The sequence below is a fragment of the Bufo bufo genome, chromosome 10 (assembly GCF_905171765.1).
Source record: "Bufo bufo chromosome 10, aBufBuf1.1, whole genome shotgun sequence".
Classification (NCBI taxonomy): Eukaryota; Metazoa; Chordata; class Amphibia; order Anura; family Bufonidae; genus Bufo; species Bufo bufo.
The window spans coordinates 60,574,154-60,862,511 of NC_053398.1; the positions used below are offsets into that span (position 1 = coordinate 60,574,154).

Consider the following 288,358-nt stretch of genomic DNA (forward strand, 5'->3'; position numbering starts at 1 on the left):
CTACGGGAGAATTTATTAGGGCTAGACGCAATTGTTCTAATGACAGTCTTTTTTCAAAAGAAGTTGCTGTTACAAATAGACAGTCTTCCCGCTGGTATCCTACTTGGACTTTGAATCGTGCAAAATCAATTGCGCAATTCAAGTCCAGATCTGATCTTATATTTTCACAAAACAAAAAAAATATACTGATAAATATACCCCAGTGTTTGTGACCAGGTTCAGTCTGAAGTATTCACAACTATGTAAAATTATCAAAAAGCATCTTGCTCTATTAGAACTAGATGAATGCTGGTCACAAACTATTGAGGGAGGCATTAGATATGTGGCACGCCGTGCCCCTAATTTGACATAGGACACTTATAGCCCCAGTTTATTCTCAGAAAGAAAGAAAAACTCAACCAATTTCGCTACAACATAAAGGGTGTTTTAAATGTGGACACCGCATTTGTATATGTTGCCAATATAAGCAAGCTGACCGGGTGATACGATGGACAGCAAATGGACGTATTTTCCAGATTAAACAATACATCAATTGTAATATTAACTATATAGTCTATTGTATCACCTGCTCAGCCTGTAATCTACAATATATTGGATGTACTACTAATAAATAAAAAATTAGGATTAGAAAACACTTATCAGACATAGCGCTTTATAAAGTGAGAAATGTGTCTGCAGCAAGTCTACACTTTGCGATTGTCCACCAGGGTAATACTACAGGTTTCCAGGTGCAAGACATTGAACAAAGGTACCTCACCCATTCGAGGGGGTGATCATAAACGCAAGCTTCTCAACAGAGAACCATTTTGGATTTTTCAGTTAGGGACACGTGTACCAGCAGGATTGAACCGGAGACATGATTTAATCTTACACTATTAATGTTTTTAGGATTCTTGTTTTCTTTCTTGCTTTGTGCATATTTCTGTTGTCTTTTTAATCTTTTTAATGACCATGTCATGATTAAGGGTCATTATTGTTGGACCTGAAACGCGTAGACATTGTGTTCACACTGGATTTTATTTTCATCAAGTAATAAAGGCTGTTGCAATATTTTTGGAAGCTGGACCTGTTTTTCCCCTTTCTGTTCATTAATCAATATTTCTAATAGAAGTAGCAGAGCAGCGACAAATCCGGGTTCCAGATGCAACAGCTCCCAGAGTGCCTTCAATAGCAATCATGCCCCCTACAGTACCCCAATAACAAGAATGCTCCCCAAGAATACCCCCATTAGTAGTAGTGCCCTCCATATTGTGTCCAAGAATAATAATGCCCCCACAGTACCCACAGTATTAATAATGCCCCCATAGGACCCCTAGTAGAAGTAACCCCCCATAGTGCCCCCAACAGTGACAAGGCCTCATCCCCTGTAGTGCCTGAAGGGTGAAATCACCTATTATAAAATGCCCTTCTTTAAAAATACTGATAGTAGGTACGCACATGGGGTAGTGTGGGACCATGGTATGATTTGGCAGAGAAGAGGATTCACGGTAGCAGATGGTAAGCGCATCTCACACTCACAGTTGGTCACAGATCTATTTGAAGCCATCAGACTACCCTCACAATTAGCAATTGTCCACTGCAAGGCACACACCAATGGCAAGGATCATGTCTCACACGGCAATGCGCTGGCAGATAAGGTGGCGAAACGAGTGGCCAAATGCAACCCCACAGGTCCGTGTAACCATTGGGAGATGCCATGTCTGGCACCTCCAACCCCTGAGATGTCGCAAATGCTTACTGATCTTCAAAGGTATGCCACTGAACAGGAACAGCAAGACTGGTGTTATCCAGTATTGCAAAAAAATCCTAAGACAGGATTAGTCTGCAAAGAGGGGAAGCCATGCGTTCCCCAACACAGTGCTTCCATCTTTCTAGCACATTTCCACAGAGTAGGACATAACAGCATTCACCTCTAAACTCAACAAGGAATTTGTTAAATTACTACAGATATAATGGAAATTTCACATTCTATATCACCCACAGAGCTCAGGAATTGTGGAACGCATGAACAGGACAATCAAAGATAAATTGAGGAAGGCCACCGCAGGTACCTTTGAAAAATGGAAAGAGACCCTACCCATAATACTACCTACCATTTGAGATACTCATGGGAAGACCTTTCCCCACCCCCTGGGCCAGGCGCCCAATGATAGTACAGGAAGGGGACCTTGATTTAATAAGAGAGGAATATGTCACCAAATTGATACAGGTACTTAATAAAACTGAGGAAAAAGTTGCTTGTAAGTCTCACTCTCATCCACACGAACCCACCCACCCATACAGGGTGGGGGATGATGTGGTGGTCGAAACACTGAAGAAAGGAAGACCCCAAGGTGATTTCGTATATGGCCCACCTACTACCGTGGTCGCAGTAACCAGAACAGCCGTGCTGACTGAACAATCTCCAACGTGGATCCACGCCATCCGAGTGAAGCTTGTGAGAGCAAGAGAGGAGGCTGAAACGGGGGCAGATAGCCCTGACCTCCAACATGAAGATCCTCTCCCCCTGTTTTTGATTAAGATTGCAATGGCCTCGATGACTTTATTGAGTTTACTAACCAATAGTAATAGGTGTAGTAGCATTATGTGTTATTCCTTGTGTGAGACGAATGCTTGAAAAGGGGATCTCTAATATGTCATTATATCAAACTCTCTTATCCCAGGAGGATCGAAGCCCAGAAGGGTATAAAAATTATCTAACATCATATAGAGAGAAAAGGGACAAGAAAGGAAAGAACCATGTAGTGTGATACACTAAAGTTTCTAAGAGGGGATTTGAAGGTAATCCATGTTATACAACATGTAGAAGCTTCTTTGTGTATCAGTTTCTGTTCTCTGTAAAATGAATCTTATCTCTTTGGCACTACGCCCAGATGTTTCCCCCAAATATGGAAGTTCCGCTCTTTGCTCTATTTGCCTGTAAAATAGAACATGTTGCTACTAGAGAGGGGTCATTGATCCAGGGAGATATTCTGATTGCTCTGAACCCGGACAACCACTTTAAGTGGGGAAAATTTGCTTCTACCTCAGAGTTTTTTCCCGCCTTCCTCTGGATCAACTTGCAGGATAACAGGCCGAACTGGATGGACAAATGTCTTTTTTGGCCTTATATACTATGTTACTATGTATGTTAGAGGGGCTGAAGGGAGGGGAGGGGTATCAGTTACATAGGACTGTATGTTATAGAAGACTATAAGATTATTTATGATAGGTTGAATAAATAACTTACGTTGATACGCTAATATGGGGGCGTAAACCCCTCTATATAATCTGTGTGTACTAATAATAAACTTTAGAGGGTTCATTCAGTATATCATTGTTGTGTCTGTTATTCCCTACTGAGTGAAGCGCTCTCCTGACGTCAGAACAAGACTCAAACCAAGCCGATACTAGAAGTTCGGTACCAGGGGTACCAAGTGAGACGTTGAGATGCGCTTACCATCTGCTGCCGTGAATCCTCTTCTCTGCCAAATCATACCATGGTCTCACACTACCCCATGTGCATACCTACTATCAGTATAGATGGTGACAGGTCTGTCAGCATGTAGAATACATGCTCTAGTGAGTGCAATGAGCTCAGCTGCCTGTGCAGACTGGAATTTTATGGGTTTCGCCTCTAGGACGACATGTGGGAGCATAAGAATGGTGTAGCCTGTACAGTATTTGGTGTCATTTGGTCTGGTGCATGACCCGTCCACAAAACTTCTGGAGCTCCTTCAATGGGTGTGGATGACAAATCATGTCTTGGAGAAGTTTCATGTTCTAGGACCTGTAAACAGTCATGTGTGTCTGCGAGGCAATCTTCTTTTCCTTTAAGGCCTAAGAGAGCATTTAGTATTGGTGCTGGACCTGAGGTGTGGGAAGCATATTTGATTTTGAGTGAGGGATCACTGAGTAGTATTAACTCATATCCTGAAAGCCTCTGTGCAGACATGTGTTGAGTGTGGATGCCCTTGAGTATGCCTACAACATCATGAGTGGTGTGCAAAATGGTGTAATGTCCCAATGTGAAAGGAGTTGCCAACTCTACCATCATAGCAGAGGCTGCAAGAGAACGCAGACATGCCGGCATCCCTTGGACAGAGGTGGGCATTACCTTCGAGAAAAATGCACATGGGCGCAACTTGCCTCCATGTTATTGTGTCAGTACGCCCGCCATGGTTTTACAATTTTGTCATGCAAACATGTGGAAGGGCAGTTTGTAGTCAGGGAGGCCCAATCCTGGACTTGACATTAATGAACATTTCAAATAATCAAATGCATTGTACATTTCTGAAGACCATCTTAATAAATCTGGTTTGTCCTCCAATGTTGCCTGCCTCAAGACATTGTCATAGTAGGAACAGTCTGTGATCCATTGTCTGCAGTAGTTTATCATTCCAAGGAAGGACAGCATTTCCTTCTTGGAGTGCGGGGTGACCAGGCCCGCCACAGACTGGACTCTCTCTGGACTGATCCTCCTTTCTCCCTTTGCAAGGACAAATCCCAAGTATTCAACTTGCTTTTTACACCATTACATTTTCCCTAATGACACTTTGTGTCCACATTCAAACAACCATTGTTCTCAATGTTGGCCTCCACTGACATACTGCATAATAGTAAATAGTACACATATTGCAACAACACGGAACCTTGGGGGGGTGCCATGGTTTTAAAGTCATTTGGAGGACGATGCTGAACACTACAGGTGAATCAGCATATCCTTGGGGCATCCTGCCCCAGTTCAATTGTCGCCCTTCGAGGAAAAAAGCAAAAAGTAGTCTGGTCCGCTTGATAACTGGGATAGAAAAGAATGCATTTTTCAGATCTATCACACTGAAACAAACAGCGTCTGCTGGGATGGCAGATAGTAGTTGAGTGATGTCAGGTACAACAGGGGCTATAGGCACAATGATGTTGTTGATAGCCCTTAAATCCGGTACAAAGCGAACTGAACCATCTGCTTTTGCCACAAGATTTATGCTGTACCAAGTGGGACGTTGAGATTTCCTAACAGTTTGGGGGATCATGTCCGGGATCGAGAAGGTCATCCTCGAGTCCGGTAAGAAAGACATCTATTATTGTCCTCTGGCCGATCCAAGGACCACGTCTCGATCTAGTAAGTAGAACCCAGAACTTCTAGTATAACTACTGTATCAGGGATACAGGGAACAGACTCCAGAAGTCTGGGGAGAAGTGACCCGGGGACTCCGGGAGTCCGCCGTGAGGATCACTCAGAGAAAATATAGTACGCACTAGAAAATATTGTCTCAGGGAGACAAGGACAGAGCTTGGTTTGACTCTTTTTAAAAATTGTTTAGAGTATAAGAATATTAGAGTTGATATAAGGATACTGATGTCCAGGTGGTAAGTGTACGGACTGAAGTTGACTATTTGCATATAGATATAAGAACATTGTATTGTTGTTTCACTGTGTTGCGGAGGTCTGCAAGACGCGTAACCCCCCCCCGGCTAGGAGCAATCCGTTGACCCGGGAAAAGGTGAACGCAAGTGGCGGACCAAAACAACAAATTACACTCACCTAAAGAATTATTAGGAACACCATACTAATACGGTGTTGGACCCCCTTTTGCCTTCAGAACTGCCTTAATTCTATGTGGCATTGATTCAACAAGGTGCTGATAGCATTCTTTAGAAATGTTGGCCCATATTAATAGGATAGCATCTTGCAGTTGATGGAGATTTGAGGGATGCACATCCAGGGCACGAAGCTCCCGTTCCACCACATCCCAAAGATGCTCTATTGGGTTGAGATCTGGTGACTGTGGGGGCCATTTTAGTACAGTGAACTCATTGTCATGTTCAAGAAACCAATTTGAAATGATTCGAGCTTTGTGACATGGTGCATTATCCTGCTGGAAGTAGCCATCAGAGGATGGATACATGTTCTCATTCTGTTTACGCCAAATTCAGACTCTACCATTTGAATGTCTCAACAGAAATCGAGACTCATCAGACCAGGCAACATTTTTCCAGTCTTCAACAGTCCAATTTTGGTGAGCTCGTGCAAATTGTAGCCTCTTTTTCCTATTTGTAGTCGAGATGAGTGGTACCCAGTGGGGTCTTCTGCTGTTGTAGCCCATCCGCCTCAAGGTTGTGCGTGTTGTGGCTTCACAAATGCTTTGCTGCATACCTCGGTTGTAACGAGTGGTTATTTCAGTCAATGTTGCTCTTCTATCAGCTTGAATCAGTCGGCCCATTCTACTCTGACCTCTAGCATCCACAAGGCATTTTTGCCCACAGGACTGCCGCATACTGGATCTTTTTCCTTTTTCACATCATTCTTTGTAAACCCTAGAAATGGTTGTGCGCGAAAATCCCAGTAACTGAGCAGATTGTGAAATACTCAGACCGGCCCGTCTGGCACCAACAACCATGCCACGCTCAAAATTGCTTAAATCACCTTTCTTTCCCATTCTGACATTCAGTTTGGAGTTCAGGAGATTGTCTTGACCAGGATCACACCCCTAAATGCATTGAAGCAACTGCCATGTGATTGGTTGACTAGATAATTGCATTAATGAGAAATAGAAGAGGTGTTCCTAATAATTCTTTAGGTGAGTGTATATGTTTGATGAAACTCTCTGGTATTTTGTGATCAGACCTGAGTCCTTCGTCTAAGTTGACAGGATTTGTCGGAGCCTTCACGGTTCAGTACAGCCAGTCCTAGAGAAGTGGCATCATTAAAATATCAGACGGAATGGGGGCAGCAGGGTCAAAAACAGATTACTCCAAACCTGAGACGGGAGAAACATGTAAAGTTTATGTTGCCCGGTGTAGTCCCACAAATTACTTCCTAGTTAACCCATGGGAAGACAATTTGGCAGGATGTGATATTAATGGAGAATTGCAAGTTAAAATGTGAAAAAGAATGTTACAGAGAAAGTGTGGCCCCAGACAGCAGGTCACCTGGCTGGCAACAGGGATGAAAATCTGTAAGAATCTGTGAAGTTAGAGCTTATAGACTGTGGACATCAGAATTCCTGTGATGGTGAAGGGGGGGGGGGTTCTAATGAGTGAGAAAACAGAGCAGTGTCAGGATGTTAATTGATGGCACTAACAAGAAAGAAAGTGCCCCAGTGTCTGCAATCAGACAGGCGCTTGTGTTAAATGTTCAGAAATGAACTGGTTAAGTTTTGTTACCCTAATGATATGTGTGTGTTTAAATAGGGAAGATCCATAGCCCTAACATTACAGATTAGAGCAGTAAAAGATGGTCAGTTAATGGATAAGTATTGTACCTAGTATGAGCCACAGAACACGAAAATGTTACAAAGATATCTCTGTTGAAGTAGTTCTACTTTCCAGAGTGTGAGAAGACACAGTATTGTCTCGTGCAGTATCTGTAAAAGTTTGAGGAATATTTAAGACGGTTGAACGTCCTGTGGTGGGCTGATTCACTTCCCCTGCCTTAACAGAGAAACATTCCTAAGATAAGAGAAGCAGGCAAAGAAAAAAGGGGGGAGGGAATCATGCAGAGTAAGTGATGTTATATGTGTAATAACATTATAGAAGACAAAGAATAGTTTAATCATTTTCTTTCTTCTTTCCCAAGTAGTGTAATGTGGGAATCCAGCTTTTAACAAAAATTATTATATATGTGCAACACTAACTAAGACCACATGGCATATAAAATGATTTGGGTTTAACAAAATTACCGTATGATTATAACATGTATATTGTCTTCTTATAAGAGTTGAGAGTGAAGACCAGAAGACATTGGAAAACACAGCACAACAGCAATATAGACCATCAGCAATTCTGGGTGTGGTGTGGCTATTGGTTTCCAGGAAAGCTGTGTTTGTCTGTGCTGCAAGTTTTGGGATGAAACAAAGAAAACTATGTGGCTGTGTTGGAAGACATAAATGATTCAATGGAATGTGAATGGGTGTGGCTTTGAGTTGTAGTTGAGTCGAAAATGTGTGAAGACTGATGGATGTTTTTAGCAGAGCTGTTTATGCAATTCATATTTTATGTATAAGGGCGTGGTTATGGGCTGTTTGTGAAAAGGAGTACATGAAAATGTGAATGTGTATGGAGTACGATATTTGTTTTCATATAATATGCGCATTGAGAATTTTATTTTATTTTTCTTGGAAGATTTTTGGTTTTTATTGGTGCCAACAGTGTTGATTGAGCTGTACATTTTTTTTTTTTTATTGAAGTCAGTCAAAAGTTTCTTATGGGCCCTTTGTGTGTTTATGTCTGTATTGTCAGATCTCTTGTTTCAATGTTTGAAGTTACGTGTTACATGTTAAGTGTTGTGCTTAACATCAGAGCTCTGTTCTCATGGACAGCTGGGACACTACTGACGGACAGAAGGAGGACCACAGCGTCCGACTAAAAGTGGTGGACTTAGATGACTGAGAGTGGGAGGAAGGAGAGTAGGATTCATGGTAGATAGCAGTGCAACCTCAAGAGTGTTAAGTAAGGATTTGTACAAAGGACCATTGGGAAAATCTGAGCCCTCTATGGGAATTTATGGAGTATTGACAAAAACTTACAAAACTGACTCACTACCACTCGAGACCACGGACAGGGAATACATCACAAATCATACATTATACCAGATTGCCCAGTAAGCCTGTTAGGGAGAGATTTGTTCATTAAGCTTGACTTACAAGTGACAGCCAAAAATCAGGGCATAAGAGTACACCCAGATCTCATTCCAATCGAGAGATAAGAAGGAGCGCCGGGTCTCTCACAGCAGTCAAGGGAATCTCTGCATTACTGACCAGCAAATACCATCTCCGGCACCTCCGGTAAAAGCTGCCCAATGGTCTTAAGTGTGCTGACCAGAAGAGACCGGTCACTGGACCCCGGTTCTGGACAGGAGCGGAACCTCCAGCATAGTGCCGCTGTCCCCAGGAATATAACAGAGCCGCCTGCAGCAGAAGAAAACTGCCAGAGCTTCACTATACCCCCGCAGACCCCCGTCTGACCAGAGACAGTAAAGTGAGTACAAAACTGTTGCACTGTGTTTGACTCCCAGCGCCCCCAACATCGCAGCTGACAGGCAGGCAGAGGTGTCCTAGCGCTCACATTGCTGACACAGGAGAACCTGCAGCTGCGCTGGACAAGAGCTGTAAAAGCCTCTGAGCCTCAGTGACACTGAATCAGAACGGCACCAGCACTGTACAGTAGGGCTCACATCATAGCTTCCAATGAAAAATTAATAGCAAAAGATACAATCACCAGGTTCTAAATTCAACACAGAACGGCGAAAGAAGATCCGGCCGTGTAAACAAAAAATTCAGGCTGCTACCTGCAATTAAGAGGGATCCCTAACCCTGCTGTGGATACATTAGCTGAATTCCTACTATACCTACAGCTCAGTGCACCCAGCTTTTTGTATGCAGCTAATAATACCTTGCCCTCTATATACAACCTATTATACTTAGCTCAACTCATTATACTTAATTGTACAAAACATCTCAGCAACGTCCCCAAACACTTAAAGGACAACGCAGCAAAATGATGTAACTCAGTAAATGAGCATGATATAACTGCTCCTCAGTATTTAATCCACTAGTTTTTCCAATCCAAAGTGTGTACAGCAAACTAACGGTCAAAACCCTTCAGCGTCTGTGAGACAATCAACCAACAAAATGAATAAAGGCAATCAATCAGAGAAAGGTGCGAAAGCTCAAAAGACGCCAAAGAAACTCTCAAAATTACAAAAAAATGATACAGAAAAAATCTCTAAACATAAAGACAGCTCCCAAGCTAATGAGTGGTGAGAGTGATGAAGAGGAAGACCAAGCCTCAGAATCAGAAAACCTGCAGACACTTATCAATTCATTACCCACAGTATCCTGTATAAAAAATATGATTAGAGAGTTTTCAGAATCTATCAAAGAAGATTTAACGGAAATAAAAGCAGACATCAAACAAATTTCTTCAAGAGTGTCTCAAGTTGAAGATGCCACCCAATCACTTTCTGCTCATGCTACCCACCTATCAAAAAAATTAAAAGAACAAAAGAAAGAGTCATACGCTCTTAAACTGCACCTAGATGATCTTGAAAATAGATCACAGCGAAACAATCTGAGAATTAAAGGCCTCTCTGAAACGGTCACAGATGAAGAAATAACACCAGTCCTTACCAAAATTTTCTGTGAGCTCCTGGGAAAAGAAGAAACATATGACCTAGGATTCCAAAGAGTGCACAGGGTCTATAGACCGAAAAATGTTAAAATGGATTCGCCCAGAGACATATTGTGTTGCCTTCTGGACTTCAGCATTAAAGAAGAAATCTTTAAAAAAGCGAGGTTTGCAAAAAAAATAGAATATGAGGAAAAAGAGGTGTTAATTTTTCAGGACATTTCAAGGTATACCCTTGAACTAAGACGCAATCTCCAACCTCTTACTACCGCCTTAAGAAACAAAGGCTTGAAATACAGATGGCTATTCCCATTTGGACTTTTCATCAACTGCGCAGGGAAGCCAATAATTGTTAGGGAACCTGCAGATGTTGACAAGGCCATCCAAAAGCTGGAACTGAACAACATCGTGATCAATGACTGGATTGACGGAGAGGAAGAAGATGAAGAACCACAACTTCCCCAACTCCAACCATGGGAGACAGCGACTACACCAAAATCCAAAAGATCCAAGACTGTAGACACAGAAGCCATCCACAGAGCCCCGCAGAAGTCTCAACGTACGCCAGCGGGAGAATGAAGATCCTCTCTCCTGAAACTCTCATACATATCTGTGAAGATCCTTCATACAGGGAAGATGGTAATTAACTTTACTAAAACTTTCCTAGTAGAGACTTTTATGATGTAGTCTTAGCCACACGCTTTTTGTTGAAGGCTACACCATAGACAACTTTATTTCAGATTTTTGCCTTTTTGTTGACATTTCTTATTGTTGATTCACATACACTGTATTAAGTATGCACTGAATGCGGGAGAGGGGCTCTGATGTATATGTCCACGTGCCTTCTGGTCTCCCGCGAACACGCAGGGCCTGTGGACACAGGGCCTGCAGAAGAGACCCTTGCCCACACCCAGATGTATATAGACCTCTAAGGTCTAGGCAGGTCCATACGGTTTAGTATACACATGTTTTCTTTTTTACACAGTATTTAACTTTTATAGAAACGCCACAGTGGAGACTTTTATGATGTAACCTAAGGTATATGGTTCATCAACGGTTTTGCCACAGAGAAATCTCACTGTAACTGTCACACTGTTGCTGCACTTAATTTTTTGTGATTCACTTATATTGTGGTATATGTACACTACATGCAGGAGAGGGTTTTGATGTACATGTTCACCTGCCTAATGGTCTCCCGCGAACACGCAGGACCTGAGGGTCTAGGGCTTGCAGAAAAACCTATACTTGTATTTAGGTATATATGAACCCTTGACGTTCAAATAGATTTGCATTGTTTAGTATGTACACGTTTCTGTACACACACACATGTTAGGACTGAGGAGCAGTCCTTAATGTTCACACCCTTCAAACTTAATTGTACCCCCCTCCCCACCATCACTCACAACTATCTGAAACTTTTTCAAATTTAACTGGAGAAATAGATTTTCTCCAAATCTTCCACCCTGTTTGACATCTAGAGTGGAAGCACATACTGTTCCATCCCTAGGTGCTCAAAATTTGGGCACCACAACAGGCAGTATTACTTACATACTTTTAGTACCGATATTCAATTTGAATATGTACTACCCAATTGTTACTAATTTTCCTCTCCTTACAACTACACCCCCCTCCCCAAGCCAATTTTCAGGGAATCAGACTTACACCAGGTCAGGACATATCCTAAAATACATCACAATTATGGCTGATTTTATCTGCGCCTCATATAATGTTAACGGTCTCAATAATCCTAAGAAAAAGGTCCAAGATCTTAACATATATGAGGAAAGAAAAGGTGGACGTGATCTTCTTCCAAGAAACTCACTTTAAAAAAACATTGACCCCATTCTCCAAAACATTTCAGTACTGCCATTGGTATAACTCAACCACGCCTCTATCTAAAAGAAAAGGAGTCTCTATCGTGTTTCACAGAAAAATGGGTTTCCAACACATGGACACATTGAGTGATAGTGAAGGCAGATATATATTCGTCAAAGGCCAATTATATGGAAAGATATACACATTTGCCAACTTCTATTCACCTAACACGCTACAACATCGTTTTCTCGAACATGTCCTGAACAAGTTAGATTCATTTGTTGAGGGTGTTTTGGTCCTGGGAGGTGACTTAAATACCCCTCTCGAACCAACCATAGACACATCTGTAGGTAAAGCTAGAATAGCGTATCGTGACCTTAAAGCCTTGAAGAAAAAACTCCATAACTATGGTTTAGTTGATGTCTGGAGAATATTGAACCCAAGCTGCAAAGATTTCTCGTTCTACTCTCCTACTTACAATCTTTACTCAAGAGATTACTTCTTTATGCATAATAGAGATTTCCAAATCCTGAAAAAAGCTGAATACAAATCTTTCCACTTATCAGACCACGCCCCATTATTAGTGCAGCTCTCTCCTGGAGATACTAAGAATAGCTCATTTAATTGGTCGCTCAATGAGAGCTTACTGACAGATCCCAAAGATTCAGCAGCAATCATGTCAGACATACAATAGTTTTTTACTGATAATCTACAGGGGAGAACCTGCACTTTTCTTGAATGGGAAACACACAAGGCAGTGATCAGGGGTAGGTTGATTAGACTAGGCTCATGCAAAAAAAAACTTAGAGAGAGAAAGAAATTAATGACATCCTTTCACAAATAAAACGACTGGAAACAGTCCACAAACTATCACTGGAGAAAAAGGTAATAAAAGATCTCACAATTTTGCGATCCAAACTCCTGGAGTTAATGGACCAGAAGAATCAAAAATATTTATATATTATTAGATATAAAAAATATTTAGAGGACAATGGTTGCAACACAAGATTAGCTAGAATCCTACAGAAACAAAGGAATAGGTCATATATAACTAAAATCAGAGACCAGACCAACTCTCTATGTAACACCTCAACGAGTATCACGAATGCGTTCAGATCCTTTTACGAAAAACTGTACAATATAAACAAATACACCCCTGACCAAGTAGAAATGAAAACCAAAATTAGAGAGTTTTTAAACTCAATAGAAATACCTAAACTGACCACAGACCAGCAATCAAAACTATTAACCCCCTTCTCACAAACCGAGATAGAGTCGGTTCTAAAATCTCTTCCCAACGGTAAAAGCCCTGGCACAGACGGTCTGACCGCAAGTTATTATAAAAAATTCCAATCGTCCTTAATTCCCCACATGTGCACCTATTTTAATAATATAGCAATAAATGACTCATTCCGTCCAGAATCCCTCAACGCCCATATTACATTAATACCCAAAGAAGACAAGCACACAACATTATGTTCAAACTACAGACCAATTTCCCTTTTAAATGTGGATATTAAAATTTATGCTAAAACCCTAGCGAATAGACTAAAGAATATGATCCCAAATATCATCCATAACGATCAAGTCGGTTTTACAGAAGGTAGGGAATCTAAAGATAATATATACAGAATACTCCATGCTATACAATTAGCTCAGACAAAGAACATACCCCTCACGCTTGTAGCAACAGACGCAGAGAAAGCGTTTGATAGGCTTAACTGGTCTTATTTAGAAGAGGTCCTAAGCGCTTTTGAATTTCCCCAAACATTTATATCCAAAATTTTAGCCATGTATACCTTTCCATCAGCTGCTGTTAGGGTAAATGACTCATTGTCAACCGCCTACCAAATCTCAAATGGCACAAGACAGGGGTGCCCTCTGTCACCCATTCTGTTTATCCTATCTTTGGAACCATTACTAATCAAGATAAGATCCAACCCTCATATCCAAGGCATCACTACATCTAGGGAACAACACAAGGTAGCAGCATATGCCGATGACACCTTATTCATGATAACTAACCCCCTACAAGGGATTCCCACTCTTCTGAAAGAATTGGAAGATTTTAGCTCTATTTCTTATTTCAAGATTAATTTTCATAAATCTGAAGTATATAATGTCACCACTCCCCAATTAGTATGGCAAGAGATCCTTTCTACTACCCCCTTAAAACCATCTAACACTTCCTTTAAATATTTAGGCATCAACATTAGCAGGAACTTCCGGGAATTATATACATTGAACTTCCTTCCTCTTCTAACTAAGGTAGAATCAACCTTCAAAGATTGGGAGACACTGTACATATCCTGGTTTGGGCACATAAATGCCATTAAAATGATGATACTTCCCAAAGTTTTATATATTTTACAGGCTTTGCCTATTGACATCCCTAAATATTTCTATAACACTCTTAGGAAGACGATTTTGAAATTTATTTGGAGATCAAACAGCAATAGGATACAATATAGTACCGTTTCTATGCCTAAGGCGAGCGGTGGTCTGGGAGTACCTGACTTCCTAAAATATCATCAGTCTATACACATAGCTAAATTAATGGAGTGGTTTATTAAGCCTTCCAGAAAGAGATGGACGGATATAGAAGGGGAGTCGCTTCTCCCTGAGCACCACTTGCTATTGTGGAAAACAGTAGAAAACCTTTATCCTCATAAAACCAAAAAAACAGGAGACCCTCTGACTAGTTTTTCCTTAAAAATCTGGCATAGAACTAATAAAAAAATGCAATTTCTGACATCTAATATGGCTGTGACCCGGGTGGGAACATTGATCCCTCCACACCTCAAAGATCTAAAAAATAAGATAATGAAGGTGGAAGAATTATTTCTTGCACCAATAAGGAATTTAATACATGATAATGTCTTCATCTCATATATAGATCTTAATAGATACTTTTCAGAATTAGATCTTTCCTTCCGGGAATATTCACTGCTTAAAGACCACATAATGAAATCAGAAATTTATAACTCTTCTGCCAGCCCCTTAACGCCTATACAAAAATGCATCAAAACAAATACCCCGGTTAAAAAAGCTATCTCCTCTATCTACAACATTATCAACAATCCCACCTCCCCCACCCCCACCCTCATACCTTGAAAAATGGACAGCAGAACTAGGTAGGGAGTTCAATAGCTCAGAGATAAAAGACATTATTGCAAATACGAGATCTAAATCAATCAGCCCCAAAATACAGGAAACCCATTTCAAAATATTCTCACGATGGTACAGAACCCCTATTATACTTAATCGTATGCTCCCAGACGTATCCCCATTGTGCTGGAGATTTGAGGCCGGAAAAGGGTACCATATCCCATATCTGGGTTCACTGCAAAAAACTGGAAGCCTTTTGGAAATCCATTGCAATGATAGTCAACAAAACTTTTAACTCGACAGCTAAAATTCCCCCAAACCTGATTTTATTTAGTATATTCGATATACAAACCTCCACTATCAGGCACCCTTTAACACTACATATGTTAAACGTAGCCAAGCTACTTATCCCTAAACTATGGAGGGAAAAAGAACCCCCATCCATTTCAGAGTGGCTGAAGGAGATGCATACCCTACATAATTACGAGAAACTAAGATTAATTAGAGATGATAATAAACCAAAATACCATCAAACTTGGGACCCTTGGACCAAACTTTTAGAAAAAGATGCCATAACTGAACATCTTTAATTTCTCAGCTTCATCATATCCTGACCCTGTACTCATAAGGTTAGATTAAACCTGACTCCCTCCCCTCCCATGTGTTTCCCCTGTTAAATTGTTTCCCCCCCCCCAAAGTTACTGTTCTCTTTGAGATATAGCTGGGATGACTCGACTAGGTCTGCCACAATCAGTAATTCAGAAGTTGGTTAAACTCCAAGGTATTAAGAATACTGTAGTGGTATAGGCACATAACAAATGGCAATCACAATTCATGTTGTTAATAAAGACTTCGGTCCTAACTTGATATTTGATTGCCTATCACCCCAGCGTCTATGGTTATAGGTTCAATAACTTTTGAGAACTGAAAATTTTCTTTCCTACATTAGCACTTGATTGTTGTACAATCCCATTGTAATACATGTCATGATATTTAATGCCATGTAGACCAATCTTATTTATGTTTTTGATATGGATATGCATTATCATTTTACTGTAAAGCAGAATTTACTTTTTTTTTGAACATTAAAAATTTGAATAAAAAAAGAATTTAAACAGATCTCATTCCAATCTCTACACCCGTGCCACTGATTCTTGCAAACATACAGGACCACCCAGAAATTAACAACATTAACCTTGCATTATGGTCCTCAAATGAATATGACACGGGGTTAATAGATTGCACACCTTACAAAGCTACTGTAAAACCAGGTGTCATCTAAGTGTTCCAGAAACAATACCCGTTTTCCACAGAGAAAATTGAGGGCTTAAGGCCAATGATCGAGAAATTTTTAAAGAAGGGCATTTTAGAAGAGGTGATTTCACCCTTCAGCACTCCCATAAATCCTGTGGCAAAAGCAGATGGTTCAGTTCGCTTTGTACAGGATTTAAGATCAACAACATCATTGTGCCTATAGCCCCTGTTGTACCTGACATCACTCAACTACTATCTGCCATCCCAGGAGATGCTGTTTGTTTCAGTGTGATAGATCTGAAAAATGCATTCTTTTCTATCCCAGTTGAGAAGCGGACCAAACTACTTTTTGCTTTTTCCTTCAAAGGGCGACAATTGACCTGGAGCAGGATGCCCCAAGGATATGCTGATTCACCTGTAGTGTTCAGCATCGTCCTCCAAATGACTTGGCATCGCCTGTAGAATAGAACATGTGGATAACACCAGTCTTGCTGTTCCTGTTCAGTGGCATACCTTTAAAGATCAGTAAGCATTTGCGACATCTCAGGGGTTGGAGGTGCCAGACATGGCATCTCCCAATGGTTACACGGACCTGTGGGGTTGCATTTGGCCACTCGTTTCGCCACCTTATCTGCCAGCGCATTGCCCTGTGAGACATGATCCTTGCCATTGGTGTGTGCCTTGCAGTGGACAATTGCTAATTGTGAGGGTAGTCTGATGTCTTCAAGTAGATCTGTGACCAACTGTGAGTGTGAGATGCGCTTACCATCTGCTGCCGTGAATCCTCTTCTCTGCCAAATCATACCATGGTCCCACACTACCCCATGTGCGTACCTACTATCAGTATAGATGGTGACAGGTCTGTCAGCATTTAGAATACATGCTCTAGTGAGTGCAATGAGCTCAGCTGCCTGTGCAGACTGGAATTTTATGGGTTTCTAGGACGACATCTGGGAGCATAACAATGGTGTAGTCTGTACAGTATTTGGTGTCATTTGGTCTGGTGCATGACCCGTCCACAAGAACTTCTGGAGCTCCTTCAATGGGTGTGGATGACAAATCATGTCTTGGAGAAGTTTCATGTTCTAGGACCTGTAAACAGTCATGTGTGTCTGCGAGGCAATCTTCTTGTCCTTTAAGGCCTAAGAGAGCATTTAGTATTGGTGCTGGACCTAAGGTGTGGGAAGCATAATTGATTTTGAGTGAGGGATCACTGAGTAGTATTACCTCATATCCTGAAAGCCTGTGTGCAGACATGTGTTGAGTGTGGATGCCCTTGAGTAGGCCTACAACATCATGAGTGGTGTGCAAAATGGTGTAATGTCCCATTGTGAAAGGAGTTGCCAACTCTACCATCATAGCACAGGCTGCAAGAGAACGCAGACATGCTGGCATCCCTTGGACAGAGGTGGGCATTACCTTCGAGAAAAATGCACATGGGCGCAACTTGCCTCCATGTTCTTGTAGTGCCCCACTAGGTAAATGTGGGCACTACACAAGGGTCAATATGGTCATTGTATTTTATATGATGTTTTATGTGATTTTCTTGTGTATTTCCTGTGTCAGGCCTGTTAGGGTGTAGTTCCACCTCCTAGACAGTAGAGGGAGCTAGGGAACCCCTAATATATATAGTTAGGCCCAGACAGGAAGGAGGCAGGGCAGTGTAGTCCAGGAGGCTAGTGAGTGCAGTCTAGCCTGCCTGAGGTTCCTGAGTAAAGCAAGCTCAGAAGTTGCCCCACCAGGAGAAGGGTTTGCCTCCTGAGAAACAAGTTCTCACAACAGAGCAGAGCTAGTATTCCAGCCAGACAAGAAAGCTGAAGGGCAGAAGGATTAATTGAAAGCAAGGATATATACCTGAGGAAGATTCCCTAACCAAGGATAAAGCCAACAATAGAGCATACGGGCCTTGGGATAAAGACAGACAGGATTTCTGAGGACTAGTGCACAGGATTTCTGAGGAAAAGTGCAGCCTGATCTGTAAGTGTGTTAACCCTCTGAGTATCTTGCAAGAACATTGTTGCCTGCCAATTTATTAGCCTGCTTGTGACTGCTGCTGACATGTGGAGCTGAACAAAAGACTGTAAATAGTTAATTGTTTCCAGTAAAAGGAAGTTCTGGTTCACCACAACATCGTGTTCCTCAATTATTCCTATTATAAATCGGTGCGCCACCGTTACCGGCACTGGCGTCACAAACTTAAAGGGACCTTGCCACCGGCACATTAAACCTGCAACACCCAGGGCACCTCACCTACCACCAGCCTGGTCCCTATACATTGAGAGTGCCCCAGAGGACTTCTGTGCCAGCCTCTCCATCACTGCTGTACGCCTGCCCAGGGTCTTCCTATAAACTGTGAGTAACCAAGAGCAACCCTTGATTGCCTATTAACCGTGAACTCATCATCGCAATACCCTGCAGGGCTGCGTACTGCATTCTTGTGTCAGTACGCCCGCCATGGTTTTACAATTTTGTCGTGCAAACATGTGGAAGGGCAGTTTGTAGTCAGGGAGGCCCAATCCTGGACTTGACATTAACCACCTCAGCCCCCCTAGCTTAAACACCCTTAATGACCAGGCCACTTTTTACACTTCTGACCTACACTACTTTAACCGTTTATTGCTCGGTCATGCAACTTACCACCCAAATGAATTTTACCTCCTTTTCTTCTCACTAATAGAGCTTTCATTTGGTGGTATTTCATTGCTGCTGACATTTTTACTTTTTTTGTTATTAATCGAAATTTAACGATTTTTTTGCAAAAAAATGACATTTTTCACTTTCAGTTGTAAAATTTTCAAAAAAAACGACATCCATATATAAATTTTTCTCTAAATTTATTGTTCTACATGTCTTTGATAAAAAAAAATGTTTGGGTAAAAAAAAAAAAATGGTTTGGGTAAAAGTTATAGCGTTTACAAACTATGGTACAAAAATGTGAATTTCCGCTTTTTGAAGCAGCTCTGACTTTCTGAGCACCTGTCATGTTTCCTGAGGTTCTACAATGGCCAGACAGTACAAACACCCCACAAATGACCCCATTTCGGAAAGTAGACACCCTAAGGTATTCGCTGATGGGCATAGTGAGTTCATAGAACTTTTTATTTTTTGTCACAAGTTAGCGGAAAATGATGATTTTTTAAAAAATTTTTTATTTTTCTTACAAAGTCTCATATTCCATTAACTTGTGACAAAAAATAAAAACTTCTATGAACTCACTATGCCCATCAGCGAATACCTTGGGGTGTCTTCTTTCCAAACTGGGGTCACTTGTGGGGTAGTTATACTGCCCTGACATTCTAGGGGCCCTAATGTGTGGTAAGTAGTTTGAAATCAAAATCTGTAAAAAATGGCCGGTGAAATCCGAATGTGGGCCCCTTTGCCCACCTAGGCTGCAAAAAAGTGTCACACATGTGGTATCTCCGTACTCAGAAGAAGTGGGGCAATATGTTTTGGGGTGTCATTTTACATATACCCATGCTGGGTGAGATAAATATCTTGGTCAAATGCCAACTTTGTATAAAAAAAATGGGAAAAGTTGTCTTTTGCCAAGATATTTCTCTCACCCAGCATGGGTATATGTAAAATGACACCCCAAAACACATTGCCCAACTTCTCCTGAGTACGGAGATACCACATGTGTGACACTTTTTTGCAGCCTAGGTGGGCAAAGGGGCTCACATTCCAAAGAGCACCTTTCGGATTTCACCGGCCATTTTTTATACATTTTGATTTCAAACTACTTACCACACATTTGGGCCCCTAGAATGCCAGGGCAGTATAACTACCCCACAAGTGACCCCATTTTGGAAAGAAGACACCCCAAGTTATTCGCTGATGGGCATAGTGAGTTCATGGAAGTTTTTATTTTTTGTCACAAGTTAGTGGAATATGAGACTTTGTAAGAAAAAATAAATAAAAAAATCATCATTTTCCACTAACTTGTGACAAAAAATAAAAAATTTGAGGAACTCACCATGCCCATCAGAGAATACCTTGGGGTGTCTTCTTTCCAAAATGGGGTCACTTGTGGGGTAGTTATACTGCCCTGGCATTCTAGGGGCCCAAATGTGTGGTAAGTAGTTTGAAATCAAAATGTGTAATAAATGGCCGGTGAAATCCGAAAGGTGCTCTTTGGAATGTGGGCCCCTTTGCCCACCTAGGCTGCAAAAAAGTGTCACACATGTGGTATCTCCGTACTCAGGGGAAGTTGGGCAATGTGTTTTGGGGTGTCATTTTACATATACCCATGCTGGGTGAGAGAAATATCTTGGCAAAAGACAACTTTTCCCATTTTTTTTAAACAAAGTTGGCATTTGACCAAGATATTTCTCTCACCCAGCATGGGTATATGTAAAATGACACCCCAAAACACATTGCCCAACTTCTCCTGAGTACGGAGATACCACATGTGTGACACTTTTTTGCAGCCTAGGTGGGCAAAGGGGCCCACATTCCAAAGAGCACCTTTCGGATTTCACCGGCCATTTTTTACAGATTTTGATTTCAAACTACTTACCACACATTTGGGCCCCTAGAATGCCAGGGCAGTATAACTACCCCACAAGTGACCCCATTTTGGAAAGAAGACACCCCAAGGTATTCGCTGATGGGCATAGTGAGTTCATAGAAGTTTTTATTTTTTGTCACAAGTTAGTGGAATATGAGACTTTGTAAGAAAAATAAAAATTTAAAAAAAATCATCATTTTCCACTAACTTGTGACAAAAAATGAAAAGTTCTATGAACTCACTATGCCCATCAGCGAATACCTTAGGGTGTCTACTTTCCGAAATGGGGTCATTTGTGGGGTGTTTGTACTGTCTGGGCATTGTAGAACCTCAGGAAACATGACAGGTGCTCAGAAAGTCAGAGCTGCTTCAAAAAGCGGAAATTCACATTTTTGTACCATAGTTTGTAAACGCTATAACTTTTACCCAAACTATTTTTTTTTTACCCAAACATTTTTTTTTATCAAAAACATGTAGAACAATAAATTTAGAGAAAAATTTATATATGGATGTCGTTTTTTTTTGCAAAATTTTACACCTGAAAGTGAAAAATGTCATTTTTTTGCAAAAAATCGTTAAATTTCGATTAATAACAAAAAAAGTAAAAATGTCAGCAGCAATGAAATACCACCAAATGAAAGCTCTATTAGTGAGAAGAAAAGGCGGTAAAATTCATTTGGGTGGTAAGTTGCATGACAGAGCAATAAACGGTGAAAGTACTGTAGGTCAGAAGTGTAAAAAGTGGCCTGGTCATTAAGGGTGTTTAAGCTATAGGGGCTGAGGTGGTTAAATATTTGAAAAGAAGCTGTGTGTGGACACCATGGGGCTCATTTATTTAGACTGGTGTTTTAGAGGCCGGTCCTAATAAGCCCTATACCTGGCGGTCGATCCGCTGGACTTATGAAGAGGCGCAGGCTTCCTAGCTGTCCCCTTTCCATCCATGCCATGCCCACTTTTTTAGACCTGGCGTGAGCGGAGAAAAGTCGCAGATTGCAGCGCAAATAACTTTTGAGCCACAATCTGCACCAGAAATGCTGCTAATATAGAGACAAGGGTTACAAAAAGGGTGCAAATGTTCTGGTAAAGCAATAATCATTACATTTATATACCATGCAAAAAAATTATACACACCAGGGGGAACTTAAAGTGTAACTTGTTTCAGGTACGTTTTCAGACTCCGCTGCCTTGTGTGTACAGGAAGGATGACACTATTTCTGGTCTTTATACAGTATGACTTGTATGTATTGTATTATCTATGACTAATATAAGCCATCATAATTGTGAATTTTGTGTCATTTTGACATTAATCATCTGTGCTGTTTACGCTACCCAATCGTTAGTCATTAGTAGCCATCTTAGGTATCAGATCCGCTCTCATGGTATTGCAGTGCTTGTGTACAAGTAGACCTTATTTTGCTTATTTTGCTTATTTATGATGTAAGTGCAATGATGGCAAATCAGATTTGCCAAAAAGAAGTATCATAGATGTATACATGTGTAGTATACAGTGTTTGCTGCGATCCATGGTTTTATGCATCTACTCGGGAGCTTGGAACCTATCCCCAGTGGGTACAGGGGTCCTATGTAAAATTAAAGGCGTTCTCTAATTTGATATTGATGGCCTAGCCTCAGGATAGTTTATCAATATCACAATGCTGGGGGTCCAACTCCCGACACCCCTGACAATCAGCTATATCAGGGATGCTCAACCTGCAGCCCTCCAGCTGTTGTAAAACTACAACCTGCTGTAGGCTGTCTGGGCCTGTTGGGGGTTGTAGTTTTCCAACATCTGGAGGGCCACAGGTTGGGCATGCCTGAGCTATATAAAAAAGCTGTGGTGCTCCATGAGCGCCTATGCCTCTTCCTAGATCAGTGATGCATTTATTGGTCACGTGGCATAACAGAAGATAATTCCCATTCAAGTGAATGGGGCTGAGCTGTGTTAAAGATGTGTGAATTTTATTCTATATTTTGTATCTCTAGGACTGTAATGAGTTAACTTTTTCTTTTTCAAGTGCTTCCCACCCCCCTCTTTGTTTCAAGGCTGGAGAAGAGAGGGAGGGGGGGGGGGGCAAAGAGCTGTGCTGTGAGAAGTGTCTGTTTTCTCATCCTTGTACAGGTGTCCCAAGGGAGGTATATACAGTGTGGAGGAATGCATAAGCCAATCATATGGCTTGATGATATGTATATATTATTCACTGCCTATAGAGAAGCACCTCTTTGAAGTGTCACATATGACGTATACAGTATTATTGTTAGGATAAACGCCATTACAAAATGGCGACGGTAACCAGATGTTTACATTAGTTCACATTCCAAAGTAGTGCCCAGTGTGCAGATGCCAGGGTGTTATCTCCTCTCTCTTATCTCTTCTTCCTTTTGAGCCAATGGAATAATGCCTGGGCCTCAGAAAGTACTGCCCTTTTCTGAAGATACATATACCACTTACTTTCTGTAATAAATTAGAGATTGCTTTGACCAGCTTCTGTGTCAGTGTCCAGTCTCTCAACCAGGCGTGGATATTAACCCCCTGGGGTACATTGATTTGGAGCACCAGAGTGTATCTGAAATGCTCTAATTTAGGGCTACTTTATCAAATGGCACCCCAGATGGGACTCTGAGCGAAGGTAGCATCCAACAGCTGACCAGACGAGCCCTGAGCTTGACGAACGACAGAAGGGAGAGGACCGCAGCCTCAAAAGAAAGGTGAGAAAACTTTTTTTATCTCATCTGCCTTTCTGCTATTCACTTCGTCATGCTCAGATAGCTCAGTCTGCTGTGAGGTGGTACCGATGTAAGTATAGTAGTCGGCTGTAATGCTGAAAGTTTGGAGTCTATAGAACCAATAGTTTGAATTTATAGATCACTCTGGTGTGTATATGTTTTGTGTGTGTCTGTGATTTATCTGAGGAGTGAGTTGAGCACAGACGGTAAGACCACAGACAAAGGGAGGGGACAGTAACCTCCTGGTTTGGAAGGGGGCGCTGTAGCGCCGAGGTGTGAGACAAAGTAAACTCCGGCTGACCTGGCCAGGAAGACGCGTGGAGGCTCATGACCCTTAGCAGGGAAGACTGCGGAGATATTCTCCACCTGACCTGACCCCAGGAAGACGCGGCGGAGCCGCCTGAGACGTGCGGGGAGTCCCAGCTGACTAGTCAGACGTGATAGTCAGATTTTGAGCCAACCAGAGGGGAGGGTGAATCCTTTGTCTGCGGAGGAAAGGGTTAAAGGTGCTGATCACTCCTCTGTTTTGTGTGTGTGTCAGTCTGAAATACTGCGGTTGAGATGGGTCAGTCCCACTCACATGAAGAAGGAGAATATACTGCTCCTCAGCTTGTAGTGAGAGAAGAAGGAAGTCAACATGTAAAAAATTATAAGAAGTTAATGAAGATTGCAGGATGTGATATTAATGGAGAATTGAAAGTTAAAATGTGAAAAAGAATGTTAGAGAAAGTGTGGCCCCGGACAGCAGGTCGCCCGGCTGGCAACAGGGATGAAAATCTGTAAGAAACTGTGAAGTTAGAGCTTACAGACTGTGGGCATCAGAACTCCTGTGATGTTGAGGTGGGGGGTTCTAATGAGTGAGAAAACAGAGCAGTTTCAGGATGTTAATTGATGGCACTAGCAAGATAGAAAGTACCTAGTGTGAGCTACAGAGATTCACTTCCCCCTGCCTTCACACAGAAACATTCCTGAGATAAGAGAAACGGGCAAAGGAGTAGGGGGTGGGAATCAGAGTAAGTGATGTGTAATATATTATACAAGACGAAGAATTGTTCAATAATTTTCTTTCTTCTTTCCCAAACACTGTAATGTGGGAATCCAGCCTTTAACAAAATGACTGTATGATTATAACATGTATATTGTCTTCTTATAAGAGTTGATTAATCACAGAGTGAAGACCAGAAGACATTGGAAAACACAGCACAACAGCGACAGACCATCAGCAATTCTGGGTGTGGTGTGGCTATCTGTTTCCAGGAAAGCTGTGTTTGTCTGTGCTGCAAGTTTTGGGATGAAACAAAGTAAACTATGTGGCTGGGTTGGAAGACAAATGATTCAGTGGAATGTGAATGGGTGTGGCTTTGAGTTGTAGTTGAGTCGAAAATGTGTGAAGACTGATGGATGTTTTTAGCAGTGCTGTGAATTCAATTCATATTTTATGTATAAGGGCGTGGTTATGAGCTGTTTGTGAAAATGAGTACATGAAAATGTGAATGTGTATGGAGTACGATATTTGTTTTTTTAAATATTATGCGCATTGAGGATTTTATTTTATTTTATTTTCCTTGGAAGATTTTTGGTTTTTTATTGGGGCCAACAGTTTTGATTGAACTGTACTTTTTTTTTTTTTTAATTGAAGTCAATGAAAAGTTTCTTATGGGCCCTTTGTGTGTTCATGTCTGTATTGTCAGATCTGTTTGTTTCAATGTTTGAAGTTACGTGTTACATGTTAAGTGTTGTGCTTAACATCAGAGCTCTGTTCTTATGGATAGCTGGGACACTACTGACGGACAAAAGGAGGACCAAAGCGTCCGACTGAAAGGGGTGGACTTAGATGACTCAGAGCGGAGGGAGGAGGATAGGGGTGGACGTTACAGACAAGGACAGCCCTTGTGACCATCCCCTAGTTATAAGACACTCCCATGGAAGATGAGAAGTCCTGTTTTCCAGTCTATTAATTCCGTGGTAGGGAAAGTTGGATACTTCTGTAAGCCAAAATGCAGAGTAACATCAAGCAGCATTGGGTGGTTCAGTGGTGCCAACCATAGGTAGTGTTCCTTTGGCATTGCTTCAGCACTGATGTCAAACGCCTCATTGAAGTGAGGAAAAAGTAAGTCTGCCACCCTATAATGGTCTTGGGAGATGGGCCTGCAGAGTCTGTGGGACCCAGATCCCAGAAGAGAGAGTGTTGTGCTGTATGTGGTACTCCTCGTCCACACCACACGAGAGGATTGTATTCTATGTTGACCATGCCCGTATCACTGTCCGTCCCCACAGACACCCATGTTTTTTTGTCATAAGGAAAACACAAAGACAGGTGAGGGGGGGGGGTTAGATCAAGGAGTTAGATCAAGATTAGGAAACAGGAAATCCAGTATGGGCTCTACTTTTAAACATTTTTAGCAGATTTAGTCTGGCCCAATGATATCCCTCACTCTGGGTGATAAAGAAGTAGTCCCGTTTTTGATTGATACTGGAGCAGCCAAGACAGTTGTGCACAGCAAACATGGCCTCCCCTGATTTACTCTCCAAGGACACCAGTCTTTGGGTAGAAGTGTATGGGAAAGTAGTACGCTCCCTTTTCAACAGAAACCATCCATATTAGATTTGCCCCTAACCAAGATGCGCTTGCCCGTTTGCTGGTCAGTTGTAACGCCCCTTGTTGCCTCCTGGGTGCAGATTTGCTTGCAAAAGTACATGCTGGTATCTCACATCAGGAGGACGGCACTGTGAAGCTTACAGGTGCCCTCAATGACCAGGATCTTTGTTTGTTGGCCATTAGTGATAAATTTCCTTGGTCCATGTTTGTATCAGTACTCCCAGAAGCTGATAAAAGCAAAACCACTCACCATTGGATGGTACATGACCTACATGCCGTTAATGAAGCCACAGTTTCTAACACCCACATCGTGCCCAACATACACACACACACACACACCTTGTTGGCTCAGGTTCCCATTACCCCTATTCACTCCACTGTGATTGATTTGTCCTTTAGTCCCTACCGCCTCACAGATGAGGTGGTAGATGCTTTTTATGCCTAGAGCTGGCAATTTTGTGTTCCCCCACACTGGGCCTATCAGATTATTACATTTAGATTGTATTGTTATGAAGTGAATGGCCATGACTCAGCTGTCCTCACCCAACTGCATGGCCAGCAATAATGCCCCGTAGCATATTATTCAGTCAGACTTGATCCCGTGGCCAGAGGTGCCCCTTTCTGCATCAGAGCTGTAGTAGTTGTACTAGCTATGCTTGATGAAAGCTCTGAGATAGTTCTGAACCACAAAGTGATGGTGATATTACATCTATCCTCATGAACGTACAATCCAAATGATTGTTTTGTTGCCCGTTATTTGAGAATGCAGTGTTCCATTTTGTTGCCTGACAATGTTGCTCTCCAAAGGTGTAATACTTTGGACCCAGCCACCCTGTTGCCTCTGGATCAAGGGGGGAGGGAAGAGTTAGGGCATCGCACTTTAACCTTTTCTTTCATATTCAAAGGAAGAGGCTCCTGACTGTTTGCAGATGATGTCACAAGAGGTAGTGGGATTTGGTAAATCAGCCATTAGGTAATCTAGATCATGTGCTCTTTGTGGATGGATCGAGGTATGGTCAGGATTGCAGGTACTACACAGGTTGGGCAGTGGTGATTAAACGTGAACTACCACACATGTCTGCTCAAGAAGTGGAGCTAAAAGACTCTGAAGATGGCTTGCAGATATGCAGATGGGAAAACAGCCAACATTTACACTGATTGCAAGTGTGCTTTAGGGATAGCCCATGACTATGGGCCCATATGGAAAGCCAGAGACTCCTTGATCGCTTCAGGTAAACCCATCGAAAATGGGGAAGCAGTGAGGTCTCTGATGGAAGCCCTCTTGTCACTAACATGAGAGGTGATGATAGCAACAAAAGGCCACTGTAAACAGATTCAGAGAAGGCAAAGGGGAAAGCCACGGCAGATCAGGCAGCAAAAATGGCTGTCAAATTACCTAAGTAGACCCCTGTCTTAAGTGGCCACAGTTCAGGTCCCTGAAATAACTCCTCCTGTCTCCCGAAAGTTCTTAAGACCTTACAGAACCAGATGGGGAAGGATGAAAAGAACTGGTGGATGGAAAAGGGGGGACTACAAATAAGAAGGGAAACTTTGCCTTCCCAGGTCCCTCTACTCCACGATGGCACAGGCAACCCATGGAGTGATGCACCAGACAAAAACTGCTATGTGTGATTTAGTATGTAGCATATGGTACGCCCCAGGGTTCAGCACTGTAACAGTCAGACATACTCAAGGATAAATGATTTGTGCCCAGAACAACGTGGGCAAGGTGGTTAAGGTACCCAAGAAACACGTCTTGCTTTTTGTATCTATTTCAACGTTTGCAGACTACCTTCAACTACCCAAGGTGGGCATGTATGAGTATGTATTGATATGTGATGACTTGTTTTCAGGATGGCCAAAACCGTACCCAAAGAAGTAAAGAAGATTATGGCCGAAGTTGTGGGCAGGTATGGGGTACTTTAGATCATTGAAAGTGACACAGGTGTTCACTTCACAGGTGAAGTGATGCAGGAGATGATGAAGGTTTTGGGTGTAGGACAGGCCTTACATGCTTCGTACCATCCACAAAGCAGCAGTAGAGTAGGGAAAAGGAACTGAACAGGACACTAAGTTAAAGATTCAAAAGCCTTAATACAGTGCCTGCTGGTAGCCCTCTTTTAGTAAGGTATATGCCTAACCGTGAGACAGGCCTTTGTCCCTATAAGGTCCTTTTTGGGTCAGCCCCTAGGATAGGATTTTATTTCCCAGAGCAGCTCCAGATGCAACATGGTTGTCTGACAGATTATGTGATCAGTTTTGTACAAGCATTTGACTAAAGTACATTTTCGAGTTTTTGCTTCACTTCCAGGTTTTGATAAAGTACCAGGAACCCACCCACTTGTGTCTGGAGATTGGGTGGTAGTAAAAAACACGTTAGAAAAGTCCTCAAACCCTGGTTTGATGGTCCATTCCGAGTGTTGTTGACCACAAGCACAGTGAAGCTCAAAGAAAAGCATAATTGGATTGATTTCAAGGAAGTGTTGAGACTGGTTTTCCCTTGTATGACTGTTGATCATGACTCAAAGTAATATGGAAAATTGTATGAAAACTTCGGTCCAGTCAAATCAGAAGCACTGATGACCTCCAGTCTCCCCCATATAATGTCAACGCCAGTTAGGGAAAGATCATCTGACTTCCCCGTGCTAAAATCCAGTGTCACGGGAGGCTGTTCGCTAGGAATGGCTTGTCGTGGAAGCTGGTGAAGAGGATGTCGGAGCATTGGGACAGATGTTTAGGTTTAGGTCTAGGACTGTAATGAGCTAACTTTTTCTTTTTCAAGTGCTTCCCACCCCCCTTTTTGTTTCAAGGCTAGAGAAGAGAGGGGGGGGGGGGGGGGGGGGGGGAGAGCTGTGCTGTGAGAAGTGTCTGTTTTCTCATCCTTGTACCGGTGTCCCAAGGGAGGTATATAGAGTATGGAGGAATGCATAAGCCAATCATATGGCTTGATGATATGTATATATTATTCACTGCCTATAGAGAAGCACCTCTTTGAAGTGTCACATATGACGTATAAAGTATTATTGTTAGGATAAACGCCATTACAAAATGGCGACGGTAACCAGATGTTTACATTAGTTCACATTCCAAAGTAGTGCCCAGTGCGCAGATGCCAGGGTGTTATCTCCTTTCTCTTATTTCTTCTTCCTTTTGAGCCAATGGAATAATGCCTGGGCCTCAGAAAGTACTGCCCTTTTCTGAAGATACATATACCACTTACTTTCTGTAATAAATTAGAGATTGCTTTGACCAGCTTCTGTGTCAGTGTCCAGTCTCTCAACCACGCGTGGATATTAACCCCCTGGGGGTACATTGATTTGGAGCACCAGAGTGTATCTGAAATGCTCTAATTTAGGGCTACTTTATCAGCTGCAATACCAAGCACAGCCGCTAGCCAATGGATGATACTGTGCTTGGTAAGGAGGAGGCCATGGCACTTACCGGACACCCAGTGAGCGTCACGGCTTCCTCAAACAGCTTATAGGTCGGGGTGCCGAGAGCCAGATGCCCGCCAATCTGGTGACCTATCTTGTGGATAGGCAAATATGAAAATCCTGGAGAAAGGATTAAATATAAAAAGCCACTCGCCTCTTCACAGGTGTTCCAGTGACAGGGTTCCATCCCAGTCGTTTATCATCCCCTGTGGAAGTGTAAAGTTCCATCCATGGTCACAAGCACCACAGCAGCCATTTACTGGCCTAGGGGTCACATACTACCACTTAGGCCAGTGAATGGGTGGAGCAGTGCAAGTGACCACGGACGGGATGTCGCACTTCTGGGCCACAGGGGACCAGATGCAGCAAGGATGGACTCGATGCTGAAACAGAATGTCTGTGAAGAAGTGTGTGGCTTTTTTCTTTATGCTAGACACTTAACATTTTTTCAGCTGGACAATCCCTTAATTGATTAGTCCCTAAAATCCCAAATAACCAATGAATATAAATAATTGAGTTATAAAGTTAGTAACCCCTTCAGCCCCGGGCAATTTTCCATTTTTGCGTTTCTGTTTTTAATTCCCTGCATCCAGGAGCCATAATTATTTTTTTTAGCTCTATGAGGGCTGGATTTTTGTGGGACAATGTAATGGGAAATTTGAAAAAAAAAAACCAAATAGGGTGGAATTGGAAAAAAACACTATTCCGCCACAGATTTACGGGTTTTGCTTTTAAGCGTCCCTATGCGGTTCAGAACAATTACGATACCACAATGTTTTTTCTTTGCATCACCATATTGTGACTTACATAACTTTTTTATAGTTACGCCTACAGAGCTGTGTGGGGGCTCATTTTTTGGCGATCTGTACTTTTCATTGTTACTATTTTGGAGTGTTTTTGATCACCTTTTATTCATTTTTTTTAGGAGGCGAATTGTTAAAAAAAAACATGAATTGACCATCTAGATTTTTTTTGTTTTTGTTACAGCGTTCACTGTATGGGATAAATACATACAAATATTTCGGATGATCATTTTTTTTAATATGGGGTAAAGGGGGTAATTTGAATTTTTTTATTTTTTTTACATTTGTTTTTTCCCTTTTTTTTTATGTCCACCTAGGAGACATTAAAGAGGTTGTTTCACTTCAGTAAATGGCATTTATCATGTAGACAAAGTTAATACAAGGCACTTACTAATGTATTGTGATTGTCTATATTGCTTCCTCTGCTGGCTTGATTTATTTTTCAGTCACATTTTACACTGCATGTATCCCTGTAAATCCAGCAGCAGTGGTCGTACTTCCACAATATAGGAAAAATTACCGGCCTATGCGCACTCCCACGGTCCCAGCTACCAGAGTGCCTTTTCCTATAGTATGCAAGCAAAGTCATTGCTGCTGGATTGCAGGGTGGTTGTAACACCTGGATAGGAACAGTGTATAATTAGATGGAAAAATGAATCCAGCCAGCAAAGGAGGCAATATGGAGAATCACAGTACATTAGTAAGTGCCTTGTATTAACCTTGTCTAAGTGATAAATGCCATTTGCTGAAGTGAGACATGTGATCATTAGATTTTTTCTCACACAGACAGCATTTATTTAAGAATGCAGCCTATGGGAGATTTAGTATATTCCTATGAAGCACTGCCACCTGCAGGCCCCGTTAGAAATATACTGTGGGCAGCAGGCTCCAGTCCACCACAACCAATGAACGGCTTCAGCTATCTCAGGGCGGGGAAGCAGTTTGGGCCCCGGAAATGCAGCAGCTGCCATGGTCACAACTATCCCTGGCATCTGAGGGGTTAAATGTCTGCGATCGGCGTTATTGCCTGTTGCAGACATTAGACCTAGGTGTCTGCTGTTAAAAATCGCAGAAACCCAGCGGCTGTGGCATTCACTGTGCTCGCAAACGGGCGCTATCTGTAAAGATCCGACCAGCACTGTACATGTACTGCGCTAATCGTAACGGGGTTGAAAGGTTTCCTGGCATTTTCTTTGTAAGATCTGTTTACAGCAGGGATACCCAACCTGCGGCTCTCCAGCTGTTGCAAAACTACAACTCCCAGTATGCCCGGACAGCCTACAGCTATCAGCCTACAGCAGGGCATGATGAGAGGGCCGCAGGTTGAGCATGCCTGGTTTACAGCAAAGCTGTATGAAAGTTTCCACAGGGGTTTTCACGCAGCCTTCTTAAAGTTTGGCACATGAAATCCTTGGGAAATAACTTAGGCCCCTTTCACACGGGTGAGTTTTCCGTGCGGGTGCAATGCGTGAGGTGAACGCATTGCACCCGCACTGAATCCGGACCCATTCACTTCAATGGGGCTGTGCAGATGAGCGGTGATTTTCACGCATCACTTGTGTGTTGCGTGAAAATCCTCGTAGTATGTTCTATATTCTGCGTTTTTCTCGCAACGCAGGCCCCTTAGAAATGAATGTGTGGATGCAGTGCGATTTTCACACATGGTTGCTAGGAGATGATAGGGATGAGCAACCCCGGACCCCATTAAATTAAATTCACTGTTTTATTTTCCCTTATAACATGGTTATAAGGGAAAATAATAGCATTCTTAATACAGAATGCTTACTGAAATGTCAATTGAGGGGTTAAAAAACAAATTCACTTACCTCATCCACTTGTTCGTGCAGCCGACATCCTCTTCTTTCTTCTTCTTTCAGGACCTGCAAAAGTGGTGACGTAATCGCGCTCACCACGTGGTGACATCAGCGCAGGTCCTGCTGAATGAACATAGAAGGAATATACAGAAGATAACATCAAAGAGTGGTGTAGCGTATGAGATTAAAGGAGAAATAACATGTGAACACATGGGGGTAATATATTTATTAAAATGTCCCTGTGGGCTATACTATATTGGGAGGACCTTGTGCAAGCTTAAAACTAGAATCCAGGAACATATTAATAACATGAAAAAAAGGTCTATGGTTTGCGGGGATTGAAAAGGTCAAATCGAACTGGCGAGGTGGAGACCCGGTGGCGAACATTAACCCCCATCAGGTTGAGTGGATCTAGAGAATGTGTTCCCTACAACTGGATGGATTGAACATTGACTTCAAACCATGTCCGATAGAATAGCTGTAAGCAGTGTGTAGCAGTGAAAGTATCAATGAATCAAACCGGGAGGTTTCATTGGTCAACACACACCATGTGACAGCACCCCGTGTTATTTTGTAGGAACGGAGTGAGGTAGGTGAGAGTAGCTGTATGCTCAGCCCGATTGGTTGACTGATACCAGCAGAGAAATAGCGGTGTTTAGTGTTTGTAAGTTATTAAGTTACAAAGCGATGTGTCTGCTCCTCCTTATTAGAATGGTTGCCTTATTGTGAAGAAATACCTTAGGTAAAAGAACTTGATTGCAGTGATTTATTATATGTGATAGAATATGGTTATAATACAGGCGAAGTTTTATTAGTATTTATTGCAGACATTCATTATATGCGATAGAATGTTTTTAGAGTGAAAAATGTTTCTTAAACGCTTTTAAAAGGTTTATAAAGTATCATGATATGGGTGTTTTGTACTGAAGGGGGTGGGAGGAGTACGTCTTTTATCATCCCTGACCCATATAAAAAGAACGCCCAAGTGTGGGTGTAACATCCGCTCCTGATCAAGCTATCCTAGCGAAACCTGGGTCGGGCGGTTCTGTGAATACGATTTTATGTTTGCTCAAATGCCTGTTAATCTTATACTTTTGTGAGTATAATAAAACCTGTTGATATATGGAAAATTGGTGGACCTTCACTATGTGCTCCAACCTCTAACATCCACAGAAGGACTATTCTGGGGCAAGAACTATCTTCTGTTGGAACTCAGGTGTTCGGCTGCATTTAAAAGAACTGCCACATCCCTACCATCACTCAGAAGCCAGAGCCTATGTGAGGCAGCGCCACCCCTTTGTTGAAATAACAGTTTTTTTATGTGAATGGAACCCACTTCACACGGAGGTCTGCAACGCCGCTAGAAGATGTAAAACGCAGTGGTCAACTAGTATTTATATATAGTTTATTAAAAAAAAAAATCTTTAGATATATTTTATTTTTCTTGTTTGCATTTTTGTGTTTCTGCAGTGATGATGTACCCAGCTACCCCCATAACCCACACTCCAGCTATCATGGGGGGTAGTCAGTGACGTCATCGCTGCAGACTGATGTGGAGCACCAGAGTGTCACCACTGAAACGACAGAATATCAGACAGGTGAGTGAGACTTCATTTGATATTGTATGTATAGTCAGGTCCAGAAATATTGGGACATCAACACAATTCTAACATTTTTGGCTCTATACACCACCACAATGGATTTGAAATGAAACAAACTAGATGTGCTTTAACTGCAGACTGTCAGCTTTAATTTGAGGCAGGGGCGTTGCTAGGGTCTGAAGACATCCGGGGCACGAGCCCACGTGAAGCCACGCCCTATTCTATGAAGCCACGCCCTCATCGCCACGGGGGGGGGGGGGCCTTCACAGTATTTAATAACCCCTTTCAGCAGTCCCCCCTTCAGTGAATGGGGGACTGCTGAATGGGGTTAATAACTACAGTGAAGGTGAATGGACTAGCCATCTGAGCAACCCCACAGATCATCCATAACAGTGTCATCCACAGATCCCCCTCCCCATAACAGTGCCATCCACAGATCCCCCTCCCCATAACAGTGCCATCCACAGATCCCCCTCCATAACAGTGCCATCCACAGATCCCCCTCCATAACAGTGCCACCCAGAGATCCCCCTCCCCATAACAGTGCCATCCACAGATACCCTCCCTATAACAGTGCCATCCACCACAGATCCCCCTCCCCATAACAGTGCCATCCACCACAGATCCCCCTCCCCATAACAGTGCTATCCACCACAGATCCCCCTCCCCCTAACAGTGCCATCCACAGATCCCCCTCCCCGCTGCTCACAGGAGTGTACAACTGTACATTAACATTTTAAACTGTAATCCATCCGTATCCTGCAAGTGCAACTTTAACTTTATAAATCAGATTTAGCGCTCATCTCTAGTCTTACTCAGTCTCAGGCTCAGCTAGTCAGCTCCAGTAACAGACAGTGCGGGCGGTGCTCACTCACTGACGTCACGGGCCTGCGCCGCCTAGTGGGAGGGCAGGCGCCTGACGTCAGTGAGAAAGTGCCGCCCTCACTGCCTGCTGTTACCGGAGCTGCAGTAAAATCTAGTGAGAGATGAGCGGGCGGCTGCGGCTGATTTCAAGTTAAAAGTTAAGTTTGCAGGGCAGGCGCCAGGCGGATTAGGATTACAGTTTTTTAGAGTTAAAGCGGCGGGGTATCGCAGGAGAGACAGAGCGCCGGCCGGCCCTGCCAGCATAACATTCGGGGCACTGGTCAAAACATCCGGGGCTCAAGCCCCGAATGTTTTGACCTAACGACGCCCCTGATTTGAGGGTATTTACATCCAAATCAGGTGAACGGTGTAGGAATTACAACACTTTGCATATGTGCCTCCCACTTGTTAAGGGACCAAAAGTAATGGGACATAATAATAATCATAAATCAAACGCTCACTTTTTAATACTTGGTTGCAAACCCTTTGCAGTCAATTACAGCCTGAAGTCTGGAACGCATAGACATCACCAGACGCTGGGTTTCATCCCTGGTGATGCTCTGCCAGGCCTCTACTGCAACTGTCTTCAGTTCCTGCATGTTCTTGGGGCATTTTCCCTTCAGTTTTGTCTTCAGCAAGTGAAATGCATGCTCAATCGGATTCAGGTCAGGTGATTGACTTGGCCATTGCATAACATTCCACTTCTTTCCCTTAAAAAACTCTTTGGTTGCTTTTGCAGTATGCTTTGGGTCATTGTCCATCTGCACTGTGAGTTCTGAAGCATTTGGCTGAATATGAGCAGATAATATTGCCCGAAACACTTTAGAATTCATCCTGCTGCTTTTGTCAGCAGTCACATCATCAATAAATACAAGAGAACCAGTTCCATTGGCAGCCATACATGCCCACTCCATGACACTACCACCACCATGCTTCACTGCTGAGGTGGTATGCTTAGGATCATGAGCAGTTCTTTTCCTTCTCCATACTCTTCTCTTCCCATCACTCTGGTACAACTTGATCTTGGTCTCATCTGTCCGTAGGTTCTGTTGTTCCAGAACTGTGAAGGCTTTTTTAGATGTCGTTTGGCAAACTCTAATCTGGCCTTCCTGTTTTTGAGGCTCACCAATGGTTTACATCTTGTGGTGAACCCTCTGTATTCACTCTGGTGAAGTCTTCTCTTGATTGTTGACTTTGACACACATACACCTACCTCCTGGAGAGTGTTCTTGATCTGGCCAACTGTTGTGAAGGGTGTTTTCTTCACCAGGGAAAGAATTCTTCGTTTATCCAGCACAGTTGTGGTCTTCCGGGTCTTTTTGTATTGCTGAGCTCCCCGATGCGTTCCTTCTCTTTAAGAATGTTCCAAGCAGTTGTTTTGGCCACACCTAATGTTTTTGCTATCTCTCTGATGGGTTTGTTTTGTTTTTTCAGCCTAATGATGGAACGATGTCCCAATATTTATGGACCTGACTGTATTTTTGGGGTCTTGCAAAACCCTATTTAAAGTTTATTGTGATCGTTGCATGTGAGGGTCAAGGGAGTAACTAGAACTCATAGGGCCCCATAGCAAAAAAAAAATGGGGCCCCCACCACCTAATGTCACAAAATAAAAACAGCAGCATGAGTAACAATAATTAAAGATATGTAAAGTGGCACCATATAGTGCCAGATAGCAGAAAGCTATCAACTTATTATTCCCCACAAAAAGGTACAATGTTCTCGCAACTGATGGGCGTCCACTACCTCTGGGTCCCATTAAAAGTGCTATGGTCATAATTACACCCATGGTCTAATAGTTCCAAATAGACCTGGGTTGTCTTCGGCTCAACCTTTGAAGCACATTACTGTATCAGAGTCTGGACATACAGAAGGATCTGCTTGTGTTTTTGAGGTCCAGACTAACCCTGCCTGGGTGAACAAAGACAGTTCTATACAGAATAAAGATATGTAGCAGTGGTTGCAATTTCCTGATCCACAGGCACACTAGTAAAGCTAAGGCCTCCTGCACACAAACTTTTTTTTTCCCGTTTACGTTCTGTTTTTTGCGTTCCGTATACGGACCATTTACGGAACCATTAATTTCAATGGATCCGCAGAAAAAAAACAAAGGTACTCCTTATGCCTTCCGTTTCCGTATTTCTGTTCCATTCAAAGATAGAACATGTCCTATTATTGCCCGCAAATCACGTTCCGTGGCTCTATTCAAGTCAATGGTTCCACAAAAAAAACGGAATGCATATGGAATGCATCCGTATGTCTTCTGTATCCTTTCCGTTTTTGCAGAACCATCTTTTGAAAATTTTATGCCCAGACCAATTTTTTTATGTACTTACTGTTTAAACATTATTGTATGCTTCCGTTTACGTTTGTGATCCAGAAAAAACTGATCCCAAACTGAAACCAAATGGAAAAACGGAATGGCAAAACGAAACGGAAACACTACTGAAATTTTTTTTTTAAAAACAGATCTATTTAAAACGGACCGCACAACCATACGGTCGTGTGCAGGAGGCCTAAGGCCATACGGAAACAGAAGCTAATGTAAACAATAAGTAATAAAAAAAATTGGTCTGGGCATAAAATTTTCAATAGATGGTTCCGCAAAAACTGAACGGATACGGAAGACATACGTATGCATTCCGTATGCATTCCCTTTTTTTGGGGAACCATTGACTTGAATGGAGCCACGGAACGTGATTTGCGGGCAATAATAGGACATGTTCTATCTTTGAACGGAAAAATGGAAATACGGAAACGGAATGCACATTTTTTTTTGCGGACTCATTGAAATGAATGGTTCTGTATACGGAACATAAACGGAAAAAAAAGTTCGTGTGCAAGAGGCCTATTATTGCCCGCAAATCACGTTCCGTGGCTCCGTTCAAGTCAATGGGGCTGTAAAAAAAACGGAACAGATATATGAGATAGACTCATTACATGCAAAGCGAGATATTGAAGCCTTTATTTGTTATAATTTGGATGATTACGGCTTACAGCTTATGAACAGTGATGGCCAGTTCGCAGTGTTCGCCGATGAACACATGCGATCTGCCATCTTCACTCACAAGTCCGGCGATGCAGAGGTAAGTCCTTACCTGTGCCTGCGCCGCGAGCCGGTTTGAAACACATGCGGTCACAGGGAGCAGGCAGTTCTGAGAACACCCGCCGGGGGCCTTCATCAGGCTGTTCTCGGAACTGCCTGCTCCCGGTGACCGCATATGTTTCAAACCGGCTCGCAGGATAGCATACCTGCCGATATTGCCGTTTCTAAGCGGTGTCTGAATGGCCAGCAATTTCCAGCAGATATGCTTCAAGCTACTATAGTCACCATTCCAAAACCAGGTAAACCAACAGATTCCCCTGCTAATTTTCGTCCTATATCGTTACTTAATAGCGATGTCAAGTTATATGCCAAGATCATTTCTCACAGGCTCCTACAGGTTCTTCCGATGATAATTCACAGTGACCAGGTAGGATTTACGAAAGGAAGACAAGCCTCTGATGGCACTAGACGCATTTTAGGGATAATGCAGAAAGCAACGGATCTTCAAACGGCTTCTCTGCTCCTTAACCTGGACGCAGAGAAGGCGTTTGACCGAATTCATTGGGACTTTGCATTTACAGTATTAAGTAAATTTGGATTTAGAGGCCCTATCTTAAGTGCTATCCAAGCTCTATATTCCCAGCCTTCAGCCCGAGTCTTAGTGAACGGGACCCTGTCTAAGCCATTCCAAATCACCAATGGGACAAGGCAAGGATGCCCTCTCTCACCCTTCCTGTTTCTGCTAGTTATGGAACCTTTCGGAGAAATGATTAGAATGTCAGGGGGTGTTAGGGGAATCTCGACTGGTCATAGACAACATAAAATAGGTCTCTTTGCGGATGACGTGATTTTGACCCTCTCAGATCCTCTGACGTCCCTAAGAACAGCTATGAGCATTATCCGAGCGTTTGGAGAAGTCTCTTATTATAAAATAAATGAAAACAAGTCTCAGATTTTAGCCATTAAGATACCACCATCACTAAAAGAGGTGCTTAGAGAAGAATTCCCATTTCAATGGGCTGCATCCTCGGAGTTCAGTTATGTTTCCCACTTTCAAAGCTTTTGTCATGTAACTATGACATCCTGCTAAAGTCTCTCCAGTCGGAACTTGACAAATATTCAAAAATAGAGTTATCATGGCTAGGTCGTATATTGATTTATAAAATGATGGTGCTTCCGAAACTTTTATATTACTTCCGCACTTTAGCGCTTCCTATTCCATACACATTGCTACAGAAATTTAGAAGGCAAATGCTCTTATATATTTGGGGGAATAGCTGCCACAGAGTAGCTGCCTCTATTCTATACTCACATAAAGAAAATGGGGGCCTAGGAGTACCAAATCTCCAAGCATATTATGAAACGATTCTCTTTAAACAGCTTAGGCACTGGTGTAGAAGAGAACATGGCCTGGGATGGTCTGGTATAGAAAGAGACCTTAACTCGGGCAAGTCCCTTTAAGCTCTCCTCTTAATTCACGCTATTGACCCAAAACGCCCTTTACCTCTAGCCCTTCCTCTGAAAGCCTCAACCCAAACTTGGTTATCAGTACTTCAGAAAACACAGCACATAGAGACTAGAAAAGAGATTCCACTACCTCTAGAAGTATTACAATATTTTATACCAGACCTGTCTACAACAGTTTGGAAAAATAAAGGGATGAGTATCCTTGAAGACTTTTACGACGAAGGTGGGATGAGATCCTTTCCCTCCCTACAAACCATTTATGATATCCCTGGAAATAAACAATTTGATTATCTCCGTATCTCCCAGGCATTGAAAAGCTTATCTTCAAGCAAGGTTTCCATCCCTCTATCCTTATATACTTTTCTCTACCTGCCAGACGGTGATCTGAAAATACCTACTAGAAAGATATATAGAAGTATTTTGGGAGATTTATCTTTCACCAAAAAAACGCATATACTTAATTGGGAACGAGATCTCCGGCAGAATTATTCAGATTCAGAATGGCAAACAGCGATAAAACATTCTCTCAAATCTACGGCTTGCTCAAATCTTCTTGAGGGATATCATAAATTCTTGACTAGATGGTATTTTACACCGGCCAGATTAAATCTGTTTTTTTCCGAACACATCCAATAAATGTTGGAGATGTGGCAGAGTCCCGGGTAATCTACTCCATATATTCTGGAGTTGTCCTGCCCTTAACTCCTTCTGGCTAAACATAGAAGGTCTCCTCCTTTTAGTGACAACATTAAAAATCAAGTTAACACCGGAATTAACTTTACTTTCCTTAGGGATAGATAAGTTCCCACATTCTTACCGAAAGATGATATGCCATATATTATTGTCCACCAAACTCTTGCTAGCTAGAAATTGGAAATCTATCCTAATCCCATCCATAGAAAATGTCACTGATATGATTTCTACACACTGTGTTTATGAAAGGCTCATTGCTTATTGTGAAAACAATTTGTCCTCCTTCTTGAGACACTGGGAACCCTGGTTAACACTGTTTCCATTACCGCATTCTGACAAACATTGATGTATAAACTATGATTATACGTTGGTCATTAATGATCTCGAGATCTGTTACATTGTTATGTTCTTGTTACGATGTTTACATGATTAACTCTGAACTATGTATTATTGTACTATCTGTAACTACCTTGTTACTTTTCAAAATTATTACAAAATACAATAAACATCTAATGATAAAAAAAAGAACTGATCACAGTCAGATCTATAATAGTATTAGTGTCACCTTAGCTCGCCCTCCACCCAAAACGCAGTGTTTGCCCGATCAGGCCTGATCGGTCGCCCACACGTGCGTTCACCCACACCCGCCCCGCCTGCACATTCACTACACAAGCGCTGCGGCGATAAAAAAAATCAGTTTTGATATTTTTTATCAATCGCAGCGGCTTCTGGTACTTTGCTAGCCTCCCATTTGTAAGACAGGCTTGCTTTTTTTCTTGGGTAGTCTCAGGGAATACCCCCTAAATTTAGTTGACCAAATGGAAGTAAGGGGTATTCTTCTGAAGAGGCCTACAGGATTCTGACCCAGTCGGATGAGGAATGGGAACCCTCATCTGACGAATCCAGCGGGTCAGAATTTGAACCTGTAGAAAGCAGTGGCAGTCTAGCCCAAAGTTCGGACGATGAGGTTGAGGTCCCTGATACCACCAGGTGTACCCGGTCCCATGTTGCTAGACCACAGGTTTGGCAGGATCCGCTTAAGGGCAGCAGAGTGGGGCTGGCGCTGTCAGAATACGTGGTGAGGCATACACCAGCAGCGCAGCCCATCCTGCACTGCCGTAGAACATGGTGAAGTGGCGAGCACCAGAAGGGCAGTTGAAGCTGGTACGGTGGCACGTGCAGTAGTTTCCCCATCACAGCCACCGCACAGACAGGCCCGTAGAGCCCCTAGAGTCCCTGGGGTGCTGGCAATCCCTAATTGGCAGCCCCCATCTTCAGCCGCACCAGTAGTTCCCCCTTTCACCGCCCAGTCTGGAGTTCAGGTTGAAAAAGCTCAGATCGGATCGGCACTGGGGGGTTTTTGAGCTGTTCTTCACTGCGGAACTCTTGGACTTAGTCGTGGCAGTAACAAACCGGTATGCCACTCAATTTATAGCCGCCAACCCAGGAGGCTTTTATGCCCAGTCTTTCCGGTGGAAACCCGTCCAAGTTTCTGAATTTAAAACTTTTCTGGGCCTTCTCCTCAACATGGGCCTGACAAAAAAGCATGAATTGCGGTCATATTGGTCCACAAACCCAATTAATCACATGCCCATGTTCTCTGCTGCCATGTCCAGGACACGATTTGAGACCATCCTGCGTTTCCTGCACTTTAGTGACACCAGCACCTCTCGTCCGAGAGGCCACCCAGCTTTTGACCGGCTCCACAAAATTCGGCCCCTCATAGACCACCTTAACACCAAATTTGCAGATTTGTATACCCCTGAGCAAAACATCTGCGTAGACGAGTCCCTGATACATTTTACTGGGCGCCTTGGCTTCAAACAATACATCCCAAGCAAGCGCGCCCGGTATGGGGTCAAATTGTATAAGCTCTGTGAAAGGGCCACAGGCTATGCGCACAAATTTTGTGTCTATGAGGGTAAAGATCAGACCCTGGAGCCTGTCGTTTGCCCTGACTACCTGGGAAGCAGTGGGAAGACAGTCTGGGACTTGGTGTCACCCTTATTTGGCAAAGGGTACCACCGTTATGTGGACAATTTCTACACAAGTGTGCCCCTCTTCAGGCATTTGTTTCTAGAACAGATTGGCTGCTGTGGCACCGCGCGACCTAGTCGCCGGGGCTTCCCCCAACGGCTCGTTACCACCCGTCTTGCAAGGGGGGAGAGGGCTGCCTTGTGTAATGAAGAACTGCTCGCGGTGAAATGGAGAGACAAGCGTGACGTTTACATGCTCTCCTCCATTCATGCAGACACGACAATCCAAATTGAACGAGCAACTGGAGTCATTGAAAAGCCCCTCTGTGTCCACAACTATAATTTGCTCATGGGAGGGGTGGATATCAATGACCAGATGTTGGCTCCTTATTTACTCTCCCGCAGAACCAGACGCTGGTATAAGAAGGTGTCTGTATATTTAATTCAATTGGCTATGTATAATAGTTTTGTTCTCTACAGTAAGGCTGGGAGAACAGGATCCTTCCTCAAATTTCAGGAAGAGATCATTGAGAACCTCCTGTATCCAGGAGGTTCCGTGGCCCCATCCACCAGTGTAGTGAGCCGTCTACACGAGCGACATTTCCCCAATGTCGTTGCTGGTACCTCAACCCAACCGCCACCCCGAAAAAGATGTTGTGTCTGTAGCAGGAGTGGAATAAGGCGTGACACCCGCTATTTCTGTCCTGACTGCCCTGACCACGCTGCCCTATGCTCAGGGGAGTGTTTCCGGAAGTACCACACACAGGTACACTTAGTATAGGGATTGCGTGACACAGGACAGGCACACAGGGGTCTTAGGGCCCTTTCACTCACAGTTGCTGCAAACCTCTCCTTTCACCTGGGACAAAGTGCATAATGTACTTCGCCACATCTCTGGGCGATTTGCGCTTTGCACATTGTCCCATGGGGAAGGAGAGGTTTGTCCTATAAAGGTAAAAAAAAAAAAATGAAAAAATAAATCACAGGTAAGCTAAGTTAATGTTCCAAAAGTTCAAAAGTTCAAGTCCCATTTTTTTTATACAAAGTTGTCTCACCCAGCATGGGTATATGTAAAAATACACCCCAAAACACATTGCCCTACTTCTCCTGAGTACGCCGATACCACATGTGTGACACTTTTTTGCAGCCTACGTGCGCAAAGGGGCCAAAATTCCAATGAGTATCTTTCCGATTTCACAGGGCATTTTTTACGCATTTGGATTCCAAACTACTTCTCATGCTTTAGGTCCCCTAAAATGCCAGGGCAGTATAAATACCCCACAAGTGACCCCATTTTTGAAAGAAGACACCCCAAGGTATTTCGTGAGGGGCATGGCGAGTTCATGAGAAATTTAATTTTTTGTCACAAGTTAGTGGAATATAAGACTTTGTAAAAAAAAAAAAAAAAAACAATTTCCGCTAACTTGTGACAAAAAATAAAAACTTCCATGAACTCACTATGCCCATCAGCGAATACCTTAGGGTGTCTACTTTCCGAAATAGGGTCATTTGTGGGGTGTTTCTACTGTCTGGGCATTGTAGAACCTCAGGAAACATGATAATTGCTCAGAAAGTCAGAGCTGCTTCAAAATGCGGAAATTCAAATTTTTGGACCATAGTTTGTAAATGCTATAACTTTTGCGCAAACCAATAAATATACACTTATTGCATTTTTTTTTATCAAAGACATGTAGAACAATAAATTTAGAGAAAAATTTATATAGAAATGTAGTTTTATTTTTTTTAAAATTACAACAGAAAGTGAAAATTTTCATTTTTTTGCAAAAATTTCGGTCAATTTTGATTAGTATCAAAAGAAGTTAAAATGTCAGCAGCAACGAAATACCACCAAATGAAAGCTCTATTAGTGAGAAGAAAAGGAGGTAAAATTAATTTGGGTGGTAAGTTGTATGACCGAGTAATAAACCGTGAAAGTAGTGTAGTGCAGAATTGTAAAAAAGTGGTCTGGTCATTAAGGGGGTTTAAGCCATAGGGGCTGAGGTGGTTAAGTTGCATTACTGAAATAAATGGACTTTTGCACGATATTCTAGTTTTTCGAGTTTCACCTGTATATGACCACTTCCCATGTATGTGCATGGCATGAATCAGTACAACGCCCTTATTTCTGCTTTATTAATGTGTCATCATCATTTCACAATCAGTTGCTAATTAGCTATGACTCAGGGCTCCACCCTTCATTGAGCCTCCTTCCCTTTCCTCTGGTAGCTATTCTACTCAAACTACAAACTGTTTATGTAAGGTTTCAGACTGCGCAATAACTAACCAAACACATTATTTTGTTTTGAACCCCAATTTTTTCCTATCCATCTCACAGATATAATAGAAAATGCATTGTTCTTTATTAAGGCCCATGTGTCTATTCTAAACGTTGCTAGAAAACACTGTGACAATGTGACATGGGAAATAAGGTCCAGCATCCACCATTAATGTGACAAGGCTTCTCTAAGCCAAAACAGTTCATTTCAATATTACTAAATATTGAAACCATTTAATGTAGTTTTATACACGTCTTTCTGTGCCCCTCTCTCATATCCACTTGTATATTAAAATCTAGACTTTGTATGGTTTATTTTCAGTAATATTATTTCCACTTGTGTTGGTTTTCATAAAATGTCTGGTTTCTGTTTGGTTTATAAGTATAAGTGCGTAGGCTGCTCCAGAGATATACATCTGGTATGTAAAATATGCTGTGTGAGAACATCACAAAGACAACACTAGGTGGCAGCAGAACAACACATCAGAATGCAGCTCAGTGAAAAGTTTGGTTGTAAAGCCATGGGTGAGATTTATCAAAACTGGTGTAAAGTAGAACTGGTTTATTTGACCATAGCAACCAATTAGATTCCATTTTTCATTTTTCAGAGCTCCCTTGGAAAGTGCACCTTTTCCTTTGCACCAGTTTGATAAATCTCCCCCCATGTTTTTCACACGCTCAGAGCAAATCTAACATCAATTTTTCAAAGAATCCGTGAGAGTCTTGGATTTCAGCCATAGATGTGCTAGAGGATCCGCATGTGGACTAGCCATGCTATGTTATTCAAAGGGGCTATTCCATGGCTGTTCTGTGCAAAATCTGCACAAATTAAATGGGTTCTCCAGGAATTAAGAAAATGAAAATACTTAAATATTACTTTATTATAAATATATTCCCAAATACCTTTCATTAGTTATAGTGGCTCATTTTATCTAGAGAGCAATCATTAGGAGAAATAAAATGGCAGCCGTTCTATTAGTACACTCAAAACCTGTCCTAATTACACAGGAGGCCAAGTTACTTCACAACACTGAGGTAAGAGCTGCCTTATACTCCTCTCTGCTGTACTTGTCAGGGATTATGATATAGCTGATAAGATCTTTAGCTGAATCTGTAGGAATGGAGTTTATGAGGAGACATGAAGTACAGAGATGACGGACAGAACAGACTGTGATAATGTGGGGCTGTGGTAATGGAGAATGCATACAAGTGCTGCTGCTCATTATCCTCACCTCCTCTCTGTACTTCATGTCTCCTCATGACCTCCATCCCTACAAAGATTCAGCTGAAGATCCTAAAATTAAACTGTATTCAGGATCATAATCTCTGACAAGCAGAGTAGAGAGGAGGATGAGGCAGGTCTTCATCTCAGTGTCTTGAATGAACTTGTCCTGCTGTGTGATTAGGACAGGTTTTGTGTGTACTAATAGAATGGCGGCCATTCTATTTCTTCTAATAATTGCTCCCTCAGACAAAACAAGCCATTATAACTAATGTATTTGGGAAAATATTTATAATGAAGTAATATTTAAGTATTTTAATTTTCTTAATTCCCGGAGAACCCCTTTAATAAACTTGTTGATTCTAAACTCCACAGCACGTTCATTCTTCCACATGGATTTTTTCTGCTGCATGTGAATAGCCCTTTATTTACATTAGCTACAGATTATACGTGGATTCTCTCAGAATTCAGGCTTGGAATCCAGACCTTAATCCTGAATATGGTCCTATTTACATGGTAGAATTTGCCAGAAAATGTGTGTCACAATTCTGCCAACGACTATATGGAATCTGCCTTCCATTATTTTCAATGGGAGTCAGTGCTGTACTTTGCGGACTGGCAGTTTAAACCCGCAATGGAAGGGACACATCTCTTCTATTTGCGCAGTGTGCAGACACCTTCCACTTGGAACCGCGGCGGGCGTCTGCTTGTTGTATAGCTCGATTCAATGGAGCTAACCCGCAAGTGGTTCTGCAGCATCTGAAGTAAACAACAACAGTAGAAGCTGTGGCAGTTTCTGCCATGGTATATGTGTCGATTTTGTGTGTGAACAGGCCCTATGGCCTCGAAGCGCCTGACTATCATTTCCTGCTATGACATGATATTAACACGGCCTATGACACGGTCACGCAGTATTAGTTACTCACCTGAAAGAAGAATAGTGCAAAAATAAAATTCCATTCAAACCAGATTGAGTGTGTTTAAATTATGCGCACAATTGTCAAGGGATTTCTGCACCGTAATAAATATCTAAACATATACAGTGGATATAAAAAGTCTACACACCCCAGTTAAAATGTCAGGTTTCTGTGATGTAAAAAAATGAGACAAAGATAAATCATTTCAGAACTTTTCCCACCTTTAATGTGACCTATAAACTGTACAACTTAATTGAAAAACAAACTGAAATCTTTTAGGTGGAGGGAAGAAAACAAAAAAAAACTAAAATAATGTGGTTGCATAAGTGTGCACACCCTCTTATAACTGGGGATATAGCTGTGTTCAGAATTAAGCAATCACATTCAAAATCATGTTACATAGGAGTCAGCATACACCTACCATCATTTAACCACCTCCGGACCGCTGTACGCACAGACGCGTCCTGGAGGTGGTTGATTCATTCCGAGTGGACGCATATACGCGTCATCTCGCGAGACGCGAGATTTCCTGTGAACGCGCGCACACAGGCGTGCGCGCTCACAGGAACGGAAGGTAAGAGAGTTGATCTCCAGCCTGCCAGCGGCGATCGTTCGCTGGCAGGCTGGAGATGTGTTTTTTTTAACCCCTAACAGGTATATTAGACGCTGTTTTGATAACAGCGTCTAATATACCTGCTACCTGGTCCTCTGATGGTCCCCTTTGTTTGGATCGACCACCAGAGGACACAGGTAGCTCAGTAAAGTCCCACCAAGCACCACTACACTACACTACACCCCCCCCCCCCGGTCACTTATTAACCCCTTATTAGCCCCTGATCACCCCATATAGACTCCCTGATCACCCCATATAGACTCCCTGATCACCCCCCTGTCATTGATCACCCCCCTGTCATTGATTACCCCCCTGTAAAGCTCCATTCAGACGTCCGCATGATTTTTACGGATCCACTGATAGATGGATCGGATCCGCAAAACGCATCCGGACGTCTGAATGAAGCCTTACAGGGGCATGATCAATGACTGTGGTTATCACCCCATATAGACTCCCTGATCACCCCCCTGTCATTGATCACCCCCCTGTCATTGATTACCCCCCTGTAAAGCTCCATTCAGACGTCCGCATGATTTTTACGGATCCACTGATAGATGGATCGGATCCGCAAAACGCATCCGGACGTCTGAATGAAGCCTTACAGGGGCATGATCAATGACTGTGGTTATCACCCCATATAGACTCCCTGATCACCCCCCTATCATTGATTACCCCCCTGTAAAGCTCCATTCAGACGTCCGCATGATTTTTACGGATCCACTGATAGATGGATCGGATCCGCAAAACGCATCCGGACGTCTGAATGAAGCCTTACAGGGGCATGATCAATGACTGTGGTGATCACCCCATATAGACTCCCTGATCACCCCCCTGTCATTGATTACCCCCCTGTCATTGATCACCCCCCTGTAAAGCTCCATTCAGACGTCCGCATGATTTTTACGGATCCACTGATAGATGGATCGGATCCGCAAAACGCATACGGACGTCTGAATGAAGCCTTACACAGGCGTGATCAATGACTGTGGTTATCACCCCATATAGACTCCCTGATCACCCCCCTGTCATTGATCACCCCCCTGTCATTGATCACCCCCCTGTCATTGATCACCCCCCTGTCATTGATCACCACCCCTGTCATTGATCACCCCCCCTGTCATTGATCACCCCCCCTGTCATTGATCACCCCCCTGTCATTGATCACCCCCCTGTCATTGATCACCCCCCTGTCATTGATCAACCCCCTGTCATTGATCAACCCCCCTGTCATTGATCACCCCCCTGAAAGGCTCCATTCAGACATTTTTTTGGCCCAAGTTAGCGGAATTATTATTTTTTTTTCTTACAAAGTCTCATATTCCACTAACTTGTGACAAAAAATTAAATCTCACATGAACTCACCATACCCCTCACGGAATCCAAATGCGTAAAATTTTTTAGACATTTATATTCCAGACTTCTTCTCACGCTTTAGGGCCCCTAGAATGCCAGGGCAGTATAAATACCCCACATGTGACCCCATTTCGGAAAGAAGACACCCCCAGGTATTCCGTGAGGGGCATATTGAGTCCATGAAAGATTGAAATTTTTGTCCCAAGTTAGCGGAACGGGAGACTTTGTGAGAAAAAAATAAAAAATATCAATTTCCGCTAACTTGTGCCAAAAAAAAAAAAATTTCTATGAACTCGCCATGCCCCTCATTGAATACCTTGGGGTGTCTTCTTTCCAAAATGGGGTCACATGTGGGGTATTTATACTGCCCTGGCATTCTAGGGGCCCCAAAGCGTGAGAAGAAGTCTGGTATCCAAATGTCTAAAAATGCCCTCCTAAAAGGAATTTGGGCCCCTTTGCGCATCTAGGCTGCAAAAAAGTGTCACACATCTGGTATCGCCGTACTCAGGAGAAGTTGGGGAATGTGTTTTGGGGTGTCATTTTACATATACCCATGCTGGGTGAGATAAATATCTTGGTCAAATGCCAACTTTGTATAAAAAAATGGGAAAAGTTGTCTTTTGCCAAGATATTTCTCTCACCCAGCATGGGTATATGTAAAAAGACACCCCAAAACACATTCCCCAACTTCTCCTGAGTACGGAGATACCAGATGTGTGACACTTTTTTGCAGCCTAGGTGGGCAAAGGGGCCCATATTCCAAAGAGCACCTTTCGGATTTCACTGGTCATTTACCTACTTACCACACATTAGGGCCCCTGGAAAATGCCAGGGCAGTATAACTACCCCACAAGTGACCCCATTTTGGAAAGAAGACACCCCAAGGTATTCCGTGAGGGGCATGGCGAGTTCCTAGAATTTTTTATTTTTTGTCACAAGTTAGTGGAAAATGATGATTTTTTTTTTTTTTTTTTCATACAAAGTCTCATATTCCACTAACTTGTGACAAAAAATAAAAACTTCCATGAACTCACTATGCCCATCAGCGAATACCTTGGGGTCTATTCTTTCCAAAATGGGGTCACTTGTGGGGTAGGTATAATGCCCTGGTATTTTAGGGGCCCAAATGTGTGGTAAGGAGTTTGAAATCAAATTTTGTAAAAAATGACGAGTGAAATCCGAAAGGTGCTCTTTGGAATATGGGCCCCTTTGCCCACCTAGGCTGCAAAAAAGTGTCACACATCTGGTATCTCCGTACTCAGGAGAAGGTGGGGAATGTGTTTTGGGGTGTCATTTTACATATACCCATGCTGGGTGAGATAAATATCTTGGTCAAATGCCAACTTTGTATAAAAAAATGGGAAAAGTTGTCTTTTGCCAAGATATTTCTCTCACCCAGCATGGGTATATGTAAAAAGACACCCCAAAACACATTCCCCAACTTCTCCTGAGTACGGAGATACCACATGTGTGGCACTTTTTTGCAGCCTAGGTGGGCAAAGGGGCCCATATTCCAAAGAGCACCTTTTGGATTTCACTGGTCATTTACCTACTTACCACACATTAGGGCCCCTGGAAAATGCCAGGGCAGTATAACTACCCCACAAGTGACCCCATTTTGGAAAGAAGACACCCCAAGGTATTCCGTGAGGGGCATGGCGAGTTCCTAGAATTTTTTATTTTTTGTCACAAGTTAGTGGAAAATGATTTATTTATTTTTTTTTCATACAAAGTCTCATATTCCACTAACTTGTGACAAAAAATAAAAACTTCCATGAACTCACAATGCCCATCAGCGAATACCTTGGGGTCTCTTCTTTCCAAAATGGGGTCACTTGTGGGGTAGTTATACTGCCCTGGCATTCTAGGGGCCCAAATGTGTGGTAAGGAGTTTGAAATCAAATTCTGTAAAAAATGACGAGTGAAATCCGAAAGGTGCTCTTTGGAATATGGGCCCCTTTGCCCACCTAGGCTGCAAAAAAGTGTCACACATCTGGTATCTCCGTATTCAGGAGAAGTTGGGGAATGTGTTTTGGGGTGTCTTTTTACATATACCCATGCTGGGTGAGAGAAATATCTTGGCAAAAGACAACTTTTCCCATTTTTTTATACAAAGTTGGCATTTGACCAAGATATTTATCTCACCCAGCATGGGTATATGTAAAATGACACCCCAAAACACATTCCCCAACTTCTACTGAATACGGAGATACCAGATGTGTGACACTTTTTTGCAGCCTAGGTGGGCAAAGGGGCCCACATTCCAAAGAGCACCTTTCGGATTTCACTCGTCATTTTTTACAGAATTTGATTTCAAACTCCTTACCACACATTTGGGCCCCTAGAATGCCAGGGCAGTATAACTACCCCACAAGTGACCCCATTTTGGAAAGAAGAGACCCCAAGGTATTTCGTGATGGGCATAGTGAGTTCATGGAAGTTTTTATTTTTTGTCACAAGTTAGTGGAATATGAGACTTTGTAAGAAAAAAAAAAATAAATAAATCATCATTTTCCGCTAACTTGTGACAAAAAATAAAAAGTTCTATGAACTCACTATGCCCATCAGCGAATACCTTAGGGTGTGTACTTTCCGAAATGGGGTCATTTGTGGGGTGTTTGTACTGTCTGGGCATTGTAGAACCTCAGGAAACATGACAGGTGCTCAGAAAGTCAGAGCTGCTTCAAAAAGCGGAAATTCACATTTTTGTACCATAGTTTGTAAACGCTATAACTTTTACCCAAACCATTTTTTTTTTTTACCCAAACATTTTTTTTTTATCAAAGACATGTAGAACAATAAATTTAGAGCAAAATTTATATATGGATGTCGTTTTTTTTGCAAAATTTTACAACTGAAAGTGAAAAATGTCATTTTTTTGCAAAAAAATCGTTAAATTTCGATTAATAACAAAAAAAAGTAAAAATGTCAGCAGCAATGAAATACCACCAAATGAAAGCTCTATTAGTGAGAAGAAAAGGAGGTAAAATTCATTTGGGTGGTAAGTTGCATGACCGAGCAATAAATGGTGAAAGTAGTGTAGGTCAGAAGTGTAAAAAGTGGCCTGGTCTTTCAGGGTGTTTAAGCACTGGGGGCTGAGGTGGTTAAAGTGCCTCTGATTAACCCCAAATAAAGTTCAGCTGCTCTAGTTGGTCTTTCCTGAAATTTTCTTAGTCGCATCCCACAGCAAAAGCCATGGTCCACAGAGAGCTTCCAAAGCATCAGAGGGATCTCATTGTTAAAAGGTATCAGTCAGGAGAAGGGTACAAAAGAATTTCCAAGGCATTAGATATACCATGGAACACAGTGAAGACAGTCATCATCAAGTGGAGAAAATATAGCACAACAGTGATATTACCAAGAACTGGACGTCCCTCCAAAATTTATGAAAAGACGAGAAGAAAACTGGTCTGGGAGGCTACCAAGAGGCCTACAGCAACATTAAAGGAGCTGCAGGAATATCTGGCAAGTACTGGCTGTGTGGTACATGTGACAACAATCTCCCGTATTCTTCATATGTCTGGGCTATGGGGTAGAGTGGCAAGACGAAAGCCTTTTCTTATGAAGAAAAACATCCAAGCCAGGCTATATTTTGCAAAAACACATATGAAGTCTCCCAAAAGCATGTGGGAAAAGGTGTTATGGTCTGATGAAACCAAGGTTGAACATTTTGGCCATAATTCCAAAAGATATGTTTGGTGCAAAAACAACACTGCACATCCCCAAAAGAACACCATACCCACAGTGAAGCATGGTGGTGGCAGCATCATGCTTTGGGGCTGTTTTTCTTCAGCTGGAACTGGGCCCTTAGTTAAGCTAGAGGGAATTATGAACAGTTCCAAATACCAGTCAATATTGGCTCAAAACCTTCAGGCTTCTGCTAGAAAGCTGAACATGAAGAGGAACTTCATCTTTCAGCATGACAACGACCCAAAGCATACATCCAAATCAACAAAGGAATGGCTTCATCAGAAGAAGACTAAAGTTTTGGAATGGCCCAGCCAGAGCCCAGACCTGAATCCGATTGAAAATCTGTAGGGTGATCTGAAGAGGGCTGTGCACAGGAGATGCCCTCGCAATCTGATAGATTTAGAGTGTTTTTGCAAAGAAAAGTGGGCAAATCTTGCCAAGTCAAAATGTGCCATGCTGATAGACTCATACCCAAAAAGACTGAGTGCTGTAATAAAATCAAAATGTGCTTCAACAAAGTATTAGTTTAAGGGTGTGCACACTTATGCAACCATATTATTTTATTTTTATATTTTTTCTTCCCTCTACCTAAAAGATTTCAGTTTGTTTTTCAATTAAGTTGTACAGTTTATAGGTCACATTAAAGGTGGAAAAAGTTCTGAAATGATTTATCTTTGTCTCATTTTTTTACATCACAGAAACCTGACATTTTAATAGGGGTGTGTAGACTTTTTATATCCACTGTATATGAATATGAGTAACATGATCAATTAGCACGATTCTGCTTCTAAAATCTTCAGTGTAGGTTAAGCTGAAGATACATGTAAGGGCTTCTTCACATCTGCCTCTTTCAGGGCTTTAGTCACAGATTCCATCAAAAACAGCTGAGAAAAAAGTCCAGCATGCAACACTTTTTTTTTTGCTGAAAAAGTGGACTCCTGAACTCAGAGCCCATTCAGGTTCAGGGCCATTCAGGTCAGTAATGCATACCGCCCCTGTATTTTTTAATTTAAAAAACTCACCGAGCCCCGGTCCCCTGACACAGGGAGTGCATCATACTCTGCCCCGCAGCAGCCACGATGCAGTGGAGAATGAATGCACACTCTGGGAATCATTCCCTGTCCCAGAAATCAGCCCATACTCTCATCCTCCACAGCTACCTGCATCACCATTGTATTCAATTGTATCTGCGTCCTCAGGATGCAGATATAGTTGAAATCAGGACATATAGTACTGTGCAAATGTTTTAGGCAGGTGCTGCAAAGTCAGATTGCTTTCCAAAACAGAAGTGTTAATAGTTTATTTTTTATCAATTAACAAAATGCAAAGTGAATTAACAAGAGAAATCTTTTTTTTTATATATACTTTTTATTTAGAAAACCACAAAATTGTAACAATGCATAATTAAACAATGACATTGTCCATTGTCATCTCTCTTTCTTGTCCCTCCCCAACCTATCCAAATTAACCCTACCCTCCCTAGGGATGCATCTCTATAATAAGAATAGTAATAAAACTACTACTACTAATATTAATAAAAATGGACAATGGGGGAGGGGGGGGGGGAATCAAGATGAAAACTACCACTTCCAGAACCCCCATATCCTGGACCATTTATCCTCAGAATGTCTCTGGTTAAATAAGACCCTCTCCTATCTCTTAACCTTATTCACGAGGTATAGCCACTCCTTGCAGTTTGGAGTAATTTTTTTACATCCAGACTCGAGTAATGAAGACTCTAGCTAAAAACATAATTCTAATCAAAAGTATCTTTTTATACTTGTGACAGTTTACCTTGGATAAACCACCCAATATCCAGCATTCAGCCGTAAACGGAAGTGCTATCCTAAATTTTTGAGTGATGAACTTATGACTTATACCCCAATAGGTTTTCAAGTCTGGACATAACCAAAACATGTGCAACATGTCCGTCATCTGCGAATCACACTGTGGACAATTCGCAGACTCTCGTGGACCACATTTATTAAGCCATATCGGCGTGATATACACTGTCCTGTGTAAAATATTAAACTGTACTAATATATGATTCAAATTATATGATACTAGTCTTAAATCACACAGTATATTTCCCCAACCTCTACCGAAACCATTGGGCAATCTGTTCCCCAAGCCCTTTGGCCTGGAGAAACCACCTCATTAAATAGTGCCTTTACTAATAATTTATATAATTGTGAAATCCTCCAGTTAAAACCTAAATTCCTTGTCAACTCATTCAAAGGTGAGGAAGTGTCTATCTCCAATAATGGAGATTTTATTACATTAACAATTGCTGAACGTATTTGAAAATACCTAAACCAACTTTTTGCCAAAACTTATCTCCCACTAATTTATCAAAGCCCTGTCAATAAAAATTCTTCCAAAGAGAGGTGCACAAAAGGGAGCCTTTAATCCCCAACCATCTTCTAATGGTGGTCCAAGATCTAGAAAATCACTTTTCAGTCCTTCTATACTCTTGTTCAACATTAATTAATCGTCCAGATTCCAGCAAAGTAAATATATTATCATATGGAGATCGTTTCACCAGCATCTTACACAGAGCACTTTTCTTCCATTGACAGCATAACCATAGCTGTCCAGCTATAAAATAGCCCTTGAAGTAGGGGAGATTAACCCCCCCCCCACCCCCCGCTCCAACAGCTTATAGAAAAAGCTCAGCTTAAGGCCTCCTGCACACGAACGTATTTTTTTGCGGTCTGCAAAAACGGGTCCCGTTTTTCCGTGATCCGTGACCGTTTTTTCGTCCGTGGGTCTTCCTTGATTTTTGGAGGATCCATGGACATGAAAAAAAAGTCGTTTTGGTGTCCGCCTGGCCGTGCGGAGCCAAACGGATCCGTCCTGAATTACAATGCAAGTCAATGGGGACGGATCCGTTTGACGTTGACACAATATGGTGCAATTTCAAACGGATCCGTCCCCCATTGACTTTCAATGTAAAGTCAGGAGTTAATATACCATCGGATCGGAGTTTTCTCCAATCTGATGGTATATTTTAACTTGAAGCGTCCCCATCACCATGGGAACGCCTCTATGTTAGAATATACCGTCGGATTTGAGTTACATCGTGAAACTCAAATCCGACAGTATATTCTAACACAGAGGCGTTCCCATGGTGATGGGGACGCTTCAGGTTAGAATATACTAACAGAACTGTGTACATGACTGCCCCCTGCTGCCTGGAAGGTGCTGCAAAAAACTGGAAGGTGCTGCAAAAAACTGCCCTGGAAGGTGCTGTATAAAAACTAATCTACGGCCACGGATCACGGACACGGATGCCAATCTTGTGTGCATCCGTGTTCTTTCACGGACCCATTGACTTGAATGGGTCCGTGAACCGTTGGCCGTGAAAAAAATAGGACAGGTCATATTTTTTTCACGGCCAGGAAACACGGATCACGGATGCGGCTGCAAAACGGTGCATTTTCCGATTTTTCCACGGACCCATTGAAAGTCAATGGGTCCGCGAAAAAAAAACGGAAAACGGCACAACGGCCACGGGTGCACACAACGGTCGTGTGCATGAGGCCTAAAGAGGACCTTTCACTAGAAGAGAAAATCTAAACTAAGTATACAGACATGGAGAGCCTCGCCCAGGGATCTCCCTGCACTTACTGTTATACCTGGGCGCCGCTCCATTCTCCCAGTATAGCCTCCGGTATCTTCATATGTTCGGCTCCACCCAGTTGAGCCTGCCAGCGTCTCTTTCTCCCAGGATGTAGTGCTGTCCAATCACAGCGCTCAGCTCATAGCCTGAGAGTTTTTTTTTCTCTCAGGCTATGAGCTGAGCGCTGCGATTGGCCAGCACTACAGCCTGGGAGAAAGAGACGCCGGCAGGCTCCACCCAGATGAGCCGAACATATGAAGCTACCGGAGCCTATACCGGGAGAACGGAGCGGCGCCCAGGGATAATAGTAAGTGCAGGGGGATCCCTGGGCGAGGCTCTCCATGTCTGTATACTTAGTTTAGATTTTCTATTCTAGTGAAAGGTCCTCTTTAAAGGGTTTCTATCACTTCGTATCACATATTTAGCTGTCAGACATTAGCGATCCGCTAGTGTCTGCTCTAACAAACCATCCTAATATGATAGGTTTTGGGGCAGCCGTTTCGCTAAAAAAAGAACTTATATCTATATGCTAATGAGCCTCTAGGTGCTATGGGGGCGTCATTAGCACCTAGAGGCTCCGTCTACCTTCACAAACTGCCGCCGCCCAGCGCGTCCCTCCAGCCCGCCTATCTCCTGCTGAATGCGATCCTCCCCGTGCGCGTCTCTGTTCGGCGCATGCGCAGTGAATGTCTGACCGCTTCCCTGCTCAGACATCTCCACTGCGCCTGCGCCGATGACATCATAGTGCTCCGAGGAACAGGCGCAGTGGAGATGTCTGAGCAGGGAAGCGGTCAGACATTCACTGCGCATGCGCCGAACAGAGACGCGCACGGGGAGGATCACATTCAGCAGGAGATGGGCGGGCTGGAGGGACGCGCTGGGCGGCGGCAGTTTGTGAAGGTAGACGGAGCCTCTAGGTGCTAATGACGCCCCCATAGCACCTAGAGGCTCATTAGCATATAGATATAAGTTCTTTTTTTAGCGAAACGGCTGCCCCAAAACCTATTATATTAGGATGGTTCGTTAGAGCAGACACTAGCGGATCGCTAGTGTCTGACAGCTAAATATGTCAAACGAAGTGATAGAAACCCTTTAAGGCCTCATGCACAGGACCCTTTTTCGGGTCCGCATCCGATCCACAGTTTTTGCAGCTCGGGTGCTGACCCATTCACTACAATGGGGCCGCAAAAGATGCGGATAGCACTCCGTGTGCTGTCCGCATCCGTTGCTCCGTTCCGAGGCCCCGCAAAAAAAATATAGCATGTCCTATTCTTGTCCGTTTTGAATAGACCCGCGGTTTGCGGATCACAAAAAACGGCACGGTTGTGTCCATGTAGCCTTAACCTCACTTGCTTTCTTCCCTAGAGTAATTTGTTAATCATAATCTCAATGAGTTTGACAAACTTATCATTGAGAACAAAAAAGAAATCTAAATCCAATCCATATTTGATGTGACCGTCCTTTGCCTTCAAAACTGCATCAATTCTTCTAGGTACATTTGCACACAGTTTCATAAGGAAAGGTGGTTGTTCCAAACTTGCAGAACTAATCACAGATCTTCTGTGGATGTAGTCTTGCTCAGATCCACCTGTCTCTTCATGTAATCCCAGGCAGACTTGATACTAAGATCAGGGCTCTGTGGGGTCATATCATCACTTCCTGGACTCCTTGTTCTTCTTTATACTTATGATAGTTCTCAATGACATTGGCTGTATGTTTGAGGTCATTGTCCTTCTGCATAATAAATTTAAATGGTCACTAACTTTTCACACATCTTTGCATAAATCAATAGCAGAAGTGAACACAAGAAACTTTTTAATATATCTTATCAGTGAGAAATGTCTAGTTGTCAGCTGTTTACCTCTCCTCCACCTCCCCTTGTTAATTGTTTTGAATCCATCCAGGACTGAGCAGCACACTGAAGGGGCAAATGACACATGCCAATACAAGTCTGTGGAGAGGTATGGGGGAGGAGTGAGCAGGAGCTGAGTGAGACAGGACTTTGAGAGAGACACCAAGTTTATATCTCAGTCCATGTGCTTTATTCACAACCATAAAGGTCACTACTTCTGTCCTCCATAATCCCGGGACTGCTTCTGAGTGAGTAAAAGAAGGTTAGGAAGCATATTCTTCTCTATTTTTTGTGTGCAGTGGATAGTAGCTAGTCTCCACCCACCATCTCTCGGAGAACTGCAAACTAGATATTCAGCATGCACAGGGGAAAACTGCTAAAAAATATCATTTATAAGTCATATAGTGGCCAGAAATAGTGTCATTCCTCATGTGTACATACCTTATACTGTATACCAGAATACATACTGTTGATTAATGCAGTTTTTTGAAAGGTTAGGTGCGCTTTAAGTGAAAAAACTTGCCCAGTGCTGTACCTCAGCCACCCCGGGACGGTGAGACACCTGCGAAATCTGGAACTGTCCTGCTGGATTCAGGACAGTTATGAGGTATGAGTAATGTGCCAAATCCATGACTTCCCTTATTTTTGTTGTTCTGCTCCTATAACGGACCAGAGCAACAGAAATAAATAGCGAAAGTGTGAAAGAGGCCTAAGATAAATGGTGGCTAAACCAGATTTCATCTGGATTGACCAACAACCTAATGTGGGTTAGCCCAAATATTACCAAATTTGAAAGAAGGGATAAGCATGTTAGATTTCAATATGAATAAACCTTTGTTCCCCTGGAGGACAAGCGCTGCCAGAAGTGTCTGGCAGCGGTTTATCACCCTCTCCCTGTCGAAATAAACATGCATTATAGGCCATTTGAAGTTATGCATGTTTATGAGGGAGCCAGGAAAGACTGTCCAAGCAAGCATTCCCATGTGTACTGCCAGCTTTAGGCCTAACATGTGATCAATTTGTGATGCTTTCAGTGAGTATTTAACTACTTTTTGTCTTCCCAAAATGCACCTGTAAGTGCTATTGTGCCTGTGGTAACCAGTGTGTGTGCTTACAGGAAGTTCACATGCATATAAATAGCTGGCAACCATTTTGGACTGAGTAAGGGTCCTTTAATGCCCCGATACAGGGTCATAATGAGCGTTGACTGATATCCTGACTATAGGTCATCAATAGAAAACCCCTTTAAGGCCCAGGACGTCTCTGTTCTGTCTCCTTTTTTGACTCTTCAGACTCTGTGTCCCTGTAAGCTCTATAAAACTATGGGATGCCTAAGTTATTACATATGACTTCGTTTTACACTAACCAGAGACTGGACAATTCCCAGGAAGCCGACATCATAAATGCCTGACGCTAAATTTGGGGTATTTCACAGAGGTCAGCATGTTGTCTCTCACTGTATTTCATCCCTGACCATAGGGTTGAGGAGGCATCAGCTCAACCTCAGAACTTCTGCTGCACCAGCACCTTCCTTTTTCTATTAAAACAGGGAAGTATCACATAGTAGATCTCTTCTGAGCTACAACCAGCAATTCTGATTGTGAAAAGACCTTTACATGGCCGAAACCTGACTGGATCAGTGGAAAAATGAGAACATCTGTGACCAGCTGTACGGCCCTTTTCCACATCTCAGTCTTCTCCTATGTCAGGTGATTGGATCTTTTCTGCAAGCATAACATTGCTCTCTGGTCGGCAGTGCATCCCCCAGATGTGCTACTGACATAAAGTAAAGTTTGCAGGGGGTGATCATCTGTCCCCATACAGTTCCCATCAGCCCATGTAAAGGCTCCTAGTGCAGGTTGACTTACATTAATCATCTTCTACTCCAGTTTTCTGGTGATGAACACCTAGCTGGCGTAGATCTCAGTTCAGGTGCACAGATGGCCGGATACTGCGCCTAATCTATGACGAGGCATATGGGTTATTAGAAATCAGGGTCATTGTATGCTCCTCCATCATGTCGTCAAGTATTCTGTTCACATGTGCCTCAGTTGTATGTTTTTGAGAAAGCTGGGTGATGGTAGTTACCATTAGAGATGGCCTTGTGGTTTGCCCGGCGGTCATTTCGTGGTGAACTTTGCTCGTTCGCCGAACGGACGAACATATGGAGATGTCCGCCGGCGCCATACTCTTTTACATTGTGAAGAACTTTGACCCATGACACATCCATCAGGTCGTACAGGACAGCCAATTGAGACATTTTAGCACATGGACATACCCCCTACCTTATAAATAAACCTGATCTGGCCGCCATTTTACATTCAGTGTTTTGCCAGTGTAGGGAGAGGTTGCTGTGTGGAGCAGGGACAGACTGTTAGGGACACCAAACGCTAGCTAATAGGGCCACAAAAGTTCTTTTAAGGACTGGTATAGGTGTGTTATCGATAGGTGTGACTTACTGAGGGGTGTGATATACTTATAATATACTTTCTAACATAGAAAATATATTATAGTGCAACTGTATTGTGCAGGAGTTGTGTGTGCGGTTCTGATGCGATACTGCGGCTACACAGAGTGCCAAACACTATTGGAACAAATAATTTCTACTGGTGTGATATACCAGTTGCCCCCCAAAAAAAGTAATTGAAGCAGGGGTGTGATATACCAATAACATACCTTCTATATAGTGCATTTAGGTAGTGCAGCATTTGTTTGCGGTTTTGCTGGGTTACCGCAGCTACACAGAGTTACAAACGCTATTGGAACAAATCATTTCTACTGGTGTGATATACCAGTTGCCCCCCCAAAAAAATGATTGAGGCAGGGGTGTTATATACCTTCTTCCACAAATACTGCTCTTCTATAGGGATTTTTGTAACATGGTCATTTTAAAAATAACAGGCAGAGGAATAGGCAGGCCATTCCGCAGGGGTGGTAGGCAGTGGCTTAACTACCGGGGAAGCAGGGGAAGCGGCTGCTTCGGGGCCCGGGCTGACAAGGGACCCGGCGCCCGACAGCGTGTCAGTCAAGTTTAATCTTTTTTATTTATATGCAAATTACCTTCCTAACGTGCCCAAGAGGTTGTCCCTCCGGCCGTTTGTGCCCAGCCGCGCCCATTATCGCCAAGCCCACCACCGCCCCGCTGTTAATTATTCACTGCTATCCACGTCTTTTTTTCTTCCTAAGTGCGCCGTAGTCTGATGTTACTCACATCCGGGCCCATGCGGTGTCCTGGCAGCAGCCTCAAGTTGTGTAATCACGCATGCACCAGCTTTCTCCGCTTTCTGGCGCATGCGCGATTACATTACTTGAGGCTGCTGCCAGGACACCGCGCGGGCCCGCAAGTGAGTAACATCGGCGCATGCGTGAGACTACGGCACACTTAGAAAAAAAAAAAAAGACGAGGACAGCAGTGAATAATTAATAGTGGGACGGCGCTGGGCTTGGCGATAATAGACGCAGCAGGGCACATACGGCCGGAGGGACAGCCCTTTGGGCACGTTAGGAAGGTAATTTGCATATAAATAAAAAAGATTTTTATCAAAAATAAAAAGGACAGGTGGGGGTAAAAATAGTATATAAAAAATTAGGCAGGGGGCTGTGGGGCCCAGCACTTCTAGTTACGCCCCTGGTGGTAGGGGTCGGGCAGGTGCACTAGGCCGGAGCCTAAGTGGGAAGTTGCAGAAGGTGCGTGCGATAACGTCAAAGGATGCACCAGACTTGGTTGAGTGGCTCACTCAGCCTTCCCCTTCTGCACCCTCCTCATCCTCTCTATCTGCACCCTCTTCACTCTCTGCTGTGTGCATCCCCAAAGACACCACCACATCCCCTCCGCTCGAGTCAGAGGAATTATTTTGCCATCCATTCCAAGACCTTACCGATGCGCAGCCATTCTTGGCATCGGATCAGGAAGAGGAGGTATTAACGGTCACCACCCAGCGGTCTGACGACAGTACCCAGATCAGCCCAAGGAGGGTGGCCCCCGCTGTTGCTGCCTACTCCGAGATCTCTAATGTCAGTGGTCACATCTGGCGCTCCCAGGACGCCGGCACATGGCTCCGCAGTGTGGGCTTTTTTTTAACGTGTCAGCTGCTGACAATAGTGTTGCCATCTTCAGCCTGTGCTGTCAACAGATAAGTCGCGGTAAGCCCAACACTCACCTAGGGACGACCGCCTTAAGAAGGCACCTGGCCTCTCATCACCGAGCCCAGTGGGAGCAACACCGTCAGAACCCACAAAGCCACACTCCCGGCGCTCCACGTCCTGCGTCTTATCCTTCTCCTGTCACCTCTAATTTGTCGCGTTCATCTGGCACAAGGCAGGCTTCCGTGGCCCAAATGTTCGAGCGTAAAAAGATGATGACACAGGATAATCCTCTTGCCCAACGGCTGACCGATGGCTTGTCGGAACTGCTAGCCCGCCAACTACTGCCATATAACTGATGGACTCGGAGGCCTTTGGAAAATTTGTGGCCATTGGCACACCGCAATGGAAGGTCCCCAGAAGGAAATATTTCTCCCAGAAGGGCATCCCGGAGCTATATGGCCAAGGTCAGCGGCAAGTGAATGTATCTCTGGCACACAGTGTCGGTGCCAAGATACCTCTAAGCACAGACACGTGGTTTAGCAAACACGGGCAAGGAAGGTACATCATTTTTACTGCCCACTGGGTGAACCTTCTGACGGCCATCAAGCATGCAACACGTGGCACCCGTGTGGGTTTGGTGTTACTGCCACGGATTGCATGCAGGCCTGCCTCTTCTTCTCCTCCTACGCCATCCTCCTCCTTTTCCACTGCTGCCGCCTCTTCCGCTGCACCCCCAAGCTCCCCAGAACCTATTCGACGTGCCAGGTGAGTCGTTGCAATGCTGTGCTGCGGCTGTAGTGCCTGGAAGCATAGAGCCACACCGGTCCTGCACACCTTTCAGCTTTGCGGTCACAGGCCGATCAGTGGCTAACCCCGCTCAATTTGACAGTTGGTAAAGTGGTGTGCGACAACGGTGCAAATCTGCTGAGCGTGCTGAAACAGGGCAAAATGACACACGTGCCGTGCATGGCACACGTCCTGAACTTAGTTGTGCAGCGATTTGTTGCCAAATACCCCGGGGTCCAGGATGTCTTGCTGCAGGCCAGGATAATCTCTGCCCATTTCTGAAGATCTTACACTGCCATGGCTCGCCTTGCTGACGTTCAGCGGCGACCCCACTTGCCCGTCAGACGTCTCATTTGTGACTGCCTGACGCGCTGGAACTCCCCCTTGTATATGCTTTATAGGCTGCTCCAGCAGAAACGTGCAGTTAACGACTACCTGTACGAACTCTGCGGCAGGACAGGTTCTAGGGAGCTTTGTTTCTTTTCACCGCGCCAGTGGCTGCTCATGTGCGACGCATGCACACTTCTGCGGCCATTTTATGAGATCACTAAACTGGTCAGTCGGAGCCAGAGCACCATCAGTGACATCGTACCCTACATCTTCTTTCTGGAGCGTGCATTGCGTTGTGTCATTGATCAAGCCGTCGAGGAGCAGGAGCTGGAAGATGAGGAAGTCGCAATGCTGGATGAATTCCCAGGGGGGCTACTCCATCTGAGACAAGTCAACAGGAGTCTGAAGAGGAGTCAGAGGAGGATGATGGCGGGGCGAAGGAGGAGCAAGAAGAACATGCTTTAAACTTTTCTGGGATCACTGGTGTTGTCCGTGGATGGGGGGAGGAGACCGAGGACGACATTATCCTGGATGATGAGCAGGAGCCAGGCCACTCCACCACTTCCAGTTTAGTGCAAATGGGGGGGGGCCTTCATGCTCCAGTGTAGTGTGAAGAGGGCCCCACATATAAAAACCATAGAGGGCAAGGACCAGTACTGGGTGGCAACGGACATGTTACCAGCATCACAGAAGGCTGTCAGAATGCAGCATTTCCAGGCCTTGCTTCGAGAAATGCTGCATTCCGCTTTTGCGGGCGCTGGCAGAGGAATTTCCACTCACAGAGAAACAGGTGCGGGTACCAATCCAACAGCGCATGCAAGAAGAGGGCAGTTTGAAGATGTGTTGGTCACTGCGGATATGAGATCATTCTTGCAATCAACCCATTGACAGCCGCCCTCCGGATCCAGCCTCAAGGAACACCTAGACCGACAGGTGTCTGACTAAATCGGGTTAATGGCCGATGTGGATGCTATGATAAGCGAGAAACCCCTGGACTACTGGGTGTGCAAGCTTGACCTGTGTCCAGAGCTGGCACAATTTGCCATGGAACTCTTGGCTTGCCCCTCGTCCAGTGTCATGTAGCGCAGCAGGGGGGATCGTGGCTGATAAGCGCACTCGCCTAGCTCATTACGACAGTGTGGACTACCTCAAATTTCTAAAAATGAATGAGGCATGGAACTCGGAGGAATTCAACACATGTAATGAGTCGACCACGTTTAATTGAATTTCCTCATGACAACCCACAAATATCCTCCACCAACCAGAACAAATAATAGTCCCTGTCTTAGGTAAATACAATGGCATAAAAGGCCTTTTCTGTCCGTTGAATGCCTAATGTTTTGGACCTCTGAGGAATTCAACACCTGTGACGACCATGTGTTATCGAATTTAAACTATTATCATTAGGGTTTTTTTCAAGAGGGGGGATTTAGTTAGCCGTGTTTTTAATCCAATTTAATATTTTTAGTTCTTTTAAACATATGTATTTGACCTGTATTTGTACTGGTCTTCAGTAAAATTGATATCCATTGACCGACTAATATACCTCCAGCCACATAATCACTTGATCTTTTCTGTACGGTGAATGCATAGTTTTTGGGGCCTGTAGTCCACTGGCCTGCTCTAAAATTGATATCCAATGACTGTGTAATCTACCTCCAGCCACATACTTACTTGTTTTTTTCTGTACGGTGAATGCATAATTTTAGGGCCTGTAGCCCACTGGCCTGCTGTAAAATTGATATCCAATGACCGTGTAATCTACCTCCAGCCACATACTTGTTCTTTTCTGTACGGTGAATGCATAATTTTTGGGGCCTGTAGTCCACTGGCCTGCTGTAAAATTGATATCCAATGACCGTGTAATCTACCTCCAGCCACTTACTTACTTGTTCTTTTCTGTACGGTGAATGAATAATTGTTGCAGCATCGGAGGTATTCAACACCAGTGACGACCACGTGTCATCGAATTTCAACTATTATCATTAGGGGAATTTTCAAGAGGGGGGTTTCGTTAGCCATGTTTTTAATCCAATTTTATATTTTTAGTTCTTATAAACATATGTATTTGACCTGTATTTGTAGTGGCCTACAGTAAAATTTATATCCATTGACCGTGTAATATACCTACGGCAACATAATCACTTGATCTTTTCTGTCCAGTGAATGCCTAATGTTTAGGGCCTGTAGTCCAGTGGCCTACAGTAACATTTTTATCCATTAACCGCATAATGTACCTCGAGCCACATAATCAGAATTTCTTTTATGTCAGGTGAATTGCTAATTTTTAAGGCCTGTACTCCCGTGGCCTAAAATAAAAAATTTCTAGGCTCCAGCAGGGCACATTTCAGAGAATTTCCCTTTAAGACGCATAAAAATGTCCCCTGATTAAGACACATATTTTTTGTTGGATTTTATTTCATTGATCCCCCTCTAGTATGTCACTGTCCATGTTGTGGGACTATTTGTGCACTTCTACTAAGTATTTGGTGGCTGCAAATATGAGCTGGAGGTTTTTTGAGGTTCGCCTGCCATTAAAGTGAATGGGGCCCGCCGCGAACTTGTGGTTCGCGAACATTTGATCGCGAACCGTCCCGGCCGATGTTCGTCCATCACTAGTTACCATTACAGCTCCAAGATGAGTTGTCTTACAACCCTGAATGATAAACTGCCACTATGAGGTGATAACGCAGGTGATTTATGGAATAACAATTCAGATATAGAAATACAAAATATATGGCATCACTTTGAGGAAGTTGTTCTATCTATTACTAGGCGAACTCCCATGGCCAGACGAGCGCGTTCAATCCGGGAAACATGCTTTATGTGATGGCTGCATTTCCAGAAACTCACAATATCATAAATCATTAAGATGCTCTGAGTTCACGTCAGAGGAGCAGTGTTCGATTGGGGAAATACAGCCATCACACAGAGTGTGTTTCCCGGACCGAACACACTCCTCTGAAGCTGGCCTAATACACCCCTGCACACACATGTAGGCATGCCCAGAGCAAGGACATGTGAAATGTATAAATGAGGGGTGCACAACCCGGGGCCCGCATGTGTTAATACCACGTCCTATGATCAGCCATGCTTTTACAACATGTAGTAAAGCCGGGAAACTGGTAAATCTCAGTGACACTTCCGACTGATTTCTCAAGAGTGTGCAAGCTCTGCCGCTGCAGATCGCTCTCCATATTGAAGACTCCTCTGGATATCTCTATCAGAGATTTTTGGGCCAAGATCAAGTTGGTGGAGTAGCCCCCCTCCCCACTAGTCTCTGACAATCTCCAGGGGCTGATCCTCCTACATCTCCCCCTCATACCTGGCCTGGTAGCTGATGATTTGGGCCAGGGCCAGCCAATTACTGGCACTTGTCAGCAATGGGGTGAGGAAGGAGACACCAGGGGATGAAGAGGTAAGGAGCTGGTATGTGAGGAATGTGACCGGACAGGATACTCCCACATCTCTGCTATACAGACAGGTGTCCTGATTCCATCGGAGGGGGAGATACAGAGCGCAGAGCAAAGGATCCACTTCTGGGGGAGATTACACAAAACGCTGCAATAGGACGGCAGTGAAGGGGTAAAGGCCATAATGACTGGGGTCTACCGAGGACTTCTAACAATGACTGGGGCGGCCAATGGCCCACAGAACACACAATCCTGTCCAGGAGCATCACTGCTACTGAGAAAAGTCTGAAAACTCAAAAGGATTGGGGAGTTTTGCAGATATTTTAACACTCTCCATTCAATATTAATTTGGTAGATTTGTCTCCATAAGGCCTCATGCATACGGCCGTTATTTTGGTCGGCATCCGAGCCGCAGTTATGGCGGCTCGGATGCGGACCCATTCACTTCAATGGGGCAGCAAAAAATGCGGACAGCACTCCGTGTGCTGTCCGCATCCGTTGCCTTGCAAAAAAATCTAACCTGTCCTATTCTTGTCCGCGCTTTGCGGACAAGAATAGACAGTTATATTAAAGGCTGTCCGTGCCGTTACGCAAAATGCGGAACGCACACGGACGCCATCCGTGTTTTGCGGACTGCAAAACACACAACGGTCGTGTGCATGTAGCCTTAGTGGATATTTTGTTAGGATACGAGCAGTTTTTACAGGAAAAACCTTTCCCCATGACGGTATCCACCCACAAGGTATTCTATGTCATTCAATGCATCATGCTGTGTAAAAAAAATACACAAAAAGGAGAAATAAAATACATAAAATGTGCCTTTGTGCAGAGCATCAGCACGAGCACCCATTGAATTCACTCTGTATTCTGCATATACCCAAAGAATATGGATCTTACAAATACAAGTGTGAACGAGGTCGAGGCCTTATCCTTACATTGCCGGTGGTGTATCCCACCAGAAGTTATAAAACATATCTGTGTTCTGCTAAAAATAGAAGAAGGGCCACTCACAACTTGTCCCAACCAGGGTTATAGCGTTTTTTAAGTTCTTGCCCAGGGCATGGCTGGGTGGTGCTGTGAAGCACAGGGGCAGGATCAAGAGGCTGTGGCTCTGAAGTCGGACCACGCCGCTTTGGCCGCACTTCCTGCCTTCACATCTTTTTTTTCTCCTAGGAAGCATTCATGCAAAATGGATGGTGTCCGTTTTTTCACAGACCCATTGACTTGAATGTGCGAAACTCCGATCAAAGTAGTGCACCCTGTGATTGTCACTGTATGGACATTAGAGATGGGCACACTGCCTATAATGGGTCAGTATTCAGTCTGTGTACCATCCGCTCTACACTGACAGCATGATGTCGACATCATTCACATGAATGGGCTCTTACTGCGACAATCCATTGTGCCCGGAGGCTCTGACTTCAGGAGATATGTGACATAATGGGGTGATGGTGGGGGGCATTCCTGTCAAGTAAGAAACAATACAGACAGGCTCTGTAAGTAGTGTCAGCCACAGTGCCCCTGTCAGTACTGCCAACCACAGTGCCCCTGTTAGTAGTGCCATCCACAATGCCCCTATAAGTAGTGCCATCTACAGTGCCCCTGTAAGTAGTGTCAGCCATAGTGCCCCTATAAATAGTGCCAGCCACAGTGCCCTATAAGTAGTGCCATCCACAGTGCCATTTAAGTAGTGCCATCCACAGTGCCCTATAAGTAGTGACAGCCACAGTGCCCTATAAATAGTGCCATCCACAGTGTCCCTATAAGTAGTGCCAGTCACAGTGCCCTATAAATAGTGCCAGCCACAGTGCCCCTATAAGTAGTGCTATCCACAGTGCCCCTATAAATATTGCCAGCCACATTGCCCAATAAGTAGTGCCAGCCACAGTGCTCTATAAGTAGTGTCAGTCACAGTGCCCTATAAGTTGTGCCATCCACAGTGCCACTGTAAGTAGTGCCATCCACAATGCCCCTATAAGAAGTGCCAGCCATAGTTCCCTATAAGTAATATCATCCACAGTGCCCTATAAGTAGTGCCATCCACAGTGCCCTACAAGTAGTGCCACCAACAGTGCCCCTATAAGTAGTGTCAGCCACAGTGCCCTATAAGTAGTGCCAGACACAGTGCCCTTATAAGTAGTGGCATTCACAGTGCACTTAAAAGTAGTGCCAGCCACAGTACCTCTATAAGTAGTGTCAACCAGAGTGAACTATAAGTAGTGGCAGCCACAGTTCCCCTATAAGCAGTGTCAGCCACAGTGCCCTATAAGTACTGCGAGCCACAGTGACCCTATAAGTAGTGTCAGCCACAGTGCCCCTATAGGTAGAGCCAGCCACAATGCCCCTATAAATAGTGCCAGCCACAGTGCCCCAATAAGAAGTGCCAGCCACAGTTCCGCTATAAGTAGTGCCAGCCACAGTGCCCTATAAGCAGTGTCAGCCACAATGCACCTATAAGTAATGCCAGCCACAGTGCCCTATAAGTCGTGCCATCCACAGTGCCCTATAAGTATTGTGAGCCACAGTGACCCTATAAGTAGTGACAGCCAAAGTACCCTATAGTGTCAGCCACAGTGCCCATATAAGTAGTGCCATCCACAGTGCCCCTATAAATAGTGCCAGTCAAAGTTCCCCTATAAGTAGTGGCAGTCACAGTGCTCTATAAGTAGTGAAAACCACAGTGCCCCTATAAGTAGTGCCCGCCTCAGTTCCGCTATAAGTAGTGCCAGCCACAGTTCCCTATAAGGAGTGGCAGCCACAGTGCCCCTATACGTAGTGGCAGCCACAGTGCCCTATAAGTAGTGCCATCCACAGTGCCCCTATAGGTAGTTGCCTCCACAGTGCCCTATAAGGCTACTTTCACACTTGCGGCAGAGAGATCCGGCAAGCAGTTCCGTCGCCGGAACTGCCTGCCGGATCCGGCAAAACGTATGCCAACTGATGACATTAGTAACTGATCAGGATCCTGAAAAAATGCCTGATCAGTCAAAAAAATGCATTGAAATACCGGATCTGTCTTTCCGGTGTCATCCGGCATTTACTTTTTTCACCTTTTTTTCGGTCTGCGCATGTGCAGACCAGAAGGACGGATCTGGCATTCCGGTATTTTGAATGCTGGATCCGGCACTAATACATTCCTATAGGAAAAAAATGCCAAGTCTTCAGTTTTTTTCGCCGGAGATAAAACCACAGCATGCTACGGTTTTCTCTTTTGCCTGATCAGTCAAAATGACTGAACTGAAGACATCCTGAACAGATAAGGGCTCTTTCACACTTGCGTTCTTGTCTTCCAGCATAGAGTTCCGTCGTCGGGGCTCTATGCCGGAAGAATCCTGATCAGGATTATCCTAATGCATTCTGAATGGAGAGAAATCCGTTCAGGATGCATCAGGATGTCTTCAGTTCCGGAATGGAACGTTTGTTGGCCGGAGAAAAAACAGCAGCATGCTGCGCTTTTTGCTCCGTCCAAAAATCCGGTACACTTGCCGCAAGGCCGGATCCGGAATTAATGCCCATTGGAAGGCATTGCCGAAGCAGACATTTAGCTTTTTCAGAGTGGTTACCATGGCTCCCGGGACGCTAAAGTCCTGGCAGCCATGGTAAAGTGTAGTAGGGAGCAGGGGAGCAGTATACTTACCGTCCGTGCGGCTCCCCGGGCGCTCCAGAGTGACGTCAGGGCGCCCCAAGCGCATGGATCACGTGATCGCATGGATCACGTCATCCATGCGCATGGGGCGCTCTGACGTCATTCTGGAGCGCCCCGGGAGCCGCACGGACTGTAAGTATACCGCTCCCCGCTCCTACTATGGCAACCAGGACTTTAATAGCGTCCTGGCTGCCATAGTAACACTGAAAGCATTTGGAAGACGGTTCCGTCTTCAAATGCTTTCAGTACACTTGCGTTTTTCCGGATCCGGCGGGCACCTCCGGCAACGGAAGTGCATGCCGGATCCCAACAACGCAAGTGTGAAAGAGGCCTTAGGCTACTTTCACACTGATCAGGTATGTCCCCATGCATTCTGAATGGAGAGTAATCCGTTCAGGATGCATCAGGATGTCTTCAGTTCAGTCGTTTTGACTGATCAGGCAAATGAGAAAACCGCAGCATGCTACGGTTTTCTCTCCGGCGAAAAAAACTGAAGACTTGCCTGAACGCCAGATCCGGCATTTTTTCCCATAGGAATGAATTAGCGCCGGATCCGGCATTCAGAATACCGGAATACCGGATCCGTCGTTCCGGCATGCGCATGCGCAGATCGGTAAAAATGTGAGAAAATGTACAAGACGGATCCGTCGGTCCGCATGACAAGCGGAGAGACGGATCCGTCCTTGCAATGCATTTGTGAGACGGATCCGCACCCGGATCCGTCTCACAAATACTTTCAGTCAGAGGCAGATCGGCGGATCCGGCGGGCAGTTCCGACGACGGAACTGCCCGCCGGATCACACTGCCGCAAGTGTGAAAGTAGCCTTAGGGCTCTTTCACACTTGCGTTATTGTCTTCCGGCATAGAGTTCCGTCGTCGGGGCTCTATGCCGGAAGAATCCTGATCAGTTTTATCCTAATGCATTCTGAATGGAGAGAAATCCGTTCAGGATGCATCAGGATGTCTTCAGTTCCGGAACGGAACGTTTTTTGGCCGGAGAAAATACCGCAGCATGCTGCGCTTTTTGCTCCGGCCAAAAATCCTGAACACTTGCAGCAAGGCCGGATCCGGAATTAATGCCCATTGAAAGGCATTAATCCGGATCCGGCCTTAAGCTAAACGTCGTTTCGGCGCATTGCCGGATCCGACGTTTAGCTTTTTCTGAATGGTTACCATGGATGTCAAGACGCTAATGTCCTGGCAGCCATGGTAAAGTGTAGTGGGGAGCGGGGGAGCAGTATACTTACCGTCTGTGCGGCTCCCGGGGCGCTTCCGAGTGACGTCAGGGCGCCCCACGCTCATGGATGACGTGATCGCATGGCACGTCATCCATGCGCATGGGGCGCTCTGACGTCATTCTGGAGCGCCCCGGGAGCCGCACGGACGGTAAGTATACTGCTCCCCCGCTCCCCACTACTACTATGGCAGCCAGGACTTTAATAGCGTCCTGGGTGCCATAGTAACACTGAATGCATTTTGAAGACGGATCCGTCTTCAAATGCTTTCAGTTCACTTACGTTTTTCCGGATCCGGCGGGCACCTCCGGCAAATGGAGTACACGCCGGATCCGGACAACGCAAGTGTGAAACCAGCCTTACTCTCCATTCAGAATGCATGGGGATATACCTGATCAGTTTAGTGTTAGCAACAGTTCCCTATAAGTAGTGGCATTCACAGTGCTTCAATAAATAGTGCCAGCCCTATACGTAGTGGCAGCCACAGTGCCCTATAAGTAGTGCCATCCACCGTACCCTTATAGGTAGTGCCAGACACAGTGCCTCTATAAGTAGTGCCAGCCACAGTGCCCCTATAAGTAGTGCCAGCCACAGTGCCCCTATAAGTAGTGCCAGTCACAGTGCCTCTATAAGTAGTGCCAGCCGCAGTGCCTCTATAAGTAGTGCCAGCCACTGTGCCCCTATAAGAAGTGCCAGCCACAGTGCCCCTATAAGTAGTGCCAGTCACAGTGCCTCTATAAGAAGTGCCAGCCGCAGTGCCCCTATAAGTAGTGCCAACAGCGCCCCTATAAGAAGTGCCAGCCACAGTGCCTCTATAAGTAGTGCCAGCCACAGTGCCTCTATAGGTAGTGCCAGCCACAGCGCCCCTATAGGTAGTGCCAGCCACAGTGCCCTGTGTGATTCGGGCAGTGGTGGCAGCGCTGTTAACCCCTAGGTGCCCGCCCTGTGCCTCTCTCCTCTGTGTCCCCTCCCCTGTGCTGCTCTCCCTCCTACTTGCTCTCCTCCCCTCAGCTCTCCCTCCCTCAGCTCAGTCCCTGCTTTTCTCTCGCTGTCTCCTCGTACTTTTACCCCCGTTCTGCCTACAGCCATGGCGGGGGCCCAGCCCGGGGTACATGCCCTCCAGCTGGAGCCGGTCCGGGTGCCGGAGACCCTGCAGCGGGGCAGCAAGTTCATCAAGTGGGATGAGGTGAGCGGAGTGCGTGCTCCGGGGAGGGAGGGCGCACGGGGCTACCTCAGGGTGTCCTCAGAAAGTGGGGCGCAGCCGGGATGTCCAGAGGTGACAGGACAGAAGGCTGGGTGTTGTCATGAGGTGTGCTGGGACTTGTTGTTCTGCTGCCGAGGAAGCTTGTCTTACGAGCTGGTGTCTGCAGCCTGTCACTCTTTGTATGTTGTGGTACTACAACTCCCAGCGTGTTATGACAGCGCAGGCTCGATGGCTGCTGGTTTAGCCCTGTGTTGCCGCATTCCATAGACATGCTGTGAGTTGTCCATGTGCAATGTATGTGTCACAGAGCAAGACTTCTACATAAATACGGAGAGATCATGTAATCACCTGAGCCACATGTACAATAGTATGTGAGCGCTGCGTGCAATCGTATGTGAGCTACATGTACAATAGTATGTGAGCGCTGCGTGCAATCGTATGTGAGCTACATGTACAATTGTATGTGAGCGCTGCGTGCAATCGTATGTGAGCGCTGCGTGCAATCGTATGTGGGCGCTGCGTGCAATCGTATGTGAGCGCTGCGTGCAATCGTATGTGAGCTACATGTACAATAGTATGTGAGCGCTGCGTGCAATCGTATGTGAGCGCTGCGTGCAATCGTATGTGGGCGCTGCGTGCAATCGTATGTGGGCGCTGCGTGCAATCGTATGTGGGCGCTGCGTGCAATCGTATGTGAGCGCTGCGTGCAATCGTATGTGAGCGCTGCGTGCAATCGTATGTGGGCGCTGCGTGCAATCGTATGTGGGCGCTGCGTGCAATCGTATGTGGGCGCTGCGTGCAATCGTATGTGGGCGCTGCGTGCAATCGTATGTGGGCGCTGCGTGCAATCGTATGTGGGCGCTGCGTGCAATCGTATGTGAGCGCTGCGTGCAATCGTATGTGAGCGCTGCGTGCAATCGTATGTGAGCGCTGCGTGCAATCGTATGTGAGCGCTGCGTGCAATCGTATGTGAGCGCTGCGTGCAATCGTATGTGAGCTACATGTACAATAGTATGTGGGCGCTGCGTGCAATCGTATGTGAGCTACATGTACAATAGTATGTGAGCGCTGCGTGCAATCATATGTGAGCGCTGCGTGCAATCGTATGTGAGCGCTGCGTATGTGTGAGCGGTACGCGCAGTCGTATGTGTGAGCGGTACGCGCAGTCGTATGTGTGAGCGGTACGCGCAGTCGTGTGTGTGAGCGGTACGCGCAGTCGTGTGTGTGAGCGGTACGCGCAGTCGTGTGTGTGAGCGGTACGCGCAGTCGTATGTGTGAGCGGTACGCGCAGTCGTATGTGTGAGCGGTACGCGCAGTCGTATGTGTGAGCGGTACGCGCAGTCGTATGTGTGAGCGGTACGCGCAGTCGTATGTGTGAGCGGTACGCGCAGTCGTATGTGTGAGCGGTACGCGCAGTCGTATGTGTGAGCGGTACGCGCTGTCGTATGTGTGAGCGGTACGCGCTGTCGTATGTGTGAGCGGTACGCGCTGTCGTATGTGTGAGCGGTACGCGCAGTCGTATGTGTGAGCGGTACGCGCAGTCGTATGTGTGAGCGGTACGCGCAGTCGTATGTGTGAGCGGTACGCGCAGTCGTATGTGTGAGCGGTACGCGCAGTCGTATGTGTGAGCGGTACGCGCAGTCGTATGTGTGAGCGGTACGCGCAGTCGTATGTGTGAGCGGTACGCGCAGTCGTATGTGTGAGCGGTACGCGCAGTCGTATGTGTGAGCGGTACGCGCAGTCGTATGTGTGAGCGGTACGCGCAGTCGTATGTGTGAGCGGTACGCGCTGTCGTATGTGTGAGCGGTACGCGCTGTCGTATGTGTGAGCCGCATGCCGGACTCCATTCCTGTAACGTAATAAATCCTACAATAGACGTCCAGCACTTTAAGATTCAGAAACATCCTCCTATATTTGAAATATGTATTAAAGATGTTTTGGGGCTCAATGGTCGGCACGTTTAATAGTTTACCAGTCGTCATGAGTAAGATTGTTTAACAATTGAAACGCGTTGACCATTGATGCCCTGGAGTGTCTACTCCATAGTTCAAACAAAGAATGGCAGTGCTGGAGGCTGCTGCACCGTGATGAGAGGGCACTGTCAGTATGGAGGCTGCTGCATCGTGATGAGAGGGCACTGTCAGTATGGAGGCTGCTGCATCGTGATGAGAGGGCACTGTCAGTATGGAGGCTGCTGCATCGTGATGAGAGGGCACTGTCAGTATGGAGGCTGGTGCATCGTGATGGGAGGGCACTGTCAGTATGGAGGCTGGTGCATCGTGATGAGAGGGCACTGTCAGTATGGAGGCTGGTGCATCGTGATGAGAGGGCACTGTCAGTATGGAGGCTGGTGCACCGTGATGAGAGGGCACTGTCAGTATGGAGGCTGCTGCATCGTGATGAGAGGGCACTGTCAATATGGAGGCTGCTGCATCGTGATGAGAGGGCACTGTCAGTATGGAGGCTGGTGCATCGTGATGAGAGGGCACTGTCAGTATGGAGGCTGCTGCACCGTGATGAGAGGGCACTGTCAGTATGGAGGCTGCTGCACCGTGATGAGAGGGCACTGTCAGTATGGAGGCTGCTGCATCGTGATGGGAGGGCACTGTCAGTATGGAGGCTGGTGCATCGTGATGAGAGGGCACTGTCAGTATGGAGGCTGGTGCATCGTGATGAGAGGGCACTGTCAGTATGGAGGCTGCTGCACCGTGATGAGAGGGCACTGTCAGTATGGAGGCTGCTGCATCGTGATGGGAGGGCACTGTCAGTATGGAGGCTGCTGCATCGTGATGGGAGGGCACTGTCAGTATTGAGGATGGTGCATCGTGATGAGAGGGCACTGTCAGTATGGAGGCTGGTGCACAGTGATGAGAGGGCACTGTCAGTATGGAGGCTGGTGCACAGTGATGAGAGGGCACTGTCAGTATGGAGGCTGGTACATTGTGATGAGAGGGCACTGTCAGTATGGAGGCTGCTGCATCGTGATGAGAGGGCACTGTCAGTATGGAGGCTAGTACATTGTGATGAGAGGGCACTGTCAGTATGGAGGCTGGTGCATCGTGATGAGAGGGCACTGTCAGTATGGAGGCTAGTACATTGTAATGAGAGGGCACTGTCAGTATGGAGGCTGGTGCATCGTGATGAGAGGGCACTGTCAGTATGGAGGCTGGTGCACAGTGATGAGAGGGCACTGAGGGCTGGTACATTGTGATGAGAGGGCACTGTCAGTATGGAGGCTGGTGCACAGTGATGAGAGGGCACCGTCAGTATGGAGGCTGGCACATTGTGATGAGAGGGCACCGTCAGTATGGAGGCTGGTACATTGTGATGAGAGGGCACTGTCAGTATGGAGGCTGGCACATTGTGATGAGAGGGCACCATCAGTATGGAGGCTGGTACATTGTGATGAGAGGGCACCGTCAGTATGGAGGCTGGTACATTGTGATGAGAGGGCACCGTCAGTATGGAGGCTGGTACATTGTGATGAGAGGGCACCGTCAGTATGGAGGCTGGTACATTGTGATGAGAGGGCACCGTCAGTATGGAGGCTGGTACATTGTGATGAGAGGGCACCGTCAGTATGGAGGCTGGTACATTGTGATGAGAGGGCACCGTCAGTATGGAGGCTGGTACATTGTGATGAGAGGGCACCGTCAGTATGGAGGCTGGTACATTGTGATGAGAGGGCACCGTCAGTATGGAGGCTGGTACATTGTGATGAGAGGGCACCGTCAGTATGGAGGCTGGCACATTGTGATGAGAGGGCACCGTCAGTATGGAGGCTGGTACATTGTGATGAGAGGGCACTGTCAGTATGGAGGCTGGCACATTGTGATGAGAGGGCACTGTCAGTATGGAGGCTGGTACATTGTGATGAGAGGGCACTGTCAGTATGGAGGCTGGTACATTGTGATGAGAGGGCACCGTCAGTATGGAGGCTGGTACATTGTGATGAGAGGGCACCGTCAGTATGGAGGCTTGCTCCATCAGATGCTGTGGGGCGCTTTATGTAACTCCTGATGGGAGGCTTCATAAGCAGAACAGACAGGAAGTGGGCTGCGTTTAACCCTTGACTTACCAGAGGGGTCCGTGTGTGAATCCTGTCATTGAGGGATGTGAGATCCCAGCTGTTGCTGTTTTCCTCAGAATGTCACAGAAGACAGCGCAGGCCGTGACAGCAGCTCTGATGTGTGACATGGCCAGCATGGGCCATAGCCTGGCGTTCTGGGTGCCATTACTGGCATGAGGCCGAATGCTTCTATACATAGGGTGCCAGGGGCCTGGTATTGGAGCAGCCTCTGTGTCGGGGGACTGACCCCCCAGGCCGTCAGCTCACTGTATGAATGTCATGGCTTCCTCTGCAGAAAACATAAATGAACTCTGCACAGACTCAGCCAATCAGATTCCTCATCTCATGTAGCCATTGCAGTTTAAAACATGAAGGCAGGTTTTTGATTGGCTGCTATGGAGCGAGGACCCGCCTTCTCCTGAAACTGCCTTGCTCAGGAATCTGTTACGTTGTAGAGAGATCCATTCCTTGGTGGATCCAGCTTCTTTTCTTCATAAGTATGTCACACACATCCCTAGAGCAGCTGTGTCACTGCTCTCCTTCCTGTGTCTCTCCAGCTGTCAGGGCATAGTGGGGATTGTAGTCTAAGAACCATTGCAGTCTATGGGGGAGATTTATCAAAACTGGTGTGAAGTAGAACTGGCTTAGTTGCCCATAGCAACCAATCAGATTCCACCTTACATTTTTTAGAGCTCCTTTGCAAAATGAAAGGTGGAATCTGATTGGTTGCTATGGGCAACTAAGCCAGTTTTCCTTTACATCACTTCTGATAAAACTGCCCCTATGGGTCTGTTCACACAGCAAACCGTCGCATACAGTACAGGGGCTCATTCACACGAACGTGTGCTGCCCGTTGCCGTATTGCGGACCGCATTTGTGGATCCGCAATACACGGGCACCGTTCCGTGTGCATTCCGCGTTCACTTCAATGGGTCCGCAAATCCGGAGATGCGGAACGGAACACTATGGAGGCACTACGGAGTGCTTCCTGGGGTTCTGTGCCTCCGCAACGCAAAAAGATAGAACTTGCTCTATCTTTTTGCGGAACTGACGGATCGTGGACCCATTCAAGTGATCGTGGACCCATTCACGGTGCCCGTGTATTGCGGACCGCAATTTGCGGTCCACAGGCACGGGCTTCACACGGGAGCTGTTTTTAATGGCCATCAATGAAAAATCACTGGACTGTTTTGCCGTTTTTTTTTATACAGTTGTGTGAATGTAGCCTAAGTCCTTCTTAACATTTCCGGGTCCCTTCGATGCCCATGGAAAATCCATCTGTTTCATCCGTGAAAATATCCGTGTTTGTGTCTGTTTTTTGCCCACCCTGTGTCATCCGTATTGCACGGACACTGCTAGGCTGAAAATCTATTTTCAGAACATCTCCTAATAATGGTCCGTGAAAAATCACTGACAGAATATGGATGTCATCTCTATTGTGTCAGTGATTTTTCACAGAGCCATAGACTTCGATCGGCATGTTTGGTTTGCATCACGGAGCAAAGTAGGGCATGAAACCACTTATGTGTGAGCAAACACATTAAGGCCTCATGCACACAAACGTATTTTCTTTCCGTGTCCGTTCCGTTTTTTTTTGCGGACCGTATGTGGAACCATTCATTTGAATGGGTCCGCAAAAAAAACCCGGAAGTTACTCTGTGTGCATTCCGTTTCTGTATGTCCATATTTCCGTTCCGCAAAAAAATAGAACATGTCCTAGTATGTCGTGTTACGGACAAGGATAGGACTGTTCTATGAAGGGCCAGCTGTTCTGCAAAATACAGAATGCACACCGACGTCATCCGTATTTTTTGTGGATCAGCTTTTTGTGGACCGCAAAATACATACGGTCGTGTGCATGAGCCCTAAGGGCTGATGCCTGTACTGCAGACTGCGGAGTGGTGGGTCCGCAATATACGGGCACCGGCCATGTGCACTCTGTGCTGCAGATGCGGACCTATTGACTTTAATGGGTCCAAAATTTGCAAGATACTGCGAAAGATAGGACATGTCCTATCTTTTACGGAACGGAGACACAGATCGGAAGGCCACAGAAACACTCCGAAGTGTTTCCACGGGCTTTCAGGTCAGTGCCTCCGAACCGCAAAAGATGTCCATGTGGGCACCATTAGTTCCGATCTTGGGGTCGGAGCTCTCTATGGAGAGAGAAGGGAAGAGAGTCCTGCTGGAAGCCAGTGTGACTAGATGTTTGCTGCTGTCCATGAATATTATGACTGCGAGTACTGCTGTGTATAAGGGCCCCAAATATGACATTTTCTCTACAAGAGGGAGTCATAGTACTATATACCTGGGGTCAGCAACCTCCGGCACACAATCTGTTATGAAACTACAACTCTCAGCATGCAGATTTGCTTGGCTGTTCTCAGAATTCCTGTAGATGCTGGGAGCTGTAATTTCCCTGGCGTGCTGGAGGTTGCTGACCCCCGGTGAATGCTTCAGTAGCCAGATAAGGGTGCATTCTCATGACTGGATGTATTTTGCGGACCATGTGACTTCAGTGTTATATCCGTTTTTTTTTTTGTTTTTTTTATGCAGACCCATTGTAACAATGACTATACTTGTCTGCAAAACGGACAAGAATAGGACATGTTCTGTCTTTTCTGCAGAACGGATATACGGATGCGGACACCACACAGTTTGCTGTCTGCATTTTTTGCAGTCCCATTGAAATGAATGGGTCCGCATCTGATCAGCAAAAAATGTGGACCAAAAATATGGTCATGTGAATGGGCCCTAATAGGAAGTTGCCAGCTGCACCAGGAACACAGCTACAGGGATCTGGGGATTTGTCCGGCTCTGATATATATGCACTCCAGTTTACATTGGGAAGCTTGACCATAAAAAAAACATTTCACTCTTTTTTTGTAGAAAACAGATATCTGCTTTATATTAATCAACAGGCCAAATTGTGCTCTGAAAGCTTAGCACCCAGTAGATGGTAGTTGGATGAGCATTGAGGGCCTACACATTAGTAATACTCTGCAGCCATGGGCCTGCTTCCCTCCAATGTCATGAGTGCAGACCAGGAAATGCTAGTACACGTTACATAACGGAGACTGCTCTGGCTGTTACATATTTCTGTATTAGCACCCCCAGTAAGGGCTGTCTGCAGTGCCCCCCCCCAGTAAGGGCTGTCTGCAGTGCCCCCCCCAGTAAGGGCTCTCTGTAGTGCCCCCCAGTAAGGGCTCTCTGTAGTGCCCCCCAGTAAGGGCTCTCTGTAGTGCCCCCCAGTGCCCTGTGTATGCACCCGCGCCGGGTTCCCCGGTCCTCCAGCTGACTGTTGTAGTTTCCCCGCAGCTGCAGGTTACAGATCACTGCCTTCTACTAAGACAGCATAAGCACAAACTACCTTTGTATCTTGGGTACTTTTATTTTGCTGACAGCTGCATTTTGCCCATGTGAATTACGCCTTGAGCTGGTTTCACATAGACAACTCTGTAGTCCTTGTTACAGTCCACAATCTGTGCGGTGGGTTGTGTTGCATTTGGTTGTCGTTTAGCCCCAGGTCATCAGTTAATGAGCCCGGCTTGCTTTACCATGTTTCTTGCCTGATCTAACAGATCCATCAAGGAAGCAGGACTACTCCTATGCACCTGGATGGTGATGCTGGACTGAAGGGAGTAGTAGTAGTAGTTGTGACTACTGCAGATTGTCTATTGTCTTTTCATTGTGTTTTACTGAAATTTGCAGTGTATTCTTGACCATGTCAGAACTTCTTGCAGGACCAGTAAATCTGAACCACATGCTTTTACTCCACCCAATTCCTAATCCGTGGAAGACAAATTCCCAGTGGTTACCCCTGGAGCTAACATCAGGAATAGTTCTCCTGCAAAAGAGCTTCATTCACATCTCCGCTCTGAGGTCGTCTGCTGCACTGCGGGGTCGTCTGCTGCACTGCGGGGTCGTCTGCTGCACTGCGGGGTCGTCTGCTGCACTGCGGGGTCGTCTGCGGCGCTGCGGGGTCGTCTGCGGCGCTGCGGGGTCTTCTGCGGCACTGCGGGGTCGTCTGAGGCACTGCGGGTTCCCCATTTTCTGGTGTGTGCCCTTTGATCAGCAATCTGCAGCAGGGACAAAATAATTCATGTACAAAAAAGACAAATAAAACAACTAAGGCTACTTTCACACTTGCGTTCAGTCAGTGCGGGTCTGTCTGGTGTCTGCACAGACGGATCCGCTCCTATAATGCAGACGTTTGGATCCGTTCAGAACGGATCCGTCTGCATTATAGTTTAGAAAAAATTCTAAGTGTGAAAGTTGTTCAGATGGATCCGTCCAGACTTTACATTAAAAGTCAATGGGGAACGGATCCGTTTGAAAATTGAGCCATATTGTGTCAACTTCAAACGGATCCGTCCCCATTGACTTACATTGTAAGTCTGGACGGATCCGCTCGCCTCCGCACGGCCAGGCGGACACCCGAATGCTGCAAGCAGCGTTCAGGTGTCCGCTCACTGAGCGGAGCGGAGGCTGAGCGCTGCCAGACTGATGCATTCTGAGCGGATCCGCCTCCACTCAGAATGCATTGGGGCAGTACGGATGCGTTCGGGGCCGCTTGTGAGAGCCTTCAAACGAAGCCCCGAACGCTAGTGTGAAAGTAGCCTTAAAGGGGTTTTCTGAGATTTTTATACTGATGACCTATCGTCAGGATAGGTCATCAGTATCTGATGGATGGGGGTCCGACACTCAGGACCCCCGCTGATCAGCTGTTTGAGAAGGCACCAGCGCTTCTGTGAGTGTCACAGCCTTTTCTCTGCTTTTGCTAGGCCCGCGAGACGAGGCGTTCATCGGTCACATGGGCATCTCAGCCCCATGTGTACGGCGCTGTGCTTGGTGGGCACTCACAGGAGGATAGGTCATCAGTATAAAAGTCTTGGAAAACCCTTTTAGCTGTTTATTTTAAAGGGGTTTTCCAACCTCTCCTAAGGATAGATGATAAATGTATGATCACTGGAACCACCACGATCACTAGAATAGGAAAACTGGCCTATGTTCCCCATAGCAACCAATCAGATTCCACCTTTAATTTTTCAAAGGTGCTCTGAAAAATGAAAGGTGGAATCTGATTGGTTGCTGTGGGCAGTTTTCCTTTATACCAGTTTTGATAAATCTCCCCCATTGTTCCTGTGCTGCAGATTCATCTGATTCAACAGCGATCTTCTGCCCAGGAATAATGCATGTAACTGCTGCTCTCATCTCCACTGATGATCAGGCAATTATTGGGAATGTTTGATTAGTTCCCAATAATCTTTCCTTCCTTTGCTGGAAGGAAACACAGCATAAATGCAGAAATATTGTAAAAATCGCATGCGCTTCTCAATGCATTTTTGTGCCACGCTCAGAACGCAGCACAACCGCGGCGTATGGTAGCACTTTTCCATGTTGAAGCTTTAGAGCTTGTTCTCCTGCGTAAAGAGGATGCTCTTATCTGTTACCTGCTTCTTATTAAAGGGGTTGTCCCATGACAATGGCTTATCCCCTAATTGGAGGGGCCCCACTGTGAGGCCCCCTACTGACCACTAGAACAGGGTTCCTTGTTCCCCCTTTTGAATGTCCCCTTTCCTTTTTAGAGGGGTATTTCACCTTAGATGTTTTTTGGCATAGCCATAGGATTGGCCGCTGCCCCACAGGTTGGGAATGAATGTGGAGGGGCCATGCATGGGTACAGCTCTCCATTCACTTTCAGGGGAGTTTCCCTGTGTATCAGTTAGTTTCTAGGTTGGTGATCCTTTACTTATACTGGGTGCCCTGTTATCAGATGCAGTTTCCATTATACTGTCGTGTGCATGAGGCCTAAGGCTTAAGTGTCTGATCGGAGGGACGGTTGCTCGTTCAGTGGAGGCAGTCTGCATTATCGACAGTTTCACCCGAGGAACGAGCGTTTTGCTTGTTCATCGGGTGATCTGCTACACCTTTACACTGGCAGATTATTGGGAAAGAGCATTGGCAGGAACGTTCTTTCCGGATAACCTGCCCGATTGTCTGGACGTGTAAATCCACTTTAAGGTTCTTCTCATGTTTGCATTACAGTTGCTCGCCTTAGACATGAAACAATGAGATTGTCAAAACCGGTGATGCCACCTGTATCTCCTGACTATTCTTTTCTTCAGGAGACTGGTGGCTCATGTTAGATTTTCTATTCTACCAGTAGTCTTGTGGTACAAACAGCAGATTTGCAGTTGATCAGATCATCAGTTATGAAAAAACAACATCATTTTATTTTCCCTTCACTGCTCATCACTGGCTCTGGCTTCAATAAATAGTATGGGGGAGCTTTATCACGATTAGGCGCATGCTCCTGTGTGCCATAGATCAGAGTGGCTGTGGTGTTATTATTGCATGACATGCATAGCTTGTTGCAGAGTCGGAGGTGCGGGACGGTTGGATAACCATCACACTGGGCACCTTAATATAATCTCATAATAGTTCCAGGTTAGGACAGACGTGACCATGCAGCCCCAGGCTAGAGTTTATCATCTCAGGTTTATGTAGTCTTCTGCGTGTCTAATATCCGGAAAGATCTATCTACTCATTGTGACGGTAGTATTATATTGTTATAGAGTCATCAGAGAACTAGTCGCTTGTGTGTCGTCTGGTAGAACATGTCCAATATCTGTCACCTATCCTGAAAGATATCAAGTTATCTGACCCCTGTGCCTCTCTTGTGTTTTAAATAGACAGCAGATTCTTGGCAAAAACCACCTCTTCAGGTAAAAGTAAAATTGCATAACCGAGCAGATTCTTTGTTGAGAATTCTCCTAATCCCTGTGCAAATCATAATGGCAGTGAAATTGGTAGTCAATCATTTTTCCTAAAAGCAAAGGGCTCCCTGCCACTGGGTCCCGACTCCTTCATTCTGCCGATACTGTGCTCTGGTCCCCCACCGTCAACAGCAGACAATGACGTGATGCAAGGCAGGTCACTGCTGCAGCCAATCAATTGGTCACATGATGCAAAGTGGTCAGGTTATTAGGTGCAGCAGCAGATGTTGACAGCAGGGGACTTGATCGAGGCAGTGGGGGAGTGAACGAGCTGGGACCCAGTGGTGGGGAGCGGGTAAGTATGCTTCCCTGTGCAAGTCTGGCCAGGAAAGGACTCTGCCCAAACGCAGGGTCCTTTAAGTTGTCACTCTCTGTCAAGAAAAAAATGGGATAAAGGGAGAAGTCTTTAGCGTAGTAGGATGCTACCCCTGGACATGGTTCCACCAGACACCTTCTCTCATTGTTACTAGACCCATAAAAGTGAATGATAGAATTGGTTTAATGGTTCAGTTTAACTCTCCCACCTAAAATCAAAGCTGTAGCCCATCTATGATTATGTACTACAAGGATATACAGTAGTTTGATGTTTACACTATGAGTCCAACAAAAGTCATTTCCTGGTGATACGTCCCTCATCAAACAACGTCGTTAAGAACCCAGGATACGTAATTCTAGGTAAGGTTCATGTGTGGGCAGTCATTTGTATGAAGACTTGTGGAAACTTGAAACCCATTCATGTAATGGCTGTTTTTTGTTTTCTACATTGCTGTTTCGATGCATATGACATCTCTGTGACATAGATCATGTGAAGCTGGTAAAACTGCATTGCTGGGGAACTAGATATGTTAGATTTTTTTGTTGGCTATCCTCAGGATAGTATCGAGAGCAAGATTCTTCCACCTAGGCCACAGGCCCCTTGATAAAGGTCGTTATCCGACTGAAACGTTGGAACTATATACATGGCCTCTTATATTGATGTATATTCTAGATGGAAATTATGTACAAAATGATGTGAAATTGCACATTATGTATTAAAGCATCACTTGAAAAGAACTCTTTAGTGTGCCATAGATTTCTCCATTGATACAGACTGACATTTGTCTCCCATGAGCACCCACTACTGAAGGGTGTGCAGGTCTCTCTCATCTTCTCCAAATATCCTCTGGATAGGTCATCAATATCAGATTGGCGGGGGTCTGACTCCTGGGACCCCTGCCAATCAGCTCTTTGAAGAGGCGGCTGCGCTCATTGGAGCTCCAGTCTTTTCACAACTTACCTAGCACAGCGCTGTACACTGTATAGTGGCTGTCCCTGGTATTGCAGCTCAGCCCCATTCACTTAAATGGGACTGAGCTGCGCCTAGGCCACGTGACCAATGAATGGTGACATAATTGGCCTAGGAAGAGTCCTAAGAGCTCACAGAGAGCTGCAGCCTTTTCTGACAGCTGATCAGCTGCTGTCCCAGACCCCACTGGTCTGATATTGATGACCTATCCTGAGGATAGGCCATTACTAGGGATGAAACATCCAAAGTCGATTCGCATAAAACTTCGTTCTAATACTGTACCACTTGGAACCGAACCCGAGTTCGGAAAATGTTTTTTTTTACAGTATAAATCAATTTCTGAAGTAATAACTTCGGCTCATCGGAGCCAATACATTCTAATACTGTACGCAGCCCCTGCACTGTACAGTATTCGAACAAAGTTTTATGCGAATCGATTCGCTCATCCCTAGCCATTACTATCAAATTCCTGGATAACTCTTTAAGAAACAAATCGGATCAAGTGAAGCTCATGTCCTCCTGGATTATTTATTTTAGTTTATTTCACTACATTTCTTAACACCTGTCAATATTCTTAGTAATAATTGATTAATGTTTGATGTACGTAGTTTATTGCTTTTTTTTATTAAGAAATAAATTAAAATAAATAATACAGGGGGACATAATCTTCACCTGATCCAACAAATCAAGGTAAGATAGTTCTCATGCTTTTGGAACCAGTACTTTGGTGTGGTGGCTGAAGACCCTGCCCATTAATGTTTTTATGCCGGCTATTATTTAGGCTAGTAATATTAATTTCATTGGTTTCTGTTTAGCAAGATTGCTTTCATTTTTTGTAAACTTGTATAATGCAGGGACAGTAAGCCTGTCCTCCTTCAGTGGGACGTTGTGGTGACAGGGAAATACTTGACTCAAATCCATATGTTTTTCTTTCTGCTTTTTCCAAGTTATCAGGACTTGGGCCACATGGGAATTGCTAGAGGGCTGCGTGCGTGTTGCTTTTTGGAAAAACCAATGCATAAAGGAAGTAGCCCTGAAACCTATAAATATTATTAGCATGAACAGTTCTACTACACAACTTTCATATTGGATATGAAGATAAGCTGCTGTTTCTAGAGTGAGGAATCCAAAGTAAATCCATTAAGATGCCCTGCAAACATCACCAATTCTGCAAGGAAATGTATTGCCTGGAGGTCACCCTTAAAGTGGTTGTCTCACTTGTTTGAGTAGTCTCCAAGGCATTGCTCCTGGTTAGCCAGATTCCTACTCCACACTGATGAGGGGCAACACCCCGAAACAGCTGTCTGTGGATGGAGAACTGGCTTAGGTCTTCCCCGTCACATACTTAAGGTTTGTAAAAGAGCGGGATCTTGAGATAGGGGCCACTTAATATGGTGGATCTGGTGATCTCTGTAATGGGGACACCCCTTTGCTCGGTTTTCCTTCCTTTGAAGGATATCTGGCTTTCACTATCTTGAAGACCCATAACTGGGGCTCCACGGTTATTTTGCATATTACGGTTTCCCAGGGAGCTTTGCACTGTGGATTGCTGTGTCGAGACTCTTAAATGAGGCTCCACAGTGTTTTCTGTAGCTGGTCTCCCTAAGATCAGCCATTGTTTTGTTTCACTTAAGCAAATAGCGTTTATGATGTAGAAAAAGTTAATACAAGGCACTTCCTACCACTCATGGATTGCAGGGTGGTCGTAACCATGGAAACAAGTAGTGTATAATGTGATGGAAAAATGAAGCCAGTCAGCAAAGGAAGCAATATGGACAATCACAATACATTAGCAAGTGGCTTGTATTGACTGCATCTACATAATAAGTGCTATTTGCTGAAGTGACAAAACCCCTTTATCTTAGGGGGCTTTCACACTAGCGGCAAGGAACTCTGGCAGGCTGTTCCGGCGGGTGAACAGCCTGTCGGATCCATGCTGCCGCTAGTGCACGCGTGCCCCCGGACTACCGCTCCGGCCCCATTGGCTATAACGGGGGCTGGCCGGAGTTCCAGCGGCAGCAGGTCAAACGTGCCGAGAGGCGGCAGGAATAAAACTACGACATGTCTGCACTAGCGGCAGCATGGATCTGACAGGCTGTTCACCGCCGGAGCAGCCTGCCAGAGTTCCTTGCCGCTAGTGTGAAACTAGCCTTAGAAATGACACTGGTAGGACTCACATCACTAGATCATTACTCATTAATACATATGCATTTGATGATGAATAGTTGAGTACTATTAATGACATCACAACTACTCAACCAGTGGCCTACATTCTTCTTGTTTCTCAGCTAACCTCCTGTAGGATATACATTGCTGAAAAATCCAACCAAAATAGCCTTGATTTGTTGGGTTTATTGTATACTTCCAAGATAAGTGGTGTCACTAAACATCTTTTCAGCCACTATTTTCTGTGTATCATGTGGATTTTGTCTGACTTTTGACAGCTACAAACTTGATGCCAACTGAACAGGTTTATAGATATGCCAAGAGCTATCAATAGTTAGGGGGCTGCTAGACCCCAATAGTTCCAAAAGCTGTAGCACCCCAGTGACCTACCAAAACCATGGGCAGCTACTTGGAGACTTGCTGCTTGAAACCGAAGATCAGGAATGAAAACCGCTTGTTCCATGATTGACCCCTGTGAATAAGCCACTGATCACTTGACAAACTAGTAGACACTACTTTGTTGAGGGACTACATCTTTTATGTGGCACTAAGAATGGTCATTTGTTGGCAGCATGTCACCCCATGTAAACACCCCACGAGCTGCTGACAATGTGCAAATTGAATGAGGGAGGGATAATCATTTGTCCAATGTGCCCCATGCAAAAATAAGCCTGTATAAAAGGACAACTCCTGCACTGTCACAGTTTCTATAATTGGCATTATACAAACTTATCTGAAGGAACATTATGTTTAGAGATGCTTCTTAAGTTTACCAGCTCAGCGAATCGGTGAGTGAACCATCTCACAGACCCCAGCAATGTTATCATCTCATATATCTCTATTAATATACAGTGTGTGACTTGCTGGGAAGGGTCGCTAACAGCGGAACACTCCTTCAGGTGCATTGCAAGGCCAACATGGAATCTGCTATTTTCTTCAAATAATTGAGCGTTGGTTTTATAGCATTTTCAGAATAACTTTCATCAGCAGTGCTTTGCTGCTCAGCACTGACCTGCAAGGCGATAAACTGCTGCCTTCACCCTGTGTTCCCTGGCTGGCCTCCAACTATAATATTGCAACCTGGATAGCAGAAAATTGTAAATATGCTAATGTACAAGATATCATCAGATCTTAAAGTATGTATCAGTATCTGGAAATATATCATTGAATGGTGAAGATTATTACCAAACACATATACTGCCTACAAAACAAGATGAGACCCAAATGCCATGAATTGTTGAGATACAGTAACATGCAAATGTTTGGGCACCCCTAGTCTAAAGCCATCAGGTTATCAATCTCCCCACCCACAAAAAAGGCCACACTTTGGACCTCATATTCCATTCAGAACTTTTAATATCCAATGTGGAAATTGATCCAGTAGTTTGGTCAGACCACCATACAATGCACTTCTCCCTTACGGCACCAGCCAAAAAACACCAAGTAATAGAACTATGAAAATACCGTTGCTTGAAAGGTCTGTCACCCCAACACCTTCAGAACACCCTCAATCTTGATGAACTGACAGATCACAACTTAGGCCTTGAATCCATGGTCCTCAAATATAACCACTATGTCTCGGCTGCTTTTGACTCCATAACTCCATTACGCATTAAACGTTCCCCACCATTACATCACGTTCGCTGGTTTGGCAACTCTGTAAAGGAACTGAAGAAAGAAGGGGGGATACTGGAACGAAAATGGCACGAACATCAGTCCTCTGAAGACAAACATTCCCTAATTGCGCACCTGAAAAAATATCAAACACTGATCAACAAGAAAAAGTCCTTATTCCTGTCTGAGGAGATTGCAAATGCAGCCAACAGACCTGCCCAGCTTTTCCGCACAGTCAACAACCTCTGCAACCCATCGTGCCGGAAATCCAGCATCAGACCTTCACAAGACCTGTGTGAGAAATTTGCCCACTTCTTCTCAGACAAAGTCTCCTCCATACGATCTGCCATTCAATTTACAGCACCAGAAACCAAAGCAGAGCCATATAATGGATGCAAAAATAGCCTACCACCATGGTCTGATTTCAAGGTAATTACTGAAGAAGATATCCTAGATATCCTATTAAACCTTCGCCAAACTACCTGGAACTAGACCCTGGTCCAACTAAGTTCATGTTGAAATGCCCTGAGCTATTTAGACCAGCATTCCACAAAATAATCAATTGTTCCTTACAAGAAGGCAGGTTTCACACCTGTCTGAAAGAAGCAATCGTCAGACCACTACTCAAGAAACCATCCTTAGACCCAGATGCTCTAGTCTAAACAGCTACAGACCTGTCTCCAACCTCCCTTTTCTGGGGAAAGTTATTGAAAAGGCTGTCTATCTCCAACTTGAAGCCAGGCTCTTCTCAAGGAACAGCATCCTTGACCCTCTTCAATATTTATCTTTCAAACCTGGCGTCACAGATCCTACCCCACAAATAAATGCGTGCTTAGCTGAGCTTCAGGAGTGGATGAATGATAACTGGCTAAAACTAAATGCTGACAAAACTGAGGTTCTTGTTATCGGAGGTCAGCGCTCAACAGCAAAGCAGCTCCAGTCTCAGCCAGCACCACTAAGGATAGAGAGCTCAGACCTGAACAAATCAGACTTTGTGCGCAGCTTGATTGATGGGGAATTAAGCTTCAGGAATCAAATCTCAGCTGTTGTGAAACTTTCCTTCTTTCACCTAAGGAACATTGCAAAAATTAAACACCTCATACCTCCAGCAGATCTCCGAAACCTAAAGCTTCGTTCACATCACCGTTTCTCCTTTCCGTTCACCGTTCACTTTCGTCTCCGCTCAAAAATCATGTTCTGAGCAGACACCGAACGGACCCCATTATAGTCTATGGGGTCTTTAGGCTCTGTTACGCTCAGTTAGGTCTCAGTTATCTGCAGAATCCGTCCATTCCGTTCTTCTGCTCCTCAACTGAGCCGGAGAACGGAAAGGAGAAATGGTGATGTGATCGAGGCCTTATTCATGCCTTCTTCACATCACGGTTGGACTACTGCAATGTTCTCTATACAGGCCTTCCAAACAAAGACCTGTATAACCTGCAATTAGTACAGAATGCCGCTGGAAGGCTGTTAACAAGCCAACTTCACCATTGCCACATAACACCAACCCTTCGCTCACTACACTGGCTAACGATAAAATGGAGAATTCTGTTTAAGATTGGCTTATTGACATTCAAATCCTTGCACAATCAAGGCCCTGGATACCTAATAGACTTGTTGCAACTGCATCACACCCCCCACAATCTTAGATCAAAAGGATCTAATAACTTGAGACTACCTCAAAACCTTTGGAGACAGAGCCTTCTGTTATGCTGCCCTTACACTTTGGAACTCCCTGCCACACCCAATTAGGACATCCCCCCCCATCCCTGGAAGCATTTAAGTCCAAACTGAAAAGCCACCTGTTTAGTATGGCATTTATGAACACCTGACTATTTCCTCTGTAACACAGTCCAGCCTGAAACCCTGTATTGATCTGAGACATATCTATGCGCTTTGAGTTCTTTGGGAGAAATAATCTCCAAAAGGCAACATTTTAAGCAATATCCATGTAATATTTTGGTTTGTACAATTTTGGAGTGAAAAAAAGGAAAGGAGTACCTTGCAAAAGTATGGGAACTCAAGGAAATTTGAATGCTCAGATAACTGTGACCAAGGTCAAATAGGCTGTTAGGGTTAAGGCTTGTTCACAATCATCATTAGGAAAGGCCAGGTTTATAAATACCCAGACTCCTCTAACCTACCGTATTTTTCGCTTTATGGGTGACGCACTGTTATGGGGGGACCTGTGGGTGACGCACTGTTATGGGGGGACCTGTGGGTGACGCACTGTTATGGGGGGACCTGTGGGTGATGCACTGTTATGGGGGGACCTGTGGATGACGCACTGTTATGGGGGGACCTGTGGGTGACGCACTACTACGGGGGATGTAGCATCATATATAGCATCTTATGTAATGGGGGTCACTATTCACACAGGGACAATATACTGTGACACATCTGATACTGTGACCAGCATAAGATGATCTTATGCTGGTCACAGTATCATGTGTCACAGTATATTGTCCCTGTGTGAATAGTGACCCCCATTACACCACAGGGCACACAGTAGACTTTATATGTAAAATCTTTTAATGGCTCTGCTTTCTTCTATACCAGTACTCACTATGAAAGCAGCAGTCCGGCCAGCATGTGACGTCACTCACTCAGTCAGTCACGCTCCTGCCAGCTTCATTAATGAAGTGGGAGGAGCATGACCGAGTGAGTGACGTCACGCGCCGGCAGGACCGCTGCTTTCATAGTGAGTACTGGTATAGAAGAAAGCAGAGTGTAATGAAGCCGTTTTCATATGTAAAGTCTATAATCTTCAAGCAGTATCTCTGCTTTAAACTAGGGCAATCCTCTGTAGTGCAACTCACTATGAAAGCGGCAGGCAGAGCGGCAGCGTAACCTCGCGATTCTCACTCATTAATGCTCCTCCCACTTCCTTCCCATGAATGAGTGAGAATCGCGAGGTTACGCTGCCGCTCTGCCTGCCGCTTTCATAGTGAGTTGCACTACAGAGGATTGCCCTAGTTTAAAGCAGAGACACTGCTTGAAGATTATAGACTTTACATGTGATAATTACCGTGAGCGGGGTCCGATGTATTACAGTACAGTGACTGCATCGGGCCCCGCCGCGAGTGTTGCCAGCCTCCGTCCCCTCCTCCCACCCCTCTGATACATCGCGGCTTGCGATGTATCAGCGTGACCAAAGTAAACATGGCAGTGTTCGCTTTATAAGACGCACTGCCATTTTCCCCCCACTTTTGGGGGGGAAAAAGTGCGTCTTATAAAGCGAAAAATACGGTAAATGTAAATTTAAATGTAATTAAGAAATGGCGGTTAACAAGAACAGTAGAGGTCAAAAGAAGGTCTGGAAAATCAAGAAAAATTTCAGAGACAGCTACTTGTAGGATTGCTAGAAAGGCAAATCAGACCCTCACTTGACTGCAAAGGGCCTTCAGGAAGATTTAGCAGAATCTGGAGTTATGGTAGATTGTTCTACTGTTCAGCGACACCTGCACAAATTTGGCCTTCACTGAAGAGTCATCAGTAAAAAACCTCTCATGCATCCTCACCACAAAACTTAACATCAGAAGTTTGGAAAAGAACATCTAAACAAGCCTGATGCATTTTGGAAACAAGTCCTGTGGACCAGTGAGGTTATAAAAGAACTCTTCGGCCAGAATGAGCAGAGGTATGATTGGAGAAAACACACCTCAAAATCCACAATGGACTACCTTAAAAGGTTCAAGCTGAATGTTTTACCATGGCCCTCACAATCAACCGATCTGAACATAATTGAAAACCTGTGGCTAGACCTCAAAAGAGCAGGAATTTCACAGAACTGGAAGACTTTTGCAAGGAAGAATAGATGAAAATCCTTCAAACAAGAATAGAAAGACTCTTGGCTGGCTACAAAAATCATTTATAAGCTGTGATACTTTCCAGAGGGGGTGCTACTAGGTACTAATCATGCAGGGCACCCAAAGTTTTGCTTCAGAACCTTTTCCTTTTTTGTTATTTTGAAAATGTAAAAGATGAAAATAAAACATTATTTTTTGCTTTAAATACAAAGGGGATGTGCCATATTGAACTTTATGCCTTTCAGAGATCATTTAATCTTCAACTTGCTTAACTGTTCACAGTAACAGTCATTTTGACTAGGGGTTCCCAAACTTTGCATGCCACTGTATATCACAATCTTTCTTAAAGGGGTTCTGCAGTTTGTTTAAGCTGATGATCTATCCTCTGGATAGATCATCAGCATCTGATTGGCGGGCGTCCGACACCCGGAACCCCTGCCGATCAGCTGTTTGAAGGCAGTGGCACTCCAGCAGCGCCGCGGCATTCTCACTGTTTACCGCTGGGCCAGTGACGTCACGACTAATATCAACTTACCTGGGCGAGGCTAAGCTCCATTCAAGTGAACGGAGCTTTGCCGTGCCCAGGCCAGTGATACTACTCGTGACGTCACTGGCCCAGCGGTAAACAGTGAGAAGGCCGCGGCGCTGCTGGAGTGCCGCTGCCTTCTCAAACAGCTGATCGGCGGGGGTCCCGGGTGTCGGACCCCCGCCAATCAGAAGCTGATGATCTATCCAGAGGATAGATCATCAGTTTAAACAAACTGCAGAACCCCTTTAAGTACTCTATGTTCAGTAGGTTTAAAATGATTCACACAATAGAGGAAAAGCGACATGGCCGGAACATGAGATCAATGTATCATCTTAAGAAATCCACAAAAATAAAGTGTCTGCTTCAATCAAGGGTGGAGGACATAGCATATGGCTATGAATATACCGCCTAAAATCATTATGTATAAAGTGCAAAGTACAATAAAGCTCAATGGCGGCACATACACGGTGCCCGATAAGGGTTGCGCTATGACAGCAGACAGTGGCACCCAAATGTCTGATTGGATGACAATGATTACATCCACAGACAGCACCAATGTGACATGTACTGCTACAATCGCACTGCAATCTTTGCACGCCTATTGTTTAGAATCTATATACAGCTAATGTCTGCAACAGCAGCGCTGCAGCTAATGCTGGTGACACACCTATAGAGTATTCCCCAGGCGGCATACATGTAGCGCACAATTATCACCCTATATGGAGATGCCTATGGAAATAAACTGCTCAACGCGTTTCAACTCAATCGTATCATCAGGAGCATATAATAATAATAGTAGCAGGTAGGCAGAAGAAACGATGTGACCACACTGACGGTGTGTGGTGCGCCGTCCGACGCTAGTGTACAACCAAAAAAGATTTAACATTAATATTAGCAAAACATCTGACTGGTGCAACACATTAGGAATACATGGTGTATTGTGGGTGTGGGGAATACTTACCTGTGTTCTACATTGTGGTAGGTTTCTTCATGTGTTGTATATGACACGTTGTACGAGGCCCACACATAGTCTATTATCATTCAAGCCTGAAGCAAGACTATCTGCATAAGGTATGACATTTATTGACCTCATAAGCCTGCCATGCCAGGTAAATCCTCTTTTGTGATTAGGTTTTATTTCTGATGATTCACCCTTAAAATAAATAAGGTATTTGTAAGATTGCAGGGTAGACGAGTCTGGCCTGTCACCGCATATCTGACTGTGTGGACTCTGATCTCCAGAGATACATGCATGCTCGTCATGTACATGTCACTTCAGCTACTCTTTGTGCTCGTTTTGATTTTCCACCAGTGCATGTTATAACCTGAGGACCTGTCCTGCTAGTTTTGAAAGAGCTTTCATTAACCTGTTGAGCTATTTAGGTTTAGTGTAGACTGAGTGCTTCTTAGGAGGATAAGTGGCAACTTGTGCCTTTTCTATTTTATAGCACAGACTAAAATGGCTTAAAGGGAACCTGTCACGTTGAACATGATGTCTGAGCTGGAAAAGATTCTGTATAACCTGTAATTTACGCATTTATATTCCTGCTTTTTCTGGGCTTTGAAGTCAAAGAGGTGGCGCTATCAGTGATTGACAGCCTTCCGTCTATGACATATAGAGATTGCCGGTAATCGCTGATAGGACCACCTCCTTGACTTTGCTCAGTTCCTCCTGCTCCATAACATGCAGCTAAGAGATCATGTTCAACACTACAGTCTGCCCTATTTGTTACTACCACCTCGATTTTTGATAGAGGCGCTGAAACATTGCCGTTCATTGGGAGAATAAATCACATTTTTTAGAAGATTTTTGGAGTGCGTCTTCTTTATTTGGATCCATTTTTGGAGTGAGTTTCTGTTAATTGATTTGAATGTTGTTATTGTTGAGCCACTAACAGAGGCTCCTACTGCTACTAATAAGTCTATAGTATTCTGTCAATCCTTTTTATAGTATTTTACCAATTAGCCCATCAGATGCCCCCTCCACATGCTGCTCCGCTTCTTTTCCCCATTAGGCTGCAGCTGCGTCCCTCTCCTCCTTTTCTTTGTACTGTATTTCACTATATGGATTTTTTGAATAGAGAAACAGCAGAGAGGAAAAGGGAAAGGGCTGCCGAAAGGTGCAGAGGTCATTTTACCCTGCAAAAGTCTTTGCGTGGATTAGTGAATATGTGAAAATGAGAATAAAGTTAGGTAAGTGGGAAAGGAGTTTTTACTCTTTTAATCACTTTTGCTCTTGTGTGTTAATTAGATCTCCCTTTGGTGCTTTCTACATCCATTCTTTCAGAAGGATTACTGCAACACAAGGAAGATATACACTCACCTAAAGAATTATTAGGAACACCTGTTCTATTTCTCATTAATGCAATTATCTAGTCAACCAATCACATGGCAGTTGCTTCAATGCATTTAGGGGGGTGCTCCTGGTCAAGACAATCTCCTGAACTCCAAACTGAATGTCAGAATGGGAAAGAAAGGTGATTTAAGCAATTTTGAGCGTGGCATGGTTGTTGGTGCCAGACGGGCTGGTCTGAGTATTTCACAATCTGCTCAGTTACTGGGATTTTCACGCACAACCATTTCTAGGGTTTACAAAGAATGGTGTGAAAAGGGAAAAACATCCAGTATGCGGCAGTCCTGTGGGCAAAAATGCCTTGTGGATGCTAGAGGTCAGAGGAGAATGGGCCGACTGATTCAAGCTGATAGAAGAGCAACGTTGACTGAAATAACCACTCGTTACAACCGAGGTATGCAGCAAAGCATTTGTGAAGCCACAACACGCACAACCTTGAGGCGGATAGGCTACAACAGCAGAAGACCCCACCGGGTACCACTCATCTCCACTACAAATAGGAAAAAGAGGCTACAATTTGCACGAGCTCACCAAAATTGGACTGTTGAAGACTGGAAAAATGTTGCCTGGTCTGATGAGTCTCGATTTCTGTTGAGACATTCAAATGGTAGAGTCCGAATTTGGCGTCAACAGAATGAGAACATGTATCCATCCTCTGATGGCTACTTCCAGCAGGATAATGCACCATGTCACAAAGCTCGAATCATTTCAAATTGGTTTCTTGAACATGACAATGAGTTCACTGTACTAAAATGGCCCCCACAGTCACCAGATCTCAACCCAATAGAGCATCTTTGGGATGTGGTGGAACGGGAGCTTCGTGCCCTGGATGTGCATCCCTCAAATCTCCATCAACTGCAAGATGCTATCCTATCAATATGGGCCAACATTTCTAAAGAATGCTATCAGCACGTTGTTGAATCAATGCCACGTAGAATTAAGGCAGTTCTGAAGGCAAAAGGGGGTCAGACACCGTATTAGTATGGTGTTCCTAATAATTCTTTAGGTGAGTGTATTTCTGCTTGGAGAACAGAAGTGAAGAGGCCCCATAGACGACTGTTGGTTGAATGCTCCATTTTGTATAGGAAACTCATGACTCCCCCATCAGATGGTGTAAGAATTAGGCGCATTAAATGTCAACAACCAATCCTTATTTTTCGATCACCATCACCATTTGGCTTTCCGTTCGTTTGATTCGTCAGAAGTACAAAAAATTAAAACGGATCTGTTATTTTGAGCATCAGTTACGCTCACTAATGTCAGTGACCAGTTTTTTTTATGGGAGAAAAAGTACAGCATTCAGGACTTTTTCTCCCATCAACAATAAGTGATCTCTAACGGAAGTGACATAGACTGATCATAACTGGGCTCAAAATAACGGATCCATTTTTTTCTTTATTTTTCTATTCTTCTTGATGAGGAGACGAACGGAAAACTAAACGGTGATGTGAACTCGGCCTTAAAGAGACATAGGGGGGAGATTTATTAAGGCCTCTTTCACATGAGCGAGTTTTCCGCGCAGGTGCAATACGTGACGTGAACACAGCACCCGCACTGAATCTGGACCCATTCATTTCAATGGGTCTGTGTACATGAGCGTTTTTTTTTTTTTCACGCATCAGTTCTGCGTTGCGTGAAATACGCAGCATGTTCTATATTCTGCTTTTTTCACGCAGCCCTGAATGGGGCTTCAGTGAAAAACGCATTGCATCCGCAAGCAAGTGCAGATGCAATGCGTTTTTCACTGACGGTTGCTAGGAGAGGCTTGTAAACCTTCCGTTTTTTATCAAGCGCGTGAAAAATGCATCAAAACGCATTGCACCCGTGCGGAAAAAACTGAACGCAATCGCAGACAAAACTGACTGAACTTGCTTGCAAAATGGTGCGAGTTTCACTGAACGCATCCGGAGCCAATCTGTCACGCTCATGTGAAAGATGCCTATAACTGGCGCTTTCTGTGCCTGTCTTGATATCCCCTGGTTGCCAGATGATGCGGCTAATTTATGAGCTACCGTAGATTTCAGTCTTCATTTGCGCCAGAAACCTAGCGTAAAAGAAGATAAATATGTCGTTGCGGCTGGCCACACCCCCTTATAGAAAAGTGATAAAGTGATACTTAGCCCTTTTCTGCCCTTCTTCTTCCTGAGCTGTGCTACAGTCGTCTCCAGCGCTGACGTCATCTTCCTGGCTGCAGCGGTGATGTTCTGTGCACACAGGTGACTGCTGTAGCTAATCCCTGGCTTCATCGGTGAGGTACTGTATACCACTTGACTACACGTGACCTTTGTAGATTGAACATCACTGTTGCAGCCAGGAAGGTGACCTCAGTGGTGGAGGACTGGAACACATCGCTAGCAGCTGCACGGGAGAGAAGCTGTAAGTATTTAGTCTTTTGTTTAGACAGCCCCTTCAATGTTTTTCAGAAAACCCCAATGAAGTCTAGTTTTGCCCCAGTTGTGACTTTTTGGTATTTTCCAACAGGCTGGACGTCCAAGGCCTAATACGTTTGCCAGAAAACTTCACACATTACACCAGAAATCTATGCCAGTTCCCTGCAGGCCTTGCCTTTTTTTTCTGGATGAGCTAAAATTGTTTAGATGCTTGTTAATAATTATGGTGCATCATATGCCAACAAGCTTTCCTATTAAAGGGGTTCTGCAGTTTGTTTATCCTCTGAATAGATCATCAGCATCTGACCGGCTGGGGTCCAACACCCCCACCGATCAGCTGTTTGAGAAGGCAGCGGCGCTCCAGCAGCGCCACGGCTTTCTCACTGTTTACCGCCGGCCCAGTGACGTCACGACTAGTATCAACTGGCCTGGCCATTCAAGTGAACGGAGCTTAGCCGCGCCCAGGCCAGTTGATACTAGTCGTGATGTCACTGGGCCGGCGGTAAACAGTGAGAAGGCCGCGGCACTGCTGGAGCGCCGCTGCCTTCTCAAACAGCTGATCAGCGGGGGTCCCAGGTGTTGGATAGATCCAGAGGATAGATCATCAGTTTATGAACTGCAGAACCCCTTTAAGATTGATATCAGAGGGGTTCTACACCTTTTGATTACTGATTATCTATCCTTTGGATAGATCATCAGCCTCTGATCGGTGGGGGTCTGAGACCTGGGACCCCCGTCCAACAGCTGTTTGAGAGCTGAAGTGAATGGGGCTGTGCTGCGCTCAGTCCGGTGATGGCAGTCATGACATCACTGGGCCTGCGGGAAGCAGCGAGAAGGCCGCTGCGCTACTGCGAGTGCCGCTGCTTTCTCAAACAGCTGATTGGACCCCCGCCGATCAGATGCTGATGATCTATTCCAAGGATAGATCATCAGTAATCAAAAGGTACAGAAGCCCTTTAATACAATCCCTCCATTGGGTTCCAGCCTTTCTTTGGAGGTAACGCTAGAGAAAAATGTTATATTTGGGGGTAATTCTCACCTCCCAAAACTGTATATTTACATGATAAACCTCAGTTACATAGCCTTGTAGTTTTTGCACAGCTGCTGTGCTACTTGGTCGATATTCTCTATAGACTTGCATTTCCTAGTGATTTGTTTAAAGAGGACCTTTTTTCTCTCCCTGGCTCTGACCCTCTCCGCTGTGATTGGATCGCGGCACACCCAGGGAGAAAGAGACGCCCATTGAGAGACCCTGGCGTCTCCTCCTCCCTGTACCGATGATCGGTATTAGCATACTGAGCACGAAAACTGCGGGGTCCCGGGTCTCAGGAGCGATATTTAAAAAAATCAGGCAGGGTGGCAAGTAAAGGTATTTATCTCCATTTATACAAAACCATGAAAGGTCCTCTTTTAGGTTTTGTTTTTTGCTGTCTAAAGTAGTGAAGTTTTACCTTCTGAGGCAGGATTAAGGCGAGAGTCGTCCATGCTTTCTTGTATGGAAGTAAACAAGCCTAGAGTGAATGTGCAGACCAACATTAATGGGAGCTTGGCATTGTGGATGGTATTGTGATTTAGTTTGCCTTGAGCAACTTGACAGGGGGTGAAAGGAAAACTAAATAGCCAATTGAATTGCTCACCATCAGTCACCTTCATATTAATACTAGATTGGCCAAAGTAAACAGAGCAACTAGCCATGATCTGCATGCACATTTGGTAGAAAAGCATTTCCCTTAGGGCTCGTTCACACAAACGTATTTTGCGTTCCGTATACGGAAGCATTCATTTATAATGGGTTCACAAAAGATGCGGACAGCACTGTGTGTGCTGTTTGCATCCGTTGCTCTGTTCTGTGGCTCCGCAAAAATTATCAGTCCTGTCCTATTCTTGTCTGTTTTGCGGACAAGAATAGGCATTTCTATAATGGGCCTCCTGTTCCGTTCTGCAAATTGCGGAAGGCACACGGGCGGCATCCGTTTTTTTTGCGTATCCACAATTTGCGGACCGCAAAAAACGGCACGGTCGTGTGAACAAGCCCTTACTTGATATGAATACCTGCAATATGTTTGACGCTACCTTGGAAACACCCTAATCTGGTCAAATCATTGTTTTAGTAACCTGAAGTGAAACCTGTCTGTTCTTGATGTTTTTTATTAGGCTGCTTTCACATCTGCATTCTCCTTTCCGTTCTTCTGCTCCGTTATTAGCTGGACGGTTGGACCTTTTTTAAAAATAAGTTTGCTTTCATGAGATCATTCTTTTAAAAATAAAAGAACAATGTACTGCTTTCACATCTGCGTTCTCCTTTCCGTTCTTCTGCTCCATTATAGGAGCAAAAAAACGGAAAGGACGGATTTGGCACATAACTGACCCTGGGTCCGTTAGGTTTCCGTTCAGGGGACTGATTTTGTAGTGGAGACAAAAGTCCTGCACGCACGACTTTTGTCTCCTCAAAAACCTTCCCCTGAACAGATCCCATTACAATCTATGAACCCATAGGCTCAGTTCGGCTCGTTTATGTGCCGAATCCGTCCTTTCCGTTCTCCTGCTCCTATAACAGAGCAGAAGAACGGAAAGGAGAACGCAGATGTGAAAGCAGTACATTGTTTTTTTTGTTTTTGTTTTTTAAAAGTGTTATCTCATGAAGACAACTTTTTAAAGGGTCCAGCTGATCAACAGTGGTTCAGATTCAAACATGGTCCAATAAAACAAGAGTGTTTGACCCCTCTAAGATATCCTTATGTCACAACAGGGCATATGAAAAGGTGTTCCCTTCTGGCATTGATGTATTACATTAGCAACTAAATAAATAGTGCTTATTCAGAAGGTCTTCTGTTTGGATAACGGTTTCTTAACCTAACATCGTCATGTTACTGGTTATCCTTTTCTCTTTTAACTTAAAGGGGTTTTCCAAGTCTTTAAAATAAAATAAACAAAAAACAAAAGTTCCTCACCTGCTAATTCTTCTGCTGTCCTAGAGCCACCGTTTTGGTTCTCTGGTCTCTGGTTTGGGTCCCTGCTGGCCCTCCATTGATGTCCATTCCATTGTTCACTTGACCACTGTTTACTGGCCTCAGCGGTCATGTGCTGTTCAGTGACCGGCTGCAGCAGTCATGTGAACGATGAATGGCATGTGACCGCCACAGACCTAGAAGGGGTTCAAAATGGCGGGACATTTAAAGGAAATGTCATCACAAAATGACCTATTGTTTAAATCACGTTTTTATGTTTAACATATTGTTAAAGGATTTTTGGTGATGTTACATAGTTAATACAGTTGAACATTAGCATTAATGTAATTTACTTAAACCCTTTTTAAAACTGTCCACTGTTCCTGCTGTGACCACTTCCTGTGGTAGACTATTTCACAGATTCACAGTTATGACAGTAAAGAAGCTTTGACGCTTCTGGAGACTGAACTTTTTCTTCTCCATTCGGAGGCAGTGCCCCCTTGTCTTTTGAGGGCATTTTACATGGATCAGCTTTTCAGCATATTTATTGTACAACCAATTTATATATTTGTGTAGGTTAATCATGTCCCCTCTTAGATGTCTCTTCTCAAGACTGAATACATTTAGTTATTTTAATCTCTCCTCATAACTAAGACCCTCCATGCCTCTTATCCGTCCAGTCGCTCTCCTTTGTACTCTCTCCAGCTGCAGAGCGTCCTTTCTATGGACTGGTGCCCAGAACTGAACTGCATATTCCAGATGAGGTCGTACCAGCGCTTTGTAAAGTGGTAATATTACATCCCTGCCCCGAGAGTCCTTGCCTCGTTTAATATATGATAATATCCTGCTAGGCTTAGAAGCAGCTGATTGACATTGTATGCTGTTATTTTATCTATTATCTACAAGGACACCCAAATCCTTCTCTACAAGTGACTCTCCCAGTGCTACATCCCCTAGGACATATGATGCTTGGAGATTATTACTACCAAGATGCAGAACTTTACATTTATCCACATTGATCCTCATTTGCCACGTTGATGCCCAATCACTCAGAATATTCAAGTTAGTTTGTAGTTTTTGGACATCTTGCATAGACTGCACAGTACCACACAGCTTAGTGTCATCTGCAAAAATAGAAATGCTGCTATTAATCCCGTCCTCGATATCATTAATAAATTAAATAATAGAGGACCCAGCACTGAACCTTGGGGTACACCACTTATAACCCGGGACCATTCTGAATAGTAATAATTGACCACAACTCTCTGGACGTGGTCCTTCATTCATTTTCCAATCCAATTACAAACTATACTTTCTAAGTCTATAGACCTTATTTTTACCTATTAAACGTCTATGAGGGACAGTATCAAAAGCCTTTGTAAAATCCAGAAACCCTACATCCACAGCCGCCCCTCTGTCCAGGCTACTACTCACCTCCTCTTAAAAAGAAATCAGGTTATTCTGCCAACTTCTGTCCTTGGTAAACCCATGCTGGTTATCACTTATGATATTATTTGCAGTCACATACTCCTGTATATAGTCCCTCAAAAATCCTTCAAACATTTTTCCCACATCATAAGTTAAACTTACTGGTCTATAATTACCTGTGAAGGACCTAGAGCCCTTTTTAAATATGGGCACCACATTTGCCTTCCGCCGGTCACTTGGCACTGTACCAGTACCTAGAGAATCTATAAAATTATAAACAGGGGCACAGCAATGCCTGAACTGAGCTTGTTGAGAACTCTTGGGTATAATCCATCTGGATCCGGAGCGTTGTTCACATTTACCTTATTTAACTTAGCTTGGATCATATCTACAGTTAGCCAATTGAGTAGATTAATGGATGTACTAACAGCTCTGGCATTACACATATCCGCTCCTTTCTTTTCTTTTGTATATACAGAGCTAAAAATCCAATTTAGTAACTCTGCCTTTTCATTATCTTCAGTGACCATCCTAACTTTTCCGTTATTTAGAGTTTTTTTTTTTTTTTTCGCATTTATATATTTAAAGTATTTTTGGGGGATTTGTTTTGCTCTCTTTTTCCACCTGCTGTTTGGTTTGTATTTTTGCAGATTTTACATATTTTATTAAATCCTTTGTAAATTTCAAAGGCTACAGCTGACGCCTCAGATTTTCTGTCATTCATTGCCCTTTTCACAGTAGCTGTAAGTCATGAGGGCGTGTAATTTTAGCTGTTTATACTTGTTACCTACAGGAATAAATTTTGTAGTGTAATTACCCAATGTGGATTTAAAGCTCTGCCATTTATCCGCAGTATTATTATGTGACAGTAGCTGCTCCCAGTCTGTGCCTTGAAATGCTGCCCTCAACCCGGGGAAATTTTCATTCTTTTTAATTAAGTGTTTTTGCTCTACCAGCCAGAATTTGCTTCTTATACATCAGGGGGAATATAATTATATTGTGGTGACTATTACCAAGTGTTTATCGAACGGTAATATTTCCAACAAGCTCTGCATCATTAGAAATTACCAGATCCAACAGAGCATTCCTCCTAGTGGGAGCTTCTACAAACTGGCACATAAAGTGGTCCTGCAGCTAGTTGATGAATTTTCTCCCCTTTGCAGTTGAGGAAAAATCATGACCCTAGTCAATAGATTGTAAGTTAAAATCTCCCATTATGACCAGTGTTCCCTCTAAGCTCTGCGGGTGAGCGGACGCGCAGCAATTATTGTGCCCCCGCTCACAAGCTTAATAAGTCCGCTCAGCGGCCGCTCACCTGCTCACCCTGCTTGCAAAAAATTCCAGGCATATTTACTAGGGTGTTCCAGCTCAGGCCTAGCCTTACTGACACTTTTTCCTCTGCCCCTCCTTGTAACATTAACCCAACTACTGACCACGTAGTCCTGATCTTGCCCTCCGCCACCCACCTCCTTTTTACTGACCCCAGTCAGTGCCTGCACAGTGAGGTCTAAGCCTCTCTCCAGGTTTGCAGTGCTTCTGCTTGTTGCAAGCTGCACATTTAGATCCAGAATCTGGGCTTCCAAATATGCAACATGCTTGCTTCTAGTGCAAATGTATTCACCCTCAAAGGCACGCATACATTGCACTGGACACACACTTAGTAGCATTGTCCATGGAGCAGAAGTTTTTTTAGAGTTTTAGCGGGTATCTAAGTTTCAATACCCAATCGATACTTTTAGACCCGGATCGATACAATACCGGGTCTTACTATTTAATGATACTAGGCTGCGCTCCTGCGCATCCTATTATCTGTTAGAGAACATGGCACGCGATGCTCTCAGCATGTGCCATGTTCTCCTCAGCAGCACAGGGAAGAAGAAGGCAGTCCCTCCCTCTCCCCTGTGCCGCTGCCACCAATGACAGGAGAGAAGGGAAGAGGAGGGGAGGGGCTGTGGCCACTGTGCCACCAATGAATAGAATTTACACATTATTAAGTGTAGGCAGCGGGGTAGCGGTATCACATACTTGGCACCCGTTCTCCATGACAGGGCGCTACGATCCCCAGCAGTTAACCTCTCAGATACCAAACCTGAGGGGTTAATTGCCGGGGATCGCAGCGCCCTGTCATAGAGGGTTGGTGCCAGGTAAGTGATACCGCTACCCGCTGCCTATACTTAAATTACTGTGTTGATTATATTCATTGGTGGCGCATTGCGCCTCCCCAACCCCAGTATTGTGAAGAATAATCATTGGTGGCGCAGTGCGCCCCCAACCCCCCCAGTATTATAACTATTATAATCATTGGTGGCGCAGTGGCCACAGGGTCCCCTCCTCATTGTTGGCAGTGACAGCTTCTGATTAAAGCCCCAGCAGTGAAGTCGGGGAGCTCCGATCAATTACCATGGCAGCCAAGACGCTACTGAAGCTGTGTGCACTATGCACAGGGCAGCAGGGAGAGTGTGAGGTCCTATTCACCCCAATAGAGCTCTATTAGGGTGAATAGGACAAGGGATTAGTTAGTAAGTAAAAAGAAAAAGTAAAAAAAAAACACCAAAATACTAAAAGTTTAAATTGCCCCCTTTCTCAATTTCACATATAAAATATATAAACAATAAAAAAATAAACATATTACAAACCCCCACGCCCGAAAAAGTGCAAACTATTAAAATATTTAAAAAAATCTCCTATACGGTGAACACCGTAACAGAAAAAATAAATAAAAACCGTGCGATTCACCATTTTTTTGTCACCTTGCTGTAATTGGAGAACTTGCTAGAATCAAGAAAACAATGCACAAGGAAAATCTGTCAAACCTTGGTTCCTATGTCCTTGTGTTGAACTATGAACTAATGTTAAACTATACGCTTATCTTTAATTTTCCTCACTTTTCTGTAATTTTGCAGTACTCAGCAAAACCTCAATGCACTTGCAAACCTCGCTTGCAGTTTCTGTGTCTTGAAGCTCAAAAACGTTTTTAAAATGTCACAATATTTACACAAAAACCATAAAATCCTGCAGTTTTTGCACTGGCCACTAAGTCTGATAATAGGCGCCACTTCTTGGTCTGTACAGATCAAATTACTGCAGTTACCTGCTTATCTATACACAGAGGTGATATCATTACAGGCAGGATAAACGTGGATTTAGACGGGCAGATTATCGTTCCTGCGAACGCTTGTTCCCGACAATCTGCCCGTGTAAAGGTGCGGACGATCACCTCATGAACGAGTGAAACACAAGCACCTAAATTATCGTTACTGGGCAGCAGATTGTGCTGTCTAAACTGCGATCTGCTGCCCAGAAACCATGCAGCTGTAGGAGGACGAGCGATCGCAATTGCCATCCCCTGTCCTCATACTGTGGAGGTGATCGCTGCATGTAAATACGCTTCACCTCCACTTAACGAGCAGCCGACTGCCGGGAAGGAACGATTTCGTCCCGACAATCTGGTGCACATGTAAATGCCCCTTTAGAATGACAGATAAGACAGGATCCACCATTCACAATAAGTGATTGTCAGAGCTCATCTAGTCTTTCCTTGTACAGTGACCTCTGTACAGGTCACAGAGCATGCCTAGAAAACTCTCCCATAGAAGTCAACGAGGTCTCCTCGTGACCCCATAGTCGCGTTCGGGAAATAGAATAAATCTGCAAACAGAAAAAGAGATTAGAAAAAAAATGGAATGTGTTACTATCTGGTTTTAACTGGCAAAAAGAAAATGTTGGTGACATATATTTCCTTTAAAAGGTAAGAGTTTTTTTTTGTTTTTTTGATACTGTCCCCTGCCCTATGGCCATTTTTTCAAAATCTTGTAAACCCTGTTTAACTTCTTTCAAGAGTAGTAACTTTTTTCGGTGGATTGAACTGCTTGAAGATCATTCTATGTCTGTCTTCCTTGTTCTACCCAGTGCCAGCATGTGTTGTATTCCTTGACTTCTGGATTGGTCCAAGAAGATGTCTACTAGGCGTGAGCGAATTATGCTTCGGATTCAAGATCCAAAGTCGATTTGTTCCCCAACCTCGTTTTTCTGCTGTACAGAGACCTGTTGACTACGGATTGCTGTTTTTTAAAAGGGTTTTAAAGTTGTACAATCAAAAGCCGAAGTTCTTCACCGAAGTCTCACGCGACTTCAGACTTAAAGGGGTTCTGCACTTTCATTTAACTGATGATCTATCCTCTGGATAGATCATCAGCTTCTGATCGGCGGGGGTTCGACACCCGGGACCCCCGCCTATCAGCTGTTTCAGAAGGCAGCGGCGCTCCAGCAGTGCCGCGGCCTTCTCACTGTTTACCGCCGGCCCACTGACGTCACGACTAGTATCAACTAGCATGGGCGCGGCTAAGCTCCATTCAAGTGAACAAAGCTTAGCCCCGCCCACGCTAGTTGATACTAGTTGTGACGTCAGTGGGCCGGCGGTAAACAGGGAGAAGGCCGCGGCGCTGCTGGAGTGCCGCTGCCTTCTCAAACAGCTGATCGGCGGGGGTCCCGGGTGTCGGACCCTTGCCGGTCAGGCGCTGAGGATCTATGATAGATCATCAGTTAAATGAAAGTGCAGAACCCTTTTAACGATATTTGCCTCCAGGAAGCACATACATTTCAATACTGTATGGAGACAGGTCTATATACAACATTAAGACTACATACACACAAACTTATTTTGTTTCCGCGTCCGTTCCGTTTTTTTTTGCGTATAGGATGCAGACCTATTCATTTCTATGGAGCGGTTAAAAAATGCCGTTTGTTTTCCTCGTACGTTGTCCGTGGTTCTATTCCGTAGAAAAAAATAGAGCATGTCCTATTCTTGTCCGTTTTGCGGACAAGGATAAGCATATACAATGGATCCCCAAAAAAAATAATAATAATGCCATACGGACATCATCCGTTTTTTTAGGCGGACCGCAAAACACATACAGTCGTGTGCATGTAGCCTTAAACGAAGTTGGGGAATGACTCAAGCGCGATTTGCTCACCCCTATTTTCTACTGTTGCTGTGTCTTTACCATCATGCTTATTGGTAGCCATGGTTGGGCCACCACATGGCATAGCTACATCCCGGGTCTGGAGAGATTGGTAAGCAAATATTTTTTAGGCTGTGGCTGTCCACTGCCCACTTATTCACCCAACTGTTGTAAAAAGTTCCTAGTCCAGCTGTTGAAATCACTCGCCACATAAAAGGCGGTGTCGCACTCCATTTTCCCGGAATGGTATGACCAGATGTTGCTGTATACTTGTGGTGTGCTCAGTTGTAGTTTGGGGGCTGAAAGGGATCATTCCCAGACAATAAGTAGCTTATGCCCTACTTGGATCTTTACCAGTCTTCAAAACAGTTAACTGCCAGTAAATCATTCTATGTGCCAAGATTTACATGGGTACAAAGCGGTACATCAACACTGCCATGTTGTTCCTTTCTTCTCACATCGCTCGAAGTTACTGTTGACATTACAGAGGAACTAATATGTAAACGGTCACGGCCGGATCACTCGCATATATATCATTTATTGGAGTAAGGTTGGACAATCACTTTCAATACTTGTCTGACAGATATTCCTAGCGAACCCCACTTACACAAGGATGCTCAACTTAGCCCAGTGTGAAAGGTAAATAAGGGTAATGAGATCAAAGGATTGGGCACGTTGAAATTCAATATGCCCGATCCTTTTGTCCTGCTACATATCATGAGAAAACAGCAGTTGCACATTTCATACACATTTAGTTGGTCTGCTGGTCCCACAAAAATGAATGGGTTTGACAGGGCTGTCTAATGTGTATGGCTATCTTAATCAGTGTCGGACCGGCCCACCCGAGTACCAGAGGATCCTCCTGTGTGCCCAGGGTCTGATACCATAGTAGGTCCCAAAGGTCCAGGGGAAAAATGTATTTGCATTTGGAGCCAATAACTTATAACTAGGGCCTATTTCTTTATATCAAAACCTATTCTTTATTATTGATAATATAGCAATTGGTCCTCAAGAGTAATTTCCTCTGGTGGACCCAAGGAACCCCAGTCCAACACCGATCCTAGCATTCATTTCCCATTCACTAAATTGAATACTTTGTTGGAGTCTTTTACCTGTAAGTCATAGGTGAAGATCTGAGTGCCCACCTATATAATTATATCTTTAGAAAGGTTTAGTCAAGGGTTGGTCTTTTCTTTTGCAATATCTGTTTTAATCCTGAGTAGTATTTAGTGTTAATGTAAATCACAGAAACCTCTTAGGCCCCTTTCACACAGGCGAGAATTCCGCGCGGGTGCAATGCGTCAGGTGAACGCATTGCACCCGCACTGAATCCGGACCCATTCACTTCTATGGGGCTGTGTACATGAGCGGTGATTTTCACGCATCACTTGTGCATTGCGTAAAAATCGCAGCAAGCTCTTGTTTTTCACACAACGCAGGCCCCATAGAAGTGAATGGGGCTGCATGATAATCGCAAGCATCCACAAGCAAGTGCGGATGCGGTGCAATTTTCACGCATGGTTGCTAGGAGACGATCGGGATGGGGACCCGATCTTTATTATTTTCCCTTATAACATCGTTATAAGGGAAAATAATACCATTCTGAATACAGAATGCTTAGTAAAATGTCCATTGAGGGGTTAAAAATAATACTTTCTTCAGGACCTGGCTATAGGACCTTTGATGACGTCACTGCGCTCAGCACATGGTCCATCACCATGACATCATCAAAGGTCCTTTAGCCAGGTCCTGAAGAAAGTAGAAAGAAGAGGAGATCTGCTACGCGATCAAGTGAATGGGGTGAGTTCAATTTGTTTATTATTTTTAACCCTTCAATGGACATTTTACTAAGCGTTCTGTATTAAGAATGATATTATTTTGTGAAGAAGTTCGGGTCTGGGTACCAAACATGCAGATTTTTCTTACGCGTGTGCAAAACGCATTAAAACGCTTTGCACTCACAAGGAAAAATCGTGCATTTTCTCACAATGCACCCGCATCTTGTTCGGCCCTCACACGCGATGCCCGTGTGAAAGAGGCCTTACTCTTACCACATGGCCTGAATTCCAGATCATTTGGAAGTGGCAGAATATCATCTGATGGTCTGACACATTTAGGCCCTAATTTATCAAGACCGCCGTGTGCTGTCCCAGTGTTGATAAGCCCTGCACCGAGACATTTAATTTATGATGAGGCATGAGTCTTGTAGCTGGCATTTCAGGCGTTATTTCTTCCAGTTTCTGGTGTATATGATGATAAATGTGCCGAGCCAATAGACCTACCCACCCACCGCCATCGTCACACCCTCTTTTTGGAAACTGGCAGGTGCAATGTACAAAATGCAAGGTGCAACTAGATTTCATCACAATGGCGTGTAAAAAGTCACAAAACTGTTTTTTTTTACTTTTTTATTTAAAAAAATCAGGTGTAGTGAGATGATAACCCCCCCGCCCCTCCCATCCCCCTTAGTTTCTAAACTAAGAAGCTGGACTATAAGTGGTATTAGAAAAGGGTATGACCTGATGAAAAGTGAATTTGGTTTGCCATCTTTTTCATGGGTGCTAGACTTAGGCTGGCCTTAAACACCAAACAGCTTTGGCCAAACGTTCATTTGGCCCAACGGCCATCACTTTCATCCCCTGATACTGGGGCTGAAATGATTACTCAAATTAATCGATTAACTGGACACCAAAAAAATCCTCAATGTAAATTTTTTGCATCGATGATTCGTGTGAAGAGCTTGCTATTACTCACCGCCCAGTGGTCACCCGCCTGCCCGCACAGTGCTGCACTGGATCCTGATCTACACACATCGTCAGGACATGGTGCACACATTATGACCTGATGCTGTGTGACGTCAGGTCCCAGTGCAGCGCGTGAAGAAGAGGATGGAAGATCTCTGGAGTGTCGGCAGTGCTCCTACAGGAAAGGTAAGTATTTTAGTTCACTGGCGCTGCGGCTGGGCACTGATGGCTAGGAGGGGGAGTGGGGGAACTGATGGCAGTGGGGGCAGCTGGTGGCACTGGGGAGGAGTTCAGCGCACTGGCGGGAGCTGATGGCATTGGTGGAGGAGCTGATGGCACTGGGAGGGGGAGCAGCTGATGACCTGGGGGGAACTGGTGGCATTTAAGGGGGAACTGATGGCACTAGGGGGAGATGATGGAAATCGGGAGGGGGGAGCTGGTGGTACTGTTGAAGGAACTAATTGCATTGGAGGGGGAACTGATGGCACTGGGGGGAGCTGGTGGCACTGGGGGAGGAACTAACGGCAGTGGAGCTGATGAGTTTTTATAGAAAATGTTCTTTTAATTAGCTTTTTCTTATTAGACTACTCAATTAATCGTTGGATTAATCGGTAGAATACTTGATTACTAAAATAATCGATAGCTGCAGCCCTACCTGATACATATGTATGCTTGGTTTCTTTGGCTCTGCTGGGGCAGCATATTGTGCTACTGTGGGGTAATAATAATTATAATACCCCCTCCATTGTGCTTCCAGTAATAATGCCTGTATAGTGCCTCATCTAATAATGTCCCCTAAAATGCCCCTAGTAATAAAAATGCCCCTACAGTGCCAGATAGAATACCCCCCCTTGTATCCCGAGTAGAAATGCCTATATATGCCTATAATGATACCCCCTATTAAGATCACTAAAACTTCCCTACAGTGCCCTGCAGTGGTATTAAATAATGCCCCCTATATTGTCCCCAGTATTGAAAATGGCCCCTATAGTGCCCTTAGTATTAAAAATGTAACCAGTGATGCCCCCCTATACCATCCCAGTATTAAAAGTCCCCAGTAATGGCTTCTATACTGTCTCCAATATACAAAATTCACCTATAATGCCCCACGTAATGACCTACCACATTGCTTCCCAACTGTAATGCTCCCCACAATGCCCCCCCAACAGGGAAAAAAATAACTAATCTGAGTCCTGTTCCCTGTTGTTAACGATGGAGAATACAGGCGGCCAGTCGTGATGACGTCACTGCGCTGCGTCCTGGTGCAGGCGTGCACGATGATGGCCTGAGGAGTATGAGGGTGAATAGTGGGACAGGGAACCATTGGCTCCCATGCCCCACACAGTATTCAACTGCAGGAGGGGGCCTGTGGTTGCAGAGTAGAGCGCAGCCCCTCAACTTTCTGGCGCCCTAGGCACGTGCCTAGGGGTGCCAAATGGCAAATACAGCCCTTTCTACTCTGGCAGCAACTTTTCTCCCAGAGAACAAAAGGATCAGGCAGTTGAAATCCAAAATGTCTGATCCTAATCTCCCCCGACATCAGAAGTCGTGTGAGAGTCATATGGCCCCATGAACTTTAAATGGTTGACTGGTCTTGCTGAAATTGATGGGTACAGCCGACATATATCTAATGTGTTTGGCTAGATTATCAGGTTTCCGCTATTAATGACCTATATTCAGGTCGGTGGGGGTCTCTGAGCGCTGTGTTCTCTTTCCCATTTAAACAGGACCTTTCATGGTTTTGTATTAATTGGGTTTAATACCTTTACTTGGGGGGTATCCCCCGCGGATGCTGCCACCCTGCCTGATTTTTTTTAAATATCGCTCCTGCGCCCCGCTGTGCCCCCTCGCAGTTTTCACGCTCAGTATGCTAATACTGAGCATCGGTACAGGGAGGAGGAGATGTCAGAGTTTCCTTCTCCCTTCCTGTGCCGCGATCCAATCACAGCGGAGAACGTCACAGCCAGGGAGAAGGTGAGGTTTTATTTCTCCGCTGTGATTGGATCGCGGCACAGGAAGGGAGAAGGAGACACAGCGGGTGCAGGAGCGATATTTAAAAAAATCGGGCAGGGTGGCAGCACCACGTAAAGGTATTTAGCGCAATTAATACAAAACCATGAAAGGTCCTCTTTAAGTAAATGAGAAGAAGGAGCTGTAATTACACTGCTCGTAGAAGGTGCTGGAAGTTGGACCCTGAGGATAGGTCATCAATATAGGAAACAGGATATCCTCTTTAACTGGGGTAAAGGCTTCCTCCTTTCAGAGGTAAAAGGGTGATTCTGTGTAAGGTGGAATCTGGCTGCTATGGGCAACTAAGCCAGTTCTACTTTACACCAGTTTTATTAAATCTCCCCCATTGTTCTTTGTACTTACTTCACTTAGGCCTCATGCAGCTTTTTGTGGTCCACAATTAACTAATCTGCAAAATACGGACAACTTCTGTGTGCAAGCTGCATTTTTCTCACTGTCGTTACTAGAATTTTTTATTTATTTTTTTGCAGACCCATAGAAATGAATGGGTTTGTGTGCAAAAATGTGGATCGGACGTGGATACAAATTATGACTGTGTGCATGAAGCTTTAATCACTTTACATCCGCCCATAGGATGTAAACGTCCTATGGTTGGATGTTTATCTCTGAATGGACGTTCTGTAACGTCCATTCAGAGATGGCAGCTGCACGCTAATCGTGCAGCTGCCGAGTGGGGGGGCCCTCTGTCAGTGACAGCAGGGCAACCCAGAGAGAAGGCAGGGACAGTTCCCAGGTGTCCGTGCCTCCTAGATCGCTGTATACATGGCGCTCACCGAGCGCCATGTATACAGATCAGGAAGCGCTATGCTCTTCCTGTCCCGGCCCAGTGGTCATGTGACCGCCGGGGCCAGGAGAGTGCATGAGCTGTCGGGTCTTCCACAGACCTTGATCAGCCCTGCACTGAGGCCTCTCTGGGGGCTGTATTTCCCCTGTAACTGGGGCTACTATGTCAGCCCCAGTTACAGGAGAAATCAACAGTGAAAAAAAATAAAATAAGTGAAGTTAAATGTCCCCCAGAGGTATTGTAATAAAAAAATAAAGTGTTTAAAAATAAAAACTGTGTCAAAAAATAAAAAAGCTATGGCTCTCAGAACATGGAGACATTAAAACATCATTTTTTTGTTTCAAAAATGCTATTATTGTGTTAAAGTGAAATAAAAAAAAAGGTATACATATTAGATATCGCCGCTTCCATAACCACCTGCTCTATAAAAATATCACATGACCTAACCCCTCAGGTGAGCACCATAAAAAAATCTAATAACAACTGTGTCAAAAAAGCCATTTTTGTCACCTTACATCACAAAAATTGCTACACCAAGTGATCAAAAAGCTGTATGCCCCCCAAAATAGTACCAATCAACCAGTTACCTCATCCCGCAATAAATGAGACAATCTGTCAAAAAATAAAAAAAGCTATGGCTCTCAGACTATGTAGACACTAAAACATACTTTTTTTTTTGTTTCAAAAATGCTATTACTGTGTAAAACTTAAATAAATAATAAAAAGTATACATATTCAGTATTGCCACGTCCGTAACGATCTGCTCTATAAAAATGTCACGTGACTTAACCTCTCAGGTGAACGCTATAAAAATTAATAAATAAATAAAAACAATTTTTTGGTCACCTTGCCCCATAAAGTGTAATAATGATCAAAAAATCATATGTACCCGAAAATGGTGCCAATAAAAACGTCAACTCTCCCTGCAAAAAAATGAGCCCCTGCACAAGACGATCGGCAAAAAAATATAAAAAAAATGGCGTTCAGAAAATGGAGACAAAAAACATAATTTTTTTCAAAAATGCTTTATTATGTAAAACTGAAACAAAGAAAGTAGACATATTTGATATCATTACTTCCATAACAACGTTCTTTATAAAAATAGCACATGATCTACCCTGTCAGATGAATGTTTAATAGGTGCCACAGGACTGTGTGCTTGGTCATGTAAATGTATACAGTCCATTATATACAGGAACAGGCTGGACTGGGCAAATCACGCATATGCCTTGGATGCTCATAAGCTACATGCCCTGAAAGCATTATTGGGGTAACCTGTTGCTTGGTTTAAGAGCTCCGTGCCTCAGGGTCTAGGGGAGATGCAGTGGCGGCCATGCAGGGATCAGGAGCGATGCGGGTGCCGGGGAGCAGGTAAGGATAATCCATACAAGGTTCCCGGGCATTAAGGGGGGAAATTCTAACATTCCTACACTCAGATATACCAATGCTACATAATGATCCATCCACCTGCCTGTGTGAGTGGGAAAACTGCCTCCTGCTTTATGAAGGTTATCCATGACAGGATCTGACCAGACTCTTAACTCCCTCACAAGTGGCATTACTGGTGCAAAGTCTATTACATGCTAGGCTGTTCACCTGGGGCATGCTGGGCATACCTGTGACATCAATAGGATGCCGACTGTTTCATGTTTGTGTAACAGGAGACTTTTTTTCTGTGTTTCCAATAGTAAAGAACATTTGAATTCGTATTGAACATACAGGTGAAACTCAGAAAATTAGAATATTGTGCAAAAGTCCATTTATTTCAGTAATGCAACTTAAAAGGAATTGCATTAATGCAGCTTAAAATTAGAATTTTGTGAAAAGGTTCAATATTCTAGGCTCAAAGTGTCACACTCTAGTCAGCTAATTAATCCATACCCCCTGAGCAAAGGGTACCCGAGATTGTGACTTTGGGGTTTCATAAGCTGTAAGCCATAATCATCCAAATTATAACAAAGGCTTGAAATATCTCGCTTTGCATGTGATGAGTCTATCTCTTATGTTAGTTTCACCTTTTAAGTTGCATTACTGAAATAAATGAACTTTGCACAATATTCTAATTTTTCGACTTTCACCTGTATTGTTCTTAAAGTATCTCATGTTCAGGAGGTATCGACAAACTTCAGCACTCATTGAAGTTGTATTGAGCTGGTAAGACGTGTATCCATATTCTTCATGGTGTCGATACACATGTCTACCAGCTCAATACAACTACAATCCTTTTTTCTATATCTCTCTCTTGAAACTTGTGTTTGAGAAAGGTCTATATCAGGGGTGGCCAACCTTACAGGCACAGAGAGCCCCCCCCCCAAAAAAAAAGTATGAATACCAGGAGCCACAAGCTATACATTTACACAGTCATCGTATTTTTTGCTATACAAGATGCACCTAGGTTTTAACAAAGAAAAATAAGAGAAAAAAATATTTTTCATCTGATCTGAGGTCTGATAAAAATATTTTTTCTTATTTTTCATTAGCAGAGAAAAAAAGAAAATATATTTTTCATCAGACCTCAGATCAGACTCCTAAATCAGATCCCCAATCCTCATCTGACCTAAAATAAGATCCCCAAACTTCATCAGAACTCCAAACCAGACCCCCAAAATAAGACCCCAATGCTCGGATCAGACGACACAAATCAGACTCCCAGTGTCAGACCCTCAGTGCTCAGATCCCCCCCCCATGCTCATATCTCCCCCCCCCCCATGCTCAGACCTGACCAACCCAAGCTCAAACAAGACCCCCCGATGCTCAGATCTGCTCCTCCATGCTCAAATCTGAACCTCCATTGCTCAGATCAGGACCCCCCCATGCTCAGATCAGAACCTCCCATGCTTAGATCAGACCCCCATGCTCAGTTCTATAATTTAAAAAAATCTCTTCCCTCTCCTGATCAGGCACTGGGCTCCTGCTCGGGCACCTGCTACTCTGCAGGTCTGACACGCTCTCCACTGTGACCTGACGAGCACGATGTCAGGTCATAGTGCATGTCTCCACGTACTACGTTCTCACACCGTGCGCATCAGAACGTAGTGGAGAGTGAGCTGGAGCTGCAAAGTAGCAACAGGTCCGGATCAGGAAAAGAGCTCTGAGCATGGGTGGAGAGTGAGCCGGCCTGACTGCTTCCCGGCTCCACAGCTAGAGCCGCACTTGAAGAAGCAAAGAGCAACAGGTTGGCCACCCCTGGTCTATGTTGACCGAAACGTCACACTATCCCCTTTGAATTGCCTTGCATAAGAAAAAACAAAAATAAAGACACTTTGATTTCACCATATTCATTAGAGTGCTGAAGTTTCTATGTTGATATCTTTGCGGGCTAGAAACCCAAACCACAGCACCCATCAAAAAACACGACAAGAGTGCCACGCGTTTGCACCTTATCATGTTCAGGAGGCACATCTCAATGAGGAAGGGTTAAATATGGTCTCCTTTGGATGCCAGTTTTCACAAAACTTTTGAGATGTCATAGTGGCATATAAAAGGTTTTGATCAATGGAGGTCTCGGCACTCAGACCCCCACCAATCAAAACCTTTTATATGCCGCTATGACATATGAAAACTGGTTTAAATTGCTAGGAGGAATAACATAGGAATTTCACAAGACATATTTATAAGAATAGATGCTCCAGAATAGTTATTTTAATGGAGAACACAAGTATTTACTAGAATAGACATGTCAGGAGAGGTGACAGGGCCTGTCTTGGAAAAGAGTTGGGGGCAAAGAAGTACAGTGGATATAAAAAGTCTACACACCCCTATTAAAATGTCAGATTTCTGTGATGTAAAAAAATGAGACAAAGATAAATCATTTCAGAACTTTTTCCACCTTTAATGTGACCTATAAACTGTACAACTCAATTGAAAAACAAACTGGAATCTTTTAGGTGGAAGGAAGAAAAAATATAAAAATAAAATAGTATGGTTGCATAAGTGTGCACACCCTTAAACTAATACTTTGTTGAAGCACCTTTTGATTTTATTACAGCACTCAGTCTTTTTGGGTATGAGTCTATCAGCATGGCACATTTTGACTTGGCAAGATTTGCCCACTTTTCTTTGCAAAAACACTCTAAATCTGTCAGATTGCGAGGGCATCTCCTGTGCACAGCCCTCTTCAGATCACCCTACAGATTTTCAATCGGATTCAGGTCTGGGCTCTGGCTGGGCCATTCCAAAACTTTAATCTTCTTCTGGTGAAGCCATTCCTTTGTTGATTTGGATGTATGCTTTGGGTCATTGTCATGCTGAAAGATGAAGTTCCTCTTCATGTTCAGCTTTCTAGCAGAAGTATGAAGGTTTTGTGCCAATATTGACTGGTATTTGGAACTGTTCATAATTCCCTCTAGCTTAACTAAGGGCCCAGTTCCAGCTGAAGAAAAACAGCCCCTTGGCATGATGCTGCCACCACCATGCTTCACTGTGGGTATGGTGTTCTTTTGGGGATGTGCAGTGTTGTTTTTGCACCAAACATATCTTTTGGAATTATGGCCAAAAAGTTCAACCTTGGTTTCATCAGACCATAACACCTTTTCCCACATGCTTTTGGGAGACTTCAGATGTGTTTTTGCAAAATGTAGCCTGGCTTGGATGTTTTTCTTCATAAGAAAAGGCTTTCGTCTTGCCACTCTACCCCATAGCCCAGACATATGAAGAATACGGGAGATTGTTGTCACATGTACCACACAGCCAGTACTTGCCAGATATTCCTGCAGCTCCTTTAATGTTGCTGTAGGCCTCTTGGTCGCCTCCCAGACCAGTTTTCTTCTCGTCTTTTCATCAATTTTGGAGGGATGTCCAGTTCTTGGTAATGTCACTGTTGTGCCATATTTTCTCCACTTGATGATGACTGTCTTCACTGTGTTCCATGGTATATCTAATGTCTTGTCCCTTTTGCGGACAAGAATAGGCATTTCTTTAATGGGCCTCCTGTTCCGTTCCGCAAATTGCGGAAGGCACACAGGTGGCTTCTGCCTTTTGCAGATCTGCAATTTGCGGACCGCAAAAAAACGGAACGGTCGTGTAAACGAGCCCTTATGCTGTTTTTTATGTCATGGTAGTGGTGTAAGGCTACTTTCACACTGGGGTTTTGAATTCCGTTTGTGAGATCCGTTTCAGGGCTCTCACAAGCGGTTCAAAACGGATCAGTTCAGCCCCAATGCATTCTGAATGAATAAGGATCCGTTCAGAATGCATCAGTTTGGCTCCGTTCAGCCTCCATTCCGCTCTGGATGCGGACACCAAAACGCTGCTTGCAGCATTTTGCCGTTTTGGTGTCCGCCTGGCGATGCGGAGCCAAACGGATCCGTCCTGACTTACAATGTAAGTCAATGGGGACGGATCCGTTTTCACTGACACAATATGGTGCAGTTGAAAACGGATCCGTCCCCCATTGACTTTCAATGTAAGTCAGGACGGATCCGTTTTGACTTAGACTTTTTTTTAAAAAGAATAATGCAAACGGATCTGTTCTGAACGGATACCAGCGTTTGCATTATCGGTGCGGATCTGTCTGTGCAGATACCAGACGGATCCGCACCTAGCGCAGGTGTGAAAGTAGCCTTAGCTGTATGCTGCAAAGTGTGAATGTGTCCTTTGAATCCTCTGCAGCACAAATCAGCGGGTTCTGGTGATCTAGCCATCTTCTTGCAGAGCGTCTCTATTGTGCTGATGCTGGAAATCGCTGCCGCTGCAGATAAATGATGAGGAAATAGTGCAGGGTGGAAGATAAAATTTGTAGCCTCCTTGTTTGACGTTCAGCTGATCGGTGGTGAATGTGTAATACTGAAGATAAGGAAATGAAATGAGTAGTAAAAGTGTTTGTCATCATCCCCTCTGCCGGATCCCAGGTAGGCAGCCGGTGGGACCAGTAGCTCTACAAGGTTTTCAAGAATAGTTTTACAGAAACTTCCTGTATCACCTGTGACCGTCTTTATTTCCAGACAAAAATATTTCCTTTAGGCTACATGCACACGACCGTATGTGTTTTGCGGTCCGCAAATTGCGGATCCGCAAAAAAAACAAAAAAAACGGATGACATCCGTATGCCATCTGTTTTTATTTATTTTTTTGAGGAGCCATTGTAACAATTTCTAAAGCGGGCAAGAATAGGACATGTTCTATGTTTTTTGCGGGGCTACGGAACGGACATACTGATGCGGACAGCACACTGTGAAATGAATGGGTTCGCATCCTATCCACAAAAACGGAACGTACATGGAAACAAACAACATTCGTGTACATGTAGCCTTATTATTCAGTCCCCACCCAAAGATGGAGGGGTCTGAATGTGACAAATCTGTATGTCCACTACGAGATTTCTGAAATGCAGTCCAGGGTCATGCTTAAAGTCTTTGTTTTTTCTCTGCCTCATTTGCTGCCAAGGTTACTGTCCCGTCCCTTTAAGTGCGTTGTGCCTCTGGCTATTGCTGCCTGTGGTATTTTGCTCCTGGGTCTTGTTATTTTCTCTTGTCCCCCTTGTCTTTTGTTTGTTCCTTTTTCCATGTGATGCCTTATTGTATCATTAGGGTAACAGGCTGAACTGGATGGACAGATGTCTTTTTTCAGGCAATTACCGTGTTTGTTTAAATAGTAAAAAAGGTACATTGTTAACATTAGAGGGGTTGTCTCATGTCAGTAAACAAGACGAAATGTGGGTGAAATGTAGGTGTAAAAACCCTGCGTATTTTACATGTGGTCTCTCAGGAAATCAATAAAGGAGTTCACTATCCAAACCAGACTGGCGCTTACGTTCTTTTTCCCTCCACATATTGAAGGACGGCAAATAACTGAGGTTTAAAGGGGTTGTGTCACTTCATCAGATGGCATTTATCATGTAGAGAAAGTTAATACCAGACACTTACTAATGTATTGTTATTATCCTTATTACTTCCTTTGCTGGCTTGATTCATTTTTCCATCACATTATACACTGCTTGTTTCCATGGTTACAGACCACCCTGAAAACCTGCAGTGGTGGTCGTGCTTGAACATTATAGGGAAAGGTGCTGGCCTCTCTAGGGGCCGGCAACGTGGGAGCGCACATAGGCCGGTGCTTTTTCCTTTAGTATGCGAGCACGGCCACCACTGCTGGATTGCAGGGTGGTCTGTAACCATGGAAACGAGCAGTGTATAATGTGATGGAAAAATGAATCCAGCCAGCAAAGGAAGCAATATGGAGAATCACTGTACAGTAGTACGTGTCTCGTGTTACCTTTCTCTACATGATAACTGCCCTTTGCTGAAGTGAGAGAACCCCTTTACCTCAGTTATTTGCTATTCTAGACTGTAAAATGTTTTTCATCCAGATTTCAGCTTGTGAAATCCGCCTGCAAACCGTGCTGCAGTGACTTCAATCTTCGAAAATCTATACGGCAGCTCACATACTAGCAGACTTTTCTCACCGTGAGTTTGAAAGTTGCATTTTGGGGGGGAATGGACATATTGGCAGGTGCTAAAATGCTAATTAGTTCCATTAAAGGGGGCTAAATATATGGTAAATCCACGACATCTGAAACTTCAGATGTCAGGTTTATAAGCCCTATTTACAGAAGAAACCATCAGATGAGGGACGTATCTAAGAATCTCAGGAGAGATGGAGTACAGCCCCTTCCGCAGAGACCGGGGACTGTGTGTAGTGTTACACATTAGGCAGCACTGATTGGCCATCTAATTTGTATGGGGGCTTCCCAATTATCACTAACGACAGATAACAAGGAAAAGAAGTATTGGGCTGTTGGACTTCAACATGCCCAATCTTTTATTTTTCATGGAAAAAAGTTTTCCTTCTTTAGGCCTCATGCCCACGGCCGTTGTGCGGCCATTCCGTGCATTAGGGGCCGTAATCTGCAGTCCCCAATGCACGAGCAACATCCGTGCAGCGGCCGGGACGGATCGAGACCCATTCGCACCGTCGAAAAATAGAACATGTTCTATTTTTTTGCGGTGCGGAGGCATGGACAGAAACGTCACGGAAGCACTCCATAGTGCTTCCGTGGGCTTTCGATCCGTGCTTCCATTGCGCACTGCATCTCCCGGATCGCAGACCCATTCAAGTGAATGGGTCCACATCCGTGATGCGGGGTGCACAAGGTACCCACGGTATGCAGGCCGCAATACGACCATGGCCGTGTGTGAGGACTTGGGGAAAGGTCAGAATGACCTCTAGGCAGCTTCTAAAGGCTTAGATCTTGGTATCACATTAAGGGCTCATTCAGACGGCCGTATGCTGTCCGCAAAAATACTGAATGCTATCCGTTTTTTTGCGGATCCGCAAAAAAACGGATCTGCAAAAAAAACGGATAGCATTCAGTATTTTTGCGGACCCATAGACTTCAATGGGGCCATGTCCTGATTTTCACGGACAAGTATAGGACATGTTTCATTTTTTTTGCGGATAGCATTCAGTATTTTTGCGGACAGCATACGGCCGTCTGAATGAGCCCTAAAGCCTAGAAAATATTCAGGGCACAGCACTGGGTTGAAGTTGGGAAGCTGGGCAGCAAGTTTTAGGCTTGGGCTACACGAAGACATAGTCTATAGTGTTGCACTGCGACATGCGACACCATAGACTATCATTATAAAAATTGTCACACGACATGGTCGCAGTGTAGTTGTGCTCTATGCGTCGCGCAGCCCGAGCCTTACTGTCTGGTTCTATGTGTAGATGGGGAGGGAAGTTGCAGAGGAGAGCAGGAAGAAAGATGGCAGTCTGTTAGGCTGTGTTCACATAAGGTTTTGTCCCACGTTTCACGTATACACACGACATATACATACACCTGAACAGTTTTTTGCAGGACGGGTTGTAGTTTTTATTGGTATCATTTTGGGATACATATGACTTTTTGATCACTTTGTATACTATTTTTTGTGGAGGTGAAGTGTGTAAAATTGGCAATTGGCAGTGTTTTTTTTTTTTTTTATGGGGTTCCTCTCGCAGTAAATGATATCATCATTTTATTCTGTGGGTTGATAAGATTATGGCAATACCAAATTTATATAGTTTTTTAATGTATTACTACTTTTTCAGCATAAAATCCCCTTTTGTGTTAAAAATAAGTTAGATTTTGCATCGCCATATACTAAAGTCCACAACTTTTTCATTTGCTCGCCAATCTAGCTCTGTGGGGGCTTGTTTTTTTGCGGGCCGTGCTGTAGTTTTCATTGGTATAATCTTTGGGTACATATGACTTTTTGATCACTTGTTGTTTATTTGTTTTGTGGAGGTGAGGCAACAAAAACAGCAATTCCGTCATTGTTTTTTACATGATTTTTTTTACGGCGTTCACCGCGTGGGATTAGTAACAATATACTTTTATAGATCAGGTCGTTACAGAGGCGCGATACAAATTGTGTAGTTTTTTATTTTTTTCATTTTTTAATGACCTAAATTAACGGATATGAGAGAGAGAGACAATTTTTATTACAATTTTTCCATTTTTTTTTTTTACTTGATCTTGAAGATCCAGTGGGCCTGATGGCTATACAGTGCACTGCAATAGTCATCTATTGCAGTGCACTGTATAGTCTGTTTTACATTTACACTAAGGCTGGTCAGACCCTCAGGGTCTGATCGGACACCTTTGTGAGACATATGGTTGCCATGGCAGCAGCAGCGGCCCGATGGAGGAGAGGGAGCTCCCTCCCTCTCAACACCATGAATGCCGCGGGCAGCTACTGACCGCAGCATCTATGGGGTTAAATGGCCGATATCGGTAGCAGCACCTATTTCGGCTGTAGCAGCAGAATATCAGCTGTAAGTTACAGCTGACACTCTCTGCTGATGCAGCGGCTCCGTTCCTGAGCTGCTGCCATCAATGCCTTTACAGAGGAGCAGGGGGCATCAGGGGAAGGGGGAAAATGGCGGCATCTGGGGCACTGGGGGGGCACTAAATTCACTGGGGGCACGGAAATGATCAGGGGCACGGAAATGATCAGGGGCACGGCGGCACTCAGGGGGTCTTACCCAATTTCAGGCTGCGATCTCCAGAGTCGCGATCTCAGCCTGAAACTGGCCTTTTTACTCTGAAGTGCTTTGATTGGTTAGTTGTTCCTAGAAGCTCATTTGCATATATTAAAACTTAATTTGTCTCAGCAATGTGAGCACATATGAACATTGGACCAACACAGATGCCTTCAGCTGCCAAGTGCACATGTAACAGGTCAGCCAGTGTCATAGATACAAATCTGCTGACAGAGTCCTTTAAAGGGAATCTGTCACCACATACCTCCACAGTAATCCAAGTGCAGTGTCAGATGAGTGCAGGTCTTTGATTCCCCATTATGACCGGTGCCTGCATTCATGAGAAATCCTTGATTTTGTGATATATATCGAATGAGCTGTGTTTTCTCGTGAAACCGCTGCTTGAGGAATCATTGCATGTGCAGTACAGCCCTGATGCTTGCCATCTGTAACATGGAGTCCTGACAAGCATCAGGCTGTACTTCATATGTGCCATGTGTGAGAACATCTCCCCTGCCTGGCCCTGTCTCTCAAAGCTGGGGGGGCAGGGGAGGCAATCATAAGGAGCAGAGCTTTTCGTGCAATGGTGATGCCCTCTTTGCACAAAGCAGCTAATATGTACATCACAAAATAAAGGCTCTCTCAGGAATGCAGACACCACTCAAGATGGGGGAATCAAAAGACCTGCACTTGGATTTCTATGGAGGTTTGGGTTGGCAGATTCCCTTTAAAGGGCATCCGTCAGCAGATTTGTATCTATGAAACTGGCTGACCTGTTAGGCCCCTTTCACACGAGCGAGAATTCCATGCGGGTGCAATGCGTGAGGTGAACGCATTGCACCCGCACTGAACCCGGACCCATTCACTTCAATGTTGCTGTGTACATGAGCGGTGATTTTCACGCATCACTGGTGCGTTGCGTGAAAATCGCAGCAAGCGCTATATTGTGCGTTTTTGCATCCGCGAGCAAGTGCGGATGCGGTGCGATTTTCACGCATGGTTGCTAGGAGACTATCGGGATGGGGACCCGATCTTTATTATTTTCCCTTATAACATGGTTATAAGGGAAAATAATAGCATTCTTAATACAGAATGCATAGTACAATAGGGCTGGAGGGGTTAAAAAATAAAAAACAATTAATAAACTCACCTTAATCCACTTGAATTCTCAGCCTGGCATGTCTTCTTTCTTTTTTGATGAAAAGGACCTGTGGTGACGTCACTGCGCTCATCACATGGTCCATCACATGTGATGGACCATGTGATGAGCGCAGTAATGTCATCAAAGGTCCTTTAGCCAGGTCCTGAAGAAAGTAGAAAGAAGAGGAGATCCGCTACGCGATCAAGTGGATGGGGTGAGTTAAATTTGTTTATTATTTTAAACCCCTCAATGGACATTTTACTAAGCATTCTGTATTAAGAATGATATTATTTTCCCTTATAACCATGTTATAAGGGAAAATAATAAAATCTACACAACACCGATCCCAAACCCGAACTTCTGTGAAGAAGTCCGGGTTTGGGTCTGGGTACCAAACATGCCGATTTTTCTCACAGGCGTGCAAAACGCATTAAAACGCTTTGCACTCGGGCGGAAAAATCGCACATTTTTCCACAACGCATGCACATCTTGTCCGGCCCTTACAAGCAATGCCCGTGTGAAAGAGGCCTTACATGTGCGCTTGGCAGCTGAAGACATCTGTGTTGGTCCCATGTTCATATGTGCCTGCAATGCTGAGAAAAATGAAGTTTTAATATATGCAAATGAGACTCTAGGAGCAATGGGGGCGTGGCCATTACACCCAGAGGCTCTTTTTTCCTCTGTAACTGTTGTGTCCTCTGCACTTTGATTGACAGGGCCAGGTGGGCACAATCACGTATACACTGCCCTGGCCCTGTCAATCATATCCACGCTGATTGCTAAAACGTGGCGGTAAAAGCAATCTGTCGAGCGTTGTGTCTCCTCACAAGCTGGAGACAGACTCACAGAAAATCTAGGCCGTCTTCAGCAGGTGTGGAGGGACCTCGCTCGGCTTAGCGCTTCTACCTCCTCGTTTTATTTTTGGCATATCTGTACAGTTTCTCTTTTATTTATTGCGAGGATCACCAAACGGAAGCTCAGACATCATTAAGCACTGGCATTTTTTTCAAGCAGGGCAAAAAAGCAAGGGCTGTTTATGGGAGAAATACCAGACATTGCGGAGAAAAACGCCAGACCAAGAGGATGTTATGATTTTTAAAAAAAACACTGACCCCCAAAAACGTACCTCATGCGTTTAATACTCGGAATAGACTTCCAGGCAGCACCTGGAGATGGCTTTTTTATTTTCTTTTTTTGTATAAAAAATACTGCAGAAACGTCAGCCAAACAATTTGTCAAAAACTGTGAAACCCCTAAAAAATCCCTATATGTGTCATCAGCTTTTGTTTCCCCTACATGTCAGTCTCACCAACCCGAGGCCTTATAATCCTGACAAAAGTGAAAAATGATTATCCCACAGGAAGCCCGACATACTAGAAAATAGATGGGTCCTGGGAGCAACAATTCTAAATTCCTTTAGTCTAATTTCATTCCATCACCTCTATAGTTACTGACTGATATAAATATATATATATATATTATCTTGAAGAGACTGTACAATGTTGGGTCACTTAACGGAAACTGGTAAATGCAGCTCATGCTGTAAATGTGAATACAATAATAGAAATCTATAACCATTTGTATACCTCCCAACTGTCCCGTATCTGGGAAGGCTGCGGCATATTCCAACTTCAACTGTATCTGTGTCCTAAGGAGGCAGATACAGTTGAATACAATGGTGGACAAGCAGCCGCCAGCTCTCTTCTCCACCATTCCTTGGCCTGTGCTCCCCCCAGCAGGCAGGCTCCATGTCATCACACCTGCTGAGCTGAGCAGGAGGCAGCACAAGCTGGGGGTGATGTGCTCCATTCATCAGGGGAACAGGGCTAGGTGTCTATTACTTTTTATTGTATTGAACCTGCAGAGGGGTGCACTGAGGGGGAAACACTATTGTGAGTGGAGTACTAAGTAATGGTTCATTCTTACTGTGAGAGGAGTGCTTAGGGCCAGGGGGCATAACTACTGTGAGGTGTTACTAACGGGGCATTCTTACTGTGAGGAGACATAACTACTGTGTGGAGAAACTAAAGGTGCTTATTTAAAGTACGTTTTAGTTAAGCTGAAAAGGGGCGAACGGTCATAAGTATGATCATTGGTCTTCACTTTAGGCTGAATGCACATGGCCGTGAGCGGTCCGTGGTAACCCGGCCTAGCATCCTGCTGAGAGCAGGAGCGCACGTGTCATTGGTTGCTACAGTGCGCTTCATGCCGCCGCTGCACTACAGTAATATACTCATATGATCTATACGAGTGTATTACTGTAGTGCAGCGGCGGCATGAAGCGCACGGCGTCATAGCAACCAATGACACCATGCGCTCCTGCTCTCAGCAGGATGCCAGGCCGGGTTACCACGGATCGCTCACGGCCGTGTGCATTAGGCCTTAGTTTGCAATATTGTCAGCATCACATATCCTCTGTCTACATTTTTATGGTTGCATAAAAGAGCCAATCACCCAACAATTGAGCATTTGGCTGACGGCTATTAAAGGTGAGTTGGCTTAAAGGGGTTGCCTCATCTCCCTGTTACTAAGGCGGGCTGGCACTCTGCTGTTTCAGTAGCTCCCATTGCAGTGCATGGAAGCTATGGAAACACTGTAGCACTGCAAGCTATGCTGTTTCCCTAACTTGTCGCTTCGCTGTTTCCCAGCCACCTGGTGGACTCATCTCGCACTAGTAATGGCGAGATGAAACAACCCCTTTAGGGTACTTTCACACTAGCGTTATTATTTTCCGGTATTGAAATCCGGTAAAGGGTCTCAATACCGGGAAAAAACGCTTCTGTTTTGTCCCAATGCATTCTGAATAGAAAGCAATCCGTTCAGTGTGCATCAGGATGTCTTCCGTTCCATCCCTTGTACGGTATTTGACCGGACAAAATACCGCAGCTTGCTGCTGTATTTTTTCCGGCCAAAATTCCGGAACACTACCGCACTTGCCAGATCCGGCATTAATTTCCATTGAAATGTATTAATGCTGGATCTGGTACCAAGTGTTCCGGAAATTGCTGCATCGCCGGATTCGGTTTTCCTGTCTGCGCAGTTCTTTCTAGCTTTAAAATGAATTAAATACCGGATCCGTTATTCCGGATGATACCGGAAAGACGGGTCTGGTATTTCAATGAATAAGTCTAACGGATCCGTAAAAAAAAAAAAAATATTCGTTTGCATAAGGATTGCAGTTCCGGCAACGGAACTACCTGCTGGATTCTAACAACGCTAGTGTGACAGTACTCTTAAAGAGTTGCCCTGTTCTTCATTCCAGGTCACAGTCCCTAGAATAGTCACCATTGGGTATCTGGAGTGTGCTGTAGTGAAGAACTTGAAATGAGGTCAGGAAAGTAGCCAGAGGTCATCAGTTTAATTAGCAGCCAGGATGCAGGGTGAAACAGAACCAGAGTCGGACCTCGGGTCAGGAGAGGATACCAGGAGTGGAATTACAGGGACTAGGGACAAATCCAAAGGGAGAGACCAGAGTGCAATTCAGGAACAAGACCGATGTAAGGTCTAGAGTCCAGAACAAAGTCAATGGCAATAAAAGGTAAAATCGCTAACCAAGTCTGTTCCTTTATCTGTAGGCAAGGGATTCATGGCAGCTTATCCCTTAAGTCCCTTTACATGACCCAATGTTGCAGACGATTGTTGGGAACAAAGCTGACAATCACCTACTTGTCAGTGAAGGTGAAGAGCTGCATTTACATGCAGCAATCTCCTCCACAGTATGGGGAATAGTGATCGCTAATGCCACTGAATGTTTGTATGAATATGAATTGATAATCTGCCTGAACATCAGGCAGTGTAAAGGGGCCTTTAAATAGGCCACTCTTGATGTCATCAGTGCCCTCCGCTCACCATGGAAATCTGATGTGGCTGCTACATAGGACCATAACGGCTGTATTACACCAGGCGTTCCTTCCCGACAATCGCCTGCTCGTCAGTGGAGGAGAAGGCTGCTTTTACTTTTACATGCAGCGATTTCCTCCACAGTATGGGGAGTAGCGATCGTTTATGCCATTGCTTGTCTCCATACTGAATCATTGTTAAAGGGAACCTGTCACCGGGATTTTGTGTATAGAGCTGAGGACATGGGTTGCTGGATGGCCGCTAGCACATCCGCAATACCCAGTCCCCATAGCTCTGTGTGCTTTTATTGTGTCAAAAAAACTATTTGATACATATGCAAATTAACCTGAGATGAGTCCTGTACGTGAGATGAGTCAGGGACAGGACTCATCTCAGGTTAATTTGCATATGTATCAAATAGTTTTTTTGACACAATAAAAGCACACAGAGCTATGGGGACTGGGTATTGCGGATGTGCTAGCGGCCATCTAGCAGCCCATGGCCTCAGCTCTGTGACAGGTTCTGGTAGCTGCTCCAGTAGCAGTCTGCTTATCAGCATCTCACAGCCTCCTGTGTTATGCAACCCCTCTGCTGCCTTCATTACATACATTAATAAAGGGGTTGTCCGGATTAAATAAAAAAACAGGCAGCAGCTTTAAAGGGAACCTGTTACCGGGATTTTGTGTATAGAGCTGAGGACATGGGTTGCTAGATGGCCGCTAGCACATCCGCAATACCCAGTCCCCATAGCTCTGTGTGCTTTTATTGTGTAAAAAAACCCGATTTGATACATCTGCAAATTAACCTGAGATGAGTCCTGTCCCTGACTCATCTCACATTACAGGACACATCTCAGATTAGTTTGCATATGTATCAAATAGTTTTTTTGACACAATAAAAGCACACAGAGCTATGGGGACTGGGTATTGCGGATGTGCTAGCGGCCATCTAGCAACCCATGGCCTCAGCTCTGTGACAGGTTCCCTTTAAACGTCATGATCTGCCTCTGGCAATAACGATTTTTAAGCCTGCTTAAAAATTGTGATTGACCGATGAACAAGCTTGTTTGCTTGTTAATCGGTTATTAGCAGCAGATCATCGCTAGCGATCGCCTGGTGTAATACAGCCTTCAGCCATTGTTGCAGGGAATTTACTGGTGCAGGAGAAGGAAAAGCCTATCGCCCAGACAGGTATAGCTACAGCCGCTAGCCAGGACTTGCCATTGGTAAAGGGGAGGTTAGTAACAAGGTCTTCATGGTATACAGGCAGCACGGTGGCTCAGTGATTAGCACTGGTGCCTTGCGGAGCCGGGGTCCTAGGATCGACCAAGGACAGCATGGAGGTTGTATGTTCTCCCCATGTCTGCGTGGGTTTCCTCACACACTCCAAAGACATACTGATAGGGAACTTAGATTGTGAGCTCCATTGGGGATAGTGTGATGCTAATGTATGTAAAGTGCTGCGGAATATGGCAGCGCTATATAAGTGCATAAAATATCTAAATTCACACGATTAGATAACCATGTAATTCCTGCCTTCTTCAGAGTCTGCCAGAGAGGGAGCTGCTTTCATTTAGAGCGCCAATGTGAAATTCCTTTTACCAAAAAGACTGTTCTTTAGAAATAAAATAGTGTACATATCTGACATGCAAGGGGCCCCAGAATTTCATTTTAATACCCAAGGCAGCCTTATACAGCTTTAGGGCTCATGCACACGAATGTGTGTGTCCCGTGCCTGTGCTGTGGACTGCAAATTGCGGTTCGCAATGCAAGAGCACCGTCTGTTTGCATACCATTTGCGGATTCGGACCCATTTACTTGAATAGGTCCGCGATATGCAATAGACGGTCCCCACCGCAAAAGATAGGACATGACCGAAATCCCACGGAAGTGGACATCCGATGCGTGCCTCGGCACCGCTCTGTATCTGTGGTTTGTGGGCTGTAATACGGTCATGGGGCGCACATGTTCATGTACATGAGCCATTGCACTCAGCGACTTGGCTATACACCACACAGTTGAGACCGATGATAATACCACACTTGTATTTTTCCTAAAATGGGCCTGTGAGCATTATCAGCTGGATGACATTGCATGAGCGTGTGGGTTGAGTTGATATTTTTTTCTTTGTCTTTCCATAAGGACGGCTTTTTAGTGGTGTTTTCAGTGATGAAACTATGAGATATATTTTATCATGAAACAGAACCCAATCTTATCTATACATCTGCTCAAGAAAACAAAGGGCTGATTTGCTAAGGAAATGGCGCTGCGGTTATTGAGATACAGTTGTCAGATAAATGTCATGTGAGAATATGTCCTGACGCTGCAGTCCCCACATTCCCAGTGTAGACCGTAACCGCTGTACGTGTCCCTGCTAATCTGTGCGGTGACACTGCCTGTGCACATCTGGGTGTCTGGGTGTTCCTGCATCCAATTGACCAGCACATTTCTAGGATTTTTTTTTTCAACTAAAACCCCAAATAAGGAAATGGAGAGAGAAGAGGGGGGGCATGAGAAAGACTGAGAACAAGGACAAAGGAGAAAATAAGTGGATGAGAAGCGCATAATACCGAGGAAAGCAGGAAATGGGAATGGGGCTAAATGAGGGAGCGAACGTGAAGGAGGCTTCAGGGCACAGACATGGCATAGTCCTCCGTATATAACAGGTAGCAGCCGCATGTGCCCTACACATACCCTATGTCCTTCTACTGGTCTGAAATAAACCGGTGAAGAGACTGAAAACATTGAGGAAATTAGAGAAAATATGGAAAGTGAGTGAGAAAGGAAAATGCACTTTGTAGAGTAGACTCTGGAGTTGGCGCCCGTCGTCAGATGGAGATTTGGGTGTTGTGCCTTCACCAGTCTGCGTCACCACAACAGCAGATGTGCTCTTTTATGTCCCCTATGCTGGAGACCACTGGCTTACTATTTAGGTCCTAGTACTTTCCCAGCATAATGATCGTCCTTTTGCATTCAAGTTGCAAAAGAAATACACTGCTCAAAAAAATAAAGGGAACACTTAAACAACACAATGTAACTCCAAGTCAATCACACTTCTGTGAAATCAAACTGTCCACTTAGGAAGCAACACTGAGTGACAATCAATTTCACATGCTGTTGTGCAAATGGGATAGACAACAGGTGGAAATTATAGGCAATTAGCAAGACACCCCCAATAAAGGAGTGGTTCTGCAGGTGGTGACCACAGTCCACTTCTCAGTTCCTATGCTTCCTGGCTGATGTTTTGGTCACTTTTGAATGCTGGTGGTGCTTTCACTGTAGTGGTAGCATGAGACGGAGTCTACAACCCACACAAGTGGCTCAGGCAGTGCAGCTTATCCAGGATGGCACATCAATGCGAGCTGTGGCAAGAAGGTTTGCTGTGTCTGTCAGCGTAGTGTCCAGAGCATGGAGGCGCTACCAGGAGACAGGCTAGTACATCAGGAGATGTGGAGGAGGCCGTAGGAGGGCAACAACCCAGCAGCAGGACCGCTACCTCCGCCTTTGTGCAAGGAGGAACAGGAGGAGCACTGCCAGAGCCCTGCAAAATGACCTCCAGCAGGCCACAAATGTGCATGTGTCTGCTCAAACGGTCAGAAACAGACTCCATGAGGGTGATATGAGGGCCTGACGTCCACAGGTGGGGGTTGGGCTTACAGCCCAACACCGTGCAGGACGTTTGGCATTTGCCGGAAAACACCAAGCATGGCAAATTCACCACTGGCGCCCTGTGCTCTTCACAGATGAAAGCAGGTTCACACTGAGCACATGTGACAGACGTGACAGAGTCTGGAGACGCCGTGGAGAATGTTCTGCTGCCTGCAACATCCTCCAGCATGACCGGTTTGGCATTGGGTCAGTAATGGTGTGGGGTGGCATTTCTTTGGAGGGCCGCACAGCCCTCCATGTGCTCGCCAGAGGTAGCCTGACTGCCATTAGGTACCGAGATGAGATCCTCAGACCCCTTGTGAGACCATATGCTGGTGCGGTTGGCCCTGGGTTCCTCCTAATGCAAGACAATGCTAGACCTCATGTGGCTGGAGTGTGTCAGCAGTTCCTGCAAGACGAAGGCATTGATGTTATGGACTGGCCCGCCCGTTCCCCAGACCTGAATCCAATTGAGCGCATCTGGGACATCACGTCTCGCTCTATCCACCAACGTCACGTTGCACCACAGACTGTCCAGGAGTTGGCAGATGCTTTAGTCCAGGTCTGAGAGGAGATCCCTCAGGAGACCGTCCGCCACCTTATCAGGAGCATGCACAGGCACGTGGAGGCCACACACACTACTGAGCCTCATTTTGACTTGTTTTAAGGAGATTACATCAAAGTTGGATCAGCCTGTAGTGTGTTTTTCCACTTTAATTTTGAGGGTGACTCCAAATCCAGACCTCCATGGGTTAAAAAATTTGATTTCCATATTTTTTTTTGGTGTGATTTTGTTGTCAGCACATTCAACTATGTAAAGAACAAAGTATTTCAGAAGAATATTTAATTAATTCAGATCTAGGATGTGTTATTTTTGTGTTCCCTTTATTTTTTTGAGCAGTGTAAATAACTTGAACCCAGTGTAGCACATTGGGACTTAAAGGGGTTTCTGGGCCTTAGATCTTGATGGCCTATTTTCAGGACAGGTCATTGATATCAGATTGGTGGGGGTTTAGCACTTGGCACCCCCACCAATCCGCTGTTTCAAACAGCCACCAGTGTCGGAAATTATACAGGGAGTATAAGGTTTCATCGGCTGTGTACTTTCTGGCGTACTGCTGCTCAGCGCCCATTCACTTGGATGATAAATGAGCAGCAGTATCCCCACACAGAAGGCCTCTGCACCAGAGTCATGTGCGCCTATCTCTGCCCAGCTGTGCACCAGAAACTGAAGTCTGCGCCAGCTAGGAGCCAGTCTCTATCATAAGCTATAGTAAACTGGTGGGCCACACTATACCCCCTTTCTAGCCACTTTCGAAAAGTGGTGAGAAGCTTCAAAAGTTGCAAATTATGGTGCGTGCCATAATTTGTAGCTTTTTTACGCCACTATTGTTCTTTAAGGGATGGAACTTGTGCTTGTGGCTCTGCTCACTGCATAGATTCCAGCGCTGGCAGCTGCTCTAAGCAGCTGATCGGCAGGGGTGCATGGTGTTGGACCCCCCACTTATCTGATATTGAGTGCCTATAAGGGTCCATTCACCTGTCCGTAGCGTGTTTTGGGGATCCGCAAAACACAGACACCGGCAATGTGTGTTCTGCATTTTGCGGACCGCATATCGCCGGCACTAATAGAATATGCCTATTCTTGTCCGCAATTGCGGACAAGAATAGGACATGTTCTATTTTTTTCGGGAACGGAAATGCGGACATCGTGCGGCCCCATAGAAATGAATGGGTCCGTAAAATGCAGAACGAAATTGCAGACATGTGAATGGGGCCTAAAACTGGCTGACCTGTTACATGTGCGCTTGACAGCTGAAGGCATCTGTGTTGGTCCCATGTTCATATGCGCCTTCATTACTGAGAAAAATGATTTAATATATGCAAATCAGCCTCTAGGAGCAACGGGGGTGTTGCCATTTCACCTAAAGGCTCTGCTCTCTCTACATCATCCACATCCTCTGCACCTTGACAGGACTAAGCAGTGAATCGTCATCACACCTGGTCCTGTGAATCAAAGTGCAGAGGATGCGGCAGTTGCAGAGAGAGCAGAGCCTCTAGGTGTAACAGAAACGCCCCAGTTGCTCCTAGAGGCTCATTTGCATATATTAAAACATAATTTTTCTCAGCAATGTGGACACATATGAACATTGGACCAACACAGATGTCTTCAGCTGCCAAGCGCACATGTGACAGGTCAGCCAGTGTCATAGATACCAAACTGCTGACAGATGCCCTTTAAGTACTGTAATCCAAAATCCCCAGGCCTTTCCTTGAAGGGAAGCACAATGTAGCATGGTGGTGCAGGGTCCTTGTCTTCATCTGCACAGTGTGTATGTGCCTGAAGCCATTCTTTTATTGCCTAAAGCCTCATTCACATGTCCGTGTTCCACGTTTGTGAGCTGTACATGTTCTCCACGGACAGCACACATCCCCATTCATTTTAAATGTGTGTATTCACACACCAGTTTTTTACCACGGTCTGTGGGTCCATGGTTTTAGCACAGAAGCATGCTCTATTTTGTCTGTGTTCACGAATCCATCATGGCCATTATAGTCTATGGGTCTGTGAAAAACACAGATGCCATCCGTGTCTCACGAATCATTAGGAAGAGATGCTTTGAAATGTATTTTTCAGCTGTGCAACGTCAGTGAAACACAGATGACACACGGATCCATCACGGACATCTTCACAAAGGCATCACTGACCACCTTCTCACGGATTTAAGCACGGACATGGACGTGTGAATGAGGCTTAATTCTGAAACGAGCAGTGGGGATGAGAGCATCTGCAGAAAGCTACACCCCATTTATATAAGGACATGCAGGTGACTTAGTGACAGGTTCCCTTTAAATCAGGAGTGGACACACTTTTTCAGCACAGGATCTGCTTTTTGAGAAGCTTTAGGCTGGGTTCAGACCTGAGCGTCTTTGATATGCGCGTTTAACGCGCGTTTTTGACGCGCGTTTTTGACGAGCGTTTTTTGCAATAGTAAACGCGCGTTTGACGCGCGTTTGTGTGATTGACTGCAATGTCCTATGGCCACAAACGCGCGTCAAAACGCCCCAAAGAAGCTCAAGTACTTGTTTGAGCGTAGGGCGTTTTACAGCGCGTTTTTCAGCACTGTAAAACGCTCAAGTGAGAACCAGGGCCATAGGGAAGCATTGATTTTCATGTGTTGAGCGTTTTACAGCGCGTTTGAACGCGCTGTAAAACGCTCAAGTGTGAACCCAGCCTTATTTATGGGATCTAACAGGGTTCCAGTGTGTTGTATATAAGGGTGTGTGGACATGCTGCTCTGGTGTCCACGTGTTGATGCCATGTCTTCTTCCTACATGCCTGTGCCGCTCCTCCTCTTCTGTGCTAGAGTGTATAAAAGTCATCAGACCCGCATGACCTGATCGCACTGATTGAGACTTTGTGTTTCCTGTAAGATTCGCCAGTAAGCATTTCACTAGAACGTCACACGCTCATTGAAACACAAACTTATAGGTATTGTCCGCTTTATTTATGTTGATGACCTACCATCAGGATATGTCCTCAATTATCAGATTGGCGGGGGCTGCCTGCACCAATCAACTGTTTTAAGAGAAAGCAGTGCTCGTACGAGCGTTGCCTTCTCTTCTCTGTTTATCTGCTCGTTGTCGCAGCCTCAGCGGTGAGCAGTGTAATTACAACTTCGCCGCCCTATTCACTTCCTTCCTATACTCGCCGTCCTGTTATCTTCTGAACAGCTGATCGGCTATTGTGTCGGGGTCGGCCCCCTGCTGATCTGATATTGATGGCCTATCGTGAGGATCGCTCATCATTGTTAAAAAAGTGAACAACCCCTTTAAGTTTCAAACATTTATCTGCAAGCCAGCTAGAGGACAGCCTTTTAGAATAAAATAAATGTGACCAGTAGATTGCAATTTACTGTTCGGATATCTCTGAGCTACACCACTGGGTTGTAGTCAGAAGCTCCAAAATTAGCAAATTATGGTACTTGCCATAATTTGTAACTTTTTTACACCACTATTGTGGCGTAAAGACATTGGCAGATGCTCCTCAGGGGATGGAACCCTGGGCTTCTGGCTCTCCCCTCTGCATAGATTCCTGGGCTGTGCTCTACACAGATGATCAGCACGGGTGCATGGTGTTGGACCCCACTGATCTGATATTGAGTACTGGAAAATCCCTTTAAAGGGCATCTGTCAGCAGATTTGTACCTATGACACTGGCTGACCTGTTACATGTGCACTTGGCAGCTGAAGGCATCTGTGTTGGTCGCATGGTTATATGTGCCTGCAGAAAAATGATATTTTAATATATGAAAATGAGCCTCTAGGAGCAATGGGGGTGTTGCCATTACTCCTAGAGGCTCTGCGCCGGGCAGGTAGTTTGTTCAGTAGCTTAGCCCTGCTGCGGGCAAGTAGCAGGGCTGAGATGGCTTTGTTTACTGGAGCAGTGGACGCAGTGGATCGGCGACGAGCTGGGCGTGGAGAGGCGTTGCCTTGGTGATGGGGACACTTGAAGTTAAAATATACCATCGGATTGGAGAAAACTCTGATCCCATGGTATATTCTAAACCCGAGGCGTTCCCATGGTGATGGGGACGCACCTCTGACAGGGGGGCGCTGCCATCCGCGGCACCTCAGGGGTTAATTGTGCGGACGGCAGCTCCCTGTCAGAGGTCGGGTGCCGGGAATGTTTCTACAATGTTTGCATTGGTGGGCAGTGCTTTATACTCACACTCATCCCCGTAGGCTGATTGTAATTAGTGTGAGTATAAAGCTTAGCCTGCGCTCCCTCACTCACTGGAAGCCATTTGGCACCAGGAGAGGTATAGGGTGGACTCTCATTGCATTCGTTGGGGGCCATTTGGCACCAGGAGAGGTGTGGAGTGGGCCCGGCATGCATGTTGGTACCTGCATCCCCTGAATATAATGGAGGCCATTTTGGCACCAATGATGATAGAAATTAAAGCAGGCCCAGCATGCATGTGGAACCTACACTCCCTGAATTGTATGGTAGCCGTCATGGCACATAACAGGTAGAATTTAGTGTTAGGTTCCTGTCTTACAGAGATCGCCTTGACGTGTGGCAGACGGGCTCAAATAATTTTGTACAAAATGTATTTGCCAAGCATCTCTAATTTTTTAAGCATAGCATTAGCAATTATAATGCATTTTTGTACTTTATTTGGTTTGAGAGCTGTTGCATTGTATGTTTTGTTCTATATAATGTTTTATACATTGTCAGTGTCTAGGCCAGAAAAGGTTACATAATGTTGCACCAGATAATTTTTGTGGCTGTTCTGTTTGAAGGGTTAATTAATGCCGTGCAGGTTGTGCTTGGCTGTAACAGGAGATGGCTGTCAGAGGGTTCTTTGCACTGTGAATGGCAGAATGTTAATGAAATTACCGGCTTATCTGCTGTTGATCAGGACTCAGACTAATTGGATTAAACCAGCTGACATGATTAGAGCTGCGTGCCCGTCCGCTCACTTATACATGATACATGGAGGGTTTGCCTCCAGCCTCTCCTCTGCTTGTGCCTGGTACTCTGGACACCACTCTAAGATCACGTTCACACGGTGAGAATTCGGTCAGTATTTTGCATCAGTGTTTGTAATCCAAAGCCAGGAGCGCGAACAAAAAAAAAAACAGAAGAGGCACAAATCTTTCCATTAGGCTACATTCACACGTCAGTATTTTTCTATAATCCGATTTTCTGTCCGTTTTTTGCGGATCCGTTGTTCCTGAAAATGTTTCCGTATGTCATCCGTTTTTTGCGGATCCGCAAAAAACGGAAACATGTATAAATTTCAATAAGCAAATAAAGTTGTTTGGATTTCTTGAAAAAAAAAAATAAAAAAAAAATTTAAATGTAATTTCCAGGAACGGATTCCGTATAAAACGGATGACATACGGAATGACATCCGTATGTCTTCCGTTTTTTACGGATCCATTGACTTTGTATTGTACCAGGATCCGATTTTTCAGGAAAAGAATAGGACATGTTTTATATTTAAACGGACATGCGGAACGGAACAACGGAAACGGACAGCACACATTGTGCTGTCCGTTTTTTTCCAGGACCCATTGAAAATGAATGGGTCCAGATCTGGTCCAGATCTGTTCCAGAAAAAACGGAACAGATCAGGAAAGAAAAAACGGACGTGTGAATGGACCCTTAGGCCTCATGCACACAACAGTCCGCAAAAAATACGGATGACGTCCGTTTGCCTTCCGTATTTTGCGGAACGGAACAGCTGGCACCTAATAGTCTGTAATACGGCCAATAATAGGACATGTTCTATACTTTTTCGGAACAGAAATACGTTAACGTAATGCATACTGAGTAACTTCCGTTTTTTTTTGCGGACCCATTGAAATGAATGGTTCCGCATACGGTCTGCAAAAAAAACAGAACGGACACGGAAAGAAAATACATTCGTGTGCATGAGCCCCCAGACTTTTTTCTCCTGAATTTGATTTACAAACACTGACCAAACACTGACCGTGTGAAAGTGGCCTCAATCACTATTTTCAGGCACATACGTAGGAATTAGTCACACCAACTGCTCTTGTATTTGGGAGCACCAGTTGACTAACTAGAAAAACGCCTTCAAGAAAATCTACAATTCTGAGACCTGGATGAACGAGAACCTTCAGACGGATTTCCAGGCTCGCTCGGGTGCACGATTTCACGGCAACGCTTGGACTCCTTTCTCTTTCTTCACATCACATTGTAGTATTTGTGTTCATGTCATATTGGACATGAATCATGAGAAGTCTGCCAGTTTTGTATATCCAGGTCTCGGGAAGTTCGTAAAACCCCAGGAGCAACTCTGTCGTTTACATTGAAGTGTGCCAAGAAGAGAAGAACGCGGTCTGTCCCCTGCCCTGTATCTACCGTGTTACATAATTGCCTGGCACAAGCTGCAGTGAATGTATGTGCGCTCTGGATCCACCTCTCCGTTGGCGGGTTAACTGGCTTCCCCAGCACGTGTGGCAGTGATTCCCTCATGCTGGGGCTGAGATCAATGAACACATCATAATTTACTGTTAAATTGCGTGTGCTTTGTTAGGACGGATTAGATAGGCGCCAGATTGTCACTGAATGTATGAAGAACTTGTTTTCGCGGTCAGGAAAAAAGTGCAATAAAAAGCTAACACAATTTATTTCTAATCAGAGGTATTTCCATAGTTCCATATCAGGGCACATTCATACGACCGTAGTGTTTTGCGGTCCACAAATTACGTATTTGCAAAACACAGATACCGGCCCATGTACGTTCCGCTATTTGCAGACCGCACATGGCCGGCACTGTCATAGGAATGCCTATTCTTGTCCGCAATTGCGGTCAAGAATAGGAGATGTTCTATCCTTCTTTGCAGGGCCGGTACGGTACTACGGATGCAGACAGCACACGATGTACTGTATTAGACATTGCGATCCTGCTGGCGATTGTCAACAGCTGTTTGAAGATGCCTTGAGCGCAGCAGCCACATCCTAGGCCAGTGACATCACTGTTGTCAAAGGGGCTGAGCTGCAATACCGAGCACTGCCACTATGTGATGTGCGGTGCTGTCCTTGGAAAGCTTTATCAAAACTGGGGTAAAAGGAAACTAGTTAAGTTGTTCATAGCAGCCAATAAGATTTCACCTTTCATTTTTCAAAGAAGCTCTTACAAATGAACGATGTAATCTGTTTGGTTACTGTGGGCAACAAAGCCAGTTTCCCTTTGCACCAGTATTGAGAAATGTCCCCCACAGACTGCAGGTGGTCCGCCTGCGCCTGGTCATAAATTAGGTGCTTTCTACGCCATTGTGCAAATTTAAATGTCCCCCCTTATGTTCCATGTGTACGTTTAGCTAATTCAAAAGCAGATATTTCCAGTGCACCTTTTGGACGTATCCATAGATACGGGGTCAGAAGGATGTACTTCCAGTATCCTCCAGACAGGTACGTGTAGCATAGTCTGCTTTCTATATGATGGGCCACCTTAAAGTAAAAAATGAGTTTTTAAAAAATTTTATTCGTTTTTTAAAAAGGGCCCATGTGTGACATATGCCATGCTTTGCATTTGGCGCGTACTTTGGGAAATTTCTGTGGCGTATATGTGCTGATCCAGTGATAGGCTGTATGCTCTTTCCTGTTGTCCTGTCGGTGTGCATTGCAAGCAGATCTAGAAAAATGTCTATGCTGCTCCTTTAAGAAAAAGCATGGACACAATTGTGTATTTAGTATTACCGCATGTGACTAGTACTAGCACAATTGTGTATTTAGTATTACCGCATGTGACTAGTACTAGCACAATTGTGTATTTAGTATTTCCGCATGTGACTAGTACTAGCACAATTGTGTATTTAGTATTACTGTATGTGACTAGTACTAGCACAATTGTGTGTTTAGTATTACCGCATGTGACTAGTACTAGCACAATTGTGTGTTTAGTATTACCGCATGTGACTAGTACTAGCACAATTGTGTATTTAGTATTACCGCATGTGACTAGTACTAGCACTATTGTGTGTTTAGTATTACCGCATGTGACTAGTACTAGCACTATTGTGTATTTAGTATTACCGCATGTGACTAGTACTAGCACAATTGTGTATTTAGTATTACTGTATGTGACTAGTACTAGCACAATTGTGTATTTAGTATTACTGCATGTGACTAGTACTAGCACAATTGTGTATTTAGTATTACTGTATGTGACTAGTACTAGCACAATTGTGTATTTAGTATTACCGCATGTGACTAGTACTAGCACAATTGTGTATTTAGTATTACCGCATGTGACTAGTACTAGCACAATTGTGTATTTAGTATTACCGCATGTGACTACTACTAGCACAATTGTGTATTTAGTATTACCGCATGTGACTAGTACTAGCACAATTGTGTATTTAGTATTACCGCATGTGACTAGTACTAGCACAATTGTGTGTTTAGTATTACCGCATGTGACTAGTACTAGCACAATTGTGTGTTTAGTATTACCGCATGTGACTAGTACTAGCACAATTGTGTATTTAGTATTACCGCATGTGACTAGTACTAGCACAATTGTGTGTTTAGTATTACCGCATGTGACTAGTACTAGCACAATTGTGTATTTAGTATTACCGCATGTGACTAGTACTAGCACAATTGTGTATTTAGTATTACCGCATGTGACTAGTACTAGCACAATTGTGTATTTAGTATTACTGTATGTGACTAGTACTAGCACAATTGTGTATTTAGTATTACCGCATGTGACTAGTACTAGCACAATTGTGTGTTGTGGCTCTCTACCTGCATAACCAGGCACGTTGTAATGCGGCCATATTGGTCGGGAATCGCTCTTTAAGTGAATATATCTGTCGGTTTTATGCCGGTGGTCCATGTTTCTGTCAGACGTCTGGCACGTCCTCCCTTTTCGCTGTAGTTCGCACATTGGTGCTGCAGGTTGAACAGCGCTGACAACATGGTGTGAACGTGCCCGCGTCTTCCTGTGATACCTCGTGCCTCTCTTCCTGGATCAATCTGTGCTGTTCTCCGCCAGGTAATGTCCGTTATCAGTGTGCGCACACAGTCCTTGCCGTCACGGTCAAAGGTCAGCGCTGACTATTGCCGTACAGTACAGGGACACAATGGAGCCTACGTTTCCTACCTATAAATGTAAAGTAAAGCGGTGAGCAGGAGAAGACACATGGCCTTGTATATAAACTGCTGTGTGTGCGTGTCAGACAGGTCTCCAGTATGCTGTAGGGGCTTGCTTTATACGGTTTTTGCCCAGTTGACCTTTGTGAAGCCTTCTTCACACAAAGGGGGAGATTTACTAAGACCACCAGCTTTTTCTGCACTGCACTGCCGTAAGATTCATCTAATTTATGATGAGGTGTGCGCCTCGCCATAAAGTAGTCGAATCGATGGCAGTCCGCGCGCCTGGAGAGAAAAACGACTGGCTGGAGTAGTTTTTCAAGCACTTTTCCAGGCATAAACGTTAGCAAATTTGCCGGGGCCGGAGCCTGTAGAAAAACCAATGTGAAAACTCCCAAATAAAAAAGGCTTACCCAAAGCATGTCTTGTTATGAAAAAAACACGCCATGACCCAAAAAACACAAGTGAGAAGAAAAACTCCTCTAAAATAACCCACATTGTCTGTACACGCGGCAGAATTTCCTGTTGGCTTACAGGTAAGGGTACTTTCACACTTGCGGCAGGACGGATCCGACAGGCTGTTCACCCTGTCGGATCCGTCCTTCCGCTATTTCGCCGTACCGCCGCTCCATCCCCATTGACTATAATGGGGACGGGGCGGAGCTCCGGCGCAGTTCGCGGTGAGAGGCCGCCGGACTAAAAAGTTGGACATGCAGGACTTCTAGTCCGGCGGCCTTTCACCGTGCACTGCCGTGCTGAGCCGGAGCTCCTCCCCCGTCCCCATTATAGTCAATGGGGACGGAGCGGCGGCACGGCGAGATAGCGGAAGGACGGATCCGACAGGGTGAACAGCCTGTTGGATCCGTCCTGCCGCAAGTGTGAAAGTAGCCTAACATCTGCCTTTGGTGGTTTTCGGCTTAAAAAAAAAAAAAAAAAAAAAAAGCCCAAACCACTACTAAAAATGCTGTGTTTTGGCTAAAGAACACATACAGCATGTGTGAAATCTCCCTTAGGGTCCATTCACACATCCGTAGTTCTGGGTTCACATCCATTCTGGAATTTTGCGGACCCATTTATTTCAATGGGGCAACAAAAGATACGGTCAGCACACCATGTACTGTCCGCATCCATAGTTCTTTTCCGCGGCCCCGCAAAAATACAGAACATGTCCTAAGAATAGGCTTTTCTGTCATAGGGCCCGCCATGTACGGTCCGCAAATTGTGAAACTCACACGGCCGGTATCCGTGTTTTGCTGATCCGCAATTTGTGAACTGCAAAACACTTACAGACGTCTGAATGGACCCTTAAGCTGTAATGCAGGTCTCAATAAGCTGTTTATGTTATATGTGAGGTCCATGGTTGGAAACTGGGGCAAATTGCCCATAGCAACCAATCAGAATTCAGCTTTTTAAACTGCTGTAGCAAAATGAAGGCTGCACTTTGATAGGCTGCAGTGTGCAGTAGAGACTATTTGGTGAAGTCTTGGGGGGAGATTTATCAAACGCCAGCATTTTATGGGTGCAACTGATTGTTTTCTTTGTTTTATATTAAAAAAAAACAATGCAAACTTTATGAGGTGCATACACAGAACTGCCATCGATTTTTTGTTTTCATTTGTGTCAAAGAAGTGGCTAGGATGTCTCGGAAGTGCCCCAAAATTTGTCTACAGTGGCGTCTGAAAAAAAAAAGAAGCGCATGTTTTTTAGTGTGTCAGATTCTGGATATTCTGGATTATTGGACAGTTGGTATATAAAATGTACCAGGGGCGGACACAGACAGCAGAGGGCCCCTGTGCAAAGAATGTGCCTCGGCCCCCTCCCCTCCAAGCCAGGTTCTCAACATACCCAATTCCATCCTAACATTACTTATCGCAGTACAAAACATACAGGTTAAGGCCTCTTTCCCACGGGCAAAATGCGGGCCGCAATGCACGAGCACAGTCCGTGGGGCAGCCGCAGCGGATCGTGGACCCATTCGCATGTTCTATCTTTTTGGTGAACGGAAGTACGGGACGAAACCCCACGGAAGCACTCCGTAGTGCTTCCGTTCCGTGGTTCCGTTCCACACCATTCCGCATCTCCGGATTTGCAGACCCATTAAAGTGAATGGGTCCGCATCCGTGATGCGGAATGGCCACGGAACGACACCCGTGTATTGCGGATTCGCAAATGCGGTCCGCAATACGGCAACAGGGTGCACACGCCCGTGGGAAAGAGGCCTAAGGCTATTTTCACACCTGAAGCACTACAAACTCAGGCATGCAGCACTTTGTGTCTTGTTGATTCTGTGCATTTTTGCCGGATTGTGGCCGATCTCTGCCAGAGCCCATCATAGTTAATGTGGCCGGCGGACATTCTGTATGCATCCAGCAGTGCTGGAGCATTCCGGCAGGCTGTTCTCTGCTGGAAGAGCCTGCCAGAATCCCTAACTCAGATGTGAAGGTAGCCTAATACATGTCCACATTCCTCTTACATCCAGTGACGTCTTCTTTGATGTAGATGTTCTCTGTCCTCATCTTCTCCTTTCAGACCACACCGCCATGATGATTTTTTTCAGTCATCTCTTCTCTCTGCAGGGTTTGACAGACAGACATCTTAGTTTCCTAGTTTTCCATCATCCTCGCACCTAATCAACACCCCTCTAATATTGTGCCTGCTGTGCTCCATATACTAGTTACACACAGATAGTTCCCTTTCAATAATTATTGTCACACAGTGTCCTAAAAAATAACTGCGCCCGGAATACAGTGTCCCTGACACTAATAGTCTAAACATAATAATTGTTCTAAGCTGATACTGTGCCAGGGTGCCCCCCAACGTAACAGTGCTTCCCAAATTCCCACCAATAGAAATAATTATCTACCATAGTAGTAATAGTGCCCCCACTGTTTCCCAGAAGCAATAATGCTCCTATAGTGCTCATACTAGTATTCAAGTTCCTCATAGTCCCTCAACTGTAATAAAGCCCACCATAATGCCCTCGGTAGTAATAATTCTCTTTATAACTATTTGTGTAACAGTAGAAAAATGCCCCCTTATAATGTGCGCCAGTACATAAAAGTGCCCTGTTGTGTGGCAGTATAAAAAAGACCTCCTCTTAGTGCCCCCTGTAGAGCCAATGTCCCCATAGTACCCTATGGTGACTGACAATGTGCCAGTATAAAATGCCCCCATAATGTGTGCCAGTATAATGCCCCTATATAAGAACCCCAATAGTGCTCCTTTTCCCCCATTCGCCATAGTGGCCCCCATGTGTGCCAGTATATGAGATAGGGTCCCTATAGTGCTCCTCCCCCTCCATAGTGCCCCCCATGTCTGCCAGTATATATAAAATAGGGCCCCCCATAGTGTTCTTTCCCCTATATAGTTCCCCCCCATGTGTGCCAGTATATGAGATAGACCCCCATAGTGCTTCTCCCCCTCCATAGTGCCCCCCATGTGTGCAGTATATAAAATAGGGCCCCAATAGTGCTTCTCCCCCTCCATAGTAACCCCCATGTGTGCCAGTATAAAATGCCCCCATAATGTGTGCCAGTATAATTCCCCTATATAAGGACCCCAATAGTGCTCCTTTTCCCCCATTCTCCATAGTGGCCCCCATGTGTGCCAGTATATGAGATAGGGTCCCTATAGTGCTCCTCCCCCTCCATAGTGCCCCTCATGTCTGCCAGTATATATAAAATAGGGCCCCCCATAGTGTTCTTTCCCCTATATAGTGCCCCGATGTGTGCCAGTATATGAGATAGAGCCCCCATATTGCTCCTCCCTCTCCATAGTGCTCCCCCATGTGTGTCAGTATATAAGATAGGGCCCCCATAGTGCTTCTCCCCCTCCATAGTACCCCCCATGTGTGCAGTATATAAAATAGGGCCCCAATAGTACTCTCCCCTCCATGGTGCCCCCCATGTGTGGCAGTATTTAAAATGGGGACCCCATAGTGCTCCTCCTCCTCCATAGTTCCCCCCAAGTGTGCCAGTACATAAGATAGGGCCCCAGTAGATGCCCCCATGAGTGCCAGATAGGGCCTCTGGCAAAGTGTAAATAAAAAAAATAAAACCCATATACTTATTACTTACCTCGTTGCTGCTTTCAGCGATGCCATGCAGGCCTCTTCCGGCCTGTGTCCCGCGCTGTACGTCTCAGACACGCGATGATGTCATTGCACCGCCCTCTGATAGGCTTTAGGCACTAGGCCTGCAACCTATGAGAGGACTGGGGAAGGGAGACACCTGCATCCATCTGTATCCTAAGGACAGCCATACAGATGAATAGAGATGAGCGCTTCAACAATGTTAGCGCTCATCTCCCCCTGCCACCGGTAAGAAGGGGCCCCCTCCTGCTCTGGGCCCCTGTGCAACGAACCGGCCCTGAAATGTACGTAAGGCTAGAGAACGAGTATGAGTAATATAAATGCTGAGTGCATGTGAATTGCACGATTATGGCAGGAAAATATTCTCTTAAACCAGAGCTTACACAGACCCGAGGAAAAGGGCTTCTTTTTGTAGTATTTTTCCTTTCATGAGTGCGAGCTCTTGTCGGTGTTTACAGAAGCAAGTGCTCCATGTGCTCGTGGATGCGCCTGACAGCAGCACAGAGGAGCAGAACTTCTTCCTGTCGTCCAGCACGCGTTTCTGACCCTTTTGTGAAGCAGGCGCCTATGATTTGCTTTCTATATGATGTCACTGTGGCTAATGATGACTGCATAATAATAATCATATCACTAATTGTGTTGAATCATGGATCCTCCTTTTTTTTCTCTTTTCTAGGACACCAGCGGTAAGTCTTTGGTGACCCTGCGTGTGGACAGCATGGGATTTTATCTCTATTGGACCTGCCCTAATATGGTGAGCAGCGCTGCTTGACTTTCTCAGACAACTCGCTCCGACCAGAAGGAACCCCCCTCCCCTTTAGTGACTCAGTTAGAGCGTCAGACATTGCACTGATAGGTGCACTGCTGTTCTGTGATCATCTTTATCTAGGTCTAGCAAGACAATAAAAGAATTGAACTCCTACTATTATCATGAAGATTGCACTTCAGATAAGATCTTCCCCTCACAGCAGCAGTAAACAGATAATGACTTGCCTATATCTCTATATAGGAAGTATTTTGTATTTCATTTTCACTGGCATAGAACTCACAAAATGAAAAACACAGCCAAAAAACTAACTTTTGTTTTCTATAAATATTTAGTTAAAAAAACTAGTTTCTGTTGAAAGTGTCCCTTTAAACATGAAGGTAATCAGAGCTGGGTACCTGTAGTATAAGGAGGCCCTGCAGCGGTCTGCTGCGCCTGTGTTATCTCATGGAACAGCTGCCCCCAGACCTTCCATATCTCAGCCGCTTTCTCTTGTATTGTTTCTATCTGCCCATCCTTTTATTATGGTCCTCTTGACAATTTGTAATATTTGATGCTTCTCAGTACATGTACTTAAATAAGAGAGCATATTTATTTCAATGTGAATATTTTGAATACAAATAATAAACCTATGGTAAACCCACTCAGAACTTAAAGGGGTTGTCCCATCTCACCAGTTCCATTAAGTGCTGGCCCCAGGTGAATGGGAGCTACATGAAGAGAGTAGCAATTCAGCAGATGCTTAAAGGGAACCTGTCACCATGAAAATGCAAATTCATCTGCAGGCACCATGTTCTAGAGCTGGAGGAGCTGAGCAGATTGATATATAGTGTTGTGGGAAAAGATTTGGTAAAACTTGTAATTTATACACTTAGGGGCACGTTTACAGAGAGTGGCGTCTAAAACGCCCCATGTTGATGGATCTGCCGAAGTTATGAAGAGGCATGGACCTCTCCATTACTTCGGCGCATCCAGCGCCAGTTCTAAATGTAAGACAGCTCGGAAGCCTAAAGCAGGCGTAGAAGATGGTAAATGAGACGCCTGCCGGCCCGTCCCCTTCCCCGCCCACAATTTTAGATCTGGCGTGACCAGGGCAAAGTCCTAACCGTTGCACCACCATCTGCAGCAAAAATACCCCCAATTTAGGCGTTTTTCAGTATAATAAATGACCCCCTTAGATTCCTGATTCTGGGCTTTGAAGCCAAGCAGGCGGTCCTATCAGTGACTGACAGCTCTCTCTCTGTATACACAGTCATAGAGGGAAGGCTGTCAGTCACTGATAGGACCGAGTCCTGGACTTCAGAGCCCAGAATGAGCAGGAATATAAATTAATAAAATACAAGTTTTACCGAATATTCTCCCATAAAATTATATCAAACTGCTCAGCTCCTTCTGCTCTAGAACATGCTGCCTTCAGCTCTGATGCTATGTTTAATATGACCGGTTCCCTTTAATGTAGTATCCCTCTTCTTTCATTACATGCCCACAGGGGTCCATCCCAAACTGTTGCCATTTTCCTGCCTCTGTCGATGCTACTCTGTGTCCTCTCAGCCTTTGTGGTCATTCTGTGCCACATCTGAAGTGTGCCTTCAGTTATAGAAAGCTTCTGATCGGAGGTTTTCCTTACTGGGGTCCAGGCTTCGAGACCCCCACTGTTCACCAAAGTGACGTTTTTTGTACCTTACGTTTCACTCTACTGCCTATTTTCCGCACTTTGGTACAGACAGGAGAAACCAAGAGGATTGAAAGTTCTTCTCTAAGGCTACTTTCACACTCGCGTTTTGGCTCTCCGTTTGTGAGATCCATCATGGGATCTCACAAGCGGTCCAAAACGGATCAGTTTTGACCTAATGCATTCTGAATGGAAAAGGATCCGCTCAGAATGCATCAGTTTGCCTCCATTCAGTCACCATTCCGCCTGCAGCGTTTTTCTGTCCGTCCTGGGATGCGGAGCGAGACTTGGTGTTCAAGTCTTGGCTATAGAAGACATAATACAACCGGATCCGTTCATGACAGATGCATGCGGTTGTATTATTGTAACGGAAGCATTTTTGCAGATCCATGAAAGTAGCCTACCCAGTGCTTCACACACTGTGTTCTAGCTACTGGTGGGGGCCTCAGAGCCTCTCTCTCGCTGTCACTTCAGGTGCACTTTAATATCCCTTTGATCCTGGAAATGTTATGCCCCTTCCTGTTTCTCTGCAGCCCATCAGATTATTCCTCTGTGCTGTATGAGCCTGACACATCTGGATATGTCCCGTTGGGCCCCCACCCCTCCTCCACATCTGGATCCCGGATGAATGCACTCTCTCATTCATGTTCCCACAGTCTCTCGCTCTCTCCTTACCTGTCCTCTCACACTATAGCTCTGTTTCCTCCCAATCTCTCCACCTTGTCCTGACTGACTCCCCTCTCCCTCGCTCTGCTGCCTGCGTGCATGCTCTGTCTTCTCCTGCCTCCAGATGATGGCCTCTGCGGAAGTCAGGAGAAGGAGGGGGACGCTGCTCAACTGTTTACATTTTTTATATTCTCTCTCTGTTCCCCAGCTCTCTGCCGAGATAAACGCTCTCTCTAACCAAACCCTAAGAATGACAAACAAAAAGATACCCACCAGTTATACTGTGCATATACAGAAGGACAGACAGATAGAGATTCTCACTCTCATCGAGTCAATAGGAGCCGAGGGGATTCAGGATTATTACATTAGATTAGAAAATGTAAAATCATGTGTATTTTATCTGGTTTTGAACTTGCATCATGCTTCCTCCATCCTGCCTTTGTGACCATTTCTTTGCTTGTTGACAGTAGTGGAGTTTTTCTTAAAGCAGTAGTCAATAACCGATTCTTTTTAATAAAAAATGATGGCATCTGTGTTGGGCCCATGTTCTTATGTGCCCGCATTTCTGAGAAAAATAGAGTTTTAATATATGCAAATGATCCACTAGGAGCAATGGGGGCGTTGCCGTTACACCTAGTGGCTCAGCTCTCTCTGCACCAGAGGCCCCCTCTACATCACGCTGTGCCCCCCCAACTGAGCAGCTCGGGGGGGCGGTGGCCGCAGCGATACAGATGCCTGTGCTAGTGCGGCGGTGCAGGGGAGGGAGAGGTGTGTCCCTTCCCCTTCCTCTGATAGGCTGCCAGCCTAGTCCCTGCAGCCTAACAGATGCCGGCACGATGACATCATCGCGCCGCTTGAACCGTACAGCGCGGTACACAGGCCGGAAGAGGCCTGTATCTTATCGCTGACATGGAGGTAAGTATAAGTGTTTTTTTTTTTGTTTTTTTTTTTATATGTACTGTACAGTTGTTTTACAGGCACATTGGGGGGGGGGGGCTCTTGTTACTGGTACATTGGGGGGCCTCTATGCTCTTGTTACTGAGCTGGCACATGATGGGGGGCTCTTAATACTGGCACATGGGGGGGCTCTTGTTACTGGCACATGGGGGGGCTCTTGTTACTGGCACATGATGGGGGGACTCTTGTTACTGGCACATGATGGGGGCTCTTGTTACTGGCACATGATGGGGGGCTCTTGTTACTGGCACATGATGGGGGGGCTCTTGTTACTGGCACATGATGGGGGGGGGCTCTTGTTACTGGCACATTATTGGGGGCACTTGTTATTGGCACATTATTGGGGGCACTTGTTATTGGCACATTATTGGGGGCACTTGTTACTGGCACATTATTGGGGGCACTTGTTACTGGCACATTATTGGTGGGCACTATAGGGGCATCTACTGAGGCCACAAAGAAGGGGTATATTATATGGGGGCTCTGTTCAGTAGCATTTTATACTGGGACACATTATGGTGGGTACTATGAGAAAAGAATGAGAGAAGTACTATGGGGTCATCTACGGGGGGCACTAAGAAGGGGTATTTTATACTTGCAAATTATGGTGGACACTGAGGGCATCTACTAGGGGACTATATATGGGGCATTTTATACTGGTACATTATGGGGGGCACTAGGAGGAAGGGGGGAGAGGAGTACTATGGGGGCATTTACTGGGGGCACTATATAGGGGTATATTATGGGGGCACTATGGGGACATTAGCTCAACTGGGGGCATTACAAGGGGGTATTTTTTGCACTATCACATTATAAGGAGAATATTATTATATTATAGTGGGCTTTATTAATCCCCTATGGTATAAACCCCTAGTAGCAGCACCAGCCTCTCTCTGCTCTACTATCCCTCTGCCCCTTCTCCAAATCCTTATTATGAAATCTTTCTCATTAGGATAAAACACAACATCAGCTCCACTGAGCCCCCCAGCCAAAGTGTTGTCATGTGAAATATGTTTGTTATACACATATAGCATACACTGTGCCACACAATATACAGTATACGTCAACACTGTGTAGTCTGTTCTATAAGCACCATTGTTATGTGGCGGCGGACAGAAAATATTCTGGAAGTGCCCCTCCTGAGACCAGGCTCTGGATCCACCACTGGACCACTCACAGGAGTGAACATTTCTTCTAAACTGTGTAATCCGTATCCTCTGACCTGCAGAAATCAGCGCTCGCTCGGTAACAACTAACAGCCAGTGCCTGTAGGCTGTAGCCTGGCCCTGTTACCGAAGCTAGCTGAGTGGTGTAAGGTTAAGGTACTAGTAGAGATGAACGGCCGCTGAATCCTGATTTAAAGTTAAAGTTACTGCAGGATATGGATTACAGTTTAGAAATGTCAAATGTGCACTCCTGAGAGTGGCGGGGAGGGAGATCTGTGGAGACACTGTTATAGGGAGGGAGATCTGTGGAGACACTATTATAGGGAGGGAGATCTGTGGAGACACTGTTATAGGGAGGGAGAACTGTGGAGACAATGTTATAGGGAGGGAGATCTGTGGAGACACTATTATAGGGAGGGAGATCTGTGGAAACACGGTTATAGGGAGGGAGATCTGTGGAGACACTGTTATAGGGAGGGAGATCTGTGTATGACACTGTTATGGAGGGGGATCTGTGTATGACACTGTTATGGAGGGGGATCTGTGGATGGCACTGTTATAGGGAGGGGGATCTGTGGATGGCATTGTTATAGGGAGGGGGATCTGTGGAGACACTATTATAGGGAGGGAGATCTGTGGAGACACTGTTATAGGGAGGGAGAACTGTGGAGACACTATTATAGGGAGGGAGATCTGTGGAGACACTGTTATAGGGAGGGAGATCTGTGGAGACACTATTATAGGGAGGGAGATCTGTGGAGACACTGTTATAGGGAGGGAGATCTGTGGAGACACTGTTATAGGGAGGGAGATCTGTGGAAACACTGTTATAGGGAGGGAGATCTGTGGAGACACTGTTATAGGGAGGGAGATCTGTGGAAACACGGTTATAGGGAGGGAGATCTGTGTATGACACTGTTATGGAGGGGGATCTGTGTATGACACTGTTATAGGGAGGGGGATCTGTGGATGGCACTGTTATAGGGAGGGGGATCTGTGGATGACACTATTATAGGGAGGGGGATCTGTGGATGACACTGTTATAGGGAGGGGGATCTGTGGATGACACTGTTATAGGGAGGGGGATCTGTGGATGACACTTATAGGGAGGGGGATCTGTGGATGACACTTATAGGGAGGGGGATCTGTGGATGACATTTTTATAGGGAGGGGGATCTGTGGATGACACTGTATGGAGGGGGATCTGTGGATGACACTGTTATGGAGGGGGATCTGTGGATGACACTGTCATGGGGTGGATCTGTGCATGACACATATAGCATAAGATGTTATATACGGTATGTGTCATCCACAGATCCCCCCCCAGAACAGTGTCATCAACAGATCCCCCATAGCAGTGTCATCCACAGATTCCCCTCCCTATAACAGTGTCATCCAGAGGCAACTAGGACATGTTGAAATCTGAGTGATTGTTGTTGTTTTTTTTAAACCACAGACAGCAGGACTTTTCCTCCCTGTTGCGGTTTTAGGTATTGGGTAAGGTATCACAGCATTTCTAAACATACTTGTGTAAATGTATGGTTGTTATAGCTGCCCCCCCCCTACTTTTATCCTGGCCCCCAGTGTGCCCCCCCCCAAAAAAATAATTTGGAAAGCTAGAGATGCCGCTGCCAAGGGCATATGTAACGGGTAGGGCTGAAACGAGTAATTTGACACAAAAAAAATCCTCGATGCAAATTTTTTGCATCGAGCATTCGTTTGTGTCATGTGTCCATGGAGCGGGAGTAAAGAACTTGCTATACTCACCGCTCTGTTGTCACCTGCCGGCCCGTACCTTGCTGCACTCCGCTGAGGGAAACTTTGTGCGCGCGTCCAGCTGCCATGCCAGTTGGCAGTCCGCTGCCTTTCAGTGTGGAGTGTTCTTCCAGCAGCCTCCTCCGCAACGCACCCCCTTTGGTCCTGGGCTGCAGGATGAAGAGGACAGGGGACGCCTCGCCCCCCGCACGATCTGGGAGGAACATGAGAGGGCGCTACAGGAAGCCAAGGACACGGTGAACTGGCCGCCCGAGCAGATCCAGGAGGAGAATGACTGGCTGCAGGCACAGGACAGGGGCACGGCCGAGGGCTGGTTAAATCCCCGACCCTTCAAAGAGCCTATCGGAGTGGTGGCCAAGGAGCCTGTGCAGCTTATTGTGGTAGCTGGCATCTACCAGGCATGATGCTGCTCCACAGCTTATGCCTTGATGTCATTGGGGGGCCAAGCTTGTGGCACTGGGGGGCCAAGCTTGTGGCACTGGGGGGCCAAGCTTGTGGCACTGGGGGGCCAAGCTTGTGGCACTGGGGGGCCAAGCTTGTGGCACTGGGGGGGCCAAGCTGATGGCACTGGGGGGGCCAAGCTGATGGCACTGGGGGGGCCAAGCTGATGGCACTGGGGGGGCCAAGCTGATGGCACTAGGGGGCAGCTGGTGGCACTGGGGGATAGTGGAGCTGATGTCACTGGGGGAACGGAGCTGATGGAAATGGGAGGAACTGATGCACTAGGGCTGATCGCACAGGGGGGAACGAAAGGTGTTGGGGACTGATGGCAGGGGGTCTGATGAGTTTTTATAAAGGAAAACAGTCTATTAATTCATTTTTAAGTGTTCTTGCATGGCAAGACCACTTACTGTTATCTCACAAATATATTTTTATTATTATAGTCAAATTTACCACCCTAACTCCTCCCACAGTTTTCACACTAGACAGTAATATACCGAAATGTGCGGATTGTTCCCGATTGGTGTGCTATTACTTTGTGGAACATTTTGCCGAATGGGTCACGAAATATCTGCGTTTTTGTGGCGAAATTGGTCCCATAGGAATGAATGGCGGAATGTTCAAAACTAGAGTGGGAGATGAAAAAATAAGGACATGATTTCTAAACTGCCACCACTCCCTCATTTTCAAGCCCATCTACACAAATTGGCTGCTAATATTTTTATAAATGTATGTTTTAATGTAACTTTGAAGCACCTTGGGCAACAGCATTGCAATTAAATGTGCTATATAAATAAATAAAAGTTGAAATGCATTTCTCCCTCTATCAAGCTTGCCATGTGCACTTTTTACATTTGATCAATCAATTGGTTAGTGTAATGTTTACTATCTTTACCCACTCCAAACACTCCACACAGTTACTCTGCCCACTCCATAAAGTTACTCTGCCCAGTCCAACCTTTCCACAGTTACTCCAGCCACTCCAACCACACAACAGTTACTCTGCCCCACTCCACACAGTCACTCTGCCCCACTCCACACAGTCACTCTGCCCCACTCCACACAGTCACTCTGCCCCCACTCCACACAGTCACTCTGCCCCCACTCCACACAGTCACTCTGCCCCCACTCCAAACAGTCACTCTGCCCCCACTCCACACAGTCACTCTGCCCCACTCCACACAGTCACTCTGCCCCCACTCCACACAGTCACTCTGCCCCCACTCCACACAGTCACTCTGCCCCACTCCACACAGTCACTCTGCCCCACTCCACACAGTCACTCTGCCCCACTCCACACAGTCACTCTGCCCCACTCCACACAGTCACTCTGCCCCACTCCACACAGTCACTTTGCCCCACTCCACACAGTCACTTTGCCCCACTCCACACAGTCACTCTGCCCCACTCCACACTGTCACTCTGCCCCACTCCACACTGTCACTCTGCCCCACTCCACACTGTCACTCTGCCCCACTCCACACTGTCACTCTGCCCCACTCCACACTGTCACTCTGCCCCACTCCACACAGTCACTCTGCCCCACTCCACACAGTCACTCTGCCCCACTCCACACAGTCACTCTGCCCCACTCCACACAGTCACTCTGCCCCACTCCACACAGTCACTCTGCCCCACTCCACACAGTCACTCTGCCCCACTCCACACAGTCACTCTGCCCCACTCCACACAGTCACTCTGCCCCACTCCACACTGTCACTCTGCCCCACTCCACACTGTCACTCTGCCCCACTCCACACTGTCACTCTGCCCCACTCCACACAGTCACTCTGCCCCACTCCACACTGTCACTCTGCCCCCACTCCACACTGTCACTCTGCCCCACTCCACACAGTCACTCTGCCCCACTCCACACTGTCACTCTGCCCCCACTCCACACTGCCCCCACTCCACACTGTCACTCTGCCCCACTCCACACAGTCACTCTGCCCCCACTCCACACTGTCACTCTGCCCCCACTCCACACTGCCCCCACTCCACACTGTCACTCTGCCCCCACTCCAACCAGTTACTCCGCCCCACTCCAACCAGTTACTCCACCCACTCCAGTTGTAGACTACTGGTGGAGGCAAGAACACTTCACACAACTTCCCTAGAAATTGTAGCTTTTCTAGTTCCCTATTAGATTACTTGATTAATCGTAAAAAATTATCGGTAGAATACACGATTACTAAAATAATTGTTTACTGCAGCCCTAGTAACAGGTCAGCCAGTGTCATAGGTACAAATCTGCTGACAGAGGCCCTTTAAAAGGGGTTTTCCCATTTTGGACATTGGGGGCATATCACTGGGACCCGCACGTATACTTAGAATGGAGCCTGCAAAGCGGCAGACAGTTCTTTTCTGTGTGGCTGCCGAAAATGGCTGAGCCAGCGCTTTTTTTCCGTAAGCCCCATAGAAGTGAATGGAGCAGTGGCCACGCTTGCGCGGTGCGCTTCCCATTCATTTCAACGGGACTTCCAAAAATAGCTGAGCGTGCTGCTTCCCTATTTCGAGCACTTCCATAGAAATGAATGGAGGGCAGCTTCATTCTAAAGTGGCAAGCTACCAAAAATGCTGTATATACAGTAGTATGATATAGTTGGCTCAGCCCAGTAGCTATGTTAGACATGGTTTTCTTCTATATGCGCCTTATGGTTGGTGTAAATATTTTATGCCAAGAAATTGCACACCCTCTTTTAATTACCAATTTTCAATACTGTTCATTTAGTTATCATTGGGTCAAAAGTACATAAGACATTTGCGGTACACCATGTACTTGGTGTCTCTGGTGCATTTGGCTTCATAAATCTATTGTCTGTAGTTCAAGGCTACATTCCTCTTCGAAAGTCACAGGAAGGAAGGTTATCAGGGTTGTCATGCTAATTATTCACCACTACGTGTACATGTGATGCTTCGTAATACAACAATTTATTCCACTTTTTTTCTCTTTTGGATTCATATATATAAGCTAACACAAATAGCCCCTGTTAACTTCCATATGAAATCAGAGTCACGCAGAGATAGCAGAGCTCCATACAAGTCTGTGACTTCGCTACCACGTACCACAGGGAGGTCTTACAGTCATAATATGACTGTGTCCATGAGGCTTATCTCTGATAATGAGTAAAGTTCATGTCTCCTCTCCAGACATGATGGTGATCTAAGTTCACTTCATTTCTTGGAGTTTTCAGTTGCTAGAAAATTGCTGAGAGTCCAAGCTTTCCAATGTCATCTGACACGTTACTAATATTTGATGATCGTCTGAATGTTCAGGTAAATGGAAAATCAGAATGATACTTAAAGGGGTTTTCCGGTTTCACGACAAAAATAAATCGCACCAGCATTCAACCTTACAGCTTTATATAAATCAGATGATGAAATTCTGAGTACATTTTGACTCTTCCAGCATAATTGCGATCTGTAAACCCGCACGCTGGGAGCGTCTGTAGCATCAGGTCTCTGCCCTCCCAGCTGGAACACCACAGATCCCAGCAGGGCCTGCAGCCTCATTAGTATTCACTTTATGCGAATACTAATAAAGCTATGTTGGATATGGGCAGGCAGAAGAGGAACCATTACACTGCAGACCTGCTCTGTTAGAAGTGCTGAATTTTCTTCACAGGCGTAATACTAAATAAATACTATATTACTGAGATGAAGGGGGAAAAAATTGCCATTTGCCATGAATAGTGTGTTCACTGTATTTTTTTTTTTTAACAATATGCAGAAAATTTTAACTTTCCCCATAAAAGAAAAAAGCTGAAAAGTAAAAATTCAATTTTTCTTCCATAACTTTTACTATAAAAATTATTCCCTAGGTCTCAGGGAGATTTGAACCCCAGACCTTCTGTACAGTAAACAGCTGCCTTACCGACTCCTCTTTATTATGCCTTATAGTATTACTTTTTTTAAATTAAATTATTTATCACAAAAGAGTATTGGGTATCCCTGTAATCATGATAACGTACAATATAGTGAACATGTTTTTTATGGTTACTGGTAAATATTGTAAATAAAAATGGGTGGAGTGGGGGTACACGGTTTGCCTGATGGCAGGCCTAGATCCAAGTCTGCTCGAATCCCTGCTGGAAAAAAACCCACCTAAAGACACAGCATCATTGCTGACATCGCATCTACTGGGCAGGGTTCAGGATAATGAGCAGAAGACCACCCTGAGAGACCAGGTCACTGCCAGAGGTGATGTCATCGGTATAGGGAAACAACACAGTGGAAAATGTCACGTGTCCATGATGGAGTTCAGGAAAATGGGGCAATACAGATAAACAATCACTATTAGTAAGTGATAATGTGTTGTTTCTTGTCAGTTATTACTGAAAATTGCAAATCCAGAATAACCCCTTAAAGGGGCTGTCCATTGTGGACAATCTATTTTTGATAAAAGGATCTTTTGACAATAGGCTGATCACAGGGTGTCCTGCTTCTGGGAGACCCTGCCATCAGCTGTGCTTTGTATGGGAATGCATTAGCAGTGGTTTGCTTTCCCTGCACCACCACCACAGGCAAAATTAAACTATACCGTTCATGGTAAAATAAAAGGGCTACACATGTAATGCATGGACATGCCAGGCCCTCCAGGGAAAGAGACGCTTTTTAAGGTAGCCCTCTGCCTTGGTGAATAGAAAGGTTCCTAGAGAAAAAAAATCCCTCTAAACCAAACACCGCAGGGATTAATTACATACATAACCATACACAGTAAAGTGCATATTACAGAATATGTGGCCACTTTATAAAGGCCAAATAATACCACTACTCCATGACCCACTCATTAATTATCTAGTTTAGGCCCCCACTCAGTGACTTATAGGTGATGTCTCCTCTGGCTGGAGTTGTTCTCTTTCTTTTTTTTTTCTCATTTCTGCACAGATCACCTCAACTTTTTTCTGCATAATTGAACATACTTACTTAGTATTAATGCCTCCTTTAATGCCCTTACTTAGTAACCATGCCCTTTTAGGTCCCAGTAGATATAATGCCCCCTAGTAGTGACCTATGTACATATAATGCCCCCCAGAAGTGCCCTTTTCACATATAATGTACCCCAATAGTAGCCTCTTTGCATATAATGTCTCACCATAGTGGCCTCTCTACATTTAGTGCTCCCCAGTAGTGGCCTCTTTACATACAGTGCCCCCCAGTAGTGGCCTCTTTACATACAGTGCCCCCCAGTAGTGGCCTCTTTAAATATAGTGCTCCCCAGTAGTGGCCTCTTTACATACAGTGGTCCCCAGTAGTGGCCTCTTTACATACAGTGCTCCCCAGTAGTGGCCACTTTACATATAGAGCCCCCCAGTAGTGGCCTCTTTACATACAGTGCTCCCCAGTAGTGGCCACTTTACATATAGAGCCCCCCAGTAGTGGCCTCTTTACATACAGTGCTCCCCAGTAGTGGCCACTTTACATATAGAGCCCCCCAGTAGTGGCATCTTTACATACAGTGGTCCCCAGTAGTGGCCTCTTTACATACAGTGCTCCCCAGTAGTGACCTCTTTACATATAGTGCTCCCCAGTAGTGGCCTCTTTACATACAGTGCTCCCCAGTAGTGACCTCTTTACATATAGAGCCCCCCAGTAGTGGCCTCTTTACATACAGTGCTCCCCAGTAGTGGCCACTTTACATATAGAGCCCCCCAGTAGTGGCCTCTTTACATACAGTGCTCCCCAGTAGTGGCCTCTTTACATACAGTGCTCCCCAGTAGTGGCCTCTTTACATACAGTGCTCCCCAGTAGTGACCTCTTTACATATAGAGCCCCCCAGTAGTGGCCTCTTTACATACAGTGCTCCCCAGTAGTGGCCACTTTACATATAGAGCCCCCCAGTAGTGGCCTCTTTACATACGGTGCTCCCCAGTAGTGGCCACTTTACATATAGAGCCCCCCAGTAGTGGCATCTTTACATACAGTGCTCCCCAGTAGTGGCCTCTTTACATACAGTGCTCCCCAGTAGTGGCCTCTTTACATACAGTGCTCCCCAGTAGTGACCTCTTTACATATAGTGCTCCCCAGTAGTGGCCTCTTTACATACAGTGCTCCCCAGTAGTGGCCACTTTACATATAATGCCCCCAGTAGTGGCCTCTTTAAATATAGTGGCCTGCTTAAATATAGTGCCCTCCAGTAGTGGCCACTTTAAACTTAGCGACCCTCCAGTAGTAGTCTCTTTAGATATAGTACCCCCCCAGTAAATCATACAGCAATCTTTCCCCCAAAGTGCCCCCAGTAGTGTTCACAAACCAAAGAAAAAAAAAGAAAAAACCTTGCTCCTGCTGTCTGCGCACATCATTCTTCCAGCCTGCTACCGCTGCTGCCCTCTGGCTTGGTCTCTGGTGGTGTGACCTGGTGCAGGAGGTCACCATAATGTCATTGCAACCTTCTGCATGTTAGCACTGCCTCATAGGCCTCAGGCCTAGCAGCCATCAGCCTATGAGGCTAAACGGCCGGGCACAGGAGCCAATAGTTTCTGTCCCCGCCATTCAACTCCAGCACTCCCCACGGACCAGTACCAGATGGTCATTGGCCCAGTGGTTGGGGACCTCTTCTGTAAAGGATAATGATGCCTCAGCATGCGCATAAACCCCAAAATGCAGTTTATCTTGTTGTGTAGATGGTTTTGGCAAGGGTTCTGCATTCAGCACCCATCTTTTATGTGTCAGTTACTTGGCCCGTTTTGCTGAAATATTTTTCCTTCAAACACTGCTAAAAAAATGTTAAGAGTTGGAAGGCACAAAAGGGGGACATGAAACTTCTTCGTATCTGGTACGTATCTAGTTGTCCAAATAATCTGTATGGTACAAAGGGTCACGAACTACATAGCGTGTGATGGGACCAACCTTATCTGTGATGTATGTATGAGATATGCTGTTGGATTCTAAACTTTTTGTCATTCACTTACAGGAAGTTGATATTCTTGATATCTCCTTAATAAGAGACACTCGGACGGGAAAGTATGCCAAAATTCCTAAGGTGAGTGCTCTTACCTATATAAGTGACGTCACTGAATCAATGGTGTTTGTTGCCCTATTGGAATGTCAAGACATGGGGGACTTGTTAATTACAGGCTACTAAAAGCTTGGAGCAAAAGACAAAAAAATAAGACTCTCCTATCCCCTTCATTCTTTGATGTTAAAGACTAGAACAAGTGCACCACCAAATAAAAATAGGACTATGATAGAGATACAAGTGATGAGAGGTGATGTGCAGATTTACAAATCCTGTCTTTGTAGATCACAGTGGCTGATGCTGGATGATGAATCTCTCACACCGGTAGGGTATATGCACATGACAGTGTAGGTTATGTGGATTTTCCATATTGTTTTTGCTGCATTTCTGCACCCAGACCATTAGTTGTTTTGTTACGGATCTGGACACAGATTTGGCCGGGATCTTACCCTTTACAACAAACGACATGAAGCACTTGTGCAGCACTTCAGTCAGAAACACAACTGATTGCACGATCAGCCAGGGTTTCTGTCCAGCAGCACAAGTGTGAAAAATAAATAAAGTTTTTACAAAAGAAATTAAATAAAAAAAATATAAACATTCAAATCACCCCCCTTTCCCCGAAATGAGAATAAAAAATGTAAAAAAAAAAAATATCATGGGTATTGCCGCATGTGAAAAATATAAAATTATAAATCCCATCCGGAAAAAGGCAAAACAAAAAAAGCCCTCATACAGCTCCGCACAAATAACTACAAAAAGCTAAAATGACCGCAAAAACAAATTCTAGTTTTTTTAGATATTTTTTTAGCATAAAAAAAAAAAAGGGAAAAGTATACATATGTGGTATCGCCGGATTCGTACTGACCTGGAGAATGAAGATCACACGTCAGTTTTACTGCATAATGAATGCCGTAAAACTGTGCCAGAATTGCATTCTTTTCCAATTCCACCACCTTTGGCATTTTTTTCACACTTTCCACTACATTCTATGCAATATTAAATGGTGGTGTTGGTAAGTACAAAGTCTCCTGCAAAAAATAAACCCTCCTAAGGCTAGGTGAACTGAAAAATGAAAAAGTTATGTCTCTGGGAAGGTAGGGAGCGAACATCGAAAACAAAGTAAAAAAAAAAGTGGTTCCTAAGTATGCCTTATATTTGGTGCCTGAGTTTTTCATTCCAACAGAATTTCTGGACACTTATTGTTAAGAGGTCTCATCTGCATAGCCCAGGTCTTGACCTCAAAAGAATCCACATTTGTAATAAATTGTAATAAATTAGGTCAAGGCAGAGACTTGTATAAAGTAGAAAATGACTGGTAAGCGCCAGTAAAGATCTTTGTGCAGTGAAATGCACTAATACTGAAGTGTCACAACGTGGAGAATTGTGTTGAGTTCAAAGTGTGAAGATACAAGATACTGTGCAGGGTAGCAGGCTGTATTCAACAGGGCTCTGGCTCCATCTGTTGTATGGCAGCGGTATTACAATACTGCCAGTGGGTCGCTGTAAAACACCCTTCAAAAAGGGTAAATTAATTAAGATCCAGTATTGCTGTGAATAATTTTACCTTCTGTTATGGACATTAATTTAATGTGTATTTATGTATTTATTTTTATTTTTATTGGTCTAACATTCTGCTAATTCATTGTGTGTATAACATATGTTATCATTTTTAAGTTAGATGCACCAAATTTATCATCCTATCTAGTCTAAAGGTATTCTATTCTTAATTCGGATCAATCTTTCAGGCAATTAACAGGAACAAACTAAACGTTCCAGATGATTGCCTGATTATTAGTGGGCATGAGGGCTACATTTACATACAGCAATCACCTCCACTTTATGGGGACAAGATGTCTTGTCCCTTAGAAAATCATTGCTCTGCTTAGACAGCACGATCTGCTGCACAGAAACGTTATTTGTAACTAGCAGAATGACGGGATCTTCAGATGAACTTGTCATCGCCAGCACCTTTTTATATAGGCCAATTGTTGGGATCATGTGATTGTACAAACACTCATCCCTGATAGTCGGCCTGATTATTGGTCCTTTTAAAAGAACCTTTTTTAAACGGTCTTTATTATTAGGCAGGATTAGTAAATCTGCCCGTTTGTGTCTATTATGATCATGGCTGTAGCTCCTTCAGGCAGTAAGGTGATGTGGCCACAAATCCAGGGTGCGTGGAACATTAAAGGGGTTGTCTCATTCATTTTCCATCACAATATACCCTGCTCGTTTCCATGATTACAACCACCCTGTAATCCAGCAGCGGTGACCTTGCTTGCACACTGTAGGGAAAAAGCATTGTCCTCCCTGGTGGCTGGAATCGCATGAGTGCACGTAGACTGGCAATTTATCCTATAGTGTGCAAGCACGACCACCACTGCTGGATTGCAGGGTGGTCGTAATCATGGAAACAAGCATCATATAATGTGATGGGAAAATGAATCAAGCTAGCAAAGGAGGCAATATTGACAATCACAATACATTAGTAAGTGCCTTGAATTTGTCTGCATAATAAATGCAATTTGCTGAAGTGAGACAACCACTTTAACTGACACAAAACATGCAGGAAATCCTTGTTTCTAGTTGCAGTTCAGTGGTTGAAATAGCACCTTCTGACTTATTATTATTTTTTTTTTATCGATTTGTGTCCGAATCTATTCTACACAAATCGGATATGCTCCACTTGGCCTGAAAATGTGTATGAGACTCTGTGGTCTCCTAGGACTCTGAGTTTTTATATCTTTTTTTCATTTTTTTCCTATGAATTTGTGCTATCTCTCTCGCTCCCCCACTTTAAGCCATGACTGCAATAGCAAATTATGTCAGAGTGACACTGACATATAGCTTTCGTATGTATTATGCTTTTTAATATTAGAAAGCTTCCAAATATTATCCCTTATTGTGGGCAAATAGTGCTTAAATACACATGGTGTAATGGGGAAAAAAACTGTGGCTTGTTGGAACCAAGTGTCCAAAAGTTATACCTTAAGGCCTCTTTCACACGAGGTGTCCGGATTAGGTCCGGATGCGTCCCGGTGCATTGCGGCAATCCCGCGCGAGTAGGAACGCAATTGCAGTCAGTTTTGACTGCGATTGCGTTCCGATGTTCAGTTTTTATCGGGCGGGTGCAATGTGTTTTGCACGCGCGTGATAAAAAACCGACTGTGGTACCCAGACCCGAACTTCTTCACAGAAGTTCAGGTTTGGGTTAGTTGTAGTGTAGATTGTATTATTTCCCCTTATAACATGGTTATAAGGGAAAATAGCATTCTTAATACAGAATGCATAGTACAATAGGGCTGGAGGGGTTAAAAAAAATATATATTTTTTTTTAACTCACCTTAATCCACTTGTTCGCGCAGCCGGCATCTCTTCTGTCTTTAACTGTGAGCAATAGGACCTTTTGATGACGTCACTGCGTTCATCACATGGTCCATCACATGATCCATCACCATGGTGATGGATCATGTGATGAGCGTAGTGACGTCATCAAAGGTCCTATTGCTCACAGTTAAAGACAAAAGAGATGCCGGCTGCGCGAACAAGTGGATTAAGGCTACTTTCACACTAGCGTTCGGGTGTCCGCTCGTGCGCACCGTTTGAAGGGGCTCACGAGCGGCCCCGAACGCATCTGTCTGGCCCCAATGCATTCTCAGTGGAGGCGGATCCACTGAGAATGCATCCGCCTGCCAGCGCTCAGCCTCCGCTCCGCTCAGTGAGCGGACACCTGAACGCTGCTTGCAGCGTTCGGGTGTCCGCCTGGCCGTGCGGAGGCGAGCGGATCCGTCCAGACTTATAATGGAAGTCAATGGGGACGGATCCGCTTGAAGATGACACTATATGGCTCAATCTTCAAGCGGATCCGTTCCCCATTGACTTTCAATGTAAAGTCTGAACGGATCCGCTCAGGCTACTTTCAGACTTAGAAAATTTTCTAAGTAATAATGCAGACGGATCCGTTCTGAACGGATGCAAACGTCTGCATTATCGGAGCGGATCCGTCTGATGAAACATCAGACGGATCTGCTCCGAACGCTAGTGTGAAAGTAGCCTAAGGTGAGTTAAATTTTTTATATATTTTTTTTTAACCCCTCCAGCCCTGTATTCAGAATGCTATTATTTTCCCTTATAACCATGTTATAAGGGGAAATAATAATGATCGGGTCTCCATCCCGATCGTCTCCTAGCAACCGTGCGTGAAAATCGCACCGCATCCGCACTTGCTTGCGGATGCTTGCGATTTTCACGCAACCCCATTCATTTCTATGGGGCCTGCGTTACGTGAAAAACGCACAAAGAGGAGCATGCTGCGATTTTCACGCAACGCACAAGTGATGCGTGAAAATCACGCTCGTGTGCACAGCCCCATAGAAATGAATGGGTCAGGATTCAGTGCGGGTGCAATGCGTTCAACTCACGCATCGCATCCGCGTGGAATACTCGCCCGTGTGAAAGGGGCCTAACTGGGGCAGATTCCTGCCTCGTTTATATACACATGTTAATGTCATAAGAGACATTGGCTTGTTCTGCACAAGCGTCCAAAAATGATGCATTAACCAGGGCAGAATGCCTGCTTATAGTTATACACACAAGTGTTAATTGCCAGAACAAACAGTGGCTTGTTCTGAATGAGCCTGGAAAAATTCTCCCTTGTAATTTTGAGCTGCATCAATACAGTGTGGATGTAGAAAGGGCAGGGTAAAAATGACATGTGGCTGCAATAGTAGTGCTAGCGGTAGCAGCACAGCATGGAACAGACAAGACAGCAAATGTGTGTGGGGTTGATTAGGGGTAGTAGTATTAGTATTGGCAGCTGTGAAGCAGTAATGTAGTGGCAGTAGGGGCAATGGGAGTGGCAGCAGCAGCCATATAGTAGTGAACATAATGGTAGGCAGGTAGACAGCGGTATTATGGGGCACAGTCAGTAAAGGCAGATCTTCCCGACCGGCCTCAGCCGGAAGTGTGTGAAAATCCTCCTGGATCCATGCCTCGTTTTGAACACTGACAGAGCACAACTTTGTCTGGGTGTCACAATGCCACTTACTGGGCTGAAAACTCTCTCTGAGATGACATGGGGGGGCCGGAGAAGACAGTACAGAGAGAGAATACAGGGCCAGTTCTGGCCACTATTCGAATCTGCCTTCCCAGAAGTCCATGGGGTATGTGAACACAGTGTACGACGGGGGAAAGGGCAGAGTACAGGTAGGACTGAAACTAGGTGTTGAGGTGGTGCATCTCTGTTTGCTGATTTGCAAACTCCACTTAAAACTAGTAGCGGCCTACGCCCATAGTATCAGCAGCAGCACCAGTTCTAGAACTGACCATTATAGAAGTAGATCTGGCCCTGACAGTTTTTTGCGATTCTGGCCGTGCTTTGCTTCCGCTCTTTATTGCTGCCACCGCCCTCTTCTGATGGTTCCCTTTCCTCAGCACCCTGATCCGGCTCCCAGGTCTTGTCTAACACAAAATCATTGTCATCCTCACCCTCCACACTAATTTTATCAGACTATAGTATGTCATTATGGCCTCCTTGGCACCTTTTCCCAATTCCCTGCTCTGCATTTGCTCCAAGTGCCACTGTCACTATCAGTTCCCTTACTGCCACCACCATGGCTACAAGTGCCACTTGTACCATCACTAACACAGTTATCCATGGGGTCCCCCACCTCTACCTAAACCTTCTCCGTATGGCACAAATCATTAACAGGGAGACTATATACAAAAGAAGCGTGAACCACCAAAATAATGGTAGGGTGCTGCCTGTGTAAAACAGTAGTATCCACATAAAAAGACAAAGCACAAAGGTACTTAACCCCTTCATGACCCTGCCATTTTTCACCTTAAGAAGCAGGCCATTTTTTTGCATATCTGACGTGTCACTTTATGTGGTGATAACTTTAAAACGCATTTACTTATCTAAGCCATTCTGAGATTGTTTTCTCATCACATATTGTACTTCATGACCGTGGTAAATTTGAGTGAAAATATTTCATTTTTATTTATAAAAAAAATAAAATTTACAAAAAATTGGGAAAAATTTGCAATTTTCAAAATGTCAATTTCTCTGCTTTTAAAACATTTTCTTTTTTGGGACGTTAGAAGGCTTAGAAGTTTTAAAGTAAATCTTTACATTTTTAAGAGAATTTCCAAAACCCAATTTTTAAGGACCAGTTCAGGTCTGAAGTCACTTTGTGGGGCTTTCATAATAGAAACCACCCATAAATGGTCCAATTTTAGAAACTACACCCCTCAAGGTATTGAAAACTGATTTTACTAACTTTGTTAACCCTTTAGGTCTTCCACAAGAATTAAAGGAAAATGGAGATTAAATGTCAGAATTTCACTTTTTTGGCAGATTTTTCATTTTAATCCATTCTTCCAATAACAAAGCAAGGGTTAACAGCCAAACAAAACTCAATATTTATTACCCTGATTCTGTAGTTTACAGAAACACCCCATATGTGGTCGTAAACTGCTGTACGGGAATACGGCAGGGCGCAGAAGGAAAAGAACGCCATATGGTTTTTGGAGGGCAGTTTTTACTGGGATAATTTTAAGTTGCCATGTCACATTTGAAGACCCCCTGATGCACCCCTAGAGTAGAAACTCCCAAAAAGTGACCCCATTTTGCAAATTACGGGATATGGTGGCAGTTTTGTTGGTACTATTTTAGGGTACATATGATTTTTAGTTGCTCTATATTACACTCTAATTTTAGTTTTTTACAATGTTCATCTGACAGGTTAGATCATGTGCTATTTTTATAGAGCAGATTGTTATGGACGCGACAATACCAAATATTATTTTTATTTTTTTCAGTTTTACATAATAAATAGGGATGAGCGAACTTTGTGTTTCAAGTTCGGCGTACGAGGTTCGGGTTCGGGTTATCTAAGAATTCTATTATGGATTCCGCTATCACGGACCATATAAGTTATGGTCTGTGGTAGCGGAATCTAAAACGAAATTCTTAGATAACCCGAAACTTGTACGCCGAACTTGAAACACAAAGTTCGCTCAACAGTAATAATAAAGCATTTTTGAAAAAAAAAAGTTTTTTTTTTTTAGTGTCTCCATATTCTGAAAGCCATAGATTTTTTTTTTTTTTTTGGGCGACTGTCGGGGGCTAATTTTTTTTCCGGTATGAGATGACAGTTTGAATGGTACTATTTTATGGTGCATATGACTTTTTGATTTCTTGGTATTGCACTTTTTGTGATATAAGATGACAAAAAATGTTTTTATTTTATTTTGTTTACGTTGTTCACCTGAGAGTTTAGGTCATGTGATATTTTTATACAGCAGGTTGTTATGTATGCGGCAATACCTAATATGTCTACTTTTTAATTTTTTTATTTAAGTTTTACACAATAAATGCAAACAAAAAAAATCATGTTTTAATGTCTCCATATTCTGAGTGCCATCGCTTTTTTATTTTTTGGGCGATTGTCTTAGGTAGGGTCTCATTTTTTGCAGGATGAGATGACGGTTTGATTGGTACTATTTTAGGGTGCATATGACTTTTTGATCACTTGGTATTACACTTTTTGTGATGTAAGGTGACAAAAATTTAACTTTTTTTTTTTTTTTTTTTACTGTGTTCACCTCAGGGGTAAGCTCATGTGATTATTTTAATAGACCTGGTTGTTACGGTTGTCTATTTTTTTTATTTTTTTCTTCACTTGTAACACAATAAAAACATTCTTGAAACAATATATATCAAAATAAAATAAACAAAATATCATGTTTTAGTGTCTCCATATTCTGAGTGCCATAGCTTTTTTATTTTTTGGGCAATTTTGGGAGGCATACGCCTTTTTGATCGCTTAGTGTTGCACTTTTTGTGATGTAAGGTGACAAAAAAATGGTTATTTTAGCACAGTTTTTATTTTATTTTTTCTACGGCGTTCAGGTGAGGGGGTGGATCATGTGATATTTTTTATAGAGCCGGTCATTATGGATGCGATAATACCCAATATGTCTGTCTTTCATATTTTTTTTTTATATTTGTTTCACAATTTTGTGTTTTATTGTGTGAATTTTTTTTTTTACTTGAAACTTTATATATATTTTTTTTTATTATGAAAAACACAACTTTTTTTTTTTTGTCCCACTAAGAGACTTCAACTTCTGGGGTCTGATCCCCTCTGCAATGCATTACAATACAACCTGCATTGTAATGCATTGGCTGTCAGCTTTTATGCTGACAGCCTGCCTGTGAGACCCAGCCTAAGGGCTGGATCTCACAGGCTTCTGTAGGAGGCAGGCCCCGATGCCTATTGAATGCATCAGGCTTGCCTTCTCTACCCGTACCCTCCGCAAACCCTCTGCATGCCGCGGTCAACTTTGACCGTGGCATAAAAAGGGTTAATACGCCGGCATCAGTGTCTTCACTAATGCCGGCATATGCAGCAGGGACCTGGCTGTCAGAGACTGATCAGGCAGGGACGGCTCCTGCACCCGCCCGATCAGCCTGCCATACATGTACGACGCTGGTCCTTAAGTCACGTCCAGCTGTACATATACGGCAAGGGTCCTTAAGGGGTTAAAGCACACCAAAAATATATACAAAATCACAACAGTTAACAGGATACGCCAATCCCTCAAAATGAGCAGCACTAGCCCTGAATAGGGCAACATAAGGAGACCAGAAGTGCTCTGAAAAAGTCAGTTATATAAATAACATAATGATAATGTGAAAATCACATGACAGAGCAGGACTTTCCAATAAAAAAATAAATAAAGTCTCACAGAACATGTGCCGAGGGGATGGGAGACACCTCACAGGTATCACTGTCCTTCCTTAATAATATTATAATAGTGCTGTGTACTGTCTTTTTGTGTGATTAACAGGTAGACACTCTTGAATGTCTTCCATAGCACATGGTGGGGTTTTGTTGCCTCCTAGGAAAAAAGAAGGTGCCCCACTAGGATGGGGCAGTGAAGAGAGGATGCAACAAAAGACTTCTCTGTAGTTGCGAGGAGGAGCAGGAGGAATGCTGTGATATCTGCTTCCTAGACACTGTGACTGAGAGGAGGAGTGAGCCATTCAGTCCACAATCTCATCCTCTTTGTCCTCAATAATAATGTGGCACCTGTCGGAGAACTGTGGCCTCCTAGAAGTACTACTACTGCTATAGGCTGGTGCTTCTGCTGCTGATAATACCTACATTCTGACTCTCGGATAATGAGGCCTGAGTGGACCTTTCATTTTCCATTTTTCTGTTTTCCAGACATTTTATTATGAGGCCTATAAATAAAAAGTCACAGGTTTCCTATAAATGAAAAATCACGGGTTTGGTACACAGATTATTAAACGATACTAGCAAATTGCAAATATTTTTTCTGTAATTTAAAGAAAGAAGACATGAAAGGTTCTGCCCCTTCTACAAACACTCTGCACACTGGTATTGACAGTTTACTTTTGCAGTTTTTTGCAGTGACATGTCTTTGAACTACAAAGTTTGATGTAGTAATGCGTTCACTAGCACTGGTATAACAATGCAGTGTTTGTGGTAACATGGATATAAGATTTCAATTTTTTCAGTGAAATGTCTATGAACTACTTTGTCTTATGCAGTAATACAACATGTTTTTTGCAGTAAAAATAAAATGCACTCAATAATACAGGTATAAAAATGACATTATTGCAGTATTGCTTTTGTTGTAACTACCCATTATCTTGCAGCAATATGCAAAACGTTCAGAAACATAGGTATAGAGCACAGATATGCCAAGTTACAAATGGTAAATTTGCTGGTTTTTAGAAGAAAAAATAAGCACAATTGCTCAGCATTTGGAGCAGAATGTGTGCTACCGGGGTGCTGGCAATAAGCCTTTGTACTGTAAAAACTTTCTTTGTTTTTATTTTATTTTTTTTAAAAGCTGTCTGTTCGTATACAGAAAAAAAATTAAACACACAACTGGGTAATCAGTCCCTCACTCAAAGCTTTCCTTGATCAAATTCCCTAAATGTACTCAATTATATTTCCCTATTCTCTCTCTCTATAGTGTCCTTAGTACAAATAGATTACATACCTCCCAACTTTATGGATGAACAAAGAGGGACACTTATGTGAAAGAGACATTTTTTTCTGCATATCTATACACTTCAATAGTTTTCTCTTATACGAAATGGCGCAAAAATAATCTGAATATGGAAATTTATAAAATCCCAACTACATCAAATAATGAAATATTATACAAGATGAGCTCTAGACAGAGGAACCAGACAAACACTTTCTGGGTCAATATTGTAAATTCAATAATGCAAATCTATACCTCAGAACAAAAAGAGGGACACTTAAGGAACAAAGAGGGACAGAGGGACTTGGGTCTTAAAGAGGGACTGTCCCTCCCAAAGAGGGACACTTGGGAGGTCTGAGATTACTGGCTTGTGTCTGCAATTCCTTTTTGTCAGACACTACCACAACACATCCTTCCAGGTCAGAAGCTGAGCACAGAATGGTGTTCTATCATTTTCTCAGCAAAGGACCTTCCTAAATCTTGCCTCTGTCTGTCAGCCTCTGAGTCAATCAGGGCAAGCCCCACTTTATCCCTGTGTCATGTGTTCCTCCTTAGTCTTCCTCCCTCATGGTTCTCCCTGCCAATTTTTACAGGGCGCAGTTTTTACTTTTTGTCTAAAATGAAATGGGAAAACTTTGGATTCATTTGGTGGACAAATTTTTGTGAAATGCATAACAAATCCAATTGGTTTAGAATTGATTCTCTGATCTCTATTTCTGTCCCAGTGATAATTTCCTTTTAACTGAATGACTTTGTAAGTATTTGGAGTTCTGGATCAGGAAAATGGTGCTCCAACACGTATATGTTATAGAATATAAACGGTTTTATCTTTCTTTTTGTTTTCTTTTCAGGACTCTCGCATGAGAGAAATATTAGGATTCACCGGAACTGAGCAGCGCCCTGAAGATAAACTCGTAACTGTTGTCTATGGGAGTGACCTTGTTAATGTCAGCTTCCTCAATTTTATGGCCGTACAGGAGGACACGGCAAAGGTACTCATCAGATTATGTCTGTACTATTCCTGTAGCTACATTATTGTTCATTTATGGTTTTGTATTAATGGTGTCTTCCTTGTATTTACTTTGTATTTTTTAGATTTGGACTGATGGACTTTTTAAATTGGCAACAAATATTTTAGCACAAAATTCATCTCGGAACACATTCCTGCAAAAGGCGTAAGCTCTCCTACGTCTTCAGAGCTCTTTTTACTGCTTTCCAAGACTTTATTTGCATCATTTTACCTGTCGCTTATAGCTCTGTATAATATGGTGTATTTCAATAAACCTTTTGTTTTATCTTCCAGATACATTAAACTAAAGCTCCAAGTTAATCAGGATGGAAGGATTCCAGTGAAGAAGTGAGTGCTGCAGCCTTTATTCTTAAAAAAAAAAAAGCCTACTTTTCACCCTGTAGGGACCCTGAAGAGCCTACTGTGTGAGTCCATTGCAAAATAAGAGAGCTGGCTATCCCGTGCATTTCTTTTTTTTAAGTCCCGGTTTTAAACTTCACTTACAGACACATTTGCATTTTTTTATTGTTCCTCTGCTTCCTAAATACAAAATTAAGCAACTTTCTATATAGTCCATTAAAAACATTCTACGGTTTTGCTGCTGCAGAGTGTATTTACTCCTTCACTTTGCCGACTGTGCTGCTCCTAATCCAACAGCTCATTGTTCCTGAATATGTCGGCTCTCTTTGCTCCCCTCTCTTCCCTTACTGTCAGGCTGCGTTCACACGGGCGAGATTTCCGCGCGGGTGCAATGCGGTAGGTGAACGTATTGCACCCGCACTGAATCCCTACCCATTCATTTCAATGGGGCTGTTCAGATGAGCAGTGATTTTCACGCATCACTTGTGCGTTGCGTGAAAATCGCAGCATGCTCTATATTCTGCGTTTTTCACGCAACGCAGGCCCCATAGAAGTGAATGGGGTTGCGTGAAAATCGCAAGCGAACAGGACCTGTGGTGAGCATTAATTACAGCTAAAGGACCTTTGGTGACGTCACTCCGGTCATCACATGATCCATCACATGATCTTTTACCATGGTGATGGATCATGTGATGACCGGAGTGACGTCACCAAAGGTCCTTTACCTGTAATTAATGCTCACCACAGGTCCTGTTCAGCAAAGGAGACAGAAGGAGATGCCGGGCTACGGGATCAAGTGGACTAAGGTGAGTTAAATTATTATTATTTTTTTTTTTAACCCCTCCAGCGCTAGTTTACTATGCATTCTGTATTCAGAATGCTATTATTTTCCCTTATAACCATGTTATAAGGGGAAATAATACAATCTACAGAACACCTTCTGTGAAGAAGTTCGGGTTTGGGTACCAAACATGCGCGATTTTTCTCACGCGAGTGCAAAACGCATTACACTCGCGAGTGCAAAACGCACCCGCACATTTTCCTGCAACGCCCGTGTGAACCCAGCCTTAGAGATTCGGAAACAAGAAAAGATAAGAAAGCGCTGTCCGTTATCAGTGGATGAAAGTATTTAGGTACGTACAGTATATTGATTTTTATGTTCTTTAATGATGCGTTTCTCGGCCTCACTGGCCCCTTCATCAGATTAAACACTAATGTATTTTATGTCCTCTGTAACATTGGTGTTTGATCTGATAATGGGGACATTACGGCCCAGAAACAGAAACACATCATTTTACCAATAAAGAACATTAAAATCAATATACTTACCTCAATTCTTTCATCCACTCATACAGACAGCGCTCCCTCGTCTTCTCTTCTCATTCCTGGATATATCGCTCGGCCAATGACCTAACTGCAACAGCACGAGCAGTAACCGTGGTGGGGACATACAAACATCCATCAGTGTTGTGCCTCCAGCACAACCCCTCCAGGTACTCCCCATGCGTGCTCCTTTCTTGTTTTTTGTTAGAGATAGCAGTGAGAGGACGGAGGTTGTACACGGCAGATAAGTGTGGAGAGGGAAACATATAATTATCAAGGACTATCCAAGGGTATATAGGGAGGAGAGCACACACAGCAGTCTGAAGAGAAGACTCACATAGGCTGTATATGAGTGTAGAGAGAGGAGAGTACTCAAGACATACTCTGTGGGGTATGGGGGGAATTGCACATTTCCCTGCATCGTTGTCTGTCAGTACAATGGAAGAAGAAATCTCTTGTGGGCTTTAGGAGAAAGCAGTCCAGGAATGAAGCTAGAAAAGGCAGCAGCATCCTGGAAACACATATAGCATGTATTGTTGAGAGGAGCACATTCACATGCAACAAAATCTGAAATTAGAAATGGGTGGCAAACTGCATATCACAGAATCTGAAAATGAATTATGGAACGAAGATTGCAGGCTGAAACAATGTAACCACTTACCAGTGTCAAAATAATTGGTGTCCATGGCCTTTAAGGGGGTTTTCTGGTTTAGAAAACCCATTTTCGAATACCCTCCTCTATTTACCAGATCAGTCAGTAAAAACCAAACAGTGTTTTACTCTTGAGGCTCAACACATCTGTGGATTAGTCAAATAGTTCTATGGACCAGAGGTCACACATGCCCACTACTGCTTCATTTACACAGGGGACTCCTGTTTTTGTGATTGGTGGTGGTCCCAGCAGTCAGACCCCCAATATTATACATTTATCACCTGTCCTGTGAATAGGTGAGAAATGTTGCACGGGGGCCAACCCTTTTTAGCTGAGATCTCTTACTGTTTCTCATCCACCACATACTGTACTTTGTAACTTCAGCATTTCTTGCATGTTCATTTCTAGTATCTTGAAGATGTTTGCAGCAGATAAGAAGAGAGTAGAAACAGCCCTGGAATCATGTGGGCTGAATTTTAACAGGGTAAGTTGTGAAGATGAATACATATAAAGCCATAAGGACATGTTTTCCCCTGGTTATTAAAGGAAATGTTCATTGCTCTCATGGTCGTCAGGAAAACTCTATCATGATACAGTACTATATGTGGGATGTGTTTCTCTATGGGATACAGTAGAAACAAATTCTGCTGTTATTTCAGTTAATGGGAATGATTTACCATGTGAAATGTAGATATTGTTAATGTCGGCTGTTATACCAGTATTTTCTCTCATATTAGTTCAAACAGGTACGTTCAAGCAGGGGCGATTTTCCACTGTGGAAATTCCACAATGGAATTTCCGCTGCAGATTTGTTGCGGATGTTGCTGTGGATTTTCCACGGATTTTGTCCAATGCATTGCAAAGGGTGAATTTTGAGGTGGATCTATATTTTTATTTTTTTATAGCATGCGGATGAGGTTTCTTAGTAGCTTATCCACCTTGCTGGTACAGTAAAACACTTCAGATTTTCCACACACTAATTCACACTCTGCATGAACGTACCCTAAGGCTCTATATACAGACTGGCGTAATGGCTTCCATGTTTACACAGTCCATAAGTGATATAAATTTTCAGCACTTTTATAACATACACTAATAACTTAGCAGACCACACTGTTTTGTTTGTCAAAAAGCATCAGGAACCAGACAGAACAGATATTATGTGTGAATGGAGCCTAACGTTACAATCCTAATATTTAATTGGAAAAAAAATCAATGCAGGTCCACAAGTCTGTACAGATTGTTTAATGGGGTTTGTCTTATCAAAATCAACTAAGATCTGGATGTTCGAATCGCCTACCATGTAAGATGATGAATGTAAACTTGCCCTCACTGTTTCTTAAGTACCAAGGTTTTTTTTCAGATAGTGGGAGGGACATGGCTGAACTCCTGGGACAAATAGAGAAGAATTCTATACATATTTCTGTTTTCATTGCAATGTAAGAAAAAACTAATCTAAGAAGAGGAAGAGATCATGGAAGGAATTGCTGGGATATTTTTTTTTTTTTAGTTTTCCATATTTAGTGTTCCTTTTTAGTGTTGAATCTCTTTTTATTGCATAGAAAAACAAAGCAATTAAACAGAGCAGCAATGACAATGTAGGCAGTAGATATCTCCAATTCCAGATCCAGATAAAACATGAAGTACAGTGCAAAGACGGACATAGAGAACGACATATCTCCCTGGGCCACACACAATGCGGCCTAAAGGAATCAGGTACCACATAATACATACATATCAAGTGGCTCAGCAATGGGGGAAACAAAAAGTGTAACTCATAGAGCCATGACTGCTGGAAGGAAAGGTAATAATAGCAAGTTAAACAAAGGGCTACTAATATGTAGCTCACGGTGAAACAGACCAAAGCGGTAAACTAGCATAGACAGGGGGACAGACGAAGACACGACAACGACAAACAAAAGACAGGGAAGGAAAGGGAGGAAAGGGGGGAAAGGGGAGGTGGGTGGGAAGAGGGAGAATGACTAGAAAACATATCAAGGAGGCCAGGTGCATTCACCTGTGCCCAGCCAGGTTTGGAAACGAGAAGAGCTCCTAAATTGCTGCCAGGGTTCCCAGGTCAGTGCAAACGTTTGGGTTCGGATATAGGCCTCGGCCTCCAACTCCTCCATCCTGAACAAGGCATCCAGGGCACGTATCCACGTGATTCTCTGTAAATTATCCGAAGATCTCCACTGGCGTGGAATAATCTGCCTCATAGATAAAACAAATGTTCTAAGTACTCCTTTTTTGACATGTTGGATCCTGCCCGGGAATATAGAGAGCAAAGCAATCAAAGGGGATGGAGGTATAGTACACCGGTAGAGAGCATTATACAGAGCAAAAACGTCCTGCCATAGTGGGGCAACCCCAGGACAATCCCACCAAATGTGGAGCATGGAACCAACCTCTGTGTGGCAGCGCCAGCAGGTGTTGGGGACCGATGGATAAAAATGGTGCAACTTAACCAGAGTCCTATACCAACGCGTTAGAATCTTATAATTCAACTCCTGTAGGCGACATGACATGGATGATTTATGAGTAAATAAGAGGGAGCGACTCCATTGCTCAGCGGACAGGGAAAACGTCAGTTCGTTCTCCCAACTAGAGGCAAACCCAACACTTCTCATCTGTTCAACGAGTGACAAGTCCTCCATCCCGCCGGCACCCAGCAAGCCATAGATCAGAGAGATACCATGATCCGGACCTGTGTTGGCAACACAGAGCTTTTTAAAATTTGTCAGATTAGTGTTCCTTTTTAAAGGGCATCAGCAGATCTGTACCTATGACACTGGCTGACCTGTTCCATGTGCTCTTAGCAGCTGAAGGCATCTGTGTTAGTCCCATGTTCATATGTGCCTACCATGCTGAGATGAAAATTATGTTTTAGTATATGCAAATAAATTACTGGTATGAGGCATTTGTGATCACATTTATACTTGCCTTGCTCTGTCAATCAAAGTGGAGAGGGCACTGCAGCTGCAGAGAGAGCAGAGCCTCTAGGTGTAATGGCAACGCCCCCGTTGCTCATAGAGGCTTGTTTGTATATATTAAAGCATAATTTTTGTACTTAAAGGCCAAATGCTGACAGATGCCCTTTCAGTACAACATAATTGACAATAATGATTAATCACTGTCTCGTACATTACATGTGTATATACCTCTTCATGAAGGTTATGGTATATTTGTTTCTTTTGCCACAAACATTGACCACTTTATTTTTACTGTTAGAGTGAGTCCATCAGGCCAGAAGAATATACCTTTGAAATCTTTGAGCGGTTTCTGAATAAGTTATGTCTTCGTCCAGACATTGATAAGATCTTACTGGAGCTGTAAGTTATTTATGTCTTAATATTTTTTTTATTTTTTCTAAATTCTTCATCAGTTTTAACAAATGTAAAAAAAAGAGAGAAGGAGTAGGGAGAACAGGGCCCCAAAAATAAGGGTTCACATTGAGCACACATAAACAGGTACCGTAGTTGAAGTTAAAAAGGGCACAGGGGCCTGACAATAAACCAGCATAAGCATTTTCACAAAAGTTTTGTGGAACAAACTGAAAAAAAGAACCAGCAAATATATAAAAGAGCGGAAAAAAGGAAGGAGACATGGGGAACACAAAGGAGAGAGAGTAACTGGGGACTTGCTGGGGCCCCAAAAACCCCACACCCCTTTGACTGTGCAAACTGAAAATCGAAAGGGAAACAAAAACTGACTTCTAGTCTGCAGAGTCCTTGTAGACAAACAGTAATACCAGGTCTTTAAGAACATTCCTTGCTTCCTTTTTTAAACTTTTTTTACACTGAAAATTTAATTGAATTACATTTAATTTTGCCTTTGTGTAAATATTGAGAAAATAAATCTGATATGGGCAACATGCATAAACATATCCCAAAATATGATGATCATATCGTGGGAAATATATGTTCAATTATGGTCCCTTTTTCAGCAGATGTATCATGGTCTGTGGTCAGCTTTAGTTCTGTGATCTCTACGCTAGAACTTTTGGATCTCAACCTTTCACCATCATATTTTCTACAACCATTTAACATCTTCTTTATCTGCTTATCCTGGATTCCTCTCATTGTAGATAGTTTACAAGCACCTCTCACCTTTTTAGATTTTTTTTCTTATTGCAAGACTTGGCCAGCAGTCATTCTTTCTGCTTTTCTAAACTTTCCCACAAGGCTTTAAAGCAACAGTAAAATGCATTCTAAAAGTATAGTTGGCCACCCTATTTGTCAGTCTGCAGAACTTCCTACAGCTTTGAAGAATCTTGTACAAATCTTGCAGAGAACACAGATATTTAAGGGTTTGCTCAAGGGGTAAAAAAAAAAATACAGATTTCTTACAAAAACAGCGCCTTATGTGTTCAGAGGTTGTATGTGGTATTGCAGATCAGATCCATTCACTTCAGAGGAGCTGAGCTCTAATACTAGACACAACCCACTGGTGGCACGACCAAAAAATGTGTGTGACTATTTTATATTGCTGGCTTGTGTGTGATATAGGCTTTACAATACCTGTTACATGCTAAAAGTGTTAGAAGTGAGCTGCTGTTTTTTGTGAATTACTTTGAAGACCGTGCTTGTAAAGTGGCATGCGACCTGTGACCAAAAATCAATCAGGTTTGGATTTTTTGCCTCTGTTGTTCCAAGTGTCGCAACACAACCCCTTTCATAAACAAAGTAGCGGTTCCAGCACTCGGGTCTTGGATAAAACCATTGATTTTTTGTATTTCAAATATCTTTAAAAAATGAATCCAAAATGGTACACAGCGGGACATCTCCCAACAGCAGTCAACGTGTTTTGGACTGTACTCAGTCCTTGTTCATGACATAACACCACTTATATAACCATTAATTACGATGTCACAGTGCAACATTGCGATCTGCATGTCGAACAACCAAAGGCACAGTACAGTCCTAACCTTAGACTTTCTTTTTTGCACGTTAGAGGTATCACCTTGACACAAAGTGGAAGGCACTTGTTATTTCAATAGAGGGATGAGATAAGCGGCTGCCAGACTCCTCTCTACACCAAGGATATGACATGTGAAAATGGACGCTTGTTCTCTCTCAATGACAGACATCAGTTGACTGATGTATTAGATATTGACTGGATCCTCCAACCTAAATCTACAGTCTATGACGAGCTTCATTCCTCGCCTACATACACAGCTCTATTCAGACAGGTGTTGTCACACTCCTCAATCATTAGTGTCACATTATACAGAAAATTTTCAAGAATTGTTCCATTTTTCTTATATTGGTTGTAAATTAGAGTTTATTTATTTCAGTAACTAATTTCTTGTTTTCTAGTTTTACATTATTGTCTTTGTAAGTAAACCTTCAGTAAATTTTCTATATCATTTCATACCCAGCGGAGCTAAAGGGAAGCCATATTTAAATCTTGAGCAGCTGATGGATTTCATAAACCAAAAGCAACGAGATCCAAGACTCAATGAAATCCTTTTCCCACCTCTAAAGCGGGACCAGGTGCGCCAACTCATTGAGAAATATGAGCCCAACAAACAGTTTTTAGAGAGGGGTAAGTATGAAAATTGGGCGTGATACCATGGGTTGTCCAGAAATCAACCTAATAAACAATCTCTTTGTTACAGACCAGATGTCCATGGAAGGCTTCAGTCGCTTTCTTGCTGGAGACGAGAACAGTATTGTGCCACCAGAGGCCCTAGATCTAAGTGACGACATGACCCAACCCCTCACCAGTTACTTTATCAACTCCTCTCACAACACCTACCTCACTGGTATGATACTCATGGAAGGGACACTTGCATGGTTATCGTTATTCTGTTTTTTACTCTACTAGCCTTCTGATTTTATAAATATATTGAATAAAGCAAATAAATGTCAAAGTGATTATTAGGAACCAATGTTTATAAAAATGCTTGTTCCCGATAACTGCCCTGTGTAAATGATTACCTGGGCAAAATGCTAGTTTGTCGGCTAAGCCAATTGCTTATGCAGCATAAGAAAGCATTGTTTGGTGGCAGCACATGGCTTTATGTACACAGGGATATGCAATCATCATAGTAGCAAGCATTCATATTCATATAGCTGCGATGATCGCTGCATGTAAATGCAGAATATTGAGACAATTATTGGGAACAAACCTTCCTAGAAATGCTTGTTCCTGATAATTGCCCTGTGTAAATGTGCTGCCAGTCACCCAACAAATGAGGAAAACCCTTGTTTATCGGGTGAGCCGTTGTTTTATGCAGCACAAAAAGTCCTCATTTGTCGGCAGAGCATAGCCCTGTGTAAAAGGTGAGTGCAGCTGACAAACGATGAGTCTGTATGGGGATGAACAACTGCAATAGCGAACATTCATTCCCATACAGTGAGAATGATTGTAAATGCAGCTGAATGAGCTGGCAATGATTGAGAATGAATGTTTTTTTGTTCCAAATGATTGCCCTGAGTATTGGGTCATTTAAAATAAAATACATGGGACACCTCACCTTCTCATGTGATCATACTTTTTATATGTCCTAACCCCTTGTGCAGCTGGGCAGCTGACTGGGAACTCCTCAGTGGAGATGTACAGGCAAGTGCTGCTCACAGGGTGCCGCTGTATTGAGTTGGACTGTTGGAAAGGACGCCCCCAAGATGAAGAACCCTTTATTACTCATGGATTTACTATGACCACCGAGATACCATTTAAGGTACTAAAAGTAATAGCTCCATCTTGTTTTTATTGTATCACAATTCCGTACGTTTCTTATTGTCTTATTTTATTACAGGAAGTAATTGAAGCAATTGCAGAAAGTGCCTTCAAAACTTCCCAATTCCCAGTTATTTTATCCTTTGAAAACCATGTTGATTCGTAAGTGTACTTTTTATTTTGAACAGGCGGTCTGTTGGAAAATGTTGGTGTCCATCATGTGGCAGATACGTTTTTGCATGCATTCGGTTTTTCTGTTCCTATGAACTAAAGAACTGAATCGATCTTTTAAAATATGCAAATCACTTCACTTCCAGCAAGTAGGGCGTCTACTTGCTGGTAGCCGCCGCAAAAAACCGCCCCCTCGTCCTGTTGATTGACAGGGCCAGCGAGCGCTCTCCTCCTCCAGCTGGCCCTGTCAGCATTTCAAATCCCGCGCCTGTCTTCATTCGGCGCAGGCGCTCTGAGAGGAGGCTCGCCTCCTCAGCACTCCTCAGTGCGCCTGCGCCGATGACGTCACCGAAAGAGAAGACGTCATCGGGGGTGACAGAAGCCCTTTAAGGGTGTCATTTATTAAGACCGGCGTTTTAGACCCCGGTCTTAATATCCCCTATAGCTGGCGGAGGATCAGCTTCCTAGCTGTCTTACCCTAAAGGGGTTATCCCATCTTAGAGTCTGTAACACTGCTCACCCACCGAAGTAAATATAAAATAGGTGCACACCCCTCTGGCTCACCCACAGCCTGTGTAGATATCAAAAATTAAAGTAATGTGTGGGGGGGCACTCAATTATCAAGGCCACATGGACCATCAAGCAAAACAGATAAAAGTTAATAAAAATATTTAATATACTTTAGAGATAAGACGCCACACAATAAAATTTGAATGAAGATAAATACTAAAAATGTAAATTAAAAAATAACCACCAATAGATATGAATCAGCAGCAATATGAGATAATAAATAGGAGTAGGAACAATATAAAATAACCAATAAATATGAATCAGCAGCAATATTCAAGCAGCAATGAAAAATAATAAATAGGAGTTAGCAGTAATATATCAGCCGAAATGGAAATAGCAGCATAGATCGCAATAGATCAGCAGCAATCCTATGTGTAACAAGATAGAAGAACCAGGAGCATCGAAGTCGCAGTATAAAAATGAATGTCCAGCAGTGGCTAGGATGAAATGTCCACCTGTGTTTCAACCCTGCGCATCTGATCATATAATGAATAAATACCGTTCTTCAACATGGAAGGGGCGTTTTGTTGGCCCCGAAACGCGTTTGGTAAAGAAGGACAGTAAACGAATTTACACTCCACTTATGCGGCTCGAATATAGGGACAATTAAGAATTATTCCACATACGGCGTGGAGGGGTAAAGTACATTTATACACATGTAAATTGTGCAATATGTAATATCTCTGGATGAAAGTATTGAATAGAGACACACATGTTGAAGAACGGTATTTATTCATTATATGATCATACTGCTATTTCCATTGCTGCTGATCTATTGCTGCTAACTCATATTTATTATTTTTCATTGCTGCTTGAATATTGCTGCTGATTCATATTTATTGGTTATTTTATATTGTTCCTACTCCTATTTATTATCTCATATTGCTGCTGATTCATATCTATTGGTGTTTTTTTTTTTAATTTTTAGTATTTATCTTCATTCTAATTTTATTGTGTGGCGTCTTATGTCTATAGTATATTAAATATTTTTATTAACTTTTATCTGTTTTGATTGATGGTCCATGTGGCCCTGATAATTGAGTGCCCCCCCCCACACACACATTAATTTCTATGGAGCCGCCGAAAATAGCCAAGCAATTAATTGGAATTAATGGGAGTGGTGCGCTCCCATTCACTTCAATGGGAGAGGCGGGGAGCTGCGCCTGGTGATGGATGGACCCCGGGGTCCTCCAGCCACAACTCTCCCTGGCTCCGTTCTCCTTGTAGGTGCGGGTCCCATAGGTGGGACCCGCACCTATCAGACAATGGGGACATATCCTAGCAATATGCCCCTTTGTCTAAGATGGGATAACCCCTTTAAGACCATTTTCTACGCTTAAACCAGGCTTACAAAATGGTAAATGAGACCCCTTCCCCGCCCACGCCACAACCATTTTATTAGACATGGCGTGAGCGGGGAGAAGTTGCAGAGTGCAGCGCAAAGGACCTTTGCACCACAATCTGCACCAGAAATACGCCTAATATAAGCATATTTCTGGTTAGTAAACGACCCCCCAAGTGTGCAGCCTAAAGTTGGTAACCTTGCTTGGAGCAATAGAAACTGTTGCCTGGCCATAGCAATAAACTTGTTCCATCATAGCTAATCTTCATTACTTTAAGAGAATGTTCACATGTGGCAGTTTTGTTGCAAAAATGTCTATGCCTCTGCAGCATGTGCATGCAAAAATATCTAAAACAAATCAGCTGCATATGACTATACCATCTTTAGTACTGAAATGTATATGGTCAATGAAAAGTACGATGGAGGACAAGAACTCTGTGTGAACACAACACACCCTGAGATACCTGGACTGGTATAGATAGCAGGAGCTCCTGATTGATAGTGGATATCTCTGATACTAAACTTTAATACTCCATTTTTATTTTTTCTACTCCGCCTCTCTTTTTTTCCCCTTTTCACCGTTTGTTTCTGAAATCAATAACTTGCCTCTTCCATCTTTTTTTGTAGAACAAAGCAACAAGCGAAAATGGCTGAGTATTGTAGGAACATCTTTGGAGACGCGCTCTTAATAGAACCTCTGGAAAAATATCCTGTAAGGGGACAGGTTATCCTCTTCACACAATGAAGCATACTCATACTGTGCATCTCATTTACTGCTATGGGGGTCCATCATTACTTTTTTTTTCCCTTTTCACTTATAAAATCCATATCTTCCATTCCTTTACTTATTGATTTTGGGCTGTCAATAGTCATGCTTTTTATTTACAGAAGCAATGTTACTTATGGTATTTTGTATGGCAATAATGCAAAGCTAATACATAATAAAGCCATGTGGCCTACTGCTGAATACTGAACTATCTAGTTTAGCCCTATACAGTTTTTATTGGGAAGTGTGATGCGCTTTCAATGAGTACAAATCAACTTGTTGTATAGTCGATCCATGCTTGTTCTGGACAACCACCGGGCCCATGGAAAAGGGCTTTAGGACCGGTACAATGTCATAGGTTTCAGATCCTAGCAGCAAGATTGTTATGGCTAGAAAGGTTATGAGTTGTTGGATCTATGCCATCTGCTTATCTGACCATGCGCCAGTCCATCTGTTGCATCTGTCGTTATTTCTACTTCTTTCTTCTCATTTCTCTGTTCTTTTCCTTAGATTCAGCCAGCGGTGCCTCTTCCAAGCCCCCAAGAACTCTTGGGTAAGATCCTAGTGAAGAACAAAAAGAGGCACAGAGTGGGGGGAAAAGGCTCTTCTGAGGGCAGTGTGAAAAGAAGAGTCAGTGAACAGCCGTCTAACACTTACAGTGACTCCTCCAGTGTGTGCGAGTCGCCTGCTACAGGTATGAAACTGAACTTATGTCTCATTGCTGCAGTTGTCTAAAATGCTTAAAGGGTTTCATCTTTGCTTTTGTGATAAACATCAGAAAACAGTAGGTAAAATGTACCTTGTGTTTCTCCAAACAGAGGTCAGTGCAGACCACCTGGCAGCCAGTGTACTCTCCATAACTTTGTCGCATCCAGCGCCAGTTCTAATTGGAAGAAAGCTTCCTAGCTGTCTTACATTCACCATAAACCAGGCGTAGAAAGTGCTGAATGAGACAGGCCTGCCGGCTCTTCCCACTCCACGCCCACAATTTTAGACATGGGCTGAGTGGGGAGAAGTTGCAGAGGCCATCTGCTCCTGAAATATGCCTAATGTAGGCATATTTCGGTATAACTGACCAGTTTTCTGGCTTACAAAAGAATTGTTGCGCAAGCCACATTTTGCCCACAAATTTGCAAATTTTTCCCTTTTTACATTGTGCATGACACTAATCAAAAAGCTTGAGCCAAAAAAATTTAAAGGATTTTGATCTTGACAGCCTGTCCTTGGGAAAGACCATCGGTATCCTATCAGCCAGGATCCCATACCCCCCAGTGCTGCCAACCAGAATTGTCATTATAGCTCCAGCAACACAGCTACACGGTTTCATCTGTGGGAGCAGCCGTGCCGCTACCACTGCACAATAGAGGACGCTGTGTTGTTGCGAACCTGAGCGACAAATAAACAGCTGATTGGTGCGGGTCCAGGGTGTTAGACCCCTGCTATTCTGATATTGATGGACTATACTGAGGATATGCCTTCATATGAATAACCCTTGTATTACTTCTACCAGAAAACCAACATAAAGTACATCAAAAATCTAAGCCAGCTGATGTAGATTTCCCTTTCTGCTGCACAGACCTACACGAGATACACAAGTGTAATATCCGTCAAATTTTCACCCAATATGTTAATTTTGTAGCAATTAATTCATTGTACACAGTGCTTTAATTCCGTGTAGGCAGTAGGCATTTATTTAGTTATAGGATGTAAAATGGATGAGATATTCAGAGAATTTGTACTTTTAATTATGATGTGTGAATTTCCTCTACCATACAGCATAAAGAACTGTAGTTCTGTGTTTTTGTAAGTCCAGTATGACCGAATCATACATTTATTTGTATTCATGCTCTGGCTGCAGGTACACTGGCCTCCGACGCAGCTGATGTCTCTTTAACGCTTTCCAACGGTGATGAGAAAATTGAGGAGAGGATTCCTAAGTGTGTAGAACCACGCAAGTCTATAGGTGAAATTAATATTCTGTGTAACTATGTCAACCTATATTAAAGCCATTGTCCAAGTGACAGAAAGCTTCAAAATTCTGTAAAAATTTAAAAATGATACCTTCCTCACTGAAACCCCAGCTATTCCTGTTTCATTACTTACTGGTCCCCCACTGGTCTCCTAGTGTCTTTCAACAGACAGGAAGTGAACACAGAGACAATTGTTAGCCACAGCAGAAACCCGCCTCAGCTAGTGGTAAGTTGAGTGGTCATTTCCTATGTGTTCAGAGACATTAGGAAGTAGAGACAGGTGGGACAACAGAAAGTGTCAGAACTGGAGCAGCCGAGATCAGTGAGGTGTGATTTTTTTTTATTTATTTTTTTGAAAGCATTATGAAGTTTTTACAAATAATTTTTAATCACCCGGTCCCCGCTGCTCTCTGTCGTAGAATGCAGTGGGTGACCTGCTCCCCTTTCATCATGAGAACTGGTCATGTGACCCAAGGGGAGCAGGTCTCTGCTGCGGCCTGTGATTGACTGCAGTGGTCACGTGACCCTCTGTTGACGGATGTCGATATCGGCTCTGCAGGGAGAGCCAGCCTGGGAGCGATAGAAACCAAATCCAGAAGGCGGGGACCAGGTAACTAGGGAACCACCATAAGTTGGCCACTGTGGCAGGTCTGTGATAGTCTTGGATAACCCATATAATGTAAAATAAATTAGATTTATCCTCACTATAGCTTTTTGTCATGCTCTTTAGACCGTGATGCTTATAGTGAAGAGGAAGAAGATGAAGAACCGACTGACCCAAAAAAGTCTGATGAGGTAAAACTGTGACAAATAAAGGATTCCACATGACTTGTGTCTACTTTATTATTATTCTATGGTTGATGTTTGACTGTTGCCCTTTAATTTCCAGGGAACAGCAAGTAGTGAAGTCAGTGCCACAGAAGAAATGTCCAATCTTGTTAACTACGTGGAACCTGTTAAGTTCAAGTCATTTGATGTTGCCAACAGTGAGTAGCCTACTGGCTTAGAGAAGTAGCTGAGATATCTGGTGGTGGGTTATAGCTAGAAAATATTGAAAAGGAAAAGCAGTATGTAGCTTGTTAATATATTCACGCATTTGTTTGAGTATGGGATCCACGAAAATAGTACTCTAGTCCACATATATCCAGGATTGCCGGAAAATATTTTGCTACAGTTCATTTGGAAAGTCTTCAGACCCTTTCACTTCACTTTTTTCACATTTTGTTATGTGAAGTATTCAAGTTTTCCCCATCATTCTGCACTTGATACCCCATAATGTAAAAAGTGAAAAAAGAATATTAGAAATATTAGCAAATTTATGAAAAAGGAAAAACTAAAATTGTGCATGGATATAAGTATTCAGACCCTTTGCTTTGACACTTGACATTTAGCTCCAGACTCCCATTTTCGTCTTTGAGATGTTTCTGCACCTTGATTGGAGTCCTCCTGTGGTAAATTCAGTTGATTAGACATGATTTGGAAAGTCACACCCCTGTCTTTATACAGTAAGGTCTCTCAGCTGACCATGCATATCAGAGCAAAAACCAAGCCATGAGAAGGATAAAGACCCTGTAGAGGTTGGAGACATGATCGTGTAGAGGCACAGATCTGGAGAAGGGTACAGAAAAATTTCTGCTCCACTGAAAGCTCTCAAGGGCATAGCGGTCTCCATAATTCTTAAGTGGAAGAAATTTTTAACAACCAGGACTCCAGGAAACCAGGCACTACTCATGACCTGCCTAATACCATCCCTACAGTGAAGCATGGTGATGGCAGCATCATGCTGTGGGGGTGTTTTTCAGCGGCTGGGATAGGGAGACTGGTCAGGGTTGAGGGAAAGCTGAATTGCACAAAGTACAGAGATATTCTTAATGGAAATCTGATCCAGAATGCTCTGGACCTCAGAGCGAGCCAAAGGTCTACCTTCCAAAAAGACAGTGAGCCTAAGCACACAGCCAAGACAACACAGCAGTGGCTTGGGGACAACTTTGTGAATGTCCTTGAGAGGCCCAGCCAGAGCCCTGACTTGAACCCAATCAAACATCTCTGGAGAGATCTGAATATATCTGTCCACCGACGGGTTCCATCTAACCTGGCAGAGTTTGAAAGAATCTGCAGAAAAGAATGGCGAAAAATCTCCCAATCTAGGTGTACAAGTGGCATCATACCTAAGAAGACTGGAGGCTGTAATCGCTGCCAGAGGGGCTTCAACTAAGTCCTGAGTAAAGGGTCTAAATACTTATGTCAATGTAAGATTTCCTTTTCAATAAATTAGCAAAGATTTCAAACATTCTGTTTTTATTATGAGGAATTGAGTGCAGAATGATTGGAGGGAAATTAGATTTTTTTTTAATTTTAGCATAAGGCCGCAACATAACATAATGAGAAGGTGTCTGAACAATTTACTAATGCACTTTAAATCAATATGTAAATTTGTTAAACAAACAATCATGTATACCAACTCCCTTACAAACCAAGAAGGGGGAGAGAGGCAATTAATTTTTTTCTGTATCTGCCTTTATTTTTAACAAATGAAATGGGATGTTCAGCCTAATCAAAAAAAATAACTATGAGCCAGCAGGATTGTGTTAAAAAAAAAACACTTATCTTTTAAAGTGCCCTCTGTTCCAGTGCTGCAGTCTTCGTCAGACCAGAAGAACCAGGGACCTAGTCTAGGTAACAAGACTGCTGCAGCCTCTCACTGACCTCATGTCACTAGCAGGCTGAGTGGCTGTGGTGCTCTCGTGACCAAGTACATGTCCCAGTCTGATACATGCAGCGAGCCTTTAAGGAGCTGGAGCGAAGGATAGGAGTGGTACTGGCTCTGAGTGTAGGATGTGTCACAGTGGTTTCCCTCAAGCCATTGCTCCCTAGGACCAGTGCAGCAAGAGAAGCGTGCACCCAATATTCCCTTGGGGCACTCCCTTTAGTAAGGGCTCCTTCCTGATGGTAGTTTGGGGTGCCCTTGATGTTGGTGGTTGTATGGGTGCCCTGCAGCAGATGTAGTAGTGCAATTGCCAGTGTATAGTGTGGTAGGAGTCAGGAAAACAGGCTAGAGGTAGAAGAATAAACATCTAATTTTACTTGAGTGCAAGATAGGAGTTTTAGTACATCCATCAATAATCTGTACACAGAAAATTATTTTCCCAGATAGTAAGATACGTCTGGCAAAGTGACGTATAATGGTACTCTTGGTATGCTATCTTGCTAAAGTCTCTCTCTCTAGAATCTCTGGCTGGTAACTGTAATCTGGCAACTATGGCTGTAGTGTCCACTGCGGGATAAAGGTCTTTAGAAACACGTCTGACCAGGATGTGGTTAAGTGTGATGGATGTCTTAACTATAATCCTTCACAAGCAGGTCAGCTGTCGTTAGTTAGCTGTAGTCACAGGTTACGTTGCTGGCTCCTATGCTTTCGCCATGCATATTCCAAGTTCTTCTTTCTTTCTCTCTTTCTGGCTGTTACGGAAGCAGTAACTTTCATAGAGATTGGTTAGTCTCTGAGGAGAAGGAGCATATGGACTTGCTTCTTTTCTCTTCAATAACTCGAATAGACTTCCACTCTAGACAGGAATTAGGACCAGCCCACTCCTGCCAAGAGTGGAGGAACAGGGACCCTGTTCCTGCCAACCATACCATGTCATGCTGGTTGTACAGAACATTAGATTACAAACTATTTGCAGATGCCCCCGGTAGTACTGGGGTACTGCACACAGAACACTGGGAGTTGTGCACTGGAACAGATAGTGCTTTGAATGTGAGTGGGTCAACCTCTTTTAAAACATCAATAAAAAGAAAGCAGCAGTAAAGATCATCTGGTTGGGGAAATAATGTTTTTAGGTTATTAAAATTTTACTCATTTTCAAAAGATTCAAAATAGTTAACGCATTAGCAAACACATTTCATTTAACATTCTCAAGCAAAGCTGTATTTGGAGGAATTCTGTTTATACAGTTTCTTTGCTGTGTGTAATGAAATTACAAGTTCAGTCTGCATTATAGCTAACAGGGGATTTACTATTGTGTCACTGCAAACGTTAAGCGGGCAGTCTGGCTTAAGAAACACATTATAAAATAATCTGGGCTTTTGGCTCAATGCGGAGGTCCTATCAGTGATTGACAGGATCAGTGAGAAGGCTGTCAATCAGTATTAGGACCGTCCTCTTGACTCCAAAGCCGGAATTTAATTGAATGAATTGTTCCACAAGACCATACATCAGTCCACTCAGCTCCTTCTGCTCGACACCATGTTCCAGATGACAACAGCTCTCCTAACATGTCTTGAATTTTCTCTTTCATTATTAAGGGGACCTGCCAAAAACCTAAACGTAACCTAGTTACAAATTTAATCCACATAAAAATGACTGTATCCACATCAACATATGGAAAACAACACCTCATGCAGTCACCCAGGCAGAAAAAAATGTGAGCTCTCATTTAAGCTTAAAGGGGTAGCCCCATCTAAAACAATAGGGGCATATCGCTAGTATATGCCCCCATTGTCTGCTAGGTGTCGAATTGAAGTGAATAGAAGCAGTGGCCGCACGAGTGTGGTGTGCTCCCATTCAGTTCTATCACGGAACTGACAGAAGTGCTTAGCTATTTTCAGTAGCCCCATAGAAATAAATGGAGGGTCGGCAGTCTGGCTTAAGAAACACATTATGAAATACCTTATTAGGGAGTTCTTAGTAAATCAAAGCAAGTTCCTCTTTCAGGACCTTCATTTACTACATTGAAGGAATGCCCAACTGTGAAAGTAATGGTGAAACTTTCACTGTCTACCGCTATAGAAATGTGTAATCATTAAAACATAACTTTTAATGTATAAAGGCTAAAAAAGCATATAATAATGCACTTAAATCAAAAACCCCATTATAAGACAGAGAACGCCAAAACATGTATACCATCTTGCACATATATATATTTACCAACAAATTGAAAAAAGGCGGGTAAGAAAGTAAATGAACCTTACCAATCCTGTAGTTCTGCCTGATGTGAGCGTAGCTCGGAATGGAGTGCAGCAAGCGACAAATCTCTCCTGACGCTCCTTATCAAGATGCTTTTCTTTTGATGTCACACACGACTTCAACACGTGATGGGTGGGGGCAGGGACCTATTCTGTTCTTAGTATTCCCTAATCAAGTTGTTAGATCCTAATGACCTCCTAATACAGAGTCATCGCCCTTAAAAGAGCGTCCCCGTCTGGAACCTTGACCTGATCTCAAGGTCCTGGGCAGCCCTCACGCTGTAGTACAATATATATGCTGGAAAGGTGGTATATTGAAAAGAACCAGAAAGGTGCACCCAAAGAAAATAAATAACAAATATAAAGTGCAAAGAAAACAATAGAGAAGTGCAAAAGAAACCTATAACGTGTTCCAACGCATTTCCTCTAATTATTGCTAGCCACAGAATCATCAGGGGACACGGGGCTAATGTCTCCTGAAATACTAACATATAACAGGAGAAAGATAGGACAATAAGTACTGGGTTTCTTCATATAGGCAAAAAGGTATATCCATATTCCCCTATATAGAAACCAGCAATGCACTTACTTCTAGTAAGGAATGTAGATAATCCCCGAAGAAGTCCTTGAATAGGATGCAGAATCGCAATTCCACTTATGTGTCATAGATTAGAGCATGCATGTGATAATGCTCCTTAGGTAGGTGGGACACTACCTGGTTTTAAGTGTCCCTGGTTAATGCTTGGCGTCTCTAGCAGCGATGAGCTGGGCATCGCGCTAGTTTTAAACAAACAGGTTCTCCTCCATTATGATGCGTCGTGGCTTCAATGCGCAATCACGTCGCGAAAAATATGTGCATAATAATGAGGGAGGTCAAAGGGGGTGTGAACGGGAGCAGTCAAGTTACAATGTGGAAAATGTGACAAGAAAACCGTTGTGCGATGATGTGGTTACACCAGACCGAAGGTAAGTGTCAGCAACAGGGGATGATGAGCGCTTGGTGCCCTTTGAACATCCCCGCACCATCTACATCTATTTCACTATATGGCCACTCCCGCCTGTATGCCACCTATTGTCCTCCTCCCCTCCCTTGCCTTTGCGCTCCATCGTGGAGCGCATCAGATATCCGCACTCCCCCATCAGGGGCTACTTCCGGTTGTGCTCATTGCGCTTCACGGTGGAACTAATCGCACTCCGGATGCGGTCCCCCGACAACTTCCGGTATGTCACTTCCAGTATCGGCACTTTAGCGCGCCTTTTAACCTTATTATCGAGCCACAAGGCTATAAATAGTTGTTAAATAATTGTTATGTGCTATAATTGCTTTTAACCATCATGGATGTATTGTACCTGCTCCTGAGGAAGGGGAATATTGTCTCCGAAACGCATTGAGCCACATATTGTTTTACTGAAATAAAAGAATTGATCAGAAGCCTCCAGACATGCGCTGCCATCAATCTTTAACATCTCTACATACGATCCTGGCCAGGGGGGTTCGAAGTCTCAGGTGTCTTGAGGTTATCCTGCTGACTAACCCCCAGCAAAGTGAGTGCATACAGATTTAATTTTTAATTTTATTCTATTTTAATCTATTTTACTATTCATTTGATGCTCATGCTTATTTTAACTGATAGCGTAAAATATTTCACCTGTGTATTTCTTTACTGGGATCTGGAGTCTTTACCTTCACCGAGACATTTGTAACTGCATCTTTAACTCTCTTACCGAGTTCACTATATCCAATACTAAGGGAGTGGCGCTTATCATCCCCTGTTGCTGACCCTTACCTTCGGTCTGGTGTAACCACATCATCACACGACGGTGTTCTTGTCACATTTTCCTGATTACCTACGTTTAGTTGTTTGACTGCATCAAACACTTCTTTATAGGCTGCCTTCCCCTCCCCTATTATTAGTTACCCTTTTTTTCTTTGTTTTATTCTCTATAAAATCCACCACTGTTGGCGCCCTACCTTCTTCATTCCTTCTGGGATCTCACAATCCCCTAGGATTGGATTAACTTCTTTTTTTTCTCTGTTTTCACGGCCTTCAAGTTACAAAGGGCAATTCCTACTGAACAATTGAAGGGGGGGGGGGGGCGCGATACTCATCCCTCCTACACTGCCCTGTCATTCCGCAGGGCTGGATCATTATATTGCGCCCAACTGTCAAATAACATGACAGGCGCTATGTCGTTCCCTACATGTTTTTCCCACGTATTGTATGCCACATTCGCACGTCATTAAATATACGACTTCCGTTGTACGACAATTTATGAAGTCATGTATATAATTAATATCTTCCATGTTGTTACTGGTAAAGGATTTCCCAGGTTATATAAAGTTGCAAAAACTGCAATTACCGCATCTAAAGCAGCCTTTAACTGGATTCTCAAGCCACATTCGTGGTCTATCCGGTGACGTAAAGTGGCTGTGTACCAATTGGTGCCTTAAACTTTTGCCCCTTCTAAACGTAATGGTTGGTTGAAGGCCCAGTACTTCAGATTTGAGTTTTGTCTGGGTAACCATGTGCCCAAAATCTCGCTCTAAGATCTCTATCCTGATGTATAAACCTATAGCCTGATGTATAAACTCGGTTTGATCAGAGCAATTACGTCTCAGTCTTAAATACTGTCTAGTGGGAATTCCGCATTTAGTGAGGTGGGATGGTTGCTTTCCCATCTTAGGAGAGAGTTTGTCGTGGTGGGTTTACGATAAATGGTAGTGTTGAGGCCCCCCTGGTCGTTTCTGGAAATTAAGATATCCAGAAATGGTAGGCTATCTTTTATAATCACGGATGTGAATCGTAGGTTCACATCATTCACGTTCAATCTCGCGACAAAACCCTCAAAGTCGCTCACCATCCCGCTCCGGATGACAAAGATGTCATCTAGGAAGCAGGACCAGGGGACAACTTTGTCAAGTCCCTCAATGGGGACCTCTCCGAACACAATAGTCTTCTCCCAGCAGCCCAGGAGAAAATTTGCATACGTTGGCGCACATGAGCTACCCATCGCATTGAGGTAGGAACTGTTGACCCCTGGCCTGAAGATAGTATGCGGAGGCACGTATACCCTCCTCAGGATTGGTAAGGTTCATTTACTTTCTTACCCGCCTTTTTTCAATTTGTTAGTAAATATACGGTATATATATGTATGCGCAAGATGGTATACATGTTTTTGGCGTTCTCTGTCTTATAATGGTGTTTTTTGATTTAAGGTCATTATTATATGCTTTTTTTGCCTTTATACATTAAAAGTTATGTTTTAATGATTACTACTGCTCTCATTCCACATTATTACCAAAGTGTAGAGAGGCTACAGTGATCATCTCTCTTGCATTACATGGAGATCCCATTGAATTCAAAGGGCATTGTGCAATGCTTCATTTATACTGTGGTGGCGTTGCTGCAGCTTATCATTGGAGGTCTCCAGCCAGACGCCCTTTGATGAGCTCATCGTTGTGTGACCCATTTAACAAAAATAAATTATTCATAGCAGACAACCTCGATAAATCTTCCTCACTTCAATCAGTGACTAAAATCAATGTATTTTCATGAGCGCACGTCAAGTACCCACTTTTAAGTCCAGTCAGAAAGGGTTACAAGTGTCTGGTAAGATGGATGGATGAGGTATGTGCAGCAAATACTCTTAGGGTAGGTTTATACAGAATTTTTGGAAGAGGTTCGAGAAGTGGATTTGAAAGGAATCGGAGATATAAAGGAAGAACTTATACTTCTCCTTTGTGCTGGCTAAAAAATCTGCAGGAAATCTCACTCAAAACCTCCTCCAAAAAAATCGGTGTGAACCTACCCATATACCATATAGCTGTTTAAAGAAAGCTGTTCATAATTTATTGTACTTCTTTTTTTTTTTCTCATTTTTATTTTTCTATACTTTAATTCTTCTTCTAACCCTTGTATTCTGCCCTTTTCCACCATCTTTTTCTTATTCCGTCTTCTGCATTACTCATCTTCCTTTGTTCTCGCTCTGTCCCTTCAGAGCGGAATAAATATTATGAAATGTCTTCCTTTGTTGAGACTAAAGCACTGGAACAGCTTACTAAATCTCCCATGGAGTTTGTGGAGTATCCTTAGAGACCTTTCTTAAAGGCAAATTGTACCTTAAAACAAAAATATGGTGGTGGTCAGTATGTGAACACATACTATAATGTATATAGATTAGTTAAAGCCTATGTACACAATCAAACCTTGCTCCGGTGCATTTAAAGGGTTTCTGTCACCCTGCAAAACTCATTTTTTTTTTTTTTGGATAGTTAGATTGCTCATAGTGCGATATAGCAGAATATAATGCTCTTACTTACATTCATGCGGCCGATTCTTTATAAAACGAACTTTTATAATATGTAAATTCGGGCTCTACCAGCAAGTAGGGCGTCTACTTGCTGGTAGCTGCTGCAGAAATCCGCCCCCTCGCCGTGTTGATTGACAGGGCCAGCAGTGATCTCCTCCTCCGGCCGGCCCTGTCAGTAATTCAAAAATCGCGCGCCTCGCGTCATTCGGCGCAGGCGCTCTGAGATGAGGAGGCTCGTATCCTCAGCACTCCCTCAGTGCGCCTGCGCCGATGACATCACCGAAAGAGAAGACGTCATCGGCGCAGGCGCACTGAGGGAGCGCTGAGGAGACGAGCCTCCTCATCTCAGAGCGCCTGCGCCGAATGACGCGAGGCGCACGATTTTTGAATTACTGACAGGGCCGGCCGGAGGAGGAGATCACGGCTGGCCCTGTCAATCAACCCATTGTCTGCTAGGTAGATTTCCGGGGCAGGATAAGGCAACGGATCTTCCATGCACAGCAGCCAACAACTGGCTGAACTTCAGGTCCAAGTTGAAAGAGCTTGGTATATCACAAGAGGATATCCGGCATCTGTATGACCGTTACCATGTCACATTGGTAGCCAGTATTGCAGCAAGGGGAGATGCCACCCAGTATTAATTTAACCCTGCCTCCACATATACCCTGCTGCAAAACTCAAGATAAAGGGGGCATCACCTTGGTTGTATGATCATTGACCAAGCACTTGTAGCAGGTTATACTTCAATCTCAGCTCAGTCACATTGGGCCTCATTTATCAAAACTGTCTAACTGGAAACGGTGTTGGTTGCCCATAGCAACCAATCAGAGCTCAGCTTTCATTTCTTAAAGGGCTCTGAAAAAATGAAACGTGAGCCCTGATTGGTTGCTATGGGCAACTAAGACATTTTTCCTGTTAGACAGTTTTGATAAATGAAGCCCAACGAGTTTTCTAAGTGTTCTTGTTTTTATTTCTGGGTAGTGTATACAAATAACGTAAACTTAGACAGGCAATCTAAAGATGTGCCAAAAGTACCGCAGTGGCTTACGCTGTATGATAGATTCGGTGCATTGTTAGATGCCGTTTTCGAGCTTTACACCGCCTATTGGCTGGCAGGTCAATTTCCGCACAAAAGAAAAAAGCATTACATTCTCCTTGTCTTATCTCCTGACAGTTACTCCCCCTGACATGTTTTTTTCCCCTCCCTGCTCCACATCTATCTTGTGTTCTTTTACTATTTGCCTTTTCTTTCTGTTTCCACCTGTTTTTCCTTCACTTCTGCTCTCAGATATAACAAGAAGCAGCTGAGTCGTATTTACCCCAAAGGAACAAGGGTAGATTCCTCTAATTACATGCCCCAGGTTTTCTGGAATGCTGGGTGTCAGATGGTGGCGCTAAACTTTCAGACAGTCGGTAAGTTTGATTTCTTCTGTTCTACAGAATGTATTTAATACAATATCTTGAGTTTATTTCATAGAAAATTAATGAGCCTCGTTTATCAAAACTGTCTTAGTTGCCCATAGCCAGCAATCACAGCTCACCTTTCATTTCTTAAAGTGTCCTGAAAAACACTGTTGGACCGTTTTGATAAAGGAGGCCCAATATGTTGAACTTAATATCTGGCTATATGGGACTGTTCACACTTGTATCGGTACATTCAGTCTGCTGACTTCTATGTAATGTTTAATTACCTTTGGACTGAATTATCATCTTGCTGCATTGACACTGGAAAAATGGTGCTTGTAACGGATCTCCTGACACCCCGACTGCGTACCTCGGTTGATGGATGCTCCTAGTGCTTCCCGAGGACTCCAAGCACTCCACTCGACACCGATACCACCACAGGAACCAGGAACAGGAACAGCTCTTACAAGAGCTAGGAGTAATACGTTAGGGGAGTATACACGTATAGCAATCCCCACACACATGAGACGAGGCTCTATGTTGAATGTAAAACAGGAACTCTTTAATGGATTATTTTTCAGCCTTTTATGCAGGTCTCCTAGCAAGGGACACTCCCCCTGGGGCCCTTGTAGAAGACTGTGACAGTTTATATTTTAGCCAATCACATGCATTTACAGTATTGAAACCTTCCCAGCAATTGTACACAAAATCCCCTTCCCTCTGTCTGTAACGCAATCATCAAAATACAATGGGCATAGTCTTTGACGCAATCAACAAAATACAATTACCAAAACACATTGGGCTCTGCCTGTGATACAATTACCAAACATAATGGGCTAACTTAATCACTCACAGACAGAAACCACACATTTTCCCCAAAACACAGAAAACCCCTCAAAACCCCACATATCCCCATAATTTATACATCCATGGATAGCTCTGATCTGGGTAAAAAACATATCCAAAAATCACCCAGATCCGAGCAGGGGTTCCCGAATTCCATGGAAGTCACATTTGGCCGACCGCAAGCATGGCTTTCCTGCCCAAAACAGTTCCACAGATTTAAGCTGTGCGGCCGGTCTGTCTTCTCCTTCCAAGTTAGTATATGGGCCATAATCCTGAGGCAAGAGGCTGGCAAACAGGCCCCTCCAAAACCCAGTGGCGAGGTTAGTTTCGCCACAGTGCTGCCACCCATATTACACCACCAGGTAACTGCCACCACTCTTATCTTCCTTACAGCACGCCTGTCACCATGAAAATATAGTACAATCTGCAGGCAGCATGTTATAGAGCAGGAGGAGCTGAGCAGATTGGTATTTAGTTTTGTAGGAAAAGATTCAGTAAAACATGTATTGTATTTATTTAAATTTTTGCTCAATCTGGGCTTTTGACTCAATGCGGAGGTCCAATCAGTGATTGACAGGATCAGTGAGAAGGCTGTCAATCAGTATTAGGACTGTCCTCTTGACTCCAAAGCCGGAATTTAAATGAATGAATTGTTCCACAAGACCATACATCAGTCCACTCAGCTCCTTCTGCTCGACAGCATGCTGCCTGCAGGTCAGACACCATGTTCCAGATGACAACAGCTCTCCTAACATGTCTTGAATTTTCTCCACCCATTTGGGGATAAAAAAAAATTCTGGAGCTTCTTTTCTTAGAGGTCTACATTGGTATAAAAATTAATTGGCAAATGGGCATTACCATTTACTTCATTTTTAGGATGATTGACAGGAATAGATGGCACAAAGCAGTTTTAAGAAAAGATGCTCCAGAATTCAAGACGTTATGAGGGGCTGATTTAGAAAACCGTTATTAAGGGGACCTGCCAAAAAACTAGTATATGCCCCCATTGTCTGCTAGGTAGCGAATTTAAGTGAATGGAAGCAGTGGCCGCACAAGCATGGTGCGCTCCCATTTAGTTCTATGGGGCTGATGGAAATAGCCGAGCCAGTGCTTAGCTATTTTCAGTAGCCCCGTAGAAATAAATGGAGGGCGGCCGCTTCACTTTGCCGGCTCAGTTTACAAGATAGCAATATGCCCCCATTGTCGGAGATGGGAATACCCCTTTAACGGTGCTCAAAATTCCCAACCTTTATAAATCGAGAAATGTATCTTGAAGCACCACTCATGAGTTATGACACAGGCTCAGTAACACTGCATATAGACCGGAGGAACATTTGTTGAGCTTCTTCATACCTCAACCTATCAAAGCAAAAGAAGAAGACAGCAGCACTAGGTAGTGAAGACCTTGATAAAATAGTCCTAAATAACATGTAGAAGGGATCCCAGCACTCCAGGGATGTGAAAAAAGGGAGTACATTTATTCCTCTTTACCTATAAAAATGCAACGTTTCAGTGTGGATGACCTGAGCACAGATATGTCTTAGGCCTTTTTCACATGAGCGATGAAGAACTCCTGCAAGTTCTGTCAGTGAAAAAAGTTTTTTGCCTGAGTTTTCCTTCAGTTTGCTTCAGTGTTTTCTGCAAATCAGTTTTTTCAGTGAGGATTCAATTCATTTTTGATGCATTTTTGATGCACATAAATAAAAACCTGAAGAATAACACTCAACATCTTCTAGCAGCCATCAGTAAAAAAAACACTTTGCATCAAGATGCCTTCAGTTTTTCACTCGCCCCTTTAATTTTTATAGGACAGGGCTGAGGGTGAAAAAGACAATACAGAACATGCAGCAATTTTTCCTGAAATCAAACGTGTTCAGTGAAAAGCAATGTTTGTGTGCACATACTCCACTGTTCGCAAACCGGATCGCATTAAGATGGAAAACTTTCTTGTGTGAAAGAGGCCTTAGGGCTAATCTGAATGCCAGATGTCCTTTGTGTCTACCCCAATAGACAACCCAAATTCTTGGGGGTTATATTGACATGATGCAGAACCAAGGAAAATATGGGGTAAACCCTTCAAGACCAGATAAAATTTGTGCCAGAATAGAGCATGGTGCAAATTTGAAAATATTTTGTGTTCCCTTAAATGTGTGCAGATTTTTTTCATTTCACTGCTAATGAATTGGGTTTTCTAAACATGTTCTGTATGAATGTTGCTGTATTTTGTTGCAACAAATATGCCTTATGGGAACATGACCTAGAAGTAGGAGGCTTATCCTCATTTTCACCTTTGGACCTCCTAGTGTCTTTACTGCTGAATCTCCAACTTGTAAAGAAAAATTTAAATATTTTTTGTATACATTTAACCACCTAACTGCTGTAGTTGCTGACAGGGCTGGGACAAGGTCCACCACCAACAGAGGCGGAGCTGCCCAAGTGCGCCCCCCCCCCTCCCAACTTGTGGAGTCTTTACTAAATACTTACTGTTGTAATCACACATAAATATGCACAGTTTAATGTACCAATTAACTATAACTGTAAACAAATGCACAACCTCTTTAGATCCATATAAAGATAGAAATAAAGTGCAAAAACAAGTCATATAAGACAATAACCACATAATCTTAATATAAATAAACATAATCCTCTGTGGAGGACACTGTTATGGGGGATCTGTGGATGACACTGTTATGGGGGATCTATGGATGACACTGTTATGGGGGATCTATGGATGACACTGTTATGGGGGATCTGTGTATGACACTGTTATGGGGGATCTGTGGATGACACTGTTATGGGGGGATCTGTGGATGACACTGTTATGGGGGGATCTGTGGATGACACTGTTATGGGGGATCTATGGATGACACTGTTATGGGGGGATCTGTGGATGACAGTGTTATGGGGGATCTGTGGATGACACTGTTATGGATTGTGATTCACAATGGATATTGGGGGCCAGCAAATTACAAGGAAGGCATCGGTGGGGGGTGGGGGATGATGATTGATAACATACATATCTAAATGGCTGGGGGGGGGTTGAGGGCTTGACTTGAGTCATCTACTGATCAGAGCATTAGAATTGCAGGAATAAATAACATCTAAATGTCTGGTGGGGTAGATGAGGGGGTACGGGTAGATGGGGTGGTAGGACAATGGCTGATGGGGGAAGGGGGGCTGGCTTAGATCATCTAAGGGAGCACGTAAGTCAGTGCCAAGTGCTCACTACTCCCTCCGTTCTCCAGCGCGGCCGTCAGCCCGGCAGGCGCGGCAGCAGCAGCGGCGTGGTCAGTGGCCTGCCTGCCGCCCAGAGGCTGGGGAGCTGGCCTGCGCCCTGAGGCTGGAGCCTCCCCAGCCTCTGTGTCGGCCCAGCCCTGGTTGCTGATGTCTATTTATGGTAGCAGCTAGAAGCATGGGTCTGGTCTTGCAATCCAGGCATTTGTACAAGACCAAAATGACAGCATTAGCCCAAGATAAGCAGGAGATATCGCTGTTATAAATCGAGTCTGGAATAATTGCGGTAAAACCTGCTTTAACTTTCACTTTCCGCTGCATTTACTGCATCCCGATTTCTAACCACTATCTTACCATGTTGTCACGGAACCATGAACCAGACGTACAACAAGAGATAAGTGAAAATAAGAAGGCTTTATTGAAAATAAAGCTGTAAAGCAAAAGTCCAAGCGGATGGCGAAACCGAAGCAGAGTCTTTGCGAAGCCAGAGGTCAGGAACCAGAAGGGTAGTCAGACGAGGCCAGGATCAGGAACCAGCAGGGTAGTCAGACGGAGCCAGGATCAGGAACCAGCAGGCTAGTCGGACGAAACCAGGATCAGGAACCAGCAGGGTAGTCGGACGAAACCAGGATCAGGAACCAGAAGCAGCAGCAGTCTAGAGGCATGTGAACACAGGAGGACCAAGCAAGGAACTGAAGCCACAGACCTCCTATATATATGAGCTAGGCATCCAGCTCCTCCCAGTGGGAAGGAGAAGCCGCAGGGTGGGAGGCTACAAGAAACCCAGAAACCAAGATGGCCGCCAGCACATGTCAAACGAAGGAGAACAGCAAGAAGGTAAGACCATGACAGTACCTCCCCCTCAAGGGCCCCTCCTCCGCGGAGTAAAGAACGGTTTCTGAGGGAAGCGTGCGTGGAAGGCTCGGAGCAAGGCAGGAGCATGGACATCTGCGGAGGGAACCCAGGAACGCTCCTCTGGACCATAACCACGCCAATGGACCAAAAACTGCACCCGACCGCGGACCAGGCGTGAGTCCAGGATATTGCTCACCTCATACTCCTCACGATTACCCACTTGGACCGGACGAGGCCGAGGAACCGAGGAAGTGAAACGATTACACACCAGTGGCTTCAACAGGAGACATGAAACACGTTGGAGATCCGCATGCCAGGAGGAAGCGCAAGGGCATAGGCTACCGGGTTAACCCTGCGAAGCACTCGGAAGGGACCAACAAAGCGAGGCGCCAGCTTGGGAGTGGGCACTCGAAGGTTGAGGTTGCGGGTGGACAACCATACACGGTCTCCGACCTGGTAGGAAGGAGCAGGCGCTCGTCTGCGATCAGCCTGGAGTCTCTGGCGCTGCGCAGAGACCTCAAGGGACTTCTGGATCAGTACCCAAGAAGCACGTAGAATGGAAAGGTGATCCTCCACAGCCGGAATATCCTGGGGAGAGAATACCTCCGGTAACACGGCAGGTTGGAACCCATAATTGGCCATGAAGGGAGACGTCCCAGAGGAAGAGTTCACCGCCGTGTTCCTGGCAAACTCAGCCCAAGGCAGGAGGTCAACCCAATTGTCTTGGTGATCGGAGACATAGCAACGAAGGAATTGCTCCAAGGCCTGATTGGATCGTTCTGCGGCCCCATTGGACTGAGGGTGGTAGGCCGAGGAGAAGGAGAGATGAATCCCCAACTGGGAGCAAAAGGCGCGCCAGAACCTGGACACAAACTGACTCCCCCGATCCGACACAATCTCCTTGGGCAAACCGTGCAACCGGAAGACCTCCCTGGCAAAAATCGTGGCCAACTCTTGTGCAGAGGGTAACTTCTTGAGAGGAACACAGTGGCACATTTTGGAAAACCGATCCACAATCATGAGAATGACCGTATGGCCTCGGGATGCAGGGAGGTCCACAATGAAATCCATCCCCAGGTGTGACCATGGGCGCTCCCCGGTGGCTATGGGTTGCAGAAGGCCCAACGGAAGGTGCCGAGGGGACTTACTCTGGGCACAAACGGAGCATGCCGCTACATATGCGGCGATGTCGGAACGTAGGGAAGGCCACCAGAACAGACGTGAAACAGCCCAGGACAGCTGATTCTTTCCAGGATGCCCCGCGGTCTTGGAGTTATGGTAGGTTCGCAACAACCGAGTGCGCAACTCCTCAGGCACAAAACATCTGCCGTTGGGTCTCCCAGAGGGAGCACCAGATTGAGCCGCCAAAATCTGCTCACCCAGGGGAGAGGTCAGGCTGGTGCGAATGGCGGCCAAGATCTGATTCGGAGGTATGACCGAAGTCGGAATCGACTCCTCCCTGGACAGCTCGGAGTACTGCCGTGATAAGGCATCCGCCCTGATGTTCTTGGAACCGGGTAGGTAGGAGACCACGTAATTAAAACGTGACAAGAACAGAGCCCATCTGGCCTGACGTGGTGTCAATCTCTTGGCCTCAGAAAGGTAGGTCAGATTCTTGTGGTCCGTCAGGATGAGGACCGGAACCACCGAACCCTCGAGCAAGTGCCTCCATTCTTTAAGGGCCTGCACGATGGCCAATAACTCCCTGTCACCAATCTGATAGTTGCACTCCGCGGAAGACAGTTTCCGGGAGTAAAACCCACAAGGAAGCAGAGGACCCTCTGGTGTTCTACGCTGAGACAGAAGGGCGCCTACTCCCGTCTCAGACGCGTCCACCTCGAGGACAAAGGGCAACCCAGGGTTGGGATGCGACAGAATCGGAGCCGACACAAAGGCGGACTTTAGAGCCTCAAAAGCTCGGATGGCCTCGAGCGGCCAGACCTGGGAATTACTGCCCTTCCTGGTCAGATCCGTGAGAGGCTTGGCTAGCATGGAAAAGTCCCTGATGAACTTCCGATAATAATTGGCAAAGCCCAAAAAGCGCTGCAGGGAACGAAGACCACTGGGCTGGGGCCACTGTAAGACAGCCGAAACCTTCTCAGGATCCATGGAGAACCCCTCAGCGGAAATGATGTAACCTAAGAAGGTTACCTGGGATCGGTGAAATTCGCATTTCTCAAGCTTACCGAACAGCTTGTTCTCTCGTAACCGTTGCAACACTCGTCTGACATCCAGAATGTGGGCCTCCATGGATTCAGAATATACCAAGATGTCATCCAAATAGACCACCACACACTGCTGCAACAGGTCACGGAAAACATCGTTGATGAATTCCTGGAAGACTGCGGGCGCATTGCACAACCCAAAGGGCATAACCAAGGATTCATAATGACCGGTCCTGGTGTTAAACGCGGTCTTCCACTCATCGCCCGCCTTGATCCTTACCAGGTTATATGCCGCCCTCAGGTCGAGTTTGGTAAAGACCGTGGCCCCTTTAAGGCGATCGAACAGCTCGGAAATCAAGGGTATCGGGTAAGCGTTCTTGATCGTGATGCGATTGAGACCCCTGTAATCGATGCAAGGCCTCAACTCACCGCCCTTCTTTTTCACAAAGAAAAATCCAGCCCCTGCCGGGGACGAGGATTTGCGAATGTGTCCGCGTGAAAGCGCCTCCCTCACGTACTCCTCCATGGCCTCATTCTCCGCTACCGACAGTGGATAGACTTTGCCACGAGGAGGAACGGCACCAGATTGTAACTCTATGGCACAATCGTATGGGCGGTGCGGAGGTAGGGCAACCGCGCGCACCTTATCGAATACATCCCGGTACTCCTCGTATTCAGGAGGCAACAGAGAGTCCGAGGAAGTACACAGCAACTTGACAGACCCATGGATGCAACTAGCCCCACACTGCGGTGACCACGAGAGGATCTCGGCCGATCTCCAATCGAAAGTCGGATTATGCTTCCGGAGCCAGGGGTACCCCAAGACCACCGAGTAGTGTGGAGACGAAATAACCTGGAGGCAGACCGACTCTCTGTGAACGGCACCAATGGCTATCCCCACTGGAAGGGTCTCATGAGTCACGTGTGGCGGCAGAAGGGGTCTGCCGTCTATCGCCTCAAGAGCCAGTGGGGAACCTCGAGCCTGCAGAGGAATGGAATTGGCGGCAGCGAACACATTATCAATGAACAAACCACCAGCACCAGAGTCCACCAACGCCTGGGTCGTCACCGAGCCCCCGACCCAGGAGAGGACAACAGTGATCAGTGGTTTGTCAACACGGGAAACCGGGGACGAGGAGACTCCACCCAAGATCTGCCCCCGACAGGATCTCAGGTGCGAGCGTTTCCCGGACGGTTCGGACATGCCAACCGAAAATGCCCACCGAGACCACAGTACATGCATCGGCCCTCGCGTCTCCGGAGTACCCTCTCCCCCTCGGACAGGCGAGCAAACCCCAGCTGCATGGGTTCACCCCCAGACAAGTCATCCCCAGGAGGCGTGGGAGGAGAGGGAGGCACGGGTGGGACAGCAAACGTAGGCGCCAATCTGTTAGAAAACCTCCGCAGGCTCTCCTTAAAGGAAGGTCTCTCCCTGAGTCTGGTGTCAATCAAAATCAGGAAAGAAATAAGAGACTCGAGCTCCACTGGTAGGTCCTTAGCTGCAACCTCATCCTTCAAGGCATCCGAGAGACCATGAGAGAAAGCAGCGACCAGAGCCTCATTATTCCAGCCCACCTCTGCTGCCAGGGTACGAAACTCAATGGCGTATTCAGCTACGGATCGTGAACCCTGTCTGATGGACATAAGGAGCTTCGCAGCAGAGGCAGCACGAGCCGGCACATCGAATACCTTCCGAAGAGAAGCAACAAAACCGGAAAACTCGGCAACCACCGGATTGTTGTTCTCCCATAAAGGGCTGGCCCAGGCCAAGGCCTTGTCCGAGAGCAGCGAGATCAAGAAGCCCACCTTTGATCTCTCAGTAGGAAAGATCAGGAACCAGGATCAGGAACCAGAAGCAGCAGCAGTCTAGAGGCATGTGAACACAGGAGGACCAAGCAAGGAACTGAAGCCACAGACCTCCTATATATATGAGCTAGGCATCCAGCTCCTCCCAGTGGGAAGGAGAAGCCGCAGGATGGGAGGCTACAAGAAACCCAGAAACCAAGATGGCCGCCAGCACATGTCAAACGAAGGAGAACAGCAAGAAGGTAAGACCATGACACATGTAGAGAAGATAATGCTGTCATTCTGGTATTGTATGAGAGCTTGAAATGCCAGCTCATATCTCTAGCTGCTACCAAACCAGAGATATGAGCATCTAAAGCACCCCCCCCCCCCTAGTCTGGAGGAAGAGGGGGGCAGTTGGGAAGCTGAAAGCCTTCAGGAGGAAAGGAAAAATAGTAAAAATAAAATATAGAAATATGGCATTCCACAAAATAATCTTAAAATTGCATTTTTTTTTATCTTTCCCCCTAAAAATTAACTAATAAAAGTTATTTAGTTATTTACTTCACTATATACACCCCAAAATGGTTACTAAAAAACCTACTACTAAGGGTCCATTCACACATCCGTAGAATGTGTCCGCATCAGTTCCGCAATTATCCGGAACGGGTGCGGACCGCATTTCCGGAGCGTGGCCCGAACTTCTGGTCCGCGGCTCCGGAAAAAAATAGAACATGTCTTATTCTTGTCTGCAATTGCGGACAAGAATAGGCAGTTCTCTGTGGGTGCTGGCCGGGTGTATTGCGGATCCGCAATACACTACGAACGTGTGAATGGACCCTAACCTTGCAAAAAAAAATAAAAAAATTTAGAAGAAAAATTTATTAGGTCACTAAGGTGTTAAAAATATAATTGTGTCCCCCGAGTTGTGCTGCAACAAGGTTTACTGCAGACACGCATTAAAAATCTACAATAAAAAAAAGTTACTTTTTGGGAGGGTTTTTCTAATATTAATGTGATTGTTAGGAGGTTAAACAATAGCTCTGATTTCTTTATAACTTATTCTGGCTTTGACAGCACGATGACATCACATATTCCCCTTGTCAATCGCTGATGTAACTTTTAGGACAGCCAGGTACCTCTCTCTGGCACACAGTCATCTAAATATGTACATATTGCCTATATGTTTGTATTCTTTTCTCCTGCTTCTGCAAACCAAGTCTGATCATGTAGACAGTACTTCCTTGCATCAGTCCCCAGCATTGTCCTAAGCTTCCAAATGTACATTAGCACAACTTAGAGGTTGTGCCAATATCAGAAGTTATTTTCTTTCTATGGGATAGATAATGTCTCTGATCGCAGTGGTTTGACCAGTGGGACTGCCACCGATCACAACGATTGGGCTCTCATGTCCCCCATTTGAATTCAGTAGTGGTAAAGCATGCTGCCCCATTCAGTTTTTGAGGGACTGACAGAGGTAGCCGAGGGCTGTAATCAGCTGTCTCTGGCAGCAGCACTTATGCTTGACCGCCCTGAATTCAAATGGGGACGTAAGAGCCCCATTCTCGTGATTAGTGGCAGTCCCACTGGTCAGACCCCTTTGATCAGACATGTCATCTATCCCATGGATAGATGAGACGTTTTGATTTTGGCACAGTCCCTTCGATGGATATACTGTATGGAAAAGAAGTATGGCTGCACAGGGTTGATTTGTAGTCTGTAAACATGCGATATACAAGTTTGTAAAGGAGCTGCATATACAAAATTGTAGCTATTTTTAATCAAGACAATTTTTTTTATTCTACATGCATTAGAGCTATGGAAAATGGATCAGAATGTAAACCCGTTAACATCTGCATGATCATTTGTTAAATCCCTTCAAAGCCATTGGGAAATATAAAAGTTTTGAATGTCTTGAAGCAATAATGAAAGAGTTAATTTTACTAATACATAAAAATCAGCAGTGCAGGGTTCCTAAACTTGAGCAACACTTGAAGACAATCAGAGCCATAAATTTCCCTTTGTCTAAGTGTGTACTAAAAGTGAACTCTTCAGGTTGTGTTATGATCCAGTTATCATGCCCACATAGTTGTGTGCAATATTTACCGCTTACAAACTCTTGCCAGTTCTAATGTTAGATGACAAGAAGAACGCGGAGTGAAGCATTGCTGTGTACTTCTGCATCTTGTGCTAATCTCTGCTCCCACTTCTTAGTTTTTGTAGTCTGCTAGGCTGCTTTGTATAGCTTGGATGGTAACGCCTCAATATTATATGGAATTTTACTCTTTTACAAGAGAGAATGTTAGACAAACATAGAGCTATCTAGGCGGGTGGCAAACACCTTTGTTGTCGCCTATCTCTGGGGAAGCTATATGATCAGACATATTCATAACCAAAGGGTCCAGTCCCTCTTTCCTTTTAAGTTGGGTGGTGCCACCATTTGAAAGGGTTAGTGGGGTTGTCCAGACTACAGATATTGATTACCTATCCTCAGGGTCATCAAATTTTGGGAGTCAGACACCCTCACCAATCTGGCTCCAGAAATTGTATAGTGTACGGTAGGGATCGACCGATTATCGGTTTTACTGATATTATCGGCCGATATTCAGGATTTTGACCGTTATCGGTACCGGCATCTATTTTGCCGATATACCGATAACGTATTGGGAACACAGAACGCGCTGCTCAGCGCTCTCTGTGTTCCCTCAGCAGCACAGGGGAGAAGGAAGCAGTGTCTCCCTCCCCCTGTGCTGCCGCTGCCGCCAATGACAGGAGAGAAAACAAGAGGAGGGGAGGGGCTGTGGCCACTGCGCCACCAATGATGTTGACTTACTCATTCATTCAAATTGAACAGGAGGCGGGAGCTGGGAGCTGGCTGCAGAATCACATAGCCGGCTCCCGACCTCTATAAGCGGTAGCCGCGATCTGCGGTAGTTAACCCCTTAGGTGCCGCGGATCGCAGCTACCGCTCATAGAGGTCGGGAGCCGGCTATGTGATTCTGCAGCCAGCTCCCGCCTCCTGTATTTGAATAAATGAGAGATTTATGTTCATTGGTGGCACAGTGTGGCCCCCCAGTATTAATCATTGGTGGCGCAGTGCGCCCCCCCACCCCGTATTAAAAACATTGGTGGCGCAGTGCACCCCCCACCCCAGTATTAAAAACATTGGTGGTGCAGTGCGCCCCCCACCCAAGCCCCCCCAATCATTGGTGGCAGTGGCCACAGGGTCCCCTCCTCCTCCGATCGGAGCCCCAGCAGTGTAAGCCACATCAACATATTTGGATAAATTAGATGTCAGGCTGCCTATACCTGATATTATGGGCCTTCCTGGTGGGTCAGTAATACTTTTGTGAATTTTAGGCAGGTAATAAAATATGGCTATACGTGGAGATTGGATATTAATAAACTCTGCTTCCTCTTTAGTGATAATACACTTTTTTCTCCCTTTTTGTATCAATTTATTCAAATCTTGTTTATATTGTAGAATGGGGTTAAATTTAAGTGGTTGATAGGTTTTAGTGTCCCCTAAGAGTCTCATGGATTCATTGGGATATTGTGAGTAGTCCAATATAATGTTGCCCCCACCCTTGTCTGCCGGGCGGATGATGATGTCATTATTGCTTTGAAGTGATTTTATACTTGTTTGTTCATCACGGCTAAGATTATGTTTATATCTTTTTCGATTTGGATTTATTTTTTCGCAAGTCCCTTAGTACTAAATGTTCGAAGGTCTTAAAAGCCTCAGAATATTCGTTAAGGGGGTTGAAATTGGACTTATTCTTTAAAAAAGTATTGAAATACACCACTTTATTATCTGGTGCAGCTTTATCTATTGGTTGGATCTTGGTGTTGTCCCTATCCTCCATTATAGTGGTTTTTCCTATATTTATTTTATTAACTTTTATATATTTTTTATTTTTATGTTTATCTATATTAATGGTTTTGATTTTATTTTTAGTGGTCGTTGTGTTCACACCATTCGTGGTACTTAGACGATCCTTCTTCAAAAAGTATTTTTTAAGGGCCAAATTACGTAAGAATTTTTTTATTCCCACAAAAGCATTGAAGGGGTTAAAAGGAGCAGATGGTGCACATTTCAAACCCTTTTGTAGTAATTTCTGGTCACCGGTAGTAAGATCATATTTACTTAAATTATATATTTTTTGCCCACTTAATTTGATTATTTTCTTGGAGATTTTCTTCCCCCTTCTTCCCCTTTTGGTTCGTTGTTTTCCTTTTGTTGTTTTCGTGACGAAGCGCTTGAAAAAAATCCTTTTTAACACTTTTCCTCATAGTTTTATTTTTAATTGTAGTTGAATTTTTATTAGCTTCTGGTATTGGTGTATTTTTTGTATTTTTTTGGGTATAGTTTCTTGATGATGATGTGTGATCTGTATTTGCAGTGTTGCTTTTGACTGCAGCACTATAACTTCTGTTATACTTTCCTAATGAGGAAGGTTTCGCGTACTCTTGCATACCTGTCTGTGAATCTTCTAATGCACTAAATCTATTAGACACGGCCAGGGGACTGGTTTCTGGTCTATTTAGATGTTTTTCCTTTGGGTCTATATGATGAGACTTAATCTGTACCATTGGAGTGAAGGGGACCTGGTTCCTAGGTAAGTTCTGCATAGGGGAGAAATCTGGACTTGTTTCATGTATTGTGAGATTTCTGCTATCGAGCATATTGTCTTTACAAAGGACTTCGTCCAAAGTACTATATTGGAGTCTATCCAGTGTTTCACTATGGTTTTCTCCTAATGTCAGTTGAGGGATGGAATCACATTCAAATGTATGTTTATTTTTTTCAATTATTTCATCCTCCTTGATTTTAATCCTATTTTTGATAGATTTCTGTAGATGAACAATATCGGGATGCTCTGAGAATGGTTTTAGAGTCGCAAATAGTGCCACAATTTCCTTATTTGTTTTGATTAGTCCATTTTTTTCTTTTTTCAATAATAAAATGTATTGTGCTTCTGGAAAAATTGTGGAAGAGATCATCCCATTCTTTGAGCGTGTTCACATCTCCTACATCTCCTGCCAGAGTTTTGTATATTCTGAGTCCTTTCGGGATAATGTCCCATTCTAAATACTTTTCTAAAGATGCAATTTCCCACATATCTCTCATTTCGTTTATTAATAGTCTCTCTAGTTTTTTCAATTTACTGATATTTTGCTTGGACATAAGTATTCAGACCCTCTTTGAGAAAATTTGGTCACCTACGATTGATGCCTCTGTATTGGCGTCTCGGGAACTTCAGATATATTGCCTGGGCCTGGTGTAATTAGTATTGCCAATGGCACTTTGTACTTATACCAAAAATGAGCTTGTGGTTGGCAGTCCTCTAATTGGCTCTGTGTCTACATTCCTTTTGCTTGGTGGAGGTAAGCTGAGCCCAGCACCCACCGAATCCATTGCTGTACAATCCTATTGTTAATTTCCTGTGTACTAGGGGGGAGGTGCATGTGCACTTATTATCGCAGTGGTGCCAATGTTACAACACAGGACTGTGGCGGATAGAGAGCATCTTTTGGACCTTGTGAGTGGGGAAGTAGAGAGGGAGGCTTATGGGGGGTTTCTCTTATGTTAATTTATCAACATGTAAATAAAAAGGCTTAAAGGGGTTGTCTCCCTTCAGCAAATAGCATTTATTTAGTAGAGGAAGTCAATACAAGCCACTTACTAATGTATTGTTATTATCCATATTGCTTCCTTTGCTGGCTGTAATCATTTTTCCATCACATTATACGCTGCTCATTTCCATGGTTATGACCACCCTGTAATTCAGCAGTAGTGGTTGTGCTTGGACACTATAGGAAAAAGCACTAACCTATGTGCATTCCCACGGTGGTCCCAGCTGCGAGAAAGGCCTGCACTTTTATCTATACTGTGCAAGCACGACCACTACTAATGGATTGCAGGGTGGTCAACCATGGCAACAAGCAGTGTATAATGTGATGGAAATGGAGAATCACAGTACATTAGTATTAGTGGCTTAGATTAACTTCCTCTACATAATAAATGCTATTTGCTGAAGTGAGACAACCCCTTAAATAAATAAAAATTCAAAATAGTATTCAGACCCTCTGCAATGACACTTAAAGTATAACTATGGGAGCCTCCAGTTTCTTTGGATCATTTTTGATATGTTTCTACACCTTTATTGGAGTTCACCTGTAGCAAATTCAGTTGATTGAACATGATTTGGAAGGAAACCCTGTCTATATAAGGTCTTACCGCTGACTATGCATATCAGAGCAAAAACTAACCCATGAGGAAGAAAGAACTGCCTGTAGAGATCAGAGACAGAATTGTATAGAGGTATCTGGAGAAGGGTACAAAAACATTTCTGCTGCACTGAAGGTTCTCAAAACCACAGTTGCCTCCATTATTCTTAAATGCAAGAAATTTTTAACAACCAGGACTCTTGCTAGAGCTCGCTAGCCCACCAGCCTAATTAATCGGTGGGGAAAAGCCTTGGTAAGAGAGATGACCAAGAACCCAATGGTTTCTCTTATTGAGCTCCAAAGATCATCTGCGCATATGGGAGAAACTTCAAAAAGGTTAGCCATCACTTCCTCACTCCACCAACCGCGGCTTTATGGCAGAGTGGCCAGAAAGAAGCCTCTCCTCAGTAAAGAACACATGAAAATTTGCAAAAAATCACCTAATGTTTGGAGGAAACCAGGCACTGATAATCACCTGCCCTACAGTGAATCATGGGGGTGTTTTCCAGCAGCTGGGACAGGGAGACTGGTTGGAGTTGAGGAAAAGCTGATCAGAGCAAAGTACAGAAATAAAACCGGATCTAGTGTGCTTTGGACCTCAGACTGGGCCTAAGGTTCACCTCCCAACAGGACTATGACCCTAAGTATCGAGACAGCACAGAAGTGGCTTAGGGACAAATCTATGAGTGTCCCAACCCAATTGAACATTTCTGGAGAGACCTGAACATGGCTGTCTACTGATGGTCCCCATTTAACCTGACAGAACTTGAGAGGATCTGCAAAGAAGAATGGCAGAACATTTGCCAAATCCAGGTGTGCAAACCTTGTGGCATCCTACCAAGAAGACTGGGGGCTGTAATTGCTGCCAAAGGGTCTTGAGTCCTGAGTAAAGGTTCTGAATACTTATGCCATTGCAAGATTTTAGTTTTTCATTTTCAATAAATTAGCAAAGATTTTAAACTTTCTGTTTTCACTTTGTCATTATGGGGTATTGAGTGCAGAATGAATGAAGATTAATTAGAATTTGTCTGAAGACTTTCCGAATACACTGTATATGTATGGCCAGCCTAATTCCTCTTGTCCACATTACATTGCTTTATTAATCTGTTTTTGCATTTTCCTAGTTATTTTTATTCTGTTTATCTTTCCAGGGTTGAGTAGTTTTTTGCATGATATCTAGCCCTTCTTCCTGCTCCCATCATGTTCACTTTCCTACTGCACTGTCTCTTGGGTATTGAATGAAGTCATACGAATAAATCTTCTATGTCTGGACCTTGTAGACCTTCCCATGCAGCTGAATATGGGGATATTTGAATACAACAGACGCAGCGGATACCTCCTGAAGCCGGAATTCATGCGCAGAACAGACAAGCCATTTGATCCCTTCACAGAAAACATTGTGGATGGTATTGTAGCTAATACAGTGAAAATTAAGGTAAGCGGCCAGAAGTGGAGAGGTAGCAGGCCCCTCCTGTGGTATTTATACCCATAGATCCATGACTTCATTATGTCTTCTTTCTTTCCAGATTATTTCAGGGCAGTTTCTGTCTGATAAACGTGTTGGAATATATGTAGAAGTTGATATGTTTGGGTTGCCTGTTGACACGAAAAGGAAGTTTAAAACAAAAACTTCCCAAGGAAACTCCTTTAACCCTGTGTGGGATGAGGAACCCTTTATATTCCATAAGGTATGAATATGTACAGGTGCATCTCAATAAGTTAGAATATAATCGAAAAGTTAATTTATTTCAGTAATTCAATCCAAAAAAGTGAAACTCACATATACTGTAGATTCATTACACACAGAGTGATCTATTTCAAGTGTCTATTTCTTTTAATGTCAATGATTATGGCTTACAGCTAATGAAAACCTAAAAAGTCACTATCTGAGAAAATTAGACTATCAGATAAAAACAGTTATGGAAAATTAATTTATTGAGATGCACCTGTATGGTTATATTTCTAAAAATGTTCTTATTTCTGTGCATTCATATCATCTTGATAGTGTTCATTTGGCTTCCACTTTTCCTCTACAAATATTGCACTTTTTAGTTTATGATGTTCTCTACCTGTTTATCCTCTAGGTGGTGCTACCAACCCTCGCCTCTCTTCGTATTGCGGTCTTTGAGGAAGGTGGAAAGTTTGTTGGGCACAGAATTCTACCAGTGTCTGCTATACGGCCAGGTGAGGCAGCAAGAATTTTTTAGCCTTTTGCAGCTCATGCACGTTGGTCTGGGACACCTGACTGATGGACCTCTGAGGCCTATGGAGGAAACGGTGCCATGATTTTTGAATGAGAAAGCTTCATTTAGGGTACTTTTAAACTTGCGTTGTTTGATTCCGGCAGGCAGTTCCGTTGCCTGAACTGCCTGCCTGATCAGGCAAACTGTATGCAAACGCATGTCATTTTTTCTCTGACTGATCAGGCATTTTTCAGACTAAACAGGATCCTGATCAGTCTGAAAAATGCCTGATCAATCAGAAAAATCTATTGCAATACCGGATCCGTTTTTCCAGTGTCATCAGGCAAAACGGATCCGGTATTTATTTCTCTTCTCACTTTTAAAGGTCTGCGCATGCGCAGACCGGAAGGACGGACCCGGCATTCCGGTATTTCCTACGGAAAAAATGCCAGATCCGACATTCAGGCAAGTCTTCAGTTTTTTTCGCCGGAGATAAAACCACAGCATGCTACGGTTTTCTCTTTTGCCTGATCTGTCAAAACGACTGAACTGAAGACATCCTGATGCATCCTGAACGGATTACTCTCCATTCAGAATGCATGGGGATATGCCTGATCAGTTCTTTTCCGGTATAGAGCCCCTGTGACGGAACTCTATGCCGGAAAAGAAAAACGCCAGTGTGAAAGTACCCTTAGCTGAACAGAAGTTTACTTAACATGCTGAAATGGAAGCTGTTGTGCATTGTAGCTTCTTTTCTGTCTCGGTCTTGCTCAGGCCAAAATGACTAGAAAAGAGCCTTGTGCATATGTTTGCACTTTTTGTAGCCAGGATGTGATGTCATGTTTTGAGGTATAAACAAGAGGGAAATGGTGACAGATCTGTCAGCAGTTCTAGCAGAATGCAAGCTGATGTATAAACCCCAAGCAATATACACTACTTCTTTCTGGCTTCTGTGACAAACGTTGGGGTTGTCAGGCAGTGGAAGCCACTATATTATTACATCTATCAGTAGGGTGAGGCATCTTAGTCAAGCGTCACTTATTCCTGGTTGGTTTATACAATGTGAGGCCACCCATGTTTATTTCTTAACTTATATGGATTAGTTCTTCATTCAAACCGACTAAAATGACTGCAGTCATTTATTAAACCGTTCATAGATACGCCATTTCTTCCTTGGAGAGTAAGGGCACCTTTGTCTCTACTTAGTATTGCTCCCTTTGGCAGAAACCCGTTATAACAGTTCAGAACGGCCCACTAGTCTCTACCTACCAACCACTCGTCATAATGCTGCTTCCCATTTAACTAGACATCTTTGGGAGGGAAGGGATGCAAATGAGCTCTTACCAAGCTCTGCCTCTAATGCCACCAGATGTAAGGCAGCTATCAATGTTCAGCTCTTAAAATATACCTTGAGACATGACTTGGATATTAAATAAGCCAGCACCTCATCTGCAGACAGCTGTTTTGGGGTGATTGCCCCTCATCAGTGCAGAGCAGAGAGTACTGGCTTAACTGGGTGAGAGGCCTGTGCCCGGGTCAGGAGGGAACTAACTCTTCTTAGGGAGAGAGTGACTAGACATCTTTGGATTGCTGGAGGGTAAATACTGGTATTTATGCACTAATTCATTACCCGAGAAGAAGCAACAGCGAAACACGCATTGGGACACAGTCGCCATTCTGGTCTGTATTATCTTGTTTTTTTTTGTTAATTAATGGATGTTCTTGGCACTGTTTAGTATAGTTTGCTATGGCTGCCTTCATTTTTAGCTATCTTTGTGCCTGACAGTCTGAGTCAGTACCTTACTCCTGTGCATAGTGGGGCAGTGCATTTACGCCAGTTTTGTCGCATCCTATGGTTCATGCCATTCCTCAGCATAACTTTTGACTTTCTGAGCTTCTTGCCAAAAATAATGTGGAAAAAGGGTGTGATGTTTAGCGGTAGGGGCAGAGCCTCCTGCAGCCTGCCATATTTACTCTGGTTTATGCCAGAAACTGGTATAAATTATAGATGAAATCTACGCCATTTCATAAATGTCAGCTTCTAGTGCACAGACAACCAGAATATTTACCAAAATTATTGAAGGGAGTCTTTCACCTAAAATCACCATTATAGAACACTAACATCAGGATCTCCATTACATTCCCCATATTAGAATGCTACCTTCCATATTGCTGTCCATCCATAAAAGCTTTTATTCAATATGATAATTAGCTTCTATAGGTGCCCGGGGCGGCGTTCATGCGACCAGTGCCCATGCCCCTGAGCGCTTTTCATACCAAACCCCTCCCCTTTCACCCCTCTGGCCCGCCCTAGGTTCTTCTGATTACTTCCTCCCTTCAGTGAGAATGCCACCCCCGGGCACCTATAGAAGCTAATTATCATATTGTATAAAAGCTTTTATGGATGGACAGCAATATGGAAGGTAGCATTCTAATATGGGGAATGTAATGGAGACCCTGATGTTAGTGTTCTATAATGGTTTAAGAGGCCTGTGCATCTTAGTAACCTGGTCACATTTTCCGGTGACAGACCTTTTGCTTAGACTGGCGTATGTGACCTATCCGTGCCAGTGTTCACTGCTGCAGTGCATGTTCCCCCTGCCACCTCTCTGAAGGTAGGCTCCAGTGGCATGATGCAGGACAGCCTGACCTGAGCAAGTTGGCTACTGTCAGATCTTCTGTCATGGCTAGTCATCAGAGTCTCTGGAAAGCTAGGTAGTTTGCACAAAGCAAAGGTTATGCTAAGAGTTGCATTTTCTTAGCAATTGTACTGAAGATACTGTTTTTCCAGTAATTTTTTTACGCTATAATTCTGAAAGATCTGACCACAAAGTGGATGCAAACATACATACAATACTCATCTGTCTCTGTTGTAATTGATATGTTGTCGTTTATCCCCCCCCCCCCCCCCCCTTCCCCCTTGCAAATCCTTCAGCATTATACAGGCTATGGACTCCATTATAGTCCATGGGGACTAAGCACTCAATTTCTCTCCTGATATTGTGATCTCATGCTGGTGCACACAGTCTCCAGCCAAAATTGGTGACAGAAAAGTCCTCTCTGAGGCAAGAGTTCAGTCAAACTGCTTTCTGTTGCCGATTGTTGACAGTTTTGCTGGTATATTTAAGATTGACCTTTTATATATATATATGTATTTAATTAGTTTTTATTTTGTGTTTAGAGGTTTAGTGCCCCTTTAAGGTCCGGGCACACACAAGGGAGAAGTCGTCTGAACCTTGTAACTCTCCCAGGACAGGTGATGACAAGGAAATGATTTCCTTGTCTAAATGTGCCATTACTCCCTATTGACAACACATGCATTCTGAGCGGAACCATGGAGAGATTGGGATAAGAACATTCATCCAACAGCTATTGAAGGTGTATGGCCAGCTTTAGATGATCCACCAGATAGTGGAATGATTGAGGTCTAGGAAATGTATGAAGAAACGTCACTTCTGAAGATGTGGCAGAAAATGTTGGACTTTGTAGTGGATCGCCCTTTGTGATGTGATTTGTTTCTTGGTCACCTGACCTCTGTATCTCTACATGGTGTGTCCCTAATTTTTCACATCACTGTAGAGGCATAAAGGCAGGCACTTTCCATACAGTTTACATAATTTTCAATCTCAACTGGTGTTTTGGAAGAGATATAGATATGCATGTGATCAATCAGTCTGTTCTTAACAGGTTATCACTACATCTGTCTGAGGAATGAGATTAATCAGCCTCTGTGTCTCCCGGCTCTTCTTGTATATACTGAAGCCAACGATTATATCCCCGATGACCACCAAGGTCAGTGATTCCTGGTTCTGTCTTTGATTTTTGTAATGTGTCTCTTATCATCCCCATCTTACCATTGTCCTTTCATCTGTCACATACATTTGTAGTTGGTTTTCATTTTAACTTGTTGTTTGCTGATGGTTTTTAATTTAGCGTTATTGTGTATGCCATGTAATACTGACCACTAACTTCATCCTCCCTAGAGTACATCAGAGCTCTGATTAACCCCATCCAACATGTCAGTCTGGATGAGAGGGCAAAGAGGCTTGTGGCTCTGATTGGAGAAAGTGAGGTATGATATACACAAGATTTACACGTGATGGGTATCATCATAAGGAAATAGTCACTGATGACAAGTGTATTAAATCTTGGGGATCACATCATCCATAACTTCATTTGTCTGCATTCTGCAAAAATACATCACCATGATTTCAAAGTGTTTCCCTTGAATTTAAACCAGTTTTTTACTTAAATATTTGCACTTGCTTCCCTTTCTATGGGTGGGCAGCAGCTCATGTATCAAATGCATTGTAGTTCGCCCCTAAGTAAGTCCTTCCTCCCTGTATAGAAATAGTCTGACATATAGCCGCACAGATGTTATGTCATACCTCCATGGTTTCCTTCTCCACTGTCTAGATAGAGAGAAAGTTATATATTTCTATGAATTTAGAAGTAGGGATGAATGAATGAAAGGTGCCTGGTCTGCAGTACTGAGAGGTGGAAGGGAGCAGGGAAGCTACTGATGGAGGAGAAGGTGGACCAGAGTGATGAACAGCAGGGGGTTCAGCTACAGATGGAAGCGTAATGTGCATAGAAAAGCAAACAGTATTATTATTGCATGTGAATTGCTATAATACTTCATTTGCAGTGACCTGTTTATTGCATAGTAATACTTTTTTGCAGGATTACCCCTTTAACTATAGCCATTTCTTTAGCATCCAATATGAAATGTATTTATTACAAGATGTCTGCCATAATCTGGTGCTAACTGGTTATTATGGAACACTACACACAGAGAATATCTGATATGTGCACTCCAGAACACAAAAAGGTGTAACCTATGCCGCCATTGATCAAAGTTTGTACTTTTCCTCTTGATGGCAGTTGAACAACACTGAAAAGCAACAAGATAGAAAAAAGACAGACACAACGTATGATTCTTCTAACCGGAATCTGTGTGACAAGAAGCCTTCTATCACCCCAGTGCCACCCCCTGGTATGTGCAGTACATCAGAGATAAGTTTGCCCAATAGGCAAGCTGAACAGGAGATGAATGATTGTGGTAGCGATTATGTGTCTCCCGTTCACTTTGCATTAGAAGTGTAAAAAGGCCCTTTAAACGCGCAAATATTGACTTGTTTATTGTTGTTTGACGCTCATTTGACCAGAGGGAACACAGCATGCCTATTCTCAGCAGTCGGAAATCAGACGCTTGTCAACTAGGCACAACCCACTTTTTTGGAAAGCGGTGAATGGATTTTTTTGCGTGGCATGGGGCAAAATGTGCACATTTTTAATGCAAGAAAATAATAATAATAATAATAATAAGTGTCCCCCTGTGTTTTTATGATACAGAGCACCAAGGCAAATTTCTCACAAGTGATATAGAATTCTTTGTGTTTCTGCCCAACCTTGGGTCTACTAAACTGTACAGACAGCATTATGTGAGTACAATTCAGTACAGTCATGGTCAGACAGGAACATTCAGTGTTATAAATCGTTATAAGGCCTCATGCACACGACCATATTTTTTCACGGTCCGCAAAACGGGGTACCGTTGGTCCGTGATCAGTGACCTTGGGAACACCTCTATGTTAGAATATACCATCGGATTTGAGTTAACTCAGATCCGACAGTATATTCTAACACAGAGGCGTTCCCATAGTGATGGGGACGCTTCTAGTTAGAATATACTACAAACTGTGTACATGACTGCTGCCTGGCAGCACCCGATCTTTTACAGGGGGCTGTGATCAGCACAATTAACCCTTCAGGTGCCGCACCTGAAGGGGTTAATTGTGCGTATCATAGCCCCCTGTAAGAGAGCAGGGGGCAGACCCCCCTCCCTCCCCAGTTTGAATATCATTGGTGGCCAGTGTGCGGCCCCCCTCTATTGTAATATCATTGGTGGCCAGTGTGTGCCCCGCCCCCCCCCCCCCCCCCTCTATTGTAATATCATTGGTGGCCAGTGTGCGGCCTCCGTCGGCCCCCCTCCCCCCCTCTATTGTAATATCATTGGTGGCCAGTGTGCGGACCCCCCTTCCGCCACCCCTCTATTGTAATATCATTGGTGGCCAGTGTGCGGCCTCTGTCGGCCCCCCTCCCCCCCACTATTGTAATTTCATTGGTGGCCAGTGTGCGGCCTCCCCTCTCTCTCCCCCCCCCCCCCCCGATTATTGGTGGCAGCGGAGATTCCGATCGGAGTCCCAGTTTAACTTACTGGTAAGTGACAGGTCTGTGCGGCGCATTGCTTAATGATCTGTCACTTACCAGTAGGAGGAGCTCCCGGCCGGACACAGACATCGCAGCAGCCAGCAGGTAAGTATGATGCTTCTAATATTGTAATATTGCTAAGTAACCATGGCAACCAGGCCTGCAGTAGCATCCTGGTTGCCATGGTTACGATCAGAGCCCCAGAGCGATTAAACTGGGACTCCGATCGGAATCTCCGCTGCCACTAATGATCGGGAGGGGGGGGGGGGGGGGGAGGCCGCACACTGGCCACCAATGATATTAATACAATAGAGGGGGGGCCGCACACTGGCCACCAATGATATTACAATAGAGGGAGGGGGGGTGGCCGAGGGAGGCCGCACACTGGCCACCAATGATATTACAATAGGGGGGGGGGCCGCACACTGGCCACCAATGATATTACAATAGAGGGAGGGGGAGGCCGCACACTGGCCACCAATGATATTACAATAGGGGGGGGCGCACACTGGCCACCAATGATATTCAAACTGGGGAGGGAGGGGGGTCTGCCCTCTGCTGCCTGGCAGCCCCTGATCTCTTATAGGGGGCTATGATATGCACAATTAACCCCTCAGGTGCAGCACCTGAGGGGTTAATTGTGCGGATGACAGCCCCCTGTAAGAGATCGGGTGCTGCCAGGCAGCAGGGGGCAGTCATGTACACAGTTCGTAGTATATTCTAACTAGAAGCGTCCCCATCACTATGGGAACGCCTCTGTGTTAGAATATACTGTTGGTTCTGAGTTTTCACGAAGTGAAAACTCAGCTCAGAAAAAGCTTTTATGCAGACGGATCTTCGGATCTGTCTGTATGAAAGTAACCTACGGCCACGGATCACGGACGCGGATGCCAATCTTGTGTGCATCCGTGTTCTTTCACGGACCCATTGACTTGAATGGGTCTGTGAACCGTTGTCCATCAAAAAAATAGGACAGGTCATATTTTTTTGACGGACAGGAAACACGGATCACGGATGCGGCTGCAAAACGGTGCATTTTCCGATTTTTCCACGGACCCATTGAAAGTCAATGCGTCCGCCAAAAAAAACGGAAAACGGCACAACGGCCACGGATGCACACAACGGTCGTGTGCAGGAGGCCTAATGCTGTGAGCTCGTGCAACAGGAGCAGCGTTCAGTCTGGGAAATACTGCTGTCTCACGGAGCGTATTTCCTGCACTGAATACACTTGTGTGAAATTGCCCTAAATCCCCTGCATTCCCCATCTTGGTCACTGAAAGAATTGTATCATTTAACTAAGCTTCTCATGACCCAGAGAGGGGCTTTTCATGTGCTAGAAAACTTAAAGTCTAAAATTCTATATTTCAAAACGAGTGTATCTTAATGGGGTTGTCTTACTTCTGCAAATTGCATTTATAATGTAGAGAAAGTTAATACAAGCCACTTACTAATGTATTGTGATTTTCCATATTGCTTCCTTTGCTGGCTTGATTCATTTTTCCATCACATTATACACTGCTAGTTTCCATGGTTACGACCACCCTGCAATCCATCAGCGCTGGCCGTGCTTGAACACTATAGGAAAAAGCACCAGCCTCCCACCGTCCCGGCCACCAGAGAAGCCAGTGCTTTTTCCTTTAGTGTGCAAGCACCACCACTAATGGATTGCAGGCTGGTCATAACCATGGAAACAAGCAGCGCATAAAGTGATGGAAAAATGAATCAAGCCAGCAAAGGAGGCAATATGGAAAATCACAATACATTAGTAAGTGGCTTGTATTCACTTTCTCTACATGATAAATGCCATTTGCTGAAGTGAGACAACCCCTTTAAGTGCATCTGCGTGGACATACTCTTGGATTTTGCTATAGTACATAGTAGGCTGGTGTCAGTGATATACATTCAGGTTTTTAGCTACTGTAAGCCTGTTAATTGAAATTTTTATTATTTGTATTGCTATGAAAAGCATGCAATGTTTTCTTGTATACTTGTCCCCTTTGTTTTTGTATATAATATATAAAACATTTAACATTTCTGTTTTTCTCAGCTCAGCAACGAGATGACCTCATAGCAAGTGTACTGACAGGTAATGGAATATGTTCATTGATTCACTATTTCTGCTGTCATATAGGATAGGATTATTATGACTTGATGTGAGTTATGTTTTTGTTTGTAATTCTCAGATGTTCAAGCTCCTTCTTTAGAGGAGTTGAAGTTACAGAAAAGCTTTGTGAAGCTGCTGTGCCAACAATACCAAAAATTGCGCTATATGCACAGGAAACACCTGCGCAAGGTATCGTCACTCTGCAAGGAGCAGAACAGCAGATTCAAACAGCTCCAAAGCAGTCGCAGAAAGAAGTTTCCAAAGAGCTTCAAACTGGGCCAAGAGTAAGTCCTTCTACTGAAATAAAAGCTTGTAAAGATTTTAATTTTAACAATTGTTTGTATTATATGAAATGATTGTGACTATTCCTCCAGGATGATAACATATTATATATTCACTACTCACAAAAAGTTACGGCTATTTGGCTTTCGGGTGAAATTTATGGAAAACAAAATGTTCACACCACAGTGATTCTATACCATGAAAGTAGGTCATTTAAGTAAAAGCATGCAGTGGTGATTTCCTCATCTCAAACAATTTATTGAAACAAAAGCCAACAACAGTGGTAGATATACCCCCACAAAAAATTTCAATGTCTCAGTAACTTGTCATGTGACCTTGAGCATCAATTACAGCTTAACAACGACATCTCATGCTGTTCACAAGTCGACTTAATGTCTGCTGAGGCATGGCATCCCACTCTTCTTGAAGGGCGGCCCTCAGATCATTGAGGTTCTGGGGTACAGAGTTATGAGTCTTTACACTGCGACTCAGCTGATCCCATATGTTTTCAATTGGATTCAGGTCTGGAGAAAGTGCAGGTCACTCCATAGCAGCCATTCCCTCAAATGTGCCTGGAGTTGTGTGGCATTCATCATCCAGTTCCGCTCATCAGTGGGGAAAGTGGCCAAAGGACGTCCACTTCTATGCATTTCTGTGACTCTTCCAGTCCCTCTGTATCTCCACTTCCATCTGAGAACATCCCGTTTGAAGCCTCGCAATTGCAATGTACTGTTGATCAATTGTTAGGTGTCCTCTAGGTCTCATGATGTCAAAATGTAAACAGCATGATGAGGAGGACTGTGTAAATACCAATTCTAATTGAACCAGGAAATTTAATTGGCGATTCTTGGATCAAACACCTGAATTTTGCCATTAAGCTCCTTGTTAGAGAACAGCAAGTTGTGCAAAAAGTACTGAAACATTGAACAGTTGCATTCAAAAGTTTAGAAAAGGTCACATTAAAGAGGACCTTTCACCGATTCTTACCCTATGAACTAACTATACAGATATGTAGAGCGGCACCCGGGGATCTCACTGCACTTACTATTATCCCCGGGCGCCGCTCCGTTCTCCCGTTATGCCCTCCGGTATCTCCGCTCACTAAGTTATAGTAGGAGGAGATACCAGTCCCTAAGTTATGGTAGGCGGAGTCTGCCCTAGCGCTGGCCAATCGCAGCGCAGAGCTCACAGCCTGGGAGGTTATTTTCTCCCAGGCTGTGAGCTCTGCAATGCGATTGGCCAGCGCTAGGGCAGACTCCGCCTACCATAACTTAGGGAACGGAGATACCGGAGGGCATAGCAGGAGAACGGAGCGGCGCCCGGGGATAATAGTAAGTGCAGAGAGATCCCCGGGCGCCGCTCCACATGTCTGTATACTTAGTTCATAGGGTAAGAATCGGTGAAAGGTCCTCTTTAAATTATCTTGTAATGGTTAGAGTGCATTTTAGGTTCATCCTGCAATTTCACCCACAAGTCAAGTATCCCTAACTTTTTGTGAGGAGTGTGTGTGTGTGTGTGTGTGTGTGTGTATATATGTGTGTATATATGTGTGTATATATATATATATATATATATATATATATCTAAAAATAATTGTTCCTCATAAAATGAACAGCATTTTTCTTTGTTTGTTCATGTCACACATGTTCATTAATTGCATGTTACCTTTTCACTCTGTGACTTTAGTTCATTAACGGAGCAGGAGGAGCAGCAGAAGAAGCTGATGGATCTGCAGGGGGAGCAGCAGAGACGCCTTGTGGAGCTCAGAGAATTACAGCATGAGCAAGAAAGAAAAATCAAACACTTACACCTTCAACAGGTGCAGCATTCTCCCCCTAAAAATCCTGAGGGACACAGGGAGATTTATCCTTGCATTTGCAACTTTTTAAACGCCACTGCAACAAATTTTGTTGCACGTGGCTTTTCTGTTCTGCCACTTTCTGAAAACGGGGTGTTGGGGAGTGTGCTGTCCCCACGTACTTGTTGTCAGGCGCAAATGAATACAGAAATCTACGGCAGCTCTGAATTGCTGTAAGTTACATTTTGGAGCATGGGCTTCCAGCCAATGCACCTAATACATGAGGCCTGCACCTCCTCATACATTGGTACATTACCCATCAGCGAAAAGGAGATTCAAAGACTGGAGCTAAACGCCAGTCTTCAATAAATCTTTCCTCCCTCCACTGTGTCTAATAAACATTGTTCTACCTACAGGCTGTGCAGAAGCTACAAGAGGTTGCCCAAGCCTACCATACCTCCCAGCTCAAGAAGTTAAAAGAAACCAGTGAGAAGTGAGTTTTGTTATCTATGCAGATGTCTGTCAATGGAATTAGAATCATAGAAAGTAGGAACACATTAAAAGGAGTCTTGTCGTTTGCAGAATCCTTTCTCACATTGGGTGTCCCCTTCTAGCTTTTGATCACAAGAGGTCACATTCCTGGGAACCCTATAGTCACTTTATTGGTAGAGGAACCACAGTGTAAATGCTCAGTTATCTTTAAAGGGGTGTCTCACAACACCTCAAACATGTAGACAAAGATAATACGAGGCACTTACTAATGTACTGTGATTGTCCATATTGACTCCTTTGCAGGCTGGATTCATTTTTCCTTCACATTAAACACTGCTTGTTTCCATGGTTATGACCACCCTGCAATCCAGCATCTGTGGTCATGCTTGCACACTATAGGAAAAAGTGCTGACCCAGCCACCAGAGAGGGGGTGCTTTTTTCTATATTTTGCAAGCACGGCCACCGCTGCTGGATTATAGGGTGGTTGTAACTAGGGATGAGCGAATCGACTTCGGATAAAACATCCAAATCAGATTTGCATAAAACTTTGTTAGAATACTGTACGGAGCGAGCGCTCCATACAGTATTAGAATGCATTGGCTCCGATGAGCTGCAGCTATTACTTCTCGGAGTCTTCAGAAATTAAGTGGTACCTTGGAACCGAACCAGAGTTCGGTAAAAGGTTTTTAACAGTAGAAATAAAGTTCTTAAGTTATTACCCAAAGTCTCGTGAGACTTCGCAAAGTAATAACTTCGGCTCATAGGAGCCAATACATTCTAATACTGTACGGAGTGCTCGCTCAGTACAATATTCGAACAAAGTTTTATGCGAATCGACTTCGGATGTTTCATCCGAAGTCTATTCGCTCATCCCTAGTTGTAACCATGAAAACAAGCAGTGTATAATGTGATGGGAAAATTAATTAATTAAAGAAAGCAATATAGACATTCATAATACATTAGTAAGTGGCTTGTATTAACTTTCTCTACATTATAAATGCAATTTGCGGAAGTGAGACAACCCCTTTAAGATGCACTTGTTTTAAAATATAGAATTACAGGACTATTGTTTTCAGTAGAAGTGTGTAGCTATTTTGTGTTGAGAGCTGGTCTAGATGCAGCAGAACCCAATATCCATTTTAGCTGCAAGTGCCATAAAACTGCATAAGTGTGTCCAAATAATACATCATAAATGTCTAATAGGTGTGGGCTCAACTTCTGGGACCCACTACTCGAGAATAGAGCTCCACCACATAGGCGCCATGAATAGAGAGTTAGCTGCACATGAGCGGCTGCAGTAGGAGTTCAGAAAATATCCAAGCATGCTTACTTAGCTATTTCTTACCCATTGGACATCTATTTTGTGGATATGATATACGTGTCCAGATGAGAATACCCCTTTAAAGGGACACTTTCATCAGAAAGGGGTATTTTCTAAACTCAGTATTCCTAGAAATCAATATCGTAAAGAATTTTTAGCTGTTTTTCTTTTCGGCAGTACTACAACATTGCAAATTAAATACAAAATATTGTCAGCACAGAGAGATAAAACTCCTATATACTGTAGATCCATTGTTGTTCTCCTGATAGGACTAGATAAAGATGCCCACAGAAGAGTATTGCCTAATGGCAGCTTTACAATGAACTATTATATAGACTATTAGAAGAAACGTTAGTACGAAAGCTCGTTCCCATGTGAAGGTGCCGCAGATCACCTGATTAACAAGTAAACTCTCCTTCATCAGGTGAATACATTGTTTATGCAGCTCATTAAATCCTTGTTTGTGGGCAGCAGATTTGTCCATGTGAACAGCACTCTGCTGCCTAGAAACAATGATTCTGTATGAGGACAGGTGACTGCAGTAGCCATCGCTCCTCCTCATACAGTGGATGTGATTGCTGCATGTAAATGTAGCTCTGTCCTCCACTGACAAGCGGGCAATTATTGGGAAGGAACACCTACTTCCTTATAATTGCCTTCTCAATCCTTATGTGCAAATTCGCCTTTAGTGTAATTTGCGATGCCCGAATTGAGTCACTCATCCACCCTTCCCTCTCTTGCTGTTTGCTAAATGTCTAAACAAAGGAGGAAGTTAAGTGGCAGAACATGGATTGCCTTCAGAAAATTATATCCAGAAAACTATCCACTCAATTTTTTGTAAAAAATAAATAAATTATAAAATGTATATAAATAATAATCAAATTTAGGCAGTTGATATGTGATGAAAAATGATGGTAGTATTCCTTTAACTCCTTAATGCATAATACATGTACAGCATTATGCGCCCGCATTTGTATGGAGCGGGTTGCTACAGTGAGCCGGTCCATAAGTGGCGGGTGGCGGCTGTATAATACAGCAGGCACCTGACCACAATGACATGGAACAGCAATTGGGTTCAACTCCTTCATATAACCCCTCAGATACCGCAATCAGCAACGTAAGGCAAAGGGATGCGTCCCCCACAGTGACATTGTGTGGCTCCGATCGAATACCATGACAGCCTGGCGCCTGCTGAGGCTTCCCAGGGCTGTCATAGTAATCTGCCTACTGAGCTCCTCGTGAGGCACAGCTCATCAAGGTGCTTGTCAAAATCCTATTCACCCTAATAGATCTTTATTAGGGTGAATAGGACAAGGGATCTAAAGATTCCAGGTTCTAGCCCCCTAGGAGCCTAATAGTTATTAAATAAAAAGTGAAAAAAAATAATACTAAAAATGTAAAAAACACCAAAATTTTAAAAGTTTGAATTATTCCCCTTTACTAATTTTACATATAAAAATATATAAACAATAAACATATTAGGTATCGCTACATCCAGAAATGTCTTAACTATTAAAATATTTTTAAAAATGTCCTGTGCGGTGAACACCATAATGCAAAAAAAATGAAAAACAGGATTCGCCATTTTTTTGTCACCTTGCCCCCCCCCCCCCCCCCCCCAAAAATAATAATTTGAATTAACAGTGATATAAAAGTTGTACATACCACAAAAATCAAGCCATCTTGTCTACAGCTCTGTAGACAGAAATATAAAAAAAGTTATGGCTGTCAGAAAATAATGAAAATTGCCTTTTTTATTTTTTTTTAGACTACGGTAAGTAAATAAAAGTAATAAAAATAAGTATACAACTTTGGTATCACTGTAATACTTTTGAGCTGCAGAATAAGGATGTCGTGTCATTTTTAGCGCAAAGTGAATGGCATTATTTCAAAATCCCAAAAACCTTGGGAAATTTTATATTTTTTTATTTTACCTCACAAAGATTTTTCTTCTTCCCTTTTTCCAATACAAGACCTGGTAAATTAAATGGTGCCATTAAAAAGGCATCTTGTCCTGCAGAAAATAATCCCTCATATATGACTATGTTAATGGGAAAATAAAAAAAAGTAATGGCTATTAAAACTTGGGGAGGGAAAAAATCAAAATTGCAAAAATGGGCCTGGTTTTTAAGGGGTTTAAAAACTCCTTGAAAATTGAAAGGGTCAATGCCTTTGCTTGGAAGATGATTTGAGATTGTAGAAGGTTGTGACCATTAGGGAATTCATAAAGGTGACTACAATAGATGTTACAGATCACTCTTTACATTGGAAGAGAAAACTCAATCTGGCAACATAGAAACCATATCTAAAACGTATCCATCTCCTGGCAGAGAGAAGAAGGAACTGCAGAAGATTCTGGACAGAAAGAGACATAACAGCATCACTAAGGTCAAGTCACAAGACCGGCACAAGAAAGAAGGGTCAGTAGGAGGCTGTCATTCTACATCCTCCTTGCTCATTTCTCTTCTGTTCTCCTCTTCCTACTGCATTTCTGCTCTACTATATTCCATCTTCCATTTATCACATCATATTTTTCTGCAGAGAACTGACGGAGATCAACAGACGTCATATCAATGAGTCAGTGAACTTTATACGCAGTGTAAGTGACCGTGGAGCTGGTTGTGAAGTCTGGGAATATTTCTTTGAAATTAGGATAAATGAAGCTGATCTGAACCAGTCAGCCCACCTATGAATGACCATCATAGGAGATGTAATTCATACGTCCGGCTTCAGCAATTGTAAATAATGAAAAGTTTCTATTGTGTCCAATAACGTTCGAACCAATAGAGAATAGGTCTGTAAACATCACCATAATTACACCGATAAAAAATGGTTTCTCAGCTTTACATATATTATAATATATATTTAGAACTAGGCCCTTTAGCGTTAACCCTATTATAATGTGTGCAGCAGCCTTACTATTGGAGAGTGCAAGGAATGACATCAGGTACAATAGCTTTCCTTAACTACTGGGCAGCTGTAAGTAAACAGATCATTGCAAGCCTCTAGCGTGGCATGAAAATACGTGGTAGGAAATTCTGGTTGCCTGGCAACAGAGAAGATGAAATCTGACATATACGGTTTATTAGGCCACCTAATTGTGTATATGATTGGAGTGAATACTTTAAGACAAGCTGTATGCTGTAACATGATGGGAGTAAGACAAAATTCAGGGGCTGGAACACGAGACTAACCTGTATCCTAAATTTACCCAAAATAGTTTCTGTGCATAAGCAAAGGTGCTTTTCGGGCCTGGAGACTCGGCTGGGGGCTCACTCCTTGTCATATATGTGGAAAATATACACTGGTTGTACACATTAGACAATTGTCACCAAATCCTTCTATTGTCACTAGGACCTGAGGCAGGGGTGTTGCTAGGGTCTTAAAACATCAGGGGCACGAGCCCAAGCATATGTCTACCCCACCCCCCCCCCTCCCCCTTTCCAAACTGAGCTCCTCCATTCACAGTATACAGTATCTGCACAGCTCCTCCACCCACAGTATACAGTATCTGCACAGCTCCTCCACCCACAGTATACAGTATCTGCACAGCTCCTCCACCCACAGTATACAGTATCTGCACAGCTCCTACACCCACAGTATACTCACACAGCTCCTCCACCCACAGTATACAGTATCTGCACAGGTCCTCCACCCACAGTATATGCACAGCTCCTTCACCCACAGTATACAGTATCTGCACAGCTCCTCCATCCACAGTATACAGTATCTGCACAGCTCCTCCACCCACAGTATACAGTATCTGCACAGCTCCTCCACCCACAGTATACAGTATCTGCACAGCTCCTCCACCCACAGTATACAGTATCTGCACAGCTCCTCCACCCACAGTATACAGTATCTGCACAGCTCCTACACCCACAGTATACTCACACAGCTCCTCCACCCACAGTATACAGTATCTGCACAGCTCCTCCACCCACAGTATATGCACAGCTCCTTCACCCACAGTATACAGTATCTGCACAGCTCCTCCATCCACAGTATACAGTATCTGCACAGCTCCTCCACCCACAGTATACAGTATATGCACAGCTCCTCCATCTACAGTATACAGTATATGCACAGCTCCTCCACCCACAGTATACAGTATCTGCACAGCTCCTCCACCCACAGTATATGCACAGCTCCTCTACCCACAGTATACACACAGCTCCTCCACCCACTGTATACAGTATATGCACAGCTCCTCCACCCACAGTATACAGTATATGCACAGCTCCTCCACCCACAGTATACAGTATATTCACAGCTCCTCCTCCCACAGTATACAGTATCTGCACAGCTCCTACACCCACAGTATACTCACACAGCTCCTCCACCCACAGTATACAGTATCTGCACAGCTCCTCCACCCACAGTATACAGTATATGCACAGCTCCTTCACCCACAGTATACAGTATCTGAACTAGGGCTGCAACGATTAATTGACTTTATCGATAATATTCGATAACTGGATTCGTTTTCGACAAATCCAGTTATCGAATAATCGCCGATTCGTTGCTATGCGGGCGGGCGGTTTACTTTAAATCAGCGCATCTTTATTTTACCTTAAAATGAAGCTCCAGTAACAGGCAGAGGGGACAGCGGCGTAACGTCACTTACTCACGTGACGCGCCTGCTCCGCCTCCTTCATTCATAAAGTGGGCGGCGCAGGTGCGTCACGTGAGTGAGTGACGTTACGCCGCCGCCCGCTCTGCCTGTTACTGGAGCTTCATTGTAAGGTAATAAAGATGCGCTAAGTAAAAGTTACTGCCAGAATAGTCTGCTGTGAGCAGCGGGGCCAGGGCTGTTATGGGGAGGGGGATCTGTGTATGGCACTATTATGGGGAGGGGGATCTGTGCACTGTTATGGGGAGGGGGATCTGTGCACTGTTATGGGGAGGGGGATCTGTGCACTGTTATGGGGAGGGGGATCTGTGGATGACACATATAGCATAAGATGCTATATAGCAGGGATGCTCAACCTGCGGTCCTCCAGCTGTTGTAAAACTACAACTCCCACCATGCCTTGCTGCAGGCTGATAGCTGTAGGCCATCCAGGCATGCTTGGAGTTGTAGTTTTGCAACAGCTGGAGGGCCGCAGGTTGGGCATCCCTGCTATATAGTGTCATCTATAGATCCCCCCCATATCAGTGTCATCCACAGATCCCCCTTCCCATAACAGTGCACAGATCCCCCTCCCCATAACAGTGCCATCCACAGATCCCCTCCATAACAGTGCCATCCACAGATCCCCCTCCATAACAGTGCCATCCACAGATCCCCCCCCCATAACAGCGCCATCCACAGATCCCCCATAATAGTGTCATCCACAGATCCCCCATAACAGTGCCATCCACAATTTGTTTTAATATGGCCTTTGAACATAATTTTTCAAGTAAAATCATATAAACCTCTTTGTTTTGTAATTTTGGTGTTTTTTTCCTGATTAATCGATTAAATTATCGACAACTAATCGATTATTCAAATAATCATTAGCTGCAGCCCTAATCTGAACAGCTCCTCCACCCACAGTATACAGTATATGCACAGCTCCTCCATCTACAGTATACAGTATATGCACAGCTCCTCCACCCACAGTATATGCACAGCTCCTCCATCTACAGTATACAGTATATGCACAGCTCCTCCATCTACAGTATACAGTATATGCACAGCTCCTCCACCCACAGTATACAGTATATGCACAGCTCCTCCATCTACAGTATACAGTATATGCACAGCTCCTCCACCCACAGTATACAGTATATGCACAGCTCCTCCATCTACAGTATACAGTATATGCACAGCTCCTCCACCCACAGTATACAGTATTTGCACAGCTCCTCCACCCACAGTATACAGTATTTGCACAGCTCCTCCACCCACAGTATACAGTATCTGCACAGCTCCTCCACCCACAGTATACAGTATCTGCACAGCTCCTTCACCCACAGTATACAGTATCTGCACAGCTCCTCCACCCACAGTATACAGTATATGCACAGCTCCTCCACCCACAGTATACAGTATCTGCACAGCTCCTCCACCCACAGTATACAGTATCTGCACAGCTCCTTCACCCACAGTATAAAGTATATATGCACAGCTCCTCCACTCACAGTATCTGCACAGCTCCTCCACCCACAGTATACAGTATCTGCACAGCTCCTCCACCCACAGTATACAGTATATGCACAGCTCCTCCATCCACAGTATACAGTATATATGCACAGCTCCTCCACCCACAGTATACAGTATATATGCACAGCTCCTTCACCCACAGTATACAGTATATATGCACAGCTCCTCCACCCACAGTATACAGTATATATGCACAGCTCCTCCACCCACAGTATACAGTATATGCACAGCTCCTCCACCCACAGTATACAGTATCTGCACAGCTCCTTCACCCACAGTATACAGTATATGCACAGCTCCTCCACCTACAGTATACAGTATCTGCACAGCTCCTTCACCCACAGTATACAGTATATGCACAGCTCCTTCACCCACAGTATACAGTATATGCACAGCTCCTTCACCCACAGTATACAGTATATATGCACAGCTCCTCCACCCACAGTATACAGTATATGCACAGCTCCTCCACCCACAGTATATGCACAGCTCCTCCACCCACTGAATACAGTATATTCACAGCTCCTCCACCTACAGTATACAGTATTTGCACAGCTCCTCCACCACAGTATATGCACAGCTCCTACACCTACAGTATACAGTATATGCACAGCTCCTCCACCTACAGTATATGCACAGCTCCTCCACCTACAGTATATGCACAGCTCCTCCACCTACAGTATATGCACAGCTCCTCCACCCACAGTATATGCACAGCTCCTCCACCCACAGTATATGCACAGCTCCTCCACCTACAGTATACAGTATATGCACAGCTCCTCCACCCACAGTATACAGTATATGCACAGCTCCTCCATCTACAGTATACAGTATATGCACAGCTCCTCCACCCACAGTATACAGTATATGCACAGCTCCTCCATCTACAGTATACAGTATATGCACAGCTCCTCCACCCACAGTATACAGTATTTGCACAGCTCCTCCACCCACAGTATACAGTATTTGCACAGCTCCTCCACCCACAGTATACAGTATCTGCACAGCTCCTCCACCCACAGTATACAGTATCTGCACAGCTCCTTCACCCACAGTATACAGTATCTGCACAGCTCCTCCACCCACAGTATACAGTATCTGCACAGCTCCTTCACCCACAGTATAAAGTATATATGCACAGCTCCTCCACTCACAGTATCTGCACAGCTCCTCCACCCACAGTATACAGTATCTGCACAGCTCCTCCACCCACAGTATACAGTATATGCACAGCTCCTCCATCCACAGTATACAGTATATATGCACAGCTCCTCCACCCACAGTATACAGTATATATGCACAGCTCCTTCACCCACAGTATACAGTATATATGCACAGCTCCTCCACCCACAGTATACAGTATATATGCACAGCTCCTCCACCCACAGTATACAGTATATGCACAGCTCCTCCACCCACAGTATACAGTATCTGCACAGCTCCTTCACCCACAGTATACAGTATATGCACAGCTCCTCCACCTACAGTATACAGTATCTGCACAGCTCCTTCACCCACAGTATACAGTATATGCACAGCTCCTTCACCCACAGTATACAGTATATATGCACAGCTCCTTCACCCACAGTATACAGTATATATGCACAGCTCCTCCACCCACAGTATACAGTATATGCACAGCTCCTCCACCCACAGTATATGCACAGCTCCTCCACCCACTGAGTACAGTATATTCACAGCTCCTCCACCTACAGTATACAGTATTTGCACAGCTCCTCCACCACAGTATATGCACAGCTCCTACACCTACAGTATACAGTATATGCACAGCTCCTCCACCTACAGTATATGCACAGCTCCTCCACCTACAGTATATGCACAGCTCCTCCACCTACAGTATATGTTCACAGCTCCTCCACCTACAGTATATGCACAGCTCCTCCACCTACAGTATATGCACAGCTCCTCCACCCACAGTATATGCACAGCTCCTCCACCTACAGTATATGCACAGCTCCTCCACGTACAGTATATGTTCACAGCTCCTCCACCTACAGTATATGCACAGCTCCTCCACCTACAGTATACAGTATATGCACAGCTCCTCCACCCACAGTATATGCACAGCTCCTCCACCTACAGTATATGCACAGCTCCTCCACCTACAGTATATGTTCACAGCTCCTCCACCTACAGTATATGCACAGCTCCTCCACCCACAGTATATGCACAGCTCCTCCACCCACAGTATATGCACAGCTCCTCCACCTACAGTATATGCACAGCTCCTCCACCTACAGTATATGCACAGCTCCTCCACCTACAGTATATGCACAGCTCCTCCACCTACAGTATATGCACAGCTCCTCCACCTACAGTATATGCACAGCTCCTCCACCTACAGTATATGCACAGCTCCTCCACCCACAGTATATGCACAGCTCCTCCACCTACAGTATATGCACAGCTCCTCCACCTACAGTATATGCACAGCTCCTCCACCTACAGTATATGCACAGCTCCTCCACCCACAGTATATGCACAGCTCCTCCACCCACAGTATATGCACAGCTCCTCCACCTACAGTATATGCACAGCTCCTCCACCTACAGTATATGCACAGCTCCTCCACCCACAGTATATGCACAGCTTCTCCACCTACAGTATATGCACAGCTCCTCCACCTACAGTATATGCACAGCTCCTCCACCTACAGTATATGCACAGCTCCTCCACCTACAGTATATGCACAGCTCCTAGAAGCAGTTTATAGTGTAACACACTGATGGGCCGATAAACAGACATGACTGGCACTGGTTGCTGCTGGGCTGGAAGAGGCAATTTACACATCCCTTTTACTGGTACCAGCACTGGTGAGTACAGGACACAGCAGCTCTGTAATCTGCTTGTCCTGTCTGGGATGCGGTGCTCAGCTGCTAGACCTGCTTAAAGGCCCAGGATAACTACAGGTCGTTCTTCATAGACCCATACTGAGCCACCAGTGCAGGGCTGCCGGCTCATTCACCTACACTAGACTGGCAGTAAATGGAGCTGCTAGTTATATGTTTAGTGTGCCTCTTGCTAAACTCATACAGAGTTGCCTAGCAGCTCCACACTGGTGGCTCAGTGCAGAGCAATGGAGAAAGTGCTGGCCAGAGGTTCAGGGCCAAATGCTTATAACCCAGGGCCTAGGCCCCGGATCTAGGTGCCTAGCGACGAACCTGACCTGAGGGCAGTTTAATATGTATGTGTATGAGTATGTTAAAATCTACCTTAGGCATAAAACTGGGAAAGGAGCACTGTCCACATTTATCCACATGGATGCAAATGTAGATTCCTCTCATGTCAAAAATACACTTTTCATTATAGGAACATTATATATATATATATTACATAAACAGTACTGTGCAAAAGTCTTGGGCAGGTGTGGAAAACTGCTGCAAAGTAAGAATGCTGAAAATTGTTAATAGTTTATTTTTATCAATTAACAAAATGCAGTGTGAATGAACCAAAGGGAAATCTAAATCCAATCAATATTTCATAAATACAGGAAGATACTTATCCATCATGCAGTAGCATCAGAGAGGTGTCTGATTGGCTTTAAATTTATTCTGCAGCAGGACAACGGCCCCAAACATACAGCCAATGTCATTAAAGGGGTTGTCCGGGTTCAGAGCTGAATTTCACCCAGGCGGTCCCCCTAATATGAGTATTGGAGCATTTCATGCTCCAATGCTCTTCTTTGCCATGTGCTGAATCGCGCAGGGCAAAGGCATTTTATGGAGTTTCGGTGACGTACCGGGCTCTCCATAGAGTAAGCTAGGTGGAGGCTTCTGCCTAGCAGTGAGCCCGGTAAAACGGCTAGGGCAGCGCTAAAGCCCACCCATCAGAGCTGGTGACGTCACCGGGAACACTCCTTGGTGGAAGCTTCCGCCCAGCAATGTGTTATCATAAACATAAAAACCCTTGTCCAGTGCGATCCGGCGCATTGCAAGGGAGAGTATCGGCGCATGAAATGCTCCGATGCTCATATCACAGGGCCTGCCTGGGTGAAATTCTGGGTATGTCTGGGTTCAGCTCTGAACCCGGACAACCCCTTTAAGAACTATTCAGCATAAAGAAGAACAAGGAGTCCTGGGAAGTGATGTTGTCATCACCCTACATTGCGCTGATGTCAACATCATCTATTCTGTCTGGGACTATGTGAAGAGACAGAAGGATTTGAGCAAGCCTACATCCACAGAAGATCCAAGATGTTTGGAACAACCTCCCGGTAGAGTTCCTTTGAAAACTGTGTGCGTGTACCTAGAACAATTGATGCTTTATGAAGGCAAAGGACGGTCCCGCCAAATATTGATTTGATTTAGATTTCTTTTTTGTTCATTCACTTTTCATTTTGTTAATTGATAAAAAATACACTATTAACACTTCTATTTTTGAAAGCATTCATACTGTATAGCACTTTTTCCACATCTGTCTAAAACGTTTGACAGTGCTGTATGTATATGGTATTTATATATCCTATCTTGAGAATAGGTTATCAATATTTAATTCCAGTAAAACCCCTTTAACACATGTTATTATTGCATTTACTGTAATGAAGGAATACTTTCATGCTACCAGTATCTATTCAGTACAGTAGTCATATAGCACAATGCTTGACCTGCTGCCAGCTGTCTTTAGAATTGTCCTTTTTCCTATAGTTAGAAGAAGCACAAAACAAACGTCTAGAAAAGTTGCTTGCTGCTCACCAAGAGACGCTGCACAAAATAAAGGATGAGGAGCCAAAGGTGAGTGTCAATGCAGGCAGAACTGCAGGCAGCAGCTTTATGCTACCCTCTGTCAATACCTGTTCTTCTCATCCTCTCTGGCTTTCTTCTAGCTGATGGCCCAGTTAGAGGAGGAGTGCCAAGCAGAGTTACATCAGCTCCCCCAAGAAGTGCAACGATATCTGCAAGAAGAAGGAGGCAGTAGGGGTGGGAGCAGCTCTGGACCACCTTCTTCAGCACATAGTACCCCTACTTCTATCACAAGGGGCTGGGGCTCAGAACTTGTTGAAGGAGATGGTTTACAGACCCCAGAGGACTCAGAAGATGAAGCTACTGTACTCTGACCCCATAAGCCTAGAACTTCTACAATACTTTTATATATTATATATATATTTGTATACAGATGATCACCCCATTTTTTTTTAAAAGAAGAATTTATATTCACTAATATAGTATTCTCAGAAAGAATTATGATGACACTTGCTATAAATGGAGACCAAACAGACGTCTATGGGCCCATCTAAAACATCTAAGAAAAATTCCACAGTTCACCTATAATTATGAATGGCCAAAAAATATCTTCTGGAAAGAATTTATTATATATAGTCGTAAATCTAATCAAAATCAGATCATATGTGTGCCCATAAGTGACACTGATTGTGCAACACTATGGGCCAGATTTATCATTAGCTCAAGTCAGAATAATGGAGTGAAAAAGTTGCGAATTTTTGCGCAATCGATTAAACTGCGCAAAAATTTGCGACTTTTATTGGCTCTGCACTATGCTCGCTAGTTTTCTGAAAGTGGGCGTGTTTTCTTATGTAACTGAATCTCTAGATGGATTTACTATTGCGACAATTTAAAAAGTCGCAAAAAAAGTGCAAAATCACTCCAGTGAGGACCATGCTTATCTTATGCGACTTTTTAATAGAACATGCGACTTTTTGTAAAGACGTGCGACTTTTTTAAAGCCGCTTACTGACGGATAAACTGCTATCGTCAAACCACATTTATCACAGTCTTAAAGGGCCGATCATAAATCTGACTTGGCTAAAACTGACTTTAGCCATATGTGAAAGTGGAGTGAGCGGAGTCAGAGTAATGATAAATCTGGCCCTATGTATGAGAGATACTGTGTGCTTGTGCTGTATGTGGTATGTATGGGTGGAGAGTGTGAGTCTGTCACTGTCTTATCCCATTTTATGTATTTTTTACGCACATTTTATTTCTCTATTAAAATGGTCAGAAATCAAACTGTATTGCTTACTTTCATGTTTTAAACAGCATCATTCTTGTCCATGGGCTGCTTTGGTATTACACTAAACCTCACCTAAAGGGGTATTCCAGTTATATAAAGTTATCCCCTATCCACAGGATAGGGGATAACTATTACTGTATTCTTTGGACTATAAGACGCAAGATTTGGAAAGTATTAAAAAATATTTCTAATAGTTATCTCCTTTTCCTGTGTATAACGGATAACTTTATATAACCAGAATACCCCTTAAATAAAGCTGAACCAGACACAGTGTGTTCACACAACACAAACATCAGTAGCTGAAAACAGGTTGTCTTTGGTGGCAGATTTGTAATTTAATGGAGGTTTTACACCAGTGCTTAGAAGAGTATTTGGTTGAGGTTTCTATGCTTCCCCAAAGACTTTTCAAATCGGCTCCTGATTTTTTTTTTACCAGATTACACTGTGTGCACAATGCTGAGATTTTAAGATGACATACCCTTAAAGAGTTGTTCGGGATAATGATATCCTATCCTTAAGTATATCAACTCCACCCATCAGCTGTTTGAAGGAGCTGCGCAGCGCTCTGGGGAAGGTTACATCTGCTTCATTAAAAAGATTTTGCTGATGTTATTTTAAATTTTCTCAATTCAGCCTTGTAGAAATCAGTGCTGACATTTCTGTAATATGTAGACATTACTACTTGTTTCGGGGCTTCCTCCAAAGTCAGCTGCTGGTTCAATCATCCTGCCCTGCGTAGAAGATAGTCCCTCACACACAGCCCCAGCGATCCTACTAATAAATAGCACTATAGTTTGTAATGATGTACACTATTTCCTTCTCACTGCCTAGAGCAGGAGTCACTCTAGCAGTCCAGTTGGGAAACTAAAACTTCCAGCATGCTGCATTCTATGGGAATTTGGAGAATAGGTGTACATGCTGGAAATTGTCATTTCACAGCTGGTGTGTCTAAAGAGAGAGAACGCTATATAGTTATGAATTTAGTAGGGGCGAATGAATGAAACTTGTCTGGGCTGCTGCACATGCTTCATTATGAGACTACTAAACTGTCACTTAGAGGAGGAATGTTGCAGGGAAGCAGCTAGGCATGTCAGTCTACCACCCAATATAGGAGCAAGTAGACCAGAATTTCAGCCACAGAAGAAACAGCAGAAGGTGCTATCATAGTGAAAAATCTGTTCTTAAATGACTTATTTTTTATTATTGCACTCATGCTTCATTTGAAATATTATGTTCATTGAATAGTAATATTTTCTGTGTGCTTTAACCTTTTCAGCAATTTGTGCTACAGTGTCTTTTCTGAGAACTCTTCACAAGACTTGCTGTTTTGGATATATTCTGACCCAGTCTTTTAGCATCACGATTTGGCCCTTGTCAAAGTCACTGAAAGCCATACATTTGCCCATTTATCCTACTTCTAACTACAAGAACTGACTGTTCACTTGCTTCCTGATATATTCCACTGACTGGTATCATTGTAACGAGATGGTAAGGGTAAGTTCATATGGAGCTTTCTTGAGGAAGATCTGAGGCAGACTTGACACCAGGTTTTTCAGCCAAAAGCAAGAGTAGATTCAAAAGGAATCAGAAACATAAATGACTCAGTGTGCCCCATGCCTGTATTGCACTTGTGTGCATGAGCCCTCATCTGGATTCACTTCTGACTTTGGTTGATAAACTTGCAGGAAAATCTGCCTCAAAACCTCCTCCAAAAAACTCCATGTGAACCTACCCTTAGGGTCCATTCACACGTCCGTTGTTTCTTTCCTGATCTGTTCCGTTTTTTGCGGAACAGATCTGGACCAGTTCTGTACCCATTCATTTTCAATGGGTCCTGAAAAAAAATCTGACATTGAGCCGTCCGATTTTTTTCAGGACCCATTGAAAATGAATGGGTCCAGATCTGTTCCGCAAAAAACGGAACAGATCAGGAAAGAAACAACGGACGTGTGAATGGATCCTTAACGTGTTGTTAAAATGTGTGGAATTGTGACATTACCTACAGCAGTATTGGTTATTTGTGCTCTCTAAGGCCGCTTTCACACAAGCGTGACGGATTAGGTCCGGATGCGTTCAGGGTGCATTCAGTGAAACTCGCACCATTTTGCAAGCAAGTTCAGTCAGTTTTGTCTGCGATTGCGTTCAGTTGTTTTTCCGCACGGATGCAATGCGTTTTTCACTGAAGCCCCATTCACTTTTATGGGGCCAGGGCTGCATGAAAAACGCAGAATATAGAACATGCTGTGTTTTTCACGCAATGCATAAGTGATGCGTGAAAAAAAACGCTTATGTACACCAACCTATTGAAATGAATGGGTCAGGATTCAGTTCGGGTTCTATGCGTTCACGTCACGCATTGCACCCGCGTGGAAAACTCGCTCGTGTGAAAGGGGCCTAATAGTTATTTTGAGGGTATTCATATATATATATATATATATATATATATATACACTCACCTAAAGAATTATTAGGAACACCGTTCTATTTCTCATTAATGCAATTATCTAGTCAACCAATCACATGGCAGTTGCTTCAATGCATTTAGGGGGGTGGTCCTGGTCAAGACAATCTCCTGAACTCCAAACTGAATGTCAGAATGGGAAAGAAAGGTGATTTAAGCAATTTTGAGCGTGGCAACATTGGCGTTGTTGGTGCCAGACGGGCCAGTCTGAGTATTTCACAATCTGCTCAGTTACTGGGATTTTCACGCACAACCATTTCTATGGTTTACAAAGAATGGTGTGAAAAGGGAAAAACATCCAGTATGCGGCAGTCCTGTGGGCAAAAATGCCTTGTTGATGCTAGAGGTCAGAGGAGAATGGGCCGACTGATTCAAGCTGATAGAAGAGCAACGTTGACTGAAATAACCACTAGTTACAACCGAGGTATGCAGCAAAGCATTTGTGAAGCCACAACACGCACAACCTTGAGGCGGATGGGGGATGGGCTACAACAGCAGAAGACCCCCCCGGGTACCACTCATCTCTACTACAAATAGGAAAAAGAGGCTACAATTTGCCCGAGCTCACCAAAATTGGACTGTTGAAGACTGGAAAAATGTTGCCTGGTCTGATGAGTCTCGATTTCTGTTGAGATATTCAAATGGTAGAGTCCGAATTTGGCGTAAACAGAATGAGAACATGTATCCATCCTCTGATGGCTACTTCCAGCAGGATAATGCACCATGTCACAAAGCTCGAATCATTTCAAATTGGTTTCTTGAACATGACAATGAGTTCACTGTACTAAAATGGCCCCCACAGTCACCAGATCTCAACCCAATAGAGCATCTTTGGGATGTGGTGGAACGGGAGCTTTGTGCCCTGGATGTGCATCCCTCAAATCTCCATCAACTGCAAGATGCTATCCTATCAATATGGGCCAACATTTCTAAAGAATGCTATCAGCACCTTGTTGAATCAATGCCACGTAGAATTAAGGCAGTTCTGAAGGCAAAAGGTGGTCCAACACCGTATTAGTATGGTGTTCCTAATAATTCTTTAGGTGAGTGTATATATATATATATCAGTTAATGAAGTATCTGCTATTTATTAAATTTCCCAAAATAGAGGAGCAAAATATTATGCTGCATTTTGTGTTCTATTTGCTGCAGCATTATATTTAGGAATGAGCGAATTGACTTTGGATGAAACATCTGAAGTCCATTCACATAAAACTTTGTTCTAATACTGTACTGCTCCGTACAGTATTAGAATGTATTGGTTCTGATGAGCCGAAGTTATCTCGCGAGACTTCGCATAATAACTTCAGAAATTAATTTATACTGTAAAAAACATTTCCCGAACTCAGGTTTGGTTCCAAGATTTGGTCCAGGGCTGTATAATTTTGCTGGTCACATCATTGAATCATGAACTGTCACTGACAGCCCATGGCCATATACATGGCTACAGCAAGAAAACAAAAACAGGACTGTAGCTGTGCCCTCCATGACAGCATGTAGTGACAGCTCATTTATCATGGAGATAAATGATATTTGTACTGCATTCCCAGTGCTATGCAAAAGTAAAATATATGCACCCTTGGCATGTGTGTATTATGATCTAACTATGGCAAAAGTATTAAGATTTTGAGGAGTGAAATAAGAGGTCACTCTAGATAACAAATTCAATTGTCACAGATACTGAAGCAAGTGACCTAGAAGAAGAGTGGCACAACGTAGAGGGACAAGTGCAGAACTTCAAAAAGTAGGTGGACATGAAACCTCGCCTTTGCGTGTGCTCATTGAACACCTGATATTTGGGCAGCTGGAAAAAGAAGGTAATAATAAGGACAATTTGCACATCGTTTCTAAGTCCTTCTCTCACACTCTGGAGGCACTATTCAGAAAAATAGGCTATAGAACTTATCAGGGGAAAAATATTTGAACCCTTAAAAAACTACCATATATTTTTAAGGCCCAAACTTAGCCATTAATTTCAGATTTGTTTCAGAAGAAATTCCCAGTTAGATTTCAGTTAAGATTCTAGTGTCTATAAGCATATACACTGATTCCTGTCATGCTGCTAAGGTTATATAGGAATAATTGTTATAAAGTGCCCATCTATTTGCCGTGTGAGATTTTATCTCCATAAGTTCTACTGAGAAGTAATCAATCCTCTTGTATAAATATAGTACAAGGCCTCATTTAGAGGTAATGTGAGTACATTTTAGCATCCATATTAGAGCTGCCAATCCCTATCCAGTAGCAGATCTATTCATCCAAACTTACTGTGATCTTGGCGGTCACTGCCCTGATGTCCTGGGCGGGCAGGGGCACCACTCCACTCACCTTGTACCATCTTCTCTAGTGGCTTAGACCCACTACTGTCCCACAGCTTCCTTGCAGTGGTTCCAGCCATCTGGTTCTGTCTCCTTCAGCTGGCCACAGCCTGCACTTGCCAGCTAGGCCTCTATAGTCTGCTCCTAGTGTGTGGTAGCACTCCCTGGCTCTTAAAGGGCTAGTGCATGCATTCTGATTTTCCCCGGCCAATGCCTGGTCACCTCTGGGTACTTAAGGCACCTTCCTCTATGAGAGAATGCCTGGGCAATAGGTTATCTAGCTTGCTAGTTCCCTGCAAAGGAGTGCTGTATCCGATTGTCTGCCCGTGTACTGACTTCGGCCTGATTCCTGGATTTTGACCCTCCTCTGCTTTGCCTGACCTCCGTATTGATTCTTCACTGCTTTCCCTGACCTCAGACTGTTTACTGTATTGTACATACTCCACCTACTCTGATCTTGGCCTATCCCAGACTACAATTTTGCCTAACCACTCAGTGCTCTGTACCAGTGCTCCCCTGCAGCAAAGTCCAGATCCCCTTATAGGGTTCAAAAAATACCAGGGTACTGCCAGGATAACGCCCTTGGGTTTAGCTCTAAGCCAAATCTGTTGGCTGACCTAGTGATTCCACACCCACTGCTATAACAAAGCATCAGGGAACTGTTGGTTTGGCTAATTAGCACTGTGGTCAGACTGGGGACTGGGTATGTAATATGGACATCAAGACGTTGCCACTGTCTAAATTAGGGCTACAACGATTAATCAACGTTAGAATAATCGGCCAAATCGTTGCTATGCGGGCGGTCAGGCGCTATACCTGCAGGTCCTTGAACTTTAGATCGCTGCATCTTTATTACCTTACAATGAAGCTCCAGTAACAGGCAGAGCGGGCGGTGGCGTAACATCACTTACGTGACGCGCAAGCTCCGCCTGCTTCATAAAGTAGGTGGAGCAGGCGCGTCACGTGAGTAAGTGACGTTACGCCGCCGCCTGCTCTGCCTGTTACTGGAGCTTCATTGTAAGGTAAAAGAAGATGCAGTGATTTAAAGTAAAAGTTACTGCCGGTTAAGGAATACTGCTGTGAGCGGCGGGGCCAGGGCTGTTATGGGGAGGGTGATCTGTGTATGGCACTGTTATGGAGGGGATCTGTGTATGGCACTGTTATGGGAGGGGGATCTGTGGATGATACTGCTATGGGGGAGATCTGTGGATGACCCATATAGCATAAGATGCTATATAGTGTCATCCATAGATCCCCCATAGCATAGTCATCCACAGGTCCCCCTCCCCATAACATTGTCATCCACAGATCCCCCTCCCCATAACAGTGCCATCCACAGATCCCCCTCCATACAACAGTGCCATCCACAGATCCCCCTCCCCATAACAGTGCCATCCACAGATCCCTCTCCCCATAACAGTGCACAGATCCCCCTCCCCATAACAGTGCCATCCACAGATCCCCCATAACAGTACAATCCACAGATCCCCCTATAATAGTGCCATCCACAGATCCCCCCATAATAATGGCATCCACAGATCCCCAATAACAGTGCCATCCACAGATCCCCAATAACAGTGCCATCCACAGATCCCCAATAACAGTGCCACCCACAGATCCCCCATAACAGTGCCATCCACAGATCCCCCATAACAGTGCCATCCACAGATCCCCCATAACAGTGCCATCCACAGATCCCCCATAACAGTGCCATCCACAGATCCCCCATAACAGTGCCATCCACAGATCCCCCATAACAGTGCCATCCACAGATCCCCCATAACAGTGCCATCCACAGATCCCCAATAACAGTGCCATCCACAGATCCCCAATAACAGTGCCATCCACAGATCCCCAATAACAGTGCCACCCACAGATCCCCCATAACAGTGCCATCCACAGATCCCCCATAACAGTGCCATCCACAGAACCCCTCCATAACAGTGCCATCCACAGAACCCCTCCATAACAGTGCCATCCACAGATCCCCATAACAGTGTCATTCACAATTTGTTTTAATATGGCCTTTGAACATATTTTTTCAAGTAAAATCATATAAACCCCTTTTTTTGTCATTTTGGTGTTTTTTCCCGATTAATCGATGAAATTATCGACAACTACTCAATTATTCAAATAATCGTTAGCTGCAGCCCTAGTCTAAATGAAGCCTAAGAATCTATGAGTTTTCCCTTGATGATTTGTAGTATTTTTGGTACTCTGTAAATCTAAACTCAAGCAAATCTAACATATAAAGCTGAGTGTATGTATGTCTGCTAAAGAAATCCGCACGGTCGCATTTACAATCATGAAATTTGGCACACATGTACATCAGGTGTCTGGTAAGGTTTTAGACTCAGCTCTCTAACATGTACCGTTCCTGAGATATTCCCAAAAAATGCAAATATCCCAACTGCCATACACACGGTAACATGACCCTTATCAGCCAATAGAAGCTCGCAGGCCCTTAGTTCCACATACACACAGTTTTACACCAGGTTTCCATAACAACCCAGCCATTTTTCTTCACTGCCATAGGTCAGATTTAAAGGTCATTGTTAAGGGGGTGGGATGCTGTGGAGGTCACTGTTAAGAAGGCAGGGCACTGTGGATGTCACTATTAAAGGGGAAGCCGCTGTGGGGGTCACTTTTAAGGCAGCGGGGTACTGTAGCAGTCACTGTTAAAGGGGCAGGCTCTGTGGAGTTCTCTGTTAGGGGGCAGGGAACAGTGGAGGTTTCAGTTAAGAGGGCGCTCCGCTACGGAGGTCAGTGTTAAGGGGCGGCGTGCTGTAGAGCTCACTGTTAAGGGGGCGGGGTGTTGTGGAAATCACTGTCAACGAGACGGGGTAGGGTGGAGGTCACAAATAAAGAGTCGGCTGCTGTGGAGATCACTGTTAAAGGGGTGGGCGCTGTGGAGGTTACGGGGGAGGGGGACTCTGGAGGTCCCTATTAAAGGGGCAGCTGCTGTGGAGGTCACTGTTAAGGGGGTGGGCTATTGTGGAAATCACTGTTAAGGAGACAGGGTACTGTGGGGGTCACTAATGGGGCGACCGCTGTAGAGGTGACTGTTAAAAGGGTGGGCACTGTGGAGGTCACTGTTAAGGGAGCAGGGGACTGTGGATGCCACTATTAAAGGGGAAGTGGGGTACAGTGGAGGTCACTGTTAAGGGAGCGGGGTACTGTGGCAGTCACTCTTAAAGGGGCAGTTCCTGTGGAGGTCTCTGTTAAGAGGGGGCCGAGAATGGTGGAGGTCACACTTAAGGGGACTGTAACCTATGGTCACCTATGATAAGGGGCAGGTGCTGTAGAGGTCACTGTTATAGTGGATAGTGGTAACATTGTAGCATTTTATTTTGTTTACTATGTGCTTTGGCCTCGGGTGATATATACTATGTATATCTTGGTTTATAATAGGATTACACAATCCTACAATCCTGCACTGTTCATGTTAACACATTGACCTGGGCAAGCAGCGACCTATTCATTTATTTTTCTCTGCCACAAGCCTTAGGCCTCTTTCACACTTGCGTTGTTGGGATCCGGCATGCACTTCCGTTGCCGGAGGTGCCTGCCGGATCCGGAAAAACGCAAGTGTACTGAAAGCATTTGAAGACGGAACCGTCTTCCAAATGCTTTCAGTGTTACTATGGCACCCAGGACGCTATTAAAGTCCTGGTTGCCATAGTAGTAGTGGGGAGCGGGGGAGCGGTATACTTACAGTCCGTGCGGCTCCCGGGGCGCTCCAGAATGACGTCAGAGCGCCCCATGCGCATGGATGACGTGATCACATGGATCACGTGATCCATGCGCTTGGGGCGCCCTGACGTCACTCTGGAGCGCCTGGGGAGCCGCACGGACGGTAAGTACACTGCTCCCCCGCTCCCCACTACACTTACCATGGCTGTCAGGACTTTAGCGTCCCGGCAGCCATGGTAACCACTCAGAAAAAGCTAAATGTCGGCTCCGGCAATGCGCCGAAACGACGTTTAGCTTAAGGCCGGATCCGGATCAATGCCTTCCAATGGGCATTAATTCCGGATCCGGCCTTGCGGCAAGTGTTCCGGATTTTTGGCCGGAGCAAAAAGCGCAGCATGCTGCGGTATTTTCTCCGGCCAACAAACGTTCCGTACCGGAACTGAAGACATCCTGATGCATCCTGAACGGATTACTCTCCATTCAGAATGCATTAGGATAATCCTGATCAGGATTCTTCCGGCATAGAGCCCCGACGACGGAACTCTATGCCGGAAGAAAAGAACGCAGGTGTGAAAGAGCCCTTACTTCTTGGTTGATGTTGCAGGTCTTTTCTAATATCATCTGTACTGCCAGTTATTGTGTTTGGCTGTCTTGCCTTGTCTTTGTTGCCAATAAGAAAAAAATTAAGAGAATATAACTGACAAGAAGATTGCCAGGGTGGGAGATCCTGACAGTGAGAATATGGGTTACAAGACTGTCAAAAGTAGATCAGGTCAGGTTCTTAGTCAAACAAGAAAATAATCATTTGTATTCATGCAGCCAGCTTTGTAGAAGTATTAACAGGGACTGAAGTATAAAGGGAAATTCATGTTTCACATCAGTGAAATGCTAATGTGTTGTTAAGAGGGAGCTGAAATATGAGCCAAGTGCTGTGGAGGTCACAGTTAAGGGGGCAGGCTGCTGTGGAGGTCACAGATAAGGGGACGGGGTGTTGTGAAAATCACTGTTAAGGAGATGGGGTATTTTGAAGGTCACTAATAAAGGGGCGGCCGCTGTGGAGGTCATTGTTAAGGGGGTGGGATGCTGTGGAGGTCACTGTTAAGAAGGCAGGGCACTGTGGATGTCACTATTAAAGGGGAAGCCGCTGTGGGGGTCACTTTTAAGGCAGCGGGGTACTGTAGCAGTCACTGTTAAAGGGGCAGGCTCTGTGGAGTTCTCTGTTAGGGGGCAGGGAACAGTGGAGGTTTCAGTTAAGAGGGCGCTCCGCTACGGAGGTCAGTGTTAAGGGGCGGCGTGCTGTAGAGCTCACTGTTAAGGGGGCGGGGTGTTGTGGAAATCACTGTCAACGAGACGGGGTAGGGTGGAGGTCACAAATAAAGAGTCGGCTGCTGTGGAGATCACTGTTAAAGGGGTGGGCGCTGTGGAGGTTACGGGGCAGGGGGACTCTGGAGGTCCCTATTAAAGGGGCAGCTGCTGTGGAGGTCACTGTTAAGGGGGTGGGCTATTGTGGAAATCACTGTTAAGGAGACAGGGTACTGTGGGGGTCACTAATGGGGCGACCGCTGTAGAGGTGACTGTTAAAAGGGTGGGCACTGTGGAGGTCACTGTTAAGGGAGCAGGGGACTGTGGATGCCACTATGAAAGGGGAAGTGGGGTACAGTGGAGGTCACTGTTAAGGGAGCGGGGTACTGTGGCAGTCACTCTTAAAGGGGCAGTTCCTGTGGAGGTCTCTGTTAAGAGGGGGCCGAGAATGGTGGAGGTCACACTTAAGGGGACTGTAACCTATGGTCACCTATGATAAGGGGCAGGTGCTGTAGAGGTCACTGTTATAGTGGATACTGTCTATCTTTTAACGACACACACAAACATTAAATGAAATAGATGAAATATACCCGTGTGAAGCTGGGTCCTTCTGCTAGTAAATTAGTAAAAATGAAATTTATTTTTACTGTAATGTACACGTATTTGTCTGACCACCCACCCTTCCCTGACAAACCCCTGGAAATTGAGATATCAAAACTTGATGGCCATGTGATGGAAATGGTCTAAACCGTGGAAACTTTAAGTTGTTTATGCCCTGTAGCTTTAATGCCAGACTGATTCTGTTCTTTGTGGCTTTCATGTGATACATTGCTAAAGAATGCTAACCATCAGATAAGATGTGGGACACACTTTTTAACTACTAAGATACTTAGTATGATCAGGAAGTATTGCCTTATATCAGTGATAGCTAACCTCCGACACTCCAACTGTAGTGAAACTACGACTCCCAGCATGCTCCATTCATTTCTATGGAGTTCTGAGTACAGCCAAGCAAGTGTACATCTTGGGAGTTGTAGTTTTACCACAGCTGGAGTGCCGGAGGTTAGCCATCACATCCTTATATGAATAACTAATCTAATTACTAGTTTCGATTTCCACCCCCTTGGTGGTGTGCCTTCTTTGTTTTGTTACCTATAAGACTATGTTTTGATAATAAAGGTGGGAAATTTGCTTAAGACCACGGCAGGTCTTGTGTGTTTTCCTCCGAGCTTGTATATTCTTTTATCTAATCGGGAGCAGTGCTGTGAAGGCAGAAGAGCAGAGTACTTTGTTCTTGACCAGCTGTGTGTTCATCTATAGATGTGTTTTGTATTTGCTACAACTGTAATTTTTGGTCCTCTGACCAACCTGTAACATTGTAGCATTTTATTTTGTTTACTATGTGCTTTGGCCTCGGGTGATATATACTATGTATATCTTGGTTTATAATAGGATTACACAATCCTACAATCCTGCACTGTTCATGTTAACACATTGACCTGGGCAAGCAGCGACCTATTCATTTATTTTTCTCTGCCACAAGCCTTACTTCTTGGTTGATGTTGCAGGTCTTTTCTAATATCATCTGTACTGCCAGTTATTGTGTTTGGCTGTCTTGCCTTGTCTTTGTTGCCAATAAGAAAAAAATTAAGAGAATATAACTGACAAGAAGATTGCCAGGGTGGGAGATCCTGACAGTGAGAATATGGGTTACAAGACTGTCAAAAGTAGATCAGGTCAGGTTCTTAGTCAAACAAGAAAATAATCATTTGTATTCATGCAGCCAGCTTTGTAGAAGTATTAACAGGGACTGAAGTATAAAGGGAAATTTATGTTTCACATCAGTGAAATGCTAATATGTTGTTAAGAGGGAGCTGAAATATGAGCCAAATAAAGAAGTGTCCTCATTTAAAGTGATAATTCGGCTACAGGTTATCAGCCAAGGCAAACCATCATGTAGGAAATCCCTTCTGAGGGGACTGGATGGAGTGGACTTATGGGCACATACTGTAGTGCTGAGAATTCCACATTTCATGAAGATTACATTGCAAATGCAGTTTCGGTTTCTCGAAATGACTTCCAGTACAACAGCTCAGAGGTGTTAGTGATTAACAACATTTTTATGCATTGAATTGTAAATGAAGAGAAAATGACAGTGACAGTGTTTATGGGGCCAGTGCGAAGGAGTACAGTATTTCACTGATGTTACTAATCTAGCTTGGTTTGGTTTTTTTCTACTGTTTAGGGTTTTCATGGGACAATCTAACAGCAGGAGGTCCTGCTGCTGGTGGCTCCTATGGCTAGCAGTTCTCCCATTATACCGACTGATTGCAGGTGATCCTGTTTGCTGGGTGCCCTCATGATCAGCTTTTTTCTCATGACCAGCTGATAGCAGAGGTCCTGTTGCTGGTTGCTTCATGACCTGCTATTTGATGTCTAATGGTCAGGTAATAACAGTATGTCCTGTTGATGAGTGGCCACTGCCCACCTTTTAATCCCATAATACCAGCTGATAGCAGGGGGCTCAGTTGATGGGTACCCCTTTGACCAGCTGTTATGTCAGAAGGAGCGGCAAGGTAAATGTCTGTTTACTGTTGCATTGCAGGGCACCAATTGAAATGGATGTATATCCATTGATTACTATGGATGCTTGTATTCCGTCTCAGATCTACAGGTGAAACTCGAAAAATTTGAATATCGTGCAAAAGTTCATTTATTTCAGTAACGCAACTGAAAAGGTGAAACTAATATATGAAATAGACTCATTACATGCAAAGCAAGATATTTAAAGCCTTTATTTGTTATAATTTGGATGATTATGGCTTATAGCTTATAAAAACCCCAAATTCACAATCTCAGAAAATTAGAATATTACATGAAATCAATAAAAAAAGGATGTTAAATAGAAAAATGTAGGACCTATGAAAAGTATAATCATGCTTATGTACTTGGTTTGGGCCCCTCAATGCGTCGTGGCATGAATGCCATCAGCCTATGGCACTGCTGAGGTGTTATGGAAGACCAGGATGCTTCAATAGCAGCCTTCAGCTCTTCTGCATTGTTCAGTCTAATGTCTCATTTTTCTTTTGGCAATGCCCCACAGATTCTCTATGGGGTTCAGGTCAGGCGAGCTTGCTGGCCAATCAAGCACAGTAACCCCATGGTCATTGAACTAGGTTTTGGTACTTTTGGCAGTGTGGGCAGGTGCCAAGTCCTGCTGGAAAATGAAGTTACCATCTTCATAAAGCTTGTCTGCGGAAGGAAGCATGAAGTGCTCCAAAATCTCCTGGTAGACAGCTGCATTGACTCTGGACTTAATGAAGCACAGTGGACCAACACCAGCAGATGAGATGGCTCCCCAAACCAACACAGACTGTGGAAACTTCACACTGGACTTCAAGCATCTTGCATTGTGTGCCTCTCCATTCTTCCTCCAGACTCTTGGTCCTTGGTTTCCAAATGAGATGCAAAAGTTGCTCTCATCAGAAAAGAGGACTTTGAACCACTGAGCAACAGACCAGTTCCTTTTTTCTTTAGCCCAGGTAAGACGCTTCTGGTGTTGTTTGTTGTTCAGGAGAGGCTTGACGAGAGGAATATGACATTTGAATCCCATGTACAGGATCCGTCTGTGTGTGGTGGCTCTTGATGCACTAACTCCAGCCTCAGTCCACTCCTTGTGAAAGTCTCCAACACTTATGAATGGCCTTTTCCTGACAATCCTCTCCAGGCTGTGGTCATCCCTGCTGCTTGTGCACCTTTTTCTTCCACACTTGTCCCTTCCACATAACTTTCTATCATTGTGCTTTGATACAGCACTTTGGGAACATCCAACTTCTTTTGCTATTGCCTTTTGAGGCTTTCCCTCCTTATGGAGGGTGTCAATGATGGCTTTCTGCACAACTGTCAGGTCAAGCAGTCTTCCCATAATTGTGATTCCTACTGAACAAGACTGAGAGACAATTTAAAGGCTCAGGAACCCTTTGCAGGTGTTCTGATTAATTAGCCGATTACAGTGTGACACTTTGAGCCTAGAATATTGAACCTTTTCACAATATTTTAATTTTCTGAGATTGTGAATTTGGGGTTTACATAAACTATAAGCCATAATCATCCAAATGATAACAAATAAAGGCTTGAAATATCTCACTTTGCATGTAATGAGTCTATCTCATATATTAGTTTCACCTTTTTAGTGGCATTACTGAAATAAATGAACTTTTGCACAATATTCTAATTTTTCGAGTTTCACCTGTAGTTTTACAAGCTTGTTTGGGGCACCTTCTTTTGTTCAATGTATTCTAATAGGTCATAAAAATAGGATTATCTAAGACAGCCCATTGGAGGAAAGTTAAGGATATTGTATAATAGATTTAGGTATATTTTAGTCCACATTCTTTACATTAAATGACACCCACATTTCATACATGATCCCCAATGAACAGGAGGTATTACCAAGGATTAAAGGGCAGGGAATAGGCGATGTGATGAATGCCATACAGCAGGGGTATCCACCCTTTTTGATGAAAGAATGTTATTGGACTGCTGTCAGTATCATCAGAGGAGCAGGCCTCAGTAATAACCATATTATACTGATGCCTTCCTTTAGAGGACAATAGCCTATAACATTCTGTTATGCTGTAATTTTTTGTTATGCATGTTTTTAATACATTTTAAGGTGGACGCAAGGTGGTATGACAGATGTCTCCTGTATTGGTTGCTGATGCTTTACCTGACTGCATTCTAAAATAATTACTAAACTCTCCTTACTAGATGCCTTTTAGTAAACCACACACACTATTTAATGAAATATGCCACTTAAGTTATAAAAGGCATCATTTTAAATCATGGGAAAAATGGCGCAAGCAGCACCAAACCAGAATGGTGCACATGGCATTATAAATGTGATGCAACTTACTCAACATGTTAGACACTTTTCTGTCTAAAAGGAGAAGTCACATGTCACTAAAATAAATTTCACGACTCTAAGCCACGTTACTTTTTCCATGCATTTTTCAAAACTGCTGACGAAGGCTTAAAAATTATATAAAACACAAAAAATTGGGTGAACACCAGATATGCTACTTTTTGTGTGCAATAATACTGGTGCATTTTGCTTTAAAAAATTATTTGTTTATAAGAACATTCTTTGTTCATATACCCATTTGTGCCGTCTCGCTTCTCTCTGGTACTTGCCATAGACATAGCAGCAATGGACAGGAACAGAGAAGGGAGACGGCACATGCGCACGCCATCTCCTCATACTGCTGATCGGTGGGGGTGCCGGACCCACGCCGATCTGATATTGATGACCTATCCTGAGGATAGGTAATCAATGGTAAAAGCCTGGACAACCTCTTTAATACACGACACTTACTAGTGTATTGTGATTGGCCATATTGCCTTCTTTGTTGGCTTGATTCATTTTTTCATTGCATTATACACTGCTTGTATCCAGGGGTTGCGACCACCCTGCAATTCAGCAGAGGTGGCCGTGCTTGAACACTGTAGGAAACCGTTCCAACCTCTCTGGTGGCTGGGACCGTGAGAGCACTCACAGGCACACGTGTGCAGCAGGTCCCGTCCTGGCCACCTCGTATCTGTACTGCAGCGGTGGCCATAATACCCTGGATACAAGCAGTGTATAATACAGTAGAAAAATGAATCCAGCCAGCAAAGAAGGCAACATGGACAATCACAATACATTAGTAAGTGCCTTGTATTAACTTTCTCTACATGATAAATGTCATTTGCTGAAATGAGACAACCCCTTTAACTCTTATCCACTTCATTGCTACTGCAAATGCTGCTGATTTACTGCACACAGTTCCTCTCTGGGAAATCTGCAACAATTACACTAAGGCCTTTTTCACACAGGCGTCCCGGATTTGCTCCGGATGCGTCACGTGTGCATTACGGGAAACCCGCGCGAGTGTGCACGCGATTTCAGTCAGTTTTGACTGCGACTGCGACTGCGATTGCGATTGCGATTGCGATGTTCAGTTTTATTGCGCGAGTGCAATGCATTTTGCACGCATGTGCTAAAAAACTGAATGTGGTACCCAGACCCGAACCCGGACTTCTTCACTGAAGTTCCGGTTTGGGTTAGGTGTTCTGTAGATTTTATTATTTTCCCTTATAACATGGTTATAAAGGAAAATAAAAGCATTCTTAATACAGAATGCTTACTAAAATGTTGATTAAGGGGTTAAAAAAATAATAATAATTAACTCACCTCATCCACTTGTTCGCGCAGCCAGCATCGTCTTCTTTCTTCTTCTTTCAGGACCTGCAAAAGGACCTTTGATGACGTAATCGCGCTCACGACGTGGTGAGCATGGTGATGTCAGCGCAGATCCTGCTGAATGAAGATAGAAGATCCTTCTATCTTCATTCAGCAGGACCTGCGCTGACATCACCATGCTCACCACGTCGTGAGCGCAATTACTTCATCAAAGGTCCTTTTGCAGGTCCTGAAAGAAGAAGAAAGAGGACAATGCCGGCTGCACGAACAAGTGGATGAGGTGAGTTAATTATTATTATTTTTTTAACCCCTTAATTGACATTTTAGTAAGCATTCTGTATTAAGAATGCTATTATTTTCCCTTATAACCATGTTATAAGGGTAAATAATACAGTGAATTTACTTTAATAGGGTCCGGGGTTGCTCATCCCTATCATCTCCTAGCAACAATGCGTGAAAATCGCACCGCATTTACACTTGCTTGCGGATGCTTGCGATTTTCACGCAGCCCCATTCATTTCATTTCTTTGGTGCCTGCGTTGGGTGAAAAACGCAGAATATAGAACATGCTGTGATTTTCACGCAACGTACAAGTGATGCATGAAAATCACCGCTCATCTGAACAGCCCCATTGAAGTGAATGGGTCCGGATTCAGTGCGGGTGCAATGCGTTCACCTCATGCATTGCACCCGCGCGGAAATCTCGCCCGTGTGAAAGGGGCCTAACTGTGGTCGTAGCCTCAGTGTTTTGGGAATCCCAGGTGTTCTCTACCTCTAGATTAACTGAGTGAAACCTTCTGTGGCACATGTAGTGAATGATGGGGGGACCATGTTAGTTTTTAGTCATCTGTTATGGCAGCTTTTGCCGTCAGGCAGGAAATTTACGAGACAGAAATCTTGTGATATTAAAAGGAGGCAATCCCTGAATGTTCCTTTATCGCTATTCTTAAACTCCGCTGAACTTGCACTTTCCACTTGGATTTAAATGATGTTTTGTGAAAGCTTGGACTCTCTACAGGACACATGATTATGGATCATATCTGTGATCAAAGCGGTTATAGTTCTGTAATGTTTCAGACTGGTTGTCCTGGGGAGCAGTTATAATTGGCCCTTTTACACAAGGATCAGGTAATTTATCAGAGATGAGCGTTCGCAAAAGCTGCCTACATGTGCCACTGATCATCAGTCAAACAAGGAAAGTGCTCATTTGTTGGTGATTGCATTTTTGTATGGCAGATAAAATCACAGTTTTGCTGGCAGTAGAACATCCTGTGTAAGGACTGTGTCACATTTACATTCGACAGATCCGGCAGGCTGTTTGGCTAGGAACAACTTGCTGGATCTGTCACTGCCAGCGCTGCCAGAATTCCGTCCTGCCCTATTAAGGGTCCATTCACACGTCCGTGTGTGTTTTGCGGATCCGCAGCGGCGTTCCGCTATTGCGGACAAGAATAGGACATGTTCTATTTTTTTCAGGATCGGAATTGCGGACCAGGAAGAGCGGGTCCGCAATTCCGGATCCGGGCCGCACATCGTGCGGTCCCATAGAAATGAATGGGTCCGCAATTCAGTTCCGCAAAATGTGGAACGAAATTGCGGACGCGTGAATGGACCCTAACTTTAATGGGGACCGGCAGAGATCCCGCTGCAAAACAGGCTAAAACAGCATGTTTGCCGGGTTGTGGCCGGATTATAGTTAATGGGACCGGCGGGTATCAGGTAGCATCCGGCAGTGACTGATCCAGACATTTCGGCAGGCTGCTCCCTGCCGGAGATATCTGACGCAGATATGAAAGGAGCCTAAACCGGAATCTGCTGTAAGCATGCAAAATATTTTTTATTTATTTTTATTCTTTATTTATTTAAGGAAAACATAAAAAGCAGATACAATAATCTGACCTCTCAATAAAGATAGTAGGTGACAGATAGATATGCTGGGAGGCCACTTGAATAACCTAGACAGAACATTATATCTTATCCAAGCATGTCCAGTCTTCATATAGCAGGACAGATACTAGAGGTAAAGGTAAATGAAAACAAAATGGTATATCTTATCCAGCATAGCATGACAGATCTTCACATAACATCTATTCCGGAAGGCAAATAGACTATAGAGAAGTATTGGCAACAGATAGCCATCAGAGGGGAGACAGACAACACCTGGACAAGGGAGGGGGGACGAACCCGGAACAAGGGGAGAGGAGGGGGAGACAGATGGAGAAAATAATAAAAATTAAAAAAAGGGAGGGGAGAACGCCCCACACACAATCTCTAAGTCTCCATTAGGCCAATAAAGCCTGATATTCCTGTGAACTCTGGAACACAAACCATGGGGTCCAAGAGGTGATGAAAGCCTCATTGGTGTTTCTCAAAAGAGCTGTCAGCTCCTCCATTCTCCGTACGTCTTCCACCTTGTGAACCCAAAGATCTACATAAGGTGGGGAGGGGGATTTCCACCTGGCTGGAATGCAGGCCCGAGCAGCATTTACCAAATGTCGTAAGATTGACTTGCTGAAAAGACGAGTGGGCAAATCCAAAAGGAATAGAAAAAAGAAACCAGGAGTATTTGGTATGGAGAACGGAAATATTTAAGCAAGGGTCTCGTGGACCGTATCCCAGAACTGTCTGAGCTTGCTACAATGCAAAAGATATGAATCAGAGAGCCTTGCGCTGATTCACATTGCCAACACAACGGGGAGGCTGAAGGAGACATTTTATGTAGAGGAGTCGGTACATAATACTATATACAGTACTTTGTAACCTGCTTCCTGAAATTTGCTCGCTATAGAGGATTTGTATGTGAAACGGTATAGTCTCTGCCATTGGTCGAATGGGGATGTCCATTTCCAGATTAAAGGCCTATCGGTCGATGTAGGGAGGGCGAAAATCCTACTGGGGCAACACCAAAACCTTATAGAATTCAGACAGAGAATGCAGGTAAACACCCAAGCCACTACACACTTTTTTGAAAGTAGTGAGATGTCTGTCAAATCCTGGGGCTGTGGGGATAGTGGATAGGAAATGGGACAGCTGCCTAACTCTTCAAGGCCCCCATGCACATGGGTCAGAGAGATTCATTAGTTAAGGATATGTAACCCCCATGCGCCAGGTCATAAATGGGCTAGGAGAACAGCTGATTGGGAAATCTAAGTGTCCTAAGACTGGGCACTGTGGGGATGGGGCTGGTGAAATCATAGTCAGGCTAGCGTTTTTGCAAAATTTGAGTAGGGTAAGGCCTATGGTAGGATGGATAGAAAATGCATTAGGGATCTGGGACATCACCCACAGTAAAAGAGCAAGGGAGGACTAGGAACACATGTTCAATGGTAAAAAATTGTTTAAAATGAGCTTGACGGCACCAGTCCAAGACCCGCTGGAGCATGGTGGCTGCATAATACTTACGCAGATCAGGTAACCCCAGGCCCCCTGCTCCTTAGAGGTATAAACTAAGGAACGAGCAAGCCTTGGTCTCTTACCCGCCAAGATAAACTTAAAAAGATATATAGATAAGCGGTTGGCTCACACCTAGTGGCTATGACAGGTGCTGCTAACTCAACTTGGGTGCTCGACCCAAAAAAATAGTCAATAAAAGAAGAAAGGGGAGTGAGCACTCACAACACTCGGACCATAGGATATCAGGATCAATTTAATATTTATTTGGACCTGTTCAATCCAATAACATCCACATAAAATTGTACATTAAAAATAACTGAAAAATAATTGGTACCAATGTATAATATATATACTGATAGGGGGTGTAAAAACTCAGTATTAATGCCACAATTCTTTAGACAGTTGGTATTTACAGATGATCTTACATAAAACACTCATTGAATTTGTGAAGTCCACTTCTGGTACTTAGTAATAAAGAAATGAGGGGCACTCCTAATAAGGGAACAAAGAGCGGTAATCAAGATAAAATTAAAATTTAATACACATACACACATCACATCCAATTGTCATATAAAAACATTTCATCAATAACAATAAAAAGTAGAAAACCAGGTGGGGTCCTGAAAAATCCTGTTGCAAATGAAAGTTCAAGGGTTCTGGGATACTGCCCACAATGAGAATAAGTCCCAGCAGGTCAAATGGACCTGAATGCAATTCCAAAAACGTGTGGTTAAATAGTATCAGGTGGAGGTATAGTTGCCACACAATGTCCAGCCTCAAACCTCCAGGGCAGGAGGATAGATGGTTAAATCAAGTCCTGGAGATAATCGCTTTGCAAATGTAACAAAAATGTAGCGAAATGTAGCGCTTATCCAATGTAGCGAAATAGCAGTGAATGCTTCTTACCATATGCCTTCAGTAGGCTCGTTGTAGTGAAGCGAAGTAGCAGCCAAACACAGCTGAACGCGGCGTCCCACGTGGTATGGAGTCAGACGTGACGTCTCGCGTGACTCACCAGCTGGAGTTATGGTAGCGTATCTTGTTGCGCTTACAAACACCACCTCAATGCGAGACTGGCTCTGCAGATCACCCCGACCGACGTAGTCACTGCTCGGTCACTTGCGATGCTTGGGGGAAAAAAGACTCACTGTCCCGACTTGTCCAAACGTGTTTCAGGGTATACACCCCTTCCTCAGTGGTAGAGACAGTGAGCTCTGGACAGCTTTTTATATCCTCCCAGGAAGTCAGCCACAGGTGAGACTGCACTAATTGGGACCTCAGGAAAACCTGATGTGGGAATCAGTAGTAGTCCATGTAGAACTTCATATCCTGCAGTATTCATACCATATTAAAACACAATTATAAGATACTATGGATAATATAACCGCATGAGGAAATGCATACATCGACCCCCGTATCATAAATGCACTCTCATGCGTCCAATCAGACTATAAAATATTTATTTTACATAAAATATCCTGCAAGTAGGTAAAACATACAATGCAGATGCAATCACAAAAGCAATTGGAATATAAACGCATAAAAAACGCACATGCGGTCAGGTGCATTTCTGATGCGGTTCTGATGCGTTTTTTTCAAAAAATGATAAAAACTGTAAAATCTACCTATAGAAGGTTAAAAAAGCATACTGGATAGTAAATAGCATCAAATAAAACTCTGAAAGAATAGTATAATCAAAGGAAAGCAAACATATCCGTCAAATTCTTATGGAAATCTCTATGGGTCGGAAAGGGGAGGGGAGGGGAGCAGGGCAGGGAGGAAGGAACAGAGTGCTGATAACAGCCAAACTCTGAATCAACATCACCACCCGGCTCACCACCCGTTCCTCAGAGGAATCCAAACAGTTCCCATTCGGCATTCAAGCCTCTGGGGATCAGGGATTCAAATTCAAAAATCCGGCGGGATTCCTGCCTGGACATGGCAGCCACATGATTACCACCTCTCCATGGTTTCTTGACTCTCTCTAATGCAAAGAATTGCAAGGACGAGGGATCACAATTGTGTATATCTTTAAAGTGTTTAGAGAGGGAGTGTAATAAATACCCCTTTTTAATATTGGCCAGATGTTCTGCCACTCTCTTCTTTAATGTCCTCTTTGTCCTTCCTATGTATTGTTTATGGCAGCTACACTGTAGCAGGTAGATAACATCCGTTGAATCACAGGTTAGACATTCATCAATGTCAAGCCTGAAGGAATTCTGAGTGGAGGTGACACTCGTAGTTTTCCTTGCGAAATTCGTCACCTTACAGTTCCCACACCGCCCACACCTATGAAAGCCACCAGTTCTAAGCCAATAATGGCCTTCACTTAAAACTATCTTACTGTTTTTTAGTGTGGGTGCTACTTTTGCTGCCAGTGTAGTGGCTCTCGTAGATGTAATCCTTGGATCTTTAGTGAGAGATGAGCCTATGATCTTATCATCCAGGAGGAGATGCCAATGTCTCCTGATTTTTTCCACCTGTCGATACTGTGAATGATAAGGTAAAATCATCCTCAGTATCTCATCTGTTCTGGATATACATTTTGGAACGAAAAAGTCCTGCCTATTCATACTCCTGACCTTGTCTAGAGCTTTGTTAACTGTCTGGTCTGGGTATTCTCTATCCAGAAACTGTTGACCAAGGGTAGTGGCTTCTTCTTCAAATTGCCTCTGGTCTGTGCAATTCCGCTTGCAAATTGGCTGACTGGTATGTTTAACAACCACTTGGGTAGGTGGCAGCTGGAAAAGCGGATAAAGCTATTCCTAGCTACTTCCTTGACAAAGGTACTACATTTGATCAACGTTCCCTCAATTGCTACTTTGATATCTAGAAATTCAATTTTTTTATAGCTAATCTTTGGGGTAAAAATAAAATTTCTTTCATTCATGTTGATTTCTACAAGAAAATCATCAAGGGTCTCCTTAGTACCTTCCCAAATGAACAGAATGTCATCAATGTACCTTCGCCAGAGCACCAGACTCCCCCCCCCCCCCCCAACCTATGCCCAATGGTCTCATATTCCCACTGTGCCAAGAAGAGATTGGCATAGCTGGGGGCGAATCTGGTGCCCATGGCGGTACCTGTCAACTGCAGATAGAAATCCCGCTTAAAAGCAAAATAGTTATGTGACAGGATATATTCTACTCCTTCCAAGATGAACATCATCTGTTCATTTTTCAAAGTGTTATCCCTTTGGAACTGTTTCAATAGCGCATCAATCCCCATCCTGTGTTCGATTACAGTATAAAGGGAACTAACATCAAGTGTGCCCAGCATCCACCCTTCTTTCCATTCAAGAGATTCAAGCAATTTGACAATATCAGTCGTATCTTTGATATAAGAGGCGGTAGTTTTGACCAATGGTTGAAGCCAGCGGTCAATATATCGCGATAAATTAGATGAAATAGAATCGATTCCCGAAACTATTGGTCTTCCTGGGGGACATTTCAGATCTTTATGGATCTTAGGAAGACAATAGAAAACGGGAATCCTTTTTTGTGTATCCATAATATATCTCGCCTCATGATCCTGCAGGAATCCCGCCGTAGTTCCCTTATCACAAAAATTCTTTAACTCTGTATAATATTCCTCTGTAGGATTTCCTTTCAATTTCTGGTATGTAGTCCCATCTTCCAACTGTCTTAAACATTCACCTCTGTATGCTTCTGTGTCTAAAATAACTACCGCTCCGCCTTTGTCGGCAGGTCTGATAGTGATCTCTTTGGTGTCTTGTAGTTCTTGAATCGCATCCCGTTCCATTCTTGTTAGATTCGGATTCCGGGTGCGACCCTTCAGTAATCTTAGTTCTTTTTCTATATTTGTTTTGAACGTGATCATTTCCCCACTCATTTCCTGCCTTGGGTATTTTTTGGATCTGACTTTAAGATCAGTATGTGAATATCTCCCGACACATGGAGCATCCGGGGTCATGCCAGCAACCGGGTTTTTAAGAAAGTATTTCTTCAAGCAGAGCCTACGTACAAACTTCTCGATACCAACATATGTGGAAAATTTGTCGAGGGCCCTGGTCGGAGAGAACTTCAAACCTTTATTCAGAATACGTGTCTGTGCTTCAGTCAATGTGGTAGTGCTAATATTAATTATGTTTGATATTTCCTCGGTGAATTGTGATAATTTCTTCTTTTTTGCGTGTCTACCCCTTCGTGTCTTTCCCCGTGTCTGTGTGTTTGTTGACCTCTGTGATATGACTGTTCTTGTTGATTGTATGATTGAGGATATCGTGTCTGATTGTAATTGTGTCTCACCCCTAGTGTCCTTGTTTGGTTGTCCCGATGTTCCGGGTAGCGCTGTCTCAAATTGTATTCGTGTTTGTGATCTCCCTTTTGTGCAGTCCCGTGTCTCCTTGTTGGGGATGGTGTCCGAGTGTGCTTCATTTTGGGACGATGATGAGGAGGAGTCCCATCTAAAAAAAGAGGCGATGATAGTGCCTCATACCTATTAGTGACTGCAATCAGTGATTCATGCTGTATAGTGTCATTAATATCATTAGTGAATCTATGTGTATCTCTATTGTTACTAGTATTTTCCTGGACGCAACCATTGTTGCCATTGGGAACACTCCCATATGTACTGGTTTTTCAGTTTTCTAGGTTTTTTGTAAATAATTTCTTTTTCTAGAGTGTCCAAATTCTTACAAATTCTATCATGCCAGCCCTTTGTATCCTCCCCAGTGGGGAACTGTTCTAGTTCTTTTTTAATTTCAATAATTTGCTCACCCAATTCATTAGATATCTCTTGTCGGCGTTTAATATTCATCTGAATCAAACAAACCGACTGGGCTTTCAGAAAGGTGTCCCAATCCTCTCTAAAAGCCTCATTAACTAAATCGCTAGCTGGGGTTTTGTTCAGGGCTAGGCCTTTTGGAATAATCCCCTTATGCAGGAAGTGGGAAAGTGAGGTCACCTCCCACTTATTTCGTAACTGTCTTTGGAGAAGTTTCTCCAAATCTAAATACATCAACATTTGATCTTAAATAGTTATGTTCAGCATTTCCTTCATCATTAAATACAAATTCATCAAGTACCACTTCTGGTACTTGTAGTACCACAAACCAGATCAAAAAGTGTCCAAAGAATGAAAAGACCGCCTATAGTACTTGTGTTGCCACAAACCGCTTTTCAAATAAGTGTCCAAAAGGTGCCCTCAGCGGGTCACTTCCAAATAGTATATGTAGACACAATGTATTTGTAGCATTAAAAGTCCCTCCATAGTTATTTGCAGCTGTCAGTAGGGCCGCTCAAAGCAGTAGATTAGAGCTACTTCGTATCCAAATCGGTAATAGAGGTTCCTACCTGATTCCTGGTATCAACTCCCGCTGTCGCGTCTCAGAGTCCTCCACGAGAGGCGAGCTGCGCCGGCTGCTTCGGCGTCTCGTATCAGCCGTCTCGCACTGATGATGTCACACTATCGCGGGACTAGGCAGGCAGGGATAATACCTTAATCGTGGTGTCCGTAGTTGTATGCTGAAGCGGTCCTTGTAGCTGCAAAGTTTTTTCTCCTTTCTGATTATTGTCGCATGGCCATGCAATAGAGATCCAGTAGGTTAGGTGGGCGCTTTTCTTCCTATCACCAGACGCGTTTCGGGCCGTCTGCACCCCTTCCTCAGTGGTTGAAGCGCCACTCATACCTCTCCACCTTTTATAGTCCATTAAGTAATCCAAAAACTCTGGATCCTGGATTTATTTGGTGTAATTCCACCATTGCGGTTTTAATGCGGTATAGTTGCGGTTTTTCCAACTCAGTTGCGTTTTTTCTAATAATGTAACTGACATATTACAGAATTGTGCTGTATTGAATATTTAAGTTAAAAACCAAATATATTAAGTTAAAAATAACACTTTAATAAATATAAACTCAAATATGGTATATATGTTAAAAATATGTTAAAAATATAAATAAACATGCATCTTCATCATATATTAAAACATTCCCCTATGATCCATTAGCTAGAGGATCTCTAGTATTATTTGGAGAAATTATTTCTACAGTTGCAAGTTGATAAGGAGGATCGGGATATTCCCAATGATGACAGATAATGGGGTTCAGATGTTATGGGTGGTGATCCCTACTCCGAGGGGGGATCCCAGTGCCAAGAAACGGCAAAACATGGTATCCTCCATCAAAGACGGGAACACCACCCTACAGAAAACCAAAAATTTCCAGATCTGAATTCAGGCCTGCTGGCAATAAACAGCCAAATTCATATATATGTTTGGATTCAGCTCTGGACATCCTCTTGATAAAATCGCCCCCTCTCCAGTGTTTGTTGATTTTTTCTAACGCTACAAAAAAAAATTTCGACGGGTCCCTACCATGTACCTCATCGTAATGTTTAGAGAGTGAATGTTTAGTGTATTTTAGTGTATCCCTTTTTGATGTTCGAAATATGTTCCCTGATCCTAGTTTTCAATAGTCTTTTTGTTCTGCCAATATACTGGCGTTTACAAGGACACTGTATCAGATAGATGACTCCAGATGAGTTACACGTGAGGCAATCATTAATCTCCCAAGTAAAAGAGTTATGTGCTGAGTGTATTGTATCTATTTTTCTTTCTTGTAGGCTCATCCTACATCTCATGCACCTCCCACATTTAAAGAACCCTTTCATATTCAGAAAGGAACCTAAATTTGTTGTGGTTCTTTTTTCTTTTACCGACGGGGCTACTCTAAGTTTCAAACTTGGGGCCTTTGTATATACTATCTTAGGTGTATTGGGGAATTGTGCACCTATTATCTTGTCACTCAATATATGATACCAGTGTTTACTTATAATATTTTTGATCTTTTTATAATTGCTATTGAAAGGAAGGATCATCTTAATGTCCATCTTGGGGTCTTCAGATATTCCACTTACCCCTTTATCCTCAAAAAAGGACTTTCTTTCTAATTCTCTCACTTTATTTAGAGAATCATCCAAAAAACTGACTGGATACTGCTTGTCTAAAAATTGGAGTTTCATTTTAGCTGCCTCTTCTTCAAATCTATCCAAGTTCGTGCAATTCCTTTTGATCCTCCGGAATTGTCCCAGAGGAACATTCAGTAACCACCTGGGTAGATGGCAGCTGTTAAAGAGAATAAAACCATTCTTGGCAGACGGTTTTTGATATGTGCTGCACAAATAACGGTCCTCCTCTCTTTTTATTAATATATCTAAGAATTCCGTTTCCTCCTTAATATTGGATGTGAAGACTAAATTCAAATCATTCTTATTAATGCCTTCCAAGAATTCAAGCAGTTCTATCTCTCCCTTCCTCCAAATAAATACTACATCGTCAATGTAGCGCCGCCATAGGACCAGATCGGCGCCAAGTCTGGGCTCAATGACAGTGGATTCCCATTCCGCCAAAAATAAATTGGCGTAACTTGGGGCAAACCTGGTCCCCATGGCGGTGCCACACTGCTGCAAAAAATATTCCCCTTCAAAATAAAAATAATTATGTCGCAAAATATATTGGATCCCTTCCAGTATTAATTGTATTTGGGGGTCTTCAAATGTACCACTTTTTATAAATTGCTGTTTGACCGCCTCCAATCCCTGTTGATGGTCTATAACTGTATATAGGGATTGGATATCTAAAGTCCCTATAATCCAACCTGGTTCAATCACTAGTCCTTCCAGGATCTGGATAATCTATGTAGTATCCCTCAAATAGGACTTAATGTTTTTTACCAGAAGTTGTAATTGAGTATCTATATATCTCGATAGATTGGAGGTAATAGATCCTATCCCGGACACTATACGGCGTCTCGGGGGATCTATCAAACTTTTATGGACCTTTGGTAAACAGTAGAAGGTAGGTAATCTTCTTTCTGTACCCAAAATGAACTCTGATTCCTGTTTCAGGAGAATCCCCTGTTCCAACCCTTTCTTACACAGGTCCTCCAAACCCTGGTTGAACTTCTGTATTGGGTCACCCTTGAGCTTCATATATGTTTTCTGATCCGCTAATTGCCTCAGGCACTCTTTATTGTATTGATCAGTGTCTAAAACTACTGTCGCACTGCCCTTATCGGCCAGGCGTATAGTGACACTGTTATCTTTCTGAAGTGTTTTGATGGCCTGAATCTCCCGTTTCGTTAAATTGTTGTTATTGGGAGGTCTAACTTTGATCTTTCTAAGGTCATCTTCTACATACTTCTGAAATGTGGCAATTTCCCTGCTAATTTCGTTCCGCGGGAACATTTTAGATTTCTTTTTTAGAGAGGTGTATTTGATTGACTCTGTTGGTTTCGTATCGGGACAATCCCTGATCTGGGGATTTTTTATATAATATTTTTTAAGGCAAAGGTTTCTAATAAATTTTTGAACACCTATGTAAGTTGAAAATTTATCCATAGTATTGGACGGGGCAAATTTCAACCCCTTATTTAATAAATTAATCTGTGAAATAGTGAGGGTCTTAGAACTCAAATTAATTATCGATCCCATCTCTGGGTTTGTGAGTGTCTCCTGTGCCGTGGTTCCCTTTCTTTTGCTTCTCCTTGTCTTTCTTTTCCTAAATAATAGTGCTGTTGGTGATTTGTGTTGTTGTTGTGATAGTGCATGTGCTGATTCCGTGTTTGATGATTGGACTGAGGATACTTTCCTGTTGGGTGTTGATACCTGGTGTCCTTGTGTCTCAAATTGTACGGTGATCTGTGTCGTGGTGGTGTCTGATCTCTGTGTCTCGTGCGTGTCCTGTGATGTGCCGGGGTAAGATCTAAAAAAGGTTGTCCTGCCAATTCTTCGTACCTATTACTGACTGGTACATTATAGGTGCTAGTTCTTTCCCCTCTTCCCAGCTCCATATCTATCAGTCCCTGTTGAGAATTATTCTCATCTTCCTGAGTCTCTATCGGTCTTACTTGTTGTTTATTTTTGTAGACTTCTATATATTTTTAACTTTTTTTGTTAATAATATCCACCTCTAGCTTATCCATACTTTTACACAGTCTATCCTGCCACATATTAAATTCTGTGTTCTTTGGATATTTATGTGTTCCCTTAACTTCCCAATTTTTATGTTTAAATCCCCCAGTATCTCTGTTCTTCTCTTAATGATTAGTCCCAATGATATGGTCCGAGTGTTGTGAGTGCTCACTCCCCTTTCTTCTTTTATAAACTTAAAAAGATGTTGGTGGGCAGTAACAAAGAAACTAGGGGGTAATTTTATGGTAATAGTTTGAAAGAGGTACAGCAGATGAGGAAGAACATTCATCTTAAATATGGCACAACGGCCATACCATGTGTATAGTTCCTTAAACCATCTATTGAGGTCCTCTTTAACCCAACATAAAAGGGGGGCATAATTCCTGCTGTAAACCTCTTTCAGATCCCTTGGGATCCAGGTCCCCTGGTATTTGACAGTTCCGACTGCCCATTTAAATGGAAGGGAGGTGGCTAGTGTGGAATCCAGTGAGCTTGCTATTGATATATTTAAAGTCTCAGATTTTTGGAAATTGATTTTTAGATTGGCTAAGGTGTTGCATTTATTAAACTCTGTGATCACGTTCGGAAGAGAGGTTAAGGGCCTAGTGATCGTAAACATCAGGTCATCCGCATATGCAGCAATCTTAAATACTTGGGCACCTAAGGAGAGGCCTGCAATATTAGGATTCATCCGCACTGTATGGGGCAGGTGCTCTAAGGTTAGGACAAAAATCAAGATAGAGAGGGGACAACACTGGCGGGTCCCGTTTTGTATGTCAAAAGCGGACAACAAGACACCATTAACCTTCGTCAAAGCCGTAGGGGAGGTATATAGGGAATGGATCCAAGCCATCATAGAGTCACCTATGCCCACATGCTTCAGGACTGCAAAAAGCCAAGGCCAACTCACTCTGTCAAATGAATTTTCAACATCAGTGGACAAGAGACAAAAAGAGGAGCACTGCAATTTAGCATGGTGTTTCAGTTTCAGCACTATAATAGTATTATCTCAAGCCTCTCTAGATGGGATGAAGCCCACTTGATCAGTATGGATAAGACCTGGTAGAAGAGGGACAAGTTGCGTAGCTAGAATTTTTGCAAACAACTTTAAGTCTACATTTAGCAGTGAAATAGGGCGTTACCTTGCACATGCAGCTGGATCCTTTCCTTCTATGTATAACTGTGATATGTGCATATGTCATGTCCCTAGGAAGTCGACTCCCTGTTGCTACCTTGCTCAACGCCTTAGTGATCGGGGCCTTCAGGAGGGTTAGATATTTTTTGTAATAGGAAGCTGGTAGTCCGTCCGGACCAGGGGCTTTACTGGGTTGCATAGATTTGAATGCCTCAGTTAGTTCCTCCTCCGAGATAGGTCTATCTAAGACTACTTTCACACTTGAGCTTTCCCTTTCCACTATTGAGATCCATTATAGGATCTGAATAGCGGGGAAAAAAAGGTTTCCGTTTTGTCCTCATTCATTGTCAATGGGGACAAAACTGAACTGAACGAAACGGAATGCACCAGAATTTATTCTGTTTCGTTTGGTTGCATCCCCATCGTGGACAGAATAACACTGTAAGCAGAGTTTTTCCGTCTGCAATGTGGTGTGGAGCAAGACGGATCCGTCCTGACACACAATGTAAGTCAATGGGGATGGATCCGTTTTCTCTGACACAATAGAAAACGGATAAGTCCCCCATTGACTTTCAATGGTGTTCATTACGGATTCGTCTTGGCTATTTTAAAGATAATACAACCGGATCCGTTCATAAGGGATTCAGGCTGGTGTGAAAGTAGGAGACCCGAATCAGAAAGGTATTTGCACATAGCCAGGTTTAAGGATGGGCTATTGGGGTTTGAGCAGGGTAGGTTATATAGAGCCCGAGAGTAGTGAGCGAAGACCTCTGCTATCTTATTTGGGTCATTGAGTTTGGGGCCCTGAACTGGGTGAGGAGGACAACATACAAAGGTTAGACTAGGAGAAAGATTATACAGTAAGTTAGCTTGAAAAGCCAAAATACCCGATCTAGCTAATCCAAAGCGGATAGGATGGGAGAAAAAAAACGAAAAAATAAAAACAAAAATTATATATATATATATATATATATATATATATATATATATATATATATATATATATATATAGAAATAGAAAGGATGGGCAGCACTCCAAAATATAAAATATGAAAAAACTTTATTTACCCCAGTGGGAAATGCGCGACGTTTCGGCTCCAAACCAGAACCTTTCTCAAGCAGATAAAATAAATCTTTAGATATATAAAATACTGTGCCAAAAATCCATTTAGCGAACCTCAAGGTGCTCACAGCTGAGCAGATCGAGAATCATGCTCAATGTGGGGAGAGCAGAAGCAAATATACAGGTGAAACTCGAAAAATTTGAATATCGCGCAAAGTTCATTTATTTCCAGTTTTGCAACTTAAAAGGTGAAACTAATATATGAGAGAGACTAATTACATGCAAAGCAAAATATTTCAAGCCTTTATTTGTTATAATTTGGATGATTATGGCTTACAGCTTATTAAAACCCCAAAGTCACAATCTCAGGTACCCTTTGCTCATGGGGTATGGATTAATTAGCTGACTAGAGTGTGACACTTTGAGCCTAGAATATTGAACCTTTTCACAAAATTCTAATTTTAAGTTGCATTAATGCAATTCCTTTTAAGTTGCATTACTGAAATAAAAAAACTTTTGCACGATATTCAAATTTTTTGAGTTTCACCTGTAATTGCTTCACTTCCCCTAGGCCATATGTAACTTAACACAAGAAAGCCTCTGGAGGAGGTCAGGTCATATAGAAGAGCAGAGCCAGCTACTACCGAGAGCAGACACTCTGCCGTCTGGGTAGCAAGCAATGGCGGCCCCATCAGACAGACAGCACTAGCAGGCAAGTTCCTGCAGCATAGATCTATGAAAATCAACTGCAGTCCTCAGTCGCCAAGACAGTTTCCATGCGGGTGTGTGTCCTATTCAGGTGTGGATATCATGAGAGGAGGTCCGTGTGGAGACTTGCAGCGAGTATGCGAAGGGAGTGGAGCTGCCTGTGGAGTAGAAATGGGGACATCCAACCAGTCCAGTAGAGAGACAGTAGGGACATTCAAAAACTGAGCCAGATCCCCAGCTTGGTCTGGGGAGTGTAGAGCAAAGGTGAGTCAATTTTTGCTAATAATTAGATGAAACAGGTGGCCCAAGTGATAGGTAGAGAGCTCCAGCTTCTGTGATAGATTGTAGAAGAGGTTTAAGAATACGCCTTATTGTCAAGGTGCGCTGCGAAACATCTGGCAGAAGTTGAATCTGAGCGCCTGCAAACATGGTGGGACCCTGTCTCCAGGCCCATTGCAGAATCTCCTTTTTCTCTCTGAAAAAATAAACCCTACACGGAACATCTCAGGTGGCTGCGTTATCCGGGCACCTGGGACCCAGAACACGATGGACTCTGTCCAGCTCAATCTCCGCATCTGCTGGTCTGGAGAGAAGGGTGTTGAAAATGGTGGACACAGCTATGCGCAAGTCAGCCGCAGGTACAGTTTCCGGAATCCTGCGCAGTTTAGTGTTATTGCGGCAACCTCTGATTTCCTGGTGGTCCAATTGTAATAGCATGTGCCTGTTCATGGAACGCTACAAGGCCAAGGTTTCTTTAGAGAGGCGAGTGTCCAAGGTTGAGGAGACTTGCACCTGGGTGGTCAGTTGAGAAGAGATACTGTATTAACCAGGTCTGTCTTGATGGCGCAATGGCCTGTTCTTGTTTGGACTTGGCCCTTAGTTTAATAGCTTCCAGATCATTTTTAGTGGGTAGGTTACTGAGGAGGGACCAGATATTTAAGTTTCGGGTGTTTAGAATGTCTACTGCCTGAAGATGAGGCAGAAGATGGGTCGCTGAGGCGTCAGAGAAGGCAGGGGTTTGGAAAATAGCAGGCGTGGGTGGAAAGTCCAGGTTGGAGATCGGCACAGAGAGGGGCCTGCAGTCAGTGCCTGGTACAAACTCCCTTGCGGTGGGGGACAGAGAGCGCAACTGCACCACATGAGGGGGCGACAAGTCACCAAACTGTGTGGCCACAGCCTTGGGGACAAAAACAGGGTTTGGAAGGACAAGTGGTCTGAGCACCGGAGAGCATAGGGGGTTTTCCAGTGGAGTAGCAATCACCACGCCTGGAGTCAATGTGGGGTTCTCCACTGCCACTGGGGCGTCAAAGATGTTGGGGATGCAACAGAATGTACCATATACAGCATTGTGTATTAATATCACTTGACCAGTAGATAGCACTGTTTGTTAAGGTTACTAGTTGTGTATATCTGTAAAACTTGTTGGTTCTCTCTCTATCTTTATACCAAGACGGCTGCTGTTACAGTTTGCTGAAATATCTTGTATGTTTGGAACTTAATCCACACAAGTAAACCAAGTGCTACCTCATCACAAGCTACTAGTGTCGTATCTAACCCACAACCAACAGGTTATGGGCCCAGTCTAGACACTAGAAAAAGGAAAACTACAAGCAAGTAAGTGCTGCATCTACGATCCTACCAAATCTTGTGTGAGGAAACAAGAGCTGCATCCAATTTACTGAAAGATGACAAGTTTACAATAGCAAGGCTCAACAATACCAACTACCAGCTATGGAAGCTTAAGCTTGAAATGTTGTTATCCAAAGATGACTTGTGGCAGGTTCTAGATACACACAGACCCAATGACAACTCAGAAGAATGGGACAGGAGAAACAGGCAAGCAAAAGCAGTCATAAGCCTGTTAGTGAAGGATGATCAACTCATTCATATAAGGAAAGAAAACACAGCTAAAGGTATTGTCACAATCCCTCAGGTGACTGAGCGTGGAGGAATCCTAACAGCCGCCTTGATTTCTCTTGATTCAGTGTTGATAGGGTTAATGACCACTTCCCTTTTCTCAGCTGTTGCTCAGTGGTCATCACTTCTACCCTTTATAGTCTCACCCCACCCTTCTGACTATGCGGTTGATAGCTTCATTTGGGTTTGGCTGAGCTGGTGTGAGATCCTCTCTGGTGTTCCTGTTCTTTCATCTCTACAAAAGTTAAGTGTTGCGTTTGTATTTGTTATATTCCCTGTTGTTGTATCTGGGCCTGAGACAGAGACTTCCATTCGTCCATCTGGGGAGGAATGGGTTGTCTCTGGTCCTATACTTATTCCAGGGCTTTATGGAGAAATCAGGGCCTAGGTATTCTGCTTATGAATATTCCTACCTTCAAGGTCTATTCATACTTATAGGTAGTCAGTGCCCGGATTAGGGTTGTCTAGGAGGTGACCTGTTTCTTCCCTAGTTTCCAGGCCCAGTTACTGTTCCCCTTCCCTCCTGTGTTCAGTGTGGAGTTTCCCCCTCCCCCACACTGATCGTGACATTATCAACCGCCATTTCGTTCAGGTCAGTGCAGCTATGGATCCTATGTCTGTACTGGTTAAACAGCTGCAGCGACTGTCTTTGGAGGTAGCTGACCTCCGCGCGACAGTCTTACAGATTCAGAGACCACAGGCTGCTGGTTCCGATGGTGGCTACCAGGCTTGCTGTGACCCTAAGGTTGCCCTCCCGGACAGATTTTCTGAGTGTAGTGACAATTTCATTCGGTTCAGGGAATCGTGTAAATTGTACTTTAAGCTGCGTTCAAGCTGCGTTGTGTGCACCCGTGGCCGTTGTTCCGTTTACCGTGATTTTCTGCGGACCCATTGACTTTCAATGGGTCCGTAGAAAACTCGGCTAATGCACCGTTTTTCAGCCACGTCCGTGATCCGTGTTTACAGCCCGTCAAAAAAATATAACCTGTCCTATTTTTTTCACGGCAAACGGTTTGCGGACCCATTCAAGTCAATGGGACCGTGAAAAAACGCGGTTGCACACCCGATTGACATCCGCGTCCGTTTTATTTCTATCTTTTGCCATGGCCAAACTGTCTGGCAAAACTTGTGCCAATAAAATTAAAAATATATATATACAGGAAGTTTAAGGTCACAGGTTATGCTAATTGCTAGCCACCTGTGCCTGAAAAGCTGGTGTGTGGTGAGGCAGCCATTGCAGCTATATTTACTTCAGCCATGCCACGCTGGAATGTTGAAAGGCTAATCACTCTGGTCCAGGAGAGGCCCGAGCTCTGGGATACCAGATCCAATTCCTATCTGGACCGAGGGAGAAAGGATGCTGCGTGGGAACAAGTGGCCCGTAGTATGAGGAAGGGCGAATAGGCCAAAGCAGATAGCCGAGGCCAGGCAGATTTAGGTAAGTGATAGCAATGTAGTTGTGCTGTCCTTGCCCTCTGTGTGGCAAAATGATGTAGTTATAAATTCCCTGAGGTCACAATAGTGTTTATTTTGTGGTCCAGCTTCATTTTGTATAAAGGCCTGTACATGGTTTTTTAACCACTTCCCATCTGGGCCCTTTGCCCCCTTCCTGACCAGGCCAAATTTTGCAAAACTGACATATCTCACTTTATGTGGTAATAACTTTGGAACACCTTTATTTATCCAAGTCATTCAGAGATTGTTTTCTCGTGACACATTGTACTTCATGATAGTCATAAATTTGAGTCAAAATATTTCACCTTTATTTATGAAAAAATCACAAATTTACCCAAAAATTTGAAAAATTCGCAATTTTCTAAATTTCAATTTCTCTGCTTTTAAAACAGAAAGTGATACCTCATAAAATATTTATTATTTAACATTCCTCATATGTCTACTTTATGTTGGCATCATTTTGGAAATGTCATTTTATTTTTTTAGGACGTTAGAAGGCTTAGAAGTTTAGAAGCAATTCTTCAAATTTTTAAGAAAATTGCCAAAACCCACTTTATAAGGACCAGTTCAGGTCTGAAGTCACTTTGTGGGGCCTACATAGTGGATACCCCCATAAATGACCCCATTGTAGAAACTACACCCCTCAAGGTATTCAAAACCGATTTTACAAACTTTGTTAACCCTTTAGGCGTTCCACAAGAATTAAAGGAAAATGGAGATCAAATTTTTAAATTTCACTTTTTTGGCAGATTTTCCATTTTAATCAATTTTTTTCTTTAACACATCGATGGTTAACAGCCAAACAAAACTCAATATTTATTACCCAGATTCTGCGGTTTACAGAAACACCCCACATGTGGTCGTAAACTGCTGTATGGGCACATGGCAGGGCACAGAAGAAAAGGAACTCCACATGGTTTTTAGATGCCATGTCCCATTTGAAGCCCCCTGATGCACCCTTACAGTAGAAACTCCCAAGAAGTGACCCCATTTTGGAAACTAGGGGATAAGGTGCCAGTTTTATTAGTACTATTTTTGGGTACATATGATTTTTTGATCATTCATTATGACACTTTATGGGGCAAGGTGACCAAAAAATTGGTTGTTTTAGCACAGTTTCTATTTATTTATTTTTACAGCGTTCACCTGAGGGGTTCAGTCAAGTGACATTTTTATAGAGCAGATTGTTACGGACGTGGCGATACCTAATATGTATACTTTTTCTCATTTATTAAAGTTTTACACAATAATAGCATTTTTGAAACCAAAAAATTATGTTTTAATGTGTCCATGTTCTGAGAGCTATAGTTTTTTTATTTTTTGAGAGATTTTCTTATGTAGGGGCTCATTTTTTGCGGGATGAGGTGACGGTTTTATTGGTACTATTTTGTGGGACATACGCGTTTTTGATCACTTGGTGTTGCACCTTTTGTGATGCAAGGTGACAAAAATTGCTTGTTTTGACACAGTTTTTTTTTTTTTTTTTTTATGGTGTTCACCCGAGGGGTTAGGTCATGTGATATTTTTATAGAGCTGGTTTTTACGGACGCGGCAATACCTAATATGTATACTTTTTTTTATTTGTTTCACTTTAACACAATAATAGCATTTTTGAAACCAAAAAAATGATGTTTTAGTGTCTCCATGTTCTAAGAGCTATAGTTTTTTTATTTTTTGAGAGATTTTCTTATGTAGGGGCTCATTTTTTGCGGGATGAGGTGACGGTTCTATTGGTACCATTTTGTGGGACATACGCGTTTTTGATCACTTGGTGTTGCACCTTTTGTTATGCAAGGTGACAAAAATTGCTTGTTTTGACACAGTTTTTTTTATTTTATTTTTACGGTGTTCACCCGAGGGGTTAGGTCATGTGATATTTTTATAGAGCTGGTTTTTACGGACGCGGCAATACTAAATATGTCTATTTTATTTTATTTTTTCTATTTTTAATTTTTTTTTTTATTCCTTACTTGGGATTTTTTTTTTTTTTACATGTGAAACTTTTTTTTATTTTATTTTTTCAACCCTTTATTTTATTTTTATTTTATTTTACACTTTTCGTCCCCCATAAGGTCATACAAGACCTCTGGGGGACATTTACTTCACTTTTTTTTTTTTTTTACACAGTTGATTTCTCCTGTAACTGGGGCTGACATAGTAGCCCCAGTTACAGAAGAAATGCACCCCTATAGAGGCTGTACAGCAGCAATCCAGCGCTGTACAGCCTCAGTGCAGGGCTGATCGAGGTCTCTGAGAGACCTCACACAGCCCCTGCACTCTCCGGTCCCGGCGGTCACGTGACCGCCGGGCCGGAACAGGAAGCGCACAGCGCTTCCTGCTCTGCAGACACAGCGCTCAGCGAGCGCTGTGTCTGCAGCGATCGTGAAGGCAGGGACACCTGGGAACTGTCCCTGCCTTATCTCTGGGTTGCCCTGCTGTCACTGACAGCGGGCAACCCGATCAGCAGCTGCACGATTAGCGTGCAGCTGCTATTTCTGACAGGACGTTTTAAAACGTGCTGTCAGAAATAGACGTCCACCCATAGGACGTTTATATCCTATGGGCGGACGTGAGGCGGTTAATGAGTCATGCACTAAATACCATACCCCACCATTTCTAACTTTAAGTGGCTGTCCCTCCCTTTGCTACAGCATACAGTACTCATGTCTAATCACATGTATGGGCACTTTTTATTTGGTGACACATGTGTCCTTTTTGTAATTGAGCATCTTAGAGTTGTCACCCTCACATATTCTAAAGTATTGTAGTCCAAATGGCTTGCATGACTAGTCTCCTCCTTCTTGTACTTCTTCATAGTATCCACACACCTGCAGTACTGTACCATGTGCTGTTTTATCTGGCCAATTCGGATAATTTTGTGATTTGACTTCTTGAACTAGTCTAACATTTCCTTTTTTTTTATATTACTATTTGTATGTATTTTTGGATTTTAATTTTTTAAAACTAATTTCTATATTATGTCATTTCTTAGCAGTCAATCAGACTAAAACAAGATGGGCAAGTTGCCGCGACCAATTCAGAAGGGAGGTCACCAGCAAAGGCCGGAGTGGGGAGGGAACCTCCAGGAAACGCCCATATATTTACACTGCACAGTTGCAGTTTTTGAGGCCAGTTATGGATTTGAGGCCGTAAGTTTTTTTTAATGTTTTTTTTGTCATTAAAAATGTTATTTAAAGTTAGGTTAGAATCTTGATGAGAATTAGTGTACAAGAATGTAATGGGTTGTGATATGTTCTACTATTGATGACCTATCCTTTGAGTAGGTCAGGCATGTCAAAACTGAGGCCATCCAACTGTTTAAAAACTGCAACTCCCAGCATTCCAGAATAGCTGTAAGCTTACCAGTCCTGCTGGGAGTTGTAGTTGTGCAACAGCTGGTGGGCAACAGTTTGGACATGCCTGGTGTAGGTTGTCTCCATCATTTTTATGGGGGAGTCACACCAGGCACCACCGCTGATGAGCTGTATGATGAGACGACACGTGCAGTGCGCAGATGGCGCCTCCCCTCTCTCTTTTGTTCCTGTGAAGCAATATTTTCACGGTCCGGGACCATAGATGTTTGCAATCTGATCAAGAATAGAGAAGGGAGATGACACGTGCGCACTGAGCGCATTATCTCCTCATACAGTTGAACATAGTGTTTGACGGCTGTTGGTCACACACCAATATATTCTTGTGTACATAGCCTATGGATAGGTGTCAAAATTCAAAAGGTAGGATAAACCCTCCTTTTTTTGAGAGCCCTGACTAGTGTATCCATTTATGTTTGTTTGGGTTGTGGTAATATTTTTCCCATAGAAACCTGTTATCTTACTTTTGTATCTTTTAGAATTTGATACCCATTTGTTATTGTCATTGTCATTTATATAGGTTAAATGGTATACCACAAACCACAACATGGATTCCTAAAATTTCTCATAACAAATGTCAATAACCTAATCCTATGATAATGGATTATAATGATGTTCCAACAACGCTTGACCAGCAGAATTAAAACTACTACTCCCACCATGGTGAAGTGTTGCCTGGTACATGTTGTTTCTCTGTAAATGATGTTCTACTAGGTAAACATTACATCCTGTATGTTTGGATGGTAGAAGCAGGCCACATACAGACGCGATGGACTGAATTTCAGCACTGGTTTTGGTCCTTGAATGAGTAATCCTCTTCTGAGGCTGGACAGTTCCAAACGCAAAACAATGTGTTCCAAATAGTGTTACATTAGGCCTTTACAAGACATGTCCCATCGTTTATTTCTAATTTTTCACAAATTGTTAATGTAAATATTCACATAGAAGCTGTTATTCATTGTGTAAAATCAAATATCTGATGTATGCTGCCACACCGTATATATATTGTACACACATGGCTGTTTACACCTAATATAAATGATGTACTTTTGCAATGCTGAAATCAAATGATCAAATATAGTTTTTTTTTTTCTTTCAAATACAGTACTGAGGACAGTCTGGATGCCTCTGAAGATTCGGAGACGCCTGGGAGCAGTGGTGTAACTACCGGGGAAGCAGGGAAAGCGGCTGCTTCGGGGCCCGGCACCCCGGCAGCGTGTGTGACAGTTTATTTTCAAGTTAGTTAAATATGATCGATTCTTGTCTTAATGTTCAGGGCCCCTTCACAGCAGCAGTGGCGGCGGGCCGGGCCCCCTCGCTAATGTGATCTTAATCTTACTGTCTCCTGAAGTCTCCCGATGTGTCTGGGATTCGAACCCACAACCTTCATGTATCAGAGGCAAAGCATTTACCCACACAGGCATAAATTGACTGAAAAAATATGAGACTTCTACTGTTGTAGCTGGCTAAGTGTACATCTATACACATGACAGCTGCCCCAACACACCCAGCACTGCTATATCTCTATATGACAGCTGTCCCAGCACACTCAGCTCTGCTATATCTCTATATATGATAGCTGCCCCAGCACACCCAGCTCTGCTACATCTAATACACATGACAGCTGCACCAGCACACTCAGCTCTACTATATCTCTATATATGACAGCTGCCCCAGCAAACCCAGCTCTGCTACATCTATACACATGACAGCTGCCCAAACACACCCAGCTCTGCTACATCTATACACATGACAGCTGCCCCAGCACACTCAGCTTTGCTATATCTCTATATATCTATCTACTGTATAGCAATACTTAGAGATATATAGATGTAGCAGAGCTGGGTGTGCTGGGGCAGCTGTCATATATAGAGATATAGTAGAGCTGAGTGTGCTGGTGCAGCTGTCATGTGTATTAGATGTAGCAGAGCTGGGTGTGCTGGGGCAGCTATCATATATAGAGATATAGCAGTGCTGGGTGTGTTGGGGCAGCTGTCATGTGTATAGATGTACACTTAGCCAGATATAACAGTAGAAGTCTCATATTTTTTCAGTCATTAGCAAGGCTGCTCTTATGGCTGTGTGGGTAAGTGCTCTGCCTCTGATACAGAAGGTTGTGGGTTCGAATCCCAGCAGAAACTTTTCTGAAATACAAGCACTGACTCCATATATGGACATACAGGGCGGGACACAGGAAAAGGCTGCATCGCATCGCTGACATGGAGGTAAGTAGAAGTTTTTTGTTTTTTTTAATACCCGACTGTGCCATGGGGGGAGCGGGAGGCACTTGATACTGGCACATGGGGGGAGAGGGGGTTGGCACCTGATACTGGCACATGGGGGGAGAGGGGTTGGCACCTGATACTGGCACATGGGGGGGAGAGGCACTTGATACTGGCACATGGGGGGGGAGAGGGGTTGGCACCTGATACTGGCACATGAGGGGGGGGGAGAGAGGCACTTGATACTGGCACTTTTTTTTGGGGGGGGGGAGATGGCACTATGATACTGGGACATGGGGGGGGGGGAGAGAGGCACTTGATACTGGCACGTGGGAGGGGGGGTTTGGCACTTGATACTGGCACGTGGGAGGGGGGGTTTGGCACTTGATACTGGCACATGGGTTATTTATACTGGGGGGGCATTATGGTGGGCTTTATTACTCCCCCATGGTATGACCCCCTAGTAGCAGCACCAGCCTCTCCCTGCTCTGCTATTCCTCTGCCCCTTCTCCAAATCCTTATTATGAAATCTTTCTCATTAGGATAAAGCACATCATCAGCTCCGCCGAGCCCCCCAGCCAAAGTGTTGAAGTGGCGTCCGAGATCCCCAAGGGCCGAGCCAAGTAACTGTAAACATGTGAAATATGTTTATGTTATACACATATAGTATGCACTGTGCCGCACAATGTACAGTATACCACTACACTGTGCCCCACAATATACAGTATACCGCTACACTGTGCCCCACAATATACACTATACCTCTACACTGTGCCAAAGGAGTGGGGTTTACACAGGAGGAGGGAGGTGCGAAGCGCGCTGGGGGGGGCCCTTACAAATATTTGCTGTGGGGCCCAGTCACTTCTAGTTACGCCCCTGCCTGGGAGTGAAACCCTGGCGATTTTCTCCCCGGCCACAAGTCCCACACCAACGCCGGCAGAGGACCCAGAAGAATCTACACTGGCCCAGGCCCCTCTACCACTGGCCAGTCCACCACGAGTTGTGCAGCCGCAGCCCAGGCGTCGCCGCCAAGTCCCTCCCTCTACCTCTGGGCAAGAGAATCGGGAAATGATTGACACACGCGTCATAGAATTTCTTGCCCAGAGGAGGAGTGATGGCTTGGAGGAGAAGATGCTTAGGGGACTGGGGCCACTAATGAAGCAGGTTACTCCTGAAAAATATCATGAGTGTCTTGCTTCATTGGCCCTAGTCATCAAAATGTACAGTACCCCTTACCACGGAGACATTCTTGGCAAAATTAATGTACTAAAAAATGAGATTCTAAATGCTGCTCAGCAACAGCAAACAGGCACCTATCAGCTGCCTCCCCAAACCACCTAAGGGCCATCTTTTCCCCCCCAACCACAATACCAGCAAACTCCGGACCCAATACATCATGTGGGTCAGCCTCATTACCCAGGCACTTTGCCAACTGGGGCACCACAACAGGGCCATGTACGGCCACGGTCTTCTTTTGCTCCCGGGTCTTTTACCCAGGACCTTTTTGAATTATAATTGTTGATTCTTTACAATATTCTAGCACTTCATATGTATATGTTTTTAAGTTATCAACATTGCTTTTGTTTTTGGATTTGTGATATTTTATTTAAAGTTTGATTGGGAGAAAACTATTTGACTGGTGTTTTTTTTCTCACTCCACAAAACATTTAGAGTAAAACACTATGTAAAAAAAATTCCACACGCACTGTAGCTCACAAAGCAACACTTTATTTTGATGAACAAGATCTTTATTTTGGGATACTGTGATCATGAGGTATTAGAATTTTTTTTTGACCATATATGCCAAATAATAAAGATGTTTAAGTCGATCTACATTTAGATGAAAACATCTTTAATATTTAGTCATATGCAGTTTAAAATATGTTATGTCCAAAAAATCTCAGCCCGCAAGCCCACGTCAAAGGTCCTCATTCTCTCGCGAGTCCCTACACTCTACTACCACAATAAATTTTAGTAATCTATCTACAAAATAATAAACAACTAAAGAGCCCAGAAGATTTCAAAAACTGCCACAAATAGCATCCCTCTGCCATGGCAAGGACCCCTCTGGGCTGTAAAAGTAGTCTGCATAGAGTTCCCGAACTGCAATGCCTGCAGTCCCAGGTCGTCTATGCAGGGTCCTTTCCAAACCCAAATCTGATGACGTAGGAAGATCTTTCATGTCAACAGAAGAGGAAGCCTCGTGAATCCTGGTGAAGTTGTGTAGAACAACACAAGCTTGAATCATCAGGGTAGCATTCTCCAGATCCATCTGTATGGATGACAAAAACACCCTCCACTTGCTAGAGAGTATCCCGAAAGCGCACTCAACATACTACCGACGGGCACGAGTCAACCGGTAGTTGAATATACGCCTCCTGACATCCAAACCACGCTTTGGAAAGGGCCGCATAACATGTGGAGTCAATGCAAACCCTTCATCCGCCACGATGAAAAATGGAGCTGGCGGACCTGCATATCCGGGCAGTCTTCTGGACTCTGGCAGGGCAAGCTGGTTGGCACGAAGCCGCTCACCCATTCTAGAAGCACTAAAGATGCGAGCATCCGCAGTGCTTCCATAGGCCCCGATATCAACCATTATAAAACGGTAATTACTGTAAGCAACAGCCATCAGCACTACCGAAAAATATTGTTTATAATTGAAGAAAGGGTCCCTGAGTGTGGCGGCTTCTTCACACGGATGTGCTTGCCATCCATTGCCCCGATGCAGTTTGGAAACTGCGCTGAAATTTGGAAGCCCTCAGCAATCCGAACCCAATCGTCCACCTTGGGCTGCGGCATCACCGTCTCTCGGAGTTGCTGCCAGATGACATGGCAAGTGTGACGTACAATCCGAGATATCGTCGAGGTTCCTAAAAGAAACTCAAAATGCAGGGATGCAAAAGAGTTCCCAGTTGCAAGGAATCTGTTGAAAATCAAAAAATAAAACAATCAGTCAGCAGCAAATCAAAGGGAACAACAGATTCATAAATCACGTTTAATGTTGTATACAAGACATGATTTTAAACACCCTATGTGTAGTGGCGGCACTCAGGGCCCTCTCTGTGGGCACCCCCACCCTTGAAAAAGTCTATGGTTTACCAATATACCTTAGACTTTTCCAAACATTCATCAGCACAGGGCACACTATGAAAAGGACAGGCAGCACTGAATGTAAGCAGGCTATTGTAGCAAAATCATAAAACACATGGAAGCTAAACTATATTGGACTATAGTATTCTAGAGAAATTGCCGTGTTGGCAGTTTGCGATAAATACATAGGTTTTGGGTTGAAGTTTGACAACTCAGTCTGTAAACGGCTCGCCATCACTGCCCTATGTCCTTTGTTGATTAAACTAAAAATAGCAAATAGAATTTTTGTCTAGGAGCAAAACACTAACAGCTATTGGGGTGTGGGCAGTACTACCACTACTAAGTGACATCAACTGTGTTTAGCCACTTTAAAATGCTGAAAGTGATGGCCAAGTTCAAAATTATGGGAACATTATACATGATGAGGACGTTAGCTGAAAATCTCAGGGGTTGGCAGCACCACAATCCCACAAAATAGGGTTCAGACCGGTATATAGGCTTCAAACAGGGTGGTGCACGCAGAAAGGGATCCTGACCGAGGGACCCAATTCCTCAAGACACTCCAATATTACTCAGCACTCGCCAGTAGTTTGTGAAAAATGGTGATTTAATCACTCAGACAGGCAGGTTATAGCCTCCTGTAACCTGGCTGACAGACTGAATAAATAACCATTTGTCACAAACTACTGGTGAGTGGCGAGTGCAGAGGAATATTGGAGTGTCTGGAGGACTTTAGCTGAACACAAGTTTGAAACTTGCACAAAAGAAAAAACAACCTTCAATATTTTGAGGTTATGTGACAGGGATTAACTGTTAAAAAAATTAAAATTAAAATTTCCACAAAACATTATGGGCAAAGAAAGGTTACTTCAGCAAACAGTAGCACATGTCTAACAGCAGCCATTTTCTAGCACATGTTACTCTTGACAGAAGCACTGCACATTACTGGTGAAACTTTAAATGTAAAATATTGCTTACCTCATCGTGACAATGAGCCTTACCTCTGGAGAAATGCTGCGCCTCATATTGGTGTCCATGAAGGTAAGGACAGTACGTAGAGACGACAGCAAGCAATCAAATGTTGTGACTGACATCCTACAGAAGGAAAAAAACTTCTCTGGATGCAGCCGCAGATCTTTGTAGAGGGTATGAAAGTGTCCTTTCCGGTAACGTTGTGAAACAATCGGATGGACCCAAAATCGCTGCCTTCTACTCGATTCCCCTTCTACTCGGTTCCTCATCCAACAAAGGAGTGCGCGGTCCCCATTGCCGAGAAACAAGCCAATGCAGTAAGACCTCTTCCTCTGAGTCATCCGACATGGTGATACAGCAAAGACAAGCAACCAAATGGACCTCTGTACTCTGTAAAGACTACAGAAAATGGCCACAAAACCAAACTCAGGTGACCTTTATTTATACCAGTATCCTGGGTGGAGATATTAAAATTTCATTTTTTTCACCATTCCTTGTTTTCTGACGGGCCGCAAAAAACACGGACACACGGAAGCACAATGGAAGGAAAAACTGGCACGGATCACGGAACAACGGAACCCTGTTTTGCGGGCCGTGAAAAAATACTGTCGTGTGGATGAGGCCTAAGGATGATGCACAGTCTTGGGCTTTTTCTCTGCCGATGAATGTTTGTGGACTCCCGAGTTCTCCGTAGATCCCCCCAGTATATCGTCCAATGTAAGGGTTACAGACCTGAGGAGAGGATGTTGGTTCCAGCAGCCGATGTTAATGCAAATCATCTTGTGAAGGCCTTTCACAGAGCCCATCCTGATAAGGTCGGTCCTGGGTGCCCGGAGGTCACCCGTAGAAGGGGGGTACTCTCACAGTCCCTCAGGTGACTGATATCAGGAAATCAAGGAGATTGGCTGAGCGTTATGGAATCTAACAGCCTCCGTGATTTCTCTTGATTCAGTGTTTATAGGGTTAATGACCACTTCCCTTTTCTCAGCTGTTGCCCAGTGGTCATCACTTCTACCCTTTATAGTCTCACCCCACCCTTCTGACTGTGCGGTTGATAGCTTCATTTAGGTTTGGCTAAGCTGGTGTGAGATTCTCTCTGGTGTTCCTGTTCTTCCATCTCTACAGAAGTTAAGTGTTGCGTTTGTTTGTATTTGTTGTATTCCCTGTTGTTGTATCTGGGCCTGAGACAGAGACTTCCATTCGTCCATCTGGGGATGAATGGGTTGTCTCTGGTCCTATACTTATTCCAGGGCCTTATGGAGAAATCAGGGCCTAGATATTCTGCTTATGAATATTCCTACCTTCAAGGTCTATTCATATTGATAGGTAGTCAGGGCCCGGATTAGGGTTGTCTAGGAGGTGACCTGTTTCTTCCTTAGTTTCCAGGCCCAGTTACTGTTCCCCTTCCCTCCTGTGTTCAGTGTGGAGTCCCCCCCCCCACACTGATCGTGACAGGTATGTGGACTGCATTACAAAAACTGCATGAACGTGCAAGCCTAAACAGTAAACTATATCTACTGTGCAAACTGTATAAGATGAGGCTGGAAAGAGGGCATGAAATGGGTGAACATGTAAAGGCTATGCTAGAGATTGTGGACCAGCTGGGTGCAATAGGTGAAGAAATGAAAGACAATCATGTAGTAGCATTACTGCTATGCAGCCGCACAGAATCATACAGTGCCTTATAAAGGCTCTAGAAACTAGACCGGAAACTTAACTGACTCTAGAATATGTTAAGGGAAAATTTATTGATGAATACAGCAGAAGAAAGGAAAATCTGCATAGTGAAGAAAACGAGAGATCAGAGACAGCTCTGAAGGTGCATAAGACAAGGCAAAGAAACCAGGTTTATTTTTTCCGCTGCCAAAAGGCCGGTCACCTGAAAAAGAACTGTTCAATCTGGAAAGCTGAGCACCGAAAGCAGGAGCTACCCACAAGAGAAAGAGCTAAAGCGGTCATGAAAGAAAATGAAAGTGCATCATGGAGTGGTACTTTTAAAGTTTGCAAATTTTTAAAGCTTTTGACCTCACAGTACTTGTCAACGTTTTAGACTTTACATTTGCTAACTGGTGGTCCCTAGGGACCTATTTACGTTTTTGGATCCAGTACTGTTTTTTCTTTTAAAACTTCACTTTTATTTCATTATTTTAATAAATACAATCCTTTTATTCGAATATTTATATTGTTACTATGTTACAGACATGTTTAAAACTATCAGTGATGCGGAATATCTCTGAATTCTTTACTCTTGGTGATATATATTCTTATATTGGTGCATATCATTTATTGCGACCTTCTTAATAGATGGCTCTTTCTTCCTTCCAATTCATGTGTGGCAACTATTTTGAACAGGGGAAGGGGAGTGGGAAAGAAGAGAGGGGGACAATGGGGAGGAGGGAGGGTGGGGGGATATTATCTATTACCCTCGCTATTGGGACGATATGTTAGAGGAGCGTCACGATCTATTAGCTGTTGCTGTTCCCTTAGATATAGGGACATGTATCATGCTATTACACTAGTGGTAACACCTATTGTTTTTCTTTATTGAGACGTTCCTCCTCTCACTTCTTATCAGTCACTCTCTATCTCCTATATACGTTCCTCCTCTCACTTCATATCAATCTATCTCCATCTCCTATGCGCTTTTAGTAGCCACTGCCTCCTATACTAGCTACATCTATTCAGGTCTAAGTTCTATAGTTCGCTGCTGCTATAGCGTTTTCTTTATTGTTAGTAGAGCTTTTCCGCATATCACTGCCTAAAAAACACTAACTCTCACACGCCCTGCATCCCGACATGTTTCGCTGTTACACAGCGTCTTCAGGGGATGATGCAGGTGTGAGTGTTGGGGGCGGGGTCCAGCCTTTGAAGGCTCGCTTTGGGTCACATGCTTTCAGCTTCCAATCGTTTACTGGTACGTCATGCCCATATGTGTCTTTGATTCACACCCTCTTTTTTAATTGGCTACCCTCCGTCATGTGCTGGTGACTCACAGGCACGCATCACATCACTGGGATCGTAATGCACAGCATTTTAATTTATTCACGCCCTCTTTTTCAATTGGCTCCGGTCCCTCATGTGATCGTGACTTGCATTTGCATGTCACGTCACTATGGTCATGTTTCACTGCGTTGCCGCGAGACCTCCACTATTCTCGCGCATGCGCGAGAACTTATATATTTCTGTCGTGGGATTTAATAACTACCCGATCCGCACATGCTTGCGGACTTAGGCTTTGACATTTCGCTTCTATTCTATCGCGTTATCAACGCAGGCGCGGACTCTTAGCTGGATTACCCTGACCTTTCATCGTTTCTATGATACTTCATTCTTTAAACTGGTACTGTATGCAGTTTCTGATCAGAACTTATCTTCATTATATTTTACAGGTTTGGGTTTTATCTCCAGTTGGTCCTCCTGTTTTCTAACTTAATCTCAGTTAGGATGTCATAACTCAGGGTGATCTTAGCATGACGATACATATAGGTAGGCTTATGCATGTACATGATATAAGCCTACCATGAGAATGATATAGTAACCACAAAATTAAAGAGGTCAATGAGCTGGTTTTAAAAAAGAAAGAAGAAGAAAAAATGAATATATATATAATATAAACACCCCCTATAATGAAAAGAATGTTAAACATCAAGGAAATGAAAGTAAAATGTAACTCCGGTGTAAAGGAAGGTATACATACATGGTATAGGTATGATGATGCGTATACACCACCATATATGTATCGTCATGCTAAGATCACCCTGAGTTATGACATCCTAACTGAGATTAAGTTAGAAAACAGGAGGACCAACTGGAGATAAAACCCAAACCTGTAAAATATAATGAAGATAAGTTCTGATCAGAAACTGCATACAGTACCAGTTTAAAGAATGAAGTATCATAGAAACGATGAAAGGTCAGGGTAATCCAGCTAAGAGTCCGCGCCTGCGTTGATAACGCGATAGAATAGAAGCGAAATGTCAAAGCCTAAGTCTGCAAGCATGCGCGGATCGGGTAGTTATTAAATCCAGAAATATATAAGTTCTCGCGCATGCGCAAGAATAGCGGAGGTCTCGCGGCAACGCAGTGAAACATGACCATAGTGACGTGACATGCAAATGCAAGTCACGATCACATGAGGGACCGGAGCCAATTGAAAAAGAGGGCGTGAATAAATTACAATGCCGTGCATTACGATCCCAGTGACGTGATGCGTGCCTGTGAGTCACCAGCACATGACGGAGCGGAGCCAATTAAAAAAGAGGGTGTGAATCAAAGACCCATATGGGCATGACGTACCAGTAAACGATTGGAGGCTGAGAGCATGTGACCCAAAGCGAGCCTTCAAAGGCTGGACCCCGCCCCAAACACTCACACCTGCATCATCCCCTGAAGACGCTGTGTAACAGCGAAACATGTCGGGATGCAGGGCGTGTGAGAGTTAGTGTTTTTTAGGCAGTGATATGCGGAAAAGCTCTACTAACAATAAAGAAAACGCTATAGCAGCAGCGAACTATAGAACTTAGACCTGAATAGATGTAGCTAGTATAGGAGGCAGTGGCTACTAAAAGCGCATAGGAGATGGAGATAGATTGATATGAAGTGAGAGGAGGAACGTATATAGGAGATAGAGAGTGACTGATAAGAAGTGAGAGGAGGAACGTCTCAATAAAGAAAAACAATAGGTGTTACCACTAGTGTAATAGCATGATACATGTCCCTATATCTAAGGGAACAGCAACAGCTAATAGATCGTGACGCTCCTCTAACATATCGTCCCAATAGCGAGGGTAATAGATAATATCCCCCCACCCTCCCTCCTCCCCATTGTCCCCCTCTCTCCTTTCCCACTCCCCTTCCCCTGTTCAAAATAGTTGCCACACATAAATAGGAAGGAAGAAAGAGCCATCTATTAAGAAGGTCGCAATAAATGATATGCACCAATATAAGAATATATATCACCAAGAGTAAAGAATTCAGAGATATTCCGCATCACTGATAGTTTTAAACATGTCTGTAACATAGTAACAATATAAATATTCGAATAAAAGGATTGTATTTATTAAAATAATGAAATAAAAGTGAAGTTTTAAAAGAAAAAACAGTACTGGATCCAAAAACGTAAATAGGTCCCTAGGGACCACCAGTTAGCAAATGTACTTTTAAAGTGACTCAGAATAGTACCTCACACGGCTGGTACATTGATTCAGGGGCAACAAGTCACATGACAAGCGACGAGACATTCTTCACAGAAATAGATTTTAGTATAAAAGACAAAGTCTTCCTAGCAAATGAGAAAAGTATTACAGCAGAAGGTAATGGTCAGTGGTTTCTGAACTGCAAAACACCATCAGGGGGCAAGCAGAGCATCCTTGTAAAGAATGTTCTGTATGTTCCAAGTCTAGAAGGAAACCTCCTATCAGTTAAAACCCTTGCAAGCAATGGCCTCACTGTAAAGTTCAGAGGTAATGAATGAACAATTCAAAATGGAAAGCAAATTCTAGCAAGAGGAAGTTTAAATGAACATCTGTACAAACTCGTCACTGAAAGTGAGAAGGCTAAAATGGCAACTCATAACCCACATGACAAGTGCATCCACCTATGGCATAGAAGATTGGGGCATCGAAATCCAGAAGCTATAAAGGACTTTGCAAAGAGAGGTCTATCAGAAGACCTGAAAATTATGCCTTGCCACACACTCAGCAAGTGCACGTGTTGCATCAAAGCAAAGGCCACCCGAACCTCTCTTCCACAGACCAGTCAGAGAAAAAACACAAAACCCACGGAACTGATACACAGTGATGTGTGCGGACCAATGAAAACCACCACACCCGGCGGGAACAGTTATTTACTGACTTTCATTGACGATTATTCTAGGTACACAATAACGTATCTAATGAAGCACAAAAGTGAGACATTAGAAAAACTTAGAGTTTGTAGCTAGGACAAACAACAAGTTTCAAAGGAAACCTGGAATAATACGCACTGAAAAAGGAGGGGAATATATGAGTACACAGACGCTGCATTACCTAATAAGAGAAGCAATGACTGCAACATACCTACAAAACAGGCTCCCATCAAAAGCTTTTGAAAGTACACCATATGAAATGTGGAATGGATCAAAACCGAACGTAGGGCACATCAGAGTGTTTGGCTGTAAAGCATATGCCTACAGTTGGAGAACAAAGCCATAGAAGGCATTCTGATGGGCCAACATCCTGGGAAGACATAGAAACTTTGCCGAGAAGGGAAGCCGATCAGTGGAGAAAAGCAGCTGAAGAAGTCACTTCAAGAAAATAAAACTTGGTCACTAACAGAACTCCCTCCTGGTTGCAAAACTATCAGAAGCAAAGTGAAATACGATGCAGAAGGAAACCTCTATAGATATAAAAGCAAGATTAGTTGCCAAGGGATACTCCCAGAAATTTGGAGAAGATTACGATGAGACATTTGCTCCAGTTGTGTAACATTCCATCATAAGAACACTCCTTAGCATTGCCGCTGGAAAGGGAATGCAAGTTAAGCACCTAGGCGTCAAAGCTGCTTTTCTGTATGGAGACATCAAGGAGGATCTATACATGGAACAGCCACCAGGATTTGAGAAGGAAAAGAACCTTGTATGCAAACTGCAAAAGAGCATCTATGGGCTCAAGCAAGCGGCGAGAGTGTGGAATGAAAAAGTGAACGTAATACTCACAAAAGAAGGATTCTCAAGAAGTAAAGCAGATCCATGTCTGTATTCAAAGAATCAAGAGAACAAATGTACATACATCCTAATTTACGTTAATGACATCTTGACATGTTTTGAACAAGCAGGGGACTATGACCAAATAGTTCACAAACTGAAACTAAATTTGGAAATTAAAGAGTTGGGGAACATTACTCACTACCTAGGAATTCAATGGAACCAGATTATCCGAAAAACAATGGAACAGAAAACTTGTTACCTAACAATGATTATTACTGCAGGGCAATAGGAAAATTGCTTTATATCGCCACCGTGACAAGACCAGACATCGCCATAGCAGTGGAAATGCTTTGCAGGAAAGTCGCAACACCGTGTCAATGCGACTGGAACGCAGTAAAGAGGGTAATGCAGTACCAAAAGGGAACAAATCGGATGAAGCTGCGACTTCCAGCATCGTCAAACCCGAAACTGATTGTATATGTTGTTGTAGAAATATTAATATTAGAAATCAGCTCGCATCAGGCTTTGTGTAAGGAAAGGTAAATCCCTCAACCGCAGTCAGCCAAAGGTGTTTTCATGTTGAGTTCTGCTGAGCAACTGCCCCTCCTCCACAGTCTGCTCACCTTTTATTTAGTTACAGTAACAATAGAAAGGGGTTGGCCCATCACCTGACCACTTACTTCATGTAACAAGTATACAGGAAGTGATGACACAGGAAGATGAGATAGTTCAGGTACTTGTCAAAGGACAGGGGAGGGCATCAACGTGGCTGGACAGTGCAATGCACACACCCCATACCTGTATAAGGAAGGATGAGTCATGTCCATTGTCCGACCAGCCAGGTGGCCACCCATCCCCCATCACTGTCAGCATGGATCCCATTCAATACTGCTCAAAGTGCCCAGTATCTAGTGAAGATCATTCTACTGGTTCTTATAGGTTTGAGATTATCTGCGAAACATTGCTACGGCTATTGTCAGTATACGGTACGAGAATACCGACAAGGCAGATATGCATGTCTTAAAAGCAGATATGTATCCAGAAAGGGATAGCGAAGCCGCAGCAGAGGTATAATATGTATCTCTCATTATGCAGACTTCACTTCTCTAATGTGTATAAACATTTGAAGGGAAGAAGCCCAGTGCATTGCACTTAGTGCTCACAAACCGGCAAACGCCCCCCTACACACTGAGAACACGTCTCCAAGCCCATGAGAAGGTTTTAATACTGACGGTTTTACCACTGGTCCCGATTCAACCCAAGTACCCTCTGCTAGAGCGTTCTTCGGTTAAATCTGACACAGGGAGACAGATGACAATCTATAAAACACACACACATCCTAAGATAAAATGTCCGCATAATAAAATTTCCACAACAGTCCCTACTTTTTGTCATATGCTCCCCAGTGTCCCTCGATGAATCTCGATCTTCTTCTTTGAAAAAAAAACTGTCTTGTCTACGAAAAGTCCTGAATCCATAAAACAAAACATATGATGGAAAACAGTCAATCTTGACACGTAGCTTCTTTTCTT

General features: G+C 44.0%; 1 protein-coding gene across 1 annotated transcript; it reads left to right on the forward strand.

Annotated features, from left to right (window-relative positions):
• Nucleotides 1-71,861: 71,861 nt before the first annotated feature.
• Nucleotides 71,862-235,388, forward strand: PLCB3 (phospholipase C beta 3). The gene is made up of 33 exons (XM_040409852.1): nucleotides 71,862-72,035; nucleotides 144,938-145,015; nucleotides 158,619-158,687; nucleotides 169,547-169,687; nucleotides 169,791-169,870; nucleotides 169,999-170,052; nucleotides 172,448-172,523; nucleotides 175,268-175,368; nucleotides 177,417-177,583; nucleotides 177,657-177,803; nucleotides 178,564-178,721; nucleotides 178,800-178,882; nucleotides 181,431-181,515; nucleotides 182,080-182,263; nucleotides 183,428-183,532; nucleotides 184,270-184,334; nucleotides 184,429-184,525; nucleotides 192,504-192,588; nucleotides 194,104-194,228; nucleotides 210,616-210,770; nucleotides 210,862-211,023; nucleotides 211,420-211,519; nucleotides 215,206-215,310; nucleotides 215,502-215,590; nucleotides 216,403-216,514; nucleotides 219,779-219,817; nucleotides 219,915-220,119; nucleotides 221,804-221,936; nucleotides 222,332-222,408; nucleotides 226,060-226,149; nucleotides 226,271-226,328; nucleotides 234,542-234,628; nucleotides 234,721-235,388. The coding sequence occupies exons 1-33, from the start codon at nucleotides 71,937-71,939 to the stop codon at nucleotides 234,949-234,951; spliced, it is 3,642 nt and encodes a 1,213-aa protein (XP_040265786.1). The 5' UTR covers nucleotides 71,862-71,936; the 3' UTR covers nucleotides 234,952-235,388.
• Nucleotides 235,389-288,358: the final 52,970 nt, after the last annotated feature.

What these genes read in the sequence shown, in the direction of transcription:
- PLCB3 (XM_040409852.1), top strand. Translation starts at nt 71,937, where the DNA reads ATGGCGGGGGCCCAGCCCGGGGTACATGCCCTCCAGCTGGAGCCGGTC. An exon ending in AACACATTCCTGCAAAAGGC is followed by an intron (nt 169,871 to 169,998) that starts GTAAGCTCTCCT and finishes TTTATCTTCCAG; the next exon opens with ATACATTAAACTAAAGCTCC. An exon ending in AGAACCACGCAAGTCTATAG is followed by an intron (nt 183,533 to 184,269) that starts GTGAAATTAATA and finishes CATGCTCTTTAG; the next exon opens with ACCGTGATGCTTATAGTGAA.